The sequence below is a fragment of the Emydura macquarii genome, unplaced genomic scaffold (assembly GCF_026122565.2).
Source record: "Emydura macquarii macquarii isolate MOO-44397 ecotype Brisbane River unplaced genomic scaffold, CSIRO-AGI_Emac_v2 contig_2897, whole genome shotgun sequence".
NCBI lineage: Eukaryota > Metazoa > Chordata > Testudines > Chelidae > Emydura > Emydura macquarii.
Genome location: NW_027133034.1, coordinates 4,557,072 through 4,845,429, shown reverse-complemented (window position 1 = coordinate 4,845,429; position 288,358 = coordinate 4,557,072). Strand labels below are relative to the sequence as shown.

General features: G+C 38.9%; 2 long non-coding RNA genes across 4 annotated transcripts; both read right to left on the bottom strand.

Moving 5' to 3' along the window:
- Positions 1–20,645: 20,645 nt before the first annotated feature.
- On the bottom strand, positions 20,646–38,947 carry LOC137166782 (uncharacterized). 2 transcript variants are annotated; one of them, XR_010923816.1, is made up of 3 exons: positions 38,495–38,947; positions 36,018–36,136; positions 20,646–20,886 (listed from the first exon to the last, which is right to left on the bottom strand). It is a non-coding gene; the product is annotated as an uncharacterized lncRNA (long non-coding RNA). The 2 variants fall into 2 exon arrangements; XR_010923815.1 differs by lacking the exon at positions 20,646–20,886 and having other exon boundaries at positions 35,871–36,136.
- Positions 38,948–82,453: 43,506 nt separating this feature from the next.
- Positions 82,454–215,799, bottom strand: LOC137166920 (uncharacterized). 2 transcript variants are annotated; one of them, XR_010923873.1, is made up of 4 exons: positions 215,549–215,799; positions 214,687–214,928; positions 131,568–131,636; positions 82,454–82,602 (listed from the first exon to the last, which is right to left on the bottom strand). It is a non-coding gene; the product is annotated as an uncharacterized lncRNA (long non-coding RNA). The 2 variants fall into 2 exon arrangements; XR_010923872.1 differs by lacking the exon at positions 131,568–131,636.
- Positions 215,800–288,358: the final 72,559 nt, after the last annotated feature.

The window sequence follows — 288,358 nt, the reverse complement described above, 5'->3', positions numbered from 1 at the left end:
AAAATAAACGCAAAATGTGAAAATGAGATCTGGAAATTGCATTCCAGATAATTCAATTGTTTAAACAAAATCTATAAAATACAGTAAATATACAGCATATTGGGGCCAAATTGTATACTTGGATGTGTATGTACATTTCCTACTAAAAACAAGGGATGTTTTCATCACAAACCTGATAGAAAAATTTGTCCCTTCATTTTTAAAACAAAATGAATGCATTATGAGAGACATATAATATATCAAAAATGCTAGCTATATTCTTGTGAAATGTGAGAAAAACATCATACCACAGCAACTTCTAAAAAAAGGAACCTTGACTATTTAGCTCACCCATATACGGTGTGAAAAATTAACAATGTTTTAATACTGCTTAAAAGAGTGCAGATGCAAAGAACTTTGTGCAAATTAACCTTGAAAGTTTTCTGCTTCTCAAAATCCAGACAATTACAATATGTTATTCTTTACAATAAAATAAAACTCCATTACTTGAGCTTGTTCTGTGGTAAACTCTCTAATTATCAACAGACATTATTTCTGAGGGAATGAAAATTGGAGAAATGTCATTTTATTTTGTTTATTGTCATAAAATTATTAAAACCTTCCTCTACTCAATTTTCTTGTGCAAATTTCGCAATGACACATGGTAACACTGAAATGTTAACAGTGGTTCATATCCCGGCCCACTTTTATAGGCAGTAATGGCACGGAGCCTTTTATTGCCATATTGTCTGCCTACCAGCTCAACTGATCCAGATGATGGATGAATCAGGTACAGAAAGGTGGTAGATGATTGTCCTGTACTTGGTGCCCACAAAGCTACACGGGGATGGGGAAGCAGGGAGTTCATGTAAGTAAAATTCCCATGCTCCCAGAGTGGTTCTCTGCAGATTCTGGTTCACCTCTCCTTGGCTATGGAGATTATTTCAATCTTTTGGCTCCATAATAATCTTATGAAACTGCTACATGGGGAGAAAAGGTGATCAAGTTGGGTCTCTTTACATGTTCTCTCTCTCTCTCTCTCACACACATACACACGCATACACACACACACACAGACACAAGGAAGAGGGATTAGAAGGATCATACAGATGCCGTGTCTTTGTTTTCCCATGCCCTTGTGATCATGGAAGAAGGGACCTGTAAGAAAGGTCCCCCTTTTCATACTACCAAAACCATTTTTCAGCTAATGGTTGGGACAGTCCATCTCAGGAATATATCCATTCACTCTCTTCAGGAGCCTGTCTGCTAAGCAGTCAGATAATATACAGTATTTTTAACACCTAGGACCCAAGGATAGACTCTGTTCCTAGGCAATGGAAGGGTGTGGAGCCACAGAAATGTAGAGGAGCTATGTACTGGAGATGCACTGGGGCCGAGATTTGACTAATAGTTCTTAACATTGTCTTTATTTCTTTTACGATATGAGTATATGTGAATCAATCACCCTTCATATAGTGGGTCCAAAATAGTAAAATAATCTGGTAAAATAAACACGTCTAATTAAAATGAGGCACAATGTGTGGTTCTACGATGCAAGAACAAATACTGCATTTTATAACCAGCAAACAAAAAAGATCAATGTCTACAACTTTTCTAATCAAATTGTTATACTTTTGCTTCTTTTAATATGATAAACTAAATCTAAAACATTTTTTGTTTCAATCTAGTGTTTTAAGTGACTGTTTTTGGCCATATTTTAGAGTTGGGAGAATATGACTGATTTGCTAAATTTACAGTTAATAGCATGGCCAAACATTCAGAGGAAATTTATATAAAATATGGTTTGATGTGATAATGTATGTCACAGTAAATATAAATATGATGTGCCAATTTGCAGCAGTCCAAAGGATCAGACCACAATGTACATGTACTGCAATGAATAAGAATGTACTGGATGGCTAACATTAGTGTTTGGCTGAATATCAAATACCTGGAGATTTTATTCCACCAAATCAAAATGCAATTAATAGATTAATGGTGTGTGTTCATTCTTCTTCTGTTTATTTCATTCTTCCTCTCCTTTTGTCTTTCTGACAGGGTGCCAGAACTCCCATAGTGTTAACTCCTATAGACATCAATGGGAAGTGAGGGAGCTCAGCATCTTGCAATACTAGGCCATTTATCTCCAACAAGATTCTGTGTTTTCATCTCTGTCTATTCTTTTCTCTATCCTTTTTATTTTCTGTCCTTTCTCTCCACAGTTCCCCTCTATCTCTGTACCTTTTCATTTGGTCACCGCTACTTTTCTCTCTTGAGAGCACATTTTCCATTTTTCTCCTCTGGATCTCCAAGTTTTCCTCTTTTTTCAATTCTCCTCTTCCCCTTGCATCTCTTTAGAATCCCCCAGCCCTCACACTCATATTTTGTTTCCCTTTCTCTCCTCAGTTTCCTGGTCTGGATAGCCTGGTCTCTTTTCCCTGCATTCTGCAGCCATCTAGAATTACATGTTGCAAAATACCTTATCTTGAGATGTGCCCTGCAAGATATTTTGAAACATGCAGTCCTAGGTTTTTGTAGGTTGGAGCTACTATTTGGCTTAGAGCAGATATTGAAAAATGTTCCTTTCAAAGCCAAATATTGGAGTTTTGGCCCAGACTCAGCTGAATACCAACTTAACAATAAATTCAATTAAAGCCAGAGTCTGCCTAAGTGCACAGATTGGGGGAGGATGTAAGTAGCCTTCTTCCCCTCGCATAGCAGACCAATCAGAATAGCAGCCCTTGACCTCTGAAGAGCACAGTCCTGCTCCTTCCCTACATCTCTGGGACACACGTTGCTGCAAAGGGAACAGGGAAGGCAGAGAGGAAGCAGAACAATGTACAATATAACCCCGTCCAACAAAACTGCACCCTATGAAAGGACATAGAAGCAGGGGTGAAGTCTGCACCTACCAAGGCTCCAGGATATACTCTGCATCCCCAAGGCAGAAGGCATTTTGGTGCTTGCCCTGGGGCAACATGGCTCCACACGATCCTTTTCGGGTGAGATGTGCCTATATAGCACAACCTAGTCCTTAGTAATTTATTTCTTTGCATGATGTCCTTGTCTAGCCCTGTTATCTTTCAATAATTGTCAGAGGGCTACGTTACACCCTCATTATGTTCATGGAGCAAACTCCAACTGATGAGGCATGTCATGCCATCAGTTTTTAAGAACACCCTGTCAAAGTCAGTAGAGAGTTTAACTTAAATTTTTTTTTTTTTTTAAAAATCAAGAATACATTATGGCCTGGTGTCAGCAGACGTTTTACATGCAGCTTTCATTCACCAAATGTAATATACTAGATGTTCAGTTGGGATGCTGACAGTTGTATAGAGAAGCATATCAAAAACAATTATCCTAGAAATCTTTCACATGATGGGAGGCCTGCAAAACATCCTTCAAAATGAGTGGGCCATTCCATATTTTTCAGTTGAAAAATAAGACTTTTGGGGTGGGATTTTGAAGAGCACTCACCATTTGCCACTGAAGTCCCAGGCAAAAGTGGAAGCAGAGGCAGGCCAAGTAGTTTTTAAAATACTACCCGTACTATTTTGACAGCTGCCTTACAACCATAAAAGCCTTTTAAAAATTAATCTACTCTCAGTAAGTAATAATAAAAAAATGATTTCACAGATAAACATTTCTTGACCATCTGGATTTAACTCTTTATTTTAATATTTGTTAGTTACATAGGACTTAATTCTGCAATTCTTCCACATTGGAACTATTCATGGCATAAATTACTACTCAGTGATGGTAAGGGTGGTAGAATTGTTCCCAAGCCTCTTGACATCATGTTACCCTGTTCTTCACTAATAATGTTCCCTCTTTATTCTTTCTGAATTTAGCCTGAATTGGACCAAAACTGACGATAATCAAGAAAAGTTTGATTTACATTGGAAATTTTTTTTTTCCCTTTTCCAGTAACATTTAGCATACTTGTTTTTTTCATCATATGAAGACTTCTGTTCTCATTAGCATGTGGACTGTTTCAGGTAATTTAATTTAATAAACAGAGATGATTTTAAAAGTTTTAGAGTCAGAAGGTTAAGTGCAAAAGCGCTTACTTTTGCACTTTTCACCAAACTACACTGAGCCATTGATTTTCAAGCAGAGCTCTCTTGCATTAATTCAGATGGAATATATAGGCCAAAGGTGTCACTGTAACTTAGTAATTGATTAACATTAAACAGTGTTAAATAAGGTTAGGGTTTGTTATACAGGGACTTCAGCCAGCTTCATATTAAGATAGATACATTATTAAAATATTTAACTTTTTATTAAAAGATAAGGGAAAGAGAGAAAAACAGTTAAAGCATTTGAAATGTAAAGTATTAAATACAGCTTTCATTTTAATAACATTACTTGTTCTTTTTCCATTTAGCAGGAGAATTTTTAGAAGAAAAAACATATGTGACAGTTTATTAGATGTTATTAAAGATGGTAATAACTGTCTTTTTGGGGAAAAGATTGATTAGTGACATGGGCTGGTGTCATTGCTATTGTTGTTAAAATCTAATCCCGCTTCATTTCAGGTGGTGTTTAGGGTTTAGCAGGAGCTGGTAGACGGGATGACATTATCTGGGTCCCTCTCTTTGGCCTGATCTAGAAAGGATCTTTCTCAGGATCAGGATGATGAATGCCCAGGGTCCCAGGAGAGGTTAGAGATGGCAGCTATGACATTGGTGAAGCTTGTTTCAGTAGCTAATTTTTTTCTAAGGCCCCACAAAGGCAGTGATGGGCAGAACAGCCTATCTCCTCATTATTTTGTTTATCAGTTAGGCTTAGTTTCTGAAACTAATTTTGATTTTACATTTTTCTTGTTTATTAAGCATAATTTTAACACTGTTTTTGAGCTATTCTAGTAGGCTTTTTATTTGAATTATTTATCTTTTTGTACTTTTTTAAATTAACATTAGCTATTATAGGGTTATTGTAACATTTTATAAATGTTTACATACTTTTTACAGTTAATCTTACAATTAGTGTAAATCTGTAAACTCTCTACTGATCTCAATTGATATTTCTGCTTAAAAACTGATTGTGTAATATAGTTTATTATATCAACACATCTGACTGGAGTTTTTTTGTTTGTGTGTTTGTTTTGTTATTTTGGCTTTCTATATTTTGAATAGAGTAGTTCAGGTGGTATTTATTGTGGTGTGTATGTGTGCATTTTTGTTGGAGAAGTGGAATTAATCATTATGGAAGAAGTCTGGTTTGCAATCAGTTGATGTCAATAGTTGATGGTTGTTAAACATTTTTGCATGCACACCCAGACAGGATAATGATGGCTACCATATGCATGTTAAAATAAGTTATAGTTGATCATCAGTAAGACTTGCTCCAAAGACAGGGTTCCCTTTTCTTTACAACAATATGACCCCAGAAGGGCACCATGCCTTACCTAATATGTTTTTCTCTAGTGCCATTGCTTCTCTATGCCACTAGATTGTGCTGCATTTGCTCATTTGTGATTCCCCTGCATTTGGGTAAAGATCTGAAAATCTGGTCTTTTTTCCCCAATCATTTAGTTAAAATTTGCTGCAGTACAGACTAAGCACAAAGCATATGCTAGTACATAACTATATAGTAAAAAATTACTTGCTGTTGTTAGCACTGCTTTTCATAGTCAGAGCAACTAGAAACAAAGACTACTGTTTTATTTCTCTCCTGAACAGTGATCAATGAAAGGAGACACCACAGGTGTCCTTTTAATTATGTCTATATTATACAGTTAAGACATAATTTGTAAATGTTTCATTTTCCAACCATTTTGTGGCAAACAAAATCAGCACTGCTGTCTTCCAGTAGCTCAGACGTAATCCAGGAAACAAACACTGGAAGTGCTTCATGAAGTTTTCTAAAGAATTGTTATACTTCTCTGGCAGTCTCTTAAATTAAAAAGATCCCACTAGCAATTTATCTTCACTTAATAAAACCAGGCACGTTTCCATAAAACGGAAGATCTAGAGACAAATATCTCTTGGTTATAACTGCTTAGCTGAAATCATCCCTGTTATCCTTAGAACAACATATTGACTTAGTTACTGTTGTTCATATACAGTATGTGCAGTCACCCTTTCCCAAGAATCCCCTTTCAAGTGAGTGTATTAAACAGTGGGTTGTAAATTCTTTTCATGCTCAACCTCTGATGCTGTTTTCAGTAAGGATTTTGTTACTTATTGCAATGGAAGCAGTATTGAGCTCCTTTTCCTTACTTCTTCCATTTTTCTCAAAATAAGCACTGTTGAACACCAGAATCCATGTTATCTGAAAACACCCATTATCCAAGCTCAAGTTCTGTTCTGCAATATATATAACTCACATAAAACACGTCTTCCTCCTCTCTCATCCCACCGACAATCCAAGTCACAAATTCATCTTAATCGTTTAATTGTTCAAAGGTTCTGTTCGGAAGAGGCATACCCTGCTTTATCTCCTATTGTGTTCTGAATGCTTTGGGTATTTAAGTGTTACTTATCTGTAAGCAGTCTTGTTTTCATTTTTATCACTTGGGATTTATTTTAGTAGAACTATAATTTCATTTGAGACCAAGATCAACCTATTCCAAAATATATGCTACCCTCTTGACAGCTCATTATTTTGACAGTACACCAAGCCATAATTTAATGACTTCTTTTGATCTATTTTTCCTTCTCCTCCACCCCTTCAAACTCTTTCACTCAACAATATTCATAAAACATCTTACTCAAAAGAGTAAGGAAACTTTCAGAATATAAAGATGCCTTAGAGGGGGGAAGAGTGAAATGCAATGAGAATGCATGACTTGTTTGCAAATGCTAGTGTAAAGAATATAGTTCAGTTTTGGCTCCTGTGAATTGATGTTTCAGACAACAGAATCTCAAAGAGTACAGTTTCTAGACAAGCAAGTTTAAGAAGCCTTTTAGCTGGTCATGGATAATCGAAAGGAAACAGTTAGCCGTGGTAATATCTCTTCAAATACACATACGGCCTGGCAGAGACATTTTTAACATTCTTCCAAGGTATATTTAAAACATTCATTTTGGAATATACATTAAGCAATTACAAAAATATAATGTTTTTTTAGCTCTGCGTACACTTCTGTTACTACCTATAATGTTTTCCAGCTTTAATATTCTGTTTTGTGTGTGAAGTGCTGGTATTAGGAGAAGTTAATTTGGCCAAGCTGAATTTACACACAGACTGTATGTAATGTGGCGATCAGTTAGTGCATTTGGAGGCAATAATAATAATAATAAAATGTAAATACAATAACTGCTGATTTCTGAATGTTCTGGAGATCAGAATGCACTACCTGAGAATGGCACACTTAAAATTTCAACAGTGGCTTTTCTGAAAAAAATGGGGTGCTTTTGATAGCTTCTATTGTTCTGGAAAGCTACTAACTCTTTTATTTTCAAAGAGTACTATAGATTGGGAGTTGAAAGTGACTTTGTTTAAAACCTCAGTGCAAAAAGCTTTGTTAGCACAACATGCTTCTTATAACTTTGATTCCCTCTAAACCTTTATAGTCTTTCACATTTCTTACAATCCCAGACCACTGGGTTTCACATAGGCATACAGTACACAGCCTCAAATGCATCTTCCTTGCTCAGGTGTGCAGTCTCTTGAATCCAACAGGGTTACTCACAAAAGCAATGTCCAAGATAACAGGATTTGGCCCACACAGTATAAAACAGTCATCTCTGTATCAAAATAAGTTCATCTAACAAATAGCCACAATTGCTTGATATTTACTCTTCATTGAGTACATTGTTTGAAATGTCTGTGATCCAGACAGATAACTAATTATTTTTTTTTAGATTTTGGACAGTACATGAAATGCACTGATGTCCTTTCTTAAAAGTTGTTAGATACACCATAATTGCCAATTCATCAAAATAATTCATCATTAACACCATAGTAAACACATTTATGTCAAACTGAATTAGCTTATTTACTTGTTTTGGAGGCAGAGAAACAGCTGTCATTCTGTTTGCATATATTTTCAGCAATATGTTTCTGGCAAAGTAAAGCACAGTATGTGTGTTTCTGCTCTATTTAAAAGGTGGGTCTCAATGAAAAGGAGGAAAAAACACACAGGGCCAAACTCCGCTCTCTTTACTCCCAGAAATAGCTTATATGGGACTACTCACGTGTGTAAGAACTAGTCAAGTTAGTGAGGTTCTGCAGGATCAGAAACTGAGGGTCATATCTGATTCTTAATCCTATTTGTAAAAAGTTCTGCTGAAATTAGTGGGAGTTTTCAATATGTTTCTGAGAATAATATTAGAAATAAAACAGTAAAATGATAGTCACCAAAATTCTTTGGGCCTGATTCTTGAATGATATATGACTAAGTAGCTCCATTAACTTGGATAGGGATGAACACAAAGTAGGTAGATGTAAAAAGATTGGGACTTATTATGAAGTATATTAAACCATACAGAATAATAGTGACATTTATAGTTTATATATAAAAACCATTAAGGAAATCCCCAGCTGGACTAAATTATGAAAGATATTAAAATTAGTCTTTAGAGTAACTGACTTGAAATACAAATTCATCAAGTCAAAACACCAGTGTAGTTTAAAACATATGATGTTGATTAAATGGATTTATTATTATGTCCTACAGTAATTAATGTTAGGACAGCATCTTAAAATAGTAAAACATAGCATAAATATTGCTTATTATTATTGTTCATTATTATTGTCTCTCATTCTGATACGTTTTACTTAATGTTTTTACAAGGTTTACTTTGATTCACTTTTTTACATTTCCTTCACAGTTCATGTAACTACTGTTAGTTAGTTATACAACTATTATATTTAGCATGATTTACCATAAATGCCGTTATAACACCTGTGGTTTCCCTCATTAAGAGCTGAATGGATAGGGTCATGGGTTGAAAGGGCAGCATATGGGCTACGAACGGGCTAGTTAACATAACCTATTATATTGGTGCACTGGTAAAGCTCATTTCTATTCATCTGATGATTAGTTCAATCAATATTTATTCCTGTGTACTTCCTTTGTCTTTAGCTACAAAGCAGACATCCTTCAATTTCATAGCCTTGTCTTATGTGAATTCATTGTTTCACTTGAGACAGAAAAAAAAGGGATTTATTGGGCAGCCTGGGATTCTCTCTTTTGACTTTTTTTCTAGCATCAGGTAACTAGCACACACATTATGGCAAATTGTAGTTACTGCAACTGTATATTATCAAAGATATATTTCATCCATACATTTCCTAATAGGCACATGTCAATGTCATGCAGTGTTTGATTCCCATGCCAACCCTAAGACTTTCTGCTAGTTATGGGAATTATGTTTTACACTGGGAATTCTGAGTTGTAACTCCTGTAAAGAGAATGTTTCCCCTCTTACATATCCTCTCCCCCCTCTCACCCATTAGTGATATATTTTAATATCAAACATAAAGCTTCAAAACATTGCATTCATTGGTGCTTTCATTGGTATGTAAGGACAATTAGTACGAGTAAAAGTTGCAGGATCAGGACCCTCTATGAGCAAAACAAGAATTTTAGTTTTCATATTGTGATGATGATTATATTTCAATTTACTTATTTCTGGTAGCACCCACAGTGTGCAAGGCACTTTCCAAAACAGAGAAGAATAAATTACCACTCTCCTATATATACTCCATATTTTCACTGTCCTATATATTCCATATTTTTAATATACATTTAAAATAAAAGATTGGATTGCTGATCACTGGAGAAATATTTACCAAAATGGGCTTCTTTATAAAACAAAGTTGGGAAATACAAAATCTTTACTAAGCTAGATGTACAAATATTTCATAAATTAATTATGACAGAAGATGGATTATATATTAATTTTGAAATACAGCACTTCCATTTGTACAGTCTAATATAAACACTATCATTATTGCAAAGAAACATACATATATGACATTATGTGGAATTAGTAAATGATTTAAAAATCAAAATAACTTCTCAATTTACAGATAATTTCTGTTTATGATAATTTAACTAGAGGGATGTCATTATCTGTTAACATTAACATTTGCATTTTTATGAAAAGAGAAGAGTAATATTTTATAGGTTAGTATGGCCTCATCAGATCTAAGTGTTTATTGAAAATTTAAAAACTTTTATCGGTAAAGTCAAATTCTGTTCTAGCTAAGGTCTAATCCTTCAAATTCCTACGGGTTTAAGTTGCACTTTCTCATACAAGTATCCCCCATGAAGGCAATGAGTGTTACTCATATGGGTCAGAACTACTCATCTAAGAGTTGAAGGATTGAGCACATTGTGAGACGCTCAGATATAGCTTTCAGTTCTGTTGGGGTCTGATCGGACTCCCATTAAAATCAAGAGTAGTTTGTGCTACCACTGATACTTGCATAGGTAATACACTATTACATGTATGTAGATATTCATGTCAATTAATTAGGATTGCATTATGTCATTTTTTCTAAATTAATTTTAATCATATTCCAGAGATACATGATTTGGGATAATTAAAGACAAATATTTTCTTTATCTTAGTACAATTATAAAATTACCTGCATCCATCTATTACATTTAGGGAAAATACACACTTCTCAGTTGTCCAGACACCTTTTACATGGTAATTAATAATCTCCCTCAATAACTGTAGTTTGGATTTGTTTAATTCACACCTTCCTAATTGCTTATTAATATTTCAGTGAAATTGTGAAAATAGAATAATTGTATAAAGTAAAACCTGGACAAGTACCTTAACTCTGGTTTAGAGGTTTTATTCTTTGAAATATACTAGATTTAACTGTTTGCTGAGATACCAATGGAGAATTTAAATATTACTTATTAACAAATGTGCTTTGCAACACTGTTTTTATGTCATTTTCACAAAGTCACTAATCTTGGTCTTGGTATGTTTAGACCTGACAAGTACTTGAAGTAAAATTAGCTGTGATTTGACAGGGCTTTTAGTCATTGTTAGTTCTCTATACTGAGTCTCAATTGCATTATATACAAAAACCTTAAACTATTAAAATGTATTAGAATAATATATAAGACCAAAATGCAGTAATGTTTATAATTTGCCTAATGGTATTATAAATCAAATTTAAAATATGCAGGAAACAAACCAAGTGCTTTTGTTCTTTGTTTTTAATCTAAGCACCACTTTGCTTTTATAATAGTGCACATAAAGCCTTTTTTTAAACTAAGAAAGAGTGTTCTTATCTCTGATCTAAAAAATCAGCCCTTTAGTTTAAATGTTTCCTGTGAATCTTACTTCTGTTATATATCCATATAAAGATAATATCACCATTATTCTTCAGGCAGTTTTCATCTTTTCCCCTTATCAGTTCCAAAACTTGAATTTTATATTGATTGACCTTTCAATTCAAAAACAAAGAAATGAACTAAAGATGACAACTACAGTCTCTAAGATACAGAGAGGTTTACATTCCAGTACTGTCCCATAATATTCTTACAAATCAGCGTTACTGAGTATTCTCAAAAGGATTTAAAGTAAAATTCTAAGCACGGAAAATTATTTCTTCGGGTATCAGATTACCAATATCTGTAACGTAATTGCTTAAATGTGACCTTAACACAGACTTATTTTCATGGGTATGAGCTGACTCCCAGACTATAATTCTTGTAAAGAAATATGGAGGTGCTGTTCCAAATTGGTGCTGCAAGTTTGGGTTATTCAGTAAAATTTTTTAGTCTGAGAAGTTTTAGAGAAGCTCGCATGCATTGCAGATTTAATACTCTAAAGGGAACGCTGGAGGACCGCAAATCGCCAGGGACAGTTTGAAGATCTCGTGTTAAAGACGGTGCTCTCCTCTTCTAAAAATTAATAGTGAATCAAAATATATTTATCTTAAATAAAAGAGCCCGTCCGTCACAAGAAGCTGTAGATGCATGCTTTACAGTCCTGCAATAGTATTTTATTTTGCTAAAGCCAATAATCTATTGATTAAACATTAACAAAATTGAACATGGAATGGGAATCATATTGTTAGCAAATAACTCCCCCACTGAGTTAAACGAATACTTTAAACCCACACTAGATTACATCTCTTTTCGCTTTGTGTGTATTCGATTAAAAACACCCTTTATGTGACGTTCCTTTGCATAACAATAAATAGACGGTTTGTGGAGTTTGGGTTTTTGGGGGCTCTGCCGTCGTAATATAAAGTCCATATAGTCCCTATTTAGATATATTGAATTTTAAACACACACACACGGACTATCCCTTTGGTGGGAAGAGGATTGGGTTGGCAATCCTCTGTCAAACTGACAGAACTTGATGGGGAAACGTGGCTATCCTGCAGACCAGTAGGAAAAGCTGTTAGAGACGTTGCAAAGTTTGCTGACACATCTGCACCACCTCTTCCTTCCCACGAGCCACTTAGTTTGATCCTTCTAAAATTAAGGGTCATGGATCTCATGGAAAAAGTACAAGGGACAGAGACCGCACATGCCTTTGCCTAAAAGAAGTCAATTTGATTGGCTAGCACGACAGATTTTTGTTTAGAGATAAGGTGGATATGATAAGTAACGTCTTGTATTGGCCTCTCTCTGTAGCTGGAAAGCTTAACCTTCCACCAACAAAAGTTGGCCCAATAAAATATACCTCACCTACCTAGTGTCTTTTATATCCCGGGAACAACACGGCTACAACACCACCACTGCAAAAGGTTTTGTTTTTACACTATATGCCATGCACCAAGTGGAAGAAACACTGGAGGCAACTATCTCATTAATGTTACAACTTCTTAAGGACCTTGATGAGCTGCTGTTCAGTCACAACAACAGAGGAAGGTGGTGGGGAGGGATGGGGAGAGGAGATTGTTTTCCCAGACTGTTTACTAATGTAGAGGGGAGTCATTCAAGAGCTTATTCCCCCTCAGCCCCCCAGCCACCCACACAGACTCCGCCTCCTTCTGCCCCCTTAATCAAAACAAAACGTGAAACCTAAACAAGAAACAATGCCACATTCCGAACATGAAATATACAGCAACTGGCAAATGATCTGCTTGGTCGACATAGCAGAACCACCTTTTAAAAGGTGGAAAGTATAAAAGGACGTGGCATAACAGAGATGTGACTGACTCGAGGTGGGGTTTTTAAAGCTAACATTTGATCAACCCATCCCCTGCCAGCCAGTCTCCTGTCTATGTGGTCACCCAGCGCCTCCGGAGCCAAACGACAGTTACTTCTCCTCTGAACAGGAGGGATCCGCTCTCCGACGGCGCGCCCAATAAACAGGTTCATGAGTTAATTTCCTAAAATCCAGTCTAGCACATTTGGAAGAATTAAGAGAAAAGTTTTGCAGGGGCGCGATGGCGGCTCTGTGTCCAGTCCTCAGATTCCGGGGCTGGATCAGAGGAACTCTCGTTTCGTTCGCACACTGCATCGACCTGGGGAAGCGGTACGCGCTCCTCCTTCCCCCTCCACACACGCTCTCAGTTTAGGCTGTACGAGTTTGGACCGGCATCAAAACAGAGCCGACCCGGCGTTTGCAGCGGGATGCGGTGTCCGAGCTCTGCACCCAGAAGGAGGCAGAGGGACGGCGAAAGGCGTTAGGAGCGGGCGAGGGAGCAGGCGTGTGACCAAGAGAGACGAGGAGGAGAGCGGCGCTTGCCCGGAGCAACCTGCCAGGTGCTGGGGGGGTCCTGCCCTGATCCCTGTACTTGGCTTCCGAGCCGAGGAGAAGTGGGTCAGTGGAGCACATGACAACCCCAAATGCCGAGCGGAAACGCACACAAACAACACACACACACACACACACACCTTCTACTGCCCACCACACCAATCACAGGGCATTGCACGTCGCCAGCCAGACACACTTATCCACCCCTTGAAACGCCTGTTCTGACCGAGCCACAGCCAGCCCGTGCAAAAAGAGCAGCTGCTCCCTGGAGTCCCCCGGCCTCCAATAGCAGAGAGGCCGCAGGAGGCCACAAGGCAGGCGCGGCAGCCCTCGGGGCAGCCCTGCCGCAAACACGCTGCCAGGCACCTTTCCCCCCCCCCCCCCCCGCCCACGGCACGGTGCCCTTCAGCCCAGCCCCAGCAACCCGCCCCCGCCCTAGATCAGGGGCTCACCTCGCTTTGTAGCAGCGCGGTGCGGTGCGGTGGGCGATGAGGGGCCGGGGCTCCCAGCCCTCGTGTTCCCTAGGGACCCAGGCCCCTCACCTCCTACTGCACCGCTCTGCCCAAATCATCCCCCCTCCCCCCCTAACAAGCTGATTTACAGCCTCGCCTCCCGGGGCAGAGCATCTTCTCCCAGCCCAGCGGGCACGTGGGGACAGAGTCAGCCCCAGCGCCTCCTACCGATCACAGCTAGCTGGCATTTCAGGGGACTAGGGCGTGAGTAGGCAACGTTAGCACCAGGGCCCCCTGTCTGCTCCCATCCCCCCCATATACCATTGGGTCTTTCCGAGATTCACTCCCATCTGTGACTTGCCGGCTGGGGGATGCCGAGGAGGGCTTGGGAGTGTTTTGATGGGAGGCGGGGGGCCACTCAATTCAGTATTATGACTAGAGTCTCTGGCTGTTTGTGGCGGGCTGAGAGACGGGATGGGGGTGGGGGAATCTTTGCTTTGAGACTAGCCACAGACTCCATTAAAATGCAAGGAGCTACTCTCCGACAGAGGAATGAGTCAGCTTAAACTTCTGGGGAAGGACTGGAGGGAGACATAGGAAAGGGGCTGCTTGGCTCCTAGCACCGGCGAGCTGAGACCTAGGCAGCCCTGAGAAAAGCTCCCAACGGAGAGGACCCTCTCTGCAGCTAAGCAGGTGCTTCCGACAGCCAGCCCCTCAACCCCCCCCCCCCCCCTCACCGTCAGCCTCAGGGAAGCGGTGAGCTGCCCACACCCTCTTTTAGCTAGAAATCAGTCCAGGCAAAGTGACGGCCGCTGACACTGAGCGGGGGTGGGAGTGTAATAAAACAAAGCGATCATGTAAGTTCCAAGTTTAGCATCCACTGCTCCCTCACTCCCAGCCGGTGTCCCTTTCCCTAAGCAGCACATCAGGCAAGAAATCCTTCTCGTCCAAATGCCCCCTCCCTTTCCTAAACCAAAACCAGATCAAAACTCCAAACGCAAACCACCTGCGTTGTACGTGTGTGTACCGCGCCCTGTTCGACCACTTACACGGGTGTCCAATATACACCAAAATAAGACATTTCTAAACATTTCCGAACAGCCCTCTCTTGTGTCCTCATCTATTCCTATTCATGGAAATCTGGAAATGCTAAGGCGACTTAAGTCTTCTGATTCATAACTTCCACCCAGTAAAACCTCCCAGGTGATGACGTGCTATTGCATTCCCTCTTTAAATTACACTTCTGCTAATAATTATATACATAGGTGCGTGTAACAGATGCCCGGCCCCGTGTGAAATATACTCATATTTCTACATTGTTTGTTTACTTTGGGATTGTTTTAGTTCCCCCCTACACACCGAAAGAAGTTGCACCACCTCCATAATAAATAAATATATACAAAGAAAGCAATGTACCAAACGATGCATTAGACACCACTGAAAAACTTTATAACACATAAGCTTCAAACTCTTCCCCCCCCCCCCCCCCCCCCGAACAAAAACACCTCTTGGTTCTGTTTCCTCAACACCCGCCCCCAAAGTATTCCCCACTTCCGTGTTCCCCTAATTCTGCCCTTACCTCGCATGGTGTTGGCGATTCCCCGCTCAGCGCAGTCATGAAGCTAACAGCTTGGACCTTGTATCACAAAAATCCCCTCTCAGCAAGAATGAAGGCTGCAGCCGGAGTAGATCTGCTCTGCTGGGAAAATCATTCCTCCAAGGTTGTTATTCTTTTCTTGTTTCAAGTATTGGGGTGTATATATGTGGAAAAGGAATGTCTGTCTGGCTTATCTGGATTGTGCGTGTTTCTTTTTCCGACCCCCCCGTATCTATTTGCTCCGAAACACCACCCGCAGCTCCAAAAGATTTCTTTTGTGGTTACTTGGACTGAAGAGGAGCAGAAGCGATGGCTGTTGTTGGTTTGTTAGTTACGAAGGGGAGGGGGGGAGGGAGGACGGACGAAAGGAGTTTCTATTTAAAAAAAAAAAAACGGGGGAAAAAAAAAGAAAGAAAGGAGGGCTGTGTGAATGGCAGAGCATGTGCGTTTTCACATGACATCTGTGCCTGTGAGCAGATCCCCAATGTGAATTTTCACTCTTCGGTTACAGGGACGCGCAGAGAGAGATTGAGAGAGAAAGCTGCAAAGAGGCTTATAGCAGAGAGCTGGCTGCACCGGCTACCCGAAGCTCCTCCTGCTGTCAGCACCGCCGCCAATCAAAAGCCTCCCGAGTTGGGAGCCCGGCTGGGACCACTGAGGAGGAGACCCAGCCGGAGATAGACAGACAGAGGGGCGCACAGACAGGGATAGCCACAGACAAGAGGTGGGAGGGGGATGAGGACAACATACACACACAAAAAGAGCACCACGAGCGGTTTGCTGCTCCCTCGGTGGCTTTCACAGAAGCACAGCTCCTTTCTGCCCTGGATAACCCTGGTTACTCACTACCACATTTATTAATGTATCAACTGTAACAGTGGTGGGTTTTAATCAGAATCAAATCTTTTTCCTGTCCCTCCACAATCCGGCATTGCACCCTGACCAAGAAGGACTGGGCTGTTTATGTTTGTAAATCACCCCCATATTATTGTCAGATTCAAGAAGTACTGAAGATCACTCTGGAAATATCCTTTTTAACAGTTTTCTGAACTTTTACTACTTCTGGGACCTTTTCTCTGTTTTGATGCCTACTTTTTTATTATTCAGCTTTCTGTCTTAGGAAAAAATGGTGGTACAAAGTGAGCTGCTTGCAGAGTGTTGGAGTTTGTGGAGAGGTAACAAGGACAGGGAAATGTGAAGTCCATCATATGATGTATTTTATTTTTCTGTGGAGGGTAGTTGTGGTGAGGGAGGTCAACAAACCTTCCTCAGCTATGTATTTTATTTGGGAGTGTGATTATATTCCTGATTTCTCTCTTCTGAAAATAATAGGAAAGTTTTGTGGGTAGAGGTTTTCTCAGGAGAGGGAATGTGGGTGTCAAAAGAGGTTTGTTTTGCCAGAATAGGAATAGTTGGCAGTTATGCAGCAGAGTATATATAATAAATATATTCTGATACAACCAGATCCTGCATCCTTTCTGACTTCAACCGAAGCGTTGCCTGAGAAACAAATGACTGCAGTATTTGGCCTTTGTAATTTGTGTGTCTTTAGGCAAATCCTGGCCTCTATGATGTGAAGTTCTGAGCCCCACTCACACTAATTTAAAGGGGAGTTCAGGGAACTGACCACTTCATAGGAATAAGTTCCTCAGGGCAAAAGGCCAGCATTTATACTGACAGGGTATTCACCTCTAAAGTATGGCTGTATGCAAGATTTGTATACAAGCCCCATAGGCAGGTGACAAATTCATAATCACTTTTACTTTAAGTCAAGATTGGATGTTTTTCTAAGAGATATGTTCTAGTTTAAACTACTCACTTGATTAGGCTTGATGCATCCACTTACCTGCTAGGGAAGAATCAATCCTTCTTCTACTGCAGGAATTACTAGGTGAAATTCTATGGCTTGTATTATGCAAGACGACAGACTAGATGATCAATGAGCTCTTCTGGACTTAAGATCAGTGTAGACCAGATGGGAAGTTACGGCTCCACACTTGGTGAAAAGTGGTACAGTTTCCTGTCTGGAGGATTTAAGGAATCAGTAAGCACACATGAATTATGAACCTGCTGGTTTTGACAATGTTGCCTAAGAAGGTTATGGTGAGACATCTCTGTCCATATCTAAAGGCTCCAGATTTCTCTGGCTTCAGTGAGTTTTGTTTCAAGTCAGTGCCTTATAAATAAATTACACTTGTTGTGTTAGCTGCAGAGGTGATGAACTGAAAGATGATGATCACCAGTCCATGCTGATTTCCTTAGATCTGTCAATGTTCTTTGGTGCTATTCACCATGATCTTTCAATGATATATGTGCAATCCTTAGCAGGGATTTATTGTGATGTCTTGGGCTCCAATCCTATAAACCACTTCTTAAATGCTTAATTTTACTAGCACAGGTAGTTCCATTGATTTCATTAGGCTACAAATGGTAATAAAGTTAACCATACACTTGTTAGCAGGATTGGGGTGTCTTGACTCCTATTTAGCTGAGATTTTAGAATGAATTGTTAGAGCTCTGCCTGACCCAAGGAGTCTCTCGGGGGATTACACAAGATTCCAATATCAACCCTTCTGTTCCAAATGTATATGAAGCCATTAGGAAGGTCAGAGAGAAAGCATGAGTTATAGTACTTTCAGTATGCGCTATGTCTCCATCTTCCTAATACAGTTGAGTGACTTACCTGGTATCTGAATGAGATTGGAGGCTAAATGAAGGCTCAGTGCTGAGGAATAATGCTTGTAGGTTGAAGAGAGCAACTGGAAAAGTGGGTAGAGATTAAATCCAGCCCTTGCGTGAGGAAGCACACCCAACATATCCGACATGTTATTCAGTTTTACTACCCAGAGGTGGAATTAGATCCTGGCTTTATCCTGGCTGTCCTGCTCTGACTCTTTTTTTCAGGTTCTGGACCTTGCTGTTGTCCATTCTTTTGTGTCTTTGCAGTTAGACAATTATAATGTGCTGCAGTTAGGCTATGAACCTTTAGTTCATTCAGGAACATACATTGGTAAATATTGAAGCTGCCCATTTGCTAAACATAGAAAATGCATTAAACCACTGCCCTGAGATGTAGACTGGCTACTGATTTTTTTCTTGGTACAATATAAGATGATATTTTTTGGGAAATAACAGAAAAAAAATAGAAAAGTCTTATTTCATTTTTATCAAAATTTCATTTTGGGTGAAATTTTCCAATTGGCTCTTGTTTTGATCTACAAAGCCCTAAAGGCACTGAGAACTGGGGACACTATATCTCCCTGCATAATATCATGACAATTATGATCATAGGAGGAATTCTATATTAGTCTCCTAATTTAAAGGAGAGAGGAGTGGATAGCAGGGCATTCTCTGTGAGGCATCCTCCAATCTGGAGCTTACTTCTCCCCCTGGGCCTAATATAGTTCACCTCTGTTACACTCCAGGAATTATGAAGTATAAACTTGCTGGTTTTGGCAATGTTGTCTAGGAAGGTTATGGTGAGAAATCTCTGCTAATATCTAAAGGCTTCAGATTTCTCTGACCTTAATGAGTCTTGTTTCAAGTCAGTATATTATGAAGAAACTACTCTTGTTGTGTTAGCTGAAAATGGAGATAGTGCAAAGCTTATCACCTGTCTGGCAGGGGTGAGCTGAGGAACTTGGGGACGTGTTCTGATTCTTATGAGGCGGTTCTCAAATATTATTGGGCTATTTGTTGTGAAGCTGCTCCAGACAATCAAATATATTTGCATCTTCCTATATACACATATGGACTTCAGTGAGTACCTCACAGACATTAATTAGTTTTTCCTTACCTCAACCTCTTAATGTAAGAAGGTATTATTCCCATATTTTAAATGGGGAACAGAGGCACATGACTTGTCTAAGGTCACACATTAAGTTTGTAACATAGCCAAGAATTGAACACAGACTTCTTGAGTCCCAAGCTGTCATTTAACCACAAGATCATCCTTCAGCCTTTGTAATAAAGGATTATTCCATAACCAAAGTGAATGGAATTTCTCTTAGTTTACACCAGTGAAAACACTGAAATGTTAAAAATTTCAAAACAGATCAAAATTTGGTCATGCACACACATATGTACATAGATAATACAATATAGTAGCTTTACTTTACTCAAGAACTTTTAATGAGCATGTTTTAAAAATAAGTTAAGAAAAACAATACTGCATTATTAATATATTTGGATTGCAGATTGAACAAAGAGTTGCCTTTTAGAACAATCACTCACATACGCACCTTTCCCAAGGCTCTGTAGCTGACAAATCTTTTAAGACAATATTTAAGGTCACACAGTTTTATCATTTTTAATCATATAAAATGTATTCATCATAACCACATTAAAGATGCACCAAGTTATGCCTAATTCAGTTACTTCATTAAAAATTACTGACTAGAAAATAGTCAAGAAACAAATTGCACCTACAGGACCAATTCTGCTTCTCTGGAAATCAATGTTGAGTTTCCGTTGGCTTCACAGGGAGCAGGATCCATCCCCTAGCCAAAATTTGTTTCTTAGCTTCAGTGGCAGCAATATTGGAAAAAATATAATTTCTGAGTCTCATCTGCCTCAAACAGATATGACTTGAATGCCAGGCATTCCAAACCCTTTATAAGTCATGGGGTACTTGAGACTTTCTTCCCTTAGTTTTGCATCTTAAAGCTGTTTAAATGGGAATTGTCAAGAGGTTCAAGAATCTGAACTTCTCCCACAGATTCCTCAGTTGTAATTCACTCACTGAATTAGATAATTCTTCCTCATTTCTTTGTCTACTATCTTAAAAAATGATAGCAAAGCATATACAGGGAATAAATTGTGTTTATTTGAACTCCTACATAGCCTGTGTATCATTTGTTACATGTAAGACTTCCAGCAATGTATTATTTTATTTGGGAACTGTATCTTTTCTTGTTTTCAATATAGAAAAAACATTTGAAAAGTATCTCAATTTCTTATTCAATTAGAAAAAATATTCAGTAATTGAAAACCTTTAATCATATTACTTTATTTTTAGAAGCTAGGGATGTAATATATTATGCATGACAAGATAACCAAAGTTTTTCTTTAAAAGAGAAAAAAAAAGAGTCCTGATTTCTTCTGTCTTTTGGGATGGAATGAAAAGTGATCTCTAGCTACACCGTGTGGGTCTCAACTCTTCTCAGCACTTCATTTCATTTAAGAACAGATGGTTGATGTAATCCTCCAATCCCACTGTCAAAATCTATCATAATTAAGAAGAAATAGGTTTTAAAATTGCATTTTTTCTTCAAGTAAATAATTTACAAAAAATGTGAAATGCTAGGCAGCTTTCAAGACATTTTTTCCCCTGAAGAGATTATATTATGATCTGTTTTATGCATTCACAGGGTGCCAGTCACTGCAGTATCTGGACCTTTGTATAGCAGTGTCTATTCAATATATCTTTGAACAAAAGCAGGTATCAAGTGGGAAAACACTAGTATAGTAATTCCCCTTCCTCCTTTCTTTCTTTACTTACGATGACTAGTAGCTGAAAAGGCTGGATTCAAGGGAATATTTATTGGCCAGACCAGCATTCATCCACGGAAAAAAATACAATAGTACGGGACAGAAGCAATAGTCTTGAAGGCATACAAAACTGATGCAAGTACCAATGCTCCAGGAATCTGGTGCTCCCAATGAAGAAGCTAGAACATTTGAAGGCTTGAGAGATGAAGAGAAGTTAGTAAAAGAATCCCTGCCTGAAGAAAGAAGCTGCTAAGCGATTGCCTCAAAGATATACTCCTGATGAATCTATAAACTGGCATTACCTTTAGAAGAAAATAATCTTGAATGCATATGGATCAATGTCCTAACAGATAAAGCACAAGATTGAGTATTAGTTGGTTTGTGCTACAGACCACCAAATTGCACTAGGGAACAGGATGACCGGTTCCTTATGCACCTATCTGTAATGTGCAGTGAAAAAAGTTGTGTGATCATGGGAGATTTCAATATGAGTGATATATGCTGGAGGTCACATACTGCCGGTACTAAAAACATCCTTGGAAGTTCTAAACATGATAGAGGAACATTTCCTAACTCAAAGTGTTGCAGCCAACATGAGGAAATTCTCTTTTAGATCTTGTCCAAACAGATAAACAGGAGCTGATTGTAGAACTAAAAATTAATGGTATCTTAGGTACAAGGGATCATGACTTTATCACATTTATAATGTGCAAACAGAATAAAGTCTAGACCATTAATATATGCTTGGTGCTTTAATAGGGCCAGTTTCAAAAAGCTGACAACAATGAAGACCCAATGAAGATTCAAATCAGGTGAGAGAAATAATTTAATCAGAAAAATATGAATGATAATGGGGAATGATTTAAGAACACTTATTGGTGCCCAAAAAGACATACTCTCACAACTGAGGAAGAAGGCTGTGTTGGTTAAAAAAATCGACCTGGTTTAGAGGGAAAGTGAAGGCAGATGTAAAAAATTAATAATGATATATAACAAAGGGAAGAAAGAGGAAGTTGATAGTAATGAATAAAAATTGGAAGTTAGGAATTGTAGAAAATTGATAAGGGAAGCAGAGGGACCACAAGGAGAAATCTATGGCCAGCAGAGTTAAGGACAATGAAAAGGTTTATTTTTGGGTTTTTTTTATTTATATATTAAGTACAAAAATATTCTTGACAATGGCTGTGGCCTGTTACTAGATGGAAATGGTAGAAATATCAATGATAATGCAGAAAAGACAAGTGTTCAATAAATATTTGTTCTGTCTTTAGGAGAAAAAAAAAACAGATAATGTACTCTTTCCACTCCATTAGTATCTCTGGAGGATATTAAACAGAAGTTACTAAAGTTGGATATTTTTAAAATCAGCAGGTCCATTCTTTTAACTTGAAGCAAAGAATTTTAGATGAGCTTGGTGAAGAGCTTGCTCGACCATTAATGTTGATTTTCAATAAGCTTTGGAGCACTCGGGAAGTTCCAGAAGACTGGAAGAAAGCTAATGTTGTGCCCATTTTTTAAAAAGATAAACTGAATGACCTGGGTAATTATAGGCCTGTCAGCCTAACATCGATCCTGGACAAGACAATGGAGTGGCTGATACAGGACTCGATTAATGAAGAATTAAAGGAGGGTAATGTAATTAATGCCAATCAGCATGGGTTTATGGAAAGTAGATCCTGTCAAACTAACTTGAGGGGTTTTTTATGCAATTATAAATTTGGTTGATAAAGGTAATATTCTTGAAGTACTAGACAAACTTCTGTCAGACACTTTACTTGATACTGCATGATATTTTGATTAAAAACACTAGAATGATGTAAAATTAAGATGGCACACATTAAATGGATTAAAAGCTAGCTAACTGATAGGTATAAAAAATGTAACTGTAAATGGAGAACCGTCATCAAGAACGTGTCCAGTAGGGTGCTGTGGGAGATTAGTTCACGGCTGAATACTATTTAACATTTTTATCAATGACCTGGACAAAAACAAAATCACTGATAAAATTTGTAGATGACAAAAACTGGGGGAGTGATAAATAATGACGAGAACAGGGCGCTGATTCAAAGTGATCTGGACTGCTTGGTAAACAAGGCGCAAGCAAACAACATGCATTTTAGTATGTCCAAATGTAGATATAAACATCTAGGAACAAAGAATGTAGGCCAAAACTTACATTATGGGGGACTCTATCCTGTGAAGCAGTAACTCTAAAAAAGGTTTGGGTTTGTGATGGATAATCAGCTGAATGTGAACTCCCAAAGTAACACTGTGGCCAAAAGAGCTAATGCAATTCTAGAATGCATCAAGAGGGGAATCTTGAAGGAGTAGAAAGGTTATTTTATCTCTGTACTTGGTACTGGTGCAACTGCTGTTGGAATAGTGTCCAATTCTGGTGTCCACAATTCAAGAAGGATGTTGATAAATTGGAGAGCCACAGGAATGACTACAGAATTAGAAAACACGCCTTATAATGACAGCTTCAAGGAAGTCAATCTATATAGCTTTACAGAGAAAAAGTTAAGGATAGACTTGATTACAGTCTATAAGTATCTATATGGGAACAAATATTTAATAATGGACTCTTAATAATCTAGCAGAGAATGGCATAACATGATCCAATAGCTGGAAGTCAAAACTAGACAAATTCAGACTGGAAATAAGGCATACATTTTTCACAATGAGAGCAATTAACCATTGGGACAATTTACCAAGAGTTGTGGATTCTTCATCGCTGACAATTTTTAAATCAAGACTGGAGGTTTTTCTGAGAGTTCTGCTCTAGGAATTATTTTGGGGGAAGTTCTATGGCCTGTTGTATACAGAAGGTCAGACTAGATTAGCACAATGGTCCCTTCTGGCCTTGGCTCTGCCAAGAAAAGAGCTTAATAGATTTCAAGCATTCCTATGACTTTTTGAGGTAAAGAAAAAGCAAATATGGGATGTAGGAAAGAAAACAGGAAGATGATAGTTGAAAGAAGCAGGTTGGAAAAATACAATACACTAGGCAGAAGAAGTAGAAAATGGAAAAAGAGCAATGTCCCTTTGCTTCAAACCAGCCTGTTATGAATTTGCAGTCCAGGATATCAGATACTGAGGGAGTCAGCATTGTACAGTGGGAACAACATGATTTTTTAGGGGCAAGCTGTTGTACGTAATTTGAAAGTGGGAACAACTGTTAGGATGGGTCAAAAATTTTCACTTGAAGGTTTTTTTGGGGGGGAGAGGGAGATGGAAAATTGGGTTTTCAACTAATGAAAAATGTTTATGGAAAGTGTTTACTTTCCCTGGAAATATTTAATTTCTTTTGAAAATAAAAAACCTAAAAATTGAACTTTTTGCTGAAAACTGAATTTTCTGATGATTTTTTTCAGTGTGTCTGAAAATTTGTGGGTTTTTATTTTTTGACAAAAAAATCAATATTTTATTGGGGGGAGGGAGAATTCCAACTGGATCAAGCAGCTGTACTACTTCTAACCGAATATATGTTTATTTCAGTTCCGTATCATTTTTAGTTGAGTTTGATGCATTGGGTAGTTTTTCAGAAAACACGATCTGTCATCTATCCTTTGCTATTGGAGCGATTTTTTCTGGGGTAGTAGAATCAATAAACACTTATTTCTTAGAAACTACTATCCTGAAGAGGTAAATTTAGGGAGAACAGAAAAATTCTTGTACATATTTCCACATAAGCTACAATTAAAAAAGAGGGTATTAGAGGCAGAAGAGATGTGAACCAGCAGAATGTGGCAAAGATTGCTTTAGGGTTGTTGACATGACCGGACCTTCCAGAGTAAAGGACATGACAAACTGACAGATGGTGGTGTGGAGGGTTCATTTTTGTTTTAAATTGATACATTGACATTTTATAGTAAGTTAAGTACTTGCAAAATGCAAGTACATGCAAAATGGAAATAGGCTTGAGCTGCAAGGTTAGAAGCAGATTTTATTTTAGTTCAAACTAGAGGCAGAAATGCTGTAAAATTTGGATGTGGACCACGTTCAGATTCTAATATTTCCCTTCTCTAGCCCCCTTTGAGGTATTCAGATCTGGGTGGTTTGAACTCATCCCTTGTGTATATTGCATCTATTTTAACATATCAATTATAGCTGTAGCTCATAGCAACACCTATCGTGAAGGATGCCCAAGGGTTTCTATTCTAAAGGGGCTTTTTAGTTGCTCATAACTTTTTCAAACTTTCTCCTTCAGGCTTGAAGGTATTTATAGAGCTCTGCCACAGTTATCTGATCATGGAAGATGCTTTTGCCTTATTGAATAAATATCTTATGCATGACAGCATTCTATAGAATTTGTTTTTTGAGTTCTTAATAAAGAAAAATGAAATTAAAAATAAACGAAAGTGTTCAAGCTGTGCATTTAATTAAGGACTGTATCATAATGCATATACTCAGGGAGGAGGAGTTAAGGTTGTATAGACAATTCCAACTTTGGCATTTCCTAACTTCTGAATACCGAAACTTGCAACCTAAGCTTTCTTTTAGCATAATTATTTTTAAAATTTAATATAATCTACCATAGGATGATATGTAAGAGAAATAGGATGTAATGATAGCATGCCCATATATCTACAGACAATATGCTTAAAGCTGTCCAGACACTAAGGATAAGGTTTTCAAAAGTGCTCAGCGTTGGCCTTAGTGTTCCCATTGATGTCAATGGGAGTAGAGTCAGACTATGAATACCAGCATAAAAGACAGATTCAGACATGCCATTCAGAAAACATCTTTCTCCGGGAGTTCAAAGACTACCGTGAATTAGCACAACTAGAGAATATTCTTGTCAATGTCCATATAAGTTGTTACCTCTAACTGTAAGGTGCAAACCATTATAAATATTAACTTTTGCAAAAAGTAAATAGGCTGATAACTTCATTCATTTTAAATCTTAAATAATTTTAATAAAATAAATAGGAGCCTGAATGTGTCCATGAGCCATCTACTTCTGTGGTTCAAGATGGAAGAACATCATTCAGAGAAAATGATATTTGATGGATACCACTGAGGAAAATTCTCAGAAGATTTATTTGAAATGAATGAATGCTGATCTAAATTTAAATTTTTGGGCCTATATTTTGGTCCCTGCTAAAGCTGCTTTCTGTCTTCAGGCCTTTTTAACCAACTTTTTTGGAATTTTTATTTTGGTGATTACCTTTGGATGGTGTATGGGCAGTGTAGCAGCTTCTGGATTAGGGGACATATCAGGAACATGGCCAGGGATCTGTGACCGCCACCTGATACCTGGGTCTCAGAATGGCAAATGGGAGCTGAGTGCAAGATGGAGCAACCACAAGGCTTCTCTAGCTTGTGGTAGGGATTGGTCTGGCACCTGGTGAGCCCGAGATCAGGATAATATAAAAGTGTCTTATAGTCCCCTGGCACCATTCCCCCCACCTCATATTCTGAACTTCACTGGCAATAGCCTGGCCATTCCCAGGCTCTGGCCACTTTTCTATAATGTATACTCCAACATTTAGATGCTGTTGAGAAATGAGACATTCCCAAAGAAGGTACCTTCACTGTTTCAATGGGATAGAACTGTACATGGAAGGCCAATCTCTGTATCATCAAAAAGGTTACTGGCCTCTTTTGAGTGAAAGAACCAAAGGGGGCTGCTGGTGATAAGAGGTCACTCATCCAAAGATATGAGTGTCTGCTCCTCTGATTTTGTTATCATTCATAGGGGGCCTGATCCCACTGGAGTCAAGAGGGTATTGCAATTATCTCAACAGAAGGATTAGATCCAAAGTTTGTTAACCTTATTTTGTGTGCACCAGAGGTTACCAGCCTGTAGAGAAATGAAACACAAAAGGTCCAGGGGAGTAATATGAGAAGATGGCAATAATTTATATCAGCACACAAAATAGAAGAATAGCATGAAACAATTAGAAAACATCGGTGAAATAACAGGCATGCAGACCAAGAATGCCTTCATTTTCAGCTGCACAGCATTTTTTTTTAAGAGACCCCCCTCCCACCAACCAATCCCACGCCTGAAATCAGTGATAACATCCCAGATTTAAAGAGGCAAAGAGAAACAGAAGGCATACATACAGTTAGTTGTAAGACAGCAAAATAAAGTGAGTATGAACTTCATATAGCTATTATCTTTTCCAAAATTTACTGATTTAAACTTTGCCAACTCAATCACATTTACAAAACTTAACAGTGGATTGTCTAAAAACGATAGTTTTTTGTCACTTTAACTACATGATAAGTAATTCATAAGCTTTTAAGTTAAAGAAGGTATTTAGGAAGGAGTCAGTAGCAAGATAGAGAAGAAGGAAGGTGGACAAATACAAAGACACCGGGATTGAAACAGACTGATATATTGAGTGAGAAATTTAATTTTCACCAGGGAGCTAGAAACAGAACTACACAGCCTGTATATATCTCCAGGAACACTATTCTTAAATTATTCTCTTCAGTGTAATGGGGTACATTATTTTGTATAGATTCAGACACTGGATCATTTTAGGGAGTGGCAGGAATTATCATGCATTATTCAGTTGTCAATTGTGTCAAGTTGTCCCTCACAGTCTCTAGAAGACATGACACTACATGTACACTCTTTTTTCCCTATCCTATAATTGAGAATGAATACAGTTCTATGCTGTGGTAAGATTCTCTTGTGCCATTGAGACAGGAGAGGTTGTAGATTGGACTGGTAGTGATGAGATACAGCAGCAGGGATAGAGGAGGTGAGATCACATGTTGGTGAGGCAGGAGCCAGACCCCTCTTCCACCTTTCATTGGTGGGCTTTGGGGAGCAAGCAAGGTGATTGGCTCTCTTTCCCACCATCCACACACCTATTTAAATTTCTCCTGGGCTTCTCAGGCGTCTCTTGCCCTTTTTGCTGTTCCTCTCTCCTTCCCCTTCATTGTAGCATAGAACCTGTGTTTTTCAGTAAGCTGGGGGGGGGGTCTGACCAATTGGGATCAGGAAGGAATTTTTCCCATTGAGCCAAACTGGCCAAGGTCTAGTGGCTTTGCCTTGTAGACACAGTTGGGCTGAAAGGAATAGGACTTGAAAGTTTAATATTAAAGATAAGACTGTTTAGGTTGTTTCAACTTGCAGCAGGTCTCCAGTGTTAATAAAGGCTAAAAGGGCCAGCTCTCAGAGGTAAAGGAGACCTGTTATTTCATTGGTGGACCTTGTGTTTATAACTCTTTGAAGCCCAAGACTCCCTTTTGGTGCCATTTATCTTGCTGGAGACAGAAGGATTTTTAAGTGAACTGAGTCCTAGTAAATCCAATGGAATACACACACGAATCTGTGCCACTCGTGTGAGCTGTGATCAAGCCCAGAATTTGAGTAATTTATAGGCAATTAAAGAAAAGAAAGTCATCATAAAGCAAACATCAGAGATAAGAACTGGACCCACTTCCAACAGAGTAGGTGAAAAAATCCCTAGAAAAATCTTGATGTCACAGCTCCATATGCATCCTATTATAAAAAGCAGGGAAAACTACATAACATAAAATAACCTACATAAGATAGGTTTGCCGGACTGGAGCTCTTCTACAAATCCCTGGACCTGCCAGTCAGTGCGGCTTCCATATATTTTGCATGTTGCAGAGAGAAGGGGCTCTGTTCTGGTCATCCATACCTGAGGTTTAGGATGGCATGGCAGAGACATGCCAGGAAAGGGAAGATGGGATCCACAACTAATTAGGGCTACTGGCTTGCTACCTGTTCAAGTGGCATTGAAAGGCTGCAGTTGTTCTTTCAATGCACAAACTAGGGTAGACAACTACAACTTTGGCCAAGGGGGTTGGGCCAAGCTCTGCTCTCAGATACACTGAGATCATTTTAATTTAATGAAATTAGTCCAGAATTGATATTGGAATCTAGCATACTATCCTCATTCCTCAGCCCATAGCTCTATACTAGTGTCATATTTAGATCTGATAAAGCATGTTAGAATGTGTCAAGAATCAGGGTGTGGGCAGTCATGCCTAGCAGTCAGAGCAGGAGTCAAGGATGAGGAAAGGGAATCTAAGATCAGAACCAGAGTCACAAGCCAGATGCCAGAGCCAAGGATCAGAACTGGATTACCTGGAGCAAGAAAGGCAGGAACAAGACTAGGTCCAAGGCATGAGTGAGGTTGGGACAGGGCTGGAACAAGGCAAGGGAAAAGGGACTAGAAACTAGGCAAGGTCTGTCTTGGCAGCACATCAGGGATCTAACTTGTTGCACAGATAGGCAGCAGGTGTTACCCTTAGGCCTTAACTAGCATGCCTGGGCCAATCAGGGAACAGGTATGCTCCACCAGTCAGGACCTCTGAGCAGGACAGCAGTGGTGTTTGGCTCTACAAGGCTCACAGCCCATTGATCCGTTCTCTGCTAGGTAGCAGCACAGATGCAGCGGTCACCCAGGGAGCTGCAGAAACAACTTCTAGCCCTGTGGCTGTTATGGCAGCGATCATGCCCATCATAATCATCTCATCCCACCTGTGGGCCTTGCTCCTGCTCCCACTAAAGTCACTAAAAGATTTGAGTGAGTGACATCTGTAGGATTTTGCACATAATAAATATTCAGGTAATGTATTATTCAGGGCCATATTCAGACCTGTTTGCCACTCCATTGACAACTCTTCTGAATTCAAGGGAAGCACACTTGGTTTCAAAATGTCTAATTTTGGTCCTCTGTGCTAAATTATTTCAGTTTCTCCCATTCAACTCAGTGAACTTTGGAAGTCTTAAAGGATAATTTGGATGCACTGTTATTGTGGCCATGTTGGTCCCACAATAGTAGAGAGAAATCTTTTATTGGACCAACTTCTGTTGGTGAGAGAGTCAAGCTTTTGAGCTTACATAGAGCCCTTCTTCAGGATAATTTGGAGTGAGAAGAGCATTTGATCTATAATGTATAGAAGATGCTGGGCTTGTTTCTCTTCTCATGCCAATGTAAACTGGGAGTAGCTCTGCTTAACTCAATGATATTGCATTTACCTAAAACTGATGTGAGAGGAGAATCAGACCCACTGTTCTATTCTTTTCATGCCCAATAGAAAGTTCTGAAGTGTGTTAATGTTCTTTGCTGACAAAAACAACACCACATAAGTGTTCTTAAATTTAACTAAATGCTTATCAAGGGTCAGTTCAGTATTTAAGCAATTTAAAAAAAAAAAAATCAGTCATTATTAACAAGTGATGGTTTTTGACTTAATGGCCTGGGGTGAAGCCAAGGGCAGCTAACACTCTAACAAATTAACTTCATTAATGACCAATTTCCTCAAGATTATTTCTATTATAAACTAAATTCAATGGTTTAGAACAGAAATTATACATTTTTTTCTTTAAATTAGCTGTGACATGGTTAGAGGCATATTTAGGAGAACAGTTTTTTTTTCTTTAGCTATTAATGACTATCATTACCCTGGACATACATAGAGTGAGATCCAGACCTAGTAAATTTGCACTGGGTAATTCCATTAAAAACTATGCACTTAATTTGGGCAGAGGGGGCATGAAGAAACAAAGATGAATATACTTCAGCTTCACGTATGGATAAAACCAATGCCAATTAAAATTCATCTCAAATCTATTCCAGAGGGCACTGCCTACATCTGTTAGAAACTTTCCTTTCTGTGCATTTCTTTCACCATTGTTACAGACAGGAATGCAATCACATGGAAACTAGTGTAAATCCCATGCAAATGTTTCATACTGCTTATGTGCTGTGCAAATTTAATGGTCTGTATTCTACCTAAATAATGCAAAAGAGTGTGATGCTAGCCAAATAGTGTACAATGCTGAAAACTCAATTGATTTTTCTGGCTTTGAATAAAGAGCTCTGCATTCTTCTGGCAGATGATGAGTTCAAATAGAAAACATGCCAGCAATGTAGACCAATGCATTATCACCCCAACCCCCTTGCTGCATAACTGTGCTTCATAATATGCCATAATATTGGCAAGCACAGCTCAGAGCTCTTTAAGAACAAGAAGCAGCTCATGAATAATAGTTGGATCAGGAAAGTGATAATTAAATGAGACAACTGAATGCCAATGGAGTCCCCAGTGGAAAATACTCTTCAGTGAAGATCATTTCCACCTTTCATTTTTCCTCCCAGTTTTAGTGCAGGCTAGCAGTTCATTACTGTAGATGCTTTTCAAGCCATTGTATTTAAGAAAGCATTCAAGGTCCCCTAAAACCTTTTATGGCATTTCAAATTTTAAAATCTGTATAGGTGTTCTTTATGTTTAAATAAAAACAGTTGTGGGCTTAACAACATAATACATCATGTTGTTTTCACAGAATGGGTAGACTAAAGAGCCACCATTAAACTACTTTAACAAAGGGCTAGATCTTGTACTCTGCTAATATTGCTTTGTGCAACTCAGGCTACATAAAACCTAAAACCTGGCTTCAACAGTAGCTAGAGAGTTTCCCCTGTGTAGAATAATCCTGAAGTAGTGTATCCCAAGCTGCCATACATAGTGGCTTCTGTACAACCCACTTCTTGCCCCCCTAGCACAGACTATAGCTAAGGTGTCTTTATGCCCTGGCAATGTACAGCTACTGGATCAGTCCACTGGCGGCTACTAACAGTCAGTGTAAACTAGAGCAGTCCTACAGTGTCACTACTTAAGGTCAGGGTTTGGCCTGGTGGCCTTTTTGTCTCGGGATGGCCCCTCTAGGCCTGAGGATGCTTAGATGGCTGACAGCCATCTTTGTACTACCCCCCTGAATTGTGCTGACTGCAGTCTAGGATCTGAGCCACAGGCTAAAAACTGTGGGCCTGACTGTCCAGTGCCTTTCTGCTTTGGGTAGTTATTTACACACGTGAAAGGTGAGTGCAGAATGGATGTAAAAAGCTTCATCCACTTTTCACAGGTATAAATGCTTACACAAAGACAATGGAGGATCAGGGCCATTATGGACCAAATGCTGCTTTCAGTTAGAGCAGTAGAAAGTTGGAGTAACTCCACTGACTTTAATGGAGTTACTTCAGATTTATGCTGGTGTAACTGACTGCAGAATTTGTCCTTATGTGTATAATAAAACATAGTTTTGAACCCCATGACGTATGCTCATTCAAATGGAAAGAATGAATGAATCTAAGTACACACCAACTTCGAAGCTTTCTCATTCTTAAAAAATGAGATTCACAATGAACATCACTATTCTTTTTCAAACCAACTCAGAATTATCATCAGTTATTCTTAAAAGTATTTGGCTTGACAGCTCTGCATTCAAGATTGACAGGACATTTTTAGCAGCTAAAGTATCTGGAAAAAAATGATTTTGATTTACTTGTTTATCAAATACATGGAGCAGACAATTGCTATTTAACATGCACTGAAAAGATTTTCAGAAAAATGCCTTCAGTGTTCTAGAAAGTGTCTTTTCTCACACCAGAAAAGTGCAAAAAGTTAAAATGCTTAACGATCATTCAGAACTAGGCATTGCCATAGATTTAAAAGGCAGAGAGTGATATTCAATTCACATCCACAAAGCTATAGTAACAAGACTACGTGAGCAAAATCTGTTTCTCAACCTGGGACAACAGTGTAGGGCCAAATTAAATTTACAAAAAGGGGGCAATTTTCCAAAAATTGTTTGTACAATACATGCATTCCTCTTTTTCCCCTCACTCCCAGGCAGCACTAAGCACAGAATCGGATTCTTAATAGCTTAGGAATAGTTCAAACTGATCATTCACACATTCAGAAAACTCAGATGATCTATAGTACACACACAACTTTGTCTTGTACTCCCACTGAAGTCAATAGTATTTCTTCATATGGAGCAGCTGCAGGATCAGGACCATAATGAGGATTCATACTTAAAAAACCAATTTAGTAGCATACTTACAAGATTTTGTGCAGTCCCTATAACATTAGAAAGTTTGGGAAAATGGTGATTAAAACTTCATTTGCCACTGGCTGGAACAGAAAGCCATAGTATACAATTGAAAGACAGGCAGAAAAGGACAAAGAGGATTGCATGCAATGAATTTGCCAATTTCATGTTACAGATTATTTATATTGCTTGCAACCATCTGCAGAAAATTAATAACTCATAACTCTGTATACTAACTTGCATATATATGTGGCTAAAAGGAATGGTAGCCTTTAAATAAGCACGTTCTGTTGTATGGGAGAGAACTCTAAAAGCTACACTTTCATGCTTGTTAATAAAGGTATAGATTTCAAGTATCCAACACAGCCTCTGCCTTTTAGCAAAAACAAGGTACCATCACCATACATGCTGCTTGGATGGATTTCAGCTATAATATTTCTCTTTGTAATCTTTAGGGAGAATTTGTTTAGAGAGTGAGACTATCATTATCCTCTTGAAAAGGGTACATTGCTTCCCAAAGTTGTATATTATACGTGCACAGATTTAGTTTAAAGAATGTTCTTTGCAGTTTGGGATGTAAATGTGGAGGGAAAAAGAAAAAAAATCCCACCCAATACTGACAATAGGTAAGATCCATTGACCACTCACTCATCAAGCGTACACATGAGGCTTCATGTACTTATTCTGTTTTGTTATGACTGGTCAATATATTTTACATGCCACTAATAAAATTAACACTTTGCAGTTTTCTTTAAAAGAAATCTGCTGAAAAATCATATATATAAAATGTTATTTATGAAAGATTACTACCTTTAATAGGTTTAAAAGGTTCATCATGTTTTGTGACGTGTATAATTAAAATAGTATTATTGCAGCATCTGATTTATTTTTCATGTGTTTAAATAGCAGTCATTGAAAAGTGCAGTATCATAAAGATGACGTAAAGGAGGAATGAAAAGAAATTAGAAGCAGCGTAGTCCAGTGTGTGGGAGACAGGACTTAGAACCAGGCACTACTGAAGTCTAAGCCTGGCTCTGTCACTGATCTGCAAGGTGGCCTTAGGGAAATCATTTAACCTATCTGTAAAATGGTGGTAACACATACCTCACAGATGTGTTAGGAGGGCTAATGAGTTAATTCACAAGCACTTTGAAAGGTCCTGAACACACAAAGGTCCTGAATCTGCAACCCTTCATCACACTGAGTAGCACTAATGAGCCTCTTCAAGGTATGGTACTGCCCAATGTGAACAACCGTGCTACAATGAGGTCCTGGGGGGGTGCCTTTACCAGGTTCTCTTTTACTTTAACACCTACATAGTACTAGGTGAAGTAAGTATTCTTTATAAATAGGGTAGGGAATACTGACAGCATTGTTAACACTATAGTGCATTTTGAGAAATGTTTTGAACTTTTTCCTCAAATTTTTTTGTGGAACATTTCAAAATTTTGATGGGAAAGAAATAAAAAGGCGCAAAATAAAAACTGGTTATCCCTTTCCCCAGCCCCTTCAAGTGGCAAAACAGGGGGGGGGGGGGGGAATGTTAGTGGCAGGGGGAGGGAGGAGGAAAAAAGAAAGGAAAAAACCAAATAAATCAACAATTTAGCGGTGAGGGAGCGGTATGTGTTTTTCTTGAAAACATCAGAACACCTTTCCTCAGAACTTGTTTACAAAAGAGGCCAAGAGGCCATTTTTAATTTTAAAAAGTTTCAAACAAAAGACTTCTACTAGCTCTAGCTAACACTGTACCTAATAGGGAAAAGAGAAAGGAAACTTTTAGAGTGGGGACCACTCTATGTGAGAGGTATGCCACAACAGGGTCCCAATACTGATTAAAAATGAATGCAAATTATTGAATTTTCTGGTCTCCAATTTTCTGTCACCTATCATCATGGCTCGCAGTCAGCATAACCCCACAAAAAGCCAAAGCAGTAATGGTCTGGTACATGTATGTGGTAGACATGGTTTATTCACAATAAGATTCCAAAACCCCAGGGAATGTTTCCAGCTAGCATGTCTTTCAATTGTGTTAAATAAGTATTGTCCTGCTTGTAACTAAGGTCTCTTTACTTGTTATAAGTGCATCCATGACACAAGAAAGGTGGCACTTTAGATAGAAAAGTATCAAACAAGATCCCATGCCAATGCCGAGGACAGTGCTATCATGAAACCCGACATGCTACAGTGAGGCATGGCAAAGGAATATACATCTATTTTTCATACTCACTGCAAAAGGCAGGTTTTCAAGGTATGAGGCCCCCTTTTGAACACACAGAAAGTGGGCCAAATTGTTGCCCCATTGCAGGATTGTGAAGATGAGGTCGGTCTATCTGGGAAGAAGCATTTTTCTACAGATAATATTGAAGGATTTTCTTCTTTGGGAGAAGATAATGCTGTAACAGTACGTTACTCCCAAAGAGTAGGAAGGAGAAAATGGGTAGGGTATGTGAGCACAAATGTTCTATACTCCATAATGTACTCCATGCAGAAACCTTTGTCTGTTTCTTATTCACACAAAAGGTACATTGCCTTTTTTCCCCCTGGAGAGCATTTGAGTTTGTTTAGGTGATAAGGGAGGACCATTAAAACAGTGTGTGAATGAGACCAAGACTATGAGACTTGACAGGTAGCAGACAGTTGAAAAACTAACTAGAGTTGACATATGGTTCTTGCTCTCTTCCTCTTATCCCCAATGTTTTTGTTGTGTTGTATAGGATTTCACAACACTGGCATAGCTCTGCTTTCATCCATCTAGGTATTTATATGGCCCTGGATATGGGTTTCCTCCCCCAGCATCCTCATCAAATGCACTGCAGCCTCAGTTTCCCCTCCTTCAACACCTCTGGGTTAGCCAAAAACCGGAAAACTATTCTTCCAAATGAAAACTCTTCTTCAGGGAGCTGGTTTATTAATATTACACTTCAATTCCAATACTTGCACAGGAAACCTTCTCCAAGCTACATGCTGGCTTCAGGCTTTCAGAGTCCAATTATTAGGGTCTGCAAATAGACAGTGCCAATGTTGCTAACTCTTACGTTCATTTGTTTTTCTTGAAGTCCCAGGTCCTGTTGTCATGTGGTTATGTCAGAATCCCCTTTCATTAAGAAGTTCCTAGCCCTTATGGTTGTGGCGATAGGCTTGAAAAATATGAAACCTAAAGATTATTAAGACAAAAGATAAACAATCACAAATTGATTTTTTTTTTATTGCATGCTTTGAGGGGGGAAGGGGTTTGACTCATGAATTGTGACTGTTTGTGATTAGCAGTCCTAGGCTTCAGTCCAGTCCTTCTATTCCTCAGCTGCAAGAGTTCTCCACAGCCCTCCCTCCCGTGGACTCTGAGGCACTCCCTGGCCCTCTCATCAGCTTCTGGTCACAGTTACACGCAGACGTTTTAATTTTTTATTTTTCATAAGAGCAACATATCAACCAGAGCTGTTCCCTTCATGTCTCCCATCAAAGCAACTCCCTGCTCTCCTAGACTCTCTGGATTATTTGTTTAGCAGGATTGCCAACCCCACGTATTCAAAAATCATGAGTTAGGCCCTGATTCATGTGTGTTAATAGTGATAAAATAAAGACTAAAACCCCCATGAGATGATTTTTTTAAACTCATGATTAAAAATTAATAAATGCATTCTTTCTATTTGCCTTCTGAGCCTTTATGGTTCATGTTTTCCAGCTTCTTTCCGTAACCATGTGGGTTAGAAACTTAAATAAATAAAATAAAACTAAGTGAAAGTTGAAGCTCAAACACTCACATGATTCCAGAGATGTGGTTTTCAGATTAACACCAAATACCAAGAGAGTCACAGTTGTTGGCAATGCTGGATTAATCCATTAAGAGTCATATGACTGCAGAACTACATTCTCTACCAGTCCATCTGGAATACCCCTAGAATTTCACAGCTTAAAGGACTAATAAACATTGAAGTCAAGGGAGTTAAATGCCTAAATACCTTTGAGGATCTGGACCTAAGTGACTTGCCCAAGGTCATGCAAGAAGTTTGGCAGAGCCAAGAATTAACCCAAGTCTTCTGAGTCCCAGACCAATACCTTAGACATGTCTACACTTTGAGTGTAGAGTTTGACTCCAAGCTCAAGGAGACACACTCACGCGAGCTCTGAGCTTACATGCTAAGCATAGAATGTAGCTGCAACTGAAGGGGCTAGCTGCACTGAATATGCACCTATCTGATATGGTAGGCACGGGCTAGCCCATCCCTTAGTTTTCACTGCCACGGACACGTTTTGTTTTGTGCTAGCTCAATGAGAATGAGCAAGTATGTCTCCTTCAGCTGGGATTCACACTTCCAGCTCAAAGTGTAAACATACTCCTTAACTACAAGGCTGTATTTCCTCCCAAAACACACAGAAGACCTGCTCATGTTTTTTGAATGCAGAGAAATCTACAAATGGGTGTATCCCTATTTTCCAATTTATTCATCAGCCTTAGTTTATTGTTGTGTGTGTGTTGCACCTTGAATGATCTGTAGTGGGAAGTCACTGAGTATTAATCCCTGGAACATCTGCACTACCTGTGGAAAAGAGCAGCATATTTGCCTAGGTCCACAGACCCGACCACATTGGGACAGCTGCTAAGGAGCGACAAGATACCCTATGTGAATGATGATGATGGTTCTAGTGCTACTGCTTCTGCTATCCTTTGGTTTCAAAAATTGGTAGAAATCTTCTGAGATTAAAAATCAGCTATTTTTATGATTTCTTGGGATATTTTTCCTACTCAACTGAAAAGCAGCTAATGGGATTTTGCGCAAACTTAAAAATTAACAAAGAATAATACTCAGCCAGTCACCAAGCACAAAACATTTCAGCCACAGTAGCATATTTTTCAGAAAGTTATGGACACAACAGAGGCTTATTGAAGTTGTTTTGCAACCTTGACTATAGTGTCTGTTGCTAACTGAATGCTCCAATAATTACTCTGCACAGTACATATGGCATTGGAGTGTTGCATTCATAATGCTTCAATTAAGGTTTCCATTATAAACATGTACTTTCAGAGGCCAACTCCTAAGAGGGAGTTGTTTTGCAAAATTTGGTAAAAAGCTGTCAAGCCATTTTTAATAGACAAATGCAAAAGGGATTTTTTAAAAAAGTATCTGATGCTTTTTTACTAATCTTTTACAAAAAAAAGTATGTCTTTTAAAGCACAGTATTTAGGAGGTATGGTTCTATTATTTTTTTGATGTGTACATGCTACCTATTAATTTTAGGTAATAAAAATAGTCCCTTACTCCAATGCTTTTGCAATAAAAGTGTTTCTACATTGAAGAAATACACATTTTAAAAGTGGCATGTTCTGTAAGGTTTGTTAAAGAAATGAATTCAATTGAGTTAAATTGACTTACAGTAGTTTATAATCTAACCCTTAGTCTTCAATCATGTTACAGTGGGTGTGAGTTATTTTGTATATATTAATGTATTTCATGCCCAACAGTACTACGATTCACTACTTGCTGCTGGCATACCTCCTTGGGGATTAACTCACCACTGTTTAGACACCTCTTCCTGGAGTTGCTCAGCCCATTGTCTTCATCTCGCCCTTCAGCAGTCTGGGCAGTCATCATCATTGTGATTTAGCTACTCCCTGTAGGATTTTGCCTTCTGGCCACGTCACTATAGTCAGCCCTTTCTGGGGTCTGTTAAAGTGTCTTGGGAGAAGCTATCCCTCTGCTATTCCAAGCAGTCCTCTGTTCTCCATCCGCAGGCTGTACCACTTGTCCAGAAAGTGGCAGGGGACCCTATACTACACCACTACAATCTACTTACTCCCAGACCTGGTTGTTATTTCCCTCAGCTCTGTTCTACTGCCTCCTTCTCTCCCCTAGCACTTCTAGGTTTATCACCTATCGAAGCTTCCTCCACTCCCTATGACTACTTTCTCCTTTAGTTTCTTACCACTCCCTGTAATCTCTAACAAACCTAGCAGGCGTGATTACAGATTATTGCTCCCTGCAGCTCCCTTTTGGTGTCAGCTTCTTAGCTTTATAGAAGCTCTACCTGATACTGCCCAGGTGAGCTTCATCCTTAATTAAGCTGCAGCCTATGTGGTTAATTGACCCAGCTAGCCTACCTTAACCCCTTCAGGACTCGCGTGGGGTGAACACCCCATCAGAACAACATAACCCAGTAATGTTGTAGTAACTGTACAGTCAAAAGGGACTGTGATTACACATTCAACAGTAACTCAAACACATTAGAAGAAGAACCTATTTTTATTGTGAGATGGAATGTTGGCTGGGACATCAGCTACTCTCTTCTTAAGAGAAGTTCCATTGGATCTTTAAGTTGTTCCTGAAGAGACAACATATTCACTAACTCATCCAAGGGCATTACTTTTAATTATGCAGTACCTCTTAACTGCATTTCAACTACAGCATGATGAACATGCTTTGGTGCAAGACTTGTACCCATAACCTTTAGCTCAAAAACAAAATGCTGGCACTTGAGTCATGAAGACCATTTGGTTCAGAGTGGTCTGTATGCTAATACATCTGGATTAACTAACAACAATCATTTAGACACCTAATTCAAAATTTCTGGCAGAAAACATCTGCATTTGAATTTCATATAGTCTGTAAGACAGTCATTGCTAAATCTTATGGATTCTTTGCAAATGAGTAGGACAGTTTACAGTAATCAACCTTACATACCTAAATTTTACTTTAAATTCTGGTTTACCAAACATGTCTATTGATCCAATTGCATCAAAACAAGGAGATTTTTATAAGACAAGCCTTCCAATACTTGGCATAGTAGGATGAAAACTATGTATTGTAGATATTGTATAGTGGGTCCTGAGAACATGTCTGGAGTACAAATGCATGTTTGATGTTGAAATATCAGGAATAAATTTTTTAGTTATTCTTAGCCTTTTAGAAAACCTAGTTTTCAAGAAGGAAGGTACAACATCCATGCATGATTATTCACTTTTATTTGAGTCCAGGCAGCTCTGGTATTTGTATGTGCAGATGGATAGGTAGTAATCTATGCAGTCATTTGTGTCTGAAAATACATGTGTTGTGTAGCTAAATGCTGATTACCTTCCCTGCAGGGACCAGATTTTCCAATATTCTTTTTTTCCACAGCTGGTTGATGTTCAGATGCTCACCTACCACATGGCTACCTTATAGGTTGAAGGTAAGGGGTAATTGGGTGAGACTTCACCCACATGCAAGCTGGTCCCTGACTGATAGACTTAAAACTCCTGAATCACGTGAATTGGCTCAGCCAGCACTAGGGGATGAGGATATAAGGATATTGTCTGGGCAGTGGAATCATCATCCTGCTTCCAACTCAGCTGGCTAAGAACTAGCCCCAGGATTAGAAAGGTGCAGGCAGTCTCCACACTGTTTCAGAGCTAGGCTCTGCACTTATGCAAGGATGATTTCCGTTCTGTGTGTTTGCTTCTTCTGTATATGTTCCAGCAACAAAGCTACAATTTTTGTTTTCAATCTCTGTATGTCATTAGAGTTCTGAGAAATTTGAAGAAATAGTAAACAGAAAGCTAAGGCATCTCAATTTTAGGGCTCTGAAAACATAAAGGTCATACATGTGAAAAACAAACTAATCCAAAAACACTGTTTCCTTACCTATACTATGAGTATATCTTGGAGTATAAAAAGTGAGAACATTTTTTAAATGTCATTTTTTCATTGTTTATACTGTCTGCTTATTTTTACATTTGTCCCAGCAAGGGCAATGAGAAACATGCCAGTTTCTTCTTCTTCTTTTTTTTTTTTTTTTTTTTTTTTAAAGTCAATTTCTAAATTTCACTAGTATGTTTTCATTCATTAGGAAAATGCTACAACATTTTGAGTTGCAAGAGCAGCAAAGGAATGTTTATTTGATAATCCGTTTCTATTGGATATTTTTTAAAGGAAATATTTTTAGTGGTCTAAGATATGGTTAAAATTGAGTTTTGCAAAACTTACATTTTGGATCAAAGTTGTCCAGGCAATGTCCCTTTAAGGTCTCAAATTGCACTTTTGTTCAAGTTTGCCATTTACTCACAAGTTCTATTAATATATGTTTGCCTCTAATGTTTCTGTCCATATATGTCCTGACAAATACACATTGTGATTCAGTGCATTTTAAAATCATCAAATTCATATTAAATGTAGCCTTCCCCCACCCCTTGTCTTTTCTCCATTGTGTTATTTTCTTTCTGTCAATTTTTCTTATATTAAAATGACTCCTACTGGAACTTATTTTAAGTTAAATGTTCATCCCACCCTTTAGCTGTGAGCTGAATTAAATAAATCCCACTAAAAGTAATAAACCACTCTTAGCTGCGGTTTCATGATATCAGTTGTCAGCCTGTCAGAGCAAATGTGAGAACTGAATTCACAGTCACTGCTACTAGGGGAAAGAGAATTTGAAGATCAAGTAGCCCAAACTATCTGAAATATGACTAACAGACATTTGATGCTTGCTATGCTTTAACATGCAGAGAATAATACTAAAGATGATATACTTGATAAGAAACATTTTCATCCTACTAGTGGTAAAACAAAATGGTGGGGTAGAGGTGGGAGGGAAAAAAAATTTGTATTTGAAGTTCTGCTATCCAAGTATTGGTTTGTGATTTCAAAGATTAAATGCAATTGTCATGAAAATAGTGTATATTTATTAATATCCTGTAACCACTTAGCATCATGCACATTGAGAGATAAGGGAAATTGCTGATCAATATAAACTTCATTTTATTTTTAATGTATTCTTTATATGCTGTATGTGGGTATATGTATATACAATGAGTGTGAATGTGTGTGTATATATATATACACTGTGAATTTCAAAGCAAATAAACATACAGGAAAGAGAGAAACCTGAAGAATTCCCCCCTCACAAGCACTCTGGGATACCAGGAGCAGAGCACTCTAACATGGCAGGATTTATAGGTGTGACTAATATAAGTTGACAGCTTAGTTCAGATATGTCTGCCTATCCTTAGCTAGACCATTTTACTGAAATGTTTGTTTACCCTTATAGAGCTGAACTTGGCTCATAGGGGGTGACTATTTTTCATTTGTTTGTGTCCAGCCTGGAAGAGTTAAATTGTATAAACAGCCAACAAGCCATGTTATTGGTTATTTGGTTTCTTTAATGGGAACAATAACAGCTCAGCAATTAACATCCTCCCCTTCACTAAAAGCAGCATATTCTTGCCTTTAGGAGAGCCATCGCTGCAGGAATTCCCAGGGGGGTGAACACAGAAAAAAACTCAAGGAAGATATTTTAACTGAGAATACTTGCATACATTTGTGGATGGGCTGCTTCTAACAATTATCACAGTGCTGTCTCCCTCATCTAAGAAAAACATTTCTAATTTATCAGTGCAGAATGCATTCATCAATTCATAACAAGTATTAGCACATGATTCTAAAATGAAAGATATTTTCTAAAAAAAATAGTGGTGAGGGGAAAATACATAAATAACAAATACAGTTAATATGTTCTTTTTCTCAAAGAAATTCTTTTCATATGGACATCAGCATATTGGAAAACAAACTTTAGGGCTTTACTTGGAAATAAGCCAAATACAAAATGCACTTTCCACTCCTTCCTTGAGCGTTGCTGAATGTTTTGACAGTGGGCTCAAAAAAGGGAATGTGGCATTCCCTGCCAGCTCAATTCTTTCCACTGCTTCCTCAGAGTCAGGATTTTACAGAACTCCAAAGAGGAGGGGAAAGTGGGCAGGGAGTACGAGTATGTGGAGTCCATCTTGAAGAACTCTGTTTATAAGTAAGTAAAACCTCCATTTCTTCTTTCATTGTTCCTGCTCATGGGATAGTTCAGCAAGCAGTATCCCATGAATGGATGGTGTAGCTCAGAGTATGAATCAAATAGGAATCATTCTGAATCAAATCAAAATGGAATCTGGTGTTGGTGTACTGCCCTACTGAACTGAACTCCTGATCTAGTTGCCAGATATAGATCATAGTGTTTTGTAACAGTATGAATAAAGCTCCACGTGGCAGCCTTACACAGTTCAACAATGCAAATGTGTCTGTGGCATGCTAAAGAGGTAGCCACTACTTTAGGTAAATTTGTCCTAATCCTGATAGTAGAAGGAACGAATGCAATCCTATATCACTCTTCTATACACTGTCCGCCCCGAGATAATGACTTTGAAGAAATAGCATGACCTTTACAGTTACCAGTGTAGGAAATGAAAATTTTAAGGGACTTCTGAAGCTATTAATATAGTACGCTAATGCTCTTCTAGTCTCTCAGGTATGTAATATAGATTCCTTGTTATGGGCATATGGTCTAGGAAAGAAAATGGCTAATTAATTGGGTGATTAATATGGAATTTAGACACCACCTTTGAATGGAATCTAGAGTGAGTCCCAAGGACAAAAATTTATTCCTATGAACAATAGTGAGTAGGGGGTCTGCCATGAGGGCATGTAATTTGCTTACTCACCTGGCTGATATAGTGGCTATTATTAAAGCTGTCTTAATAGACAAACGAAAAAAAGAACTATATACCATGGGCTCAAAAGGAGGGCTCAGGAGGTGTGTTAAAACTAAACTGAAATCCTCTGATGGAACTGGGTCTTTTATTGATGGATACGTATTAACAGATCTTTCATTAATTTCTTTTCTGTATCATGTGCAAAGACATATTTATTACTTATGAGCACATCATGTGCAGCTATTGCTGCTAAGTGGACTTTCAGAGAAGACCCAGAAAGATCCAGACACTTTACCTTTAGGAAGTATACAAGAACACATTGAATCAGTGCCCGATGTGCTTGTCACTTGTCCAGTTCACAGACCCAGATCACTTAAGATTATTACACTTTCTTGTTGACTGTCTCTTAGTGTTAATCAAAATCTGTTGTACCTCTAAAGTGAAAAGTGAAAGATTTTTCAAGGTCCATTAAAGTCCTATAAGCCATGCAGCTGGTTATAGCAAAAAATGGTCCAAGTGATACACCTTCCCATCCTGCTGCAGTATGTCTAACATCACTGGAAGAAATTTGTGCACTCTCTTGGAAAGATGAAGAAGATCCACATACCACTGTTATCTTGCCCATGCTGGAGCAATTAGAATTAGCTTGGCAGCGTTTTTGTTCACCGCCCTGTTCAACTGGTGTGTCCTTTCATGGCACCTGTACCAGGCAGGCGGCCCCATGACATGATTGACTTCCTTCCTCTGTAAGATGGCAGCGCCTATAGCCGCCATGGAAATGTTGTGAGCAGACTAGTAGTGGCTTGTACGGAGTTCATTTCTGCCGGTGAGCCCCCACAGGGCCCCGTGTGGGGATTGCAATTCCGGCCTCAACTACAGAGCTTGCTGCCACTGGCGGGCTAGAGAGAGGTCCTCTGGCGCATGGGAAGCTGCCCCCGCACCCTTACACCACATTTGAGGAGGGACCTTGGCCTGCACCCAGCTGGTAAACTCTTGTGGGGTAGCAAGTAAGGAAGCATGTACCTGCCCCTGCGGGACCTGGCGGGGGCAATGCTAATGGGGTCCCAACAAAGCTTGACTGTCATGGGCCCAGGGAGGCAGCCACCCTGTCCTCAGCACTGAATGAATCTCTCCAAGTTTCAGAGGCCTCAGCTACGGGCCCTCGAAAGGTCCGGGGAGAGCAAGCCAAAAACACCCATCAGCACAATTGAGCTGCGACCTCAAGGCATCCTGGTGGCCTGTGGTTTGGGGAGCGGGGCCCCGTGTCCCCTCAAGGCATCATCTCCTGTATAAAAGGAAATGATGGGAAGGGGAGGGAGACCATGCAATAGACCCATCCCTCAATTTAGAGGCAAAGTGTCCAGTATAGATAGACTGTGTCTGCTCTCTCTTGAACAGAAATAAGGATACTTGATGTACTGCCTGGTGGTGGAGATATCTATGGTCCAAAGCCCCCATAAACTGAAAATATCTTGAATTAATAAGTCATTTAGAGACCATTTGTGTAATTTCATGAGATTTCTGATGATCTGATCATTGTCCTTGCTTACTAGGTGCAGAGCAATTGGGTAGATATTGTAGTGCATATACCAATCCATAACTTGATCACTTCTTTGTAGAGCTGAGTGATCTTCTCACTATTTATTCAGAAAATACACTGCTGTCATGTTGTCTGTGATGACATGCCTTACTTTGTTCAAGATGTGAGGTAGAAAAGAAGAGAAAGACAGATAGCTCTCAACCTAGGACGTTTATATGTAGTGACTTTTCTCAAAAACGTCAATGATCTTGAACATGTAGGTTGTTGAGATATGCTCCCCACTCACTCTTGGAAGGATCTGAGGTGATTGTCAATAATGGAGGTAGGGGTTGCATGATAATCCCTCAGATCATTCACCTGCTGCGTACATTGTGTCAGCGATAGTAGAATTATCTTCAGGATAGACAACGTCCTGAACATGCTTTCTGTGCTTGGTCCGTAATTTTGCATCAGCCAATGCTGAAGAGGTCTCACTTTGAGCCTGGCATCAGGTGTGATGTATATTGCTGAATTTCTGAGACCTTATAGACCTGGAAAAAAGATTACCTTTTGAGTAGGATTTTTATGTATTATCTTTATGGCAGATTGAAGCTTCTGAAATCTTACTACTGACAGAAATGCTCTGTCTTATTGCGGATCAAGAATTGCTCCTATGAACAGAATTCTCTGTGCAGGAAAAAGAAGGGATTTTCTTTTTTATCAAATATACTAATCTTTCAAAAAGGGAACAAATGAAATGAATGTCCTTGGCCTCATTTAACGAGGCTTTGAGCAGGAAATCATCTAAATAAAGGTAAATGAAAATATCCTGCTGCCTTAAAAAAGTTGCTGCTGTAGATAGGCATTTTGTATAAACCTTGGGGCAGTTGGAAGGCCCAAAGGTAGGACATTATGTTGAAAATGATGTTGCCCAGCTGGGAAGTGCAGATATTTGCAACAATGTGGTCTGATAGAAATGGCTTGGCTGAAGAGCTGCAAACCAATCTAGGTTTGAAAGGAAGGGGGACTATAGGTGCTAAAGTCAACATACGGAACTGGAACTTTCTAATATAAGCATTAAGCTTTTTCAGACCTCTTTTTGTCTTCAGTATCAGAAAATGTCTGGAGTAAAAGCCCTTATTATTCCTGAACTCACTTGGAACCTAATCTATTGTTCCAGCCAATAGCAAAGACTGGGTTTCTGATCTTAGCATTCTCTTGTGAATGGAGTCTCTGAATAAGGAAGGAAGGGGAGTGTTGGGTGATGGAAGGGCTTTAAACTGGATGGCATAACCTTTTTCTTTTATCTAGAGAGTCCACTTGTCTATAGTGATGGAATTTCATCGTTGATGAAATGAGAAACCTCCCCACCTTTTGGAAACAAGTTAGGTTCATTGCAGTTCTCATCTCATAATTAGGGTCTGAAATTTGGGAGAGAAGCTGAAGCTGAAAAATGCTTTGCTTTCTGTTGGGGCTTGAGTGGGCTCCTCTACTGAGGTTGCAAGAAGGAGGACTGTTGGTACTGATATAAAGAAGATGCTGAGGATGAAGGATGAATCTGTGTATGGTATCTGAAAACAGTCCAAATCTTTTCTAGAACGTCAAAAGAGATCCAAAGATCTTGTGGATCTCCCAGACTTCATCTTTTCTAATAATTCATCCATCTTGTTACTAAATAGCCCATTCACGCAAAGTGAAGATATCTACTTTACATTTAGTATCAGGTAGAAGAGCTGAAAATCTCAACCATGATGTTTTTGACATGTCATAGTAGATGCAATCATCCTTGCTGCCAAATCTGTAATATCAAAGGAAGCTCTGAGTGTGTATTTTGCTAGTGTCTGACCTTCAGTTATCAAACCATTTGCTAGTTTACACTGGGAATCAAGGTGACTTTTGTAAACAAGATATTTTGTCCCCAAAGTGGTATTGTTACTGCAACATTACTATTTGGTAATTTGCCCCTCTCCGAGGGATTGTGAATCCAATCTTGGATCCAATGAACACACTATTGACAGGATCACCAATCCTAGTCTCTCAAGAATGGAGACAGGGGAAACTAGCTTCCTATGGCAGCCTGATGAAATCTTAGAGAGTGGAAATGAAATGTCTGGGGAATGCTGTGACAAGTTGTCCAGTCTCTTTTGATTAAAAGTGTAAGAAGGATGACTCACATGAGCTTTCCTTTTCTCCCTCAGGTGATGATTCCCACGGACCCAGGAAACAATCTGAGTGTGGATTCAGGTGCATCTGAACCAATACCATGAAAATATAAGCTGGATTTACTGGCCACTATGGTTCCAGAGACATTTTTGTATCCAGGATAACCCTCTGAGCTGAGCAGTGATTTTTAGAGAGGGGTTTATCGCATTCCAGAACATGTGTCTTTGGTTTAGAATCCGTTAGTCTCTGATCCTGTTCCGAGGGATCCAAGAAGTTCCCAGAATCTGACTTTATTTCAGCAATCGGAACCTTCTTATCCCTTGATATTTTTTCCCTTGGAAACAATATAGTTGGATCCAATGGCTTCTCATGTGGATTGTCTTTTATACCAGAGGCTGACACAATGGAGTCTGTAAGTGCTTTGAAATCCAATCTTTCTTCCTTTAAATCCTATAGCCTTCACTATGTTTGAAAATGAATAGAACTGTAAGAAGATCAATGTTCTGTTGATATCTCAGGGCTCCAACATCCAATGCTAAATTACATAGAGCAGTGGAGAAACCTGTATAATAGAATAAATAAATACTGTTATTGGCAATTGGCCAAAATATTATTTAATATTATTTAAACATCACCTAGGCTTCTCTTTCCATACTAGAACTAGATGCCAAGACACAGTGGATATCAGCTAAACATTGATGAGCCTTCACATAATATTTATTGTTAATATTGTTCAGCACAGTTTCAGATAAATATTCTTATTAAATTACAATCTATGATCAGTACATAAATAGTTTTAAGATTGAAATGTAGCAGACTTTATATTCAGTTTACTGCAGGGAACATAGAACTCTATGTGATCCACTGTCCTTTATCATTAATGCAAATTACCAATCTATATGTTACCATGAACTGCAAAATAGAGAATGTTCATCCTTTAAATGTCTCCTATTCTAATATAGGGGACTGATTCAATTCCCAGTATAGTCAACTGTAAGACTTCCAGTGGGAGTGGGTCTGCAGAACATCATTTTAAACCTGGGTCCATAAAAGAAGACATCTAAATAGAGCTAGGTGTATAATTTCTAGAACATTTCACCTCTTTCTGTTGTGATATGTTCATGACCAGATTGTGAAATCCCAGATATAATCATTATAGATGCTGTGGTAATGTAAATAAATACATTAAATAGATCAACTAATAATAATACAAAATTTATCAAATTCCTTCTGAAAAAAATTCTTAGTCTGCAGATTACTCACATTCAGATCTGAGACACCTGGAGTCCTTTAGACCATCAGGGGGTCCCCTCTGCTTTAATCAGTCACTGTAACATATGACTGGAGGATAGCTAATATAATGCCTATTCTTAAAAAAAGGCTCCTGAGGCAATCCTGACAATTACAGGCTAGTAATCTTTACTCCAGTAGCAGGCATGTTGGGTGAAACTATAGTAAAGAACAAAATTATCAGACAAATCGATAAACATGATATGGCTTTTGTAAAGGGAAGTCATTTTCATCAATCTATTAGAATTCTTTGAGGGAGTCAAATATAGTTTATATATTGTACTTGGACTTTTCAAAAGCCTTTGACAAAGACTCTTACACAAAGTAAGCAGTCAGGGATAAGAGAGAAGATCATCACATGGATCAGCAACTGGTTAAAAGTTAGGAAACAAATGGTGGGAATATATGGGCAGTTTTCACAATGGAAAGATGTAAATAGCAGGATCCCCCAAAGATCTGTACTGGGACCCGTGCTGTTCAACATATTCACAAATGATTTGGGAAAAGGGAGTTAACAGTGAGGTGGCAAAATTTGCAGATGATACAAAATTATTCAAGATAGTTAAGTCCAAAGCAGACTGTGAAGATTTACAAAGAATCTCACTACACTGGGTGACTGGGCAACAAAATGGCAGATGAAAAAATTCAATGTTGATAAGTGCATAATAATGCACATTGGAAAAAAATAATCCTAAAATACAAAATGATGGGATCTAAAATAGCTATTACTACTCAAGAAAGAGATCTTGAAGTCATTGTGGATAATTCTCTGAAAACATCCTTCAATGTGCAATGGCAGTCAAAAAAGCTAGCAGAATGTTAGGTACTATTAGGACAGGGATAGATACTAAGACAGAAAATACCATAATGCTGCTATATACATCCATGGTGTGCCCACACCTTAAATACTACATACAGTTTTGGTCACCTCATTTCAAAAAATGATGTATTAGAATTGGAAAAGGTGCAGAGAAGGGCAACAAAAATGATTAGGGGTTTGGAACAGTTTCCATAAGAGGAGAGATTAAAGACTGGGATTTTTCATTTTAGAAAAGAGATGACTAAAGGGGGATGTCATTGAGGTCTATAAAATCATGACTGGTGTGGAAAAAGTGAATAGGGAAGTGTTATTTACCCCTTCACATAACACAAGAACCAGGGGTCACCCAATGAAATGAATAGGCAGCAGGTTTAAAAAAAAACAAAAGAAAATACTTCACACAATGCACAGTCAGCCTGTGGAAATCATTTCCAGGGGACTGTTATGAAGGCCAAGAATATAACTGGGCTCAAAAATGATTTAGAAAAGTTCATGGTTATTAGTCAGGATGGTCAGAAATCCAATCCCATGATCCGGGTGTCCTTAAACCTCCAAATGCCGGAAGTATCTGACACTGGCCACTGTCGGAAGACAGGATAGTGGGCTAGCTGGACCATTCGTCTGACCAGTATGGCCGTTCTTATTTTCTTAAACCTGTTCTCCACTCACTACAGTGGCTTTCCAGAGAATATTGAATCAAATTCAAGGTCTTGGTCCTTATTTTTAAGAAACAAAATGGCCTGGGCCCAGGGTATATAGAAGATCAACTAAAGAGCTTGGATAAAGACCGCAGTTGACAGCTTCTCTCCTCTTGCACAACAGAACTTTCTACAAGAAGAGTAAAGCTCATCTTTGCTGGTGAATGAGCTTTCTCAAGGGCTGGTGTGTGTGTGTGTGTGTGTGTGTGTGTGTGTGTGTGTGTGTGTGTGTGTGTGTGTGTGTGTGTGTGTGTGTGTGTGTGTGTGTGTGTGTGTGTGTGTGTGTGTGTGTGTGTAAAGAAAAAAATAATTCCAAAACAAAATACTCCACACATTTCTTTCCCTGGGGAGAGGATGAGACACCAAATCAGTAATAAATGTTGTGTATGTATAATGGCACGTACATAGGATAGAATAGAATAGAACAGCTATCCTGGCTGCATTAACATCAATGGCAAAACTCCCATTGACTTTGACAGGATCAGGATTTCATCTTTCTTTTCATTCCCAGGGTAGGATATGTAGCACTTTGGTTTTGTCCTGACTCTTCCCACATTCTTTAAACCATACAGCCTTTTTTACATAGCTGTTCTCTTGTGGATTTTCTATGCAAGACTATTTTTGTGTTGAAATATACAAACATACCAAGTAGGAGGTTATAGATTATGCATAGAAGTAGAAGACAGGTTTAGAAGCAAATTGCTATGTGATTTTCAGCATGCAAACCATAGGAACATATGGACAGATATTCACACTTGTAAAATTTCATTATAGAGCAGATGAAGCCTTTTTGTTGTTGTTGTAGGTTTCTTTTTTTTCTGTGCCATTAAGTGAAAGAAATGGGAAAACTGAACATTTGAAATTAAATTTCCCCATTTCTACACTGATGGTGTCAATTTTTTATATAACTTTACTAGTAACAGATATATCCTAACCATAGATTATTTTCAGAACAAATGCATACATAATATGATGACAAAATGTGGCCATTTTCAACCACTAAAGTTGATGGGAGTTTTGCATACATATGCTAGAACTGAATTTCACACTCAGGGTTGGATTCAGCATCAAATGAAGTCAATGCAAAAACTGTCATTGATTTTAATACACATTAAGGTTAAAATGTAATAATAATTACCTGTCCTTTGAGAGGAATAAAATATATAATATTTATGATGCAAAATTTGTCATCATGAATGTCATAAATACAGTAAGTATTGCAATTTTTAATTAACAGAGAGAACTGAAAATAGTCCTGTTACTTTTATTTCATTTTAACATTAACAGTAACAATTTTATTGCTTGCTTTCTAATTATATTAAGTGTTTATTGTATTTGTTGCTATTGTAAGAAACACAGATATACAGTATTGTACTGTGTGCCTAACTTTGTGCTGGATAATTCATATTTAAAAAGCCACAATTGGAGGTCTATGGTTGCTGAGTCTGAACATTACTATGTGGGTTATTCAAGTTCCACCCTATAATTGAAAATTAGCACCTCGCTGATTTAACACCCTTAAGGTTTATGTTTTTACTATTAACCATTTAAAATTATCCAGTTAGCCATTTAAAATTAAAATAGCCTAGATTAGTAATTTAATGCAAAAAATATGTTCATGAAAAGAACACTAGTGATGCAATATGCAAGCCTCCATCAGTCATTAATTTGGGATCCTCAGAATGTACTAATTGTAGCAGTTTTTTGACCTGATCTTAAGTCTGAAAACACCCGAAAGCTTTTTATTTAATACAAAAATGTTATGATTTGAAATTGCTGTGTGACAGGAGAAAAAAACCAACAACATATTTTACAGGTTTTCCTTTTGCCAGAGAATTTCTTTCACATTCCAGGACCTATACTCAATGCAAGGTAGAAAATCACACACAGAATGGCTAAAGCATAAACTTCTGATTGTTGTCAGTACATACATTTTATAACCTTTGGGTGCAGAACCTTCTTCATGGATCATAGCTGGCTTCTTTTTATTATTATTATTAGGTCTGGGACTGGAAAAGGGGCCTAAGGGAGTTATAGTTTGAGTCGGAGATGGGCACCTAAGTCCCCATGTCTCCTTTGAAAACCCCAGCCTTTACTCATTTGGATTTCAACAACTGCAAGAGAATGGCTATCACAGACACCTTTGTCTGCTAAAAGTGCAACCTGTGCACACTAAAAAATAAAGCAAACCAAAAAAGACCCACCCCTCACAACATATCATGGCCTTTCAGTAAGAACATACTCCAGAACAAAAGCACCCCATGACAACAGATTCTTGGAAAAGCCCCTCCTGTTAGCGCTTTCCAAATACCTTCTCAAAAAGGTGGGCTTTGTAGCACATTGAGAAGGCCAACATTTTCAGAATACTTTGGACAAAGAGTGGGAATGAGTTCTAAAGTCGAAGGAGCCTCACAGGGAATGTCCCTCCAGGATGTCAACACCTTATAAATAAATCCTTCTCAAATGCCTCTGCTGATTGCAATTGGGGCAGTGTAGCAGAAGGGCGGAAAAAAAGGGTTAGAGACAGACTCTTAGTATATCCCTCCTTGCATGATACAATACATTTTAGTTTAGTATTTTATCCCTACACTATACTAGAGACTAATTATTTCTTTGATTATGCTGCTGTAGATATTATGTAATGATGCCACCATTTTAAAAGCCACCTTGACGGTCTCCCGATCCTGGGGCTGCCAGGGACACATATGACTTCAGGGGTAAGTTGGAGCAAGCTCAGGGATCCTCTAATTTACAGTGACAATAAATCCCCCTTATACATTATCCTGACATTCCAGGATCACCGGAGTGCACAGCACTTTGGACATATCCCCAACATGACCTCTATACTAGGGAAGAGGCTGGGAGAGGGTGACTTAGAACCAGCTACACCAACTAGGGATTTCTCTTTGCTAAGGAAGTTCCTAGTTACCCTGTTTGAGCAGCTCTCCATGTATTTTGCTATGCAGGAGTCATTGCCACGGATCTAAGCCTATGAGTTTTAGGTGTGTAAGGGCTTGTCTACACTTATAGCACAGCAGCAGTGCAGTTGCACTGGTGCAGCTGTTCCACTGTGGTGCTTAGTGAAGATGCTACGTACACTAACTGGAGAATTTCTCTCATCGTCATAGGTAATCCACTTCCCTGACAGGTGGTAGCTATGTCAACGAGAGAAGGCTTCCTGTCGACATAGTTCTGTCCACACCAGCGGTTCAGTCAGCATAACTATGTCGCTCAGAGTATGGAAAATCCACATCCCTGAGCGATGTAGTTATACCAATATAAGTTGATAGTGTAGACAAAGCCTAAGGCAGCCAGGACCAGATGTCATAGCAGAATTCTCTCAGACATGTGTATACCTGGCAAAACTCCCCTGACTTAAGTGAATTTACTCTGAATTTAAAACAATGTAACTGAAAGCAGGACTTATCTGTGGATGCTCATAAATATTAGGGATGTTTTTAATTATCTGATTTGAGTATTTCTTTACATGTTTGTTATGTGTATATATTTCTCTATTTTAAAGAACTGTTGGACCAGTATGTAAGTGAATTAGTGCCTGAAAATATGACAGCATCCACAAATTTGTAGATTTCGAGTACAGTATTCTCATCTGAGTTACACTGGTGCATATAATGGGTAATGTCAACAAAGTCAATGAGTAAACCCAGAGTAAATGAGATCAGAATCTATCCCAGGGTCAGTATGTTGATATCTAATCTTTTCCTATGTGACAGATGGTGAGGTTCATCATGCTTCAGCCTTCTAAACATAATTTCCGTAAACATCAATTACAGTGGAAGGTACCTCTGGTTACTGAGCTACAGACAGAAAATTATTATTATAGATGCACTACCTTCAGAATAACATCACAACGTAGTTGATCCCAGTAAGAATTTTGTGCCATATCAATCCCCTCAAATCTGCACACACAACCTCTGTTTACAGATCTTCTCTTTCCATCTAGTATATCTTCATATAAAATATACTTTAAAAATATTACTTTTGAATTATGGTGAGGGGGAATGTGGCTTTTTTTTTTTTTTTGGTTCATGTAAAAGTTTAATGAAATTAAAGTGTTGACACATTTGGCCTGATTCTACTCACATCTGCATGTTCATAAATATGAACTATTGACATCAATGAGTTAACTCCAAAATTACAATGAGCAGTGTTTGGTCTAATAGGTTGTTTGAATTGTACAGTGCTTACATAACACAAAATAGCTTCTAGGTAACTGTGTCATATTGCAGTAATGTAAATTGAATACAAATTCTCCATGCTGTATGTGTAAGAACTACCATACGGGATCAGACCAATGTCCATCTAGCCCATTATCCTGCCTCCGACTATGGCCAGTACCAGAGCATCAGGGGGAGTGTACAGAAGAGGGCAGATGGAGTGATTCCCCCCATGTCTTCCCCTCCCAGGATTGCCTTGAGCATGGGGTTGAATCCCTGACCATCTTGGCTAACAGTCATTGATGGACCTATCCTCTATGAATTTACCTCGTTCTTGTTTAAATCCAGTTACACTTTTGGCCATCATAACATCCCATGGCAATGAGTCCCACAGGTTAATTTTGCATTGTGTGAACAAGTACTCTCTCTTGTTTATATTAAATCTGCTTCCTATTAATTTAATTGGGTGATCCTTGTTTTATATTGTGGGAAAGGGGAAATAACACTTCTCTTTTCACTTTTCCCACACCTTTCATGATTTTATAGCCCATGATTTTCCAGTTCAACCATATCTTTTTTGAGATGGGGCAACCAGCACAGGACACAGTATTCAAGATGTGGGTGCAGTCTGCATTTATATAGTGGCATTATGGTATTTTCTGTCTTATTTTATATCCATTTCCTAATAGTTCCTAACATTATTAGCCTTTTTGACCACTACTGTGCACTGAATTGTGGTTTTTCAGAGAACTATCCACGATGACTCCAAGAACTCTTGGCAGCAGCTAATTTAGAAGACATCATTATATATGTGTAGTTGAGATTATTTTTTCCAATCTGCACAACAATTCTGCTCCTATGTATACTTCAGCATGTTAAAATCTTTCCCTCCAGTGACGTTCACTTACATATAAATTAATGACATGATATGCTAACAAAAGACTTGTTGCTTTAAAAAAAAGAAAGAAAAGAGATGTGTAAAATTAAAAAGGGAGAAAAAAAGAGAACACAGCCACACAAGAGAAACACATAAACCTTGTACTTAAGTGAAAGGTTATAATATGTATGTTTCATTTTAAACAATGTCTTTTTTCTGCATTTTTTTTAGCTGAATGGGTTAGAGATATCACACCTAAGTCAATTAAGAATAAGATGCTCCTTTACTTTGTTCATTCTGAATGAAAGCTCCTAAGTAGGGATAAGTGCATTGTATAGTGAATGTAGAGGTCAGGGTAGAAAGCATAAAGCCTTTTCATCAGAGAAAAATTGTGATTTAAAGCTTAAGCTCTTTCAAAAGCTCTCAGTGGGAAAATGTCAGTCTGCTAAAGGTAGAAAGGAAAGAAAATTGAAGCAGCTCTGCAAACCCCATTATTCATCACCACTAAATAAATCAGGGAGAAGCACAGCCTTGTCTTGCTGAATTGTTCATATTTTAAAAGAAAACTAGTTAATCAGAAATTTTTGCACTTTAGCTTAAAAAAAACAACTATGGGGCCACGTGAATCTCTGATGAAATAACATTTAAGTAGCTGATTTAAACTCATGCCTAGAGAAGATGTTTAAAATCTGGGTTGATACCCAGATATTGAATCTCAGATCTGAATGTCCATGAATTAAGGGTTTATAAGCAGACAACATTATTTCCAAATATTATGACTGAATTTTCTTTGGATTTTTATGATAACATGGGCAGGGAAGGGCAGGAAACTGGGGAATCAGGGCACTCAATCTTGGCAACCTGCCTTACAGATTTTTTTTTTTTTTAAACCATGAATTTTTTTGTGGGAACACATTTCCATTTTCTGGTCAACTGTAACCTGGCTCTTTGAACTGTCCTGCCTGTTACCTCCAGGGATTTCCAAGCAGATTTTTAAGGGGGAAACTACTGCTTCTTGAGACAGCATTACTCCTTTCTGGGTCACTCTGCAGCTGCTACTAAGTGAAATGGTTCAGGTCATCCCTCTTTAACTGAACACAGAAGGTCATTACAGCCTTCCATGCCATCACCGGACAGTCACAAGGGTTAGTTGTCTTCTTCCCCATCCCATTCATGGCAGAGACCACGTCTTTCTAGGTGTTTGCACAGTGCCTAGTACAATGGACCCAAAATCCTGATTGAGGCCTCTGGGTACAACCATAATATAAATATTAAATGATGGAGCTGAAGAGATAATAATGGCTGATGAGCCTGCAATACGCTGCTGACACCCAGCTGTAGATTTCCTTTATAACCAACTTAAACAGGGCCATCTCCCAGCTTTTCAATGCCTTCCTGAGGATTGCTGTAGTCTACACTGGCTCCCCTTTCAAGTTCAAAGTTTCTGTGCTCATGTTCAAAGCCCACCATGGGATTGGCTCAAGCAACCTGAAAGACCATTTCTCTTTCACATTACTTCCTAGGCCAAAATCTGTAGGGACAAATTTTGCCTTTGCACATAGATTAATCTTCTATTGGCTTCAATGGGAACCACCCATAAACATAAGAAAAATATCTGGCACCTACTTAGTATAAAGATGCATTTTTCTTACCTAGTTTTATACCCCCTGAAAAAAGGCTTTTCAAAATGGATACTGACAGAATGGATGCTGATAGTACAGTGGTTCTCCTAAAAAACCTGCCAGTTTGGCTTTAGATAAAGAAAAACAATTACATTAGTATTTGCAGTGTATTGTGAACGTTGCTCCATTTACTATATGGAATAGTTAGAACACTGCAAATATGGACATCAATGTATCTATTTATCTAAGGCAACTGGCAAGTTTGACCACTGTAGCCTTAATACTACAGGCAGGTCTTTCGGTGGTGTCAAGTGACTTTAACTGAGCTGAGCTATTTAAACCAACTGAGATTCTGGCACTGAGAACTGTGTTAATCATGAAGAGCTTATTTAAGTGATCATGTCAAGGCTAGTACTGTAAGCCTAAATCCTGACCTGCCTGGGAAGCTTTGGTGTTAAAATCTTGATTCCAGTACTGTATTTCTTTTTTTAAAATCAATCTCTACAGAGACATAAAATGAATTAATTTTCACAACTTCTTTATTTGGTTCTTGGCTACTTCGCTATAATTTATCAAACCATACACGATTCTTGTTTCAACAGACACTTTTCATGTAACCATTGCATTGCTTCAGCAAATATGTTAAAGGCTTTTACAAAGAAGTGATCAATTGGTCTCCATGTCTACTGAAGAGAGGACAAGTAGAAAGAGGCTTCATCTGCAGTAAGGGAGATTTGGGTTAGATAGTAGGAAATGCTTTCTAACTATAAGGATAGTTAAGAACTGGTATAGGTTACCTAAGGACATTGTAGAATACCTGTCATTTGGAGGTTTTTAAGAACAGGTTAGACAAACACCTGTCAGGGATGGTCTATGTATACTTGGTCCTTCCTCAGCCCTGGTGATGCACTAGATGACCTCTCTAGGTCCCTTCCAGCCTGACATTTCTATGATTCTATAGTCAGTCATAGGCAGAGGACCACCTAGTGAAGTGAAGGACTCCAGGTGAGTCAAATCTGAATGTGAATGGTCTGCAAACTAAAAATTATTTTCTGAAGGAAATGGATGAATTTTATATATTATTTTTACTATTTGTATTACCAAGCACCTACAGTGAATACACCTGGGATTTCACAATCTGTTCATGAAAAAAAAATCACAAACAGAAAAAGAAGTGAAATTTTCTAGAAATTATACATATAAATCTATTTAGATGGTTCTCTTTATAAACCCACTCCCAGTGGAAGTCTTTCTGTTGATTACAGTGGGGTTGGATTGGTTCTTATGTTATACTAGGAGACATTTACAGGATGAAACAGTCTCTCTTTTGTAGTTCATGGTAACCTATAGATTATTAATTGGCATTAATGACAGAGGACTCTGGGTTATATAGAGTTCTTTGTTACCATGCAACAGATCAAATATAAAGTTACATTTCAATCTTGAAACTATTTATGTACTGCCTGTAGTCTGTAATTTAATAAGGTAAATATTTATCTGCAACTGTGCTGAACAATACTAACAATAAATATTACGTGAAGGCTCATCAATGTTTAGTTGAAATCCACTGTGTCTCAGCATCTAGTTCTATTATAGATAGAGACACCTAGATGATGTGTAAATAATATTTTTGCCTACTCTCCATTGCTAGTAACAGTATTTATTTATTCATTCTGTTATACAGGTTTTTTTCCACTGCTCAGTGTTGTTTAGCATTTGTTATTGGAGCCTGGAGATTTCAGCAGAACATTGATCTTCTTATAATTCTATTCATTTTCAGACATAGTGAAGGCTATTGCATTTAAAGAAAGAAACAGAAAACCTGGCTTGTATTGCAAAGACCAAAAAAAAAAAAAAAGTCACAGTGGAATGATTCCAAAACTGCATGTGTGTGACAGACCTAGGTACAGTAGACACTAACTAGCAGCAGTGTCACTCCTACCCTGAAACCTTAGGTGCCTCACAATGTCTTGCTGAATAGCTCCCACCTGGGTCACACACAAATACCTTTCCAGCATGCAAGCCACATCCTGAGTGTCTGTGCATAACTGCAGCCTGCCAACCACTTGGGTTACACTCTTGCTCTCACCCATCTTGGTTATATTGCATGGTGACCCCAACACACCTCTAGTCTTAGATTTCCCCCCAGAAATGTATGTCCTGTACTGCCCAGCCCTCTCCTGGACAATACAAAATATTTTAAGTCTGTTATTCTTTAAAGGGAATAATATGCCAGCTTATTATCTCAAATAGTTATTCAGACACTTCAATTTAAACACATTGGATTAGATAAAACAGTAAAGCAAGTTTATTAACTACAAAGAGATAGCTTTTAAGTGAGTACAAGTTATGAGGCATAAAAGACAGAAATGGTTACATGAAAAATAAAGATACGATGTTTACTTTTACCTAATTTAACAAACTATATCAGATTCAAGAAAAGTTTCTCAACATATGATTTCAGCAGTCTTCCTGACCAAACCCAATCAGTCAGTACCCTTTCCCCAGAGTCCAGCAAATGCTTCCTTTGTCACTTCAGGTGCAATAAATGCAATGGGGAAAGAGAGAGAGGAGTGTCTTGGGGTGTTTGTCCCTCCTTTTTATAGTTTTAGTCCCTCTCTTGAAAAACATTTCCAGCTGGGCATTAGGAGACAAAGAGTCTATGTGGAAGGATGTTCCCTATCATCATTTTCTCACCTGTTTGAGCTTTCTTTGTTTCCCTTTTTGCTTGATGACTCTGTTTACTGCTTAAATGTAAATTAAGCAGCTCACACATTCCTTTGTTTAGGACAGCCCTATTTGCCAACCTCTGTTTGGGCAGAGTTGTGGGGTTTGGAACATGTGTTAATAACATCATACAGGGAAATCTCATAACTTTACATACAATATTGCCACAAGTATTTTATCAGGACAGTACTGACCAGCTAATTATGAGTTTTCCTACTCATTCAAAGCATACTTTGTACAAAGATTATTACAATAGTGTGTAGGATGTGAATACAGGCATGAATTCCATCACAATATGGTGGCGGGGAAGGGAGATTAACTCACTGAGTATACTGGCAGCGCCAACAAAGTGTGGAGATCTCCATGTTATGCTCAGGATGGTGCACTGGGGCACTGCCCTCATCTAGTTGTGAACAGGTGCATAGCATGAGAAAGGGGCATACTGGGGCTGGGGAGTGGCTGGCAGTGGTGCAAAGCCTAGATCTAGGACTATTTTTGTGGAGATTTGCTTTTGCTGTAGCAGAGGCTGCTGCACTTCCTGCAAAGGGTTGTGGGGGAGTGCCTAGACAACTCACATAATAAGTAACTCCACACATGTTGCTGCAAGGTCCTCTGGATAAGCTGTTGTCAATCTCCTCTCTCTATCTGTCCCCTGCTCCATGAAAGAACAAATCCTAAATGGGGGAGCAGTGAGCTGTATAAAGATAATGGTGTGAATGATAACATGAGTATGAGCCAAATCAGCTGACCCTACTCAGGTAAATCTTCTGTTGAAGTCAGTATTTGGTCTGGGTCATTACAATAGGAACCTTACATATACCCCATTGGTGATGCCTTGTTCATCATTTGACGTCTCAAGCCTGGATATCTTTATAAAACATAAGATACAGCTTAAATAAAAGCTAGGGACCTGAAACAGAGCTTATTGGGTCAGGTTATATGACCCGTGCTATACAGAAGATCAGATGAGATCATTATAACGGACCCTTCTGGTCTTAGAATCAGTGAAGCCTGTAATAGCTGGGTATATCTGTCTTCATTGCATACTACCCACTGAAGTCTAGATCCACAGTCACTGGTTGGGCACCAGGCACCAAATACAAAGCATGGGGAAAATTGGGCTCCTAGGAATACAATTCCCAAATGCCAGAGAGCTGATAGATGAGCCACATAAGCCAGTCAATCAATAGGAAATACCATGGAGAGCTTACTTGATAATTCTCCACAGGTGTGATAGGTGGGGCAAGACCTAGTTTGAAGATCTTGACAGGGCCTAGGTGCTGAGCGTCTCAGCAGTGTCCAGATTTAGGCATCTTTGCACATGACCACTGAGAGGGAGTGTTTTAGGATCTAACTTTTGGATTTAGGAACTTAAAGTAGCAGTTAGATGCCTAAATCCCTTTGTGGATCTAGCCCAGAGGATGCAATCCACAGGGTTAGTCAACTTATGGCAGTGTAACCCTTGAGAAAGTGACCTCATGTACTGTGCTATCCCACCCTGCATTTCCATTGGCATTGTAACTGGGCATGACAAGCTATTCACATTCATAGCACCACAGCTCACTGCATCACCATATGCTTGTATTTAAACGGGTTTGTTAGTGGGAACTGTTACGCCGTATTGAACACTGGAAAAGCTGCAAGCAGGATGTTGAGCAGATGCAGACTGGTAGTCCACTTCTAACCAGTGGTCAGAGCATAGGTAGATGGCAAAGAGTGCACTCCCCAAGGATTTATGGGAAGGGATTGGAAGACATTGCATCTCAATTCTTGTTACTGTCGTTGGCTGCACGTTTTCACTGCAGTTAACTCAGTGGATCAATAGGTGTTAACAGCTGCCTTAGGATCAGCCCTACAGCTGAGGGAATGGTGGCTACCTTGCCATGTGGCACTAATAGAGACATGTGGATATGTGAACATGAAATGTGTCAAGGGGAAAATTCATGGTTGAGCCTGAGTTAAGTGTGCAGTGAAGACAAGCTCTAAGTCTCCACTGCAGAGTTAACTCATACTATCTACACTTGAGTCAACTCCTTTCACATTAGCCCAACTTCAGTGACAGTGGCCACAGAGCAAAAACTCTGGGGCTGCAGAGTGATTGTGTTAGCACAACTTGTCAGCTTCCAACTCAAGCTGTAGCCTATATACCCCTGAGAGGCCAGCAACTCGAATTGAAGCACCATCATACTCAAGTAAAGGGGTTTTATATGTGAACAAGACTCAAGTTAAGGGGATCATCTGTTTTATAATTTGAGTTAACTCTGCACTGAAGAGAAACTCATAGGCACATCACCACAACATCCTATTTCAATTGAAAAATCACCCTCTCTTTACTCTAATGGCTTTCCTTCACGTGCAGTCTTCCACAATACATTATGGCTCTCTACCTTATACAGAGGCACTATTTATAAAACACAGCTGTGCTAAATCTTTAACACTGCTCACACCACACAAGAAAGAGCAACTACAGATAAATCCTTTAGAAAGAAACACCTGTGCAGACCTACTCAGTGCCCTTTCCACATTATCTCTCATTTCATGTGTGCACTGGTTTGTTTATGTTGGATAATACAGTAAGTAGATTACTTGTATGGTATTTGGTTTGGTTTTACTTTTAAAAATTTCATACCTTTACAGCTTGGCTTTCAAAAAATCAATAAATGGCTGGAATTAGGCTGCTAATATTTGCAATTTAGGATACATTTCAAGGTGGTCCTGCCTTTCAGAAGCTGATTTAACCACTAAACCAGTACAGTCTTCTGGAAGCATGATAGCAAGAAGTATGATGGCAAGGTGTCATAACTTCTTGCTCTTAGACACACAATCAGTTTTAGACGTAGGCTTCAGGGATATTATTTGTGAAAGAACATAAAAGGGAAAATTCTTAAAGGGGACTCAACTTGTCCTTTAATTTGGTACCCACAAATTTGCACTCACAATTGATTGTGTGTGCAAATGATAGCACTTTCAGATCTAAACAATCAATTTGTAGGCACAATCAATTAATTGTGGGTGCAAAATGAGAGCCCTTTAAAAAAAAGTAGCTCAAATAAATCAATGGGAGAAAAAACAAATACATATCGACAGGGGCCTGGTCTACACTGGCAATGGAGGTTGACGTAACGCTGCTTATGTTGACCCTGTAAAGTATGTGTCTCAACAGGCACGTAAGTTCCACCGATCTAAATAGCAGCAAAAGTCAACCTAGTAAAACCACTTCTGCAAGTGGTGTAGCACTGAAATAGAATTCCATGGGTTGCATTTGCATCAGTGTAGGCAGAGAGCAACGTAAATCAATGCCATTGGCCTCTGGAAGGTATCCCTTAATGCTCTGTTGTGACCGCTCTGGACATTTGCACCTCTGCTGTAACGTGGCCATGTAAACAGGAAATAGCTCCTCCCCTCAAGCCCTGGGAAATTTTGAATGACCATTTCCAGTTTGGATAGCTTGGAGAGAGCTTTGTAGCTGAACTGTTCATGGCGACTGCATGACCCAAACTCACTCCAGCCTGGAGTCGACCAGAGGTCTTGGATCTCAGTCTGTGGGGTGAAGAGTCTGTTCTGGCTCAGCACCGAGCCAGCAAAAGAAATGTAGATATCTATAAGAAGATACCTTATGGCATGTTGGAGAAGGGGCACAACAGGGATGTGCAGCAGTGCTGCATTAAGATCAAAGAGCTGAGGCAGACTTATCAGAAAACTAGGGAAGCTAACAGCCATTCTGGCTCCTTGCCCAAAACATGCTGCTTTTACGAGGAGCTGCATGTGATTCTCGGCAGTGACCCCACCACTATGCCACCATGCAGGGTCGATACCTCCGCAGAATCCCAGTCCAGAACAAATTAAAAGGACTCTGTGAACAAGGAGGATAAGGAGAGCAGGGTGCAGGAGAGGGGGGTATCCATTCTCCCTGAGAGCCAGGACCTGTTTGTTATCCCAGAGCAGTCCTGACACACACAGGACAGTGGGACTGATCGAGATGCTGGGGAAGACCCATCTGGTGAGTGTGTGGCGCAAATCTAATTTTTGTGGTTATGTCCCCAGTCCAGCTTCTTAAAAGGAGTGTATGTTTTTGCGGGGATGGGCTCTTCCTGGGTGTTGCGAAATTTGGGTGGATGGTTACTCCTGGAACAGACTATTTATGTGCAGAGGTATGTTCCGAGAATCCTCTGTGGATATCTCAAGCAAACTTTCATGTGGGTAATCTATTAACCTTTGCAGAAGGTTTTTGGGGAGGGGCAGCCTTATTCCTTCTGCCACAGTAGGAGACTTTACCCCACCACTCTGTTATTAAATGAGCAGGCATCATCGTGGAACACAGCATAGCAGCATAAGGACCAGGCCTGTACCATGATGCTTGCAGCAAATCTTCTCTTTCTGCCTGCATTACCCTCATCAGTTACCACATCAGCAACCTTTTAAACATCCAAAGGCACATTCCTTGCTCAGCCTATTGTTGAACTGCTCTTTACTGCTGTCCAGGTGACTGGTATATGGCTTCATGAACCATGGGAGCAAGGGGAAGGCTGTGTCTCCCAGGATCACTATTGGCATTTCAACATCATCAATGGTTATTTTGCGATCTGGAAAGCAAGTCCCTGACTGCAGCTTTCTGAACAGACCTGTGTTCCTAAAGATGCACGCGTCATTCACCTTTCTTGACCATCCCATGTTGATGTTGATGAAATGCCCCCAGTAATCCACCGGCGCTTGCCACACCATTGAAATGTGTCCCTTACAGCTCTTTGCACTCTTTGGCAAGGTGGTCTGGTGCCAAGATAGATGGCATGCATATCTGTATCACCCCACTACAGTTAGGGAACACCATTGCAGCAAAATCATCCACTATGTTCTGCACATATCCCAGAGTCACTACCCTTCTTAGCAGAAGTTGATTAATGACCCTGCACCTTTGAATCTGAACAGCTTCCACAGTGGATTTACCAACTCCGAATTGATTCCTCACTGACCGGGAGCAGTCTGGCATTACAAGTTTCCACAAAGCGACCACCACTCCCTTCTCAGCTGTCACAGCAGGTCTCATTTTAGTGCTGCACTTCAGGGCTGGGGAAAGCTCAGCACAAAGTTCCTGGAAAGTCGCCTTCTGCATTCTAAAGTTCTGCAGCCACTGCTTGTCATCCCTTAGCTGCACAACGATTATATCCCACCAGTCAGTGCTTGTTTCCGAGGACCAGAAATGGCGTGTTCAGCTTCTGCGTGACTGCCAACAGCAACCGGAATTGTTTTGTTCTATGGCTTGCAGCAGGGTTGTTTGAATTACATTGCAATGTTCTGCATGGTGGCTTCTGTCTTGACTACAGAAATACTGCAGGATAAGGCACAATGTGTTCGTAATACTCACAACAAGAATGCACAGCTGAGTGGGGTCCATGTTTCTTGGTCTATGGCATACACATGGTTAAGCCAGGCTTTTGAAAAGAGGCATGAAAAGCATGGGTTATTTGCCATTGATATCAGGGGAATGAGGAAGGGAGAAAGGGAGGAAACTGAATCATGGGAGGCTGAAGCCATGTTCCCATTCCCCTCTGTGCCAATGTTTCGATCCCATGAGGCATTGCAATCCCTTCCCAAACCTCCCTGTGGCTAGTTGTACTGTGGAATAGCTACCCATGGTGCACTGCTCTGTGCATCAGTGCAAGAGCTGCTAGTGAGAATGCACTGCACCAACACAATGAGGGAGGTGTGGACACACTTGACCGACTTCATTACTGTGACGGCTGGATGTCAACTTATATTAAGTCAACTTAATTTTATAGTGTAGCCATGTGGCCTTTTTTTATGTGGTGACCTGTAAAAAGGTATGTAGTTGTAATGCAAATAAAAGTAGTGAGTTTTAACTGCATACATTCCAGAAATGCTAAAAATGTGCAAAATATCAGCTTCCAATATCTAACATTTCTGCAGCAAAACAGGCTCTGGGTTTATGGCAAAAAACAGCATCATGAATAACTCATCACTGTTGATATTTTATTCATTATTTGATAGTCCTTGGGGGGGTCTCACCAGTCTTGAACCTACTGAAAATGTTAATTACATTGCTATAGGTCCATGTTTCTTGTATATCACACTGAGTTAGGAACTTCATTTGACCATTTCTTAACATTTTTCATAAAATATATATAATACTTTGATATGTCTAGAGATTTATTTTTCCCTACTTGTAAAATTCCTCTTATGATCATGAAAACAGTCTTTGGAAAAACAACAAATTTGATACACATTGATCAAATTTTCAAAAATAGAATGTACCCACAATATTTGTGTGTACATGCACGAACCCATCATTATTTTGCATGTATAATATTTATAAATCATTTACCCTCATATCCTCAAATTACTCTGGGTAATTTTATGTTAAAAGTTATTAGAACAGTAAAATAACTCACATTAAACGAAAACATTAAAGATAGTGAATATAACAGTCATAATGGTTAAAATGAATAGAATTTTTGCCATAAAATAGTTTGCTGCTGGATCTCACTGGAAATAATAAAGGTCCCATCACGCAAGCTTGGATTCATGGGTCTGCCCACCCAGAACAATGTGCCCACATTTGAGCCCCCAACACATAGACGAGGCCTTGTCCAAACACTACAGTTCGGAACATTTATTTTAGAAATTTTCTGGTGGTAGTGCAGAAAAAAAATTATGCACAAGCTTTTCTGAGGATATAATCAGATACTTACTATTACAGTGATGGTAGGGAAAATCTTGATTTAAAATGAAAGGGTGGGACCACTTCTCTATTTCCCCGAACCATATGCAGTCAGAAAATTAGGTCTGATAATTAAAAAAAAAAAAAAAAAAAGTGTTCACAATGCTATACAAGACACAAAATAAGGCCCTAATACCATAAATTCTTAGGAGGCGTACGTGTAAATTTTTAACTACGAGTAGTCCTACTGGCTACAGCGGTACTACTCAAGGGCATAAAGTTAAGCATGTAAGTATCTTTAGGGTTGGGGCCTAAATCAGTCCCTGCTCCAAAACCTTACAAAAAAAATACCCAGGTTCAAATCAGACAAAAATACCAATAAGGCATTGAACATACATAACATATGAAAGACATCCATATAATATATATTTTAGTCAAAAGAAATCTTAACACACAAAGCAAGGGAGCGAAGGAAGGAAGAAGGAAAATTACAATATGCTAGAAAGAAAGATGAAATTACTGCACCAAAAATAGTCCATCTGAAGCTGTTATAGAAAGCACAAATTAAAAAAACACTGGGGCAGATGCTCAGTTGGTGTAAATTAGTGTAGCTCCATTTACTTCAAAGGAGCAATGCTGATTTATAGCAGGTGACAATCTGGCCCATTGTCTATGTTTATAGTCTCCTCTCCTCCCACCTCTCAACAGCAGAATTACAGACTCAGAATGAAACTCCAAGTACACCAGTTCTTCCAGCTACTAACTCCAAAGAATAGCACTAATTTAATTGCCTGTCAGCTTTGACATGTATTGTAAAAAGAAGCCAACTAATTGGTCAGGATCATAAGAAAATAGAGACTTTATTGTCCCACTTAATTTGGCATATTCATTGATAAAATAATTTCAGTTCTCCCTTAATATGTTTTATCTCAGGGATAATAAAGAATACAAATCTTTCTTCAGGAAACCATGGCTTGTATCATGGTTGGAAAAACTAATCCCAATTTACTGAAACAAAATGAGGAACAATACTTATTTAGAGCCCATGGTGGGACGAACCCCAACTTCCTTACTTAGAGCCAGATTCTGGCTAACCCAGCACTAATGTATCAGGAAACAGCGACAAGACATTACATGATTTAATTCCCATCCACCCAACAGCATCCATTAAAATAGAATAGTTACATTCCAGAATCAAGAAAACCAAAATACTACATTAAAAGACAACAAGCTGCGGGTCAGAGTTAACAGCTGTGGTACTAGAATGAATCATGCATTTCTCTGCACTTTGGTAAGACCAATGAATTTATTATTATGTTGGCATTATGCTATTTACGGTGTCCTTCACTATTCATTTCCTTGCTCCTAAGTACATGGGTTTTGTGAATGATATAATAGGTAAGTACTTGGTTTTTCTCAACTTTGTTTATTTAAGATCAGATCTTCAGCCTAGGTAAACTGATATAGCACCACTAACTTCAATGAAGCAAGCTGGTTAACTCTAGCTGAGGATATGGCCCTTATATATTTACATGAATACATGTCTGTCTAGGAACCTTGGCAACTTGACACACATTAAAAATGAAATTGTACTAGTACAAAGTTAAGTAAAACACAGCAGCCTCCCCAAAATTAAAAATAAACAAACCCCACCCCAGCCATAAATATCAGCCTTTGGCATACACATTCCAGCCTTCAAATTACACCAAAAAGCCAGAGACGAGCTATGACCTTTGTAGTGTGAAGATCTGTAGATCTAATTTTAAGGTTTAACCGCTTGTTATCACTTAGAAAAACGTCACTGGGTTTTGGAATGAAGTTCTCTTCTTTGTTTTGGAATATACCAAGACATAACAATTAACAGCTGAGTACAGTATAAAAACTATGTGTATGTAAGGGGCCTGAAATTCGGTTGCTGTCAGATCTATAGCCTCATTCCTTTCTCACTTACACAAGTGTAAATCAGAAGTCACTCCGTCATTGAAGTTATACCAGTGTAAAACCAATGCAAGTGAAAAGGAATCAGGCCTTACAACGCAGAAGTTCTTTGCTATTTATATATTAATTTAATCATTTTGTATTGTCATGCTGTTGGTTTTACTGTTTATGTCTTCAGACACAAGGAACAAAACAATTTCAATAGTTTATATTTTCCCCAGAATTGACGATGCCCCTTCATCTACCATGACATCATCGCCTCTCATGGCCTTTCACAAGTACCAAAGACACCACCAGCACTCCACATCAGCTCTTTGGGGCTACAGCTGCCCCTTGTGACTTAAGGCTACTGGTGTCATGTCCTCTGGTGAAGCAGACTTAACTCAGAAAACCCTAAAGCATTGAGGAGAGGGAAAAAACAAAGGCACAAACAATTTCTGTGGTGTAGGAATACCTGATAACCTCAGCAAAACACAATATAGCACTTTTTAAATCTGTCACACTGACTCTGAACTCATGTATATTGCCTCTTACACTTGTGTAACTCGATTGGATTCACTGGAGTTACTCTTGATCTACAATGGTGTAAGTAAGATGAGAATAAGGCCCTCATGGAAATTTTGCAGTCAACTGTATCCGCTCTAGAATATGAAGTGGGAACTAATGCAAAACATTAGACATCATTTAGAAAACCAGATTGGTGTTTTAGATCAACAGCAGGGGCAAACAAAACAAAAAAAAGCAATATTAAAACATACCATGGATTTAAATTGTTTCATAAAAGCAGTAACAAGATGACATTAGATACATGAAAACTTAGTGATAGAAATACAAGAGACAATAATGTAAGAATTCAGTGGCTGGCAATGAAGATAAAGACCTAATTTTTTGTAAAAATGGCAACTAATGTAATAGTTGGACTTTACAAGAGAGTGATCACTCTGTTTGCACTGACAGAGGCTCCAGAAATCTCAGCTGAAGCCAGCCCAAGGACTCTTTGCTGACAGTGTTGGGTTTATGCAATGTTGTTGTAGCCTTGTTGGTCCCAGGATATTAGAGAGATGAGGTGGGTGAGGTAAAATCTTTTATTGGACCAATTTCTGAAGGAGAGCAAAAGCTTGTCTCTTTCACTAATAGAAGTTGGTCCAATAAAAGATATTACCTCATCTACCTTGTCTCCCTAATGGTGGGATTGTCACCTCTGTAGAATTAATCCAATCTTTCCTGAACTATAATCATATGCAAAATACATCACTCAAGTGGTTCTTAGGAATTAGATAGGGTTTCCCAAATATTCAAAAGGAAGACAGAGTGAAATTCACAGCCAAATGCTAGTGATATTTCCAGAGTTCATCGCATGGACCCACAAAAGGAGAAAAGAACTGATGAAAATTAAAAATTATTTAATAGATATATTAGAATAAAAGATTGCCAGACAGGATCAATCCCATGATCCATCTAGTCCAGTAGCCTGTGTCTGACAGTGGCCATTATCAGCTGTTTTAGAGGAAGGTGCTAGAAACCCTGCAGTAGACAATAATAACTTTAGGGAAACTTTCTCCTAATCCTTAAGAGTTAGTGGTTGGCTTAGAGGTTGTCCAATCCAAAACCCTGGTCTATTTTTAAGTATTTATTATTATAACTCTTGTATTATATTATGCTATTATATCCTTGTTATGCATAGGAATGTTATAGTTCATGTTAATTCAGGTTTGTAAATTGCTTTGAGATTCTCTCAGGAAAGGTATTCTATCTAGAAATAATGTCTTTGGGAGCTGCAGGTGCTCAGCATCTCCATAAATTAGGGACCTAAATGTGGGTTTAGGAGGCAAATTTTAGGTATCCACATTTGAAAATGTTGGCTTAGTACTTTGTTCAGAAATAAAAAGCACAACAGGTACATGTTTGCTTGGGAGCAAAGGGAAGGAATCGGTTGGGGGCATGAATGAAGTGCCGTCCATCTACATTTACACTACAATCTTTGTGGCTGATGCAGCTTTCTTTTTTCTCTCCATCCCCTCACCGTGTTGCAAAATGATTCTCTGAAACCTTGAAACCTATTTCCTCCATTTGCTGATGAGTCAACAAATCACAAATATTTGTAATGATAAATAGTAGATACCATGCGTTTAACCATCCACCCATCATCTACTAGTGCTACATGACAGGAAAAATATTAACAGGCTTTTTTTCTAGTGACCAACCTTTTAAGAGATTCATTTCTTAGGTAACTTGCCAGTGTACAGTTTAGCTTTTCTTGCCTGTCTTCCTGGGCTCTGAGAATAGGGAAGAAACACACATGAAGTAACCAGCAACAGTGAGCAAGTTCAATTGACTCAGGTATAAAGGTTTTGTCAAGGGAAGTGTAGAGTCAGGAACTGTCATCAGTGACTATGCCGAAGTAATTCCCCTCATGAAATGAAGTACATTTTCAAGTTCTGAATACTAATAGTGATGGCTGCTTTTTGCTTAATACTTAGTGACAAATCTATGACAGGATTTACCCTCATGTTATCATTAGGCCATACCCATGACTACTCCAAACTTCAGGGGCACAGTGAGGAGAGAATTTAGATTCTTCTGATCTCAAGGCCCAGACTCTTTTCACTTGAGCTAAAGAAGGAGCTTCGCTATGTGTTAGCAGTATGAGCCTATGGTGAAAGGCTGAGAAGTACTGATTCAATCCAGTAGAGGGCAGTTGTACAGATACACATTTACCTTGTTGTTAAAGCACAATTACATCTTTCACTGGTGCTCTGTTATATTATATTCTTACAAGTGCAGGAATCCCTCATCTCCATTTGAAATCAGTGTTCAGCTAGCTGGATTTCCAAAGCATGCCCATATACTGGGTCATGCCTTTATGATTTTTGCTAAATTTAGCTTAAGAAAAGCATTTCCCTTTTTGTGTATACAAACTAAGTTCAAGAAAACAACCAGTATACTTATGTGCCAAAAATTAGTTGAGATTAGCGTCTGGTTTGCCACAGTCACAATCAATCTCAGAAGTTTATAACAGGCTGAGTAATATACTGTGCTGATAGCTTCCCCCAAACAGCTGATTAATGGCCAAATATTTACTCAACACCCTGCAGAAGGAAAAGGAAGAAGAAATGTGTTGTACTGGAAATAAGTAAATGAAAATATTTACTATAGAATTCAGCAGGAATGTTATCATTATGACACATACCATTCAGATCTATTTAAAATGCAAGATCCAATCTATATGTGACATGGAAAAGCAGAACAAAGCATTGGTAATTTATATTCAATTAAGACATTTCTTTACAAGTCACCATGAAGAATAATACTGCAATTTTGTTGATTACTACTCATTTGTTAATAGATGTGGTAGTTTTCATCTCTGCTTTTAGACATTATTATATTATACCCCAGCAGGCTTTCAGATCATCTATTTGATAAAATTAACAAGAGTAAGCAAAAATCTCATTTAAGTATTTATTTTATTCAATTGTTGATTAGGCTATTTTCAAAGCATTCTCACTGAGTCTTGTCCAGATAGGTAGAGCTTTTTAGGGAACATACTACTGCAACTTCAGCCAGTTGGTGACAAAGCTTCTGCTGGGGGATGGGATGCATTCTTTCTCTGGCTATCCCTCTCTTCTTTCAAAAGATAGTCTTTTCCCTTATGAATGGCACACTGCTTGATTTCTTAGGGCATTTGGGAAGGACATTTCTATAGTATGATATATTTTGCCTGGCACAATTAATCATTGTCATTTGTTCTACTGCTGAGCTGGTGCCAAGCTGGTGTAAACCATTGCCATTCTGATCTGATAACATGTTACAGCCCCTTTGTATGGGTGTGAGTGACTACATAAGGTGAAGGGCAACAATCAATTGCCCAGTATTGTCATCTTTTAGTTGTCTGTGCAACACCAGAAGTGTCGGGTGTTCTCATTCTCTGTAATTTGTTATTTTATGTGTTGAAGTATGCTCAGCACATAACATAAAAAGCTTACAATCTCATGAAATTAACTCTTATTTTTATTATTATTGTAATCTTCAACTTTGCAGGTACTACTTCCACTTTACTACAATTTTTAGTTAGCCAAAATACCATTCATGCATCATGCCATCTGGAGGTGAAGTTCAGTAACAGTATGTGCTGCATTTCATTTGCTGGAAAAAATCTATTAATTGATACAATACATTTCTAAATGAGACAATTATGCAATTAATTACATATGAACAAATCAAATGCACAGTGTTACTTTAGAGCAGTAAGCACTCAGTTTATGAGGAAATCTAGTATATACATAACTTTTGTGAAGGTGCAGTATAGTCTTCTGCTGGGCCAGAAGCAATGAGAGAAATAGGTAGCTAATTCAACAGAAACAGAGATTTTCTAATACCATTTCCCAAAGTGGTCCAGAAAATAGACTACCCCTCCCACCACCCACACAAAAGACTACAAAAAGACACTAATCAATTCCATATGTTCACCTCTTTCGACCATACTTTCGGACCATCTTATCATAATTTTGGTAGATAACTGTAGAAGAAGGTGGACATGCACTGGGAGGAATGGAGTTAAAGAAAACTCTAAGAGGATCTTTCCTCTCTCTTGGCTATCGGTCGAAAGTCTATGCACATGTCTGCACTTTTCTCAAGAAATCTTTTCTACTACCCCTGTACTGTCATGGCTTCAACATTGGGGAATCTTTCCCCATTGCACTAGTATTGAAACACTATCAGTGCTAGCAACACTGGAAAAACGGCTGGCATTTTGTCACTCTGTTGTCTAACTCTGTTTTGTGAATAAAAATGGCAAACATGGCAATGTGACACCCATAAAGAGATCTAATTCCTGGCTGTCTCCCTTGAAAAACGAGTAGCACACTGCTGTGCTTGTAACCACAATCTTTGCCATTCCATTTGCCAGCCATCATTTTTTGTTTTTAATTCTGTTTATTTGGGGCCAGATTGTGCCCCTCCTTATGTATGAGTAATCCTATTGAAGTCAATGAGGGGTTTGTGCAAGTAACTGTTCACAAATATAAACAAGGGGATTTCAGTGCAGTCCCTGGTTAGTAATGGAATGCACCAGTTGCATCAATATTGCAGACATCCACAGAAATAACCACTGAAAACGAGGCCAGGGGATCAAGAACTTTAGGTCCTTAGCGGGGACTGAATCCTCCTCTGGTCCAATAGGCCTAGCTGGCTCAGTGGGAGTGGAGTTTTTGCACTTCCCTGCACCAGCTTTGCTGAATGTGGCCAGATGCAATGAAACTTACTGTAATATAACAATGTAAGACCCAGTAAGGGAGTGTCACAGATATAGGGAAAGTTAAAAAGGGGGTCTGGAAAGGGAAAAGTCTGCAGAAGCAAAAGGCTCCCAAACTACAGATCCAATAAAGACACCAGCATGTTAGAGAACTTACTGCATTTTGAGTCAAATGTCTATCACAGCATGCAGGAACTCAAATACATACAAAAATCTGAAAACACCATATTATTACAAGGTTATTATTATACTTTATAAAAGTTGAATTATTGTGACAATTCCAAAAATTGCTCTGGGCCCTGAACACTATCAGCACTGACATTGTCAAGGTGTCTGCAAAAACCCAGTGGAGGAGCAGAGTGCTCTGGGGAATGTTACAAAACTAGACCACGTGTGACATAGCCAATTTTGGCAGAACAATTACTTCTCATAGTTTCAATCCAAAAGAAGTAGAGAAGGGCCCTAAAGGAGACTTTTCACCTTGAAAGAACAGAGGAAAATATTTTGGAGAATAGAAGGGGAAAGTGATAGTCATTACCAGTTCACAGATTGACACTTGTGCTTTCTGTAATGATATCAATGTTTTTTTAGATGTGCTTCAGGGTAAAAGCCTAAGGCTGATTCTGCTCTCACTTACATCAATGGGAGATTTGCCATTAACTTCAAAGAGAACAGAGTTGGCCCAGATTAGAAGCAACAAGTGCCTGATTCAGCTCCAGCTGAAGTCAATGGTAGACTTTTTACTGACTTTAAGGAGAGTTGGATTAGACCTCAAAGGAGCTGTATGTGTTTGCTACAAACTTTTCACTTTTTATGTATAACTATTGAGAAAGAAGGAGATCAGCTAGTGCCACAAAGTTTAGATTTAGAGCAAGATCTGGCCTGATATTGTTTGGATGAGGTGTAAAACTAAGATTTTGACAACACACACTTTTTGTAATCAAGGGCTGTTAATTTAAGCATCCTTGCCAAAGTCCAACTCACAATCACATTTTGCTACGTAAATTCCTCACCAACTCCAATTTCCATTGGATGCTATATACTTCTTCACTTCCTGTCCTAAGCTTTATGTAACAGGGGCTGGAGTAGTAGCCATGGAATTAATGTGTTGTTTGTCCTTTACCCTGTTCACATGATGGAGATATTCTGTCTTCCTAAATCCAGGCATATTTCATCTGCATAAACACTATATATTCAGGATTTCTGCAGACAGTGTGTAAATTTCATCTTGCAGGTTTTTATTGGTCTTGAAAGAGAAGAGGGTTTTCAATGACATGCCATTCTGAGCCTTAGTCCCCTTACAGCCTATCTGTGCCACTGGCTGCAGTCACAGAGTTCAGAGCAAACAGCTTCCTTTTAAGTCAAGGCCTGTGCTACTTAATGAACTGATTGGCAGCAAGGTGTGCAAAGAGCATCACAGCTGGCTTAACCTCTCTACATATCAAGTATGTCATTCCCATTTCATGCTTAGCTTCCAGAATCAAGCTGGTGAATGTGAGTACAAAGGTCACTGCCCTCTACATGCCACTCCTGAAGAGTACTCGTCACAATGCCAACATGCCAGATTTTTTCCCCCAAGTGTTTGTTAATAGTATGGGTAAAGGTTCAAAGGAGGTTTGAGTATAATTTTTGTTTAGTAAGTCTCAGAATTTTACTATTTTACAATTAAAAAAACCCCCCCACTTCCTCTCATTGTCCCCAGTTGAGTCAGACAGAAGAGATATAACCTATGCCTCCTTGTGACGGGGTCTACTCACCATAGCAGTGCCTCCTGCCAGTTGTTATGGGGATTAGCTCTGCAAGCTGGTGGTGTCTCTCCTGTCATCTTCTCCACCTGCAGACCTGCCTCAGTCCAAGTACTGCAGTGTCTCTTCATGACTCTGTCTAATAGTCCAACCACTTCCACAGTGGCAAGTGTGTGGGGGGACCTGGGCCCGCCCACTACTCCAGGTCCCAGTCTAGGACCCTGGGGATATCACAGCATCCTGCGTCACCTCTTTAAGTTCCATCTCTGCAGCTTCAGTTCCCTGGGCCATTACTCCATGGCCCCAGCACCTTCTTCACCCTCTTTTCAGGGCACTGAGCCAGCCAGCCAGGAGCTCCCTGTTGTTCCCCTGGTCCTTGCTAGGAGCTGCTCTGTCCCAGGTACTTCCTAGTCTCTGAATCTCTCAGGGACACCGTCCGTCCGTCCTTCCTCCCTCCCTTCGTAACCAGCAGCCATTCACCCTACTCTGCCCTGCAGCTACCTTTTATGTGAGAATTATCAGCCCTGATTGGCTGCTTTGGCTCTTTTCTGGGACAGGGTGGAGCAGGCCCATAAGGCCTCCATTAATCCCTTTCTCTCTGGTGTGGCGTGAACACCCCATCACACTTCTCATCACAGGAACTCTCTAGCACAAGACAACAAATTCAAAGACCACAGATGCCCTGTATGATTCTTATTCTTCTACCAGCCACTGCTATTGCTTCTGTGTTCTGTAACAATTTAACCCCTCATCATGATTGGACTAAAATCTGCTGCATTTGACTGTTCTGTCAGTTATGCATTTCTTTTGACACTTGAAGTCAGATAACAATCACAGTGCATGGCATTATTGTACACTTTAGTCACATTAGCAAAACCCATGGCATATTTTTGTGTAAAACTTTCTGTTGATTTGAGTTCATTAGGAGAGATGAAAGGAATAGGAGTACTGTGTTTCAGGCTGAATTTTAAAGGGATACTGCTGCACAGTTTTTATTATACAGTGTTACACTGTTGTCATGCTTGCCCTGTGTGTAATACTTTGTAGCTACAAAGTAATAAAATTACATGCACATCCTCTTATTTTCCTTTTAAACTGGCATATTTTAATTTGTCTCCCTCTCCCGCCCCTCATTTTCAACAGGGCTATGTAGTAACAACCATGCTGGATAATATTCATCAGATATGCCTTGAAACACCACCATGAGGTGGGTAAGAATTATTATACACATTATACATATGGTGACAGTAATTAAGGAAGAGAGGTGGGGACCAAACCCACACTGCAAGTCAGTGGCAGGAACTCTGGATTAGAACTCTGGCTGTAGTTCCCCACATTGCTTCTTAATTTACATAAAATCAATGTGGTTTGACTTTGCCTTCTTTGCTGGCTGGCATCTTCAATAATGTTAGTTTCTAGAAGAGTGATTGCAAAATTAACTTCTTATTCCTCTGCTGCCTGACAGGCTAGCTTGTTCAGCTGGAAAGGGTTGTGTAGGCCCTATATAAACATTGCTTGATTTTTTTTGGGGGGGAAAAATCACTTCAAAAGAATTTAGGGTTTTAAATATGAATTATAAAAGAGCAAGATTTGGAATCCCAGGGTCAATACTCAATAAATTTTAGGAGTCTGCATGGGTCCAGCATGGGTGAAAGTCACCCTTGTGCCGCAGGACTGCACAAGACCTATGCAGCAGTTAAGCTCTTAAACTTTATGTTGAATTTCACCTGACAAAAATTAATTTTCACTGGATTCAGTGGGAGAGTTACTCACATGCTTAGGATGGAAGGAAAAGGGCCTGAAATTTTTCTTGGTATCCAATATGGAGCTTTAATTGTTTTGAACCATCACTGAAATATGGAGACAACTAAAACATTTCAAAATGTTGAGTTCTTAATGGAAATATCCTATTTCACCTCATGCCACATCAATTACTATTTTTTTCTAGCTGTCTTCTTAACCCAGTTGTGTGACAGGAGCTCAGGTATGCACTCAATGCCACACAGAGGTGAAGGAGGTGACTAGCAGGCCAGGAGAGTAAATAATCAAGCAGGCAGTAGACATACATTCAATCAGGGACGCATCCAACTCCCACTGAAATCAATGGAAAAACTCACATCCAGTTCTCCCATTGAATGAAGCCTCTATTGACACATAAAGAAACAAACGCTATGTTCATCTGTTAGACTTAAGGCACTCCTTTGGTTTTGTGGAATGTGTGCTCTAAAGGGAAACCTTTTTCTCTGCCTAAACCGCTTCAAAACTCTTGGCTTGTATCTTTAATTCAATGCTTGGTACACTAACAATCCATAAAAAGGGTATAGATGATCAAATTGTATTAAAACTATTTATATAATCATGCTAAAATGCACATTTATTTAAAATCAGCATCCAGTCTCTCTTCAAAATTGCAGAATTCTTATTAAATTAAACATTTTGTCTGCTTCAAGGAGAAACAATTTTGACAGCATGTCTTTGTAGAAACCCAGAATAAGAAGGCAACAAGCCAAGGTAAAAATTAAATGGCAGTGTAATCCTCCTGGGAAGATACAGTTAGATATTTCTTTTAATGGAAACTTTGTTTTGCAGACAGCATGCACTTTACCCTCACAAACACCAACAACATCTGCTGCAGTTGGTAACAACTGACCTCTTAATCATGAGTTACTCATTTCAAAATGACTGCAGACTGTTAGAACAAAAGTCTCTTTTCAACAACACTGCAAGCAAACAGAAATAATCTTTTACCTTCCATTTTCACAGGAAATATAGTAAGCCCTTAGATATGAAAATCACTCAATGCCTACAACAAACAACACATCAAACCAACAGGGGGAAGATAGCTTGACTTCTTCTGCTCTGTTCTGTAAGCATTTGGCCATCATTTGGTATCTTTGTTTTTCAGTGTAAATTTATCACATCAAGATCATTTTTCCCATTCGTTTTCATTCCGTTTGTTGTACTGTTTGAGCTCCAGGTGTTTTATTATTTCTTATTTCTGCCATAGTTTGAAAGCGGTGTGTTTCTGACCTCTCGATTTCCTTCGTTTGAAAGCTGGATTATCAATTGTTTGGCAGAGCTGGCTCTAGGCATGTGGTAGCTTGCTGCTGCACAAGGAACTACACTTTTAGGGGCCTTGCTTCATTAGGGTTCCCAGGCAGCATGTACCCTATTCACTGATGCTTTAGGACCTCCATTCATTTTGAAGTATGAACTACAAAGGCCTAACCATTCTTCCCCTGGCCAAAGTCCTCTCTATACCCATTTTCTGACTGACGAAACCCTTCAGTCCATGTTCTTTGTATCTAATAACAAGATTAGGGATACTGCATGCCCTCAAAAATGACTGAAGTGCTGACCCTCCTCCTCCCTCATTTGCTGAACCCCTCCCATACCCAGTTGAGTCACCCAGCTATCAAATCCTCCCACCCTTAGCTATGCTGTACATGTTACAGAAGTCAGCCTGAGACACTGCATGTCTTACATCACATCACCTACGTCCTGTACAATGTCAGCTACTGAATGATGGAGTACATTGTCACTCTACTAGATGTGCTTCAGACCAGGCAGAGCTACAGAAATTCTGATCACTGTGCTCCCCACTTTGCTATAAAAGTTGGTGGTTTTTTGAGCTGCCTGACCTTCTTGCTTGCTCCAATCATGAAGTCAGAGTAATAGAAGAGATGTTATGTAGGGCCCACTTTTCAGAGATGCTGATCACCCAAAGCTCCATCTGAAATTTAGTTATTCAGAAAAATGTGTGCCTACTTTCTCTCTGATCACCACAGGACAGGGAGAGAAGTATTATTAGATCTTTTTGCTGCAATTATGTAAGTGAGATGGAGGGAGAGAAAAGTTTTGCTGTCCTCTCCCTAAATATGTAGGATAAATGGAGAAAAGGAACTAGGCCAGTACTGTAGGCAATTGGATAAATCAAATGTCTTACATAAAATCTGAATCTTCCATAAAATGCATGATTTCTGAATCCCGGATCTTTCAGTTCTGAAGTTTATGATTTGGACATATTCTTGTTTTATTTATGATCCAAATTGCTATATTGTGAGGTTTCACTTTGCCTAGCTCCAACAAAATTACAAGAGCTGGTTGAAATTTTTTTGCTGGAAGTTTTCCCTTGGGCAAATACAGTTTCCTCAAAAAGAAAACATTTTGTGGGAGCATGTTGATTTCAACAACATTGTGAATGGGAAAAAGCTGAAATGAATGGTTTTGACTTCTCATTTTATATCAATAACATCAAAATGTTTCATATAGATAATTTCAAAATATTTCATTCGGATAGGATGAAAATGCTTCATTTCAGCTTTATCATTTTGATTCATTTTGACTTATATTTAAATGTTAACTTTAACATAATACATACGTATATATATATATATTGTTCATACATTTTATATTATATTAAAATGTTTCCACATATCAAAAATGATTTATCATTATTGAAATAAAATATTTCAATGGTTCCAAATAGGATTTTGGAAATAGATGGGTGGTGTTATTTTTGTTCTGAAGGAAATTTCAATATTTTAGCTTTTCATTCTGATTTGGAACACATTTTGAAACGTCAGCGTTTTCATTGGAATGAAAATTCTGTTTTCCAACCAGCTCTAAGCATTACTGTAAGGAAGAACTAAAATATGTAGTTTGGGGATGGGCAGGAGACAGCAAATCTCTGATGATGTGTACAATCAGAATTTGGATATTCTTGCTACTTTTAGAATTTGGGGAAACTAATATTTCTCCCTTACAAAAGACTGAGCAGCTGATTATGAAACATTTATTTCTATTATCTTCTCTGGTTAGTAACATATTGAAAAAATAAAACCAAAAGTGATCTTATACTTCCTCTTCCTTTGTGTCCCTTATTTTTCCTTGTCACAACAATATTCAATTATATGGCCATCTAACCCCCATTTACTTTACCAGAAGATACAGAGTTTAATTTTGTGAAACTGTCTGGTATATTTTCTGGTTTGTTAGCCTGTGCACCTAGTAAATATTCTATACTGGGATTTTCAAAGGAACCTAAGGTTTTATGTATATGAAGACCACATCTCTCCCATAACATACTGTCACAATAGAGGTCAGCAAACGCACTAGAGCTAGATTCCCCTTATTATAAGGGGGGGAGGGTGCTAGCAGAGTGTTTTTTGTGCGGGTCCCAGGACTTTGAAATGTGCTGTCCCTCTTGGTCTAAAATAGCCTAATTTAGTGATCCACCAGGCACACTACAAAAGCCATTGAATAGAAGTTTTGGAAAAGGTTGAGAGTATGTTCCAAATGACAGATGAAAATGAGTTCTTTTGTAGCTGATTAGCTGGCTGCCTGTATTGAGTTAATATGTTCCCATTTGAATATTAGTTTTTCTTTAATGCTTCTGCATTATGCTGTTATAAGATTAATTAAGGGTCAGGGCTTCTAGAGATCTTGTATAGATTTTTTTTTTAATATTAAATACAAACCAACAAAAAATAAGGGAGTTTTAGTGGGATTGGGGTGCCTAACCACCTTAAGCCCTTTTGGAAAATGCAGCCCTAATTTCCTCAGTGGCAGGAATGGCTACCATAATGAAGTGTTGCATTGCTCTGCAAAGCTATTACCATAACATGCTGCTGTAATGTTCTCCTTCCTCTTATGAAAGATGACCATACACTGGTTGTTCCTATTGCTCTAGGTGTCATGGACTTTTAGACTGGTTACTAATCTTGCAGTGTAACTGGAAGGGCTGACAAATCCAATAGGATCTGTTGAAAAACAGCTGCAAACATGCAATCCAGCGAGACTCCAGCTCTTGTGCTGAAGTTGGAGATGATCAACCCCAGCAGTTTTTGCAGTCTCAGGTTGGTCTCTGCTATTTGAAAATTTGGCACTTGATGCCTTTATCACAAATAACAACACTTAGTGATGTGACGGTGCACTCGACCTCAAAGGACTTTATAGACATTAATGAATATAATAACAAAAAGACATTAATGAATATAATCACACAAAATTCTAGTGAGACGGGTAAGGTTTAGTGTCTAATTTTCCAAATGAAGCAAATAAGGTTCAGAGAGACTAAGAGCCTGCTTTCACTCTCATTGAAATCACTAATGAAACCTCAGTAGGAACACTACCATCTTAAGAGACTTGCTCACGGGCATATTGTAAGTCTGTGGCAGATCAGGAAGAGAACTGAGGTCTCCTGACTCTCAGGCTTGTGCTTTAACCACAAAACTACTCTTCTGCCCACAATTCCTCTTCAGACATTAGCACTCAAGTCTCTAATCTCTCACTTCAAATAAGGCAAGGGCTTCACTACATTAGTAACCAAAACGTCCACAACTCCACTTCCCTCACTATGTTTGCCTGTCATCGTATTGATCTAACCAGCAGAATTCAGCACATAAAAGGGGCCTGCAAGTTAGTGATAAATAAGCAGACAGAATTTGGGGCGAGAAAGGATCTCCCCTCTAGTACAATGAGCTTAGCTGGCTGTGCAGGCTTAGCTGAATTTAGCCCAATATATTTATCACAATACATTTCAAAAAGCTGATCATTATAGAAAAGAGTTTCGGGTCCCATGTTACAAGATCTTCCTATTTATTTAAACCTCATTATTTTTCTTTTGAGGATAGTTTTTAAAGCAGTGTAAAATAGCTCTGCTATTTTAGAGCAATTAATTTAACGTTCTTCCTCGTCTTACTAGACTTGGCACACAGTTCCACTGCTTCAAATTTTATGCAGTTAAGACACCAAAGGAAAGAGGAATTAATTCATTTTCAGTGAAGAAGCAACTCAGTGTTAAGACTTTTAGTTACATGCCCAGATATACACACTCTCAAAGGCATGTTCTTTGTCCTAGGTCTAAGCCAACCCTGACACAGAATAACATTTAGGACATATCTTGTCCCTCAGCTACAGAAACCACAGTACTTCCTAGAGTAGTCTATTCAAACCATTAAACAAACCTAGATCAAATCCATGGCCTCATTTGTTTAATGGGCTGTAGGTTTATTTCTTTTATAACACATTTCAATGGTTTAAGAACTGCACCCAAATCAAAACTCCATCACTGGCTCTTAGTTTAAACTGAGTTGGCAGCTCAAGCTTCTCTCTGTGCTGAGATGAATCCAGTATGCAAGGGACCAGATTCTGATCTCATCTATACCAGTTTCATACTGGTATATTTCCTTTGTCTACACTGGTGTAACTTCTGATTTCACCAATATAACTGAGATCAGAATCAGGCACAACTCTGAACAACCCAAACTTTAGGAAAAATCAAATTCAAGCTCCAGTTATAAAGACATTCAGGTTGACCATATTCAGAATTTTGGTTCTCCCCAATAATGAGATACAAAGTTCAGATCCAGATGTGGACTCCAGCTACATGGTTTTGATTGGAACCCACTTTAAATTCTGCTTTCCATAAAATGCTCCCAGATGTTTCCATGAAAGGCATCGTAGAAGACAAAGAGATGAAAGAAGTGATTGAAAAGTGTAAATGTTCACTTGTTTTATTTTTGCAGTGATCCTGGACACACGTCTTGGTGACATTATGGTCTCTTAGATACCTGTACAGCATCACACAATATCCAAGTTCCTCCCAAATATTTAAAAATAGAAATTGCAGTGCAGTCTCCTTCCTCTCTGTTTCTTCTTTCTCAGCCTATAGAATAAAGAGTAATAAAAGAGTAAAAAATAATTAGTTTTAATGTGTGTGTGTAAAGAGTTTATTGAGCTAATGCTAAATTGAAGAAGTTTTGCATTTAATGGAGAATGTAGTAAGGGCTGTGACCATTATCTCATCTGATAGAGAGTTCCATAGTCTAGATCCTACTCTTGTGAAAGTCCAATCTCCTGGCTGATGTAACTCTCCCTACTGGTCAATGGTTTCATTGTCTCCTTGGAATAAAGCTGTCATGAGAGGCCAGGCTCATGAAGAAAATGTGATTTCCTAGATAGTTTAGCCCAATTCCATGGAGGGCTTTCAATATCAAGAGAGGGACCTTGAACTGAATTCTATATTCAATGAGCAGCCAGTAAAGAAAGAAGAACCCTGGAGTGAGGGGCTCGTGGCAACCAGTGTTGTACTAGCTAAAGTTTTTTGGGGTTTGTGGTTTTACTTGTAGAGATAGAGAATTGCAATAATCAAATCTGAAGGTCCTGAAAACACGGAACACTATGACCAGATCTGTGTCAGCTAGGATATCTGACCAGTTGCAGAGGTGAGCAGGCATTTTTGCTGTATCTATTTCAGCATTCAATGTCAATAAGGAACCCAAATTATCCTAAAACGTTGGACAAATATAACAATCTGAGGGCAGGTGCCCTTAAGAATGAGGGATGTTATAGAGGAGGCAAGCTCTTCCTCTTCCTATCAGCATCATCTCAGTTTTGCTTAGGGTCACATTTAGACAGTTGGTCTTCACCCAAATGCTGATTTCAATAGGTTCAGAGAAAGCTGGAAGAGTGTATTGTTGATACTGCCAGTTCTAGGACAACTCAAAGTCATAGAAGCCATCAGCACTTAGCCAGAACAATGTTTTAGTAAGATTTTAATAAAAGTCATTTAGATAACTAGTATAAAGTGCAATAGATTTAATTTCCTTTAAAGCTGCACATATTTCATAGACTTGGGGGCTACAAGCTAACTGCAGCAGTTTAAAATGTTAGAAAACAAAGGACATTCTTGAAGGCTAAGGTGCTAAAACTTATTCCTGCATAAAGTGACAATTCAAACTGGGTGGCTTAGCTAGCTAGACTGTTAGTGACTCAAGTTCAAGTAAGGTGAGTCTGAGCTCTTTTACCCTATAGTGAACCTGAGTATTTCATATTTTAATTGACAACATTCACATCTTTGAGCCTTTCATTTAGACTTTGATAAAATCTGCTCACAAAGGCAGATGGCAGGCTGTTATTTTTAATTCACGAGCCATGTTAAATATATGCCATATGTTATAGAACTTTTCAGGCTCAGCCTTTTGAATACTACCACAATAAAATTACAAACTTACATAAAAGGAAATCTGACAGGAAGAATTATGCAGTTGTGGATTACATTTTTGAAAACTGAAGTAAATGACTTGACGCTTCACTTGATAAAATATCATTATAAAAACTATAAAACTACCAGTGAAGTTTTAAGGCCTGTGGAAAAGCAAAGTAGGTTTGGGATTATGTTATTTACTATTCTGTGTCTGGAAATGATCCCCTGTATTCACAGTAGGGTGCTATCATTTTTCTAAAAGAGCTATAAACATTAGGACTTGCCTGTATTCATGTAAATAAAAAGCAGGTTATCTTTTATGCTATTGTATTTTGAGTATGTCATATGTGGGGTAACTAAAGTAATAAAATAAATGGCCTGAGTCCTAGGTATCTCAGAGACCACCTCTCCTCTTGTGCTTTACTATGGGTGGTGTTGCCTGAGGTGCCACTCAAACTGCATCTCTCTCAGTATAAAAGGGAGAATGCTGCCAGTAGTGCAGTTTCTGTGAAAACTCCTTGACTCCATATCACCATCTGGGGAAACAGTCTATTTTTCTGAAGATGGGACGCAGCTAATGACAGACAACAAACTCACAAACTCACTCTGTGAGGAATGGTACATGTACAGGTCTTTGGGTACCAACTACAGAAGATTGTCACACACTATTGTGTCTCTAGGACACCCTACTGTGTTAATCAATGGCTAGGGGATTAATTCCCACCCAGGGTTCTGCGGCAGCTCAGTGTGGCACTCCCATATGAAGACCAGTTGAGTTTATTTAGATTCTGCATTTTCAAGAGGGATGGGTAACTACCAGAGAGGAGCAAGAAAAGCGTTTAATCATGCTGGCCAGAGCCAGGGATCTCTAGGGAAACATAGGAGGTATTCTGTATAGTTTGTATTTTTGACTTTACTGATTATAAAACTGCATGTACAGCTAAAGGCTTTTGGCCAAGGTGATGTCCATTCAGAATCCCGGCAATAAAACCAAACCCCGACTGGATGACTGATGTTCAAACCTGAGCATCCAATTAATTTCCTGTTTCATCCCTCTGCTCTACCCCTGCTCTTGTGTATTGCCCTGCAATCCAAGGGAAATTCTCATTTGTATTGAGACCAGCCATGGAAAATGTAATCCAAAAAGAAGAATTGAGAAGATTTACAGTTGTAAAAATAGGTATTGTGTTAAAAATTAAAATATAACCTTAGTTATAGCTCACACTAATATGAAAGCTGAGAACTGCTTAACTGGGTGATAGGAGCCAATTGCAACCCAGATCCTCCATTAGGGACTTCACCAATCAGTAGAAAGGGGAGTCTTTTAAGTGGCTCCCAGGTGCACCCACTATCAGACTGTGTTAATAATATGGAGGTGCTGGTCATGGCTCCATAGCTAATATGATTATATTAGTTCAGGTGGTTTTGCATGGGCAGTTTATTGCGCTTCTGGATTTTATTCCTGATTTTAATACTTTTCAGCTGCTGAAAACTGCCTGGAGCTACTGGAATAGGAGCTTTAAAGAAATAATATAAGTATGTGCTGAATAGCAAGAACATTTCTGTATAGTGCAGGGATGGTTGAATTATTCATTATGAATAATTTAATCCAACAAATTTGGGCATTTTTTTCTTGAATACATTATTTGTGCTTCCCTCCTCCCCCATTCTTTAACTGGATGATCAAATAATATTTGGCAAATAATGTATTACCAATTCTGAATAATTTTTTTTCAATATTTAACATAGCATATCACTTGATCCTGGTTAATCCAGTCAAATTGGGAACACCTGCATTTCTTCTAGCTTGTAAAATAATAGACCAACAAGACTTCAGCACTTTTAAAAAGATAGCAAGAGAAATTGAATCACACTGATTTTTTTTTTTTTAAATAAGAGTCAACATTTGCTAACAGAGTTCATGGCTGGACAGAGCTACATAAATCCAGAGAGCTTCGTTTGATTACAGAACATTAGAGGGACATTGAAGGGACTTTAGAATTCCATCTCAGAGTAGCTTCTGAAGTTTCTCCCAACTCCAATATCTATTAAATGGATTTGGCTCTCTGTTACATTGGGGTAAATCCAGATTAAATTTACTGAGGTCAGAAGTATTACACTGATGTGAAACCCATATAAATGATAGAGACAAGGTAGGTAAGGTAATATCTTTTATTGGACCAATTTCTGTTGGCGGAAAGTATAAGTTTTTGAACTACACAGAGTTCTTCCTGTGGTCAGGGAAAAGAATCAGAATGTGCGAGCTAACTACAAGTTGGGACAGTTACACATAAGGCATAACATGCTGTAGGATGTCACTTGAGATGTACTGGGCAATAAGGGTTCGATTGTTATGCAAAAGGAATTTGAGGTAGGCCATTAAGAGTTAGCAGGCATATGTGTGTGTGTGACAGATTGTTGTAATGAGCCAAGAAAGCAGTGTCCCTGTTAAATCCATGGTTTTTAGTGTCTAGCAGAGTGATGACTTTAAACTCCCAGGCTCACCTTTTGAAGGTGTTGTGCAGGTTTACTTTTAGGAGAAGTATTTTAAGATCAGATATGGAGTGATCTCATTGTGAAAAAAGTGTTTGCCTATGGGTGATATGATGTTTTTTCTTCTATCATTTCTCTGTGGGTTAATAATATGTGAGTTGAGAGCATAATGATGTTCTGGTTTCACCCACGTATGTGTTTTTGGGGCATTTGATGCACTGGATGAGGTACACCATATGTTGTGATAGGCATACGTAGGACCCTTTTAGCTCTTTATAGTAGCTGGTGTCAGAGAGCTGTCAGTTGGACTCCTTGACACAGGCTTCATGATTAAAGACTATAATAGCACCTCCCTCGTGTGCTGGTTTGATTACTATCTGGTGGTTGGATTTACTTTGGTAAAAATGAGAGCAGAATCAGGCCCATGGGCTGTGTGTGTAAAAGTGTTTCCGGTGACAGAGAAAATGCTATACACGTATGTCAAGGGTTGGTGGATTTGAACATCTGGATTATTTACAATCTGTATTTCGTATCATGCATCCAGATGTGCCCTACAGTGGTCAAAGTCCAGAAACAAGGCATGACATTCTATTTAAGTATTGACATCTTTCAATTAGACCTCTGATTAGTGTGTATATAAGATTCAAATTACTACTGAAAATTAGGCTTTTGAGCCTTTCCAGTAAACACACACACACACACACAAAGTGTAAGAATGTCACAATAGGGAGCCACAGTCAAATGAACTTCAGATTCTGGAAAGAGGATCAGTTTCCTCAAAAGTCTCTTAGATGTTGACGGCTAATTCCCATCTCTGTGGAAATGAATGTTGGTTGGGTGAATATAGGCAAAAGGATTAAAAACGTAAACTTTCTACAAACTTTTCTTGCCTGGTTTCCATGGAAATGAGAGTGGAAAGGCCGCTGGCAGCCAGTTGCTGAGTGTGAGAACTCTCACTTGAAGATGTCAGTTGCTGACTGTTCACTAAGAACTGAAAGTGTTGGTTTCAGAAAATCAGCTGCAAACCATGTCTTCTAAACTCTGCAATTCTTTAAATTTGAAAAAGAAGTTAATAGCGTACAAAAATATTAAATAAAATCTCTAAATTAGCTCCTCATTCTTTTATTTTAAAGGCTAGCTGACTTCACTGTGTATGCTAAGGACTGAACAAAGGTATGTAATAGAATTTGTTTGAAGACTTATAATGTTTTGCATAATGATGATGATAAAATGCATGGGCCAAATTCATGCTGGTAGTTATATTAATCGCTTCAGTGGAATTTGCCCCCACAACAGTCCATATTGTGTATTCTGGGCATTTTCCTTTGCGCTTTATATAAGAGTAGAGGGTTGGGCCCTAGTATTGTTCCGTAAATATTGTGCAGAGTGAGTCCATAGGCTGACCTGCTACCCTCCACCCCAGGCAGCTGCATTTCAGTGTTGTAGTATGTGTACAGGGCTAAATTGTGGTTTTGTTACAAGCCCTATGTACGAGGTAGCACCTTGCTGCACTGGGCCCAGAGGATTGTGACAGAAATTGCCTGCCTGTCTGTGCCTTGCCCTGGCAGTTATGAACATCGGGCCACTAGCAGCCCTCATCTATATATATGAAAGGGCTGGAGGAGTGGCATTCTTAGTCACTGTCTTCCACTCTGGGACTGGCTTCCCACTTGGTCCAGCAAAGCCTGAATTTATTGCCCACAGAGTTTGCTGCAGGACTCACTATTCAAAAACTCCATAGAGAGGTAAGCAGATTTTTTGGAAGAGTGTAGGTTTTTGTAGGGAGTGGGGTTGATCATTATGTTTCATATTAGATATAGTGTAGATGTGATTTATGGGGAAGTTGATGGGTCCAATTTTACCACTTTATATATATATATATAGTAAAGAAAGGAAAAAGTAACATTTCAAGGAGGTGTAATTATATTGGTTTCTCATGGTTTATTAATGGAGGGCACATTCCATATTTTCAGTAGACTCACTCATTCTGAACCCATGTTCATAGTCATTACTGTAAACTGCTTACTACAATGTATATCTGCCCCTCTTCCTCTGCATATTACAGACAGTGTGGAAACCCACATGTGCCACTTATAGCCAACATGCACTCCCTGCATCATACTAACCTCCCCTCCATGCATTTATTTTACTGTGTACTTTCATAGCCAATTTACTGTGCTTAAATAATACACAATGGAGTAATGAGTAAAAGGTGTTTTTCCTAAGATTACAGTCTTGAAGACAGATAAGCATTTTTTATGGTATACACTAATTATCATAGTAATGTATAATTTTCCCTAGATTGACTGTCTATTAGTGCACTAATTCAGAAAGCACTAACTCTTTCGCAAACAGCATCATTAGGAGCTGAAGTAAATAAGCAGCTGATCTGCCTTGTACAGTACACTGAAGCCTCAAGACTTTTTGTTTTCCCCACTCATTAATTCAGTTTTCATGGCTGCTGCTGCAGCAGGTGGAGTATTTTATCTTCTCATCTCATTAATCACTTGTGGGTACTGAGGAGAACTCTATTAATACCTGGTCAGGAGACAGAGACAGTATAATCCATAACAGCTCCAGCAATAGCACAGCCAGCTGCGGAGCCAATGTGCTGTAATGTAACTAAGGCTTAACTACTGTATGCAAACTAATGTGAGGCACCTGTAAGATAAACCTGCATTCTTTAAAGACAAGGAACAGGATTATTGCTTAAACCACCTGGGCACAGGAGAACATAGGACAGCATTGTAATTATACAGCAGTAAAGTTGTGCACATTGATTGGATGATAAATAGGATTGAGGATTTTGACATTGCTGATTTCTTACTGCTGTCTCTTTTTTACAGAGAAATATTCAATCTCAAAGCAGCTGCAATTTTAACTATCCCTTGAATTGATGCAATCTAAGTTTATAAAAAGTTGTCTCTTGTACTGCAGTATAGAATAGGGATGGAAATGACCCTACTATGAGCTCCCCTCCCCCCTCTATTTTTTTAAATAATATGTTCTATGCTATCTCCAATCTGCTGGAATTCATCAATAAACCAAGGGAAGCATCCAGTGCCCCAACGGCATTTGACTCTGTGGTTTATTAAGGGATAAGTTGCAGTTTTTCTTTCTTATGTTATTCTAGAGAGGAGACTGGAGCTGTAACAGATGAAAAGAGGTTCCCTGAGCCATTCTGCTGCAGCAAGGTGGGATCGTTTGGGGCATAGGGGACAATGCAGTATATAGAGCTCCTTACATGAAGCAGCAGCATTTCATGTCCCACCAGTGTATATTGCTAGACACTGTGAGCACTCAGAGATGGGGACCAGGTCATTCCCCTCAAGACAGCTGACCGGGAATTCTTGGACCACGCAGCATCAGCTGAAGCATTAGCCAACTGCCTAACCTGTATTCAAGGGAGCACTAGCATCAGCTTCTGTGTGACTCCCATGTGAGTGCATTGAACTCCTGCATTCTCTTCCCTGCTTAGCCCACTTTATAGGACATTTGAGGCTTTCCACAGTGTTGGATTTCTCTCTTCCTTCTATTGGTTGGTACTTGCCCCACATCCCCTTCAGTGGTAGGATAGTGGAAGAGGATCAAAATATTGCAGCATTTCCTAAGCAGTGAATTTCTATTAACATTGGAATTGCTGGTGACGGTGACAATTAAGACTTGTTGGCCAACCTACTCTTTAAAATTTCTGGGACTTCCTCTGTAGTAGGGTACGCCTTGCCTTCCTTTGGCTATCTGCTCACTAGGCCCTTCTCTACCTGCAGTCCCTCATCTATTTTCTTTTTTTTTCCTGACTCAAAGTTCCTCTCACTCTGTAAGGCAGGGTTTTCATCTTAAATTGCTCTGTACAAGAAGATCATTTACAGTACCTCAGGAGCTCTCTGCACTTGGGTTTTCCAAGCTACAGCTAATTCTCTGTCTTTCTTCTCTCTCTCAGACAATTTTTTCTCCCAGTTCACTCACAAGTCTTTCCATCCATCATGATTATTTGCAATGGGACTCTTCCATACCCATACCTCTATGCTGGAACATTCCCACTCCATTATGTCATTAGAGGGGTTTCTTTACCATCTGAGCACAACATTCAGGAACCTAAGATAATAAAGTAATCTAATTCTACACATCAGAGTGTAAAATGACTGCTTGCTGGTGTCAGAAAATAACTTTGCAGCTCCCACATGTCCTGTACACATTACACATTTGGTGGGTGCATCCATGGAAGCAATGAACTTCATGTCTTTGAATCATCAGGTATTGTCATCTATGGGACAATCAGTGTACTTCATGGTTTGAATTATACTGAGTCCTACTGCTAGACCAATTCTCTCATTATGATCATCAGGCTGTTGGCAGAGGTGAATTGCCAGTCGATGAGGCAGATCCTTAGCTGGTGTATGCTGATTTATACCAGCTCAGGATCCGGCCCATTCTTTTTAAGTAGCTTGAAAAAACAGGCCATATCATACCATCATTTTAGAATTAAAAATATATATAATAAATTTAGCTAAAACTAGCTTCAAAAACACAACAGCTTATTTTTGAACTGCATGAAAAATGCAGTTTTCCACTCTGGGTAAAAACTAGTGATTTATATCGATTTACATATTTATCCATGATTTGCATCTAACTTATTAATCAGTAAAAGCTAAATAAATATAGGGAAAGCAAAGTTTAAAATCAGGTTATGTAACATATATTAACTTTTAAGTTTTTAATTAACTTCTTACAGTAAATGTTCCTGTAAACCTGATATTAGCGCAACTGAACTCTCTGATAAAACAGTGACTGATATTGGATAAATCACATGCACCCATAAACCAGCACGCTGGAAAACATCACACCTCCAAGCTGTTTATATAAATTGGAGAATTACATCCCATTACCACTAGTCCAAAGACACACGTAAAGTTCATTGTTCATGCACTGTTGGAGCTTTTTATGCCTTTCTTCTAAAACTTATTTCATCCTGAAGAGGGAGTGCATAAATGTAGTTGTATGGTTAGCACTGAAACACAGCTAAAGGAACTATTGTGAAAGCTGCAAGCCTGCCAAATATCTGGCCCTTCTGCACTTGGTTTCCTACTACATGCTCAACTTACCTTATAGAATCCTAAGTCTCATTCTCCTATTCACAACCCCACACCTTCTGTCACAGATTTTAATATCCAAAGAGGCAATTATGATCATCTAGTCTGGCTTCAGGGAACTAAGCAGCATGGCTCTTCCCCTTCTTGGATCACTGAAAACTCACTTTTCTTGACTAGCTTCCACCACCAACCATCCACTCCTGCTCTCAGGCCTCTCCTTATCATCCTCTACTTTCACTCACACTCAGACAGATCTTTCACCCTCCATTTCATTTATTATTATTAGCCCTTGCTATACTAGGCACTTGCAGAACTGAAAAGGCAGTATTAAAGGCAGGGTCTGTCTCATCTCTATGTCAGTACTGTGTTCAGTACAATAGGGCCCCTATCACAGTTGGAGTCTGTAGGTACTGTAATACAAATAATAAATAACTATCCCTGTTCTAAAAAGGTCACAATAGAAAGAAAATACAGTTTATAACAGCTTTTAAAAAACTCTGTGAAACCAACCTGAGACATGCAGCTCAATCACTTTTCCTGAACATTACTCTCCTTCTCCCCTGCTTTATATTTAACCTAACTTATAGACTGATTCAGAGGCTATTGAAGTCAATCAGAGTCTTTCCACTGACTTTGGATCAAGCCTTTATAAACATAAATTAAACAACAATAACAAATCAGATATTTATTATCCTAGGCAAGGCTATATTAGTGGATAAAAATAGGCAAGAAATACTTTTCATACTACTGTTCTGTCCTCTTTGCTGCCAAGAAGTCATTTTAAATGTTTTGCCTAACTCTTTGATTGTGTTTTTTCTGGTGGATTGATATGTATTTATCGGTGATATCAGAGCATCAGTCAATAAATGTTGTCGTGTTCAGGTTTCATCTATGGGAGTACTACTCTGGACAATGATGCTATCAAGAATTGCATAATTTAAAATAGCATCAACAACCAATTTGAAACAGTAGGTGGCCAGAGTAGCCTTTAAATTTAGGATTCTATCTCTGTGTCAAATGCATCTAAACCAATTCCATTCAATCTGGAAGAGCATTCTAGATTCATTGCCCCCAATTAGCATGTTTTTGAAAGAAAGCTAACTCAGTCTTATAAAGATAGGAGCATCTTATAGAGAGCACTTTGAGTGACAAATCTAATAGCAAGACTTGTTCAGTCAAATTCTCAATCACAGACCTTCCTCCACAGCACATGGTAGCGATCAAATGTCCCATTAGAAACTTTTTTAAATACGCAGGATCAAAATCACATGCACTGAGCTGAAGCACCCAATGAGAATTCAGACTGACCTTCCCCAGGAAATGAAGAACTTCTTGAGTCATTAGCATACAGCTGCTAAGTGTCACAGTGCAGCCGGACTTCAGTCTTTCACTACCATCTCACCACAATGCCCATATCACAGATTTCTAATGGCACAAGACAATAATCAGCAGGACCATCCTGCTAAGTGTTAAAACATCATAAAATTAAAGAAGTAAACAAGAAATGACCCTGGGTTTCCAGTGAATATTCAGTGACATATTACATGTGATAGACCACTAATCACTCTTGATTCTATGATAAATTTGAATACTAATCCCCTTTGAAAAGGGATTAAGCTTCAGTGCATAGGGGAGGGATTCATTAGAATTCATCTCATCAAAACACAGCTTGAACAAAGTTCCATAGATCCTGTGTACCGCAGTCTTTTCAGAGCTAGCAACCAATTGCCAACACTAGCAGAATTACCAGTGAGTGTCTAAAATCAAGAAACTGTAACCTGTGAACAGTCTTATTTTCTCAGTCATAAGCTTCCATTGACTTGACACATTGTAGCTAGGAGAATACTATTTTTAGGCAAAACAATTCCTAGGTAATCGCAGTTACAAGAGGTAAACTATCACACACTAATAAAAATGAGGGTGATGATGGATAAGGAAGGTGATAGTGATGATGTGGAAAGAAAGAGCAAGTATTCTGTAGATACTTCCATTGACTTACATATTATCCCTCCTGGACTCACAAGTATCAAATTACTTCATGAATTTAATGCAGAAATCAGATTGGACAATAGTCTATCACTGATGATCTATCTAGATGATCACAGTGGACCCTTCTAGCCTTGGAATTTATGTATCTCCTTGGAATCTATGTATCTATGAACTGTCATGCACTTTCCCATGAAACATTGGCAAATATGGGGCTAAATTCTAGTGACAGTTCACAAAAACTGAATATTACTACACACAAATACACAAAATGGGGCCTAATGTGATTATTAAACAAGGCTTTTTTTTTTTTTTGGTGTTTAGACATTTTGACCTCTAACATAGAAAAAACTTTTTGTATCAACTCCTCAGATGGAGTAAATCAGCATGTCTTCACTGATCTCAATGGAATCGTGCTTATTATATAAGCAGAGGATATGGCCAAATAACTCCACAATTTGTGTGTCTTGCAGGAAGGCGGAAGGAATTAGACTATATGAGTGGATCGAAAATCACCCCACAGTTGCAGTGTAGGATGGCTCAGGGCAGGCAGCTAAAATGCACTGCATATAGTTTCTCTGAACAGGAACAACATGTACGTCTTGCTAGCACTTGCTCGTGGTAACAATATATTTGCTAACGGCCTGAGAAGGGTGGACATAGCCCACACCATCCTATTGCATCCTGTGGAGAAAGGGTGTGGAGGACCGTGTCAAGTGTTGTAGATTTGTTCATTTTAAGTTTCTAGATATTTTTTAAAAATTGTAAAGGTCTTATGTTTTAGGTGTTCAGTTTGCAGTGAGCAGCACTAAATGGTGAATGACAATACAAGGTAACATGGCTCTGAACTTTCTGCACCATGGAACACTGGAAGAAGTTTCACGGTTGAAGGACTGACAGCAGCCTCTCTGTTTAATTTTTGCTCTGTTAGTATGCTGTTATATTTGAAGAAGGGCAGCTTCTCAGAAACACATGTCCTTCATTCTTCTGGTGACTGGTCTCCAAAATGAGGTACAAAGTAGACAACCGTGGGAAGTTCATGCAACACAGAGAAATCTGTCTGAAAAAGAGTCACAGGCTTCCACTGACTTTGTAAGGAATAGTTCAAACTTTGAGTCTAATTGAGCTTCCGTTATAGCCAACAGAAGCTGGTTGGCTAACTGACTTCTAACACACATTTCAACTTAATCAGAGAGCTAAATACAGAAATTTAACACTCAGTGATAACATCTGGTGTTTGACAATTTCTTGTGGATTGTGGGCCTCAAAATCAATATATGAATCTCACTGATCCCAAAATGGAATAGTTTCAACTGCAACATAAAAAATTGATGGCATTCTTTTCTTTTTTAACTTACATTTCACGAATGCATGTGTGAGAGAACATCAGGATGAAAGCTATGCCTATGAAAGGGAGAAAGACTGCTGCATTAGATGGCATGTCCATCAGAAAAGCGAAAGGCGTGGCACATATCGAGCTGGCTTTCCTTTCAGTTCACTGAGAAGCCAACCCCAAATGCTGCGATCTCTGATGCTAAATACTGTAGTATGTATGACAGTGAAGTAAATTACATTATTGAGCAAATATATATTATGATTTTAACTAGATCACAGAGAATGTCAAACATTTCTGAGCATAATAGCCCAGATTCTTGTCTGGTGAAATTGGCCTAGCACCATTGATACCAGTAGAGCTACACTGACAACCACCGGAGTATCTGGCTCACTGCATTCTGTTTGCTTGTGTTAGCACTATTTTATTTTGCCTTCCATGAATATTCTAGGGAACGAGTTTACTAGCAAGAATGTTAATGGAAAGAGTGAAGTGCATATTATTGCAGTAAGCAATTTTAAAATTCATAAATTTGAGAATTTGCACTAGAAACCTGATTCTGACAGTTATTCAAAATGTAGCAACAATATCATGTGATTTGTGTGGAATTAACTAAACAGTCAAATTACCTAATGACAACCAATATACATGACATGTCTCACATTTTGGGTACCGAATATTCACAGTGAATTGCTTGTGGACAATCTACCAACAAAGAATTAGCCACAGAAGTTATTTAATGAATGACCACAAATAAACTATGAGAAAAGCGTAAACTACTTGCGATAATTTGCAAACAGAAAGAAGCTAAAACCATTTAATACTATCATCCATTACAAATTATTCACTCACCTCTAAATTTAAACTGTCATAAATTATTATTAGGATATGAAAATTGGGGATAATTCTTAGATGCATTTAATTAAATATTTTGAATTAGATATGTGAGCCTTAATGTTTCAGTCAAACATTGTGTATTGACCACATAATTTTAGTTACAATCGCTATGTTTCTCCTACTGGTTATGGTAATTAAATGGTTATGAAGCCCATTCTCGGTTGCTCGGACAGAATAAGGCAAATCAGAGGAAAAAAAGCAGAAGCAGAAATTTTTCTGGATTAAACAAAAAAAATAAAAAAACCTCTTGGAATCTTTACTCATTGCTAAATTTAGCAAGTCTCCCATTGACCCTAATAGCAAGTTTGCCTGATAAGGCCAGCAGCATTTGGCTTGTTGTATTTTAGGTACAGCGTGGTGACACTTTCTTCATGTATTCTTAAGAGTTTCCATTAATCATGCTGCAACAAAACTTGACAAGACCCAAAAGATGAGCATGCAGTGCCACTCTGGAAAGCTATGTGGTACGTTACTATATTTGGGTCATAGCTGCAGTATAAGTCAGCATCCACTAGATGGCAAAAGGAAGAAATCTGACAAATGTTTATGGACAAGTGCATCTGGGGTGAAATTGTTATTGAGTCATGAATCATAGAAGACAACACACACACACACACACATCTATAATATGTACAGTATATGGAAAATAACCTATTTTAGGTTTAGGTTTTGACTAACAGGGAGGAATTGGTTGCAATTCTGAAGGATGAAGGCAATTTGGGTGAAAGTGATTATGAAATGATCGATTTCTTGATTCTAGGGAAAAGAAGGAGTAAGAAAAGCAGAATAAAGACTACAGACTTCAAAGAAGCAGACTTTAACAAACTCAGAGAACTGGTAGGTAAGGTCCCATGTGAAGAAAATCTAAGGAAAAAAGGAGTTCAGGAGAGCTGTCAGTTTTTCAAAGAGTCAATATTAAAAGTGAAAAGTTCCAGAGGGGTAGCCATGTTAGTCTATATACAGCAAAAACAACAAGAGTCCTGTAGCACTTTAAAGACTAACACATTTAATTTCTGTAGGCATAAGCTTTTGTGGGCTGCATCTGACAAATGAAAGCCCACGAAAGCTTATGCCTGCAGAAATTAAATTTGTTAATATTAAAGGTGCAACAGCAAAATGTGAAAGGTGAAAGAAAGAAAGAAAACTAAGAGATCAATATGGCTCCATCAGGAGATCTTTAACAATGTAAAAATAAAAAAGGAATCCTACAAAACTGGGAAAATGGACAAATTGCAAAGGATGAGTACAAGGATGTAGGGACAAAATCAGAAAGGCAAAGGCACAGAATGAATTACACCTAGCACATGACCTAAAGAGCAATATGAATAGGATCTATAAATACATTAGGAACAAGAGAAAAATGAAGGAAAGTGTGGGTACAACATCAAGCTAATAAAGGACAAAATCAAGATGGCTGAGATATTTAAGGACTATTTTGCTTCAGTCTTCACTAAAAAGGTAAATTGTGACCTGATACTTGACACAATTAATATTAATGACAAGGGAGAAGGAACACAAGCCAAAATAGGGTTAGAGAATATTTAGATAAGTTAGATGTATTCAAGTCAGCAGGTCTCATGAAATTCATCCTAGTATAGCCCAAGGAGCTACCTGAAACAATCTCCGTACAATTAACAATTACATTTGAAAACTCAGAGGATGGGTGAGGTCCCAGAGGACTGGAAATGGGCAAATATAGTACTATCTTTAAAAAGGAGAAAAATGAGGACCCAGGGAAATATAGACCAGTCCACCTAAACTTGGATGCCTGGAATGATAGAGGAACAAATTATTAAGCAACAAATTTGCAATCACCTAGAGGATAATAGTGTTATAAGGTTCCAGAGGGGTAGCTAGTCTGTATGCAGCAAGAACAACGAGAGTCCTGTAGCACCTTAAAGACTAACACATTTCTGCGGGCATAAGCTTTCATGGGCTGCATCTGATGAAGTGGGTTGCAGTCCACGAATGCTTACGACTGCAGAAATTCGTTAGTCTTTGAGATGCTACAGGAGTCTCATTGTTTTTAGTGTCATAAGGAATAACCAACATGGATTTGTCAAGAACAAATCATTCCAAATTAACCTAATTTCTTTCTTTGACAGAATTACCGGCCTAGTGGATCGGGGTAAGCTGCAGAAGTGATATATCTTGATTTTAGTAAGGCTTTTGACAGAGTCCCACATGACATTCTTATGGGCAAATCAGCGAAGTGTGGTTTAGAAGAAATTACCATAGGGTGGGTATAAAATTGGTTGAAAGACTATCCTCAAAAGAGTAATCACCCATGGTTTGCTGTCAAACGGGGAGGTGTATCTAGGGGAGGGTCCATCCTGTATCCAGTATTATTCAATATTTTCATTAATGAAGTGGATAATGGAGTGGAGAGTGTGCTATAAAATTTGCAGATGACAGAACACTGCGAGGGATTGCTAGCAATCTGGAGGACAGGAATACAAAACAACCTTGATAAATTGGAAAATGAATCAAATACACAGCTACAAAATGGGGAATAACTGACTATGAACTAGACGACCTCTCAAGGTCCCTTCCAGCCATACATTTCTATGATTCTATTATTAAGATTGCCTGAGCAACCTTAACTTTGGCATTTCCTAACTTTTGAGTGCATGACTTTGCAACCTTAACATACTTTCAACATAATTTTTGTGTGTAATTAATAAATATGTTTAATGAAACCATGACTAACATCCTTCCTTTAGCAGCTACCAAGACAGCTCCACCCCCAACTCACTACACTGCCAACTATCATTATTCTTAGTACTGTACAGTGGTGGTTATGAAAAACATTGCCCATTGCCTTACATAGATTATAAAATTTGCATTTCTCTTACTTTCAATTATTTTCAGTATTCAAGATATTTTCCTGTAGTAGAGATTGGAAAATACTAGAGAACACTTCAAATTCTGAAATATAGCTCATGTAACATTGGGAAGTTTTTCAGAACCATCACTATTATGTTCCTTAAGTGACTTTTCAGTTTATATGATGACACTAATCTCCATGCCAATTTGAATACCTTTTTCCGATACATATCGAGACACTATTTCAAGTGTGTTCCTGAAATCTAGATATATTACTTCTGTTAATTTTCTCTGTATGCTAATTTTGCAGTTTAAAAAAAAATCAATTAACTTTGTCTAGTATTAGTTTAGGGCATCATCCTTGAATGGATCGAAATTTGCATTCACTATCATAATAGTGTAATCACCCATAACTAATAAATGTGAACACTTCCAGGATGCATTCAGTATTATGGCTGCAATCTTCTATTTCTGTGTAGGACTCTTACTCATGCAAGAAAAGTTCCAGAGGGGTAGCCGTGTTAGTCTGCATACAACAAAAACAACAAGAGTCCTGTAGCATCTTAAAGCCTAACACATTTCTGCAGACATAAACTTTCCCACGAAAGCTTATGCCTGCAGAAATTTAATAGTCTTTAAGGTGCTACAGGACTCTCATTGTTTTTACTCATGCATGCAGTTCTTCTACAAATACCAAGTCAATGCATCAGGTGCAGATCTAGGAATCTGCAGCAGACAATCCATCTGCTTTCAGCAAGCAATAAACACATAGTGCTCAGGCCAGTTACACAGAGAAGTGCTTAAAACACCATCCTACAATAGACTGATTATTGAAAATGGTGAAAACGGCACATCACGTACCCCGTTTCTTATCCAATTCATTTTCTGTCTCTCAGAAAAAAAAATTCTACAAAATATTGTTCAATAATATTGTACCACATTTTCCCAATAACAAAACAAAAGGGAAAGCTAACAAATAACCCAAAGTACAGTAATTTATATTGTTTAATGCTGAAATATTAATGCATATACAGAAACCTAGCAGATGCCATTGACCAAAAAACTTGCTCCTAAAGGAAGACACAATATATGATTTCCTTTAGAAAGCTTCCTTTGCTTGACTATTACTAACACAATCATCAATAATATGAATTGTATCTTTGACTTCTTGTCTTTAATAATCACTAAGTGCTGAGGACCCCATTCTAATGTGACTTACATCAGTGTAGACAGGGGCACGCACAAGGGGCATGCCTTTCCCCCTTCCCCCCCAATAATTAGGGAGGCACAGAGCTCCTCGGTGGTCATGGGGGGAGAGCGATCTCCTCTGGCCCTGGGGCCAAGGAGCGGGACACAGACGGTCCCCTTCCAAAAGCGGCCATATTTTTATTTCTGTGCATGCCCTAGTGTACAAAAATATTAACATTTAACCTTCAAACATTTTTAGTTACTTTGGTTTCAGTATGGCATTGTGGTAAATACTAATAGTTTACAGCTCTGTTTTCATTGCATTCCCTTGATACTGAACTATGTGGAACTATATATCATAGGTGTAACTCTAGAATCATTGAAGATAAACTAGAGAAGGCAGAGAAAATCTGAAATTAATTGGCGTGAAATAGCCATTGGTACAAAAATAAAAAGGCATTCATAGACCTGGCCTTAACAAATGTAATAGTTTAATATGTGTGTGTGTGTCTGTCTGTCTATTTTACAAACAAAGGCCTAATTTCCTCCTCATTCATACCAGTTTTACAACAACAGAATTCAGTGTGGTTAATTCTGATATACTGTGGTGTAAGTGAGAGGAGAATCTGGCTCAACTTGTTTATTATCCTAACAGTAGTAATATATTTCAGGCAGCAGTATATTACTGTATGTTTGAACAGCTAACATTGTTTCATTTTGGCAAGCAGAACCCACCCAAGGTAGATACTGAGTCCCTGGAAATACGATGTATGGGATATCTAATAGCTTAATGATAACCATTAGGCACTGATATTGTGGGTCCAGTCACTCAAACTAATGCCTTCATTTTATTAGTTATATTTCTGACACGATAGAAGCCTCATACAGAAATGTTGACAGTTTTTCTTCAGCAGAAATCAGCCTGATTGAATCTCTCATATTTGGAAATCCTTGTCACTGTTATACAAACACGGAGGGCTCAAGTGTCAGCTAGGAACTCAAGCAAAATGATTTAAGGGGAATGTATTACTTACTTCAAAAAAAGTGGTTCTAAATGTCTTTAAGAAGATTAATACTTTCCTCATTAACTTTCCAGTAGTGATTTCAATGAGCTCTGCCTCATTCAGAATACAAGCAGCCAACTTTAAAGAGAGAAGAAATATATCTTCAAATCCTCTGTGCACTTTCCTAGTTCCCTAGATCCAGCATATACAGTATGAGACTAAATGGTACTCAGCTGGGCCTCTCAAAGTATACTTCATTGTTTAACGCTCTGTGGATATCCACAGATCCTTCTGTAAAAGGTTGAACCTCCACAGACACATACTGATATGTAGCATACAATGGGTTAATAAAATCTATTATAACAATTTTGGGGGAATGTGAAATTCATAATAGATTAATTCCTCAGCACAGATAACCACTACCCAATTTAACATCTCAATTAAGCTGCACTCTATGTGGCTGGAGCTTCTGAATAAAGATGATGAGATCTGATTAACTTTAGCTTAGCTGCAGTACAAAATTTTATTAGATATCAGATTCAAAACAGAAATATCCTTAGAACTAACTATTTTATTTTTAGCAAGTGATCACCCTCTGACTCCAATTTTTGTTTCCTGGCACTACTCCCAGTTTAGAAACTTTTATTGAAAGATTTATGTGTCTTTGAGGCAAGTTAATAAGATAGGGACTTATATTAAATCAGCCATTTTAAAAGTGGAAGTGGATGCATGGTTCTCTAAAATATGTCCAGTTAAGGCACTTTCATTTGATAGAACTGTCAGTAAAGGGTTAGTCATCAGTGACTGCATATACTTATGCTGCTCTGTGGGCTTAGATCCATGACTTACTAATAATTTTATTGACATCTGTCTAGTGAGCTCTGGCAATTGAAAGTTCATTGCATCATCCAGGTACAACACAATATTATATCATCTTTTGTTACTAAGTTTGATTATCCTGAGAATGTAGATAAACATATTGTTATTGGCATAAGAAATTATATTTCTTTAATATTAATTTGTTTTATTGTCACCTTTCAAGAAAACTCTTATCCAATAGGCATTGCAGAATTAAACAACAAATAATAAAGAAAGAATGAGAAAGAGAATAGCCATGGAGAAAATATAATTTCGATGAAATTAGAAAAGTAATGGACAGTTATTGAGGGTAACATAAATTAACCTCCCAGATTTCCTCTTTTTCTCTAACTGAACAATATTCAAGTAACTCTAGTCAGTTCTTTGCAATGTCTACCTAAAATCACTGACCCGCATACTTCATAGGTAGTCATTTTATTCAAGAGCTGTTAGTTAACTGTAATCAGAATCAAGCATAGGACAATATAGTTGCTCTCAAAGATGCTGGCTTTGCTAGATTTTACATAAGAAATCAGTATTTTAAGGGTTTAAATTATTCTGTGCTAGATTATGATATCCTTAGTCCTATTAGGTAGCTTCCTTTTCCACAAGAGGTCTATTCATCATGAATCAGAAAGACTAAGAACTTCTCCACCATAGAGTCTTCACCCATCTTTAGAAATTAATTGAAAATTAACCATCTTTTGAAGTTCTGAAATGCTTAGAATATTTTTTGCCAGAGTTATCATACCAAAATACAGTGGAAGAGGCTGTTCTTTTGGTATTTACAGTTTGGATTGAAATAAGAAGCATCATTGATCCTACAACTTCATGTAATTTCCATTCCAGTTGTGCAACTCAGGAGGTTCATGTACAGCTATAGCTTTGGATGACCAACGGAACCTTTGGATTCTAATCCCAACGGAATTCTGACTCCAAATTTATTAAGAATCACCCAGCCCTTAAAAGAAAAACATTAAAAAAATCTTCCTGAAATCCTTTTGAAAGTCTAACTTTAATTTAATTTAAAGGAAAAAAAAAAAAAAAGGATGAAGTGTTAGCTGATTTGACACTTTTTATCATATCACAAAGGTGAGTATTATCAAAGTGAATGGGGATTAATTTAAATGGGAATTGAGAATGACATCCTAGTCCCACTGAAATCAACAGGCCAAATCCCTTAGCCAACTTTGAAAATCTTAAACAGAGTGAAAGGGTTTTGCTTTAGGAGGTTATGTTGCTTCTGGGCTTGATGGCAGAGAAGGTTATGGAGCTGTAGTAGCAGCCACAGTCCCTCCACGTGATGTATGCCAGCAAAATGATATCTCAAAAAATCAGCCCAATAAATACAAAGTGTATGCATTACTTGGCATCTTTTCCACTTTCACTCTCGCTCACTCTCATTATTTATGGTTTCTGGTAACAATATAAACCATGAGAGAGAAAGCAAATCTTCTGAGTATGTGACAAGTGTCCCATGGTAAAAATACAGCCTTACATGTACAATTTGGATGCTTTTGTCATAATGTCCAGAAAGATAGACCTACTCATGATCCTGCTTTGGCTTTGGAAATCCTATTCGTTCAGTTGGTGCAGCACAGTGCTCTGTCAAACTGAAGCATGACATTTGCATGCTGTGTGTTACCTGAAAACAAGGAGATCATTTAATAACTCTCTGGGTCTCATTTTGTATCTGAGTACTTCTTTACCTCTTTCATGTAACACCTTAATAAGTTTCTATCACAATCTTATTTTTTGTAGTTAAATGCATTTGATCTCCAACAAATTTCTCATTTGGTACCTCTGATTAAAAAAAATACATGCCTTTGAAGACATTGTTCTGTTTGCTGGAGAATAAATGGAATTTTTTTTTTAAATTAGAGTTTTTTCATATTGCTGTTATATCAGTGTATTATACTTATTATGCCAAGAGGGCTGGAAGATCCCAATCATAGGATAAAATATTAATATTAATATTAGTGGGCTGTATTATACACAGTGTTGTGACCATGTATTAAATTTATTTTACAAAATAAAATGGACACATTTTAGGCAGAAATGCAACTGATTCTCATACTAGCAAGTAAAACTGTAATAGTCGGAAGACTAATTAAATCTATTAACTTGTCTAACCCAAAAGGATGTGAAAAGTAAAAAGAGGGAAAACATTTCATCTGTCCATAATATATTTCTATGTTTTTCATTAATATGTATTAAAAAAGAAAAATCCTCATTAAAGAACATGAAATACTTTCAGATTTAATATCAATTGCGCTCCATATTTTAAATCCCCATTTTCTCATATGACCCAACAACTGTGATAAAAAGCTGTTCAGTAAAATTTTTGGAAGTGTCTAAGTGAATTAAGAGCCTGCAACTCTTTAAAAATTAATGGGACAGAAGCTCTTATGTCACTTCTGAAAATGGGATATTGGTTCCTAAGTCATTTAAGAATGCTTTTGAAAATGTTACCAAGTATTATTAACAACCATCTTCATGAAATAGTAAGGCTCAACTTGTTTCAATAAATATATTGTTATTTAGGTTGGGATTTTGTGTGCCTAATTTCTTTAGGGTCCTCTGAAAATCCCATATGTACTATTCACCAGGCAGATTCAGTTTGTATATCTTTGGGAATTTGCTCTGAGTGATGTCATATGTTTGGGACTGATGTGGCTGTAACAGCTTCAGAATGGAAGAGGAGAAGGTTCTGCAATCTATTTACTGAAGATTAAGGTGTATGTGAGATCACTGTAAGTAATGTCAGGAACACTATCCTATGTCCACACCCGTCTAACAAGATCATTCAGTTTTGTTTCAGGCAGCAGTGACAGTGCTTTTTAGACAACTATGCTATTTTACAAAACTAATCTCCTTGCTCTGCTGTGGATCACCCCAGATACTGTGGATTTAGTGCTGTCCTCCCACTGGGGAGTAGTGACCAGTATTTGGTGAGGCCACATCGTGGGCCCGCACTGTATCCTCAAGCAGTGAGGCTTTGAGAAGGAAGAGGCAGGTGAAGGCCAGGGCCAGAGGCTCCACAGAATAGGAGAGCAGGAGAGACTTTTACTACTGTAGTCTTGGGGAAATAGGTCGAATTATTAGGTTTTGGTGTGAGCATGAGGACAGCATATGAGCCTAAGACTTCAGCTACATCAGAAATACAGTAGAATCTCAAAGTTACAAACACCTCGGGAATGGAGATTGTTCGTATCTCTGAAATGTTGGTAACTCTGAACAAAATGTTATGGCTGTTCTTTCAAAAGTTTACAACTGAACATTGACTTAATACAGCTTTGAAACATTATTATGCAGAAGAAAAATGCTGCTTTTCCCTTTTTTTAGGAGTGTATGTTTAACTGTACTGTACTGTATTTGCTTTTTTTTGGTCTCTGCTGTTGCCTGAGTGCGTACTTCCAGTTTCAAATGAAGTGTGTGGTTGACCAGTCAGTTTGTAACTCTGGTATTCATAACTTTGAGGTTCTACTGTACTGGGAGTTGCTGCATGCCTAGCACACTTTAAAATCATGCCACTTATGTAAGTGTCCACATGTGGATTGAGTAGCCTACTTTTGGGCAACCATTTTTTAAAAACTTGGGTGTAATTTATTCCCATGAAAATCCACATATACTCTACTTGCTTGAAACTGAATTGAAATATGCCTAGAAAATATGGTCTTCTATTAAGTTATTGAGCATTTTGTTTAATTGTCCCAGTTTTGCCTAGCCTTTTCCTTTCCCTACCTCTTTTTGGAGATCTTAAAACACTAACATGGACAAAAACAACAAAAAAACAAAAACAAAAACAAAAAAAAATAAGAGGAGCAATAAAATTGGGAAAAATAAGAGAATTCCAGTTGATTGTCAGGTAAGCAAGGAGGTAAATGGTAGATAGATGTTCCATTGCTTAATTTACAAGAGATTCAGAATGAAGTGCAGATCTCACAACAGTATTTATTTATTCCATAGTTTTGGCTAAAGTTTGATAGTTAGTGGAACAACGTGGCTGGCTGATAATACTGCACTGCATAAATATAACATCAAACAAGGTTAGAATAGTACTTTGCATTTGTAGGTTTTGAACTTCCTTTCACTTACACCAGTGTACATCAGGAGTAATTCCACTGAAGTTAATGGAATTATATTGATGTAAACCAAATGAGAGGAGAATTAGATCTATATATTGAATACCTTTCTTCTGAGGATCTCAAAGCTATTTATAAACATTAAAGAAGCCTTCCAACACGCCTACAAAGTAGAAATTGTGTATCCATTTTAAAAATGGTAAGATGAGTCAAAGTGGTTAAACGGTTTGTCCAAAGTTGCATATGGAATTAGTAGCAGAGCTGGTGAGTCCTGATGGTCAGACTAGTAGTCTAGCCACTTGGCCCCACTCTTCTATTACTGCTATTAAAATTAACAGAACAGATTCAACAACAGCGAGCTGATTCAGAGGTGGTGTATATTATGTGTAGGTATGCCACTGTAGGTCAGTGTAAGCACTGTCAGAGGAATTTTCACATAGACAGGGAAAGGGGTGAGTCATAAAAAATAGACTATTTTCCCCCTTCTTACATCCTCAGGCTAGCTGTTATCCTTTCTGTAAATCCACCTTTCCAGTATCCAAGGTACACTGACCTGTAGATGTTTAACGTATGCCACTATTTGCATCACCTATGACTTTGGTCCAGTTATGTTTATGGGCCTATTCAGTGCCTACCAAAATCAACTGGGAGCCTTTCCACTGATTTCAGTTAGCTTTGGCTTGGACCCCGAGTCATCTGTTAACCAAACAATTAGTAAAACTATTCCCTTCAACTAATGAAACTCCATAAAGATTATGGACCAAATTCTGATTTTATTGAAGTCAATGTTAGAACTCAATTGGAGCTAGGATGTGGTCCTAAGTAAATAAGATATGAAAAGTAAAAAGAACAGCAATTAACATTCTACTATATATTACTGGTGCTATATTCTGCTACTCCTATGGATATGGCATGCATTTCAAAGCACTGGTCAAGCTGTTCTCTCTGACCTTTGCAAAAAAAAAAAAATAAAAAAAACAACCCACCCCACCCCACCACCACACACTAAGGATTTGTTTCTGTCAGTCTGAGAAGATTCTACTAACTTTGTTTCTGCCCTTAGCAGAGATAATTTGCACTCCTAAAATTTTTAAACTTCTCCAAGTTATTTTAAAAAAATGTCATATAAAGTAATTGCTGACTCTGCCTCCTTTTTCAGCTGCACACCCTTGAGGTGTGTTATTGAGGCTGTGAAGTTGTATATATTAGGTGTGCGGTTTATGAATATGAAAAGCACAGAATTTGCATGATTGTGGTGTATCAGTCATTGAAATTCTTTCTTGATGGGCACAAAGAGTGTATCAGTGCATGAAACATCTAATTAATGAACACTAAATCTTTAAAACAAAAGCTAAAGTTGAGAAGAAAAGAGAAAAGTAGGATTTAACTTCTAAATGCATTTCATTTTCAGGAATCTTTAAAGATCATCTCCAAAGATCCAGTGTCAACACCACTGCAGCTTCAAAACTCATTTCTGCTGCCAATTGCACTTTTTTAAACTTTTACCTCTAAAATCAAAACAAGGGAATGTAACCTTCTGTTTGTAGTTTCTCTTTTATAAAATAAAAGACTTCAAGGCTTCAAATGGCAGGAGAGCAGCAGTTATACCATCCAAACCCACCACGACAGAACTCTAGGAATAACAGCATAGCAGCCGAGAAAAAAGATAAAAATAGTTATCAGAGGTAGGTGAAGTTTTATTCCATTTACTTCAGTATCTCTTTCGTGGTTTCTTAAGGTGATGAAAACCAACTTACTGTTATCTTTCTTTTGAGAAAGTTAACATCAATTAACGTTCCATAAATTAAATAATTGAAGTTAATGTGTAGGTTATACAACCTCATAACAGACTTTTCTAGCCATTGGCAATGTACAGTTTGTACTCACACTAGAAAATGTAATGTGTATATATATTCTAATATTTGGATTCTGGAAATCTGGACATATTACCTTCTGACCCACAGGAAGGGCGAATAATATGATATTTGAAATAGTTACCCTACAGATTCATGGCCATATTTTGGATGTAACTGTTAGAAATACAGTACAACTGTTGGAATACTGTGTGGAGGTAACTTCATGGAAAATAAAAATTCACTAGAGGCTTAAGTCTACGCTCTTTACTCAGGTCAAATTGCCGCTAAATTCTTTGGGAAGTTTGATAGGAGTATGGTATGTAGAATCAAGAGCAATAACTCTTACACCATTTTCAGAGAAAAGCAGACCCTTATTAAAAACAATACTACTATCTTCTACAACAATGGCATTAAAACTTGGCTTTCTTCAGTCATGTAATACATCTTTGGACATGATATGCATACAAAACACAGGCTACTAAAACCAACTGCATTGAAGATTTCTCAACCCATCATTTTAAATAAAATAAAATTAGTCTTAAAAATAACAACACATGGCTACTACAGTCACCATTAAAAACACTTGCCATTATTTCCAGTCCTAGATATGGAGGGAAACTGTTGGCAAAATGATTTCCTCCGTACTTTTCTATGGCTTCAACAAAATCTGAGGCTGTATATGTTTGACGGAATGTTGTATGATGGCTTAAGTCTTTCTTGGCCTCTTTTTTAAACTTAGCTTTGCTACTAGGAATCTAGCACATTGCAAGGAAAAACTTGCAGTGTTGAGCCTCCCACTGAGAAAACTAGTTTGAATAAAAACTGAGTTGAATTTATACCTAAAACTCAAAATGAACCTGAAATTTTGAGGTAAGAAAAATTTGGCTGTACTATATCTAATGACATTCATTTTTACACTCCTATCACACTTTCTCTTTTCAGCTGGGCCTCTAAATTCTGATTAGCTACCAGAAGGAAAACAGTTCTTGTGATTTTTCAACTAGTTCCAGCCATTTGCAAGCAATACTGAAAATATTAAAAAAAAAACCACAACTATACAGGTCATGTGAGGTTTCAGTGTGATTTACAGATCAAAGGGATACATACAAGTTTTAGATTAATAAAATCAAACCTTTCTGGGTCCTGTTTATACATGACAACAAATAACACTTAAAACTGAAAACATAAGACCACAGTTTAAGCGGGTTTTGTTTCTTTGTTTTTGCAGTAGCTACTTTGCTTGAGCTGTGGGAATTTGTTTACTCCTTTGTCTTTAATATTCAGGGTGTAGTCATCATGTTCTGGATGCCTACATGCCGTATTCCTTCTCAAATCCAAAATCTTATCAGTACATGAAATATACGGGACTAAAACCACAACCGAAACTTCATTGACTGCAGAGACACTTTCACCTACTGTAAATATGACATTTGTGAATTTGACGGATTATAAAAACTAGACCATGTGTACTGCTTAAGACAACAGGACTTACATTTGACAATAGGATTCATTCCTGGGTTGTATGGCTGGGAATTCTTTAAAACCATTGCAGGTTCTCTGCTGATGGAGCAGACTGGAAATTCTGTGGTAGTTTCATGAAAAAAGGAGGTTTTGAATTAATTAAATATGAAAATGAGTAATGCCATCAATTCCACATTATTTATGTTGATAATAACTTCAATTTATTTTACCAAGTCACCACACTTTCTTTCTGGATATCCCAAAGATAATGGAATTGATAAGGCATAACTGTGTTGCAGAAGCTGTCAGAGATGGATCTGGAGGTTTTGGCAGCTGTGCAATTGGATCTTTTGGTGCCTGCTGTAGAGTGGGAATTGGCTAGGAACTGTAGGACAACCACATTAGGGGAATTTTGTTTTCAGTAGTCAAGTGTGAAATAATGTTGATATTTAAGTTGTCACTTTACTCAATGAGACAACTCAATGAGGTGAATGGGACAATTCATAACTCTCAAAGCTATTGTTGCAATCTCTGCAGACTCAGTGGGTGTGTCTACACTGCAATGGAAAACTCAGGTTGGCCCATGCCAGCTGACTGGGGCTTGCAGGGCTTGAGCTGTAGGACTGTTTCATTGCAGTGTAGACTTCTGGGCTCAAGCTGGAGCCTGGGCTCTAAGACCCCAGAAACAGCCCTGTAACCCGAACCCTGCGAGCCATAGTGGGCTAGCCTGGGCCACCTGAAGGTTTCTAGCTGCAGTGAACACATACCCAATTAGGCCTGATCTACACGTAAAAATTAGGTCAACATAGCTGCTGTGCTCAGGGGTATGAATAATCCACATCTCTAAGTGCCAGAGCTATGCTGACTTGACCCCTAGTATAGATGCAGCTAGATTGATGGTTCTTCCATTGACCTAGTTATTGTTGCTCGGGAACACACCCATCGCTGTGGCTTATGCCTACACTCAGGCTTACAGCAGCCTAGGTATGGGCCATAGCTATTCTGCTATAGCATCTGTAGTGTAGACATGGCCTCGTGTAACATTTTATCACTTTCTACTGGGTTTTGGTTTTAAAGATTTTTTTCATAACTATAGGCTACACAGCTTCTTTTAAAATGAAAGTTTTGATTCTGGATCACCGTTTTGTGGGTTGATTTTGTGACAAATTCTGCAGCTGGGAAATAAATGAGACCTTAATTCTAAGAATGATTTTTCTCCTGTCATTTTATGGTGTGGGCAGCAGCAAAGAACATGGAGAGGTGCTTGGAATGGTTGCAGAGGAAAAGGCTTTATTAGTGATTACCTAAAAGTAATAAAGCAGAATCAGAACTACTTCAAGGAGCAAGTGAGACATTAACTCTACGGCCTCCCTAGCAGACTAGGTCCGAGCATCAGGGTTGTGCAGAGTGTCCACGCTAGCCTTTTGTCTTCAGAAGTCAACCTTGATATAGATTACAAATAAAAATGCGTTTGGTGATCTCTGAAAAACTGGACTACAGCAGGAACGTTACAGGTAGCTAGTGTGCGCTGGCAGAACTGCACAGGAAAACTTGCACAGTACCTGCCTGCAGGATGCTTGTCAAAAACCAATGATATTAGTCTCATTTTCATTTTCACCCACAGATTTTTAAAAGAAAAACATTGCCAAAACAGTGAAATCAAGGTTATTAAATGGAAAGGTCATAATATACTAATGGCTACTCAGCTTTAGTAGGGGACACAGGAATTGTAGAGACTAATATAATTTGAGTAACCAGGATTGAATCCTCAAGGTTGGCCCTCTTCCAATCAGTGTAATTGTAATAATTATGATAAGAGCTATGAGAAATGTTTACAAGAAAATGAAAAGAATCACCTGGCTTCATGCGTCAACTTAAAGTAGCAACTTGAAATTCCAATGGACTTTGTTAAAAAAACAAATGGGTAGAAGCAGCTTTTGTAACAAGCCGGACTGGTTTGGACTAGATTGTCTGACTGGCTGGAAGGCTGAATAAAGGTTAGAATTCATGGAAATCTACAGTGCTAGATTTTGAGCTGTTGACGTGATTTGAGCACCAGATGGTGAAACTCTCACATGATCAGGACCGGATTAATGCAGGGGCTTTAGGGCTGCAGCCCAGGGCCTCGGGCTAAGGAGGGCCCACAAAAATAAATACGGGCGGCGGGCAGGTGAACTGTCCGTTCGGGGAGGCTAGCCCCCGGGCCCGCCCCTTCCACCCAAAGCCATCCCTCTTCCACCCAATCTCCCATCAGAGTCCCGCCCTGGGCAGCCCAAGCAGCACCAGCCAAGCTGGCCGGGTGGCCCCAGTGCCATAATGTCCCAAGCGCTCCCAGAGCCCATGCCTAAGCGCTGCTCTGCCCCAAACCACCCTGGCTGTCCCACGCCCCAGCGGCCTTCATCCCCCACTGCCATAGTGCCCCAGCACTAGCCACAGACCCAACCCGCCCCCAGCCTGGCCAGTCTGCCCCAGTCCCTATAGCACCACCACCCATCAGCCTACATTGCACCACAGCACTTCCCCGCCTTGCCCCCGCGCTGGACAGTCTGCCCCAGGTCCCAGAGCCCTTCCGGCCTTAGGAAGCGCTCCCAGCCCCCGGAGCGCCATTGGCCCATGTCGTGCCCCAGTGATGCTCTGCCTCATCCCTGGCCTGGCTGATTTGCCCCAGGCCTGGCCCGAGTGCTCCCTCCCAGCCCCTGGAGCACTGCTGGCCCACGCTGAACCACAGCGCCAGCCTGTCCCATCCCCAGAGTGCCTCCGGCCTGAGCCTTTCCAGGCCCTGGAGCGCCGCTGGCCTGCACCATGCCACAGCACTGGCCCACCTCGCCCCAGGCTGGATGCTGTGCCCCAGGCTGACTCGAGTGCTCCCCAGCCCCTGGAGCTCCTCTGTAAGGGGCCCCACAAAATCTAATAGCCCCAGGGCCACAGGAGAGTTAATCTGGCCCTGCATGTGATCAGCTGATCTCTTGAGATTTGACATCTCAAATCATATAAATCCCATGATAAGTAACTGTCTTTGAGAGATTTCTCTTATCTCAGACCAAATACTAAAGACTAGCTCTTCTATGGGTCCAGTTTAGATGTGACTGAGAGAAGAGGCTCCTTTCAATTATGAAGCCAAACAAGATCTGAAAACTTAATGTGGTTTCTCTTTGTGAGATTCTAATCCAAACACCATAACCTCCAAAACGTGAACCCATTCAAACTTCTAGTTTTGTCCCATTGTTAGTTGAAAGTATGAGAACTTTTGAAGAACCTTTGGCCCACTTTTGAGTGAACCTGGACTAATATATGTTTTGCATCAAAATTAGGTGATTTTGCATGATTCCAGTTTGTATTTTCTCATGTTTCAATGCAAAACCAGAAGAAAATTCAATTTTTTAAAGTTCCTTTAAATCCCCCAAACCAATGTAAAATTCAAGTAGTGTGAATTCCAACAGACTCAAAAGACAATATTTGTATGAACGGCTGAGTCTCACAAAGCTCTAAAAATAACAATACACCAATCCTCTCCTCAAATGGGCATCTGGCATTTTAAGATGTTGTGATATATCAGCTCAGGGGGTTCCCAATAATTAAACATATTTTCCCTTAATTGATGTTTACTTAAACTTTGAGGGCATCAAGACATGCTTCTCTCCAGGAGGCTACTATATTTAAAAAAACACATTTACTCTAATTTTACAGTAGTCAAAATTAGTGAACCATTAAAAGTGAACCAGGTCACTGAACCAAATTGAACTGAACAGCAACAACACAAAAAAAGTACCGAAAGCATGCCTAGGGCAACAGCATTTATTTTAAGTCCCTCTCTTATAGTATTTGTGATAGATTACTAAGAGCGTAGTCATTTCTTTGTTGCCTTCTCTTGCTTGGACAACCTCCAAGGCTTGCAGGCAAATCTTCAGAGATGCCTTCTGACTGAGAGGGCCACAGTTGCTGGGTACCCAACTTGAGACACCTTGGGTCTCATTTTCAGAGAAACCAAGCATCCTCCATTCCAGTTAGCTTCAACTGGTCTAAGGTGTGTCAAACTCAGTGTCCACAATCGATGGCTACTTCTGAAAACTTTGGATTGTGTCTCTCCATAATGAGTGCTTATTCTATAAACTATGCAAAGAGCGGCTTCCATCTAAGGTTTTTGACAAGCATCCTGCAGGCAGGTGTTGTGCAAGTTTTCCTGTGCAGTTCTGCCAGTGTGCACTAGCTACCTGTAACATTTCTGTTGTAGTCCAGTTTTCAGAGAACATCAAACGCATTTTCATACAGCCTTACTGGCTTGACCAGGGTGAGACTTCCTTTTGGATTACTTGGTACTGAAGCTATCTACAGGTCAGAAACGATGCTCATATTAATTGATTCAGTCCAATGTAGTAGCTAGTCAGAATCAAGCAGACACAGCATATTTATTTTTATTAATATCATTCTCTCGATATTAGTAGTAACTAGACAAATCCTTCAGTAAGTGACAACTATCCCTAGCAATGCAGAAAACAGACTGATAAAACACAGAAGTGGGCAGTTGAGAATTTTTATAGCTGGTTTTCTGTGAGCTTGCCACCATCTTTGTGTGCCAGCACAAAGAAAATAAAAGACTGTTCCTTTGTGTACCCCCCATTTGAAGAGCAGAGAGAAAAAGTTCCTGTGACCTGGTATACCAGTTTAATTGTTTGAAAAGTGCTTTCTATCTTCTCTGATTCATAGATTCCAAGGCCAGAAGGGACCATTGTGTTCATCTGAACACACCCATATTACACAAGTGATAGAACTTCTCCAAAATAATGCCTAGAGCATATCTTTTAGGGAAAAAAATCCAATCTCGATTTTAAAATTGTCAGTGATAAAGAATCCACTATGACCCTTGATAAATTATTCCAATGGTTAATTACTCTCACTATTAAAAATTCATGCCTCATTTCCAGACTGAATTTGTCTAGCTTCATCTTCCAGCCATTGGATTATACTGGATTGAAGAGCCCATTATTAAATATTTGTTCCCCAAGAAGTCACTTAAATCACTCCTTAATCTCCTCTTAATTTAGATAATATATTGAGCGACTTGAATCTATCACCATAACGCAAATGTTCTAATCCTTTAATAATTCTCATGGCTTTTAATCTGAACCCTCTCTGATTTTTCAACATCTATTTTGACCTGTGGACACTAAACTGGACACAGTATTCCAGCAGCAGTTTCACCAATGCCAAATACATAGGTAAAATAACCTCTCTGCTTCTCCTCAACATTCTCTTGCTTATGTATGCAAGGATCACATTAACCCATCTGTATTCAAGATCATTTTATTTTGAGTTATGAGTGAGCTGGAAACGGGTAATGCCATTTTTGCCATAGAGTCCCATTCTATCTCCCCTCTGACCCACTTGATAGGTTATAACCATTGATTTTAACATTACAGTTATGTGAATCATCCCAGCGGGTTTCAGTAATACCAATTTGATGATTGAATTTATGTTCATAAATGAGCAATTCCAATCTCTCTTCTTTGTTACCCAGGCTCCTAATTTTAGTGTATCGACAATTGAAGATTTTCTTTTCTTTTCATGTCCTTTGATTCCTTGATTAATTTTGTCCTCAGCGTCTTGATTGTGTTCTAAATGAGATCTTCCCTTTTTATGCTCCCCTTTTGTTGTTAGTTTAATGCCCTCCAGACTACTCTAGCCAGCCAGTCCCTGAGGAGATTGGTCCCCTTCTGCTGAGGTGGAGGCCATGCAAACTATACCTCCACCTCTTCCCATAGAAGGTGGACCAATGTTCCAGAAAACCAAAACCCTACACCTTACACCATTTATCTAGCCAGTAGTTCACTTCCAGGGCATGTCTACACATCCAGTGCTGCAGCTACGAAGCTGCACAGATGCAGCTGTGCCACTGCAGTGCGCTTGATGTAGACGGTCTATGATGGGTGAGAGCTCTCTTGTTGACATAATAAAACCATCTCCATATGCAGCAGAAGCTATGTCGGCGGGAGAGCTTCTCCTGCTGACATAGCGCTGTCCACACCAGCACTTGTGTCAGTGTAACTTGTGTCCCTTGCGGGGGTGGTTTATTCAGACCCCTGAGCGACATAAATTCTGCCGACATAAGCTGTAGTGTACTCCACAGTACTCCAGCTGGGTCCTCACCAGGATGGGGAAAATGTTCTCAGAGAAGAACCCCGCTGTGCCCTTCTTCCTGAGTTTGTGTATGCTCAGACTGTGTCTTCCTAAGAAGGACAGGAGGTAACTTGGGGCTCAATCCCATCCAGCCACTTGTATATGGTGTTAAACAGCCCCTCACCCTTTCATAGGCAGACCTTTGTATGGGAGAACCCAAGGGTTTGGGCACCATCCTCTGAGATAAAGACATCAGTTCAATTGATTCTCCCCCTCTGATCTTAAAAGAGTGTTGATCTTCCACTCTCCTTGCTCTCCCATCATCTCAGGGTGCTCTAAAGACATCAGGTGTACAGCCATGCCCAGCTAGCTTATGATACAGCTAGTTGGACACAGCCATTGTGAAGGTGTCTCAGGTTTGTGTTTGTATATCAACAACATAACAGATGAAACTTGATTCAGTTTTTCATCAGAGAATCCCCATACTTTGTGTGTTTACATATTTCTCTAGCCTAATTCCTCTTACCTCTGTACTTCCTGTTAGATACAACATATGATATTTGCAAGGTGGCACTATGGCACAGTTTGTAAGTGTCAAAAGTACTGGATTATATTAGCTAACCATTTAGGACCAACTCTCATAAGGATGTCTAGGAGGTTGTAGAAAATATTTGATATACATGAAGGAAATTATTTGTTTTGTTTTTAATACAAAACGTGGTGAGAGGTTAGAATAGATCTGGACTGCTCTTTGAACTACATAATCCCTGAAATGAAGTCTGACCTCCTCTTCGTACCCTTTTGTGTGGTGCCTCTGGCTTGTTTCTCCTGCCTGTTTACTGCCACAATTATTTCCTATATTTTATTTCTCATAGTACCAGTACTTTTTCTTTTAGCTTTATTGCCATTATAATTCATTTATGACACTACTTAGTATAAGAACTGGTCCTGACTGGCTCAGATGAGGTTAGGGAAATTATGGGTCCATCTTACTTAGAAGATCAAATGACTGCTTTCTGGGAAAATGAATTATTTGCTTTGTTCTTTTTTGGTCTACAAAAGAGAATTTCTGTCTTCTTTAGTGCTTTTTTAAAGTGGATTTTCAATTGCCCTATTTCCTTCCTTTCCCACCCAGCTTTCGTTACTTTATATTTCTACTCAAATGTTCTCCCAAACCCTCACTCTCACTTTCTCACACAATTACAAACAAAAAACAAAAAACAAGGAATATCTCATGTATGCAGAAAATGCATAGTTATCACACTGATATTTGCAATGTTGCCAATTCTTAGAGATTTTATCATAAGTCTCATGATATTCTTCTTAAATCTCCAACTACTGGAATCAGGAGATGAACAAGAATCTCAATTTTCATATTAAACTAGTAAACTTCTAGCCCCTTGTATTTGTTGATAAAAGCTTGAAAACACGAAACAAGAGCACCCTAAGGACTCAAACCCAAATAAACTCTGAAATTTTCATTTTTTTAAAAAATCTCATGATCGTTTAAGCCAGTCTCATTTTTTCTTTGGGGGGGGGAAGAGAGGGGGAAGCGGATTTATGGTTTTTGACTGCATGGGATTGGTAGTACTGGCTTTGTAATGTACCTGCTTATTAAGACTTAAAACAAGACAAATGAGAATTGATACTAAGGGGCACAACAATGATCATGTCTGCACTGTATTAAACAGAATCATTAAAGCTAAACTCCAATGAGCAAGTGTCCCAGCATGGATAGACAGATTTGCACTAGCTCTGCTCAAGCTAGCATGCTAACAATAGCAGTATGAACATTGTGGCTCTGGCTGAGTCCAAGCCACCTGATTCCTTGGATCTGAGCTCAGGTGGATGGCCCGAACCTTTGCCAGAGCTGCAAAATCCACACTGCTATTTTTAGCGTACTAGCTGGAGGGATCAGGGAAAGGATGCTCTGGGCCCAGTTTCATCTTTGATTGTTTCAAAGGGACAGTCAGGAGTCTTGAGGGGACATCCCCTCCAGTTCACTAAAGTCTGGAAGCATGTGAGAACACATCTCATAAGAGAGAGAGACACAAACTTTTGCACTTAATTTACCCACATTCCAAGACTGCAATTTAATTTATCCATCACACACTTTCCATTCCAAGTTCCTACTGCTGTCACCCAAGTCCCCCGATAACATGAGTGAATGTGAGGTAGTTTAGTGATTGTGATACAACCTAGAGTACTAAGCGTCACATGCATTGCTTAGCACAGTTTTCAAGTGAGAGCTCTGCTTTCAGCTATTTGCAAAAACAGTGAAATCCTGGCCCCACTGAAGTCAATGACAAAAGTCCCATTGACTTAATGGGGCCAAGAATTCACCCTCCATTTTTTGTTTTTAGTCATTCACAAAATTGTAGAAAACCGAACACTGCTGGCTTTTATTGGGGGACAATCACTAACACAAGGAGCAAAGATAATTCAACTACACTTCATGAAATTGATATTGTGCTTGAATTGGAGGGGAAAAAAAATCCCCCTCCACACACACTGACATTTTTCTACCTATCAAGCTTATATACTACTATTCACTATAGCTCTCAGAAACAGCACAGGTAGCAAAACCTGATTTCCCCAAAATGCACTTCAATATATTTTAAGAATAAAACCCCTAATTTAAAATAATGTCAGCATCTTTTGCCTGTAGAATATGAGGCTCAGCATCTTTAAATTATTTAAGAGGTCCTCAGAGAGTCAGTTATGCTTATAACGTCAGATTTACTCAAAGAAATGGAAAGAGCAAAGCAAAGTGTTGAACAAGGACTTCCTGCGCAATTTCTCTGAGTTATTTTTTACTGGCTTTAATTGCAACAGCATTTTAACCTTGTACAATTTTAAACCAAAAATATATACTTACTAACTTTGTATTTTATTTTATTTTAAAAATAAATGATGCTGCTCTAGTGAACTTCTTTTGTCCCTAGGAGGAGTGATTCATTCACAAATAAATACAACCTCTCTGTAGATTCAATGAAAAATATAATTGTACAAGAGATACCACGTCCCAGATATGTCTCTTCTTAAAGAGAAATTCTAAATACATAAAACCATATGTTTTTAAATTTTGAAGAGGGCACTTGTACCAGAAGCCTCACCAGGCAATTTTGTGCCTTTTCACTATGTTGGCCATAGCAGGATTAGATCTATATAAATAAAAACACCGTAATACTCAAATAAACAACAAACATCAGGATCTATGTAGTATTACATCAATGTTGTGATTTACCATTACTACTACATCACAGAAATACCACCAAAATACTAGCCATTGGCAAGAGATTTTTCTGTGTCATTAATGACACTTACCCTCCTTTGTAAAACACTTTTGAGGTCTATGCATGAAAAAGTGCCATATGAAAGCTAATTATTATTATTTAACATAAAATGAAATGTAATATATTTATATCAGCTTCACAGTAAATTGAGACTGTATCTTCCCTTTTATTTTAGAAACAACTTTTGTTCTCAGATGGGTGCACACAGAACTTATTAACATCCATCTGAGACTTTAGTTTATAGGTTTTGATACCGATAGGAACAGGACTAGGCTATATGTGCGTGATACTCATAAAAAAGGAAGTATCAGAACAGTGATTTGAATCAGGTGCTGCATAAGCTTTGCCACATATCTTTTTGTTTTAATCCTAACATAGAACATATTGCTCATTCCACAGCTAAGCCGCTCCTCATTAAAAATTGCCAGTCATACAATAGCTTTATATGTGAACTAGACAGAAATCCCCAAATGCATGTTCACTTGTGTCCTAACCGCAAATTTGAACCCACCTTTCCAAAGCTGAAAAAGTACAGTAGGTGCTATTAAAGAGTCAACATTGACCCCACACATTGTGTTCAGTTTTCACTCTATCATTTGAATATGAAATCATCATGTTCTTTCAGATACCAGCATTTAAATGTTGACTTTTATAGTGGTTTTTTATCATGGTAGCACACTGACCAATTGTGTTGTCTAATCCTGCTCTACGTTTATGCTCTTTCATAAAAGAGAGGAGCTACTGATCCTTGTCTATTTTTACATACCTTCACAGCACTAATGAGGAAATGTAGAGGTACACAGGAAAAAATATAAGAAGTCTAGCTACAGTACTTCAGATGGGCACATGGCATGCTGTGTTTGAAATGTTCTATCTGTGTCTGAACTAGAATGCAAGCTTCTTGAGGAAGGGAAACGTCTTTTCATTTGTTTTTGAGCTAAGCACGTTACTGGTACTCTCAATAATAATAGGTATAGTTAACATTCATTACAGATTAATATTTTGGAGACAGATTTCTCATTTACTGAAGCAAATAGTTCCCATTTTCATAAAAAATGAAACACGTGATGCAGGTATTTCTGATCTCCACTAAAAGTATGGACAATGGTAATAAATTAAATCTGGAGATTCACTAACATCAGTGATAATTTTGTCTGAATAAAAACTGAATAAAAATTGAGTAAGGCCCTCAGTATTTGGCCCAGAAAGTGTACATCTTTCTACTTTAAGAATCCCATATGATTTACATATTTAAAATTGATATACAAACTATGTTTCTTCCTCCACTAAAATGCAGCCACCTCTGAGGGGAAAGGCAGCAGCTGCTTAACAGCCTAGCAGCATTACACAGTGGTTTAGACCAGCAAGTGAAGATTACCTTTACAAATTAAACTACACGAAGAATTTTTAAATAGGCAAAATGAAATTACCTAAATTGGAATTTGTCCAGAAAACTACAGTCAGCAGCCCAAAATAGTAAAACCATGAAGGAGTCTGATTGGTAATTTTGCAATGATTTCTAGAACATCCTGTTTTCATTGTGAGTCTAAATACTAAGATGGGTAAACAAGAGAGCCTGTCATTAAATGAGGATATTGATATAATGGGCATCATGAAAACTTGGTGGAATGAGGCTAATCAATGGGACATGGTAAGATCAGGGTATAAAATGCATAGCAATGACAGAGCAGGTCACGCTTGTTTGGGAGTAACATTATAGAGTCAAATAAGATAAAAGTCTTACTTGAAACAAACTGTACCATAGAATCTTTACGGATAGAAATCCCATGCTTAAATAAAAAGACTGTAGCAGTAAGAATATACTACCAACTACTGACCAGGATGGTGATAGTGATTATGGAATGCTAAGGTAGGTTAGAGAGGCTACAGAAGCAGAAACCATAACAATAGTGGATGATTTCAGCTATCCTCACATTGACTAGGTAAATATTACCTCAGGATATGATGACATAGAAATTATAGACACACATAACTGCTCCTTGGAGCAGCTAATCCTGGAACCCACAAAGGGAGAGACAATTCTTGATTGAGTCCTAAATGGAGCACAAGATCTGATCAAAATGATATCTGTAGCTGAAATGCTCAGTTTTAGCAATCATAATATAATTAAATTTAACATCCTTGTGCGGGGAATAATAGCTCAAGGTGCACCACAGTAACATTTAACTATAGAAAGGGGAACTACACAAAAACAAGGATGCTTGTTAGCTGGAAATTAAAAGAAACTGTGACCAGGGTTAAATGCCTGCAAGTACCATGGGGTTATTTAAAAACACTATAATAGAGGTTCAGACTAAATGTGCACCCCAAATCAGAAAAGACAAAAAGAGGACCAAAAGAATTCTACCATGGCTAAACAGCGGAGTAATGGAGGTCATTAGAGACAAAGACATCTTTTAAAATTTGGAAGTCAAATCCTAGTGTGAATAATAGGAAGGTTCACAAAGTTTGTATAATAAGGCAAGCCAAGAAAGAATTTGATAAGCAACTTGCTAAAATTAGAAAAACTAACAGTAAGAATTTTTTTAAAGTACATCAGAAGCAAGAAGACTGCCAATGAGGCAGTGGGGACACTAGACAACCAAGGTGTTAAAGGAGCACTCAAAGAAGGCAAGCCATTGCAGAGAAGCCAAATGATTTATTTGTATTGGTCTTCAGTGCAGAAGATGTAGACAATAAAATACATTTTAGAACAAATTGATAAATTAAACACAAATAAGTCATCAGGACCAGATTGTATTCACTTAGGAGTTTTGAAGGAACTCAAATATGAAATTGCAAAACTACTAACTGTAACATGTAACCTATCACCGAAACAATGATGATTACTAGATGACTGGAAGGTAGCTAATGTAATGCCAATTTTTAAAAGGGGCTCCAGGAGGCAATTCTGGCAATTACAGGCCAGTGACGGAACTTCAGTATGAGGCAAATTAGTAGAAATGATGGTAAACAACAGAATTATCAAACACATAGATAAACATAATTTGTTAAGGAAGAGCCAATATGGCTTTTGTAAAGGGAAGTCTTGTCTCACTAATCTATTAGAATTCTTTGAGGGTGTCAACATTCATGTGGAAAAAGGGTGATCCAGTTGATACTGGATTTTCAGAAAGCTTTTGAGAAGGTTCCTCATCAAAGGCTTTTAAGGAAAGTAAGTTGGAAGGGACATCAGGAGGTCATCTAGTCCAACCTCCTGCTCAAAGCAGGACTAACCTCAGCTAAATAATCCCAGCGAGGGTTTTAAACCGCAGTTTAAAAACCTCTAAAGATGGAGATTCCACCACCTTTCTAGGTAACCCATTCCAGTGCTTCAATAATAATAATAAGAATAATTAATAATAGGAAAGAGTCTTTCTTGGATTAGTAAAAACGGTCAGTCTACACAAAGAAGAGAGGTAAACAGCAGAATCTCCCAAAGATCTGTACTGGGACCTGTGATGTTTAACATATTTATTTATCTGGAAAAGAGAGTGAAGTGTTAAAGCTTGCAGATGATAAAAAATATTAAAGATAGTTAAGTCCACGATGACTGTGAAGAGTTACAGGGCAATTTCACAAAATTAGATGACTGGGCAACAAAATGGCAGATGAAATTCAGCATTGATAAGTGCAAAGTAATGCACATTGGAAAAAAGAATCCCAACTACGTAAATAATATGGGATTCTAAATTGGCTGTTATCACTCAAGAAAGAGATCTTGGAGTCACTGTGGATAATTCTCTGAAAACTTTAGCTCCATCTCAAAAAGGATATGGTGGGATTTGGAAAGGTTCAGAGAGGGGCAACAAAGATGATCAAGAGTATAGAATGGCTTTCATAGGTGTAGAGATTAAAGAGTTCATCTTAGAAAAGAGATGACCAATGGGGGATAAGATAGAGAGCTATACAATCATGAATGGTGTGGAAAAAGTGAATAGAGAAGTGTTATTTACCCTTTCCCACAATGCAAAAAACCAGGGTCTCTGTTGAAATTAATAGGCAGCAGACTTAATGTAAACAAAAGGAAATACTTGTGTACCCAATGCACAATTAACCTGTGGAACTCATTGGTATGAGATTTTGTGATGGCTAAAAGTAAAGCTGGGTTCAAAAAAGAACTAGATGCATTCATGGAGACTAGGTCCATCAGTGGCTATTAGCCAAGATGGTCAGAAATGTAACCCCATGCTCAGTGCAACTCTAAACCACTGACTTCCAGAAGCTTCAACTGCCCTGTTCTTTACACTCCCCTTGAAGCTCTGGTACTGGTCACTGTCAGAGACAGGATCCTGGTCTGGATGGACCATTGATCTGACCCAGTATGGAAGTTCTTATGTTCTTAATTTTGAAAAAATAAGCATAATAAGTAATCTGTGCTCAGGAATGAAGAAACAAAACATAGGAGTTTGATTTGAAAATGTATTGGTTTTATTGTAATGATGACACACCAACCAGCAGTTCTCATCAGGTGGTAGATGGAGGAGGAGGAGGAAGATAGAATGCAAACTTCAATATCTATCTTCTCTCTCTCTCTTTCTTTGATTTCAAAGTCCAATTTGAGTTAATACTGAATGTAAATAAATGACTCAAGGCAAATGCTTAATTCAAGGCTTGTATGTCAGGCATCAACTTGTTGATTAAAGCCTTGTGTATGGAATATCACTGTATTTAAACAGAAGGAGGAGAATGCTGTGCAGATTTGAAATCTTTAATTAGTTCACCATGTAAGAAAGGATTTAAAATATTTCCCAGTTTTTGTTGCTTCAGTATTAACTCCTATGTAAGATTATTCACTTAGTGTGTAGAAAAGGTTACTTCTAATGTTAGATGGGGCAATGATGTCCCCTTCCTCCCTCTTTTTCTGTATCTTTAGCAAATGACATACAGACTGTAAGGGCCAGCTGCTCAGCTGGTATAAACTTGTGTAGCTATGCTGAAGTCAGTGGAACTATGCTGATTTACATAGATGTTGAACTGGCCTTTGGTCTTCATTTGGAGCCTTCTGACATTCAGTCTGAACACTTTAGCACATTAATGCCACTGATTGCCACCAAGGTTAAATATCCATAAGATCCAATAGTTTGTAATACATCCAGAACCTTGTGTCCTCTATCCTCAATAAATATTCTGTAACAGGATAATGAAAAAGAAAAAGAAAGAATCTCAAGCTCTTGAACATTTTCCCTGCTGCTTGGATGCTGAGTGGTTTTAGAAGTAACATAACCATTTCCCATACCTTGTGTGTCTCAGAGAAACAGAACAATACGAAACAACAAAAAGAATGAATGCACAGTTTGGATAAAATATTAGATGCCCCAGCTTTAAGCTCAGGAAAGCTTGCATACGGCTCAGGGAAAATTATAGAGGGAGTATTTTAAAAGTTATCTATAAATCAGAAGCCCTAGTATTTCGGACTCATTCTACTTCTTCACTGTCCCTTGCCTTGGCACAGTTATTTCTATATCAATATGGACAATGTATCTATCCTCATCTGCTGTAGTACAAAATGTAAATAATATCTTCTTAATGTAATCTATTGTGTATATTTAACTGCAATTTATTTACCTTCTCATATCAAAAGCCTTTTCTGTATCTTTAAATTTTGAGAATTATAGTCAAATTACAATATACTTGCCTTGGGAGTGTGCTTATATAAGTATTTATGTTTAACATTTTCAATTAAACATAAATCCTTATATAAGCATAGTACGAATAACTGTTCAGCCTACCAATACCATGTTGGAGTCCTGGAATAATAAACATCATAATTTGGGTTTGGTGAGCTTGTCATCTCAGGCTGGCTGCTCTCAGTGAAACAGGTTCTGGTGTAAATCAGTGTAGCTGTAGAAGTCAATAAGGATATGCAGATTTACATCAGCTGTGGATTTGGCTCCAAATATTTTTCACTAGTGCATCTGTTTTAATACTGTTGAATAGCAAGGAATTGGATCTATAAGTCATCATCTGCACTTGCAAGAGAAAGCTGCTTCTGAAAAACTGGGAGAAGTGTCACTGTCCACAATTATTTGTGGATTTTCTTCTTGTCTTGTCATCTTGCTAGTAATTGCAGGATAACAAGGGAATGAGGTATAAAAGAGCCTGGCTTTTCCCTCACTGTCCTCTGGACTTTGAATGATGATCTCCATAATTTTGGTAACGTTGTAAGAAATCTAAGAGAGCTGGCTGTATTTTAAAGAAATCTTATTGTGGGTGCAAGAACAAACCATCCTGATGCTCAGAAAGAATAGCAAATATGGCAGGTGACCAGCTTGGCTTAACAAAAAAGTCTTCCGTAAGCTTAAACACAAAAAGGAAACTTACAAGAAGTGGAAACTTGGTCAGATGACTAGAGAGGAGTATAAAAATACTGCTTGTGCATGCAGGAGTGAAATCAGGAAGGCCAAAGCACAATTGGAGTTGCAGCTAGCAAGGGACATGAAAGGTAACAAGAAGGGTTTCTACAGGTATGTTAGTTACAAGAAGGTGGTCAGAAAGTGTGGGCCCTTACAGAATGAGGGAGGCAACCTAGTGACAGATGATGTGGAAAAAGCTGAAGTATTCAATGCTTTTTGTCTCTGTCTTCACAGAGAAGATCAACTCCCAGAGTACTGCACTGGGCAGCACAGAATGGAGAGGAGGTGAGCAGCCCTCAGTGCTGAAAGAACAGGTTCAGGACTATTTAGAAAGACTGGACATACATAAGTCCATGGGGCTGGATGCAATGCATCCGAGGGTGCTGAGGGAGTTGGCTAATGTGATTGCAGAGCCATTGGCCATTATCTTTGAAAACTCATGGGGATCGGGGGAGGTCCCAGATGATTGGGAAAAGGCAACTATAGTGCCCATCTTCAAAAAAAGGGAAGGAGGAGGATCTGGGGAACTACAGACCGGTCAGCCTCAGCCACCAGAAAAATCATGGAGCAGATCCTCAAGGAATCCATTTTGAGGTACTTGGAAGTCAGGAAGGTGATCAGGAACAGTCAGCATGGATTCTCCAAGGGCAAGTCATGTCTGACCAACCTGATTACCTTTTACGCTTACTCTTCATAGACCTGCCTATGCAAACATAAATAGAGTGGATCAGCTCTCTTTTCTCTCTTTAATTTTGTGTTTTCAATGGATAAGGAATGTAAAAATATAACTAAGATTTCTAACTAGCTAGGGAGAACAGAACACTTTAAATACAGATATTAATCCTCCTCAAACATCAAGCATTTGAAACTATTTTGATATTTTTCCGCACTAATTCTTTTTCTTTACAAGTTCAGCATCACAATTTAATAAGAGTGTTCACAACCTTTTGTTATGGAAAAGGAGGTTCTCCAGGTTCTTGTAGCACTTTGGTGTACTGCGTAGGTCCAGGAAAGCCTAGGTAGATTCAAGGATATTTATAGACCAATCCTTGAACTGTTTTGCATATGTAATGAGTTGACATCATAAATATTCAGTTCCACATATGGAATAGATAGCAAGATTAATCCTTTAATATTTTTTAGGTAGTCTACCAATGCCATCAAATCTACCCAGAGCCTCCAATATTCATGCCACTTCAGAAAGAAATGACAGGGTCTCCATCTATACAATGTCATTTGTTCAAAATGAAGAAAACCAATGCAATAAACCCCTAATTATGTGCAAAGGACCCAGATAATTCAAAACCCATCAAATATTTACCATCAATAAATGCTCCATTCTGTGAGGTGATGTACAGAGACAGATAATCCTGGTTGAGTTAAGTAAAGACTTCAAAGTCTTCTGGCCAACAAACCTGATTATGAAAAGTTAGAAGTTCCTAAATTCAGCTGGCTCCACAGCAGGAGGCAGCACTTGCATTTTGGGTCTTTAAAACTGTAGATTGGAAGCTTGTCAGATTTCAGCTCAAATATCTATTCTTTTGAGTCTTTATACCTACCAAAATATAATCATTAAACACTAGGCCATATTCTGAATTCATTTGCACCTCTGCCACCACACACTTTACGAGCAAAAGTTTAGCAGTGCAGGTGTGTAACAAAGACCACCCAATTGTCAGCATCCCTTTTGAAAAAGGCTTTGCAATTGATTGAGGATGAATTTCAGACTGTTGTGCCTTTTCTGTGCATAGACTTGTTAACAAGATACAGATGTTTTATTGATCAAATTATAACTGAAAGGAAGTTTGAATCTAAAAAAGACAGATAAGACTTTTCCCCACTCTAGTATCATATGAAACTCTGTTTGCCCTATTATCTTTTTATTAGACGTGACATTTAATTAAAGCAAGTTTAATACTGCAGTTCTGTGGACGTGTTGATGAAAAGATCTGGTTTTTTTTCCAGTTAAGAGCATCACAGAAAAGTACAAAGTGTAACCTCATTACTCGTGATTGTGATTTAATGGCCTAGCATTTTACAGTTCATCATGCTCTATCCATTTACATTGTATTACATGGGTATTTTAAGCAACTTATTCTTAAAGTACTGTACCTTTTATGTGCTGAAGTGCCCTGCACTTAAAAGACAAGGGAGGGTGCTCAGTACCTTGGCAGGAGAAAAAGGGACATTTTTCTGTGTGTAATACCACTGGACCAAATTCTGCCAATAGTTACATCCAGGCAATGCCATTGATGTCAGATGGTTTGCCTCGGTGTGACAAAGAGTGGTGCTCAATTCAGGGTTAAGTACAGGAAAAGTACAGGACTTATTCAGCAGTGTGGTTCTCCTTAAAAAAAAAAAAAGGAGGGGGCAAAATAACGTAAACTAAACTCCATCGTCCCCAAAATGAGAATGGGATGCACTCAATTTACCCAAGTTTGCCCTCAACTATAGTACTGCTATTATTGCCTTGCTCCCATTAAAACTTCACCACATTTTAAGGGGTGGAAGGACAACTGCGGGAGGCTAACATTCATTCATTTTTTTATTTTCTATTTTAAGCATTGAGGCTTCAACCTAGCAAGGTCACTAAAGTCACTGGGGATCTTCACATGCTCAAAGTTAAGTAAATGCTTAAATGCTTTGCCAGATTAGGACAAGAATGCTCTGCACTTGCAGGACCAGTCCCTTACTGAACGCAAAATTCAGCACACACTGTTCCTTGTGGTATGTGCTGTAATCCCCAGTGAGGATCAAATGGCTCTGTGTAACTGCACCTGGGATTTTATGTAGCTATATAATGTATGTTTTCCCCCACAAACACAAAAATAAGTCTATCACTCCATGTCATTTTAATAATCAATCCAGAGTTATTAGGTAATTTTGATTTATATCATCCAAATGTCAGTGACCAGGGTTCTTCTTCTTTATGAATTACGAAGTAGAAATCCAGACTCATATTTGTTGGCAAATTTTTCTCTAAGTTTAAAATACACAACCTGATTTTTGATGTTCTTAAGTGGATCTGTTCGGTGCTGAACAATTTTGAAAATCTGTCCCCTTATACAAAAGTATCTACCCAATCTATCACAAGTTAATTTTTTTCTTCTTTAATGAATTGTGCCCCAAGGTAATCTGCCTAACATATTACTGTGTGTTTCTTGGTTTTCAGACAGTGGACATTCCTGTGAACCTCAGAGATATATATTCTATAATAATGTGTAATAAATTTCAAAAATGCAAACAACACTGTTAATATTTCAAATAAGTTTAGTAGTACAGGAATTTATGCTGACATTAAAAGCCATACTGAATTGCTTCTTGGGTTATTTTGAGAATATCTTTATTACTAATATGACAAAAATTTACTTTAATGGCATCATAAACCAGAAACATGAAAGCATTATTAAAACCTGCTTCATAAAGAGTTATCAGCTGGCTATCAGTTAAGCTGTTTAGACATGATGAAATTGCTAGCTAAACACACTGGACCACTTCATACACACTGAACTAGCAGTGATGTAAAACTGATGGTTATGGATATTTAAGCTAAAAAGAAGGCTTTACTAGTCTAGCCTGGAGTAAATGGTATGGCACAGAGAAAAATCATACACATTTTGAAATCGAGTCACATCTTCTGGAGACTTCACATAGCTCCAAACTTCTTCCAGTCAGCATTCCTACATTCCAACTTGCACATCTCAGTTAACTCAACCTATTCACTCGCTTCTTTAACAGACCTTGCCCAGTTACAACAGCAGGGGTAGACTTACAGTGAACATTGGTAAATCCAAGCCTATGATAACTGAGGGAGAAGGCCTCACCATAAAGGATATCACTGGCAGAGACTTTAGAAGAGCGGAAGAATTTAAATATCTAAGATCAATGGTTGCTGAAGATAGTGGCCTACTGAGTGATGCCCTGTATCATGCTAAAGCTGTGTGGTGCAAATGCCATCTTTTTGTCACAGAGAGCTCCCACCAATAATGTTAAAAGGTAGAATGTCAAACTGTAATTTAACCCATCTTAATGTACAGAACAGAGATTTGTCCAGCCACAAGGAAGGAAATCAGTATGCTCACCACCACGGAAATGAAAATGTGTGTGAGCTGGTCAAATGGTTGGACCCTCCATCATAGGAAATTAAACGAGATTGAAAGGGGCCTACTGGAGCTTGCTCCAGCTGAAGACAAGTTGATGGATGCTAGGCTTGGTTGAGATGGGCCTATCCAGCAGAGACCGGTAGGATGGCTCTTTCAATGACTGTGGATGGAAGATGACCAAGAGGGAGACCAAATACTCGGTCCCTGGACTTGATATCACTGGATCTCAGAGAGACAAAGCTATGTGACAGCCTTATGTATGATCATGAGTTTTGGAAGAAGGTTATACAAGTCACCAACCTTGAATAGGGAAGTGGCGAGAAAAAGAAGAATCATCACATCTTCTGAAGATTTTTTTTATTCCTATAGCAGAACACTTGTTCTATCCATTGCCCATCCTACCAGTTATGCTTGGAAACATGTCATTTTGTTTAATTTATACAATGAAATCAGTCACTTTAGGTTGTTATGTATTTTGCATCACAGAAGACCTACACTCTATTTCCTTTCTCCTGGTTTGTTGAGGTGAAATCATTTTTTGTCTGTTTGTTTAGTTTTAATATTTTTTATCCTTTTTTCTTTCTTTTAAATAAATCTAAATTTCAAAAAGAAATGTTGTTTTGTAATGAAAAGTCACAATGTTTATTTGCCAAATTTGACCTGAACACACAAATATTTTCATTCAACCTGTAACTGCATCTTTCTGCAACTTTAGCAGGAGGAAAAGATAAACATCCCTTGTTTAAAGAAGATTCTGTACCATGCACATTTGTTTGCAGGATCAAGACCTAAAAATGTATTGTCTTCTGTACTTGAAGAGAGGGCCAGGGGCATCATTTAAGAAACATTCTGAGTAGGGAGGCAAAGTTGTGTCAGCACATGGAACATTATGTGATTATATTTTATCCTGTAAAGTTGTGGTGGTGGTATGGTGGTTGTGGTGAAAGAGAACTGAAAAATATAATGGAGCATGCAGACCTATGAAAAAACTGTCATATAGCAAGTAACGCCCCTGTTAAGGGTTAACACTGAGTTTTAGTTAAACAGGATAAATACTATTTAAATAGAAGAAAGTAAACAGAAAAAATGCTCTGAGTATTGATTAGCTCCTTCTTAATATATGCTATTCCATCCTGCATAAACAAGAAAAACTGATAAGCATTGTAATTTAGTAGTTGGAGCAAAGTCTTATGAGATTTATGGTGTAACCAATGTTCTTATAGATGATTGTTTTGTGTTGCTGCTGGTGAGTAGAAGTAAAATAATTTTAATTTTTTACCCATTTTACAAAGGAAGTGACACAACTCATTGGAACAGGGGACTGAGTAGCTGGGGGCACACAAGCAAGGGAAGACACAAAGTGATGTTTTATTTAAATGTATGTATACATAAAGAGGTTAAAACAGTGAAGTAAATGACTGGGGCACTAATAGATGGAATGGGGTCAGTTTTTCCCCTAGATAATCTATTTATGATCGACACTATGGTGATGGCAGAGAGATGAAGGCATGCAAGCCTGATGTATAAGAAAACACCACAAACACACCAGTTCTATGCTAATTATATTTAGGAATCTTTTACAAACATCTCAAGACCCCATCCCTTCCACTCCAAAATTTTCTTCATTCCATATGGTTTGTCTCATTTATTACTCTAGGTACCAGATGCTGTTTGCAGTTATCTGACTGAAATGCCATCATGTATAATATACAAGCTGTAAATGAGAGTGAGTGCATGGTAAAGGATCTTGGGAAATGGATATGGTGATCAGATATTTTCGTAATGCTTCTCTTTAGTCAATCAGTCAATCCCATCTATCAGTCAGACAACCTCTTTTTTTTTTTAACCAGCTGCAGATTTTGAGTGTTTTATAAGAGTAGCACTATGTAGAATGCATCTGACGGTTACAAATTAATAGGTAGCTGTGCTGAGGTCCATTTCTGAGAGAAAAGGTTGCAATCATTATGGTAAGGGAAGATGGAAAAAAAGTACCTTTTGACACTCCAGCTACTCAGTCTCCAGGAACCAAATGGGATCCAAAGATAGCCCTCCCTTGCAAACATCTTTTAAAAGGACAGGGAAATTCCCTCACTAATGGCAATAGATACCATCTCATCATACTCTCTAGTTATTTCCCCAACCAGAATTCATTCTTATTTGCATTAAGTCTGTCATACTTGGTCAGGTTTGAGTTGTGGCTGCAGTAGTGTGTAGGACTCATACATTAAGCCAGATTGTGTCATTAAGGCATGTCTCTGAGTAGGAGATAGTGAAGGAAGGGACAATGCCTTCCTCAGCTCCTGGTACATGTAGTCTCTGAATCACCCTCCAAGAAAGTTAGAATAGGCATTCCACCTTCACTAATCAGTCACAGCCTTTCCTATTCCCAGCTACTTTTGGGGTTGCTAAAGTTTCAAGGACAGCAGCAGGATACAATCTCAAAAAGTAGCAGGGAAACTGCAGACACTGCAGTTATGCTTGGTCCATAAGCTGAGGTGCAACGTATGTCTCACCTTCTCCCTTACTCCCACAGTTCACTTGTACAAGTCCCAGCCACAGTCTGGTTCAGAGTCAGTAAATCCTCCAGCTGGGAGATTCCACTACTTGGTTAAGTCTCCTCTTCTTGTCTGTCTGATGCAGCAGTAAGTTTGGAAATTGGCTCTTCTACTAAACAAACAGGAGAATTGGAAGACACTTGCCTTTGTAGGAGTGTTGCCAGATTTCTTGGGGAACTCATGCCTTTGTGACTACAATGATATCCACCTGTTCTGTTGCAAAATAAATAGGAGCAGTTATCGTCACAACACTCAGCATTAATAAAAGACTTTCAGGTATGTGTTTTATACAATCCCAAAAGAGCAAATGAATCATTGTTACTTAGATATGTAAAAAGTATATTAAAGTGTTTTTATATAATATGAACTTGTTTATCAAATGAACTTTTAGCCCATAGGGCTAGCTTGCCTTTATTATATTCACTGCTTTGCATTATATTCAGCAGTAATGCAAGGAACCTGTATCCTATAAGACTGTATCCTGTAAGGCCTGTATCCTATAAGACTTTAGCTTCAGCAAGTTAACATAAAGCTTGAGACCTTTGAACTTTGAACAGCTAAACAGCCCAATGGAAAACCCCAAGACCCGGGGAGCTGAAGGGGAATTTCTGTGTTTAAGGGCAATTTCTGATCACAGGAACAACCAACCACAGTATCATGTGTCCAACCATAAAAGTGTCATTGCAACGAATTGACGTACATAACAGGTACATGAGCTACATCCACAGAGACTGAACCACAAGAGGGCCATAGTAACGAATTGACATATATAATAATAAGTTGAGAACACTGAAATACTAACCTATAGAAGAAGGATACTCCATTTTTAGTAATGTAAGGAAATACAAATAAGGAAAAAGGGAAAAACCCTACTGAATATGCATCAAACATAGTGGCGTCAGCATATCATATTATAGAAGTTGCACCGCAGCCCAGGGGCAGTAGGAGAAAGAGATGTAGTCTCTGGGAGGTGCCAGAATGATGGCCATTTTGAAGAGGGGGGAAGGTGATGGTGATGAGGAAGATGATGGCTACCATTTCAGATTGTTCTACAAAGGATGGTGTAAGTATATGGCTGTGCAGATGTACATTCTGTACTATCTCTATCTATCTTACTGAGCTGGGGTGTTTGTGACTGTGCTAAACGTATTAATAAACTATTTGTAAATATAGAAGAACTCCTATAATGTGAATGTTGCAACTGTGCACATCAGGGGCTCCCAACTATATAATAATTTGAATAATACTGGGCCTGATCTTGGGACAAGAACTTGTCTACCTTCAAAGTGATAACTGGGGATTCTTAAGTAATCAATATAACCAGTAACCTAATAGTTTAGGCTACAACTTTAATTGTAGTTACAGCTTTCACAGCACCTTATTCATTTGTAGTACACTAAGTCCAAAAACATTCTTAGAAATCCAATCTATGCAGACATGTTAAGCCTTATTTAATTTAAAAGTCTTTAGGTTTGACTTTTTATGGAAAAGAAATTCCCAAGCCAGTGAATTTTCATATCTTTAATTACTGACACCACAGACCAATAGCCCAGATCAGTTTCTATTTTCTAATCTTATCCAAAGGACAATTGGGGGATGATCTGGGAACAGAAAATGTGTATGAAACAGAAATGTCTCAGTCATTCCAAAATCTCTAGAATGTATAATATATAAATGAAATAGCTACCCAACAATACTGTCCAAAATACATTTTCTGTGACAAAAGCAACACCACAGAGAATGTTATTAAACAAGCAGTACATTTATGAATGTTCAGCCAGCTCAATAGACTGAACAGTTTGATGCCACTTTTCAGAAAAATCATCAAGTAAAAAATTGAGTGTGCTAGGCTCCTTTTCTGTGCTATATAAACAGTCAGGGGACATAATTCATTCCCCATACCCTTCAGAATTCTTCTCTAATCTCTCTCCCTTTTTCTTTTTCTCTGCATTTATATGAATAATAAAGGAGTCTGATTTCTTAGATTGCATATATGATTAATTTATATGTTATTGCAATATATCCATAATCATGTTACTTTTCTTTATTTTAAAAATATATTAAAAAAAATAAACATAGGGCCAAAATTTGGCATTTCCTATGGGAGGAGTCCTGAAAGGGAATGGAACTCTAGCAGCTGGGCAGAGGTGCACAGACTGGATCAGGGAAGTCCCATGTGTGTTCAGTCATGACCCTAACCACTGCTTCAGAAATTAGCAGTATGAGCTGCCTCCACATCATCTAGCCATACATATCATTAGGCACAAAGGGGCTGGAATCAAGGGCGTGCCTCCATTGTCCTTGGGGCCATGGATCACCCCCAAGCATCTTTCACAACACCCTGCCGTGGCCTGAATAGCATACAGGATAGAGAGGAGAAGGTGTCTTGTGTCTTGTACCTTAGCAAAGTAGACAGGGCCAGAATCTAGCCTGTGTAAGGAATAATGCCTTCTGGGCATCAGAGAAGTCAGCTTGGTAGCAGCTTTCACTCCATCTTTAAAAGATGTTGCCTGAACATCAAGTGTGTGTGTGGGGAGGGTAGGGAGGGAATGAGCTATTGCATGGTCCCGAACAATGGGGCATGAAATGATGCAGACAGCACTGGTCGACCTTCTAACTATATCTCTTTTCACTGTGTGTGTACACAATACTTAGTACAATAGGGTTGCAATCCATGAGTGGGCACTACTGGGATAGAAATAACAATGGTATTAAAACTAGATTAAAACAGAGCATGGTAACATGTGACATGATCAAATAATAAAAGTAGACATAAAGGCTCATTACTCAGAGGCCACCAAAGTACATCAACAAAATACAACAGACTTCTAAAGCAGTATGTTAAAAAAAAACATTAAGGAGTCCAGATCCTCAGCTAGTGTAAACTGGTGTCGCTCCATATAAGCTAATAGAGCTATACCAATATACATCAGCAAAAGAACTGGCCAAAATGTTTGTTTGTTTGTTTTTTATCAGCATGCTAGATGGGAGAGCTCAAAATGCACTGCAAGCATGGGTGGATAGGTAGCTATATTATCCCTTGTCTGGAGTTACTTGAATTTTTTTCAGTGAAACTAGTTTGTAGTTACATCAACATTCCTTATGCAAACAAGTACTAGTGGGTGACAAAGTGGCAATTCCTTATCACCACCACCCATTTTTAGAACAAAACAAATGATCCACCAAATTTACTTATTCAAATGCCGAAATGGAAAACAAACATCGATGTATTCAAAGTTGTGCTCCTGAAAAAGCTAGGTATCTATATTTTTCTGGCTGTTTAACAGTGCCTAAGTTGAAAAGTGATGTATCACTATTTTTAGATATTAATTATGTTTCTAACAATATTCTGGATCAAAGACTCCACAACAAATTTGTGATTTGATTTCTTCTTTAGTATCATAATTATACAGTGTAAACAACTTTACTTTTCCCCAAAGGTTGTGTAACTTTATGAAAGCAGCAGGGATGGAAGGAGGGTGGGGAACAAAAGAAAATCTATTGAAGTAGAAATTAAAAAGGGATGTTTGATATGATAAATAATGACTAGATAATGGGTTTCATTGGGATATGGAAATACATTCCACAATGAGTGAAAACCTGTGTGAAGGGGTTTGATATGTTTACTAATGTTTTTCCTCCTTGTGTAACCAGCACCAAGCCAGGTCCAAGAAGAGGTTTTAGGGAATCACTCAGGTCCCCTGGGAAATTATTTGGGGATTATTGGCAGGAGAAGCCATTAGCAGTTGCTTTTGTTTGTTTCAGTGGACAAATGAAAAGCAAAGAGCAAAGGATAGTTCATGCCCCCTGAAAGGAAAGGAACATAAGTGGAATCAGGAGATTCTGAGGTATGGCACTGAGAGGTTATTATAAAAAAAGAGAAAGAAAAAAGGAAACCAGGAGCTGACGTCAAATTGCCCACTCCTGCAGCAGGTAAGTGGGATAATGTGGTTAGACAGAGGTTGTTGTGACTGAGTGTGCTGCTCCAGGTTCCTGCTGCCAGAATGCAGTGCCAAATGAAAAAAATAACAACTATTCTGAGTAGAGACGGCACAGAAAATTCCCTTTGACATTTAATATGATCCCAACATTTAGCTGCAAAAAACTAATCTGGCAGGAGAGAAGGCAACGCCTTCTGAGAGGACCATCGATCTCAAAGAAATATCAGACAGACAAAAACCCAAGAAGAGCTAGCAGGAGGCCTTACCTCCTGAATGAATAACTGCCAACTGAAAGGTCCAGTGGAAAGAGAGAGACTTCCTTGGCAGTAAAGGTTCGTATCCATTTACCTGAATTGCTGGATTAATAGTAAATATAAACCATTTATTAACAATCCCTCACATTATTACTGCAACAAGGATTTGGCCTTTTCATCTAATGAACAAGCTATACCTGGTACGTCCTTCCCAGTACATATGCTAGGTGCTCGTCCATTTGAATGGTTTTGAAGAGCCATTTTTCAATAAATGTTATTCACAGGGGGTTCATCTATCCCTTAAAGTAAATATTCTTTGGTCTGTATTTGGTGTTCACCGTTTTTAGCCAAAACATCAAAGGTTTATTTTATGCCATCAAGGCTGCTAAGTTTTTTAAAGTTTATTATTTCCTTTGTGTTCTCTGTAAATGTCAAATCATGTCCAGGAGTTTACTCTTCTATTAATCTATGGATCAAGATCACTAATCCACATTTCCAATGTATTAACTTCTGCTATTAATTTATTCTTTTAGAGTTGAATACGTAGAGTCTGTTGGGGATTTATGTGAAATCATGGTTCCAGGTGGTTTTGGCTTTGAAATTCAATAGCCACACCATTGAGCAATGGATGCAGCTACAACAGCAGCTCCTCCAGCATCAGCAGCGCCAATTAGGGGGTCCTGGAGGTGGGGGGAGTAACGTTCCCCTAAGATTTTTGCACATGCTCAAATGTACATAGCTGATGGGTGTAGGGTGGGGAGAGGGGGAGGAATGGCCTGACTACTTTTAAGCAGTGGTCCCATATCAAATCAGAAAGACTGCTGCCAGAGCAGTCTGAAGTGTTGCTCTGGCTGCATAGTCACCCTACCACTGAAATTTGAGCCAGGTGCCCCTCCTTCCCGACAGAGGGGTGGCCGGGTCAAATTTCAGTGAGTAGTATTGCAACCTGGTGCACAGGGTCACAGTGCCACTGAAATTTTTTCCCGGCCACCCACCCCTCTGTCCATATAGAGGGGTGCCTGTGCCAAATGGTGTGATCTGGCGCATGGGGAATCTGTTCCTGTGCAGAGGAGCTCAGGGGAGCCTGCTGAGAACTTGACACCTGGCTGCACTGACTCATGCACGGTGTGGGTAAGAGAGAGGCAAGACTCCCCAGCCGAGGGAAACCTGGGGTCCCCGTGGGGAGGGGATGGGGTGACAATGATCAGGAACTAGATTGGGATCCCAGATTGGGGGAGGATGATGACTGGAATTTTCCCTCCTCCCAGCCACCCAAGAAATATGTGAATTGGTGCCATTGTCAGCAACAAAGCGGGGAGGGAGGAGGAGAAGGATACTGAGTAACTGCTATGACATGGGTTATTCCTAGAGCAGCTTCACACAGTGCAGTGCTGTTTGAGGGCAGCACTGTGCATTGGAATTTGACTGGAATTCTGGGTTTTCTGTTGCCGGTTTGGGGTTTGCAGTTTATGCTGTAACTAATATGTATTAATATGGGTGTGGGGAGTTTCCTGACCGGGGTGGCAAGGGCATCGGGAGCTGGAAATTAATCCCCTTGGCATCCCCTTTAGATTGCCCTTGCGCTCAATGACATTTCACTGAGGTGGGTCACTAATTCTTACTCAAACAGGCAACGGGCAGACCAGTGAGGTACGACTGTAATGTTATTCGCCAAGATGGCCTCTTCAGAAGTGCTTCAGGAGCAGAAGGGAATTGTGAGCTATGCCGTGGGCAACAATTATGATGCCATTCCACAGAATGTCTATAATAAATAAATAAATAAAACAAGCAATTTCTCAGTTTTAGATTTTGCTTTATCTCCCCTGCAGGCTTCCAGAAAGTACAGCGAAAAATAGATCAGGCTATATCCTGCTTATCTGAAACCTTAGCGGATCCCAATCTTTTTCTATGAACTATGTAAGTCAGTGGAAAGCCATTATGTCACCTTTCTCTTCTTGGTTTCAATAATGATGAAGTGCTGTTTAATATAACTCAGTCAATTGCCTTAAGAACTATACAGCTATGCTACCTCTAACCTAATCTTCTTTTCCTCTACGAATGCCTATTTGCAATGCTGTTAGAAGACTTACATCTCAGATGAGCGCATTAGTCTTACTACTGAAGGGCATGCAATGCTCATGTCTACATATACCTTATGTAAACTGAAAACTAACAAGGTTTTTTTCACTGTGACAGCTGTTTCAATAAACTTTTGAATTTCACACCCCCATTTTGAGTATGCAAATAGGGTGGAGATGTGGCGGCATTCACCAGGCAAGAGAGGTGTGGGAAAAGATAACAAGAATAATATATGTGTATGTGCCCCTCCATGGCATGGGTTTGTAGACAGCTGATGGTCAGGATTTCAGCATGAAACAGAAGCTGATTACCCAGTCCACCTGCCATTTTGAAAATGTGGAAGGGGGGAAAATGAAGGAGGACTGAACTGCGCAAATGAGGGAGAGAGGTGGGGGTTGTTATTAGAAAGTCTCCTACCTCACATCCGCCCAAAATGCTAGCAACCATTGAGCACTCAGAACAGAAGTTAGCAGAGCTATATAGCATAATAATAATAATAAATTGTAAAAGCTGGTATTCACGCACCAAGGTGATCTTCCTTCTATGTCCTGGGGTAGGATTGGGGCTAGGAATTGGACTGGCTTCCTAACAGCTGCCCTCAAGGTCTGGAGTTCTGAAGTGATCCAGTCTGCACAGAGAGATCTCTTCATTGTCTTCCTCATCATCTTCCTCCTCCAATGAATCGTGGTCATTTTTTTCTGTTTATTTTTTATCTTCTAATTGTCCTGAGATTCCACCTATCAAAGTGCTGAACCTATTTCAATAAAAAAGGGCCTACACAAAGTAAGGAATAAAGTGATATGTGGCACTTTACTCATGTGTATTCTCACTGCTAAGTGGTTGGTCCCACCTTGTTCATTTTGTAATTCATTATATAACTTGACTTCAAAACAGAACATAGGAACTTTCAAGGAAACCAAGGAAAACATACGGTCCATTAAAACCTTCACTAACTAACCTTGGGACTTTTTAATGTTGTTTCTCCCACCTCAAACTCCCACAGTCTCAAATTAAATCAATTCATATATCGCCATTTATCATCCCGGAAATCTCACTCACAACTGTACTCTTCAATTCTCTCCTCCAGAAATGTGTCAGAGTAATTCACGCTCGCTTCTATCACTGTCTTTGACAATTTGTTCCATTACTCAGCAACCCTCTGTATAAAGAAATTCTGTCTGAACTGCTTTAGATTAATCTCCTTTTTAATATCAATCCATTATCTCTGTTTTTAAGTAAATTATTATCTCAAACAGTGTATTGGTGACAATCCATTTCTTTGCCTTCATGATCTTATAAACCTTAATTAGCGCCTTGTTCTATTAAGACACATGCCCTGAGAAAACATCATTTTCAAATATTTTAAAATCTTCTCTTTCACACTTAGGAAAAATATTTAGAAGTGCACAATAGTGCCTTTTTCATCTTTACAGATATGATTTATAAATCCAAAATAGGGGAAGAATTCAGATTAAAGTGGAAGTTGTTTACATCACTTCACAAAAGCAAAGTGGCCAAAGAAGCCTGGATATTTCAAGACAATATTCACCTGTCAGGATACAGTGTTCACCTGTGAAAATCATTCCTTTTTGTGATCCCCCAAAATCTTCTTCTAGTGGTCTTTACAGTGTGAGGTATGACACACATCTGATTTCAGCTGTGTTAACACTAATCGGACAGTATAAAGATTTTATTACGGCACACATTTCATCTTTTTGCACTAGCAGGGATAGTGATATATGGATTTGCCATTTTTGAGTAGCTGTATACTTATTTGTATGGCTATATATATTTTTATGTAGCACCTACACGTGATGACAATGAGCACTGTGGGGAAAAAAACCAGGAAGTAAAACATTCACAGAACAATATGGATTAATGATTAGTTTGTTAGGCTGCTTAAAGTTACAAAACTCTAGCTATCTCTACATTTCTTCTTTGCCCACTAAGACTACATTTACTCAAACAGTTACTACATTATAAAGTAGTTTTGATTTATCATTACTTCATAAGCTGCTTTAACATAGTCTTTCACACTTGAAATATTTACATAACTCCCTCACTACCATCCTTTTTTACCTCCCTCAGTAACAGCTTTAGCACTTGGAGACTGCTCATCCACTGAATACGGCTATTATATTGGTCACCTTTTGGTTTTTGGCATATCTCCTGTATTGTGCATGTTTCAGCAATCTCTGCCAATAGTTTTTATAGTACTTAATATTTATGTTGTTATAGTACTTAATATTTGTACAACATTTTAAAGATGTAAAGTGGAATGAAGTGTTCCAAAAAGTCTCCATTCAAAAATGGCAAAACATTTCATTTCAGCATTTTTTATCTAAATGAAATAGTTTTATATTGAATTGAAATATTTCGATTCAATTTGTCGAAATGACCCAAAACATTTTGTTTCAAATCAAGTGTGTTTCAAATTACATTTCTCTATCATGCTGCATTACCTCATAGGAGTTGTAGTTCAGATACCTCCATTCTCCAGTAAGAGCTGAGAATCTCTGGATGGACTACATTTCCCATGTTGTACCTGCAGCCATCTGACTCCTAAGATGTACCATGCTGATTGGTCAGAGGGGAGACCATGTTGCATCATGAGAGAGATAAAGCAGACAAGGAGACCAGCCTGTAGTAGAGAATGGAGGCATCAGGCACTCAAAGTACAACTCCCATGAGGCAGTATTATACCACAGAGGAATGCACTTCAGTGCACTGAACTGACTCAAAACGAAACATTTCAGGTCAGTTCAACAAATTGGAATATTTCAATTTGGTTCTAACCAATCTAAAGTATAATATTTTGTTTTCAGTTTTCTACCACAAAAATAGAAGTTTTCAACAAAATCAAAATTTTCCCATGGGAAATTTTGATTTTGTGGAAACTGCATTTTTTATTGAAAAATCATTTTGATGGAAAATTCCTGACAAGCTGTATTCATTGCATGCATTTCATTGAGGCAAAGTGGGTGAGAGAGACAAGTTTTCGCAATTACAGAGCACAGTTCTGTGTAAGCTCTAACGCTTGCCTCTCTCACCGACAGAAGTTGGTCCAATAAAAGATACTATCTCATCCACCTTGTTTCTCTAGTATTCTGGGACTGACATGGCTACAACACCACATGCATTTCATTAACATATTTCAGCATAATTCTTTGTACTGTGTACAGAAACTTCCTCCCTATAATCAGTTTGCTCCTCTTGTCTGATTTATTCATTGATACAACAATGACACAACACAAACCTCAGCTAATCTTCTGCCCTGAGACTGGAAGGGTTTACATCCAAGACCATCTCTGGGCAAGCTCATGTGTTCACCCTGCCAAAAACACTCTACTCTTTTTATTCTGGGTGGAAGGCAGTTGAATTAAAACATCACCATGACCCAGCAGTAACTACCCTTTGTCTTTATTTGGTATTTTAGCACCTGAACCTACAAAAGATGCAACAAAAAGAGGATGATAGAATCTACTGTACTGTTCCAGTCACTTATTCGAAAATTGAATATAAAGCATTTGTCTTCCCCTTGACTTTTCTTTTATTTTTCTGACACTAGAAGTATCATTCTTTCCCACATTGTCCTGTACTTTAGTTATACTGCCCTTAACATTTAGTACCAAGTCTCAGATTGTTCTCAGACTGAAACCAAATCCTCTGTTGGTGCAAAAAGAAAAGGGAAAAAGTTGGCAGACAAAGAATAAGGAAAACAAATGGAGACAAACCAGAGGAGAAGACAAAGGAGCAAGGGGAAAGGTACTGGTAGAATTAAAATAGGGATAAAATCTATGCACTTATCAATCGTAGGCAGAATGGAGGTGTACGCCAAAGTAACACAACATAGATCTTTGTTTTCCTCTTACAGCTAGACCACATACAGATGTTCATGAGTCTGCTATTTCCTCCAAGCCAACAAACCTGGTCCTTTAGCTCAGGCAGTAGAACCAAGTATGTTTTTAGATCCAGAGTGTGACATGTTACTGAGGTCTTGGCTTCAATCTCAACAGATGACCAAACAAAGGAAGTAGTTTAAGAAGCAATGTCTGAAGAACAACTAGTGTGGGCTTTGGGAAGTAAAGAAGCAATAGGGATAAATTGCTTGACCTAAAATAAGAAAAAAACCAAACAAAAATCTTTTAACACACCACATCAAATTGTGAGGTGATTACTCAGTTTTAATTCACCCCTTCACCAGGCAAATCTCCCACTGACTTCAAGTGAGTGTTTTACATGAATAAGGACTTTGGAATTTGGCCAAGAGAAAGGAAGAGGGTCATATTACTTTCATCAGGTCTTGCTTTTAAATGGAACCGATTTAAAAATACTGTGGTAGAGAGTAGAATGGGAAAGGAATCCTAGGAACTCTTGTCAGCCTACATTAGCTAGTCAAAACTCCCAGGAAATTTAACTGTTTTTCATTGGAATCTCTCTTCCCTCACCCAAACCCAACAAATCGATAAAAGGGGCAAGTGGATAGCAAGCAATATAAATCAGAAGTTATGGACTGTAAACATTGAAAAGCTAAAAACATCAAGGAAAATCAATGGCTGGTAGGGTTAAGGACCATAAGGTGGAGTTTTTTTAAGTATATCAGGAACACATGAAACCCTAACAATGGTATAGTCTCATTGAAGATGGTAAGATTATTGATGACGATGCAGGAGAGACAAAAAAGTGTTCAATAAATATTTCTATTCTGTACTTGGAAAGAAGCAGGATGTTGTACTCATTTCACACTAGAATTATGAAGCACTTCACAAACCATTAATAACTAAGTAGGATGTTAAAAACAGCATCCAGTATAGAAACACTTTAAAGGCAGCAGACCTGGATAACTTGAACCCCAGAGTCCTAACAAAGTAAGCTGAAGAGATTTCTGCCCTGCTGATGTTAATTTTAAATAAATTTTGGAATACTAGGAAAATTGCAGAAGACTGGAAGTATGTTAGTGTCATGCTAATCTGCAAAAAGGGGAAGAGGGATGTACTATAGGCTGGTTAGCCTGACATAAAAACCTGGGTAAAATGATAGAAAAGTTAACATGGGTTTTAATCAATAAAGAAATTTTAAAAGGTAATATAATAAATGCCAAACAAAATGATTTTAGAGTTTACACATTTGGTTGATAAATGTAATTATGCAGGAAGTCCTGAAGCCCACCCACTGAGGACAGAATCTTAAGAGATTTTAGTCACCAAGATCAAACAAATCTCTATTGCGCATGGGTGAACTGTCATTTTTTTCAAAAGCTTGTAACTTGGCCAGACTTCGGCAGGTCTTTACAAAGATGATAAAACGCCTGTCTCTGATACAGAGCCCTCCTTTCCTCCTCCATGCTTTGGTCAAATTTCAAGTGTCTGTTCCAAAGCATGGAGGTGCTAGAGCTTTTTAAAGAAAAGTTCACCAGAATTTAACATTGGCAAGACATTATATTTTTCCCCAGCTTCATTTTTTAAAACAGCTGAACTGTTTGCACTGAAATATTAGTTTGTGGTCAGGCAATTAAAGATTTTCAGTATGCATATGTAAAAGAGAGATGAATTAAGGTTGCACTGGAAACCATAATTCTGCCATTTCCTCATTTGAGTACTTAACTCTGCAATCTTAATGATCCATTAATGTAATTTTTTGGATGTAATTGTATTTACAGTATAAAACATTTCCTAGTGAATAAGATGTGTTTACATATTCTGTCTGTCCATAACTACTAAGCTATTTTATGATGAACCAGTATTCTGAAATCTCAAGTCTGAATCTTTTATAATTTCACAGTAATGTGAGTTGGATTCTAAACCCAAACTTAGAACCAACCACTGTATTTTTGTTTAATCAAATCTAAAACTCGAAAGGTCCTATATGCTGTTTCCAATTGAGATTCACTCAAAATATATTGTCCTGAGATTTCTATCCTCAAAGAGGACAGAAGTGTTGCAAGATCAGTTCACAAAATTTTGGTGCATTTGAATCTGAAATTTGAACCTTACACTTCATTTGGTGTAATAACTGAATCACAGTCTAGTCCTAATCTGTATCCAAAATTGCCTCCCAAATGTAATGTTTTTAAAAAATAATAGTCTGCAGTTCTTTTAAGTAATAGGAGTTTGGATTCTCCCTCCCCCCAACAAGAATCTGAACCAATAAAAAATAAAACAAACAAAAATCAACCCAAATGACTGACTGTAGAGTGCCACTATACACAGACATTTGTCAAAACAGATGTTACCCTGTAACTGTAATGAAAAAACTCTCTTATGATTGGAGAAAGGCATTGTTTAGCTGGATTTGATGGATGGCGACCCAGATCTAGAATGTCACTGTTGTACATGTTCACTTTAGTTTCAAATGAATCATTTTAAGATATGACCAGAATTATACTTAATTTATAAAATAGAACACATGTATAAGTAAGAAAAAGGTTACTATAGCCTAGTTCAACACAGAAAAATGAAATACAAAGGATTAATGAGGCACAGGACAAGAATTTCTAATATAAATACATATAAAGTTCTGAAAATAGCAATATAAAATATATTTTAGAAAATTTACATAGAGTACATTAATATGTGCTAAACTTCTCTTCAGTTTTAATAAACAAATAGTTTTGCTTTTGTTTAAGCACAAGTAGAACACTGAGCTTTGGAAAGCATGTTATTTATAACAGAACTGCAGCAAAATCAATGGTAAATTTGCACACATACTTTTGCACACTGTATGGTAACTCAGTAAATGACATACAAATATAGAGTAAGATTTTGTCCCCTATGTATGAGTTCCCTTTGTCCTCTCCATTTCTCACTATACAGTACAGTTTACTGTGTCTTGACTTTGAATAAATCATGACTTCACATAATTCTCAGTGACTTCATTGGAGATGCTATGCTCATTTGTATGAGAGTAGAACATAGCCTAGGAACATGAGCGTACAATTGCAAATTAAGAACAAGATCTTCATTGTCGTCTACTTATCCTGAGAATCACAGCTTCACTCATGTTACTTGTGTTATGCAAACATGACTAGATTTGGCAGGTGAGTATTGGGAGAGGAAAGGAAATAAGGAACTGCCCATCTGGGCATAACCCATGTAAGAACTAGACAGAATTGCAGTCCCTGTTCTCATAAAAAGCATAGAGATCTTTTGTTCATTTCAGCAATGAGGTTCCAGCTGAGAGTTGATAGGTAATTGTGACATCTCCATAAGAACCAGTCAGAATGTGGCTTTGGACAATCAGCATCCCCAGCCAGATTCTGATTTAATTTCTGCAGCTGCTGACCCCCCAAACATATGCTTTCAGGAAATACATAATGGCACCATCTAAATTCCAGCTGGGTGACAAAGTGGCCAGGAGCTAACATCATCAATGAAAGTACATTCAGTAATAACACTTAATCATGATAGACTCCAATCGCTCAGAAATTTCCATGGAATGCTAGGCCAACATTTTCAAAAGTGACGTTGGATTGTGTGGGCCTCTTTGTGTGTGTCCAGGCCTGAAGTTAGGCACCCAAAAGATTAGGCACATAAGATCAGAAGGCACTTTTGACTATGGTAGATTTAGTGTATTTAAGTAATATTTAGGATAGGAGCAGTAGAGTATTTACAGTTGCCCCCGTCTCTAGTACCATCTGAGTGAAAACAGTTTATGGCATAAGGGTCTGATCCTGCAAGATTCAGAGTGTCTTCAGTTGTCACCAGTCTGAGATGAAGGCAGAAAGTATCTCGTACCAAATATTGAGCATCATGCCTCATTGGGCTCTTGCTGAGCTACAGTATGGTGTTAGTTCTCTTCCGATATCATTTACTTCTTGCTTGTAATGTGCTTTTTATCACAAAACAAATTTTAATTTAAGGCAAAATAATGAAAATCAGAAACACACACAAAAATAAAAAACATAAAATGTATGTTATTCTATGTACAACTTTCGAAATATTAGCATTAGTATTCAGATCTACCGAACAAAACGCTATTATTAAAGCAACTGAGCAGTTTTAATATTATAAATATGTATGACTATGAAACAGTGAGGAAATATATTCTGCTCAAAGTTCTCCTAATGCTGAATATTTTAATGAAACTTATTACATTTTTGTACAAGTGCTTTAAATTATCCACTTTAAAATTAGATAAAAGCTATTTGAAAAATAATTATGAGTATATGTTCATTAGATTGGAGTTGGAGGACTGAGAGATAAGGGCATTAGGTCAAGTCCTTCAATCTGCCTCCAGATACTCATTTCCACTATAATGCCCATAAGCACATTATGGCAATTGAATCTCAATATTTAGAGAATTCTAATTCACTTCCACTCTTCTCCACAAAACAGATTCATTCACAGAAAAAGAATGTGAAAATACAAACATAATATTCGAGCACCTTCAGCCAAGGATGCTCCTCCTCTGTATCCTGCCAACCAAGCCAATCAGCATGCATGACTTTACCATGCAGTTTGTAAATGTTGGTTTAAATTGTAGTATTTACTTAATAATGGCATTGCTTTATCCTTGCTTTTAAGTTAATCACAAACTATCCTCCTCCCAATCCTTGCCAGGAAGCCTCCCTTAAATCCAGTGTAAATCATCAACATAATCTGTGTAAATAATTAATCTGCTTGAATCTTATTCCAACAACACCTGCACCAACACTGATTACCAGATGTGTAATTGCATTTCTCTTGTATTTAAATAGATTTGCCTTTACATTCTATTCTGATGACCCTCTCTATGATCCAGGACAGGCTTTCTTGGCCTCTCTCTGGTTCTCTAATGGAAGTGGGTACTGAAATAAACCAATGCTATATCAAACCACGAGTATGTACCTTGACCAGTTCCATCCAAATTCATAGGTCAAAGTCAGTCAGTGAACTGAGCAGCATGGGGCAAAATGAATTTCTCTCAAGACCAGTTAATCAAGAGCCTGAGCAATATATGAATTCAACTCTGCAGCTTTTCTCACTGTTTCAAGGATTAAGATACAAATTTACTTGGATAAAAAACTCTGTTTACAGCTACGCTGTTTTGATACTTTGACTAATACCTTCTATGGATAGAGATTTCCAGCCTATGTTCTGCTTCTTCATCATATAAAAGTGATCATAATCTGTGCTTCCTACAATATAGATATTTCGGGGATACTAGTATATATGGCATAGGTTAAAAAAATCCCCCATGCATAGCTTTTACTTTCTTGAGCTATCTTTTTTCCCTTTTAACAAGTAGCAATACACTATCAAAGTTAGAAATTAGAAAATAAGTTAATACATAAAGAGCTTGTCTAGTTGTTTATTTTACCAAAAAAGAACATTTCTTTCTGTGAACCCAGAGCAGCCTGTAAGGCTTTTACTCTAGGGTCGCGGGGTTCCGAGATCAGAAGAGTTGCCTTGATCGAGGGATGGGAATGACCGAACAAGAATGTGAACAAGGTTTCAACTGAAGAAATATTGCTCATTTATTTATTCATTAGTAAAGAACAGAGTACATAGACATAATTAATAAAAACACAAAACCAGAAAAAGATACAAAGGCCTAATATTCTACCATGCATGTATTCATTTCATATAGTGCATAATTCTATTACTTATTACCTTATGCTTACAGACAGATGGTCGTTTGTAAACTATGTTTACAGATAGATGGTTGTTTGTAAACTCCTTGTTACCTTATACAGACAGATGGTCGTTTGTACAATTTCACTACTTATTGCCTCATGTTTACAGATAGATGGTCGTTTGTAAACTGTGTTTACAGACAGTTGGTCGCTTGCAAACTCTCTCTTATAGTACATAATTCTATTACTTACTACTTCGTGCTTACAGACAGATGGTCGCTTGTAAACTATATTTACAGGCAGATGGTCGCTTGCAAACTCCTAATTATCCTCATGCTTACAGACAGATAATTGCTTGTAAACTTCTAGTTACTCTTATATAGACAGATAAACAGACAGATGGTCGCTTTTTATCTTAAAGCAAGTGTACTCTCATACATTACCAAATAGCACTTCTTTCCCTAAGCCCCTTGGGCCGAGTTGACTCTGATAAGTGTTAGCCATCCCTTGGATGCTGCTGGTTCATAGAAGGGCTCAGTCCAGTTACCGAGGATCCCAGCAGGCTGCAGTTCAAAGTGCGACTGACTTCAGAGGGTTTAAGTACCCTCAAACTGATCAGCTTGATCAGTATGTAACCAACCAGTGAACAGTGTCACTTTTGCGGTCAGTGTGTAATCAACTAGTGAACAGTGTCACTTTTGTGGTCAGTGTGGTTACATCATGTGACATGTTCACAGTGACCAGGTTGGCACTTCCTGTTTTTACTCAACCGGCTGCGGTCAGCTCAGTTGTGGTCAGCTCATCCGTTCTTATTTTTGCCCTCCATTTGTGCTGTGCCTTATCAGGTCCTTCCAGCTCTTTTCCCAAGCTATATACTTTACTATTCTATCTTAAAGCACAAAACCCATTAACTATTCTTTTTACATTCTACACTTTAATTCACTTTTCTTTCCTTTCACTATATTAATACTGGTTAGAACATGGTTTAATGCTAGAGATGATAATTACTATTAGAACTTTACAAATCATATTTCACTAATGTTTAATCAAAAAATACCAAGCAAAGAATTCATGTAAACATAACTCTTTTTGTCATAGCCAAGCTTAAATTCCTTGTGACAAACTTGAATATGGATATTATTGGCATGCTCTCTTCATTTATACAAGGTGAAATTCACCTCTGCGCAGAAGGCAAGAACAAAGTATATTCATGATTAGGAGCCACTTAAGACCTACTTTAAGCATTTAAAGTGGGACTTAAGTAATGCATAGGCTTCTTGCTGACCCTCTGCACAGGGATGAATTTCACATCCACAGTGTGTCAGGTGCATTGGAATAGCTTTTCTGTATGATGGCTCCAAGTACTGCCTTTCCCTGCTGGTATCGAATCTATTTATTCTGAATTAAACAGAGAATGAAGAAGCCTCTCTGATCCCTAGAATGAAGATGGAAGCAGGAAGGAGTATTCCTCGCTTTCTATATAATGAAGGCATGATGAACTCTGATTGTGCTCCAGAACCAAATATTAAGGTTTGGGCCCATTCCTAAATTTAACTTATATTGTTATAAGTTACAAAAAACTAGGAATATAATATCCGCTATATTTTTTCACATCAGCATTGTACATGGTAAAAGTTAAGAATACTTCATACTTATAATACACATTTTTATCCTTGGAGCCTCAAAACTTTAGCTACTTATGCTTCAAAGTGAGGTTGAAAACTAATACCCATTTTACAAATGTGTAGTCAAAGACACAGAATGGTTACATGAGTTATCCACAATCACATGGTGTGTCTGTTGTAAAGCTGTGATTGTAAATCCCGATTCCCAGTCACCTCTTCCAAACACAAACTCCTCCTTTCTTGCTAACTGTACACACCATCTGAACTATGTTGGCAAACATAAATAAAAAGGAAAACTTCCTTCTTTAAAAAAAAGCCATATGAAAAAGGAGATTGGTATGACATTTAAGATCCTCTGAAAACAGGTTAAAAAACATACATATTGTAAGTCTTGAGCTTCTTTTCAGCTAACAAGTTGTAGGTTGAAACTCATTTAAATGGCTAACGAGAATACATGAGCCTCAAGGACAATGGATGGTGTAAACATCCGATGGCTCAGGAAGCCAGATGTCCTCTTAGTGATTCTAATTCCAATGAGAACAGCACATATGCTTTTAGAATTTCTGTCTCACCTGCCACCTATCTGTAAGGACTCCCCACTTCTTCCTCCACCCTACCCCCGCCCCGAGTGTAGCCCTAGGATCCTTGATGTAAATAGAGTGATTAACATGTCTCTGCATGTATGTAACGACCATTATCACTGTTCTTCTCTCTGGATGTGGCAATGTCTGTATTTGTAAGTGAACTGATAAAGAATTTAAAACGTACTATGTAATCGATAAGAAAGCATATATAATTGACCACTGTAACACCATGAAGTTGAAGCTGATTTATCAGACTTCCCGGTATCGTGAATAAACCTCTTCAGTATTGTCTGAGCTGCCTGATTCTTGGAGAGAGAATCCTTTGTGCTTTACAATATAAATGCAAAAATCCTGTGGGTGAATTCCTGGCCCCATTGAAGTCCATGACAAAGCTCCCATTGACCTCAATGGGTCCTGGATTTTACCCTACATTGTTAGGAAGTTTATGTGCTTTGGAATTGATTCTCAGTGCTCATCCTCCTTTACATTTATAATATGTTTAAATAAGAAACACAGTACAAGTGCCTAGTAGAGTAAAACTAGTATAACTGCATCACTTTAAAAATTGGAAAGCATTTGCAATGAATTACTTCATTCACATCACTTAAATTTTCTTAATGCAGATAAACAGAATTGTTTACAACATGCTGTAATCTACTGCACTGTAGAGCTCACAGTCATAGGCCTGGTCTATACTAATGGGGAAATTTGGCGGCAGTCAACGGGAGTCACGCACGCAGAGTAGCTTGCATAATTTATGTTGACTTCCTAAATCCTCTTCTGTGCATTGTCTCCACTACACTGAGCCTTTTGAGGAGGTGTTTTAATTGAATCGACTTCTGGATCGATTGAGCTGGTCTTTACTGCTGCTCAATTGATCCAAGTAGACCGATTTGATGGCAGTGAATTTGCCTCCACCAGTGAAGACATACTCATAGAAGCTAGAGGCAGAAAAGTCCTATTAAGGATCATCAAGTTCAACCCCCTCACCAGGGAAGAGCAGGATTGAATGGCTACTGCACTGGTACGTGAGTACCAATTGAGTACACAGTAGTGGACACATATGTTTTTAATAGAATTTATTTTGGTGCTTAGCAAGTTGTCAAATCTAATGATTACCCACTGTGCTCTTTTGGATAATTAACTGTCATAACAGTGGCCCACATATCCTGACTATGTGAATATGATGCCCTCTCTCTTTTTCAAGAAATTGCACATTATGAATCTGTGCACATAAGAGTCAAGATGGGAGAAAAATGTCTGATAAGTAACTTGGTAAGTAATGAGTTATCTACAGCTATGAATCTGGGTACGTTTATGCTGAATAGAGCCAACTTGCAATTTACTCTTAAGCAAATGTGCTGACTGTGGGAGGAAGGGAAGCATATAAGGAGTCTCTTCCCTTGTTCACTCAACACAAGGACCTATCATGATGCAGTCACTGCTGTCAGGGCAGCATCTTCCATGCACTCTGATTGGAATTGCCCGAGAGGGTGTGGGGAGGTGCTGCAATGGTCAAGACTGTCCGCTGCATCCACCCACAAAGCACACTAAAATGAACATGCTGACCCATGAGATGAGTGCAGCACCAGCTTATGCCAAGGTCTCCATATCTTAGCTGGTTATTGACAGATACATAGCTGAAATCTCTCTGGCTCTCTTGTGTGTTAATACTGATAAAATGGGTATTAGAATTATAAGGAAGTGTTTAGACGCTACTGAATGCTTGTGAGTTGTGCAGTTGTAATATCTGTGTTCCATATTGTAACATAATATTTGAGTGGTTGTACTGTGAGCATCTGTGACTGTATGAAACACCATTCAGGAGAGGGACATTAATTAGTGCGAAGAGCTGACTGGTTATGGTTGGCTCTTGCAACTGGAAGCTCTCTACATCGAGATTGAGAAATTGTCAACAAAAGGACTGAAGTCTCCTATTGCTGTTCTGCTCTCATCCCCATGAAGATGAGTCATGCAAGTGGACTCCTCCCATCAGCTGACTTTGAAGTTCAGAGCATATGGCAGCTGGAGGTAAAAACCCCCAACTAAAGAAACTATGATCTCTATGGTGCTTGGACTCCCAGAGGGCAAGGTGTTTCTAGGCCTAACAAGAGATCCTCAGCTGCTTAGCCTGGGTTAGCCCTAAAGGACACACAGAACCTGATGATCATAGAAGCCCATATTACTTTTTGAAACCTAAGACTGTAACTCATTTGCATGTCTATGTTTTCTTGCTTTAAGCTTGTAAGTAATGCTCTAATCTCCTTTTTCTATTTAATAAATCTTCATGTAATTTCCTATAGGATTGGCTACAAATGTTGTCTGTGGTGTGTGACCTAAAGTACAATTGACCTGTGATAAGTAACTGGTTCCTTGAGATTAGGGTAACCTGAGTATTGCTAAGATTCTTGGTGTCAGGGGCCATCTATCACAGAGATATTCTCACCTGGGTGCCAAGACAGATTGGAATACCCAAGAAGATGGTCTGTGACTACGTGTTAAGACTGTTAAAGTGCTTGAGGCATTTACACTTGGTGTAGTTCGTTGGTGAAGTCTAAGTTTACAACTCACAACCAATTTGGGGTTTATTCCCTGATTTTTAATAGCCTGCCCTGAGGTTGGTACTCATGCTTTTGCATGACTGTTGGGAGTGTCACAGCGGCAACAGGGGTAAATATTTCTCATCTGCAAATATTGCCATTGTCTCAGTAACTGAGCCCTCAGCCTCTGACAGCCCATCATTAATGACTGGACCAGCAAAGAGTTCTCAAACAGTTCCAAGAAAAACAGAGGTGTAGAGAAGCCTGTGGAACCGACTATATGCTTTTCATTTCATCCACTCTGCTGCAAAATAGAGGACAGAACTTTTTTCATTTGATCCTTAGGACTTTCTAGTGGCTTCATCTATACTTTGACTTGTATAAAAAAGGGAAGTGGCAGCAGATAGAAGACATTTCTTTCTCTAGCAAAAACAATGGGGAAATGCTGAAGCCTGTATTGGAAGCGTGACTAGGTGTGTCACATCTACTGGAGAGCATCTTAGAGATCCTGGATATACTTCACCACTATTCAATATCACTGGTACATTTTTGCTGGAATTTGTATTATATCCTTCTATATCTGACTGGGAGTGCTAAGGTTAGTGAATCTGCTTCAGCAGAATGACAGAACTGAAACAGAGGGCCAGAGCCTTCTCGCATTGGTCTCTGACCCAATGCTCTCATTTGCCCTTGGTCAAGGGCAAACGTTACCCCCTTTTGACTTCTGTAACCCTTCTGCCAGATCGCGTCGGCAGCAGCAAGGGCCAGGTTCTTTATCTAGGGGTCCCTCTCAATGATACAACACCAAACTGGCTCGAGCTCCCACCCAGTCACCTGGGAAATTACACACTATTCCCTGGGCACCCCAAAGGGCAATACTTCCCCTCTCGCAAGCACAGAGTCTGAGTGTAGAAAGAAACCTTTTAATAGCAAAAGAGAGGTAACACAGCACTGGTTTGGGGAACAGTGCAAACAGAGTTCATTAACTCAATGAACCAAACCCCACCCAGAGTACGGGGCATGTCCTTCGCCTCTCCCTTCCTTCTTCCCCCTGTACTGACCGGCGTCGGTTGCAATGTCCACCTCTTGGGGGTGGCTCCACCCCCTATGCCGCTCCTGTCTGACACAGGCTTGACCAGGCCCCCTCTGCTGCTGTCTCCTACCGCCTTCAGGCCTCGCTGAGTCCCCGACCGCTGGCAGCGACCACGCCTGTTTCCCACTGACCGCTGGCTCCGACCGCACCTGGCTCCCGCTAACTGCAACGGGCTGGCAACGACTGTGCCGACCCCTCTGCCAATCGCTGACCCAGCTGGCACCGACTGTGCCAGCCTCTCCACCGCCCCTGACCACCCCAGGTCAGCCTCTCTGCCAACTGCACCGGCACCGACTGTGCCAGCCTCTCACCAGAGTAGCCTGGTGCTCACTCAGCTCTGTTAGTTGTCAGGCAAGGTTTCCCAGATCCTCTACTGGTTCAGCTCTTAGTGATTTCAGCTCATGGGTAAACCTTCTGCTGACATACAGGCAATGTCCCTGCTTTCAAGAAACAAAAGACTCCAAGATGAGTCATTAATTCTATCTTTTAACAATGGGGTGAGAGAATCACTCCATGTCTGGGGGCATCCCTTTACCAGGGCCAGTGTGTTCCCAATAGGAGACTGCTCCACCTCTCCAACCCCCCCCCCCACACACACACACATTTCCAGGCTGAAACATCTGTCTGCCACCCTTGTGGAGCTCTGTTTAGTTTAGGGTGCAGATTCTATCATAACAGACTAAGCACAGTTTTGCTGACATCCGTTCATACAATTGAAGGACAACATTTCATTACCCCAGTAGTTAACACAAAAGTGGTTTATAGCCCAAAACCAGCCCTGCTAACCATTTCCCATTATGCTCAGCACCTAGGTAAGTTATGCTAAATACTTAATTGTACTCATGCAGATACAAAGCCCACGCAAATAAAGTGCCCCTCTTTCAGCTGCTGAGCAGGGAGAGTGCCACTGAGACACTCAGACCTGGCTTACACTTCACATGGAGCAAGAGTGGGCCAAATAAGGTGGAAACTGTGAGGAATGACTAGGGAAAGCATCCATGTCAATTGTGCCCAAGATATGCCATTTTTACACCTTGTTATTCATGGATTTGGCATTTGCAATTTACTCTTCCAATAGGACAATGTACCAGGGTGCCAGAGAACAATGGGCCAGATCCTGCTCCATTGAAGTCAATGGGAATTTATCAGACTTCAATAGGAGCAGGAAAAGGCTATCACTGAAGCCTGAAGAGTCCTAAAATTCAGCCCACAGCTGAATATCCAATACCCCATATTATAGATATGGAGACACTGTTAGTGGAGACAAATGATTAAAATTACAGTCTGTACTACAAAAATCACTCATTTTTATGACTAATTTTGTAAAAAAATATAAGATGTCTACATTTCTCATTGTTCTGGATACACCTAGGAGTCTTAAAAACAAGAGTAGCATCAAAGGATTTCTAAATGGATCACATTTTTTTGCAATGGTGGGTACATTTTTTCAGAGGAATTAAGAACCAGTCTCTGAATCTTTTCCTGAACCTTCACTCAAAACTCAAACCAAACCTTCTTGAAGCTAAAAACTATTGTTTCTTCACACAATTCTGCACTTCCAGATTCAAGGCAGGGCTAAAATTGGTAATATTTCAATTCTGAAGAAAAAGCTGTTGCCAAGATATTTCTGGCCTAAATGGAGGTGATAAGTACTCAAAATCTTGTAAGGGAGTCTTGTTCTGCGTACACTTAGCTTTTCAGGATAAACCTTAAGCCTGCAAAGGAATCCATATGAGGAGATACTTCTGTGTAGTAATGAACCAATTTACAGGATCAAAGTGAATCAGATAATCATCACCTGAATTTTTGGATGTTTCTCAGATCAAAACCACAAGCCATTTTAGGTTCATTCATCCTCCTAGTTGAATTCCACCCATCATCACTTTGCATTTGACTTCAATGCTAGCATATTTATCTTTATTTCCTCATGTGCTGTAGTTAGTGAAGGGTGAGTGTGAACTTTGCCTGATGTAATTTTAATTTTCAGCATACAGAGATTTTAATTACATAATTGTTTAATTTTCATACAGCCATCTTAACTGCTATATTTAAGTGAGCATTTGGGAAGTGTTAGGATTGCTTTTTCCTTCCAAAATTAATTTTAAATTTAATTTTTACTAGTACATATTTCTTTGATTTTATATTGTACCTTTCACCTCCCCAAACTGTCTTTTTTACGACTGTGTATGTAGCTATGCAACCATTTTGATTTAGTTTCCTAGTACTGCAGCTTTAAATTTCTACGATTCTGTTGTCTATTGGAGGTGGCTGCCATTCTGTGTTCATTTCAGATGCAGCTGTTTAGGAAGCAGATACACTGTACTCTCTCATGGACACTTTGCTATTTTTCTTTCCTATTTTCCATAAACTAGAATAAAAGCCATTTGGACTGAAAGAATATGTTTGCTCTTTGTGTATGGAAAACATCATAGCTATTTGTTAGCTGTTTCTTTCTGATGTTCTTGTATATTTGCACCTGATTTCTTAGGCATTTTGATAATGTCCAGCCCTCTTCAAATCCCTTCACACCTCACATCACATTTAAATATCTCCGTGCAGTCATCTCTTTACACTCACCCTCACCATTCCACTATCTTGTCAATGGGAGTTGTTGGGCGCTAAACATGTCTGAAGACGTGGCTGCTCATGCAGATGCCTAAAATGGGTGCTGAGCTCTTCTGAAAGTCTACCTTAAATGTTTATGTTGTTACTTGAAAACAGCATGATTTATATTCCAAGCTTATTTCCATTCCACGGTCTGTCTTTCCCAGGGAAAATAAATAACAGCAAAGAAGACAACCCACACTCATTTCTACAGAGCATTCTACTCTGTTCTATTAGTAACTGTTTCTGAAGAACTTGCACCAGTTTGTTGTGCTGAAACCTCCTCGGGAGGGGGAAGTCAGGCCTTCTAGTCAAGGTGTGGTCTCATTTGCATGAAGAATAATACACTGTGCTTTGCAATACATTAGAGTTGGGCTATTACTTGATTACTGAGTGGGAGACTCCCCCAGCTTTGGGGAAGTTCACATCCAGATGTAGATCTAAACTTTGCCGCTTTGGGCCATCTCTAGCAGGAATGATCTAATGCAGTGTTTCTCAACCTTTTAAGTAGCAAGTACCCCCTAACTTCTGAAAATTTTAATAAGTACCCCAACACTCAATTTTCCACTCTGAGAAATACAATCTTTTCCCCATTTACTGCTAGATGACTGTATTTCTCATAAAGCAAGAGAGTTCTGAGTTCTGCAGTGCTGTGCGGCTGTGGCAGATCACAAACCCTCTGCTGTTTCTCCCCTCCTCCCCTTTCTCCATATAGGAGCAAAGGTCAACGCCAGCCAATCACTGGGTTCCAGGACTGGGCAAGCCGCTGGGCTCTCTGCCTGGCTTTCTGGCTTTGAGTTGGGGAGGGGAGCTGCCACCTGGGCAAGTTGCTCTGAGCTGGAGCGGAGGAGGCTTCCGCACGGGCTGGGACCCGGGGATGTGGGCAGGCAGCAGGCAGCTGCTGCCCATCTTCAAGCCAGGGCGCAGGAGGCTGTCTCTCAGATAGAACCGGGGCATGGTGGCATGGGTGGCTGGGAGCTGGGACTGGGTGGGATGCGGGCGGCTGCCACCCGACTTCCCAAGCTGGCAACTGCCGCCTGACATACCAAGAAACTGGCGGGTGCTGTCCAGCTTCTCAGGAGTGGGGCATCTGCCGTCTACCTCCCAGCTAGGAGGTGGGACTGGGCAAGAAGCCAGCGGCTGCCGCCCACCTCCCTAGAAGCTGGCAACTGCTGCCTGCCTCCCAGCTGGGAGCTGGGACCAGGCAAGAAGCGGGTGGCTCTCTCTTCCAAGGGTTTTTTTGCTGTGTACCCCCTGCCTGTGTATTGCCTACCCCCAGGGGTACACGTACCACAGGTTGAGAAACTATGATATAATGCATTTCATTTCTGTGTACTTTGAAGCTATACACTTGCTGACAGCCAAGACAATAACTCTGTGCAGAATACAACTGATTGTTTACAAAGTTTAACGGTGCTTTCCTGCTCCATCTTCTTACCCTGTCAGCATTCCTGAAGATCTAAGTTCCAATTGTACATACAAATTTCAGATCTTAGGGGAAAGAAACATTTTGTTTTCTGCTTACCAACACATACAAAAGCTTTATACTCTGATACTAAGGAAAGGCAAGAAGAAAAGAGCTGTTTCTGAGGCACTTTCTTTTATTATCTATTCTTTTTCATAGTGGCTGCTATTATTTTAAAACTACTGGAATTCAATTCTGCAGTCAATAAGATAAGTAGGAGAACTATGCTTTTTTGGGGGTAACTAATATTCTTTTAAATCACACGTTTGCTCAAAATGAAGGTGTGAATATTCCACAGTAAGCTGAATCATGGCCCAAATATATGCAGATACAGGGTCACAGGAATTGCAAAAAAGGACAGTCCATGGCTTTCATTTCTACTTGATGAAAGGTCATAGAACAATGGGATTTATCAGTCACATCAGCAAAACACAAAGCAAACACACCCCGTTTGAAAACAGGGTCATTAGTATACATAAAGGGCTATTCCTTTATTCAGTATAAAACAGCACAACAACATATCCCTTCCTTCCACAGACATTAATTTAGAGCTTGTCTACAAAACAAAAAAGTTGCACTGGTATAACTAAAATTGATTTTAAACCAATATAGTTTAACTGTCCAAAAGGCTGTGTAGACACATATTTTGGTCTGAGTGGATTTTTTGGGTTAAATTTGTTCCTAATGAACTTAAGCTAAACCAAAATGGGTCAGCAATCTAAACACATATTTGACTCAGAGATCTTCAAAATAAATTCTTGCTGATGGAGTGGGAAAAAACAGCAAAGATTTTGTGCTAATGTCAAACATTAAACTTGCTACACTAATCAAACTTGTTACCATTAAGAATTCTCTGTATTGACCAGATATTTTTGAAGATGATTTGACTAGCAATTGTAAGCAGAGAAGTATGAAAATAGGGGCAGTGAAGAGACAGGGACAGAGTGCCAGCAGAGTGGTCTCTAGGATGACTATGTAATTTAGAGCAGCCTTATGGTTGCTCTAAATTATTCTGAGGATAAAAGGTGTCCTCCCACCATGCTGGCCACAAGGGAAGCAAAAATATAGCTTAAACTCAAAGGCCCCTCTTTCAATATATGCCAAGGTTGATCGGTCCTCATAACTGTGTACTGGAAGATTGACAAGGGTACCTAGGGCCATGAATAGGTATTCTTCCTTGTGAATTAATTTAAAATGGCCATTTAATTTCTGAAAATGTGTCCCTAAAAGTTAATTATTTCAATACAGTTCAACAATTTCAAACCTGAATGAGATAACTTCAGTTTCTGGTAAAAGAAAAGTTCCAGCAGAAACATCTTTGGTAAAAGTGACAATAACTCACTATTAGTTCTCGAATCCAAGCCAAGGAGCATACTGTGAATAAACAACAGGGCTCTGTCACAGACCTGCCTGAGCCTGTGGGCATCTGACGAGGTCAGCTTCACTAATTTTCAGTAGCTCATTAAACATCTAACTCAGTATAGTCAGCCTAGGCCTTACACTCCACAAAATAAAACATAATTTTCTCACTGACTTACATAAAAAGTGCAGTTCAAATTAAATTCTGACCAAGCCTGGCTTCTCAGGCTAAGGCAGAGGGAATATCCTTCCTCCCTTCTCCTGGTTTCACCAGAACTGCCTTCTGAATAAGTAGCCAGCCCTTTTTATTTGACCTGTTGAGCCCTAATTGGACTCTGCTTACTCCCAGCCCTTCTAGCCACTGAAAGACTAAGTCTCACTGATTCCACCAGCAGCTGACCCTGGAATATCTTTCTAGGCAATCCCGAAGTTCCAAACACTCTTCCATTTTTTTCTTAAAGTGACACTTCCCAGGGTGGGGGGACACCAAGGCAGTGGGGTCTCTGGCACCGGGTACCTAATGCCTGGTATACCCTGTCTCAGGCTTGTTATGATGTAACTTGATCCCTGCAAAAAAGGATCTAATTTACTTTCTTCTTTTTTTTCAGGGGAGAGGGAAGGAGGGGCAAGTAACTAAATAAACCAATCAGAAGTTACCAAACCACATGCTTCAAAAACTAATATTTTTGCTCATAACTGTTTGTTGCTCATTTATTCCCCCCTTCCCTTTATATATTGCAATGTTTGGGGTCAGTAAATTCAAATACATTAATATTACTTAGCCTTCCCTTAGCAATTCTCTGCTTTCCTGATGTTGTGTAAAGTCCTTGGGGATGTTTGTAAAAGTGAGTTAAATAAATGTTATCTGTATTGTAGTGTAAAGGTGGAATGCTTATTAAACTGAGGCCTGGTCTACACTGCCGATTTAGGTTGACCTAAAGTCATTTAAGTCGATTTAATTACACCCGCGTCTACACTGGCCCCACTCTTAATTCAAATTAAAGTGCCTGTAAAATCGACTTAATAAGACTACCTCCGCAAGTGGCATAGCGCCTAACTCTAATTTCTTAAATTGATTTAGTGTTAGTGTAGACGCAACGGAACTTAAATTGAATTAATTGACCTCTGGAATGTATCCCACAATGCCCCATTTTGACCGCTCTGGACAGTTGCACTGTGCTGCTCAGTGGTCACACTAGCAGGAAAATTCCCCTCCCCTCAAGCCCCGAGAAGATTTGAATTTTCATTTCCTGTGCTGTCAGCATGGAGAGAGCTTTGTCACTGTTTTCAGCACGTCTACTGCAAAGCCCAAACACACTCTAGAATGGAGTTGACCAGAGGTCTTAGAGTTCATCGGGCTGTGGGGAGAGAAATCTGTTCTGGCTCAGCTCAGAGCCAGCAAAAGGAATCTGGACATTTATGGGAAGATATCCCAGAGCATGCTGAAGAAGGGACACAAGAGGGACGCTTAGCAGTGCCGCGTGAAGATCAAGGAGCGGGACCGGTCATATCAGAAAGCCAGGAAAGCTAACAGCCGCTCTGTCTCCTCGCCCCAAAAATTGTATGATTTGTTGTATGATAAGGTGCACGCAGTTCTCGGTGGGGATCCCATCACAGTGCCTCCACCCAGCATCGATGATACCTTCAGTAGGTCACAGTCCATGATCAAGGATGAGGACTCCCTGGATGAGGAGGAGGAGGAAGCTGAGGAGAGCGGGGTGTCTGTTCTCCCAGAAAGTCAGGACTTATTCCTGACCCCTGAGCAGTCCACCAGCACACAGGACAGCACAAATGATCCCGGGAAAGGCACATCTGGTGAGTTCTCTTTCTTATTAGCATTTCTGTCCTTGTACATTCGGTGGGGGTGGCGGGGGGGCAAGAAGGGGTTCTCAGGCGTTTGTTACATTTGTTTCATTTTCTTCACTATGCTAACTGTGGCTACCTGGCTGTTTTTCTTTCATTCTGTAGACACTTCAGCACTGGACCAACCCTTAAGAAATGCTGCAGACAGACTGTCTCAGATTAGGAAGAGGAAAAAAAAAAAGCAGAGATGACATGTTTGCGGAGCTCATGAACACCTCAGCAGCTGCAGAGGCGGAGCACAGAGCGTAGAGGCTGACCTTGTCACAGGACATGGACATGGACAGGGAAAGTCGCTGAGAAATGATGGAGCATGATTGCAGCACCATGCAGGAAGTGCTGTGAATCATGTGGGACTAGGCAGAGATGCTCCAGCGGCTTATGGAGCTTCAGGAGGAGCGGAGGCAGGACAGAGTCCCGCTGCAGCCCCTCCTTAACGCTCCTCAACCCAGGGCTTTGCCGCCCTCCCACTCCCCCACCCTCAGGAGGTCTCAGAGGAGATTGTCCAGGTTGCAGTATGTGCTCTCCTCCACCCCAGTGGAGGTGAGCAGAAAGCAATGGCGGCAACGCTGATAGCTGGCCAGCAAGCTACCACCCTATCCCTTGAGACAGTGAATTAACACTCCCCCCACCTTCCCCATGACTTGAATGTTCAGAAATAAAGTTTTGCATCATTTCAACACGTTTCTTTATTAAATCATACCTTGTTTAGGAGGGATTTGGTGGGCACAGATATCATTGGGAGGGGTGGGGGATGTTCACCAAAGACAAACAACAGACAGGAACAGAAATCACTCCTGCATCTCATTGCAGAACCATGGATGTTGGTTTTCAAAGCTTCCCTAATGCAAAAATTCCACACCCCCAATCTGAATTTTTTGGTTAGGGAAGAAAGTTCCCACCTGCATCTTAGAGAACATCCCTGAGTTACGAAGTACATGAGGTACAACCCCTGTGATCCACAAGCCCTTGCAGGACCATGGAAAAGTACCCCTTGTGGTTTATGTACTCTATTGCTAGGTGGGCAGGCGCTAAGATGGGCATGTGCATCCCATCAATGGCCCCCCCCGCAGTTTGGGAAGCCCATCGTGGCAAACCCCTCCCCTATGCCCTGCACATTTCCCAAAGTCACTATCCTTCGTAGCAGAAGTCTATTGATGGCCCTGCATACTTGAATAATGGTGGTGCCCACTGTAGATTTACCGACTCCGAATTGATTCCCAACTGAGTGGTAACAGTTGGGGGTTGCCAGCTTCCACACAGCGATGGCAACTCTCTTCTCCACCGTCATAGCTTGTCTCAAGTGAGTATTCACACGCCTCAGGGACGGGGCCTGCTCAAAGCACAGTTCCAGGAAAGTTGCCTTTCACATACGAAAGTTTCGCAGCCACTGATCATCATCCCAAGCTGCATAACGATGCAGTCCCACCAGTCTGTGTTTGTTTCCCTGCAGCAGAACCTGCGCTCCACAGACTGCAGATGACTTGTTACAGCCTGCAGCAATTGGGAATTGTTCTGCTCAATGGCTTGTAGCAGGGCAGACTTGGTGGCATCGGTGTTGTCTCTGCTTCGGCTTCTCGCTCTATTTCTAAAATAATCGATGATAAGCCGCAATGTATTTGTCATGCTCACAATTATAGTGCAGAGTTGAGGTGGCTCCATGTCTCTGCAGCAATGGCAATCGTGAGGAGTAAAAAAACAGCATGAAAAGACTTTTCCTGTTTGTTTGAGGGGAGGGAAGGTGGGGAAGCAGCGTTGCATCCTGGGATGAAAACACTTGTCCCAACAGCCACTGTGGCTAGTTGCACTGTGGGATAGCTGCCCACGTTGCACTGCTTTCTAATTTGAATTAAGGCTGGTCAGTTTGAACGCAAGAGACCAGCGCAAACACCATAGTGTGTACACTCTACTGCGATTTCTGAAAATCACCTGCTGAAAGTCAAATTAAACAAAGTCAACTTCCCATGGCAGTGTAGACATAACCTTATTATCTTAACTTTGCAAAGCCTGTGTCAGAAAGCACTTAGGATCTGGAAATATAAATTGAAATTTTTAAAGCGGTTTAGGGGATTTAGCTGCATAACTCCCATTAATTTCAATGGAAATTCTTTGGCTCAGTTCTCTACTTCCCTTTAAAAATCTCAACAATTGTCATTTAAATAATTTTTGTGATTTACATTGATTTGAGAAATCAGCAAAATGTTATTTACAGCAAACATTTCCAACTCTGGATACAATCTGCCTCCTTTAAATGGAGTCTGCGCTTGCACGCAAACTGCCTAACAAAGAGACAAGATAAGTGTCCTCCAGAGGAAATGGGCACAATCGCACCTGCCACAACTGGGGATCCCCTCTAAAGATCCCCTCCTATCACCATTACCAGGCAACAGAATTGCTCCAAAGCAATAACTACTATGAGCATGCAAATAATTCTTAAATTATTATTATTAAGAAGGCAGAATGAAACTACTAGCATGATTAAAAGCTTGAAATAAACCAGAAGCAAATACACACAGTTATGCTGTTCTCTGAGAAAATATTAGTCTGAAACAAGAAATTTACACTTCAAGGTGCACACGTTCAGAAACTTTTGCTTGAAAGCTAGCTTGGCTTTAGCTAGTTTTACTCAGCTGACAGTGAGAGCGGTCTTGCCAAGAAAGGATTCTCTCCTCATAACACAATAGTGCAAGTACAGCCAGATCCTGCAGCCATTGAAGTTAATGACAACATGTCCATTGGTGCCAATGGCAGTTGAATTAAGTCTATAGGGTCTGATCAATGAAGGATTCCCATTGATTTCAGTGGTCTTTGGATGAAGACCATAGTGGGGGGGAAAGAGCAGATATGCATTTGCATTTATAAATAAATATCAAATTAACCATGTAATACTCTTTCATTTTCACTTTTTATGGATGCCCAAGCACTCAAACTTTGAGTAAATTTTAAAAATATTTGATAAAAACAAAATTTAAATTGTATTTTGATTATAAAATTTGCAAAAATTGTATTATGATTAGCTCCATAAATGGCATAGCATGAATTGCAAATATTAAATTTCACAACTGAATTTACAATTCATCAGTGGTGCTATAATGTATCTGAGTTAGTTAACTAAATTACAGCACAAGACCCAATAATACATTTGACTGTAAACCCTGCTTTTCTGTATAAGTTCAATTCACCCTGAGATATAATACGAGGCTTTTCCACCATGTAGGCCCCATTCTGAAGTCTTATTTGGAACATAAATGGTGCATAAGCCATTGCTGGCATTCTGTGGAATACTGAATTCTATTCAATTTAAACAATCTGCAATCTGAGAATTATTTGATGAGAAAATTTATGAATTACAGATTATGACTGAAAGAGAAAATACGATTTGTTCATAGCCAATTTGTGAAGAGAAAAAAAGGTAAAATTCATCCAGTAAGTTATTTATTGTGATTTATTTGCTCAGCTTTAATAACTAACTATGTATATCATGAGCAAAGAGATGGATAAGAGCTAAATTAATAATGGCCAGATTGTGCTCCCACTGAAATCAATTTAAATTTTAGTTGTGAACATTGCAATGAAATCACTGGACTCCTTGTAGAGTAAAATACCAGTCAATCCTCATCTAATGCAAATTAGCATAGCTGCACTGGCTTCAGAAGAGCTCCACAAGATTTACACCAGCTGAAGGTATCTCAACTGAGGAGGTGACCCAGTGTGTGAAATTCACCACTGTGCAGATGGACAGCACAAGGTCCATGCATCTCAAACAACTCCCATTAACATCACTGATTTTTGGATCAGAACTATGGGTGAGATTCTGTCCTGTGCTTTTAAAAGGCACAGGGCAGAACTCTCAGCCCAAGGGGTGGGGCAATGGGATGCTGTGGTGACTTTGTTCCCTAGTGATCCTGGGCTGCTGCAGGGGCTGGAGAGGCTTCCACTGTAACTTAGACAAGCCCCCAGAGCTTCTAAGCTATGGCCAACTCCCCAGGTTGCCCAATGGACCATAGCACAGCCCAGGAATCTCCATAGAGCTGCATGATATGGCCCCACCTCTGACACACACACCTCCAACCCCAGCATGCCTTCTATACCAGGGGTTGCAACGGGGCCCTTAGGTGGATGACTTCCACAGTGCCAGAACCAGGAGAAGTCTGTTCCATCCAGATACAGGAATTTTAGGGCCCCTTTATGCTGCTCCAGTCCTGTTACCTAGAGAAAAAGAGCTGAAGCAAGGCGGAGGATCTCACTGTAAGTGCTTGAAAACTCCTTTTAAACGTATGGAGATTACGTAAGAAAATGCTGGAATCTTTTGGGGCTGGATGATTCAGGAGACTGGTAGTAAAATATGAAGCTATGTTACGGCTTTTTAACAACCAGACAATAAAAAAGAGGAACCTGTGAATGCTCAGCAAGAATTTAAATGCAAAACAGCCATGTTTCATAAAATAGACATCAGAAAATCTTAGTGACCTTCTCATAAACCTCACACTCATACTATTTAATAGTCTAAGGATTAATATATAAACTTCAATATGCCACTATCGCTACACAAGGGCAATAGACTGATGATTTTGGTGTTATTCTTAGAGGATAGGTGTTATCACAAAAGTACCCAGTACAGCTGGAACTCTTATTGGAAGTCAAAACATAGAAACCAGGGATTGAAATTTGCTTAGAGACTGAATTACTTTTTCACTCCTAGGGAGTGATCTCTGCAGAACATGGTTAGGTCACATTGATGGGCTGATGCGAGGAAGCCTGAACTTTTGCTGCCCATTTTGTGGATGAATAGGGGCCTTTTGTTAACTCAGCAACTTTCATAAACACTGAATCCACTTAAAAATGTAGAAAAAGAAAAATTTTAGCTTCTGATGTGCTTTCATTTCCCTCCATTCATCACAAATGTATGGCCTTCTGTCTTTTCAGATACATCACATTAAAACAAGAAGCATTAGCATGGCTCCAGAGAATGCTGCTATAGTAAAAATTCACCATTGGTATTTAGAGTCTCAGTTTTAGATTAAGTGGTTTTTTACATGATTTCCCCCCCCAAAAACACATTTATTGATCTGTTTTGAAATTACAGGATATTGGACCTTTCATAGGTTTGGAGTGGTTTTATATTCCTGTGACTCAATTGGGATTTTCCAGGCTGTTCTGATAGTGGGGGCTAGGATATTTTATCACATCCTTCACATTTTAAAACCAGTTATTGCGAATGCTCCATAACAATATTGCATAATTCCATAATTAAAGCTCTGTACTGCAGACTTAGAGGGCATGTAATAAATCATCATGTGACGATCCAAATATCAGCTCAAAAGAAAAAAATTGTTGCAGTGAAATGGATCAAGAAGCTACATTTTTTTAAGGGCTGGAATTACGTATTTCTATAACAGACTGACCTGTGGATGCAAACATATGGCTCTCATCATCTTCACTGGGAACTCTGAGCATGCATCAGATGCCAGAATTAGGACTGAGGGAGGGTTTGAAGGTGCTAAATTTAGGTCCACTTCTGAATCCATTGTAAAGATGGGACCATACCAGATTTGCATTTCAAACACCCCTAAATTTCAGGTATGTTTGCATTTAAGGTTTGAGTTTGACCCCATCTCAAATAATAGGAAAATAAATTTGCACAATGACCAGGATTCTGACTTGAAGCGACAAACACTCCTTTCACAGATAAAATAAATCAATAATTTTACATACAAATAAAATCACCAGAACTGAAATGGCCACAAAATATCATCCCTGCACGGGATAAAACCCTGGCACTCAGACCACACTAGAGCCTTAACATAGCAGCAATCATGGAAGTTCTGAAAGAAATAAAGGGCTAGATTCCCAAAGGACCTTAGGTGCCCAATTGATACTTTAGTCACCTCTGTCCCAGATCTAGGTGCCACCAGTACTCCCAAAATGCCCTCTCAGCTGGCACCTCAGCTTGTAGATGCCTGAACTCACTCAGTCCTAAGTTTTTTCTGTAAAAGTTTGCTAGGTGCCTATGCTTCTGCCTCTGGGTGTGTACACTGGTGCCTCACTCTAGGTATCCAGATGCCTAAGCCCTTCATGAAAAGGAGGAAAATAGGTGTCCTTCCACCTAATTTGTTGGAACTGATAGTTGTTTTCTAAACATGCCTAACTCCACACAAAACAGCACTGGTGGTGATGGAGGCCCATTGTAACTTTTAGCCCAGTGGTTAAAGTATTTGCCTGGGATGTGGGAGACAGCCAGTTTAAGTCCTTTCTCCGCCTGATGAGAAGGGATTTAACAGGATCTGCCAACTCTCAGATGAGTGCCCTAACCAGAGGAAGTGCATGCGAGAGAGCAAGTGTGCATGCAAGCATGAAAATGACTCTATAGCCTAGTAGTTAGAGCACTCACACAGCATGGGGCAGATCCAGGGTCCAATCCCCCAGTTCTAACAACTAATTATTTATCCATAGTGGCACAACTTCAGCAGGAGAGACTGAGGGAGCCTCACATCAGAACATCCTGTAGCCCAATGGTTAGGGCACTCACCTGAGATGTGTGTGTTTTTTATTGCATATCTTTTTCCCATTCCTCCTTAGAAACTTGGATTAATGTGTGGAAATTGGGTCAGTATCCACACATCAGACAACAATATTTGTTAGAGCCCACTTTTCTAGCCTGATTCCTTATGTAGAGACAGTTTCTCTTTTTTAAATTGTCTTGGCCATTTTACTTTCTAGCATTGAACATAGAACACTCCTATTTCCCTGTGAGAAGTCACCACAAATAGTTTAACTTCTTTAGGGCAAACCACTGGGAAATATAAAGAAAATCTGATCTGTTAGGGTATTGTTCTTAGCTGCACACACGTCTGCTGGCTTTACACAGGCAGCAGTGTTTCAGACCAGCTCAACTGAACATCTAATTTCAGCTATCCTGCCAATGGAATTTAGTAACTGACCATCCATGTTTACATATGTCACTTTTTTCAAGCACAAAAACTTGAAATAAAAAATGTGCAGACATGATTTTAAAAAGACAAGGGTGAGGCCTCTTTTAAAATGGTAGTAAAAATTGAACGTAAACACATAAAAGCTAGGAAATGTGAAGTTAAGCATCCTCAAAACATAGGCGTATTCAGCCTAAAAGTGCTTTTATCCAATCAGGGATCAAACAGTATCAGGTGGCTTCTGACCAACTGCAACTAATTAACTTAGTTTGAATATCAATTACTTGTATAGAACAAGATCTAGTCATCCTCCATGTTTTCTTCCTTTATCTCCTCAGTGGGGGAGACTTTCTTCACCCTCTCATAGAAGTTTTGGGGTTTTTTCCCCTTTATTGGAATGGGGGCAGGTGGCTGCTGCCATCTTTCTCCCTCAGAATGATGCAGGCTTTGGTGAAGGGAGGCAGCATGACAATCAGAAGGAAGGAAATTCCTATTCACTCTCATATCTCTTTGGCTCCCCTGATGGCTGAGCACAGTGCTGCTGAGTGGAGCCCTTATCTCAGGTACCTATCAGCAGGGAAAGGAGGGAATGCTGGCTGCCAGCAGCACTCCTGGCTCTGGGACAGAGCGCCCTCATTTCTTCCCTAGCCTGTCTAGGCCAGCCTGAAAAGTGGGGAGATATTCCTGAAAATTACATTCTTATATCATTAATGAGGTATATTTTCAAGCCAGGCTACGTCCCTTTCCCTGGGAATAGATTTAGACCACAAAACACTATTGCATCTCTGAACTAGCAGTCAAGTCATTAGAGGAGCAAACAAGACTTTCATTCTGCATGCACAACATTCAGTTTTTGTGGATGCAAATTGTGCCTGCAGAAAGGAAGGCCAGGCTCCATCTTGGCTGAAAATACAGCCCACTACCCATTCCACCTGTGCCTCAGTACTCCGATACATAAAGGATTTTGTCAAGCTTTCCCTTCCTTGCTTTTCTGGCTCCAGATGAAGCCCTTAGCTTTTTGCAGACACATTTTTGTGTGCTTCCCAGCCAATGCTATTTTCATGATTTATCTCAGTTTTAAATCTCAGAAAAGTGAAAGTGTAAAAGCCTATAAATCCAACTGGCAGTGGGATGGGTCTAATATGTTCTTCCTCTTCAGTTGAAATATTCACATATGCACAGGCAGAGAGACAAGGATTTGCAATCATCTCTTCTAGTGACAGCACATTTCAAAGACAGTTAAAGGACAAATTTGAGATTTAGAATTAGTGGTAATGTATTAAAACATGTATGGCTCTCTGCCCAGATTTCTACCATAAAGTTAATTGATTATGGTAGTTATGATAACACTCTACAACAATTCTGCTGTAATTTTATATTTAGCTAAAGATATAATAAAAAAATAAATGATGTCTTATATAAATATATGTGCATGCAAACACACATACACCAGTATGAGGGCATTATTCAGAAGACACACGAAGTATAAAATAAACATCCAAAATATATTGAGGTCTTCCTCTCCATTACCTACAACCAACTTTTGCTTTCCCTCCTCGAAGTTGTTATTTATATAGTGCTGAATGTGTGTTAGTGCCTGGTACAGCCAATTAAAGGAGACAGGTTTCCTGCTTTAAGTTGCTTACCAGAGAATACCAAAAGAATTCTTTAAAAAAAAAATTACCATTAAATTCACGTGTTCACGAATATTCATAGATTATTTGCTCAGCTCAGTAGATTTGTGAATAAGGGGAAGGGGAGTATGGTTAAATACTTTATTTTTAAAATATAGCAAAAATCATTTCAAATTATTCACTGAATATTATTTGACCAACTAACAATCTAAATGGATAACGGACAAATGAAGAGTGGTTGAAAGGTGAAGTTTAATACGCATTTTTAGTTGCATTTTTTTTTCAGTTTAAAAAACCTGACATTTCCCAATAAAAATGGTTCATTGAACATTCCTGCCCAGTTCTAAACTATACACATTAACCAGTTATGCATCACATTGCTTTAGCCAGCTATACTACTTGAATTTGGTGTGTAGCAAGGATTCTCTCATTTAGAGTTGCCTCATAAAACACTATGCCTCTCTCTCTCTCTCTTTTTTTTTTAAGAAGTAACTCTTGAGATATTAGCAATAATTAACTTTCCATTTTATGGAGGGGAAGCTAACAAACTAAGTCATTACTGTGGGCATCTGTTAAAACAGCTGGGCTAAAGCTTCTCTAGATCCTCATGCTTCTTATGCTGGATCCCACAATGGAAGTATAATTAAAGAATTAAAGAACCAGGATGTACTGTAGGGTGATTAAAGCCTTAAAAACGTTAATTTGGTGGTGGGTGATATATTTGGATTCAGGCTTGCTTAAAAAAAATCTAGACAGTTTGTGTATTCCTGATTTTAAAACATATCAATATGTCAGAATTTATTCCTTAATCTGCATTTATAATTTATGTTTTTGTTGTTTAATTATATACAGGTAGCTGCATATTCCTGTGTTTAATAACTCACTAGAGTAGTTCTGTACCTGGTGTACATTCTGAATAATGTCTGCTTATTTTACTGGGAAAAGTAAATGTGATAAATGTGAAAGAGAACTGTATTATTTTATTAATATTATATGTACCTCTGTCTATCTGATTATTACCATGTCTGCTTTGTGGGTACAAAAAGTAAATGTAACAAGGAGAGTTACTCATCTGTAGGAAGGCAGACATTCTGTGTAGACAACTCAACTGATACTTAACCAAACAGTACAGGTGTGAAGAGCTTTAGTCTTTGATCCAAGCCCAAGAACAGACTACCAGGCAAAGGCTATTGACCTGGTAATGACTCTTTTTTTTCCTTTGAATGGTAAGAGAGGTGATTAGCAACTTTCAAATACCCAAATCCAGATTAGTGAACCAGTGACTAGCTTCAGAAATGTCTTGGTGTAAGTCTGAGGCCAGGTCTACACTGCACACTTATATCTATATAACTACTTCATTCGGGGATGTGAAAAATCAACACCCTGAGTGATGTAGTTATTCTGACCTAACCCCTCTGTAGACAGCGGTAAATTGGAGGGACATTGCTATTTTCTCTAATGGAGGTGGATTAACTTCGCCGATGGGAGAAGTTCTCCCATCAGCGTAGGAGCGTCTTCACTTCAGTGCTATAGTGATGTAGTGTTTTGAGTGTAGACCTGCCCTGAGATGGCACCAGCAAACCATTGAAGCAGGCACTGATTTACAATGTGGTCTGTAGTTTGTGACTAGTGTTGTCTCTCATTGTTAGGGCGCGCAAGACTTTGTGATGCAAAATCAGTATAGTTTGACAAGAGCAAGGCCCTAAAAGCAATGCTAAGCTTCTGCAGCAAGAAAAGCAAGAGTTAGGCCTCTCAGGAGCAGAACCCAGACGCTGCCCTCTGCCCGACCTTAGGCCAAGGGAGGAAGTGCCTTGAGGTCTGGAATGTCCTGAGACGACCACATACACCTGTTAATGCTTGATAAGCTAAATGGTTCCTATTTTGGTAATAATAAAGTAGAAGTAAGGCTATGGTTAAGTTCCTTTTAAAGTAAACAACTAACGTCACTTTATTCCAGAAAGTCCCTAGCTAACTACCAATAAACTAATAGCAACTAAGTGTTAAGGCCCAATCCCTACTGGGATTGAGATATACGTCATGTATTACTGGGTAAGGCTTACTGCAAGGTGAGGAGGGAAAAAGGGTATATCAGACCCCCGGGATCCTCCCCAAGCTGAGACTCTCCGTGAATCCGTGGAAGCGCTAGTGGATGCCTCGGCAGGACGATTCCCCGGACGCCACCCGCTTATCAGAACGAAGTATGGGTCTCCTCGTTCTTGCATTGGTAAGCGTCCCTTTACACACTTAAATAAGTCCAGCTCTCTTAGATCAATGGGCCCCCAGGAGCATATTGCTGTAGGTATCCTCTTAGCAGGTGTCTTCCTTGCTTATATGGTTCACCTTTTTTGTTCACTAATTGTTGCTGCTGTTGCTGTTGCTCAGCTCATGACAACAAAAACAATGCATAAGCATGGGCACTCCCCTCTAGTGTAATATGTCCATGCATACCTGCAAGTTGCTACTTTATATCCTTGTGATTGATTGTATCTTCATTACACTTTTTACCTTAAGACTCGTGCTGGAGTTTCTGTTCCTGTATGGTAACGGACTTCCGCTCCTGTCTTTTTTCTGCTATCTCATGTAATAAATAAGCACTTTTAACATCATTTTGTCCGTTTGCTCCATCCCACCACAGAGATAAAAATACTGAACACTACACTCATCTTCTAGAGGTGTAAGAGATAATAGTATCTGCCATGTCACATTCTGAAACAGTTCCATTTGGACAATTGTTTCTGGGTAGGTTGAAGCCTGGAAGTTCTTTTTCGGGTCAGCAATCAGGTGTTTGTTGAGACAGTAGCATTAATCTCAGAATTCTTTCCAGTCCGCCTCAGGATTGAATGAGGATGCTTTAAGAGTTTTAGCCCAATCCCAGAAAGGCTTGTAAAATTTCAGGTTTGTCTTCAGAAGGTTTTTGAAAGCCTCATTAATTGGTAAGTAACTCCCAAATTGGCCATGATTCATCTGTAATCACAAGTTGTCTGAACTTTGTACCTTTGGAAATCTCTTCCAAAACTCTTAGTTAATCTCTGAAAAGCCCAGAAAAAAATCTGCACTTAAAGGTGCCCAGAGGAGATCGATCCCCAACTTTCAATGGGAACTTGGCACCTAGCTCTCTAAGATGGCTTCAAAATTCCCAGCTTCCATCATGAGTGGGAAGCCAAGCTAGGAAGAACTCAATTTGACTTTAAAATCCCAAGGTGAGTTATCATGGCTGTCATTTAGCCATTGTCACCTCCATCTTTTTCTTTGTAAATTGGAAAGCTGAGATATGAAACCTCGCAATGTCAATCTAGACCAGGGGTTTTCAACCGGTGGTACGCGTACCACTGGTGGTACTTATGAGAAGGCTGGGTGGTACGCGATCCGTACTGCGCCGCCGAATCTGCCGCCGGAAGTGCCCTCCCGCCTGCCCTTGTGAAAGTTTGCCGCCGAAAATGGGCAAACGGCGGAAGGGTTTCGGCAGCGGGTTTTGTTTCCCCCATGTACGCCGCCGCAAGTCTCTCCACGCTGCCGCAAATCCCTCCCACCGCCGCCGCGAAACCCCGCCGCCGCTGCAAGTCCCCTCCCTTTTTTTCACCAGTGGTACGCGGGTCGGGTACAGTCAGGTCAAGTGGTACTTGACCTGACTGTACCTGGCCTGAGTGGTACTCGGGGAAAAAAAGGTTGAGAACCGCTGATCTAGACTATAACCACACTATTCAACACACAGTATTATAAGTACATGAGTTTTCTTCACAGATACTCTGCAATGTATCACAGGATTGAAGAAATAATGTATTATCTACAGTCTGAGATATTAATCTTACATTTCTTCAAGCTTCATGTACTTTCAGGTGTTTGGTGTAGTATTGTGCTGTCCCATAGAAGTCAAATTAAAAGACAAATGGGGGTAGAATATTCAGCACTTCAGGTGAAAGGCTATGCTTTAATTTGGCAAAGTGGGTTTAAATTAGGCCTTCGAATAGGTTGGTTCCCTATTATTTTGTGCCATTAGCTTGGTTTTAGAGAATACTTTCAAACATCTACACTTGTCAAATCTTCCACAGCCATCTGATTGTCTCCTTAACAGAAAATGAGAAAAGCAAAATGTCAAGAAGAACAAGGATTATCTTAACCTTGTACTGCACTGATCAGAACTCTGTTCTAAGTCAATGATTGCAAAACTTGTTCAGAATAGCCTGATGACTGTCTCCCAGAATGCTAATCTTCAAAATCAGTGCAGCAAGAGGCAAGAGGATTAAAGTCACATTCACTTGTAATGAGACCCATCATTAAAGGCAGACCACAATCCATTGACATGAGGTGCCTAGAATGTGTAATTACTTTTACTTTGGAAGTCTCTTTAATACCCAGAATTTAGAATCATTGTTCTCTCATTACCTTTTACTTATTATTTCCATTCTATTCTCTTGCAACCTGACTAACTTCTTAATAAAGCTTTCACTTTTCTGCAGATACTTGGGTTATGGCTTTATATTATATAGAGACCCTTTTTAAATTTTTTTTAATGATATGAGCAAATAGGTCATCATACAGGTTCAGCTTATTCACCAGATACTTTTTAATAATCAAAATGAAGTGACGGGGTCATTCAAAAACATGTTTTTTCTACTTTCTTCATTTATAATTCCCTACTCCCCTAAGAATATGAAATAATGGGAATTAATCAGACCTTCCAAATATTTGTCCTGTTTTTCTTTTCTCCCTCTTTCTTTTCTAATGTTAGTGTATTTTACCCACAGCCAAACAAATTGTTAATTTATTAGGGGGTGGGAAATGGGAAAGGACACTCTACATGATTAATTAGCCAAAGCATATTTGTTAAATGCAAAGAAATGCAAAGAAAGAAAACAGTGCCAAATTATGCATGCTTCACATTCACTAGGGCTGAGTTGCAAAATACACTCTGGAAATGTACAGATTTCTACCAAGTCCTTCTTTTATACTCAAGGGACTAATTCTCATTTCAGCCACACAACATTTTATATTTATCATTGAAACCGGAAAACAAGCTGGCAAATATTTCTGAATCTTAATTAACCTGTTTAAAAACATTTCACAGCAATACGCTTGAAACATGTTAATTCTAGATTTTTATTTGGCCTAATCTCTCTCTGTCTCTGTCTCTGTCTCTCTCTCACACACACACAGACACACACACACAGAGTTTTATTTCTGCTGAAATTAGGATCTTTCTTATCTTCTAAAAAATGAGTAGTTATGGCTCTTATGTGAATTTAAGGAAAAACACAGGCAATATTCTGAGAAATCAGATCTAACTTGCATTATGTACTATATAATGAAAGTAATGAAGGGAGATTTCCAGACTTGGAATATCATGAACATACAGTGTATTGTTTTTCAAAAACTCTGATATTTCCATATATGCAGGTTGGTACACAAACAAAAGTGCAGCTTATTAATTCTTGTATCTTTTAAGACCTAACTCTATCCTAGCATGTTACGCTGCAATTCTGGATTTATTACCACTACATAATAGTACAAAATGACTGTAATTACAATTACCTTTGCTTTCAGTTTCTCCCTCTCTCTGAAAGACTCCCTTGAATGCTTTAAAGCAAGATAGTTAATAAAATAGATGGCTGAATGTTTTAACATAGATGTCATATGACAGGTCTGAAAGCATCAGCAGCAAATTGACTATTGGGCTATATGGCTCTTCTGATATTCAATGGATGAGACAGTTTGTCCTGAGTTACCCTTGATAGAAACATATATAATTCTGAGTATTTTTGGGAAGGCAAAGATTGGGAGGGAGAGGAGGAAGACTTAGCTGATTATTATAAACTATACATATTTTTTCAGTGTAAGTCATAGATTCAAAAGAGAATTATTGCTTTCATTGGTGGCACTCCTTGAATTTAATTTTTGTCACAGAGTTTAATCACAACTGAGAACTGCAGCAGCAAATGGTAGGGAAAAAAAAGAACCACAAGAAGGCATATGCCAAATACTCATAATGTAAAACATAGGTCTTGCAATAATGTCATAATTATCAGCTGGAAACTTGCCACACAATGTGTAAAAATAGCCAGGCACCATCTGGTAATCATTTTTTGAGGCAAAATAGAAATTAAAGGCTACAACAGAATTTAAAATTACTGTGCACAGGAATATGACAGAATTACCATAGTGTGCATATTCCGCTTGCCGTCATAGCATGTCATAAGCATGTAGCCTGATATTATATAATGTATAAAGAATTGCTACTTTCAATTAGATGAATTTTTTAGATTTCTAAAGCAGTGTACAAATTAATGGAAATACATAAATATTTTAATAAAACATAACAATACACTCACTTACAGATATGTAAACATTTCTTAGGACATCAGCATTTATTCTCTGCTTTTTTGGAAGATACAGTTATGAGGGCTTTAGCTGTTATCAAGTGTATAAATTAATGTGGAGAACTAACATGCCATTTATTATTTGGAAAATCCTGAGCTTCAAATTTCAGTACTCCTCACTTTTAAAATTACTAATTTGGTGATGATGATAATCTATGTAAATTACTCTCTCATAGTTCATATTTATGACACTGTATCTCATACATATTCTACTATATCTAAGCAATATGCCATTTCTTCTTTTTATAATATGTACCCTCTCAATGTATCTTAGTTTTGTTTACATTTACACATTTTGCTAGGCATGAGGTATTTGCATTTGATTTGTACGTTAATTGATTTGTACATTTCTCTTTCATTTGTATTCAGGTGAATAGAACATGAAGGCAAACATGAATAACAAACAAGTTAAGAATTCATTAAGAATACAATTTATTACCACAGACTATTGTATGCATATATATATATAGAATGCACCAGAAAAAAAGTGTGGTAAATGCTGGATTTCTCCTCTAAAATACACAAACTCACATACATACACACACACACACCATTCCAATTAATTCTTTTGCCTCTGCATTTGCATCCAGGCCCAAAGAAACCTCTCAGAAGGTAGTTATCCTGTCCTGAAAGAGCCAAGAACCCCTTACTGCTTTGGCAATAAACTTAATATACACCTTAAGTCTTTTAAGGCTTCACCACACAGCCGGTTACCTTGGTCAATAGCTGGAGCTAATTGAAGCTATCTCACTCCAAAAAGAGGCTTAGTTGCTTCTTCCATTTAGCCTGTAAAAAGTGTGATAAGCACACCCATCAGCTTTAGCGAGGTCTGTTCTAGTGTATTGATCAAATGCCTGTTTGATGGTAGCCATTAACACCTTTCAGCATGACACCCCAAATGTCTGAGAGAAAAAGTGAAAATGATACTAGTCTACAGTGATTATTGCTTTGGATTTCTTCCTGAGACTCATGTTATTAAAATGTATTTTACAAACATGCACTACGATAAAATATAATAAGATAAAATGCCAAAAATATTTCATGACTCAGACAATGGTTTACAAGTTCACCATGGGGAAAAGGGGACTTAAGGAGGACTGCAGGAATCTTGTTGCCCTCTCTTCCTTCCCTGTAACTCTGTCCTTCATCGCTATTCAAGGTAGCATAGAAGGGCAGGGCTCTACAGTGATCCCATGATTCTCCCCAGGACCCTGTATACCTGAGGCTACTAATTCATCCATCTGTTGCAAACAGTGGACCTGTTCTGGAGATTCTGCATATCAATGGGAGATATGACTGTTTCATCTCTCAGGATCAGGCCCATTTCCTATACTCAAAATCTTTTGGACCATCTAGCACACAGCTCTGCTCCCACTAAAGTCAGGGACAACCCTCATCTCCCATTGATTTAACTTATATGGACTTTTGTCAGTTTTTCTACTGCCTCTTTCCTCTATTTCTTGCATAAAGTTAAGAAAATATTATTACCTACAAAGGTATCAGCAGGATGTTGCTGCTCTGTGGCATTTCAGATGGTGCTATTGTAGTAGAAACCAGTTTTCCAGGCTTCATACATTGTAGTCGAAGCCAAGCTCCCCATTGATGTCTCTGAAGCTATCATTCTATGCTTTGCTCATTTTGAAAATCTCACTGTTGGCTCAAGTTCTGACAAGATGGCAACATCATCTGTTATTTGTATTATGCATTAAATGAGTACCAATAATGGTTCTTGGATGTTCATTTGAATATCAACAAAGTTCATTACTCACATCCTAAAACTATATGACCATTCAGTTGGTTGGTTGGTAAAATGCGTTTTACAATTATTGTAGATCAATGCACTGAAAACATTGGAACACATTATGGGCTTCAACCAATGCCCATTGAAGCCAATGGAAAGACTCATATCCCTGAACCTTAACCAATAGGCATCTCACACACATACTTTCTCTCAAATATGGCACTATTCCTATGACCAGAAAGACATGTCTATCAGCATAGTGAGAGTAAAAAAAGGATATAAATTTATATGAATAAGAACAATTGCAGTTACATTATTTAGGATGGAATTACAGTCCTCATGCTCCAAGGCAGAAAGTAATCATGAGCTGGGGTCAGGAACACATTTCTGTTTCCAAACTGCAATAGAACCATATTGCACAGTTAATTGGAATATAGGTGTTTTATGCCCTTCTCTGATGTATCTGGCATTGGCCACAATTAGTAAAAGGTTCTAGGGCTCGATAAACTAGTCAGCAATTCCTTTGTTTCTAGGAGTGAGCTAGTATCTCCAAGGATAATCCTAATAGTGTACTTTTTATCCTTCCACCTTCCCCTGACATTAAGCCATATATTACTTGTTGAAAGCCTTAGTTCTATCTAGCAAGGAAGGCAAGGCACCTCATTAACACAGTTGTTTCTGTGCCAGAGCCCTGCCACTAAGCTGAGGTATTAGCAGTTCTAGGCAGAAGGATGCATTCAATAGTGGTACATACTAGAGTTGATCAGAAATTTTTCAATGAAATATCGTTTTCATGAGAAAATGCCAATTCACTGAAATTGAAACTCCCTGTGGGAATTGGTTGATTTTAACATTTTTTTTTCTTTTGAAAAATATTGAGAAAATAGTTTTTGAATGAAACATTTCAATTTTTGGTTCAAAATGACTTTGTTTCAAAATTTTAGTAAATTTTCCAGCTTTAAAAGATTTTTAAGAAACTGAAATAAATTGAAGTCAAAATGAAACCCTTAATTATCAAATCAAAACATTTTGATTGACCTGAATGAGAAAATTTCAGATAATCCTTTTGTGAACATTTTCTAGATTTCAACTTTTTGTCCTGGTTCAGGATAGGCAATTTTGTCAAACTCTCAAAAATTCTTGCAGGATAGGAAAAACATTTGCTGCCCAGTTCAAGTACTTACATATTGTGTCGCAAAGCAAAACAAACTTGTTTCTTACATTGTACATAAAGGGGTTAATTTGGGTCAAATTCCTTTTGGCTTGCATATTATTTTAGTTTTGAAGGGGTGAAGGAGAAAACTAAGGTGTCAAGAGGGAAATAGTCTGTATGCGTAACATGCTGTCAAGTGTGTCTTTGTCTTTCCCAGGTGGTAGAACCACATATGCAAGTTTATGAATCTTATTATCAAAGTCATTCAGCATATGCAATAAAGGCTTATGTTTTTACAGTCAGAGGCCCAGAGTTCAGTCCTTGCAGAGGATACATCTGGGGTATAATTACAGTTAGTGGCTTGTAGAGAGGGCTTTGACCTGTTGTGGACCTCTGAAGCTCAGGGAAATCTTCCCCAGCCAGAGGGAGTGAGTAAAATACTGGCAAAGTGATTCTTTGTTCATATTCTAATTACTCTTTGCTGAAAATGGAATTCTGTATTCTGAGACCACAACTGAGGTATCTTTGGAGAATGTCCTTTTATTCAGCCAATAGCATTTTTTTAAAGCTATCATCCCTAAGTGTACTACAGTGTGGGGTACCTGTACAGTGATTAAATGAAATTTATGGATGTAGATCACAGTAACCATTAACAATTAAAATTAAAGAAATATCTCATTCCAAAGCAGTAAAGTTTCCTTATTCTTTCATGTCAGGGTATCTACCTCATTATGAGCCTTAAACGTTACATAATTTAGTTGAAATCCTTATGCTTCATTTGCTTAGTAATAGTAACAATGTACAGCAGCTGAAGGGAACAAGAGTCAGATTTTCAGAATTAGATATTTGTACAGAGCCACAATTAGGTTTTAGCTTATTAGTGGCTTAGTCTTGAACACAAGGTCACTTATCAATGATTTGTGAACAAGTTAGATGCAAGCATTAGAAATCATAGCCTGAAAATTGCAGAAAGACAAATAGCTATAGCTCTGTGGCTAGATGAAACATAACAGCAAAGGAAAATCCATTTGATATGACGAGATGTGGATGTACTTCTTCATGAGCCCAGTTCTAATGTCTTTTTTCCTACTGATAGCTGATTAATAGATTTTTAAAACCAGAGGAACCTTACTCTTCAAATAGCCCCAACAGAACCTGAAAGAAAGGTCCATTGGGGTAAACCTAACTTCTTAAGTCCCAGTTCTAACACCTTTACTCATGTAGTAACTCATCACATGAGTAGTCACATTGATTTCAATAGGACAGAGTGAGTAATGGTGGTAGCATTGAGGCTTTAGCTCTGTGAAACACAACTAAGCAAAGAAAAGGGGATACAATTAGATTTTTCAAAAGGAATGATGATGCTCAGGCAGTACGTCACTATCACTTTTGATGAGACGTAGTTCATACAGAAAATAGTCAGTCACTGAAGGAGGCTTTGAAGGGATCTGGGTGCATGTAGGGAGAGAAGGGAGTACACTTTTCTGTGAGGTTTTCAACCATTTTGACTGCTGAATACTACATCACGCTGGTGGCAGAAAACATGCTTCCCAAAGAGAAGCTTCTTCTTTTTCTCTCTCTCTTTTTATTTTTTTTTTCACAGAAATTGCATCAAAGTGTTGAAGAGCTTGAAGACTCAGTTTGAGATTAATAGATTAATGAATATCTGTTGAATTGTCAGGAAATCTTCAGAATCGAACATATCAGATTGTAGCAGCATCATTAAAAACATAGTATCTTGACATGAAAGCCTGTATTGTTTTAAAATGCTCCTGTGAGTCTTAACTTTGCGTCATAAACAATGCTTCAGCAAAAAGTAAACATTCAAAATGCAAAAAAAAAAACCCCAAACCCAAACCTCCTATTTCTCAGCATACTGGGAATAGAATAGTGTAGGCACTCAGAAGTCAGGATGATGAGCATTCTGTTAAAAATCCACATCTTTATTATATGTAATCATATATGGAATATAGGCAAACCCCAAATGCCTGGTATTAACTTAATGCATTAAAAAGGTTGTTTAACTGGATAATTTAATCATGCTAGAGAACTGTTTCTATTGCATTTTCCTTCAGTAATCTGGGGAAATTTGAGATCTGCATGTTTATGAGGAAATGATATGAACAAAGTCATGTTGATCATGGAACTATGAAAAGCCAGGCATGCAATAATTAAACTAAAGGCTTGATCTTGTATGGAATCAAGCAGCTTCCATTCCCTTCTCATTCAGTGGGAGTTGAGGGTGATAAGTACCAGAGGGTCAGACCTAATTTGGAGGATCTAGACCTTTAACTAAAATCTTTGCAAAGTTTTGGGGTCACCTCTTGGATACTTAACTGCTTCTTCTTTACAGTGGTGTACCGGTGGTGGGGGGGTGGGGAGGAAGCATGAACCTGGGTGCTGGCCTGGGGGTGGGGGGCTGGCTGTGCCCTCCTCAGAGGAGCCATCCCTGCTGACATCCCTGGTAGCCACACCAACTCAGCCCCTCCGCCTCCCATCCTCTCTGCCCTGCGCTGGGTGCAAGGAGAGAGCCGTGAGGATCCCGTCCACTCAGGGTCCAAGCAGCCAAAGACGGGTCTTCAGGACATAGCCCGTCACACCCTTCTTCTTGCCACCAGATGGCCCCCTCATACTTAGATTTGCATCCCCTCCATCGGTGGCAGTGCCGACAGTGCCCGTCAGGGGAAAGGTCTGTGGGCCCGTTTCCCGCTTTTCCCCACTCCTGTTTCCCACCGCAACCGCCTCCCCCACAGCAGGGGGGGAATAGGGGAGAGTGGGAAATGGGCCCACAGACACTCTCCTTTCCCACGGGGCGCTGTCACCACTGCCGCCAACAGGGAGGGCACAAATGTAATACTGGCCCCCGGGGTGCCGAAGACTCACAGTATGCCACTGCTTCTTTATCCCTTACACAATCATCTGTAGCCCACCCTGTTTATTTTATTATCCCCCAAAATATTATTTTCAGTCTCAATGTGCATCTTTTCCACTACCTTTTTTTTCTTTATGGAGATGCCTATGTCTGGGACTTCAGTGCAATTGCACCATTCTGGTCCTTTGAATGCTTGTTGCAGTGTCTCAGGCCTGGTCTACACTGGCGATGTAGGTTGACGTAAAGTCACTTACGTCGACCTACGTACACCTGCGTCTACACTGGCACCACTGCTCATTTGAATTAAGTCGCCTCGAAAATCAACTTAATAAGACTACCTCTGCAAGTGACATAGCGCCTAAATTGAATTTGTTAATTAGTGTCAGTGTAGACACAACTTCACTTAAATCGAATTTATTAGCCTCTGGGAGGTATCCCATTTTGACCGCTCTGGACAGTCGTGCTGTTCCCTCCACTCAAGTCCAGGGAAGGTTTGAATTTTCATTTCCTGTGCTGCCAGCATGGAGAGAGCTTTGTCACTGTTCTCGCACGGCTACTGCAAAGCCCAAACGCGCTCCAGCATGGAGTCAACCAGAGGTCTTAGATCGTATTGGGCTGTGGGGCGAGGAGTCCGTTCTGGCTCAGCTCAGAGCCAGCAAAAGGAATCTGGACATTCATGGAAGAGATCCCAGGGCATGCTGGAGAAGGGACACAAGAGGGACGCTTATCAGTGCTGAATGAAGATCAAGGAGCTGCGTCAGTCATATCAGAAAGCCAGGGAAGTTAACAGCTGTTCTGGCTCCTTGCCCAAAACATGCCGCTTCTATGATAAGGTGCATGCAATTCTCGGTGGCGATCCCACCATTGTGCTGCCCCACAGCATCGATACCGCTGCTAGGTCACAGTCCATGGACAATGATGAGGACTCCGTGGACAAGGAGGAGGAGGAGGCTGAGGAGATCAGGGTGCATGAGAGTGGGGTGTCTGTTCTCCCTGAAAGTCAGGACATATTCCTGACCCCAGAACAGTCCACTAGCACACAGGACAGCACTAATGATCCCATGGAAGGAACATCTGGCGAGTTTATTTTCTTTTTAGCAGTTCTGTCCTTTTACATTGGGGGGGGGGCATGAAGGGAATTTCAGGTGTTTCGGTGACTGTACTGGGGGGTTACCAGGGAACAGTTTATTTCTGTGATGAGAAATGCTACATTTATCATCTCTTGATATCTCACGGAAACTTTCATGTATGTAATCTGTTCTCCTTCACAAAAGTTTTCAGGGGAGGGCTGCCTTGTTCCTCCCTCCACGGTAGGATACTTTGCTGCAATCAAGGGAGCCTGCATCATGGCGGAACACTGCTGGTACCCCGCTGCACCCAGAAAATCTGTGTTTTAAGCAGAGACTTCACACCCCCCCACACACACACTTCCCGCAGTGCTTCTCTGTAAGGGTTTAAAATACCAGCAGAGACCCTCCCCCCATTCACCACGCTGTCCTCAGATCCTCTCTGTAAGGGCACAGCGAGCAGACCCTTCTGGGACGTCAGGAATGGAATGAGGCTCTGTGTTTGCCCTGTGCACTGCATGGGGATTATTGTCCACATTGTTGCCATTGTATCATTTTCTTCACTCTGCTAACAGTGGCTACCTTGTTATATTTTTTTCATTCTGTAGACACCTCGGCCTTGGCCCCACCCTCAAGAAATGCTGCGGAAAGACTATCGCAGATTAGAAAGAAGAAAAAAAAATCCCAAGAGATGACATGTTTTGCGAGCTCATGAACGCCTCAGCGGCCACAGAGACAGAGTAAAGAGCGTAGCAGCTCACCTTGTCCCAGAACATGGACATGGACAGGGAGACTCACAGAAAAATGATGGAGCATGAACGCAGTACCATGCAGGAGATGCTGTGAATCATGCGGGACCAGGCAGGCATGCTGCAGAGGCTTGTGGAGCTTCAGGAGGAGCGGAGGAAGGACAAAGTCACGCTGCAGCCCCTCCATAATGCTCCTCGACCGAGGGCTTTGATGCCCGCCCCCCTCCCACGCCCACTGAGGAGACTGGCCAGGCTGCAGTACGTGCTCACCTCCATGAGGCGAGCAGAAAGCAGTGGTGGCCACGCTGACAGCTGTCCAGCAAGCTACCACCCTACCCCTTGAAACACCTTCCCCCATTACTTGAATGTTCATAAATAAAGTTAAGCATCATTTCAACATATTTCTTTATTAAACCATACCTTGTTCTGGAGGGATTTGGCAGGTACAGATATCGATGCGGGGGGAGTGGTTTCACCAAAGGCAAACAACATACAGGAACAGAAATCACTCCTGCATCTCATTGCAGAACCTGGTTTTCAAAGCTTCCCTAATGCAAAGCATTCCACGGTTAGTTCTCAGCATAGTGCTGGCATCTGGCTGCTCATAACTGGCGGCCAGTCTTTCTGCCTCCACAGCTCAACCCTGGGGGAACCTCTCACCCTTCGCTTCACACACATTATGAAGAACACGGCATGCAGATATCACAGAAAAGAGGTTCTTCTCAGTCACGTCCAGCCTAGTGAGGAGACTCCTCCATCTACTCTTTAAACGCTCAAAGACACATTCTACAACTATTCTGCAACTGCTTAACCTCTTATTAAAACACTCCTTGTTGCTGTCAAGGTGACCGGTGTATGGCTTCATTAGCCAAGGAAGCAAGGTGTAAGCAGGATCCCTCAGGATCACTATGGGCATTTCCACACTCCCAATTTGAATTTTTTGGTCTGGGAAAAAAGTGCCCACCTGCATATTAGAGAACAGCCCCGAATTACGAAATATGTGTGCGTCATGCACCTTCCCAGACCACCCCACGTAGATGTCAATGAAACGACCCCTGTGATCCACAAGCCCCTGCAGGACCATGAAAAAGTACCCCTTGCGGTTTATGTACTCGGTCGCTAGGTGTGCAGGCGCTAAGATGAGGATGTGTATCCCATCAATGGCCCCCCCGCAGTTTGGGAAGCCCATCATGGCAAACCCCTCCCCTATGCCCTGCACATTTCCCATAGTCACTATCCTTCATAGCAGAAGACTCTTTATGGCACTGAACACTTGATTCACAGCTATGTCCACTGTAGATTTACCGACTCCTAATTGATTCCCAACCGAGCGGTAACAGATGGGTATTGCCAGCTTCCACACAGCGATGGCGACTGTCTTCTCCACCGTCATAGCTTGTCTCAAGCAAGTGTTCATGCGCTTCAGGGACGGGGCCAGCTCCGAGCACAGTTCCAAGAAAGTTGCCTTTCGCATATGAAAGTTTCACAGCCACTGATCATCATCCCACAGCTGCATAACAATGTGGTCCCACCAGTCTGTGCTTGCTTCCCTGCACCAGAACCGGCACTCCATGGAATGCAGATGATTCGTTACAGCCTGAAGCAACCAGAAATTGTTCTGCTGGATGGCTCATAGCAGGGCAGCCTTGGTGGCATCGCTGTTGTGTGTGCTTTGGTTTCTTGCTCTACTTCGAAACAACTCGATGATAAGCCGCAATGTATTTGTAATGTTCACAATAATAGTGCAGAGTTAAGCTGGCTTCATGTCTCTGCCGCAATGGCGAGTGCGGGGAGTAAAAAAACAATGCGAAAATACTTTTCATGTTTGTTGGGGGGGTGGGAGTGGGAGAAGGGAGGTGGAAGCAGCATTGTATTATGGGAAAATGACACTCATCCCAGCAGCTACCGTGCCTAGTTGCACTGTGGGATAGCTACCCACATTGCACTGCTTTACAATTCGAATTAAGAGTGCTCAGTGTAAATGCAGGAGACTTGCGCAGACAACATAGTGTATACACGCTGCTGTGACTTCTAAAAATCGGCTGCTGAAAGTCGACTTAAAGTAAGTCAACTTCACTCGGCAGTGTAGACATGGCCTCAGGCTTTATTTACATCACATTAAGGCAATTTGCAGTGGTTTTACTACACTGATGCAGTTATATTGATACCAACTAATCACTTATGCCAGTGCTGTTTACTTGGGTAAATCACTAGTTTTAGATGCTCCAGCATAAACCCCATTTTGCCCTGGTGTAGTATATGCATATTAGGGGTTTGTGTTTGTGTTAGCATTACTACAGAAATATAAGAACACTGGTGTGAATTTCTTTAATGAGGAAATGGCCTGATAGACTATTCTTACTTATGGCAATATTAAATCAGCTATTTACACCAGTGCCCACTTGCTGACCTGCATATTAACAATTCACAAGTGCCAAGCCAAGGCACATACTAAAGAAAAACCCTATGAAAAGCATATAATCTCTCAGGCTGCCAGGTATGACGGTTACGGCAAATACTCTGTCACTGTGCATTGCACATGCTCATATAAAAACAGAGCAATTTGGAAGTTTCGGAGATTTCTGCTTTGTGTATTCATAATACAAAACCAAACATGACAGAATTTTTAAAATGTTGCCTCAACTGATATAACTATCTGTAGTTGAAATAACAGATTACTAAAGGTCCAATCTACCAGTCTTTACTCAGACAAAACTTCCATTGGATTAAATAGTTATATGGGGAATTCATCTGAATCAACAGTACAGGATCAAGCCCCAAGTAATTATCACCTCCCTTGTTACTCAGACTTAGACACAAATTAAGAACATGCAAGTAGATTCAGCAAAAGCACCCTTATATTGACAAACCCAACAGCGGTAATCGGGAGATACACAGTAGTCGTGCCAGATGAGCTCTAGAGTCATTTTCAGGTTGGATCATCAATCACAGCTTTCCTCAAGTGTTCCTTTTAAAAATCATCCAGAATACAGTACCATTTATACCTGCTCTGAAACTCCCCCATTGAACTAGCATTACCAATTTCTTAATATTTAAGATGACAGATGGAGTGTTGGGATTTGAACCACATACTGACCTTCTGTTCTCATATGACTAACTCTGCCTTTACTGAGAGAGAGTTATGGGAGCAGCTCAGTGCTGGTTAGCTACTTAGAGACACTGTTATATTTTATCAGCTCAGAGAAACGGAAGTCATTTCCTCAGCATTTCATACCAAACTCCTAAGCATGCTTATAAGAGATTCATCATCCTCTGAAGAGGTTTACATGGTTATCTAACTAATGCATCATTATTTGTATGATCACAAAAGGCCAGTTTGGAAACCCCTTACTCCCATTAGTGAGCTGTTACCGGCACGAGTAGTCCCAATGAAATTAGTTGGATTATCTGAAGAGTAAAATACTACTCAGTGTGAATAAGTGTACCAGAATCAAACCCGTAATGATTTTTTAAAGGGAATTAAAATAAAAGTACGCTCTACAGAGACAAAGAAAACCTAAGTAAGTTTTTGCTTAAGGTGAGTAAAGTAGATTTTCAGTGACTATTTCCTGAAACTTGCAATAGCAAAATGATAGAAGCCATCAAGTTCCAAATGTATCTGTTCTTTGATGTCTCTTTGAACAGACAGCTAGGCAAGAACCCCTTTTGTTATCATTCATCATATTCAAAATGTTCCAGGTGTCATGCAAACATATAGAAATACAGAGTCAGCTATTTGGAGCCTAATAAATGACTGTAATTCCAATATTTATGAAGGCTCTATGACATAACAGAAAGGAGCTTATTAAAACAATAGCTGCAGAGAGATAAAGTGGCTGGCAGCGACTGAGCTCTCTCCCTCTCCCCCTTTCGTTTCCTCCTTCCCTCTCCTCTCATAAGATGTGCGCCAAAAGGGACAATATAAAAGTAGAGCAGGGAGGCTTCCTAAATAAGGACTCAGCACAAGTCTAGGGGCAGGGATTAATTCAAGGCTCTTTTGTTGAGAGCTGCTCACAGTACACTTTGAGCATTTAGTAACTTCATGCCTGTCATCAGTCCTTTAACAAGATTGCAGAGCTTTAAGTAGAGCCAGACATCAAGCTTTAACAGCATCACAGGATGTAGATTAAAACACCCAAATCTTTATTTACACTCAAGGACAGACAACCACTTCTTCACCTATATGAAAACAGAAGTCCCTCTGACTGACTTTATGGATGCACAGGTATCCTTGTTTTTCCTACAGATCTTTTGTGTGGGTCAAGAAGTGTGTGCTTGTCCTATTATTCTGACAGCATATTTAAATGGGGAGGGTGGGATGGATTTATTTACATGGTGTACACTAATGGATTTTAGAAATAGGCCTAGATGGTCTCGTCAGCCCCAGAAGGCATAAAAGGATGGAAATCCAATTGATCGCCCGCCAAGGGTGTTGGAGATGGGAGTAACCCCTCTCTTGGTATCTGTCACATTTCATGGTGCAGTCCAGACAAGTGAGGGGTTGCCACCTGCCCTGCAATCTTGGGTGCCTCACAATGCTTTGCTGCTGTAGCTTCCAGCCTGGGATGCTCACAAACAGCAATCAGGTCACACTGAGTGTCTGTGTACAGCTACAGCTACAGCTCTGGACCAGAAACTCTGACCCCAGCAGCCTATTTGCAAACACACCAACCATACTGTGACTTCCAGCAGCCTTGGTTACTACCTGCAGGGTGACCCCAACACACTCCCAGTCCTGAATTTTCCTCCAAAATATGTGTTCTGCATTATCCAGCCCTCTCCCAGACAGTCCATATATGAGAGGTCTGTTGTTCCTGTAAGAGGTCAATATTCATCAGTTTGCTATTTTAACTGGAGTTATCAAACAGTTCCATTTAAGCACAACACTGGATTAATTTTGATTAAACAATGAAACAAGTTTATTTAATTATAAAGAGAGAGATTTTAAGTGAATACAAGAACGAAGATCTGAAGTCAGAAATGGTTACAAGAGAAATGAAGATAAAACGCTTTTTAGTAGGTAAAACGTAACAAGCTAGAGTTGGTTCAAGGTAAAATCCTTATCACAGGTTCCCAGCAATCACTAAACAAAATCTCAGGTCAGGAACAAAAATCCCCCAAAATCTAAGGGCTGGTTACTTTGTCATTTTAGGTTAAAAGAGAGGGAGAGAGAGAGAAAAAGAAAGAGAGAAAGAAAGAAGGCACGGACGCACAGATGGGTTTTTTTTGTCCCTCATTAGTCCAATCACCCTTTGAAATACATTTTCCTAAGAGTTATTCATAGGTAGAGTTATTTCCTACTGTGAAGTCAGAGACATGGAGTCTTGTGTTAACATAGTTTCCATGCTGTTGCTTTTTAAAATATGGGTCAGCCTGTTCCTTCCCCCTTTGTTGCCAAAGAAAGCCACTTAACAGATGATGGCCAATCAACTTTGATGACACCTGGCAAGAGGCGTCAGCTTGTCCTTTTTCTTTGAGAAACCAATTTATCCTACTTTGCTGTCCCAAGGATCTTGTTTACCACTTATATGTAAATTGAGGTACACACACATTTCTTAGTTCAGGACAGACCTGTAATGACTTCTGCCTAGTCAGGGCTACATGAGTTTGAACATGTGCTAACAACATCACACAGGGGAATTCATAACTTTACGTATAATGTTTCTACCTATATTTCACCATGGTATTATTGACCACCGAGTTATTAGTTTTCAAATGATACCTCACCAGGTACATTTTGTACAAAGATTATTACAATAGTGTAGAGTGTGAATACAGGAATGTATTCAGTCACAGTATCATTCCCCCCTTCCCAAAGATTATATGGAAGCCGCTCTCTGGAGAAAAAAGTCTGCAAGAGGAGAAAAGCGTTGGCCTAGGAGAACAAGTTCTCCTTGTACAAACCTTCCCACAGCAACCCTCCAAGGATTCCACTCAAAATGTAAGACTGACAGAATCAGCATTAACTATGGTGCATACTCCTTCTACGCTGTGGCATCCCAGATAATATACAGGAGGAAAAAGTGACGTGCCCTGAATTCAGTCCTCTGGAAACAATGCAGAAGCGGAGAGCTACTGTTCAGACCTCTCAAGTCTTTGGTGGACCCTCTCAGATCCATGTGTGTTGGGAGCTCAACCTTTTTTGTTCTACAGACTTGTGTTGGTGGGGAAGGATAAATCCTGTTTCTCTTAAGGAACAATCTGATGGAAACTCTGCAAAGGAGAGCACTGTGAATTTATGAGTCTCGTAAGTGGGTGTTTCATGTACCATTAACAATATGGCTCATGGTTAGAAAGTCCTTATTTTATTACCATGTAAGGCTAAAACATATTTTTATGCTACTGTTTTAAAACCAGGAGAAAAGGATATCTAAGTCAGGAAATCGATTTCTGCCTCATTTCCAATGTAACATTTCCTTCAGAGGAATCCCTAATAGAGGAAATGGTGTAGTATCTAAATCTGCAAAACCAGATTTATTTATTTATTTATTTTACTGAGTATTAATTACCTGTAACATCAGATACTATTGTTAGCATTTGAGCCCCATAGCAAAGTGGTGACGTTCGCACCAATGAAGCTGAGCACTTTCCAAACTGAGAAGAAAAGCTAGTCACATGTTGTTAATGTCATGATTTTTTAAAAGGCCTTCCATACACCCTCTTGATCTACTGAATAAATATTTCTTCCAGGAGAGAACTATGAAGTGCATAAAGTTGAATGCCAATTTCCATTCTAACTTCCTTTCTCAGTTGCTCAAAATTTCTCAAGCAAATTCTTTTTGTATTTAAGTTCTTAATGTCTTGTCTCAGCTCAAAGGTGATTTGTTTATCCCCATAATGTTTGACAAACATTGGTTGAGCCACTTTTAAGGATGTAAGCATAAAAGAATGCTGCTTTTTAAATAATGCAGCACAAAAATGGAAACTAGTTACTAGTGCATGTGAGAAATTCAAATCTGATTTGTTCTATAGTTTTCACTGGGAAAGAAAAACAATTTATGTTTGAAGAAAGTTGGTTCAGTATTTTTAAACTTATAAACCCTTTCCTATTTGGCATGATCACACATGCATGTTAGAACTTTTTCTATTTGGTTTCTGGCAGTGATGTAGTGGTAAAAGAAGAAGTGGGTAAACTAATCTACACTCTACAGTCTCCAAATGAGAAGTAAACTAGTTGACTGAACTACTGGTTTGTCTCAGTCTGGAGCTAAAAGTAGTTTAGAATGTTGGGTGCATATTGAACCATTTCAGCTTGAAGTTATTTGACCTTAATTTCCTAAGGTTTTGAATGTCTTCAGCATTTTGGCTCAATTCTCCATCTGCTGAAGTTAATCTGAATATTGCCTTTGACTTTAATGATGCAGTACAAGACCTTTTACTTATTAAGGTATATTTAAATGGCTAAGATCACCGTTAAGCCATACGATTTCTTTATTTTCCTGATTTTTCTTGAATCCCCATCTTCACAAAACCAGAGAAATTAAATATAATATGCAAAGATAAACCAATCCCATGAATGTCAAGATAATTGCAACATTAAGGAGTAATTTGAGCACATAGCTCTATGTGTAAGTATATACCTTGATATATACAAATACATATGGTGTAGCTGAGCTAGTGTGCTGAAAACCAGAGCTTTAGACATTTTCTTACTTCTGTTCTTAATTTCTCAATCTTAATATTTTAATGTTTGTTTTGGCAATGAATTTTAGTTTGCTTTAATTTTGTGATCACCACAATGAACAGTGATGTATAAAGGTGGATAAAATCATAATTAATATTTTATTTTAATTTCTCCTCTTTTCCTGTTTACAAATTGTACATGAAAACACCAAGATTTTCTGGAATTTGAGATGGCTAAAACTGTTTTATTCAGGAATGTTCAAATTATTTCTGTACACAATTCCAGGCCTATAGATTCAGCATCATTGATTGCAGGTGTTCAATATTTGAAATTTTCTATTTGATGGTTAAGATTTGATTGATCACCTTGTCTGTGACTCCCCTTGATTAGAAGAGTGCAGCTCTTAGAATTAGACTTCCAGGGTGAATGCTTGCAATTAATTAAAAAAATTCTCCCACTTCCCATGAATATTCTCGAATAATCACTTGAAATTCACTGTTTCAGCAACTATTCCTCATTTGCTAGGAAGTCTGCAGAAACTGCAAACAGGGGTCAAATTAATTAGTATAAACATGTGAATGAATATTCATGGCAATGTTTTCAGCTCTCAAGGTGCAACTTTTGCCACAGCTATCAGTAGCAGCAGTGATATTTGTATCCTTTGATCGACATTACATAACATGATCAAGATAATGTACATATCATAAGTAGCTATGGCTCAATGTGAAAAAAATGTTATTTTAGACATTAATGTTGCCTTGTGAATGATAAAGGTGAATCAGAACATCCTTTTCAATGAAGAGCACAGTCTTTTTGTAAGGGGAGGTCAATGACTTTGCTATCTCTTAAGATAGGTCTGAGGAGGCAGCTGGTGGCTAAGACCTTAACATTCACAAGTTTATTTTCTCCATCTATTAGAAAGAATTTAGAAAATTCTATAGCTGATCCACTTTATTACATGATAACCAATCATATCAATCCTGCTGATTTAATCTGGTCCTTAAGTAGTTCATAGAGGAGCATAGACTAACATATTATACCAAGGAGGTGAATCAGTTATTATGTATATGAATAATTATATGAACATGACTCCATAATATATCTTATTTCCAATATGTCTTTGAACCAAGTTAAGAGCATAAAGGAATTTTCATGGCAAATTTGATCTAATTTAGGATCTGAAATTTGCTTGAAGTTGCTGTATCCAAAGAGTTTTTATCCAGTACGTTTCAGATTTTTGCAGGTGACTGAATACTTATAGAATGCATTGTTGCTTATTTTTAAAAATTATTTAATTCTTGAAGACGGCAACTTTTACTACTTAAATTACTTCTTTTTATAGGCCCACAGGACAATAAAACAACCAGGGGCATGCAAGCCTTCCTCATAATCCTCCTCGTGAAGGAAAAACCAATTACAGCCGCGGCACTAATTCTGAATTTGATAAAGTGTCACAGCTAATAAAAGTAATTAATATCACTTTGAAACAGATTCATAAAATGGGTCAGCTGACCTTTGAATTTACGCTTCATTGTTTCTCCCCTCCCCCAGCTATGGTACTTAGTTGAGGTCCACAATAGGGGTCAAAAAGTCATATTTCATTAGGGTAACAAGGCATGCTAGGAAGGTACATTTTTTTTTATAATGTTCTTTATTGAAACTTATTCATTTGCTGTTTGGCAATCAGCAAGGAATGACAATACTTTATGGACACCTTAGGTAGATATATTTGAGGCACACTGGTATGCTGAACAATGAAAACATAAAACACTATACAAAATGTGATGTTTCTCAGACTCTATGGCACTGGTCATTAACAGTGAAAAGGTTTGAAATCAGTGGGGTATCTTTTGTTTTGAAACTGGGAGTTCTGTTTGGGTGAAAGAAAAGCCAGTTTATAGTCAGAAGTAAAGCTCAATTTGTGGCTAGAGAAGGATGTATACTAACACATGGACCTGCCTGTTCTCTACTGCCCCTGTATTTCCGCCTCCTTTCACATATAAGGCCCAGTCCTGTGAGGTACCCAGATCTTTCAATTTCCACTGATGTTAATGAACCCTACAGGCACCAATCACTGTAATTTCTGAGTAACTTTCAGGTACCAGTAAATCCTTTGACATTTAGAGACTTCAGAACACTCAGTACCTTGAAGGGGTCCACAGATTTCCATTTCTCGTTGCCTATACTTCTGGCTGACACTACATCCACCCCCTCATTTTATTTTTTCCAGTAAGTGGCACTAGTATATGCTTGGACAGATCGTTTACAAAAAATCCAAACTTCTCTAGGCCTTTTGTGGATGGAAATATGCTCAGTTTAAAAATGAGTTCTGCCTGTTTCTAAAATAGAAGTGAAGGTTTTCCAAAGTGAAGACATTCAAAGTTCACCTCTCATTAAGAAATCATTGAGACTTAGGTTCTCTTTTGGAAGCCAGGCTAATTAATTTAAAGAAATCTTTGTCTTATACAGTACAGATTTCAGCAACCGGCATAGGTGGTTGAGTTTCCAAGATCCAGGGAAGAGTGTGAGTGAGAAAGACTTCTTTTGAACTAGTTTGTGATTTTAAAGAGCAAAACTAAGCATGGATCTCTGCTGCCAAGAAAATTAGTGAAACTCTTTCGTGCTTTGATTTGAAAGTGATAGGGAGTTGCTACTGCAGATAATGTTTTTGCCTTTAAACCCATAAGAACTACTGTGAAAGCAAGCAGAACTCATGACAGACCAGGGGGTTGAAGTGGAGGAACCCTTGCAGTGAAAGGAATCAAGGATTGTCTTTAGAACCCATGCTACCTGAGCAATCAGGTCAAACAAGTTTCCTGTAATGAAGATCCATCCATTACCATGATATGCAGGCTAGAGCTGTAGATCACTTTCATGGTCTCCAAAGAAGCTGAGCAGTTATCAGTAACATTCAAAAATCCACTGGAAAGTCATTTATTTCACTTTATGGTCCTAATTAGCCATTTGTATAGTTCTATAATTAAATATGTTCCTTTCTCATCAAGTTTTTCACTTTAGTAATGATACCACTGTGCCACAAACAGGCCCCATGCTGTTTGGTTTGGGACTTATTCATAGCATTTAATTGGTCACCCAGTGGTTAGCCAATAACCCCTTCTATGGGAAGCAACACTCTGAATGCTGTTAATGGGCTGGAGGCACAGTGATTGCCTCCTGGTACCCAGCAGTACTGGGAATAAAGCAATTTCCTCCACTGTGTTGTGTGCCCAATAGCTAATCCTCTCCACTCCTGAAATGCACACTATTTGGTTATAAGTATTTGTGCTGGCTTACTTACCGCTGGGTTGTTAATAGGCAGTGATTCTTCAATGCTCCTTCAGTGAAGTTACAGTCTGCTTGCTGGCTGCTAATTAAAACAAGTTTGCACTCTAAGACTACAACTAAAAGGTAGCAAGGTCATATTATTTAATGCAGTAGTCTTTTATTTAATAATGTTTATACAGTTCTCATATGTGCACATTTTGCAAACAGGCATGGCTATTATTGATCACATCAATATAGCCAAAATGAGCCACAGAATAATCTCCTAACATTAGAAGCATCATTGTTAAACTTCTCCTTTCTCTAGGACTGTACAGCTAAAACACAACTCTTGTCTGGAGAATTCTAGTGGTGTTTACTTCTCTCTCTTTAAAAAAAAAAACCAACCAAACAAAAAAGGAACGGATAAGCTAAAAATGTTCAAAACATTACATTGATCATTTGACTCAATATACCAAGAATTTTCTTAAAGTTATAGTATAATATTAATTAGAATTGCAGCAGTTGTAAAACTGGCAAGGTTAAGATAGCAAACTGGCAGATGGCAGAAAGAAATCATATGTATTATATATATTTATTACACGTATTCTGTTTTAATCAGTTTCTTATACAAAAACCCATCACCATGGTATCTGAGTGCTTCTCAGTAGTGTATTGAGTGACATGATTATCAGTCACATGTAGTTTTCCCTTTCTTTCATACTCCCTCTTCCCACGGAGGAAAAATGGTGTGTTGCTTTACTTTTTTAAAAAATGTCTTCCTTTTTCATTGACAGCAAGTTTCAGAAATGTTCTTTAGCCATGACACTCCTTCTAATATCAATAGGAAAGATAGAAAAAGGAAATGAAAAAGTTCTTCAGCTGTGTTTTGTGCCTAATAGCTTTTCATCACCTTTTTTAAAAATTGAAAGTTTTTTTTTTTCTACAGCCTTCAGGATGATGTAGGATTCTACAGCTTTCAACAGGCTATAGCATAAAGCTTGCATCAGCAGAATGTAAATTCTGCCGCTATATTCCAGAAAAATGCTGTGCCTTGGAAAAGAATGCGGTATTTCTGAAAAAGCTAGATATTGGATCTATTTCTTCCTTTACCCAGGTTAAGCAAATTCTTAGCTAGAGTATATTGGCGCAATTTCACTGAATTCAAAGTTGTACCACTTTACACTAGAAGAAAATTTGGCCCAAAGTCTTCATTATGCCACATTAGTATAAAAACAATAAAATACCATGGAGGGCAGGGGAATGAAACCAAACTCATTTTGTTTTCAAAGTGTTGCTTTCTCTTTGACCCTCTACTGAAGCAACTTCACATTCTGCCAGAGTGCATGCAACTCATCTAAACACTGCTTTTACAAATCAAAGTGGATTCATACTACCAAACATAACAAGATGTAGCTTTTCCTTAGGTTATCAAGAGCAGATAGTTACTTTAATCAATATGAATCAACTTTTATTGAATATTTGGTATATTTAATACTGAGCATTTAACTCCAAGAGTGTACATGAATGTAGCAATTTTGTTCCTCTCTCACTCATTTTCAAATTCTTTCATCTGTATATTTTTTTCTTCTCTCTCTTCATTTGTTTCTTTTTTACAAAACAACAAAACCTCCTTAAACTGAAGTCCAGATACAGCATACATTGCCTGACCTTCAAGACAGACTGGACTTGATGACCCAGGAGTTCCCTGTAGTCTTGTCTACATTGCAATAAAACACCGACAGTTGACCCCTGTCAGCTGATGTGGGCTTGCAGGCTATAAAATTGCAGTACAGATGTTCAGGATTGGGCTGAAGCCCAGGCTCTGAAAGTCCCCGAGCCTGGGCTCCAGACTAAGCCCTGCAAGCCCAAATCAGCTGATCCAGGCCAGCTGTTTTATTGCTGTGTTGGCATACCCTTAATGCTCATCTACCTCTCAGGGCTTTTGGTGACAGTTGGAGTGGTCATAAGGAAGTATGTCCAATTGACTGACTTGTATGATGTTGGTTGGGGCTATATTTTCTGTCAGTCTTAATGGCTCTGATCCTGCAACCATTTATGAATGAGAGTAAATGTACATACATTGATCCCAGTCACAGAAGTACACACATGCACAGGTGTTTGCAGAATTGGTGCTTGTATTTTAAATTGATTTCTGGACTCTAAATTCATATGTAAGTGTCTAGCACTTCAGGATAAGTATTCTTTAAAAATTCATTTGAATTTTTAAAAAATCCTTCTTCTATAATGAACACGGCAAAATATTGCAGACTAATATAAATTATGATATATATGCAGTGTGTGTATAGTATATATAATGCATCAAGCATAGTTGTGTATTATACACAATGCTATCATGTATATTATGTATGTGTACAGCACTGATCATATTATATAAATTATAATCCATGGTGTAGAACAAACATATGCATAAAGTCATTATGATTATTTGTATTACAGTAATGGCTATTGTGGCCAGCTCAGATCAGTGTCCTGTTGCATTAAGTACTGTACAGTCACACTTGTATAATTCTTGTCTCAAAGAGCTTACAATGTCAAAAGACAAGACAGACACAGCGTAGGAGAGAAAAGAGAGTTTAAGCAAGTTGCTTAAAGAGAAAAGAGAGGTTAAGCAAGGTCACACAGCAGGTCACAGTTAGAGCTAGGAATGCAACCCAGGTCTCCTGATTCCCGTGCCCTATCCATTAGACCACACTGCCTCTCAAAAAGAAAAATCTAATTCACCAGCTGAAGGTTCCTTATGCTTATGTTGTTATAATAGCAAGGTTAGACTTATAATTAAATTTATTTGATTACTTCAAACTTATTAAAAAGTGCTTATACTGAAGATCTAGGCACTCGTATATATATTTACAATGTACAAACTAATCCAAAAACAACTTAACTCCTGCAGATGAGCACAATCTCATAAAGTATAAACCCATCAGCTGGACAAAATCTCCCCCATTCCAAACACCAAAAATGGCACACACACACAAACAAATAATACTTAAGCAGGTAGGGCCTGATTCAAAGCCCATTAGGGTCAGTGGGAGTGTTTCCACTAATCTTAATGGGCTCTGGAGCACGTTCCTGTGCTTGATCTGGTTTAAGCCAATGGGTGTACCAGTCACCTTTAATTCAGGCTAAAGGGAAGGGGCAGATAAGCCCCTTTATGTAATGATAGCTGACCTGAGTAAAGACTAATGGAGGGAGAATTAGAGGGGTTGCAAATGCAGGGGCCAAGGGATTGTTTTGAAAGTTGTATTTATGGGAGAGGCAGAAAGCCCAGAAAGCCAGCTGAAAGCCAGAGAAGCATTTGTTAATGCGGACTCAGGGGAGGCAGAGACAGAGCTTCTTGGACACAGAATGTGCTAAAGTGGAAGACAAACTGGGGATTTTTGAGCAAGCAAACTGCCTGATGTTTATTCTTACTATGTTCAGAGAAACAGGACTTTCTATATATTCTTTGAAAGGAAACAGGATTGCACCAAAAAAATACCTAACTTTTATGGTCAATTTCTCATCCTAACAGAAACTACCCAGCAAAGCCCCAAATAATGAGGCCAAAGGGGAAATAATAATATAATCATCTGTTTGGAAGAGATAATCTAGTCTGCCATGCATCATGATTTAATTATTTCTAACCGATCCTTAATAGATGGAGGTCAAGTCTATCCTTATTCAGATTCAGCTACATGAATTTATCAGCCTCTCTTTATATTAGAGCTGGGCAAATAATTTGTAGCAAATACTTTGATGAATTATGCCTTTTTCTGTTTTTGTCCAAGCACTTTAAGGTTTTCTTTAATGTTACTAGAAACTTTTATATATTGTATGAATTTCTGCACATAATTTTCTATTGATTGTGAACACTCCACTTTATACTAATATTCAAGCTGTGTTGGTTAGTTTTGCTTGGATACATTGAGTCAATTGATATCGTTTCTGTTCTATGATAGATTGGGTGTAAAACAGTCAGAATAATCATCTTTCTGAGTTCAATACTAATTATCATTAATATTTTCTAATATTTGCTTCCAGGTGCCCTCTAAAAGAAGAAAAATTAGGGTTCATGTTCACTTTTTCTTCTTTTATATCCTAAAGAAATACCAAAAATGTTTGTTTTGTATTTAAAACAAACAAACAAACAAACAAACAAACAAACACCCCAAAACCAGTTCAGGACATGCATAGGTTGGTTGATTCTGAGATGATAGGAGCACTAGTGAAATCCTAAAATCCACGAGAGGGAAAGTTGAGCAATTGAGGAGAGAAATGATATTTAGTGAAACTATCTAATTTTTTATTTATTTATTTATTTGGGGGGGGAGGGGTTAACATCAATTTAATTTCACTCCTTAATTAACTTTTTGGAGAAGGCATATCTTTGTTAAACATTCAGCACTCCTTAAAAGCATTCAATTTAAGTGTCAGAGCTAACAGTATACATCCTCCAAGACCTCCAAAAATATTGAGCATGAACTAAACTAAACTGCCTGTCAACTCTCCATTTAGTCAGTTGTTCTGCAACACAAAGGAATTCCTCAGACAGATTTAGCTATGACCAATGTTTATTGGAACCAACTTTCTTGCAAGTGTTCTCTAGACAAAAAAGAGAAAATGCTTAACCCACACAACACCCTAAATGACTGTACTGGTGTAGTTGATATAGTCAGTTCTTGTGGAGTCCTTTGAAGAAGCCTATTTGCATTTAAGCTTTTCTAGATAGAGTTTCATACCAACTACAATCATAACAACATACTTCAATAGTTGTTCAGCATATACTTCATTATTGCCTTTGAAATAACAATACTTTTGTTGAATAAAAAAAAGATTGCAAGTGATAGTCCATTAACATAAAATTATTCAAATACATTAAACATATTTATGACCAAGAAGCTAAATTAAAAGTATCTGGAATGAGTTTTCCTCTTGTTGTTTGATTATTAAAAAATGTGTTAGGAGTCATCATTTCTAAATTATAGACTGCTTTTCATAAAGGAACAAATATAGCTCTGTTTAATGTACAGAGTGTGAATTCTTTAGGACATATTGGAAGAACAATCCTTTGGGAAAGCATTTCCACCATAACCAGAATGATGAGGAATGGGAGAAGAAGAAAGACTATAGGTGTACACCTCAAGCAGAACTTCCAATATTAGAGACAGGGATTAGCAGAAGACTCTATAAATAAGTACTCCATCAAATTTACTAGGGACCCTGTCGTGTATATCTAAATATGTTTGGGAAGCACTACAGTGACAGATGCTATAGAAACTAAGAAAATAAAGACAAAAACCTCACCTATTCTGCTGCCAAGGGGCCCTCCATGGCTGTGGAAAGAGTGACTCTCAGTGCCTCATTGGCAGTTCTGTGTGCACAGTGCATTCAGGACCCATTTCTCATTGTAATATATAATGCACATTGATTGCTGGGACTTTTTGTGTATGTGTGTGCATGCACATGCACACACTGTGTAGAAGATAGTCATAAGAACTTCAGTAAATATACCTAGACATCACCATAATATGACACGTCTATTCTCAAATATTCTATTACACACTTACAAAGCTTTGTATTCCCTAATATATATTTGAAACATACTAAAGCTAACCCTCAAAACAGCAGTGTTTTTCCCCTATTATATTAATTATTTCAGTGAATATGTATTATTATTTATTACAATGTTTGTTCCACTTAGAGATAGTAACTACAGAGTGGGGTTGATAGAGATAGCTGATGGAAATAGCTGAAGAATTACAGTGTAGTGGTTCAAATATGATCCATAATAATGTATGCTATCCTCTTCATAGGCCACCTCAAGGAAGACTTTCTGGACAAATGCACCATGAAACCCGATGTGTCATTTGATGATTACCTGTTCTTTTCATTCCCTCTGAAGCACCTGGCATTGGCCACTGTCGAAAGACAGGATACTGGGCTAGATGGACCATAGGTCTGACCCAGTATGGCCATTCTTATGAAACCAATGATATATCTGAGATACATCAATGATATTTTTATCCTCTGGACAGAAGACCTAAACTCCCTCTCAGATTTCCACCACAACTTCAATCAGTGCCTCTCATCAACCAAACTCTAGAACACTCCCACACCAGCATCAACTTTCTGGACACCATGATCATCTTCAACAATGGGACCCATCAGACAACAATACACAAGAATCACACAGATCACCACACCTACTTTCACAGATGCAGTAACCACCTGAAACGCACCAGGAAATCTGTTACCTACAGCTAGGCAGTTGGATACCACAGAATATGCTCTGAGAAGAGAGTCTAAGATACACACCTTACAACACTTAAAACCTCCTTCACCAAACAAGGACACTCCACCAGAGAAGTAGATTGTATCATTGAAGGGGCCACACAAATGCCCCAAGATAACCTGCTTCAGTACAAGGAAAAAAAACCCTCTGATTGAACATGACTAGTTTTCACCTCCACCCCAACAATCACGCCGTATCTGACCTTCCATGGTCTCTCACAACATGTGTTAACTCCTAATCTGTTTGGCCTTGTATTTAGCTATGACATTCTGTGTACCTTCCCCAGATCATAGAATCATAGAATATTGGCATTGGAAGGGACCTTAGGAGGTCATCTAGTCCAACCCCTTCCTCAAAGCAGAGCTGAAGGAACTCTCGGTGTAAGCCCCAAAGTGTCTCTCTTTCATCAACAGAAGTTGGTCCAATAAAAGATATGACCTCACTCACCCACCTTCTCTCTCCTATATCTCAAATAATTCCGAGAAATGCTGTATGTCACAATAACACCCACATACAATTATACATGGTCAATATTATTTGACTGATCTACTACACTCAGAATTACTATCTGTAGTACCGATGCCATATCCACTGTGGGGATGCAGCAATGGAGAAAACAGATGCTGCAATGTCTGTAGATCAGAGTTTAACAAAATGTGTTAGCTGTACTGCTAGCACAGGACTGCAGTAGCAGAAAGTCTGCTGGCAGGACTATGGTGGCACTAGATGCTCAAAATTTCTATTCCAGTTGAGAGCTTGTAGTGGGACAAACAATATTCAAAGGGGGCAGCACTTACGGAGGAGGAGGAGTGCTTTGGGTGCTAATGGTTTGTGCTTATTCAGTGTACATCCGAGACAGCTTCAACCAGCAGAATTCATCTGGAGTTCATGGCAGAAATTAAACTTTCCTCAGGTAATTTTGCCTGGAGCATAGCAAGCCAGCATAGTGCAGGATACTAATCATTTGAAGCTCATTCCACCAACATCTTTGTCCCTTTGTCTTAAAGAGACAAGGTTTTCTGAATCTAAGGACCAGTGGGAAAATAGATGAACAATAAAGCGTGTGTGATTCAGCTAAGATATGATATTTCACTGAATATCAGGTTACTTGACAGAAGCATAATTATCAGATCTCTGCTTTGGAGGAGGGGAGGATTATAACTGAGGAAGAGCAGACAATGCATGTACTTCTTTATTCAAGTTTCATACGTGATTCACTTGAGTATTTACACACATTGCATCTAACAAGACTTCAATATTTTCAAACATGTGGCATTTGTTGCTGCTGATAGCAGACAAGTTCCTTAATGCGCTTCTATTGTTATATTGCCTAAATAGTTTATATTTGAAGGAACAGCATACACCTAGCTAAAAAAAAAAAAACCAACTTCAGCAGAGATTGCACTCAGGCTGTCACCAAATTAAAAAAAAAAACATTCTGGATTTGAAATATTGCAATCTGTTTGCACCTGAAGGTACCAAAAAGTGATTTACAGTAGGCAGGTTTACCCAGAAAAATTCATTTTGAATGTTTACTGGGTAATGTACCGGTGCTAGCACATCTTAGCGGGGAATAATCTAGCTAGCAACATCATATAAAACAGTGACCGAAAATCAGAATAGAGGCAAACCCTCCATTCTCTAAATATATCCCATGTGAAACAGTGTTAGGAGGCAAGCATCTGGCATGGAAGGATTTGCCATAATAGAATATGAAGAGACATTGGCAGAAGAGATACACTGTCTGCAATTATTCTTTTCATGCCTCTCCCTGCTACAAACACATCCACACTATGTTGTTGCTTTGCTCATTAATTATTCTTTATCACCTTTGCGTAGGATAGGAGAGACAGTGCTAGTACAGAGCCAAAAGTCTGCCCTGTTTTGTGCTAATACCCAAGGGGGTTCAAGGAGCCTCTTCCCAGTATTCGTACAGCGGTGGAGCCAATGGGGGGGGGGGGGGGGCAGGGATGGCAAGCAAACTCCCCCCACCAGCTTTTAGGTGTATGTGTAGCATCTTTTCAAGACAAGAGATACAAAAGAAGATTTTGTGACCAATGACCCATCACTTCTCTTCACATACCATCCCTGGCTCTGTCACTGTTTAAAACCTGGCTTTGCTATTAGATTTGCATGCAGGAAAAGAACAAGATACAGCCCTGGCATTCCGCAGAGTGCTAGATTAGGGGCTGGGCTAATGCAGCCAGTGAAATTCCGTGGTTTTAAAGTGGCACAGTGAAGTTATAATCCTGACTGACCCAGGCACATCAAAACTTGAGCCAAACCCCATTAACGTTAATGGGCAGCTTCAGGCCCATACTGCCATCCTGTAGCATGGACTGGCAGAAAAACTGAATGCAAAATGGTCCTGTACAGAGCAGCTATAAAGAGTGCTTCTATGAATGTTGTACCCAGATCTCCTGAGCCATCCTGCCCTGTGCAAGCAGAAGGACTTGTGGAAAATAAAACTGTAGGCAAATGTCTCATTTTTAAATTCATTTTTTTAATTAAGAGAAAAATAACGTTGCTGTGCCAAGTTAATTTTTATTGACCTGAGCAGACCTAATATGAAATCCACAGGCAGAGTCTTATTGCTTACATATACATGACTGGCTAGTGTCTTGTTAGTATCCAGAAACTCTGTCATAGGGAACATAGCACATGCAAGACTAGACCAATAATTAATCTAATCCAGTATCCTCTTCCTACCACTGACAGTGGCTAATACTGGACATTTCAGAGGAATCATAAAACTCCATTATTTATCTAAGTTGCAGTGCTATGCTTTGGGAAGGGCAGGGGGAGGTGGGAATTCTGTCCCCAGCTGGCAATCAGCTTATGCCCTGAAGCAGGAGGATTGGTAGGACAGGAGATAAAAGCAATGGGGAAAAAATAACATAAGTTATTGGAAATATTGCTTTGGACTTTCTCTCTAATGCATCTCCCTGCAATCTAATTCTCAATAGTACAAATGACCTGTGAGAACACTATGTACAGCAGTGGCATATGCGCCTGTGCATACTTGGTGCTGAGGGTGTTAGCTTAAAAAAAGGATTTACTAGCTAGCCAGAAAGAGACCATTGTTTAGGGGTGAGTATAGAGGAGGGGTGGGAAACTTATTTGCTTCACAGGAAATAAGGGTGCCTTCATCCTTATCTCCTCTACATTTTCACTGCCTGATCTACTAGCGGTCCTGAACAGTTCCAGAGGGGTAGCCATGTTAGTCTGTATACAGCAAAAACAACAAGCATCTGCATCTGACGAAGTGAGCTGAGTCTCACGAAAGCTTATGCGTACAAAAATTAAATTTGTTAGTCCTTAAAGTGCCACAGAACTCTCGTTGTTTTAGCTGGCCTGAGCTTCAGACACCTTCTCACCTTCTAATATTAAAGCCATCTCTGGAACCAAGCAGGGGATTATTTTTGCTGGGAGTATGCAAGTTTGGGACTGTAAAGGTCCGGTATTTCTTTTGATCTACTAGGAGTTCTTTAGTGTGGCTAGTGCAGAAGGCAAGGGAGGTAGTGTGGGCTCTTTTAGTACTGTCCAATCATATCACAGGCATTTGCAGACTGGTAACCATTATACTTTGCCTTCGGCAAATAATTTTGCTGGATGGTACCTCAGCGGTACGAGGCACTGCAGTAAACAGAGTACCAGCAACTGCATGCCCATTACCGTTAGTTTTGTTTATACTTCAGAACCAGCAGACTGACAGAAATAGGTTTAGCCATTAGCTGACTCTTTTGTAATGCTACCTCCTTTATTATGTTTGAGAGATTTTTTTTTTCCAGGCTGGAGCAGGTCGCTTATAGCGTTGGCCTGGGGAAAGGAGACTTCACTGAGATATGGGCAACAAAGATGAGTGACAAATTGCAATGACACTTTTGTGTTGATAGTATCTTTTGAATGAGATAGTGAAGAGGGTGAGGGGAGTCGTTGCCTCCTGTACTTGGTATCCAGAGAACATTTGTGCTGGAGGCAGAGCCTGTATTCTTACAAGGAAAAGCAAGGTGAACAACATGCATCCTGGGAAATTACCCACTACATCTGTTTTCTGTACCCAGCCTCTTGAGCCCATAATCCTTTATAAAAACAAACTGCTATTAGAAACAGAGAATAATAGAACAATGATACAAATATAACAATAGGAGAGCAGGGTGTATGACATCAGCGATTGTGACTGAAGGCTGTGGTCTGCCCAGAAGCAGGACACATATAGGAAGCTTTGCTGGACCGACAGAGGAAGATGAGAGATTTATTCTCAACATTAAACACACTGTCCACTGCCAGCTGCCCAGTCAACCCTTTAAAGGAATGTAAATAAAAACATAGAAATACTAAGTACATAGGTCAAGAATGCAGTGCGCAATTTTAGTGTCTCTGCAACTATTGGATGATATGCTGTGGTACTGTGGATATCAGGCTCCACTCATTCAGAGCCAGCAGCAGGATCAAGGCCAGCATGACCTGGGACATGTGATTATAGTAAAGACAATATATAAAGGTAATATATAATTTTAAGTGAAAATTATTTTTATTTTTCCTGATACTACAAGAACTGATCAAAAGGTGTATTAGAAGATTCCTTGCACTGCTCCTTGCTGTCCAAAAGCTGTACTGTTTCCCAGTTAGCTTCATGGTGCAATTGAAGAGGTTGATTTTGAAAGCCTTTTGTAGGTCGAGTCATGAATATTTTATAAAGACTGCCTCTCCCTCCATATGGTTTGCCCCATCAGAGAAGATCAGTTGGGATACCTGAGTTGACCGTTCCATGGTTTGTATATATGGGGGCTTGGTAAGCCACATCCTCAGATGGTGTAAATCAGCATAGTTTTATTGAAGTCAATAGAGCTATGCAGATTTGCACCAGAGAATCTGGCCCTGTGTTCTCACTGGAGGGTCTTCCACTCTAAAATCCACTACTCCCTTGGACAAAACCTAAATCTGAGGGCTAAATTATTTGAAAAATTAAACGGTAAACTTCTGAGAATCACATTCTCTATCAAATGCTGTTCTGCCTGTCAATTAACTAAACAGGATTTCATCTCTAATGTACACTCACCCTTTGTTTTTATTCTGATTGACTGAGCCTCCGGTCATTGTAATCCAGACAGAGCTATTGATGAAATTCCAATCCATGCCCATGCTTGTCTTTATTTGTGTAACATTCTGCATGCTTTCCCAGTGCTTGATTTGTGGATGGGAGGGAGGGAGTATATATGCAGATATACCACTCCCTTTTTCTCACTGATACTGGTTGGGGGGAAAAAAAAGAATAAAACATCTGGGGGGCATTAGGGAGGGAGGGAGAGCTGGGGAAGGAAGGCAGAGAACAAGGCAGATGGGAGAAGGAACATATGTTACCTACACTTTTCTCTCCCCAGTTACAGTACTGATTTCCCCTTTGGTTTCTATACTTCTGAGATTAAGTAGGAAATTGGAATGGACTCTCTTCCCCACTGCTACTCTCCTATGCTCCCTTGTGGCTGGAAGAAAAAAAGATCCTTCCCAAAGCTCATTTTCCTTCTTTTTAATTAGGTCATTAAAAAAAGATCACTGACAAGTGTGTGGTTTTGGTGGTTTGCTTTGTTTCCTTTATTCATCATTAGCGTTGAATATTTTGAAAGCTATTGAGTTGTAAAATATAAACAACATCAACTCATTTGAGTCTTCTCCACCTAACTCTATTCTTCATATCCTATTGATTCATATGTGTAATAAAACATGCTAAAGGTGGATAAATCTAATTTAGATTTGAGTAAGAACATTTTAACCTCAATTATATATTGTACAATGTCTCTTGCCATTTTTAAATCACTTCCCATTAGAGCTGGTTGATAATTTGTCAACAAAACCTTTTTTTTCTGCCAGACAATGCTGATTCATCAAAATTTGCATGGAAATATATCTGAAATTTTCATCGGGAAGGTTTATCAGGTCCAGGATGGAATTTCTGGTCAGAAAGAGAGTGCAAAAGCTACTGTATCACAGCCAATAGTGGCCAAGGCACTCAGCTGGGATGTGGGAAACCCAGATTCAAGATTCAGGCACATCCCACGTGAGTGACTAAAGCACCAGGCTACATAGTCAGTTTTTCTCACCAGCCCAACTAATATTTAAATTATTTATACAGAATGAAACAGCTCCAACAGGAGAGACTGAGATTGACTCTATAGCCCAGCTTCAAGCCCCTGCTCTGAATTAGGCAGAGCAGGGACATGAATTTACTTCCGCCACATCCTGGGAGTGGTTTACTGCCCTAACTATGTGGCTTATTAGCTGTTATGGGTTGACTTGGTCTCTCTCTTGTTCTTGTGTTTTTCGTTCTGATACAGAACCAAAATAAATGTCAAAATCTCAGTTTTTCACAAAACAGAATACTTGTTTTCTGGCAAGCCCAATTTCCCACAGACAGGCATCTTTTTCTTTCTTTCTCTGCTTCAAAATGGGTTGCAATTTATTGGTATCTCTGTCCATGTCTGGGATAACAACTATCGTCTTCTCTAAGATCTCATATTAGGAAAGAAATTACTCCCTTCCATGTTTTCTTTCTTTTTTTTTTTTTTTTTAAAATTACACCTAGTAATCTTGCCACAAGTATTTTCTCCAGGCTCTAAAATACATTTGCTACATATCTACCCTATCACCTTATTGAAACTGATCCTGGAAACCATTTTTCTTGAAGGTTTTCTGCAAGATGAATGTTATGATGATACTTATTATCATCATCATCATCATCAGAACCGACGTGCTTTAGAATCATCTTTATCAAACAGAGGGAGTGCTAAATGAAGGGTTTTAAACAAAGTGGTTTTTACCTGAGATTCTAATAAGAGACCATTTCAAAATGAATTAGACATAAAGGAGTCCCATGTGATTTAAGAAAAAATGTAGTCGAATACAGTAGAAGCCAAATGGAGGTAGTTTGCGTTATTCAATATACATCTTCTCACATTAATCAATGTTGTTAAAACAGACTTGAAAAATGAATATTTATAGATATTCTTTCGTAACAATAAAAGTTAGTGTGAAATTCACCCTTTTACCGAGTGTCAGCACAAGACCAAGGTATCATTTAAATCCCATCTTCAGCCCTAAATTTAGGGCTGAAGAGGTACATAGGCTTGTGCTAGTCCTTTGCACAGAGGCCCAGATCCACAAAGGGACTTAGGTGTTGCAACATTCTTTAGGTACCTAGAAAAATCACTGGAACAAGCATGGGATCCAAAAAGAATAGATTAAGTACCTAAAATATTTAGGGAGAGATAGGTACCCAAAAAGGTGATCCACAAAAGTCAGCCACTTATGCTAGCCAATAGGAGATGCTGATGACAGGGGTGTATCCTAAACCCCACCCCTTCTTGTGGGAGCTAGGCACTAAGTATGGGCTGCAGAGAGGTGCCTATCTCTGCTTGTGATCCAGGAATGGGAACCCCTCTCTTGCCATCAGATGGCTTAGGTTGTTTTTGAATGACTTAAGCGCCTGCCTTACTCCACACAAAATGGTCAGAGGAGGAGGAGGTCGTTAACTTGTATCTCAGTGCTTACAGCATTCATTTGGGATGTGGGAAACTCAGGTTCAATTCCCCCCTCTGCCTAAGAAGGGGGAAGAATTTAACAGGTGACTTCCACTCATCTCACATAAGTGCTCTAATCTCTGGGTTACAAAATATTCTGATGTAGGTCGCTCTCATTTTGAAGCTCTTCTACTTTGAATAAATACTTTAAGAGTCACCTGGGGTGGAAGCCAGAGAGAATCTGGAACTGAGCTTACCAACATGGGATGTGGGAGACCTAGGGTCAAGGCCCCCAGATCCTATGACTAATTATTATATAAAAGTGGAACAGCTTCAACAGGTGAGATTAAGGAAGACCTCTATCAGAATATGCCATAGGTCAGTGGTTAGAGAACCATCCTGAAGACTTGTAAGACATCTGTGTTCAAATCCTCACTCCCCATCAGGCTGAGGAGCAATCAAACCTGGGTCTCCGTCATCTGGGGTTTAGTGCCTAGATATGTTTCTGGATCCAGACCTGAGTGAATTTCACTCAGAAATTGTGTGTTGTCTTCTAGATATTCTGACAACATTATAAAGTGAAATATATAAAAATCTGTTGCCCCCACCTTTTTGGGATCTATTTATTTACCAAATGCAAGTAATTTATCTGGGTAATTCCCATCAGTGTGAATAAGAGTTATGCATATAACTGTCCTAAACAATAATAAAAACATAACCTCCCTTTCTGTGCTTCCAATTTCCCTAACTACTATGTTAAAATAATCAGATGTTACTTCGGAGAACAAAAAGGTCCAGGATTTGGCCCCTTAACACATTTCTTCCATCTGTAATCTCTATGATTCTATGATATCAATTCAAGAAGATTTTGACAGTGTGACTCAGGTAATAGCAAGTGGGAAAGTAATCTAAGGGGGGAAAAAATCAATTTTAACTTGAAACATATTTGTCCTTGAAGACAAGCTGATCTGATAAATTACATGAATGTATTCAGATGTACGTGCTCTTAAAAAGAGTTTCACATTTAGAAGATATTTTATAGATATTCTGCAATGCAGAGATTGCTATTTGTAAATACTCTCATATATTGCACCCACTTTACACTGGTAAAATGGGCAAAGTGGCTATACAATGCCGATTTTGTAGCACTTTCCACAGGCATAAAGGACAATGGAGAATAAGGCGCATTGTCCACTTGTGGTAATAAACATGAGAATTCACAACTTCCCAAGATGTCTTTTTTCTTCTTAAAAAATACATGAGAGAAAGCATAATTTCCTGTGGATTGGTTTAACTACTTCTCATTTCCCCCTCCCTTCTCCCTCCCTCCCCCGCTTCTGTACTTATTCATGTGTGTTACAGAACAGTCAACATATGTGAACATTTGATAAAGGATATGATTAAGTGAAAGAATGTAGACTTTTGTAACATAGCCACATAGCTACTTGGAACTTCCCTGACTGAAACAACCAATTGATTCCAAGTGTAATTGGGCACCAAACAATTATTAGGTGGCATGATTTTTATTTATTACCTGGAATGGATTCATGGCAGTGACCTAGAGGTAAAAGGATAGATATCCCATTACCAATTTCCAGACTCTTCCAGTTCCCCACCTGAGACATTACTGTTTCTCTTTTATTGCATAACTAACTCAAGTCGGTTTTTGAATAAACTGTTCTCCATGCAAGTAAGGGAACCTAGGATTTTAATACAGGTTTGAAACAAAAACATGTTGAGGTGAGCTGCCATTGAATTCATATGGTATATTACTTTAAATAGAAGGAGCTATTGCTTTAAATGAAAGAGGCAGCTCTACATAGCTACCCTTTCACCACTAATCAAGTTGCTGACATTAATACAGTCAGTGGAAACTACTTATATTTCAAAGGTGAGAAAGTGAGAATGAGATACAGTAGTTATTCACTACTGCCCTCATTTCATTTACCTCAACATTGAAAACATCAATAATTGCCCCTTATGTAACCACTGATTAACAGGTCTGCTTGACAGGGCTTAAGGCCTTGCTCCAAAGAATTGTTTACACATAAGTGAACAGATGTCCCTAAAAAGTTCTCTAGACTTATATGAAGGATGATGTTCTAGCCCACACACAGAAATAGGGGTGTGAACACTTGATTGATCTAGTGAGCAAAGAGATGCTTCTTTCTTCATACAGTATGTTAGGAATTATTAACTTTAGTTACACTTCTCTTCCTGACACAATTTTATAAATGTATCAGTTAGCATATAGCCATTGCTGTTTGCTTCTCTTCATAATTGTTACTTGATAATTGTCAGCATTTATCACACTACATTGCCAGCACATTGCATTCCTGATCTGGAATAATGACCCTCTAATGTGATCAGGGGACATTTAAAGTTCCTCTCTTCATATAGTTTGCAGTCTCTTATGAACAGAACAATCAAAATTCATTGCCTAAAGGACCTTCTACTGTTGGACATTCAGAATCATTTGTAGTCATCACTGGTTTGGGCTAGACTTAAGTGCTACAGTATCCTAAGAAGCTAGACCTGACCCTGATCTGTGTATCACCTTGTCCTTTGGAAGTTGGAACATTAAAAGGACAAAACCCCACTGCTGAGAGCTACATTTGCACAAAGTACCATTTTGCTGCTATGAAATGAGGCTCTACTGTAACTGCAATATACTCACAATTTAATAACTGCTGTTACCTAGCACAGTATTTCATTTTCCCCAATTAACCCTCCCAGAAAACGGTGAATATTCAGCATAATTATTTTCAAGTTAGCAAAACATTGCCTCCATAGCTAACGCTAATGGCATTCAATGGCTAACTTTTTAGGAAGACAAGTCATAAAGCCAGTTCCCCGGGACATACTGTACAGTACATCTTGAAACTAACAACCTGATGAATCCCATAAAAACACGGTGACTGTACATTTGAGTTAACTTGCCAAAAGCAAAGAATATGCAAAAGACTTAGTACAGTTATTGCACATTCCATGCAGTTAACTCCATTTCTTCAGCATGCAAATAGTTAATTTTGGATCCACTGCATCATAGGAAGAAAGCTGGCGAACATCTTCAAGACTTTATGGGTACAGAGAACCTTCTTGGGGCTCGGCTGATGTCACATGTGGCTCTCACAGAGGCCCTTCTAACTTACACAAGACTATGAGAGCTATAATTGCATTAAGCCTGATTTCCATTGAAGGGTTCCTTCTTGTTGCACTGTCTGCGGTTACCTAGGAATGAGCATGGGGTGAGAGAAAAATATTACAGTGCAAGGGGCTTCAGGTGTGTATCTTTTACAGCTGTTGCTGCTTCCGAGGTTTCTTACTGAAACAAAAAATCCTGTTTTTCTTCTGATTGTCAGGTTTCATGACTGGCCTTGAAAACTAGAGGTTGATGGATTGTCTGGATTATTTGTTGTCAGAATATTTATGAGGAGGTTCTCTGAGTTAGGTCTTTAAGAACACAAGGACAGTGAACAGTCTTTGAAGTAGATTTAGAATAAATGAAGAGATGCAACTCAAAATGTTCCCAGTCAGTTAAGGCCATAATACACAGTCTGCTCTCGTTTATGCTGTGTATTAATATACTATTCTATGAAATGTTCCCTTTTGTAGCAGCATATCCCAGGGGCATATAGAAAGTTTAATAAAATAGTTTATCGTCTTTTCTAAGAACCTGGGAAAAAATCCTCAATTTATTTTGTTCCACAAATACAAAAATTCCCCTATTTTCTTCCATTCTGGCTTGAAGGGACAATTCCTTGAGGGGAAAAAATGGAACTTCACATCTTCACCGTGCCATAAAACAATGGGTTCCAAAGTTTTTTATGATGTGGACCACAGTCCAGCAGGGATATCTGTTTATGATCATCTTTCTCCCAACGTGCAATTATGCAGATCACTTCTCCACTTGTTCATAAATCATATTGCATCCATGTGACAGTTATAGCAGTTGCTTATATATTGTAATTGTAAGAAACCATTAATGTATTTTAACTGTCTTCAAAGCAGTGATTTGCCCTCTTGACTCCTGCCAACATGGAGAAGCCACAACATGAGACCAGCCATCTCTTTGTAAACCACCAGCAAGTGCTTCAAGAGCACGATTTGGAAACTACCATCCTAAAGATGATCAGACTTGAGCTCTGTCAGATCAGTGCCAGGAGTCAATTCCAGCCCAGAAAGGCCACCCCACTAAACACTCTCTGCCCTGAGTGCTGAGATTTTCCAAGACATCTAAAGAATTTAGAAGTACATCTTCCATTAATTTTAACATAAAACAAAAGTTTAAATCCACTAGATAGCTTTAAAAATTACAGCATAGGAGCTGAAAGCTGACCCTGGTAGCTTGATTTCAAGTACAATGATATATGCCAGAAGTAATCTGGATGCCAGTGCAATTCCTGGAGAACAACATAACATGTTCTCCATGGTTAATAACTCCTAATGAGTGGGTAGCTGACTGGTTACAAGGGTAACTCCAGGTACAGCTCATTGCAATCTGCATTGCAAATGATGAAGTCATTAAGGTCAGAAGGAACCATTATAATCATCTAGTTGATATGCTGCAGCACATAGGCCATGGAATTTCACTATATGATTCCTGAATCAAGCCCCATAACTTCTGGTTGAGCTACAGCAAATCATGCAGGAAGATATCAAATCCTGTTTTAAAGACTTTAAGTGAAGAAGAATCTATCACATCCTTAGGTAAATTGTTCCAGTGGATAGTTACCCTCATTGGTAGTCTGAATTTATGTACCTTTAGTTCAGCTTCCAGCCATTAGATATTGTAAGTGCTTATAGACAGTGATTGAGTCATCTCTTAACCTTCCTCTTGATTAAACTAGATTGAGGTATTTTTAGTCTCATTGTAAGGCAGGTTTTCCAGACATTGAATCATTCTTGTAGGTCTGCCCTGAACCCTTTACAGTTTGTTATCATCCTTTTAAGAAGCAAGGACACCAGAACTGGGCACAATATTCCAGTAACCAACTCACTAATGCTATACACAGTAGTAAGAACACCACCTTACTTCTGCTCAATATTCCAATGCTTATACATCCAGGAATCACATCTGTTCTCTAAGCCACCCACATGCATTACTGTGGTAAGGTCCAGACATAAAACAAAAACAATCACAAAAGCCTCGCAAAAGATTCTCTTGGCCACTGATGCCTCCTGGGATTCAAGGAGCAGTCAGTGTTGTAAGAGATTATGAACTTTGAGGGTGAGCATACATTCCCTCAATAGACTTGATATATGTGAAGCTTGTATCCTCATGAAAGCACATATCTTGTCCTTCTGTTAAATGCTTCCTGAATTGGCCAGTCATTACTCCTTATAAACACTAGAAGAATGAGCATCATATACCAAATTGGTTATCCATAACTCTTTAACTTTGTCATTATTTTTCGCTAATCTGAGTGTAATATGGAAAGATGATTTGCCTACCATGGCCAGAGTGTAACTAATGCAACAAGCAGTAGTGATATCCAAAAGGAATGAAACAGTTCAAGTACTAGTTTAGAACGTTTTCTACTGAATTTGGAAGTGTAGCTCTTTCCCCAGGACTTAGAGCTTGGCCCTTTTCTATGGGGATACACCCCGGCTCCCATGCAGCATTATTTACATGGGATTTGAGGTAGGCACATGGAACCACACACACAGAACAACTTGCAGGGTCAGGGTCTTAATTTGTAAGTTGCTTTGTTTTTAAAGGGGCAAGGGTGTCCATCACACTGATAGAATAAAACTACAGGCCAACATTTTCAAAATTAAATCTTAATGGGAGCTGTTGGGCTGTTATTTTGAAAGTTTGGCCACTTAGTTGTCTATGTATTTGGGAGCTTATAATTAGGCTTTTTTTTTGTTTTGTTTTAAATCCTGGTCATAGCATTCAGAGTACCAGTTAACTTTAGCCCCATCTATATCAAGTATGGAAAATATAGCGTAGCATCTTTTTAGAAAACCATGCTTAACCATGTTGTGTGCCACCTGTAGGCTGATTTCCACTAGTGAACAGAAATAGAGTATATAACAAGGTTTGTAAAATGTCTAAACAAGCAAAAAAAACCTGAGTTTGCATTGTTCTATCAAAAGATAGGTTTAAGCACAATTCTCTAGGAAGGTACTAATCATGATTTCTAAAAATCAGTGTAGACAGGTCACTGGAGTCAAAAAAAGTCATTCAGTGTGTAGTGCTGGCTCTAATATACAGTATACAACATTCATTCAAATCACTGAACATTGTTTATGTAAGTAAAGACCGTGTTCTTTCTCTTCAAATTTCCCAGGAGCATCATCTCCTCTATTGTGGGATTTGTCTTCTCATTTGGGAAATGAAATTTAAAAAAAAAAATAGTTTTGCTTATTCAGCAGCAGATTTGGAAATTTTAAAATATTTTACACACAGAAAAGAAAACACTGCAAAATATCAATTTCAATATTGAAAAATCCTGTTTCTCAGTCTGAACACTCGCTCATGAGATGTTTGGTATAAAGGATGAGGGATCTTTTCACTAGTGTGTTGTCTTGAACAACAGGTACAGCATAGAATTCAAGAATGTGCATAAGAAGTTGAACTATACAGGAAGATATGAAAAAAACCTTCAGATTATTTTATTCACAAAATCCTACCTCTTCCAAAACTGATGTTTTCCCACCATCAAATATACCCTTAATGGATAAAAAGACCAACAAAAACACTCAGTTCAGGAAATATTCTATAATTCATGATAAAAACATGGCAATATATTTTCCCACAATGTAGGTGGACAAAATATTCCAGCTATTGAAGTGGAAACAAAGTTACTAAATCATGTATCAGTGTTTTCAGGGAGGACACTAGTTAGGAATCACAAATGGATTTATAGCCACATTTTCAACCCAATAGCTAAATTTGTGGCCACACCAATTAAAAAAATACATAAGCTATATCTCTGTGTGCTCCCATATATGTGTATATAAATACCAGTTTGCATGAGGGAACAGATGTGTGCACAGATTTTGCTTACACATATTCAGATGTCTAGCTGAAACTATTACCCTTATTCTTGCAGTTGTTACAACAATTTGTAATAGTACTTACCGATGGTGAGGATTTTGCTGTTCTTCTCTTGCTCCTTTTTGCTTTCTTGATCCGTCCTCTTAACCACTTCCTCATGCACTTCATATGCTTGAAAGATCCATGTGAGAAAGGAACAATGTTGACTCCCCATTATTCCACTTTTCTGAAGTTGCCATCTTTGCATAAATAACCCTCATCCAGGAGATAATTACACATACTTGAGGAGATTTAATGTCAGTTCATATTTTAGAAAATTTAAATTCCTAAAAAATAAAGAATAATTTTTATTAATGATTTAATGTTATGACATTAAAACAGGTGTTAACAATAGAGTTAGTACAAAGATATTCACACCCATATTTTCTGGGTTTTTGGGCAAAAATTTGGAAGTTTCAGTTAATATGATGTTACAATCATACAATGGATTGCTTGAACCAAGAAGGCTGAACTCATATATGTATGTGCAGAGTTCCCCGACATGGCCCTGAGTGCTTACAAAAAAATAAAAGGAGAAAAAGATTTTGAGAATCAAAAGCATGCAGATGGTTCTTGCAAATAAACTGTTGGGCATCTGTTTGTACAGATGTGGAATGTTAATCATAAATGAAAGATAATTCAGCTGGCCTTAGAAATATAGCAATATTTCACTTTTCTATTAAGATATATTATTATTGTGTACAATGGTGTTCTGAAATTTCATAGTGTTTGGAGTAGGGCAGTCAGCTGCCTGCTGAAGAGATTTTATTTTCCTCTTGATCTCTGCACTCATTAGGAGATAATTATCTTGGGCTAGATCAATCCCTTCACTTCCCAGGAAAAAAAGAGGTCTGAGATCTAGTAGCCCCCTAATGAGGGATTCAGAAAAGGCTGAGCCATGGCTGACCATCATCTTCCTTTTTCCTTGGAACACTGAAGAAGCACTGCAGCCTCTTTCCTCTTCATTAGTTTAGGAGTATGTTCAAACGAGGAAGGGATGAAGCTAAGATCCAACAACTTTTCAAAGTATCACTTGTAGGTGATTCTATAAATATCTGATCTAGAGTTAATTCTGCCTGATTCTTCAAACTCTCCCTTTCAAATCACTCCTCTCGTCTGAGTAAGTGATCATCTAGAAACACAAGGAGATCAATCTAATTTCTGATCCTCCTAGTCCTCTCCTTTTAAGGATCTAGGCCTCAGTCTGCAAAAGGACTTAAGTAGCTAACTCTCAATTTAATGCCCAAATCCAAAATGTAAGTGCTATCAAGATCCTCAAAACCCCTGCTCAGCTGCTACCACCTAACTCTGGAGGGTTCACTCCAAGAGTTCCTCGGGTGCCTTAGTTTCTGCCTGTAGGCATGTGCACAATAACCTCACACCTGAACCATAGTGAGATCTTCAAACTAGGTGAAGATAGACAGGAATGCCTGTTTTGCCTGGAGGGTTCAATTAATTAGGCATTCTCAGAACATGCCTAACTCCACCCAAGAGAGCCAAGAAAGGGGAGGTGGCCTTTATAACACTTAACTAAGGTGATCAGATAGCAAATGTGAACATTTGGGGATGGGGGGGGGGGGGTAAAGGGTAAATAGGTGCCTATATAAGAAAAAGCTCCAAATATTGGGGCTGTGCCTATAAAATTGGGACATCTGGTCACCCTACTTTTAACTCAGTGATTAGGGCATGCTCCTAGGATGTGAAGACCTAAGTTCCTCCTTTACCTAATGTGGGGGAGGGCCTTGAAAAGGGGTTTTTGGTTTTCTAGCTGAGTGCCCTAACCACTAGGACTATGAGATATTTTCATATAGGCTACTCTCAGTCTCTCCTGTTAAAGCCATTCCACATTGTATAAATAGATATACATTGGACCAGAGAGAGTGGGAATGGCTCAGTGTTGCAATGTATAAATCCCTTTGTGACACTGGTCCTCAGCCCCTTGTTTAGGGTCCTCTTAAGTGAATCGGAAAACAGCTTTGCAAGTTCCCAGTGCAGTGTGTGCTGCTGCTTCTTTTGGTGGCAATGTGGGAATTCAATGTTTATGCTGTCAAAATGTTCTTAACTATACAAACAAGAGAAGGGAAATGGTGACTTTCAACAGTTTATAACTGAGTTAAACCTGAATGAAAGGCACATTTCTAGACAGGAGGTTTTCTTCCTGACTAATTTCCAAGGTGTTCTCCAAACAATGGAGTTGTTGGCAGTTTTCAAAATATAGTTTCAAGATCTTTTATAATGGAATGTTTTAGGCAACCTAAATATAGAGGTTGATATCACCTCCTCCATAAAATTATAATACCAGGCACTTGTATGCTTCTTTTCTTCCATGGATATCAAAGCATTTTACAAGGTAGGTATCATCAACTTATTCTACTGATAGGAAATTGAGGCACAGATGTTAAATGAGTAGTTGAAAAGCAAATCAGTGGCAGAACAAGGACTAGAACCAAGGTCTCCTACCTTCCAAACAGTGGCTCTAATCCTTAGGGAAGAGAAACTGATAATGAAACAGCACCCACTCTGCTTGTCAACAGAGCCCTTCAGTTTTCCAGGGGGCAATCAACAATTTACACATATTTAGGCACCCTACCTGCAAGTGCTTCAGCATGTGCATAACTCATGTGTATCCTCATCAATCACAATGGGACTCCCACAAACAAAGTTACAAATATGCTGAAGTGTTGGCAGAATCAGACTGTCAGACCCAGATCCACCAAGGTACTTAGACACCTGAACTCTGGTTTTGCATGCTAAGTCCCAGTTTTAGGCACCACTGCAATCCACAAAACTCTTGTTTGGCTGTCACCTATCCCTGTAGGCACCTAAACTCACTTGGTGCCTAATTTCCATATCTACTTAAGTTTCTGCCTCTGGTTATGTGCTTTGCTGCCTCATTCTAGGCATCTGGATGCCCATCTCTCACTTAAGCTCCACAGGAGTCTACAAACTGGGGAAAGATAGCAGAAAAGTGTCTCTTTCACCCCAGGGACCTATTCAGTGGGCAAGCTCAGAGGCTGCTACTGATGACCTCATAACTTTTAGCACACTGGTTAGTGTACTCAGCTTGGATGTGGGAGACTTAAGCTCAGTTTCGCCTGCTTCCTAAGGAAGAGACAGGACTGGAACAGGGGGTCTTCCAAACCTCTCAGGAACATGATTGTACCACTGACCTATGGGATTCTCTGATATACAAGTACCTCCTGGTGAAGAAGCTCCACTATGTATAAATAATTAAAGAATCAGAGAGGCAGATCGGGTGTCTCTCATTTCCCAGATGGGCACCCTAAACACCAAACTATACTGTCACTTGCTCCCAACCTCCCCTCCCCCCCACATGATTTTATTTATTTAACCCAAACTAGGCCAGCTTCAACAGGAGAGATTGAGAGAGCCCCACTCAAACAATGCCCAAAGCTCAGTGATCAGAGCACATACCAGAAGGTGGGAGACTACTATTTAAATCCTTTCTTCCTCTCAGACAAAAGGGGGATGTTAACCTGGGAATCCCAGGTAAGTACTGTGAGTTAAAAGTTATAAAAGTAGAAATGGTACCAACACATGCTGCTGCCATTTTGTGTAGAGTCAGGCAGGTGCCTAACTCATTCTCACAATAAATAACTCCGGGACCTAAACTGTCTAACTCCAAGTTTGTGAATCACAAGCAGAGATAAGCACCTCCCTGAAGCCTGGATTTAAGTACCTATCTCCATGAGCTGGATGGGGCTTAGAACACATCCCTCTTGTCAGCAGCTCCCACTGGCTTCCTGCCTCCTATCGTGGCTTTTCTTAGGCACCTATCTCTCCCCATTCATTGCATAGGGAGCCTAGGTCCCTAGCTCAGGTTTTGTGGATCAGTGTTGTTGTGATTTTCCCATTGTGTTTCACTGAGCAAACAAAGAACCTCACAAGCTCTTGTCTTTCTTTCACTAAAGCCTGTCTCTTCCTGCAAAACAGAGAGAGATCTTGTCAACACACAAACTTTCACTGATTGAATTAAACCAGTTTAAAAACACAGCATAGGTTAAACTGGGTGCAAGTTTGTGTATAACCCAGGTCAAATATTTTGTTTTACTTTATTGCTTTCACTTCTGATCAATGACCCAAAGCCATTATTTAGTCTGAACCAGTGAGTCAGGATTGCATCCAGTGTTACTGTTTTAACCAATATACTGATGTATTAATCATAACAATGCAGGAAATATATCTCCAGTTAGATTCTAAAAACATATGAGAAGGATGATTCAATGCAGTTTTGCAGTTCAAGAACGAGGCATATGGGCATAGCTGTATAGGGAGGCTTGCACAGTATTTGACTGGGTTATAGCTGACCCAGGGAAATATGATTAGCCCTCTCATTTTCACCTGTACGTTAAATTAAGCCATAATTAAAAAAATAAACAAATCCCAAATTGACACAATTTTTCCTATGCAGGTTGAACGATGCTCGTTTACAAATCTTGAGAATCTGGCTCATATTGTCGAGCGTCACTGCAGTATGTAAGGGATTATTCTTGTGATTTTTCTTTCACAGTGGTAGAAAATATAAAATATTTCAAAATGAGCTACTTTTATTTTTCCTCCGTCCTAGTAATTCTCTCTAAAATGACTACTTTTAAAAATCATTTCTTTCCACGTACAGTTTTTACTACTCTCTTTTTTTTTTTTTTTTTTTTTTTTAAGCCTTTACAGTGAACCTATATTTCCAAAGCTTTAGTCCTAAATTCAATTAGGAACGCTATCCTTTTCAAACAATCTATATACTTTTAAATGAAAATAAATCAACCTAGATTTATCCTGTGTATCCTGTGTATACTACTGAAGACAGCACCTGAATGCTCTGTGGTAAATCCTAATTAAATCAGGGTAATCTGTAATGTGATTCAGACCAAGGTAAATTAGGTGCCATAGTTTCTGTTTGTTCTAGATTCATGAACTATTTCAAAACTTATTTTCCACTCCTAATGAGCTAATGAATGTTACCTCATCATAAATCTTAGACTGAGTGTGCTTTATTTTGAATTATTTTCATATTCACTAAAGAGAATTTAGGAGCAAAGTTTTATCTTTTTTCTTCTTTGGGAAAGTAAGGAATGACTGATGATCTAGATAGAAATTATCTCCTCACTTAACAACACATGAAACATCCACAGAGGTATCTGGTCTTAGCAACAATTTACCATGGAGTAAATTTCAGGGAGAAACAAAGAGACAGGACCAGTGACAGAGCTAAGAGACGAAGCACTTTAGACAGGTAGCTTAGAAACAAAAGCAATTAGGTTTCTAAATGTGCCATTGCTTCTAAAATTCTTGAATTTGCTACTTGTTGAATTAAATCTACTACTATGATGAGATTCAGTTAGGTGTTCAGAGTCCTCAGTGCACTGAGGTATTTAGAAAAGATACTGCAAGGTTAGGCAGAGGAAGGTTTGGCAATACATTTATCTATACATAGGTTGTCACCTATTAATATTGTCTGAAATACTGCACATTGAATATTATCTTTATTATTTTCGTACATGCCGTAACACTGATGTGGTACTGAGAAGAAGTGGAGGTGTATAACAAAATACATGTCACTTCAGCATAACCCAAACTATCTAGTATGGGCAATGTCTCCACTCCCATTAAAATTAATGAGGGCCTGAATCTCTTTGACAAACAGATACCAATAAAGAGACTTAATATCCACAAACAAGACTTCCAATCCATGCACTACTTAACACTCTTGCACTTGTGAGGTTTCCCTACTACACCTTTTATGGCCACATCATAGCCTATTGGCCTTATGTTCGTGCTTCCCTCACCTTGTTCTAGTGGTTTCTATAAGGGACAGAAGTTCAGCTGCATAAGTATCTTTCAAAGACTGTAATCTGTTAATAAAATATCTAGGTAATGTAGATGTGTTTTAGGATGAGATCATTATGGTCTCAGTGGTGGTTTTACACAAGTTCAAAACTTTTTTTGTGTCCCCCCCCCCCCACTCCTGCAAAAAAGTGATAAAGAACAAGAACTAAAACCTTTACAAATTCCTTTAATACATAGCGATTTTTTCCCCCAAATGTGACAGCTGCCATCTTGGCTGACACCCCAGGCACTGAGCCAGGAACTTCCAGAGCTAAAAGTTTAAATTACAACAACTTGAGCTAAAGCACTCTTGTTGGGGCTGTAACATTCTCATATCCTCTGTAAAAGTAAGCACAGAGTGGAACCTGTAACACATACTTGCTAGTGGGTTACATCTATTAAAAGAATCTCATCCCAAGCAACTAAAGCCAACAGCAATTTGAAACCTGGATGAATATTCATTATTTTGCCCAGTTTACAGGGTCTGCACTAGGGACCTCCAGAGCTAAAACACACCAACCTTGAGTTAAACTTCTTTTGGCATTATACCTTCATATCATTTTCAAGTTAGGCAGACACAGGAACCTGTAACACACTCACCAGGAGGTTACACAACCACTTCTTGAAGCTTTAGGAGTGAGCTAGTGCCCACATATACCTTCTCTTTTCAAGCTCTTTCTTTCTATGGTTGTGAAAATTGTCCATCAATAGGATTAGATTCATTAGGAGGGGAAAATATAAACTCAGTAAGTGGAATTTATTGTCCCATGCATTTTTTCTCTTCTGTGTAAATCAAATATATTTTATATTTCATTACATTAGGTCAGCATCTTAAGGGCTGGCAAGATAAATTATAATATGATATAATTCTAGTAAGAATATGGGAGGACTGATCAGATTTTGTTCACTTTGGCATATTTTTTCTTCTAATCCTTGCTTTTTCTTTCTTCTCATTTCATCTTTCTAGGTTTCTTCAATTAGATATTTCAAAAAATCAATCCTGGTTAAAGTTATGTGAGAGATATGCTAACAGATAAAAATTAATGCCTTTTCAGTTTGCTTTTCTTGTCATTTTAAAATAAAACTCCACCTATCCCCTTTCTTCCTTCTCTGTGTCATCTAGCAGCTTTGATGCAGAAGTTTCATCTCATGAAGTAAAACTCACTTTTGCTCATGAAAATCACCTTTCACGAGAAGGAAGGGAATAAAATTGTGCTGTAGAGGTTATTTTTTTCCACGTTTGTACCGATAATGATTTATTAAAAGGTATTTTGTTTCACTTTGGGCTAGATTTTCAAGGGGCTGTTTTTGTTTGTTTTGTTTTGCTTTGCTTTGCTTTTTTAAGACTCAACCAAATTCTTTTTCATCCTTTTGCATTTGCACAAAACTTAAGCCCATATGTTATTTCCAAAAATCTCAAATTATTTGTGCTTCTAGCTACTTAATTTTTGCCTGAAATTAGGACCTGATCCAAAGACTTCCATTGATTCCAACAGGCTTTGGATCAATCGCTTAGGCAGAGAGAGTCACAGTTACTACGATTTGAACCAAAATTTGAAGTGTGGGAAGAACAGTGTGCAAATTTTGAAAATATAAATTTCTCCCATTAAAAAAGGTTGGGCATTTTGACTTTCTTTGTGTACAAAAATTTTCCATGCAACTCTGAGGGATTGTCTACATGAAAAAAACTGCATCAGTTCAATGTAACGTGTGAATTTAAACTAATTTTCAAACCCCTTTGTCAACATTCATATTTCAGTTTAGGAATGGTTTTAAATCAGTTTTTAAACAGATTTAGTGAAACCAATATAACTCCTTTGTAGAGATATTTTGCTTTAAGGGTGGCTTATTTGGTTGATCCTAAACATGTTCCTCATTCACTTAAGCTCATTTTAAATAAAAAATAAAAAACAAAAAACTTCATTTAACATTCATTAAGATCTCTCATCAGTAAACTAAACCATAAAAAAATTGAGGATTAAAAGGTTGCAAAATCAAACACTCAGAGTAGGAAATGCTAGCACAAACATTGTCCATACAACCTTAATAGGGATCTTTTGTGCATCTGAATTACAATACGGCCTTTAATTACATGCCAAAAGGGCTATCTGTGATGCCACATGCAATGGAAGTTAGTAAGTCGACGGGAGTTACGCAAGCTACTCTGCATAGCTTGCGTAACTCCTGTTGACTGCTGCTGAATTCTCAGGTAAGTGTAGACCTGGCCTTAGTCTTCAATGTATATTTTACTGCCACTGTTATCTTTGTTCCACCATTCAGTGTCATCGATCAATATATTGAAAGATTAAATTAAACTATATTCAAACAAAACATACTTCAAGTTTTAATGACTTTTTTAAAAATGATTTTTTAATGACTTTAAAACTTATGTAACAGTTTGTAAGAAGCCTATAAACAATGTACATGAGAAGGAACTGGTTGGTCTCTGCATCCATTTTTATTTTTAACTCTCAATAATATTATTGTCTGGCTCAATCTCAGAGCAAAATGTTTAAAGGACATTTATAAAGACTCTAACAAACAAAAGTTCTATACTCTTTAATAAAAAGCCAGCTGCATGAGCTCTACAAAAGTTCCTTTTGTCAGTTCAATTGTATTAAACATTTGATGAATTTTCATGTTCATCTGGATATTTATCATCAAAGTATTCTTCAGTATCACCAAAGGCAGTCAATTCTCTGTAGATTACCTTGGCACCTGCTTTGATGCTATGTATATTTCCCTGGGGTTTGGTTATACCCGGAAGTCACTACAGAAGTTTTACTTGAAGGTCTGTAGGCTAAGAAAGAAAACTGTCTGTAAATGATCCAGCCACCATTTCTGCTTTCTGCTTTCTCTGAATTTCTCTGTTTTTCTGTCTTGAAAAATACTAAAACAGGGAAACGGTAGATTATTTCTTCTTGAAAGGATCATATGATCATTCTCTTGCTCCTAAAGGATTGGGAGAGGATAGGTATTAATTTTACATACATTTTACATCTAGCACCTTTCATCCTGGAGGAACACAAAGCACTTGCAATCTAAAATAGTCTTTGACAACATGCTACTGTTCAGACAGATTCTGCAAGCCTTGCTGATGTTGAATCAGTGGAACAAGTCACGTGAGTAACTAACTACTCAGCAAGAGTGAGGTTAGAGAATGGAGCCAATAATAAGGTCTTTAATTTCCAGCAGCATCGCTAATTAAGAGCAAGACAACATATTAAAGTTGCCTCCAACTTGGCTTGCAATATTTTTCTATTGTCCATCTAAGACTGTATGTTTCTTGGATTTCACCAACAATTGTGGAAACAAACATGGGGTAGGCCTAATTCTTATTCATCTTCCTTGACTCCAGATAGAGTCTAAAAAGAAGCCAAATAAGAGGAAACTAATCATAAAACCAGTGCCTTTCTGCCAATCCAGAAAATAATGTGACACCTGTAAGTGGGGAAAACATATAAAAAATCCCAAAATTTCATTTAAAGAGACAGGCTCTTCTGTCCTTTATTTGATCCAAATCACAGCCAGAAGCCCCCTTAATCTTTTCTGGTGGCTTAATAAACCTTCACAGGCTTAGCCTGAACTTTGTCTGTTGTGTGTGAGTGAACTGAGGACATATGTGTTCTCTGAGGATATGTCTACACTGCAAAGTGAAGACAACTTACTTAAAATCAACTTTCATCCACCGATCTTTAGAAGTCATTGGAGCACGTCCACACCACGCTCCTTTCGCCAGACTTGTGTGTCCACATCACCACGCTTGTGTCGACATTCAAAGCAGTGCACTATGGGTTGCTATCCCATAGTGAAACTAGCCGTGGTGGCTGTTGGGACAAGTTTCATGATGCACTGCTCTTTCCCCCTCCCTTCTTCCCCCCAAACAAACAGGAAACTGTTTTTCACGCCGTTTGTTTATGCCACGCGTTCGCCATTGCTGCAGAGACATAGAGCCAGCTCAACTCTGCACTATTGTTGGGAGCCTCACAAATACATCGTGACTTATCCTTGAGTATTTTCAAAGGAAAGCGAGAACCCAAAGCACAGGCAACAGCAATATCACAGAGGCTACCCTGCTACAAGACATCGAGCATAACAATTCCTGATTGCTGCAGGCCGTAATGCATCATCTGCAGTCCGTGGAGCACCAGTTCTGGTCCCAGGAAACAAGCAGACTGGTGGGACTGCATTGTTATGCAGCTGTGGGATGATGATCGGTGGCTGTAGAACTTTCCTTGGACTTTGCACAGAGCTGACCTCCTTCCTGAAGTGCATGAATACTTGCTTGAGACAAGCTCTGACGATGGAGAAGCGAGTGGCCATTGCTCTGTGGAAGCTGGCAACCCCTGACTGTTACCACTCAGTTGGGAATCAGTTTGGAGTTGGTAAATCTACAATGGGAACTGCCATGATTCAAGCATGCAGGGCTATCAATAGACTTCTGCTAAGAAGGGTAGTGACTTTGGAAAACATGCAGGACATAGTGGACGGGTTTGCCACGATGGGGTCACCAAACTGCGGGGGCCGGGGCATTGATGGCACACACATCCCTATCTTAGCACCTGACCATCTAGCAACAAAGTACATAAACCGCAAGGGGTACTTTTCCATGGTACTGCAGGCCCTTGTGGATCACAGGGGTCGTTTTACCGACATCTCTGTGGGGTGGTCTGGAAAGGTGCATGACTCATGCATATTTAGGAACTCGGGGCTTTTCTCTAAGATGCAGGTGGGCACTTTCTTCCCATACTGAAAAATTCACATTGGGGGTGTGGAAATGCCAATAGTGATCCTGGGAGATCCTGCTTACCCCTTGCTCCCTTGGCTAATGCAGCCATACACAGGGCACCTTGACAGTGACAAGGAGCATTTTAACAACAGACTAAGCACTTGCAGAATGGTGGTAGAATGTGCGTTTGGGCATTTAAAAGCCAGATGGAGGAGTCTCCTTACTAGGCTGGACATGAGTTAAAAGAACATCCCATCAGTTATATCTGCATGCTGTGTTCTTCATAATGTGTGTGAAGCGAAGGGGGAAAGGTTCCCCCAAGGTTTGGCTGTGGAGGCAGATAGACTGGCCACCAGTTTTGAGCAGCCAGATGTCAGCAATACGCTCAGAGCGCTTCGCCTTCCGGAAGCACTGAAAACCAGGTGTTGCAATGAGACGCAGTAATGATTTCTGTTTCTGTATGTTTTGTGCCTTTGCTTACCATCCCCCCTACCATAGATATCACTATCCTCCAAAGCCCTCCCAAAACATGCTATGAATTAATAAAGAGACGTATTGAAAAGATGCAAACTCTTATTTATGAACATTCAAGTCGTTGGGGGCGGGAGGCGAGTGTTCATTCACAGTCTCAAGGGGTAGCGTGGTTGCTTGCAGGACAGCTGTCAGCATAGCTGCCACTGCTTTCCTGCTTGCCTCCACCGGGGTGGACTGCAACCTGGCCATCCTCCTCCGAGACCGATTGGAGGAGGGAGAGGGCAGCAAAGCCATAGGCAGAGGAGGGTTCTGGAGGGGCTGCAGTGGGACTCTATCCGGCGGCCGCTCCTCCTGAAGCTCCACAAGCCGCATGAGCATGTCTGCCTGATCACGCACAATTCGCGGCATCTCCTGCGTGGTACTGCGCTCATGCTCCTGCATCGTTCTTCGATTCTCTATGTCCATGTCCATGTTCTGGGACAAGGTCAGCCGCCACGCTCGGAGCTCTGTCTCAGCAGGTGCAGAGGCGTTCATGAGCCAAACATGTTGTCCCGTGATTTTTTTTCCTCGTTCTGATCTGCGATAGTCTTTCCACAGCAGTTCTATGGGGGGGGGGGGGGGGCAGGGGGCAAGGCCGAGGTGTCTAAAGAATGAAAATAAATACACAACATTGCCATTGTTAGCAGACCCAGGAAAACGAAGCAACTGCAACAATGTATAAAATACTCCCCTTAGTGTGCACAAATCTAAGCCAGACCCGCATCCCATTCCGAACATCTCAGAAGGGTCGGCTCGCTGTGCCGTTACAGAGATGGTAAGCCAGGGGCACTTTACTCTGCTACAGAGAGGATTAATGATCTCTAGAAAGCTCATTTCAGATGCCCTATATGAGAAGAGTGACCAGGTGCCACGGTTCAATTAAGATAACCGTTTTGTCACGAGGTGGCCACAGTGGATCTGAGGACAGCACGGGCGGGTTAATAGTCTCGTCAGATACCAAAGAAAAATTATTAAGTGACTCAGTAGGACAACACAAAGGGGAATAGAGAGGTACAGGGTATCGGCTGTATAGCTTAGGTACTTTAAACATGCGCCGTTTTCCCTAGGTGACCATGAGCGATATCAGTTTCCTGAGGGTAATGCACAAGGAAAGGGAAGATTTGCTGCACACAGCGGGGTACTGGCCTGGCCCTTATGCCGTTATGCTGCGTTCCTCCATGATTCCGGCTCACTTGATTGCAGCCTGGCGCAGCAAAGTATCCTACCAGGGAGGAAGAAACAAAGCTGCCCTTCCCCAAAACCTTGTGCAAAGGATAACAGATTACCTACATGAAAGTTTCCTTGAGATATCAGATGATTCTCGGAGCATACTTCTGCACGTAAATAATCTGTTGCGAGAGTAACCCCGCAGTGAAGTCTGCTAAACTCCTGAAATCCCCTCCTCTCCCCCCCATTTGAAAGGACACAGCTGCTAAGAAGAAAAATAAAACTCACCAGATGTGCCTTCCCTGGGATCATTATTGCTGTCCTGTGTGCTTCTGGACTGCTCTGGGGTCAGGAATAGGTCCTGACTGTCTGGGAGAACGGACGCTGCGCTCTCCTTCACCCTGCTCTCCTCATCCTCATCCACGGAGTCCTCATCATCCCTGGACTGGGATCCACCAGAGGTATCAATGTTGCATGGCGACACCGTAGTGGGGTCGCCACCAAGAATTGCATGCAGGTCCTTGTAGTCGCAGCATGTTTTGGGCAAGGAGCCAGAATGGCTATTAGCTTCCCTTGCTCTTTGATATGCCTGCCGTAGCTCCTTGATCTTCACGAGGCACTGCTGCACATCCCTGTTGTGCCCCTTCTCCAACATGCCCTGCGAAATCTTCCTGAAAATGTCCAAATTTCTTTTGCTGGATCTGAGCCTCGCCCCACAGACTGATGAGATCTAAGACCTCTGGTCGACTCCATGCTGGAGCACGTTTGGGCCTTGCAGTAACCATGACAAGTTCAGCTACAAAGCTTTCTCCAAGCTGGCTGCACAGGAAATGAAAATTCAAATTTTCCCAGGGCATGAGGGGAGGGGCCATTTCTGGTTTGCATGGCCACATAACAGCAGAGCGCAAATGTCCAGAGTGGTCACAAGGGGCATTATGGGCTACCTCCCGGAGGCCATTAACATTGAATCACATTATGCTCTGTCTACACTGACGCAAAATTGACCCATTAAATTTCATTTACATGCTACTCCACTTGCAGAGGTGGTTTTATTACGTTGACTTTTGCCGCGCTTTAAGTCGACGGAACTACCATGCCAGTGTAGACGCCAGGCTTTAGAAGATCAACGTAAGTGATGTTACATCAACCTCCATCACCAGTGTAGACCAGGCCTGAAATTGCGTTTTATTTACAAACACACACACACACACGTAACCCAGTACCAGATTCTACTTTAAATACAGATGTTTGTTGCTGAAGTCAGCCCTCTGACTGCCTGAGTTGGATAACAGACAGGATGGACAATGTAGAAACCCAAGATAGACTAACAAAAACCTTTGTGGTCCTCTGGACACAAGTTAGGATGCAACACGCTGGCTTGAGGCTCACTCAGAGAAGTCCAGTTGTTGCTAACTGGAGACTTGCTTTGGCTTTTAGTTAACCAGAAAAAGTAGTTTTTTACCAAAAAATAAATCCTTCCTAGCTTATGTGAAAATGGAAAAAATGATAACATTTATTCACATACAAATATTGGAACAAAGTATATGAAACCAACTGCAAATATCAAGCTTTATGCATTAATTTAGTATACAGTGTATAACACTAATATGTAATTTACTATTGCTTTGAACTGTTTAAACAGATAGTGGTGAATGAACCATTCACAGTAGTCTTAGATAGTTCAAAACCATAACGTCTATAGCCAAAATTGTGACTCATTTGGCACTAGTATAATATTTTTAAACTTTTTGAAGCCAAGGACATTTTGAAGATCAGCTACAAATCAGATGTTAGGATATTACACTTTGTACTACACGTATTGTTAAACTGTATATTTTTATTCCTGCAAACTGTATACTTTTAATCCAACATATTTGTGGACATCAAGAGACTGGTGATGTTAGATGTCAGGAAGAGGTCACTGTATTCAATAAAGGTTCTTGTTATCAAAATGTATTGTCTATTAGTTTCCTATAGATTGAGTGTAACAAGGTACCATATGCTATGGCTTCTTGAATCCAAAAGAAACAACTGCAACCTAAATTATATTTGTGCATCTAGTTCTCTCTCAGTTCAGAAACACAGGCTGGTCACATACTGTTCACCTGCAAACAGTTTTTCATTTTTAGTGTTTGCATACTCTTAAGAATCCTGTCTTTCTTTAGTTTTCCTACAGCACTGTGGTTTACTGAGTGAAACAAGTGTATATGGCAACAGTCTGAGCACATCTGAAAATACTGAACTGTAGGAAAACAAGACATGTGATGGATGGGGTTGTTAAAAAATCTTGGTTGAAAAGTGGGTTTTGACCAAAAACCTTTTAATTTTACATAGCAACAATCACTGCACTCAGGTCCATGTACAGTTTTGTGGTAAATTACATTTAATTTACCCTGTGAATTCATATAAGATTAACAAAACGTAACCTATCCAAAATAACAAACGTTTGGGTTGTAAATTGCAATAAACTTGTATTTCCTTTACCAAACCAAGCTGCTGCTACTCTTAGTAGGCCACCTACTCCCTACTAATATATATCTATAATATATATATTGGGAAGTGGAGATCAGAAACAGCTAATGCAGTTTGGTCATCTTTCCAAAACTGGTACAATTTAAGAAATGTTATCTATTGTAGCATCTTGCAAAAGTAACACATTGTTCTCCATGTGTTCTCATTTAATTTCTTTAAGCTTGCCTGCTTAGATTAAAAAAGGACAGAATTGTGGGGCTCACTATATTCCAAATATTTGTGCAGATCAGAGCAAATTCACATATAATTGAGTGTCAACATACTCACATTTTCAATTTTAATTGGATATTGGTATAATAGTTTCAGCTGAAGAAAAAATACCTAAAAATTTCTAAGTGCACAGTTATATGAAATGCATATAATAGCCACACACATATGTAATTATTTCTTTATCAAAGAATATATTTTCCATATATATTTTAAATAAAGATGCATAATAATCAATTGTCTACATGGTTATGTACACTATACATATGGGTATATATAATATATGTGTGTATGTGTATGTGTTTGACACTCTGGTTAAGACAAATGCCTGGGTGTCAAGATTTCTGGGATTTGGTCTCAGATCTGCTACTGACTTACCTTGTGTTTGGGCAAGACACCTACCATCTTTACACCTACCTGAAAAATGGTTTTAATAACATTCTTCTATCACATCCAAAGGAGATGTTGTGAGGTTTGTTGTGATCCTCACAACAGAGACAAAGCAGGACTCAACTGTAGTAAATAGAAGGGGGTGAGGGTGGACAGGCACAAAGACACTTTAGTTCTTAGCTCACAGACAGAGGAACCACAGCCTGTTTTTCACAGTGTTGTGACATGAGATCTGACAATATCCTGGCTGGGATTCATTTATCATGAAATAAGCTGCTGACTATACTAGAGGGTTAATTTATTAATATATGTAAAGATCTTTGAGAGTTTTGGAAGAAACACTATCCTGCAACTACAATTTATCATGAAAACAAGGATAAAAATCTGTTGCGCACGTTATTCATTTTAGTTACGGTGATTAAGAGAAAAACTAATTTTGGAAGGAATATTTCTACTATTTGCTCAAAATTAGGGTTTTTTTTTCCCCTGCAGACATTCTTTTCAGTAAAATTGTTGGCTTTGTGTTCACACAAAGCAAACTTAAAAGGGGTGCAAACATAGCTGAAAATTTGGTTTTGAGCCAATATTTGCAGAACATTTTTAGAGAGATTCATTCAACTCTACAAAAAGGTTTGGTGCAGATTCTACAGCTGGGCAAAGATTCAGTAGGATTCTTATCCAAATGCTCCTACCCTATTATTGACAAAATGATGTATGCATAGAGTTGCCTTCCATAAAGTACCACAGCTCAGGTGAGAAAAAGAGTGAGGAAAACTAATAGCAGGTGTGAGAAACAAATTCATTCTGTTGCCAAGACTACCTAAAGGCTCCTTATTCAGTGTTTCTAAGGAGGATCCCTTTCATAGCTATAGTCAGCACAATAAACAATTGGCAGTGCTTTTGTAAGGATTGCTTATCTCTTGCACCAGCCACTTAATTCCTTTAAATACTGAAAATGGGCTCCTTCTTCTCAGCCTGGGAAGAGGCAAAATCTGACTATTAACCTATTGTCTTCCCTGAGGATCAAAAGAGGCACCAGAGTTTTATAAGTGATGGCAGCAGCGCTGTCTTAATTTAACAGCTGCAGTATGTGTTTCTAAAGGCAAGGCATTGGCAGACACAAGCACAACTAATCTTTTAAATAACATTGTTTTGGTGTCTATATCCCTTTGCACATTGAACATATAAAATACGTGGTTCTTCAATCTTATATTGTTTGTTTGTGTGTGTAGTTATCTCTAGCTGTACATCTATGTGGGGATATATACAACTACATTTAAAACATATATGCAGCACACAAATGCAACACATGTAGTTAAAAATATTTCTTTCACTTTTTACTGGTAAATTAGATATTTCCTGTTCTAGCAGTATTTCCTATTATATGGATAAGGAATACCAGCTCAAACTGGTAAAACCTGCACCAACTCTACATACACACACAGATTTTGATCTCAATTACATAGGTGTAAATCCAGTGAATTAAGAGTTACTTGGTATGTATTCTGGTATAACTTGAATCAAAATCACACCTACAGTGTATATAATCTATTACATAATACTATACTACTGTATATGTGAGCAGTGTGATTATTTAAAGTTATTTGTATGCAGAAGCAGAATTGAGATTACTTGTCCTGTAGTCTAATATAAATATCAATCCTGCAAAGAGATGCTTCTATGTAAATAGGTGGCTATTTTACCTCCTTTCCAGAAAGAGATCCAATTCTCATTTATATTCAGTTATAGTTAAACCATGTTAAAACCACAGCAATGTAAAGGGGTTTTAGTGTATATGAGAGCCCCTCCCCCTTTGAAACCTTCCAACTTCTCCCCCTAAATTGCACTGTGCACTTTTAAACTGCAGCCAAAGATCAGGGCAATTGTGTTTATATAGTAGGAAAGGGAACCAGTTATTATGATGTCTTCCACACCATACCACCATGCAAATTTACCTCTACCCCTTTTGATTGCCATCTTAAGGAATGCCTCAAGGAGATTTTGGTGTCATACCCCTCCCTAAGATGTTTGAAGGTCAGTGGGTAGGGTGAAGAACAGCAATGATGGGGCCATATAGAAGAAGTTTTATGCTGATTATTCTATCAGGGAGTGAAACTCATCTCCCAAAGTAAAGCAAGATGGGGGAGAAGTAGAAGAAAATCTGGAATGAAAATGTCATTGAGTGGAGCTTGGTTAACACCACATACATTTTCTGCACATGTTCACTCAAATTTAAAATAAAGTTGCATCAGCCTTCCTCAAACTTTCCTCCTGATGATAATAGTTATGTTCATCCAATCAAGGAAGAGAAAACTATCATGTGATTCATGCAACCAATTGCAGCTAACCAACTGTGTGAACTTTGCAGATCAGGTATTAAATATTTACAGAGTAAAACAAAACTAAAAATGGCTAAATAAATTTGAAATATGAGTAAATTAGATTAAATTAGGAGCTGCACAAAGGTATTCCACAAGCAGAAAAAAACTAAATTCAATGAGTGAATTATTTGCTTTATAATATTATTAGCTCTGCTCTATTATTTGTCTCACATTTTTAAATAGTAATGTGCACAAATTCTGAAGAAGAAAACACAAGTGTGTCATTACTTTGAGAGCTTGTAACCCTGTCATATTCACCATATGTATTTTTATTCAGCAGCTGCAGTTACATCATGAAACTTAATTTACTCTGAATTTGAAATATCAAACAATATTTTTGGTTGCCTGGTGACACTGCTTTCTTATTTTACATATTACAGAAAGACTTATATGGTACATATTCCAAATGTAGCTTTTTTTATATAATTACTATGAACTACCATGGGGTTTAAGCTAATTGGTCATGTGGCTGACAATCAAATGCTGGATGTGAGGGTAAGAAGAAGTAGTGCTCCTGTTTTGGTCAATTTTTATTTTATATGTCCTGTGTTCTTGAGTTTGTAAATATGTCAAAGGTTCCAAGAGATTTGGATGGGTGCTCTTTGATTTGTAATTTGCATACTGAATATCTGCAGACTGAAATCTAAATAAATATATAAAGGATTAGTGCATTGTATACACTAAATGTTTAGATGCCTTAATAAAAAGAATGATTCTGTGAAAGTTGGGGGACACTTTGGGGTACAAAGGTTGGGATTATTATATTTTGTGTGTTTTTATAAAGAAGCTCAGTGTGTGCAATCAAAATAGGGGAGAGACAGACCAGAAAAATGCTTTTTAGCATTTTGCACATTAACAGATACCCAGCATCAATTTGATTCTTTCCTCCACATGTTGAAACACAGCTCAGAGCTTTAAACCCATTCTCCAGTGATTGGGACAAAAGTAGGTTAGTAGAGTGGGTTGCTAGGAGACTGGTGTCAGCGTCATCTATGACCTTGCAGGGCAAAAAGAAATGGTATAGATTTATCGAGCTCTGTGGCACATTGTCTAAGTCCTCTGCTCTGGCTGTCTTACTCCATTTCTATCTGCCTCAGCTCACACACACTCACACACACTTCCTAGCCAAAAACGAGAAGATGCAACTCTGCTTCTCAATACCTCCTAATGCTTTAATATTATTACTTTGTTTCATTTAACTATAGTATATTCTCTGAGCTAACAAGCCCTTGCAAAAAGCAGCATCAGCAAAACTTCATCCTTTTAAAAGCCTGCTTCTTCATACTGTCGCTGTAAGAAATATAGGAATCAGTTCTACTGGGAACAACATTATGAAAAATGTATAAACATCACAAAGTAATTTTGCTGTCACATCCAAAATGTTTCCTCAAAGTTGCATGCACCATTTTCACAGCAGAGGTGGCCTAAGGTTAACCAATCACATACTATAGGGAGCTCAGGCATTTTTGTCATCTTTCTGGCTTTTTGGAAACAGCTGAACTTATCAAATACCAAAAAAAAAAAGTATTTGAACAAAGAAATGAATTTTAAAAAATTCCCTTTAGATGTTGAAACCTTTTTGTTAAGAAATTCCTTTCTGGTCAAGCAGATTCAGATGCTTACTACTCAATGTAATTGTTTGTATTTTTTTTAAATGATAGAAAATAAAATCCATGGAGAGCTGTTTTATGAATTGTAGTAGTTACACTTAGAAAATGATCCCAAATAAGAATTTTAATTAAAATGTATTATTTCAAACATTTAGATTTATAAAAGGAGCTCTTGCATAGCTTAAAACCAGACAATGCATTTATTTATTTATTTATTTATTGCAATAGACAAAAATACATATACAGTTAACATAACTTTTTTTAGGAAGGAAAAGACCAGGTCCTACAAGCAAACAATTACCTATTTCCATTCCTTCCTACTTTCCGGGCAAATCACTAATGAAAAAGGTAAAGTCCTGTACTGTTCCATGAAGACCAATAAGATCTGGTTTATCAGACCAGCTGAGCAGTGAGTTCCAGAATTAAAGCTCCCCTTACTGAGAGCTTGTCTACACAAGGATGTTAAATTGGATTGACTTTAGTTAGTTCTTCTTAAAGTCACTTGTGTCCACACACAATCTTTTTACAAAGAAATGATTTGGCATCTTAGGCACAATAAGTAATTTTCTTTAGAACAGGAGTATTTCCACTTTGCCGTGAATTTGTTCACGCTGATGCATTCCTAACTTTTCTACTCTGGCAGTCCTACACGTACTATCCTACACTGCCTTGCTTCATACATGGATCAGTCTGCCTTTGTACCTGAGTGCCTCTGCTGCTCCAGGGTTATCTTGACCAGGTGTCCCCTCTCTGCTTAAATGCATGATATCAAGTAGTAGTGAGTTCACATACCCATTATAGCAGCCATTCCTCCCTGTGCTTCTGTGTGGGCCCCTTCAGAGGTCCTGAACCTGAATGCTCTCTTTAAAGAGCTACATGTTCAGTCTCATTTTGGAGCAGACTCACCAGAGTTCAGAAATCTACAAGAGAGACAAGGTAGATTAGGTAATATATTTTATTGGACCAACTATAGTTTAATTGCTGCACTTAGAGCAGAGAAATGAATCTGACCCAGTCTTTTGTTGGTCCAATAAAATATATTACTTCACTCACCTTGCATCTCCAATATCCTAGGACAGTTGCAACAACACTGCATGTGACATCTACAACACACTGTCAGCTCAAATGAAGAAGAACGGGCACTCCCAGAGCTGATCTCAGTGCCAAGTCAAAGCAAAGAATGGGTTTGTATGCCCCATTAATAACCCCTGGACAGTTTAGGACCACATCTGTGCAAAGCCACCAATAACCTCTCCTGTGTGTTGCCAAGCTTTAGCACACAGCATAGCAGCACTTTCCTCTTAGCATCGCAAACCTCCGTGACACCAGCCCCAATGGTTGATTTACCCACACCAAACTGTTTGGCTACTGACAGTTAACAATCAAGGTGATGAGCTTCCAAATGGTGATGGCAACATGCTTGTCCATGCTGAGGGGAACTTTCAATGTTAATCTTCTACTGCTGTAGCTTCAGGGTGAACTCTGTGCAGAATTCTAGGAAAGGGGCCTTAGTCATCCTCAAGTTCTGCTGCCACTGCTGGTCCTCCCAGGGCTGCATCACTACCCTACCCCCCTGCTAATTGACTGAGCCCAGAAGCACCACTCAACCACGCACAGGTGCTCCAGATAAATACCCTGCAGAAGTAAGTGCTTGATTTCATCCTCCTCCTTCCTTAGCCATATCACCATGGCATCAAATGGCCTATGAAATGTCAGAGCCAAAACCAAGCACCTGCATGACTGCAAATGCATGTGCATCATCCTGTTCTATGAATGACTGATCACATCACTCTGCCCTAGATTCTCCACACTGCCTGACGGCAGTTTGGAAACAGCACTCACAAAATTAATGGTTACCAGAAGAGGGATCATGGGAGTTTGTTAGTTTGACCACCAGCCCCCAAAGTCCCTTTGTTTCCGGTAGGCATTTCCCAGTAAACGATGATAAAAATCATAGAGCACAGAGCTGACTGACAGAACATTGCACTGTGAGATATCTGCCTCAAATGCTGACTGTTTAATTTGAACAAGCACAGAGCTATGCAGGTGCAATGATTAACAAGGAAAATACCTTAAACTGGCATAATAAAGCAGTGTGGATCCACGTCAGTTCACTCTAGTTTAATTGCTGCACTCAGAGTGGAGAAACTAATCTGATATCAACATCCCTGTGTAGACACGGCCTGAGAATGCTTTGCCAATAGCCATCTCTCATTTAAATCTGTGGACTATTAGCTAGAGCATCTCAGCTGACTGCAACTGTCATAGAGGTACTCAGACACTGTGGTGAGGAGCATAGAGCTAAACATTTACTTTACAGGTGGCACAGATAATGATGATATCTGTAGTTAACATTACTTAGACATTTCCAATGTAAAAAGACATTTTGAATTGCTTGCTCTTTTCTCAAAGTTTTACCCTTTTGGCTGAAAATCAGTGTGTCCCCCCAGACAGGTGCAGGTTGTTTCAGAAAGTTTCATGAGGTGTTTGATCCATTTTCAAGCATAAGAAAGGCAAAGAACTGTAGGTTTCTTACAATTTGTTTTTTTTAAAATAGCTCTATTCCCTCCACAGTAGGTGACAGAATCTTGATATGTGACAGGGACATAGCTCCTAAATTGTTGATTTGTCTTCTATTGACCTAGTGAAAATCCGATTTGATTTGACTGAGTTAAAAAAGTTTAGAAAATGTACTTTCACAGGCTCATTAGATTGTTAAGCAATTAAAATGATAACCTCCCAGGATGCTATTGGCACTGCATAGGTACACTGAGTAAAAATGTCTATTAAATAGACAATATCTCAGAATTTCCCTAGGATGCTTAAGAAAGTGAAGTTAAAGTTTAGGGAATGTGTTCTCTGAAAATGCATGGGAAAAAAGACAGGGATCCAATTGACTCTAAAAATCCTCCTTCCTTGAATGGAGTAAGTGAATGTGGTCTAGAAGAAGGCACGTGATAGAAGCATATATATATGGAAGGAGGCAAGGCACTGAAACGAGTCAAAGTTTCTTCTATAGGATCTAGAAATGTGCACATGAAATGAGGCGAGCGCTCCTGCTTCATTGCGTGCAGTTATTGTGCAGTGCAGAGTGTTCCATTGCTCCCTACCAAATAGTAGCACATGATGGAATTTCTTTGTTTTACTTTTTTCCTCACAATAACACCCCACAAAAAACTATTTAGGTTGAAAAATGGAACACTCAGAAGTCATGAAATTGCAAAATTAAGGTAATCTGCAAATTTAACTCAATCGAATGAAGGAATTTTCCTGTTGGAAAATGCCATTCTGGCAAAATCTAACTTTTTCAGGGCAATGTGTCAATTTTGACTAAATTGTTTTGATTTCATCATTTTCCTTAGTTTTGTTTTGACTTTTATATAATTTTGAAATAAGAATTTAATACATATTATATTTAATATGATATTTTTGACATTGAAACAAAATGTTATCAAAATTAACGCTTTGATGTTTCCAAATAAAAAGACATTTGGAATTGTATTCTGAGATATTTAACCTCTGCTCTGAATAAGGTGTCTTTTGTTTTTGTGGGTTTTTTCCTCTCTGTAGGCTTTACTATCACCAGAATGACTGAATGCCTCACAAACATTAATGGAATTATCTACACAACATTCCTGGAATGTCAAGAAATATCATTATCACTCTTTTACAAAAACAGAACTGCAACATAGATTAAATGACTTGTCAAAGGACATGCTGAACGTCTATGGCAGAGGCAGGAATAGAACACAGATCTCTGGAAAGACCCCATTGACACTAAAGTGCTTTGGATCAGACCCTCACTATTCGTTGGGTGCATGCTCACAGTATAAGGTAGGCATCATGCAGAAAACAATACAGTCATGTAATTAATGACTACATCATAATGCAGACACACAACAAGGCAGAGTTAAGGTTGAACAGACAAACTAACTGTGTCGTTTCCTGACTTCTGAATGTTTCACTTTGCAACCTGAATAATTGTTTAATAACTTTGTAATGGAACAGATACAGTATATAAAGTCAGACTAGATCATAAGGGGAGAGGCATTTTTTAAACGCCCAGAATTCCAACCTTTAGAAATAGGAGTTAGCAGTATCAACACACTTATCAGAACACCTATTATATGTTAACAAAATCATTAGAAAAGGGTCTGAAACAAAATCCCAAATTCTAGTCCCCTGATAATTTTGAGATAAACTGGACCTATAGAAATATAACTGGATGTTAATTTTAAAATGTGTTTACTGGCATTCCATTTGATTAAACATATTGGATTAGGTCCTCAGGGGATGTAATCAGCATAGCTCCATTGATCTGGCCCACCATTTATTAGCAATGGATGAAACTCAAATGATGGGATTTGAGTAGGTTTGCCCCATAAATATTAAAATGATTAAAAGTTTTCTAACTTATTTTGAACTTCAGATAAGGTTCAAGTCAGTTCTTATTTTATCAGAACTCGTTTTCCACCTCTCTAATAGCAAGGATCTTGTCCAAATATTCTGCATCAGACGGGGAAGTAAGAAAACTTCAGAATGCGCCCTCTTTATTTTTGTGAATGTTTCCACAAATATTTTAACTAACATGTTTATCAGTATTGTTTTCAAATGTTTTTATGTACCAAAATCTTTGCTTTCATTAAAAAAATAATTTTGAATTAAAAAATTGGTAAAATTTTAAGTGAACAAGAAAATGTAGCAAACCCCAGAAAATTTAGTATTAGATACTATTGAAACATTTACCCAAGTAACTTAGGAGCCTAAATCATTTAGATACTTTTGAAAATGTTATCCACTGCCAACAACTTTGCATGATAGGTGTTTTTGTAACCCATTTTGTAATGAAAAAATTTATGTGAAAATAGACTTTACTGTTGCAGAAGGGAATTAGCAGTTAGAAATAGAAGAATCCAATTGCGATAATTGGGTTAGACCTAGAATTATGTCAATATAAACCAGCTAAAGATCTGAGCCACTGAATTTCATCTCCTTTCAGAAGCATGATACAGTCCCTCAATACAGGACATACCAGATATTAAACTGTACTATATTGATAGCACAGTGGATGCTTACTGTGGTTACATGCCTCTGCTCTTCCCAGATAGGCCAAAATGAAGCAAAGTATGGAAGTACTGCAAGAAAGTGGTTGTGGGGTTTCTTTGGCTGGAACTAAGAAGTATCAAAAATGTCTCTTGTGAGTTTTTTAGCCTGAGTTCTAGACCAAAGGCCTTCACATGAGCATGGATATGATTCACAAGGGTGATTTCTGCTAATACTGCAGAATATTTACAGAAAAATATCTGCACTACAAACCTGATTCTAAGACTTATGCTCCTCCAATCAGAACAGAATCATTCATGTGACCTCTGTTTCCCATAGAAAAGTCACATTTTGATGACTGAATCTAACAATCTTCTCAAGAACAAGCTACAGACTAAAAGTTATTCACCGAAATTATTTTGTGAATAATTTTGAATAACTTAACTATCTGAGAAAATTGAGAAAATCTCAGACAATTTCTGAATAGAAAAAGATGTTAAGTTTCTCAAATAACTTACTCACCCAGCTCTAATATACATAACATTTGTGGACAAATATAGACATACACACACACACAGCACAGAGGCTGCAATCATTGGTACACTCTGCTTTTGGCCACTCCAGCAATCCAAAGCAGTCATATACCTGGCTCAATTGACCACTTAATCAAGTCAAGTTTATTGAGGTATCACCCTGCGAGAGTGCTGCAAAGTGATGACAATGTGTATATGGATCTGGCCCTAGTATATATGTGTGTAAGTATGCTTATAGCCATATATGTACCAATATATGTTTGTGTAGAGGTCTCCATACATAGAACATATCTAACATTCAGTTATATTTCTAGAGTCCTCTACATGCACAAATATTATACATATACATCTATATACTATCAAATGGCCTATACCTACATATCCAAGATCTAGCATACCTGAAATTTTCCTAATCAGAATTTTTTTATATTATTTGGAGAAGGATCAAGGCAGATGCTAGAATCCAATATGCCACATTTTGTATAGATATACATTTAACAGCACTATCATTGTGATCCATCAGCATCATCAGCTTGCAGTATCAAAGCATCAAGGCCACCAATATGCCATTTTTCTTTTCACTGTTGCTTTCATTTTTGGACCTGACATCATCACTATACCTGGAACAATGCTACTGCAGCTGTGCTGCTTTCCAAAGCAGCATTAGCTTGAAATGTGCAGCAGCGTGATGAGCTCAGATGGATAAACAGAAAAGAGCAGTGAACTGGACAGCCGCTTTGAGAGATCCAAAATTCTGTCCTTTCAATGCCATTGTTTGCAAAATGTAGCTGAGTGTTTACTGATTTTTTTCCTTCTGTTTCAACACAAGCACATTCATGCATTCTCAGCCCTATGCATTTCTACTCAGGAAAAAGGCTAAACTTCAGCTACTCTTCACACCTTCAGCTCTTATTGTGGTCTAGCAGGAACAAAGAACAATTTCCCAAACACTACATGTAGCAGGGCTTCCTCTTGAAGTCTATTCCGGTCCAGAAAAGTCAAAGTCACAGGAAGCTTGCTTTAATAGAACTGTATCAGGATGATTCAGTTCAGTACTGGAATAGGGGCCACTGTGTTTAATGAGAACACATTGAAATTTCTTTGACTTTTTTTTGGTACAGTATTAAAGCCCCTAGGGTGTCACATATTCCATTTTAGTTACACTAGCATTCTTAAATAAGCAAATAATCAGTTACCTGTAAGCAAAAGAAATTGATTGTGTATGTGCAATGCATTAGCACCTTTGCTTTAGGAATGAGTAGCTCTTTCTGCCATGGATTTGTTTTATATTAGACAATTATTATACTGGATATATGTAAAAATATATAAAGTTATTATGAAAATACATTATGTCTGCAAATGTAAATGACTTCAGCTTTGTTTTAATCCAGTGCACAGAATTTCTATCTTGTTTTAGGGAGAATAAAGATCATAAAATTATGATTTTACCCTGCACCCTGCAATCCATGAACCATAAATATGTATTGCAATGTACAAAGAAACAGAGACCGGGCACAGAGTACCTTGTAAATGTCTAATTTGAAGATTACAAGGAGGAGAACCATTGAAGTGGGGGGAAGCTACAACAGTTCTGAAATACATTTCCATAATTTTGTTGCTAAAGTAGCTGAGGCAAGCAGTTTAAAAGTGCTAGAGCTAAAATTTAAAGAACTCCTTCCATTTCACTTGCAAAAGCTACATTACCTATTTAAAGGTGCACAGAGTGCTATCCATGGAGAGCAATGTATGAGAACTGGTCCAGCGCTCAGCCTTAAAATGCTCCCAATTTAGGAAGGAGTGACACATACGTTCAGAAGCTCAGGCTACAAGCATTTTACCTGCAAAATCATCTTATCAGATTTGTGCTTTCATTAAGGAATCTGGTATCAAAACAGCCGTCAAACATCATCAGATCCCCCTGTTGGGAAACTTAACTGATTCGTGTTTCTCCTGTACTTGGACATCCTTTGATGAAAGGTGCTGTAGAATTGCAAAGCAGTGTTCTTATGGGTCTGATCTTGCACCAATTAAGTCAGTAGAAGCAGGAGGAGGCTCATTATGAACAATAACAATGAAATCTAGACAACTCCCATCACACACAATTAGGATAGATAAGTGAAGTCTACTAGGAAAACTAAGATACTCCTTCTTTTGGAATAGCTTATCCTTCAAACCACTTTCTTCTATGCATGAAGCTGAGTAATGAAGAACACCAGTGAGGTCAGGAACCATTGATGAGCCAATGGGATTCAAATCTGCCAACCCTACAGAGGATATAAGCCAACTAAGCCTGTGGCCAGGATAACCCTCTGAACTGGAGGATTGTGGGGGTGGAGGGAGGGCAGTTTGATTTTCTCCCCCAGTAAGCCTATCTAAGTCCTTTCCTCACTGTGGAAGAGTAGACTATGATTTTTGCAAAAAAAAAAAAAAAAAAAAAAATCAGGAAATCAAACAAAAATTCAACAACAATATAGCAAAAAGAGAAAATATGCAGGGATTGAAACACAAACAAGCACCAATTATTCATGGGATCAAATAACTTTAGAGGAAACACTTTGTATTTTATCTCTATCCATTTTTTGGTGTAAATTGTCAAATTAGATCCTGTTGCTGCAAGACCTAATAATGCATGTGCTTAAACTTATGTCCAAGCTATCTTTGAGGAAGAGCCAGTGAAGCACATCTGGGCATTACATCAATAATAATAGCAATAACAATAATAAAGTTTGCTTAATTAAATAACTCAGACAAATGGCAATATTACAAAATTCTTGTAGTTTGACTAACATTTTCAGTTTTACTATGGACATTCTGTAAAGAGAAAACCAGCTCTTTTTCCCCAGGTTTTTTGTGTCATAAATATTTCATTAGGGAAGCAGGCACTGAGTAGGTAAAGTGGACTGCTTACCTGGACAGCCTTTCATAAAACATGTTCCTAAACCAAAGAATCAAAGACAAAGAAAGATGACACACCGGTGTAGTAATAATGTGTGGGGAGGGTGCGGTGGAGGTCCTGTGCTTAAGAATACATGTAAAATCTGTTTGATCAGTGTGGTAACTAATGAGTGTCACTGAGAGCTCAACTTATTTACAAAGAAGACAACCATGTCTGGAAGCAGTTCAAGTAATTTTACTAATTCAGAGCCTGCAGAACACAGATGACAATGCTGATGATGTAAGTCAGCAGCAGAATGTTACATAAATAGGAGCAAGGAGGTAAGATTTGATCTGAGAAGGAATGATTTTAAATCCGATAGAAATGCAGTAATCTCCCCTAATTCCATTTTAGGTATAATAGATACAGGTATCCAACTTACCCTGTGACTTTTGTCTACCAACTATCTATTTTGGTCAGCACAGAAAAACTCTTATATGCAGAAACAGGGATGAGACTACACCCAGCACTGAATACATCCTGAAATAGAAACCATTTCTTTGGCTGTGCTTGCAGAGATCTTGAGTTTATAGCATGCGTGTGCACTACTCTCCCTTCCTGACATTTCTCCTTTGATCTGTCACAAAATCAATTAGTACTTTAACATCTTTCTTAGGGGAAGAATATATATATATCAGTTCCCTTAGCATTGCATACATAAGAATTGCCCAAATGATAGTAAAGAGGAAAACAAGATGTTGGTGTTACATTCAGCTTTATTCTTGAACAAATTAGCAGCTTGTAGCTAAATACGGATTGCAGCTTCCAGCGAGACAAGATTTACATTTAGGAAATGGCAATGCAGTTCTTCAGCAGCTGCAGTCTACTCGTTTGGCACTAGATATTACCACTGTTGACTCTGTGGCACATGGCTCCCTTCAACCTTACCCCTTTCATCAGTTTCTGCTTACGAACTGTGTGTACAGAAATGGCCGGGTAAGCATGGAAGATGAAGAACTCAGGTGGCGTGTTGATTTGCATTTCCCCAACAGAGATGCCTGGGTCCTTCAGTTACCAGGCTTTCTGTCCGCTTCCCCTATGAGTGACCAGTGAGTGAGCTTGGCAGCTACAAGACGCTGGTGCCCTTTTGGTTTGTTCTGCTGCAGTAGAGGCATCTGCCTCCATAGTTGACCTTTTCTAGCCCTGCTGTAGGCTATTTGGCACAAAAAGCTGTTAGAAAATAATATAAAAAGATTGCATCCAGAAAGGGAAAGAAATTTTGAGTGAAGTCTGAAAATCTCTCCTTACCTCATCCCCAATGGGCCAAACTTTACTCTCACACCAGTATTAATCTGGAGTAACTTCCATTACTTCAGTGGCGTTGCTTTGGTTTTTATATCAATGTAAGTGACAGACAAACTTGTCCCACTGTGCATAGTCATTGCAGAGTATAATCCTCTAGAAGGAGTCTCTGAAGCACTGCAGGACCTATAATCTTACCTTTATGTCTTAACAGGTAGGTGCTGTGACTGATAAGTCATCTTTACAACCCTTTTGAACTAAAAGAGCAGAGCCAGAGGGCTTTAGAAGGGGGCCAGGATCTGGCCAAAGGAATTCCCATAGTTCAGATAAGCATCTGCATTTTTACTGTATGTCTGGACCAAATTTTTTGAGGTTCATCCATCACAACTACATATGGTGGAAGAAAAATCCAGTTCATCCTGAAATTTACAACCATTATTCAAAGAGGAGAGTAACACAGTGTCAGATTGGTAGATAAGTAAGTTTTTCATTGTGAAAGGTGGAAATCACATAACTTCTATGCAACACAGATAATACATAAAAAGATAACAATCCTTAATCTTGCCTTCACTGTAAACTTAAAAATCAAAACAAAATATTACTTCCAAATTAATTTGATGTTTTACAATATCATATATATTACATTAGAATTTATGAATATTTCATACAGTATTTGATCAAATTAGTGTGCATACAAAAGTCTCAGTTGTGTCTTTAAGTTCCAGGTCCATATTTGGGGCAGACAGGAGTTGAGTCCCCGTGCAACCACAATCTGGTTCATGGTATTTATTATCTATCTTAACAAAACAATATATAGACAATGTGTATGACATTAAGGACTTGAAAATTAACAAGTACATTCTGACTTTAAGCTCAGAATGTAAGAATTTCAACAACAGCCATTGAGCCACATTTACAAATTAGAGATGTCACTTGAAAACATGCCCATTACTGCAACCATCCTGCTTGATCAGAACTCTTATTAACACTGCTTTGAAGAGAGAAAGGGGCATACTTTAAAGTGACTCGTCTAAAGTGTCTCACCATTTCAAATTAAAGCATTATTTTCAAGACTGTGCTGTGCTCTCTAGTCTCATCTGTCTCAATACATTTATCAAGATACTCCCACCATGCTGAGCTTACAAACAGGGGGGGGAAATAAGAGCTTATCAAGCTATAACCAGGACAGAAGCCTGCTTTGGACACACCATTAGAAATCCTCTAGACTTGGATTAGAAGGGCCAATCCATAGGTAAAGACCTATGGAACTTTTTAGCTTTCTCTCTCTCTCTCTCTGCCTCAATTCTGGCTCAAAACTGGTCTGGTCTAAATGTCATTTCCACTCTTTTAACGTAGGATTTCCAAAAACTCTCGGTGTTGGTCTAACTCTGCTCCATTGCTGATTTCAGTGGGAGCACAGTTAGGCCAAAGTTGAGTTCTTTTTAAAATCCCAACTGTATTGCCTGTTTTCTCAAGAGACAAGGACTGAATAGGCTCGGAAACCGAACTCTACATCACCATTAGGACTAGTCTGCGTAGGTGAGAGTTAATGCATATTTGTGTGTATGGGAAGGACTGACCTACCATTGCCCATCCATAAATACAGGTCACCATTTAAATCTGTCACTGTGATGTTCTGCTCACAATACCCAGAGTTATAAGCCACCGTGCTACCCCTCTGTCTCAGCAAGGGAGAGTTTCGCCGGGGCATTAATTGTGTGTCAGCTCACTGCCACACCAGTCTGTCCTCCTCACCAGCAAACCTTGAGACTCAGCCAGTCGTAACCTTGCCTTGCACGTAACTGTCAGTGAACCGAGATGTCTCCCTGCAGTGTTCAGTCATTTTCACTGGACAGTCACAGAAATTATTAACATTCACTGCCTCCACATCAGAGAACACATCAGCCTGCTGGATTAGCTGAGGACTTGCTCCTTACTTCAACACAACAGTTCTGAGATGATTTATAGTAAAACTAAGAATAAGTTTACTAATAAAGAACAGAGATTTAAGTGATACTAAGCAAGACAAAAAGAGACAGGCATGGTTACAAACAAAACCAAAACACCACACTATCTAGTGCCTACAACGAATTCTAGCAAGCTATGTCTTTGCCTAATCAGCTTTCCCACTTACAGCATGCTCAGCTCTTCCTAGTAAGTGTATTCAACATTGACAGAATGAGAGGATGCTGGACTCTTCATTCATTAAGTGATGCATAACTGAGGGGTTCTCTCCCCTTCTTTTTATAGTCCGGTAAACCTTTGAAATATATTCTTTTGAAGCATACCTCCAGATAAAGTTTTTCTACCTCACTCCTTGTTTTCTCATCCTCCTGATAACTGGTGCTTACCTTAGAGGCAAATGTACTTTCATTGTCTCTGCTTTACAAAGCTGGACACTGGCAGACTGGCAAATCCACATTCCTTTGTTTAAGATATATTTGTTTATCAGTTCTCTCCACAAGATATTTTATGAACGTTTCCACCATACATACACAACTCTTTGTTCATTATCTGTACTTACATCATACAATGATATTCATGACACCATCTTTCATAAAAGAACTTATTTGATACACTTTATAGTACAATAATATTTATACAATCAGTAGATTCAATTGCTTATTCTTTGGTGTTCAGACTCCCTGTTCTCCCCAGCACTGTCTGGACCCTGATTGCCACAATCACCTTTCACCACCTTTACACTGAATTGAAAGAAAAAAGCAAGGGCAAAAAAAGATAATGAATGAATGAAGAACTGAACCCAATTTTTTTCTTGAAAACTTGTTTTTCTGGGGATGGCAACTTATTTGAATATCTGGTAAAATGGTTACTGAAGTTCCAATACAAAATTGTATTGCCATGAAGGTAATACTCTGTCACAATTATTTGTTCCCTTTGTAGAGCATGGTGACTGTTCCTCAGGCTACCACTTTTACACTTAGAATGGGACTGGACAAAGCACTTGACAATATAATGCACAGTGGGCTGAAACTTACTGGGCTCTGAGTAAATTATTTTTTGCCCCATCCCCAAATTCTAATTCTATGGTTAATAACAAACATGCTTTTCATAAAGATATTATTCCTCAATATTGTTTGAATACCAGCTTTTAAAAAGCACAGACAATCGGCTCAGCCTTGGAACATGTTCTCTCTCAGTGTATCTCTGAGAAGAACATTGGTGAGGAATTGATAAAGGTGTTCTTTATTGACTACCAGCCAAGAAAGACACTTCTGTGTGGCACTTGATTCTTCTCTTTATTTCACGAGAGAGCAAAATCTCAATAGAAATGCTAACACCTTGATTGAAAGCCTATTAGTCCTAGTTGCACAAAGTCATAAATTTAACAAACAGGCTGAATCAGGCTTACTTCAATGGATGCAGCATCAGTCGTAGTATATATATATCAGTCCCAGTATATATATATACAGCATCAGTCAAAAGTACTCAGGAAAAAAAATCCGCAAAGAATTGGCCTTGATTTAAATCCTATATCCCTTTAATATCAGTTTAATGTCATTGAGTTAGATCAGTAGAAGTTAGATCAGAATTGGATACATAATGTTGGGGTTTGGTTTTTTTTGTTTTTAAAACTCGAAGGTGGAAAAAATAAAGGAAAATTTCCAGTTTGCAACGGAAACACGATTTTCTAGTTCAAAGGTTAATTTTAAAATCAAAATATAAATATAAATATCATCTTGGACAGTCTATTCAGCTAGATGTACCAGGATTCTTTACCTCAACAACAATTTCAGCCTCTTCTTTCTTTTCAGGGTTCCCTAGACAGATAATACTGTGATGGATGGCATATTAGAACAACAGAGGTAGGTCAAAAAAACAGATTAGATGAAACAGACTGGAGGAAGAGAAAGCCCATTCCCTTACCACTGAAGTTAATGGAAATATTGTAATTGACTTAGTGGGAGCAGGATTGGTCTCAGATGGAACAAGAAAAAGAAGTATTGTAGAGGGATTTTTCCCCAATGAGTGACAAGAATCAAACTGAAGCTTAACGGATAACCACATTTCTCATTTACATCTAGGAACTTATCTTCAGCTATGAGATATTATTTAGCACCAAAACAGCAAGACACTTATAGGGGTACCAGTGAAAGAGTTAACAGAAAGCAGTATTTATACATTTCAGTCCATTTGCAATTCCCACAAGCCATGAGCAAAGAACTATTGTGTAGCCCAAAAAGTGGATTCTCCAGAGGGCAGTAAGATCCATATTACCTTTGGAGAAATGATGGCAGTTAATAAACTACTCAGTTTCTACTGTGGAGAATCTGGACTTTGGATGATTGATGAGACCATTAAAGCTTTGTTACCTGCTCCCTTTCCACGTGTTTGTTTCAGATATTATCCCAGATATACTAATGCTAAAAACAGGAAGCTAATATTCATTTTCAGTAGATACATTGACCCAGAAAAAAAAAATCACAGTCTTTTCTATGTTTCACAGCCTACTGGATCAATCCAGTTTCAGAAGAAGTTGAGTGGCTCTGCATTCTGAGGGTTCAAATAACATGCACATAGCAAGAACAATACTAGAAGCTTTTCAGAGAAGCCTCAAAAACTGAACCATTTTGGCATGGAAAGGCTTCTGTTTTGGAAAGAAGCAACCACACATTTCAAAAGTTTGCAGATACATGTCAATAAATATCAGTGTTGGCACTGAAGCATGCGCCTTTCTTAAATGAGGCATGTAGCAGTGCAAAAGAAAAAAAAAAGGGGCCATTTAATTTTGTGAAAACTAAAATCTTGAAGCCATGATATAGCCCGGAAGGAAATGTCATGAAAAGTCTTGAAAAAATATTCCTAATTTTTTTTATAATCCCACTGTTAATAACTCTAATATTACAAATGCAAAATACAAAATCAGTTTGTAACACTTGCAGCATTCCACATTATACAAATTCCACTATGTCATTCACCAGTCAAGTAGTATTCATTTATAGACGATGTTTAACTGTGCTACTCAGGTGATGGCATTTGACATGTGATGCTATTTACTTCCCAGAACAATGCAGACAGGATTTTTCTTCTTGTCAGGGATTCTGCCCATAATAGATTTCCAGGACAAAGGACTGGACCATCTCTGATCTGCATGTGGACTGTTCTTTCACCCGGAAGTGGAGAGATCAGCTGGCTCTGCAGTATGCCAGCCTCAACCTGACAGGTCCCTTTTCACGTATCCAAGGTCTGCATTGGGGGTTGAGAGGAGACTGGGTGGACTGGTGGGGAGGAGAGTGGCTCTGTAGATCCATTGTCGATTCTGTTGGCCTCAGTGGGGCTGTGACATCAGAAAGCTGGGGCATGGGCACACCAGCAGTCAGTTGGTGTGGAGATGTAGGACTTACGTGCCCTGGCCCCCCATGGATCCACAAAAATCTGCTGGATTGGGGCAGGCATCACACTATTTCCCCAACAGGGTGATCGGGAGCAGGGGGAATCTCCATGAGGGAATTCTTGTGGAGAACTCTCCCTCATTAATTCCTCTGGCAGATGTTAGCATGGCAGGGGACTATTCATTTGAATAAATACTGATGGATTGGGTTGTGAAATATATATTCTTAAAATGCCCTGTCATTTCACCATCAAAACACTCCTAAATACATTCTATAAAGCAAACACCAGTATTCCATTTGCAAAAAAATTAATCCAAAACATTCAAGTAATTCACAGAAAGAAAAGCACAAACATTTTAATGGTGTTTTATCATCTATATTGTGGTTGTGTCCATAACAGGTTGGGGGTTTTCAAATGTACAGAAAGAGATCCGAATCCCACCACAAAGCATTTACAATCTAAAGACAAAATACAAATGAAAGATACTAGAGAGAATGGTGCAGTCAGAGTGATTATCAGTTGCAATTTTTGCTGTTGTTTTTATATCTGTTTTATTCATATTACAAAAATAGAGAGAATTTGGGAGAATGTATGTGAGAGGATTAGAATGAGGGATAGGAAGGGATTGTGGGACTAAGAGGGAGGAATAGCTAAAGGAAGAGGGAAAACTGTTGGAAAAGGTGGTAGAAATGGTAATGCAAGGAAGTGAGGAGAGGAAGAAGGGCAATGGACAGTGAGAGTGAGGATGGGCATCTGCAGTAATAAGACAGGAAGATGGTAAGGGGTGATCAACAACCAATGACAATATAGCAAATGAGAAAAAGATATTTAAAGTCCAAGTTTCAGAGCTATTTGATTTCAGTGGCTGTGAAGACTCCTCCTGGCTGCTACTGCTGTTCCCCAGGTAGATGGGGAGAGGAAATCTGCTAGTCCTGTTAAACAGGAGGAGACCCTCTTGATTCAGTGGGAGAGGGGTCAGATTGGACCTGCTCTGGTAATTGGTGCTGGTGACTGTGGGGAAAGTGTTCTGGGATGTGGATATTTCTACAGTCTGTTCCCTGCAAATTCCTCCCAGCTGCTGCTCTTGTTCCCCATGTGGCAATCCACTATTTTGTTGCCAGTCATGATTGAGATGTAATTAGAAGTTTAGATGTACACAGCTCCTTTCGGACTCCTTTGAGAGCCTGGAGGCAGTTAAGTGCCAAACTATGTCAGATTATCATTCAATGTGAATAATCTGAAAGGCTGTTGTGAAATAGGGATGGACGAGGGTAAACATGCAAAACAATCGAGCTGTCTGCTGGACCTGAGCCTCTCCTAGAAAGAAGCTGGCTCTTTGAATTTTCTGAATAATAGCAGTTCTTATCTCCTGACTGTCTAAATCAGTTGTTTCTTCATGAACTGGATATAAAAGACAGGATAATGTTCCACTTCCAGTGCTAACTTGTCTAACAATATGAACTTTCAGAAACAGCAAGGAGCTGAAGAGAGAATACTAAAATAACTCTCATTGTGTGAAAACAGAGGGTTCATTATCACCTCTAAATGGCAATTCCTGTGTTGACTATAGCTCTATGGCAAGGACAATTTGTTTTAAACCTGCTTCTCTTTGCCAGCAGAAAAATCGCAATGAAGACTTGCCTTAGTTTGGTAACAATCAAAGTCCTGTTTGCTTTTGTCCAGCAAATCCAGCAGCAGATGTTAATGTCCTGTTCACCATCTTGAGAAAAGAAAAAGAGCACCCACAAACTAACAAACCCCCTTTCAGCAAAACTAGACACAGCGGCCACGTCAGACCACACTCTCACTTTGCAGATGTTTCCCAAGAATTTCCAGAGACAGATGAAGAGTTACATTCTCTCCCATCAGCCATTCTTTGTGATATGTCAACTATCCTCCCCTCTGTATTTTGAAGTATGTTAGAGTTTCATTAGAGTGTATATATGTATATATATATATATATATTATCCTACTTAGCAGGATTATTAGTGTAATTAGCATTGCTGGTGTGCTGCTTTAGCTGTCGCTAGGCATTGGTGTCAGAACGGAAGTCTGGGAATTCGTTTCACTTTGTGATGTGTGCTGACACTAGATGAACTAACACTTAAAGTTCTTAATCCGCACTACAGGGAAAGTTTCTGAGCGCAGTCTTGGCACCTTGCCGATTATTTAATGTTGCTGGAAGTTGACAGTTTGTGCATATATCTTATGAGACAAAGCCAATTTCATCAAATTCTTCTAATATAAAAATCCTCCCCACAGCTTGACACTTTCTTCATTATGTTTAAACTGTGTTAATTTAGGGCTAAATCCTAATTCGGGATTGGCTTCCATAGTAGTTTTGCCTGAGTATGGACTGAGCACCACAGTATTTGGCACATAGTGCTTCTCATGAGTGGTGTGACAAGCAATGTGACTTTAACGGAGATCCATCATGAGGGAGGTATCTTATCGTTACAGCAAAAAAGTGAATCCAGATTTTACCATGACTACTAAGCCAATAGGTTCCTTTGTCCTATATTACTAATAAAAACATATGTCCGATTAGTTCAAATGAGTAAGGAATGCAGGACTGAATCCATGGTTAGTATTTAGTATGTTCACTAAAATTTTACTCATTTAATCCACAAACCGTATCCTGAACAACGAAAATATCCTATTTATATTTCCCTTAATTTGGGTTTGCCTGTGTTTATAAACTGCCTGATAATTATTGTAATGGCCCCTGATAGCACCACTATAATTATAGTTATATAAGCAATCTCATTAAAACATCTAGTTTGAGGGCTGTAGCAAGCAAATAATTTTAGAAAATTCTCTTCAGGCTGACACTAGAACAAAGCAGTCTGTTTTCAACCTGATGCATGGGGGCCTTAGGGGCATAACTCAGAGTAGTGGGAATGGGTATTGCATGGATAAATTCCTGCCCATAAAGAAAAGAGGTTATCCTAAAGCTTTCACCATAGAGCAATTTTTATTTACTAAATGTCCAAAGAAACCCTTTTTTGTGAATTGTGTGAAGATTTAAAACAAAATGAATTTAAGATTTTTTTCAGATCACATTTTTGCTTTCAGATAAGATACAAAGCATTTTCTCATAGGGCAAACCCCACTCTACCCCAGAGTGCCTTCCCCTGGCCTGCCACAGCATGAGTGGCACTATACAGGCATCCTGCTTCAGTTTCCCTCCTCTGAGTCCTGAGAAATAGTGCAAAGCATCTTCCCAAGTGCATATATATAGCCCTTGTAGTGCTCATTTATTACAAAAGTCCTGTGCACATAAGTCATAAGAAGAGTCCCACAACTATCTTCGAGAACTCCCCTAGCATAGTCCAGACAGTACATGAAATGTGCTGCTTCAGTGTCTCTCACCACGCCCTGGCTTTCCAGCATGATCCCGATGTTCATCACTGGACCCCAGCTCTCCAGCATGGTCCTCTCCTGTCCTTGTACCAGGACAGTCACCCCAGCCCTTTCTACGAAGAATGCAACCCTGCTCTTCCCAACAGGAGCCTCCCCCCCCCCCCCCAGCTTTTCTGCTGGGGAGCCTTCGTCCCATGGGAGCATCCCTCATTCTCCCTGGACCTCTAACAGTTCTTCTGGGTCTGGCTTTCTGACCCCAGACATGACAGCGGGTAAACTTCCCCACTGCACCTCCTGCCTTCTGCCCTCTCTGGCCCTGGCTCTCTGGCTTGGGGACACCTGCCAGCAAATGCCAGTTGCTACTCTTCTACTTTGAGCCTTCTCTGAGGTCCTAAGCATACAGTCTGCTAGCCAACTCCTCCCTCTTCCCAGGGAGGGCCTGCAGAGAGCTTTCTGCTCTCTGCATCTTTCCCCCAGAGGTCACCTCCAATCTCATGACTTTTCCTGACAGACTCTCACCACAGCTCTGTCTCACTAGGTCTTTCCCTGACCTTTTAGAGCCCCCAGGTGATGTCCCACTCTCTTAACTGTCCAAACTGGTAGCACCTGTTCTGATAGAGGGGAGCTGGACCTGCTTCAGGGGCCAGCCAACCTGTGACATGTTTTAAATCAGCATTTGAAATGAATTAATCTCTCATGTAGATTGAACACTTTTGTTTCATTTAATAAACCCTAATGGCTGAGATACTGAACTTCAGTGAATAGCTAGAGTGTATGTGCATCACACATAATTTCCCCCACAAAGTATGAAAAGGGTCTTTTCAAGATTACTGTATATTATAATACTGTAATTATATATATTTACCTTAATTATGTACTTAGACATAATTATACTATACATGACATTTAACTAAATATTACTTTGAAAAATCTAGGGAAAATCACTACAAAACTAGCATAAGAAGGATGTGAGACAAACATACAAAAGAAGGAATTTCAAAAGAATAACCTCCATTGCTCAGACACAATGGGGGTGCCATCGTAATGGCGTCCTGCTGTGCCTCATTGTATCCCAGTGTTGTTTAAATCCTTACTTGTGAACGTCTTACTTTTGTGACTCTCTCTTTCTCACCATCTCAACACTGATGTGGTTTTGGTTTTCTGAATTATTTTAACTGGAATTACTAATGCCACAGTACTAAAGTCTTTATATTTTAGTTAACTACAGTATCACTCCAGTATTTCTGATAAAAGCTGGCTGCCTACTTGTTACTGAACTTCATAAAGTCTCTTTATATATTCATATTTAAGTGACTAGTGCTGGTGAAAGATGGCAAACTGACACCAATGAACACTGAATTCCTCTACTTAGTCATACAAACAAGAACAGCATTGGCAACAGCAGTGTAAGCCTCTCCATGCTACCACACCCAAGTCCCCTAATGTTGACCTGGAGGGATGATCTTCTACAGGTGAGATGGCAGTTCACTCGTCTTGCCTGGCCAATCCTTAGCCTTTCTTAAAGTAAAATTATAGGGACACAGGAACTGCCATAGCAGATTGGACAAGTTGTCCATTTAGTCTGGTATCCTATCTCCAACAATGATGAATACCATATACCTCAGAGAAAGTTGCCAGAAATTATGTAATAAACAATAATGTAATACGCAGTCTATAGGGGAAGTTTCTTCCTACCAGGCACTTAGTAGTCGGCTCAAGCTCTTAAACGTGGGGGTTTCTACCACTTATACATGTTTTGTCTTATAGAGTAGAATCATGGAAGTTCTCATTATCCATACTAATGCCAAATCCTTTTTATGAATCCTGCTGAATGTCTACTTCAGTGATATTCTGTGGCAATGAGTTCCACAGATTAATTAAACATTGTTTAAAATATTTTTATTACTTGCTCTATACACTAAACAAAGTTTTAGATGTCTCCTTATATGGAAGTTTCTTCATGCCCCTGATCATTTTTATCCCCCATTTTTGGATCTCTTTTGTTTCTGCAATATTTTCAAGCTGGATTGAGCAGAATGGAACACAATAGAATAGTCAAGATGATGATGTACCAACAAATGTGCCAGTTGTGACAGTGACATTTTTAAAATGGACTTTTATACACAAGGCACTGGGTTGAGACCATGTCAATTTATTTATTTTTTTTAATCTTATGGAAAAGGTTATCTTTATCTAAAATTATCTCAGTTATTTGTTGGTTAGATATCATACAATTCATTGCAATTTCAGTAGAATTCGGTCTTAATAATTTGTATGCAGGCACCTTATTTTATGACATAGTTATAAGAGAGTGTGAATCTGTTGACCTTTCTTGTGACGTTATTTATTATAATAAAAATATTTTAAATAATCCTATAATGTTCAATCATGCACGGAAGAATAAGGGATGAAGTTCTGGAATTTTTTTACTGCAAGCTTTAGATTCAGAATTCAAACTTGATATATACCTAAATGCATGTGTTAAAAATAGCACCAATGTGTCCTTAATCAGTATGTTTAAAGAACCGTTCTAATATCAGCTCATCAGATATTTGCAGCAGCAGCTGATAATCAAAATGCTAATCCACAGAGTCCATTCATAATCTAGTTGTGCTCATAATAAAGAAAAATGATTTTTTACATCTGAGTTTTAGGTATTCCTTGTATTTATGTTATTAGTACTAAAGAAATAAAAGGCTTTTAAATGTCTCTTGTGAAACTAAGAAGCCCCTTCTCCTTGTTTGTATTCTCTTCTCGTAAATCCTAGAAACAGATGTATACACCTGTTGTCAGCTGTATTTGTCACTGTACAAGCTGTCTCTTGCCAGTTTTTCAGCATGTTGTTAGACGTGATTTATTGTGTGCTGTCAGTCCCACAGTTTCTTTACAAAGAAGCAAATATAACTACCGTTCCTGAATAAAGAAGTCACCAGGGTAGTAATCAGAAGTGTACAGAACATATCTGGTCCACTGTAGCTTGATGTTTCCTTGATCACTGTTTCATTACTCAGTTCTCCATGGCTGGGCACTTTGGATTAAAAAACGTACTATAGTATTTCATCGTAAGGGAGGAAGTTATCACACAGTTATATATACACATCAGAATTCTGTACATCATTAAACAAAGGCTGCATTTTTCCTGCATTTTCAATGCCCTTCAAAACAGTGGAAGTAAATCTCCTCAGGCAATCAGAATGCTGAACTACTGTCCAATTATCACATCATACAATTGTTCTTAGTATCTAATACATGGACAGTGTATAAATCCTGAGATCATATTCACTATCACTCCATAAATCCAGATCAGGCAGAATAAAACAGCATAGTCTAGTTGTCTATTACACATCCAGAATGAATAATTGTGTTCCTTTTACACACATACCTTCCAGCAAATCCAAAATATCTATAGGCATAATGATACCAATTAATCCAAGAGCAATAGTTTACACTGAGAAAGAAATGTGGTGAACACATTAAAAAACCCATTTCCTATAAATCTTCAGTCCTCAGCCCTACGGTTTATCAGTGGAGCTAGAGATACACAATGCTGTGTGCTAGTCATGTTCCCTATTATATTGCTATATCTTAAATATCCCACAAAGCAAACCCACTTCAAGTAGTTCATAATAACTTTCACAACTTTGTTTGTGTAAAATGGCCATATACCACACTATACATTAACTCATAAAAGCAAATCAATATGTATGTACGTTTATAACACAATAGCGTTATACTTGCATACAGTACATAGTTCTCTGTACCCTCGTGAAGATAGAATCCACTGCTATGTTGTCAGAAACATATGGGCCTTCAGATGACTAGCTCAGAATGATGCAAAGAGCAATATAAATATCACTCATGTCTCCAAGTGCTCATGGTTATACTGTAAGGAAGTTTCTGCATTTTAAAATTGGCAAAAGCTGTTTTACACAATTTCTTAATCTTTCTCGGCTGCTATCTTTTTCCACTTTCCTCTTGGAATTCACTCCAGGGCTCCTTCAAATCTAAACATCCTTGTCTTCCTTTTTTATACACTGTTCCAAGCTTCCTCCAATAACACACAGATGTCAAGAGACAAGAAAAAGGCAATGGTACATGACCCAGTGTCATTTATTTTCACCACATTGCTTCACTCATTTACATCATATGGCCTAGCCATATGCACAAAATGTTAGGCTCACTTTAAATTTGAAATCCATTAACAGGGAAAGACAAGAGACATTTAGTGAATAAAGATTAATCCATGCACTCACACATATGAGAGGTGGAGCTGGTAGCGCCACCTATTGTTAGCATTGCCTGACATTTTCCATTTTAAGACACAGTTTTCAGTTGTTTATAAATTTGTCAAATGTTAACCATTTGGTCAGAAATTTATCATGATGAATGTCTGTTTGGACGATTTTCAGCAAAAATGCTTCAGCCATTTCTAAAAACAAGATTATGGAAAAATATGTTGTTTTGCCCATGTTAAAAAAGGAAGAGTTTGAGCAAAATGACGTGCAAAGTTTGAAGCTAGTTCTTATTTTGGCTGAACTGGTTTCACTAGCCCTATCTTTTTTGATATATTAAATATGTGGGACTAATATTATCAAAATTGTTGTAATCACATTAATATGACTGTAGACATTCAACTTAGAGGTCAATAATATTCTCTGTTAACTACAAGAAACAATTCATGCCACCGTAGCTTTCTATCATTTGCAATGCAAAGAAATGTGTATACATATATGTATTTATTTGTAATGTATTTGCCTTCTGGTGCAAATCTCAGATGCAGCATCTATTTTCTAGATTGACCACTGTCCTGTTTTACCCACTGCCAACACAAGAAAGAAATGGCAAAATCATTAATTCAGTTTCTATTTATTGCCCTGCCCTCTTGGAGATTATATCAGAACAGCAGAAGACACTTCCTGAATGACTCCCAAAAAATGCCAGTTTTCTAAAAGGAAGTCCCTAGGTTGAATGGATATATGTTGGTCACCCATTGTCCTCACACAGATTCCACTTTCTGGATAGACGTACATCCTAGGATACATATTTCAGAGCTCAGGGACTGAAATCCTCATCTCACCAAAATCAGTGGGAGTTTTGCCATAGACTTCAATGGAGCCAGGATTTCATCCAAAGAATACAAGCCTAAAGTGGCAAAGTGCAAATGCTTGGTTGAAATTAGGAAGAAATTGGACTGCTCATTTCAGTCTAACCACTAGAACACACTCTCTCCATATAGTTAATTGTAAATTATACCATCTACTTTTATGCAGCTAGCTTCCCTATTGGTAGTGCCCAATAGGGCTATCCTCATGTAATCCTAAAGAAAACAAGATGGTGAAGTTTAATTTACAAAGAAACAAATTGGATGAACAAATAACACTGCTATAAAGCCCTAATTAAAATAGCAAGAAATAACAGTAGATTATTAGTTAGCCCAGGTGGCTTGTTCTAGGAATCTCTGGTCTCGATTAAAAACAAAAACAAAAATTTCCATCCTCTTTAGTTTGCTTTTGAATATTTTGGACTCCAAATGCTTTGTATCTTACTCACATACAGAGCAACCCTATTTAATATATTTAAAAGGTCCAGTCACATCTGACATTGTTGTTATTTAAAAAACTTCCAAAAGATGATATTTGAAGTTTTGTGCAGCTAACTTAAAAGACTCTGCCAGCAACATCCTAATGAGCTTCATTCATGTAATCCTAGCAAATGAAAGGAAGATGAAATATAATTCCAGGAGTGTCAAGTATTGCATCCAACTGCACATATGCAGCTGCAGTGGCTTTGGCAAAATAAAAGAAAAAAATATGCATGACCAAAGTAATTCCAAGTGAGCCTATGGCAAATCCAAGTAAAAATGGCTTGTTGGTATGCTGGGAAAGAGAAAACTACTGTGGAATGATTGACTAGAGTATGCTGTTTGGCAGTATATTCAGCTTGCTGCATTGACAAGAATTTTTGTGATGTGTGTCAACTTTATTTTGTAAATTATTTCAAGAGGAAGCAGGAGGAAAAGCTGAAGTTGCATTTGTGCCCAGGTACATAAGTGAGTCTCCAAAGATAGGAGCTGACTAAAAGGTGGGGGGACTGTTAATGTTTTATTAAATACGCTTGTTTAGGTTGTGTGTCTACCCTAATTCTACTCATTCCTCTCGAAAACACTGGGGATAGCCCAACTGTGGTAAATAGCATAATCCCATTGACTTCAATGGGACGCAACTGATTTACACCAACTGAGAATCTGGTTTATTGTGTGCATGTTGCCACCTATGGTATTGTCTCAGAAATAACACTTCAACAGCAAACCTCTGTTGTTCCCAATGCCTGTTATGTCTCCATATCCCTAATAAAAATACTTCTTCCTGGCAAGTAACATCAGGACTTCTTGTTCCATATTGTTCCTATTATAATGGGCCTCGCCTTCTACCCATATTTTCCATAAGGTGAAGCTGTGGTTCCACTTTAATGCTCAGAAATGTCACTTACACAAAGATAAAGATAAGACTCATACTCACATATTCAGAGAGAATGAACATGTTGCCGAGGGAGATTTTTCCTGACATCTTTAAATGCTTAAATAAAGCCATTTATCAGGGGATAAAATGCCTCCCACACAAACTACCAAAGAGACCATAGAGGAAATAGGAAACAGGTGTCCCAGATTTGCAACTATATTGCTTAGCCTGTCACACACACCCAATTGTAATATAGTTCACTTACACTAAAGAAAATTGCATAGCATCATGGCTCAACATAGAAAATGATTTGGCAACTCCATTTGGTGCAATGCAACTTCAGCTTTTCTTCCTGCTTCCTCCTGAAATAATTTACAAGATAAAGTTGACACACATCAGAAAACTTCTTAGCAGTGCTCTTAAAATAGAATCTTTTATTCAGGATAGCTTGTGCATGTTACAATGATTTGAGACTCTCACCAGCTCATATTTAGCAAATTCCATATTTTGCCCCATATAGAAAATGCAAAGCTCAAGTTCTCTGTAAAGACAAATATTAAAAACACGAAAATACAAATGTATATAAAGTAGATTATTTAATTTCTACTGACAGTCAGATACATTAAATTTTTTATGCAGAAATGATCTCCTGCCTATCTCATCTGGCACTTTCAATTATGGAAGTTATATAATAGTTACTAGCCAATATGTGGGAAAATAAATAAATGTCTCCATTAGAGGATTTGTTTTTTTAGAATTTAAGTAATAAACATTAAGCATTTCATTTCAGCAGATATAAACTCATACATCTAGGAACACTGTACTTAGGAGATGGGGAAGCAATGACTCTGAAATAGTTTTGGGGGTCCTGGTGGATAATCAGCTGAACATGAGTTCTCAGTGCACCTCATGTTATCCTGCATACATTAACACGTGAATACTGAAGAGGAGTAAAGAAGTTATACTACCTTTGTTTCAGCACTGGTGCAACTATTAATGGAATATTGTGTCCACTTCTGGTAACCACAGCTGAAGAAGGATGTTGAAAAATTAGAAAGGGTTCAGAGAAGAGCCATGAGAATGATAAAAAGATTGAAAAACCTGCATTAAAGTAGCTCAAATTACTTAGCATATCAGAGAGAAGTTTAATGAATGACTTAATCACAGTCCGTAAGTTCTTCTATATGAGGAAAAGGAATTGACAATAGAGAGCTCTTCAATCTTGCAGACAGGTATAACAAGATCCAATGGCTGAAATCTGAAAGGAGATAAATTTAGACTAGAAATAAGGTGCAATTTTTTAACATTTAGGGTAATTAACCATTGAAATAACTTACCAACTGTCATGGTGGATTCTCCCTCACTCAGAATTTTTAAATCAAGACTGGATGTTTTTCTAAAAGATCTGCTCTAGCATAAACAGGAACTAATGCAGGGAAGTCCTATGGCCTGTGTTGTTCAGGAGGTCAGACTAGATGATCGCAATGGTCCCATCTGGCCTTATTATCTATCAAGCTATTCATCTAAAAAGAGCACCTTCTGGGCAATACATATAAATGGTTTAGCCCAGTGGCTTTCAACCTGTGGCCCATGGGCCACTTGCGGCCCAATCAGCACACAGCTGATGTGACATCCTCAGGGCCATCCAGGCAGTATATATATTAGTGTGATTGTGACCCATAATGGTAAATAGGTTGAGAACCACTGGTTTAGCCCTTTGTCACACCCATTGGTATAGGAATAAAAAGTAAACTCTAAAACCACAGTGCCTGATTCACCTCTCATTTGTTACACTGCTTTTACACTCCATTGATTTAATTTAGATTAGTGTAAGTGAGAGCAGAATTGAACCAAATTCTCTAAACTCAATAAGATGCCCTTAGATTGGCTTACTAGAATGGATCAAATTATTTATTGTAAGCCTTTTATCCAATGAATGTTGGCCTTTTTTTCCATTTCTTAAGTCTTTCCAAACCCAACCTCATTTCTACAAATAAATTACAGAGGGGTAGCCATGTTAGTCTGTTTTTAGCAAAACAGCAAGAACCCTGTGACACCTTAAAGACTAACAAATTTATTTGGGCATAAGCTTTTGTGAGCAGAAATCCACTTTGTTGGATGCCTTCATTTCATGCATCTGGCGAAGTGGGTTTCTGCCCACAAAAGCTTATGCCCAAATAAATGTGTTAGTCTTTAAGGTGCCACAGGACTCTCACTGTTTTACAAATAAATTAGTTATTCATAAATATTTGCTGATTAATTTATGTAAATACATTTCTGTCTGTGGGTTGTTTGCAAACAACCGACTGCCACTGTTAGAATATTTACTTTTCATCATTTGTGCTATGAGATTTGATCATCCAAGTCACATGGCATTGATTGTGTTCCATGATTGGTTGTCTGAAACTTTTTAAACAGGAGAATTAATAGTGAATAACACATAAAGCCCTTCTGGTATAAAATTTGAGATGAATAATCTTTTATGTTAAAATTCTTTAAACTTCTGGGATTTGCAAACATTTTCAAAGATACACTAGTGCTTTTCTGAGTACTCATGTACAACAAAGAATATGACACCACAAATAATATTAGAGCAGATGTCCCAAATTTATTTGCTAAAATATATATTTTTTTAATAGTTCAAACATCTATTCTACTTGTGCCCACTTACCACCCTGCAAGAGAGTGCAAAGGTCACAAATGTAAATCTGGAGTTATCAAACCTAATCAATGAAGCTACAACAGCTTCACAGCAGAGTAGGTGAGTGGACAGGATCCAGTTCCAAGGATCAGAGAGAAAGCATTAAATATTTGGAGAGATTTTCAAAGGCAAAAAAGGGAAGTTAGATGCCCAACTCCTATTGAAAGTCACCTTACTCCCATTTGTGCCTTTGAAAATCTCTCCCTGCAATACTACTTCAGCTCACACATTCTTACACCCTGCTATTAGTTGCTTTTCTTGCTACATTCTTTTCTCCTTGTCCCTTGACATTTGAGCTAAATGAAGTTAGCTTTACTTAGACTTAGACTTACCTCTGAATGTGGTACATTGTCTTGCTCTTAATTCCACTGTGTTCCACCATCTAGGGCTCTAGTATCGTTTCCTGTCAGACCATTCTAAAGCCTCTAGGACAGCAGCTGCTATCATGCTCTATGCCTTGGTTTGTCTCCTGAACTCTTCTCTTTCTTGCCACCTTAAACCAAGTGTCAGTGGAGGAATCGTCTGTGGTGGAAGGTCATAGCCAAGTGATGCACAGAAACACAGAATGCCCTGCTTCACTTTATAGGTTACCAATATTTGATATTTGATCTCTCTTCCTTCTCTCTTTTATCTGAGCGGTGACTCCACCCACACCAGAATATATTTCTCCTGGTTCTCCAATACTCTGCTGGGCCAACGTCAGATAAGAGAGGTATTTTACTGTATAATTAACAAATGTTAATGTCATCAAGTTTTCACTTGATGCATTATCATTTATGACAATCACCAGTGCACCACTATGATACTTTTTCTTCCAGGTATACACCTTTATATTTTTCTGTCCAATAGTTCAATTTTCCAGGTGATAATTCTCTCTCTCTCTTTATCCCCAAGTCTGAAAAACAAAAGAATTAAAAAAAAAAAAAGTCATGATATCCCTCTTGGAAAGAACTAGAAGTTATTTAGGGATCCCATAAAAATGTCCAGCAGGGGGGGGGAAATCCACTAAATTAATTACAAAGAAGACTGAAAATGTTCCTAGAAAATCAACCTACATAGCTTGAAACAAAGTCCTATGAAGTTTGGTTTGCTTCCTGCCTCCTTTGTCGAGACTAGATAGCTTTCACTTTTGATTTAATTGTTTGGAGCATAGCAGCATGATAAAAGTTTTTTTATGGAAATTTCTCACAGCAACGCAATCAATCATATTTCCAACTCATGCACCATCTTGAGCCCCTGAGCCTCAAAGACTTTTTTTTCTGTGGAGCTTACTTGTTAAATTAGCACTGATCAAAGGCTAAAACATTTATCATGCTTATTAGTGAATAAACCTAGCAGCAGGTATCCCAAGTGAGGAAGCAAATCCTCATTTCCTGCAAGAATGAATTGGAAATTATCCAAAGTGCTTGCAAACATTTTTCAGGAGTGACGAATTGTCAAAAAGAAAGCAGCTGCTAGATGCAGCAGCTCTAGAGTTAGGGGTAAAAAAAAAAAAAAAAAAAGACCATTTTTCGAAGGTATCTTCAAACTATCCCATGGGGATATTCTACAGTTTGATTTACTGTAATTGCCTCTGAAATCCTGTGTCAGCTGACCTGAGAACCAAGTTACAAAGTAACTGTATAAACTATTGTGGTTGTTAACATTCAGATAAATGGGAAATTCTTTGCATTTGCTCCTGAAATGCCTATCTTTTTTCATTTGTAAGAATGCATGTTGACAAGTTGGAGGAGGCTCTTTATTGCTAGAGATACATAAATGTGCCCTCCCTAGTTGAATAGAATGAGTGCAATATTTATATCTGAGAATCAGTAGCCAGCATTGGTTCACTGAAACCCCTTTCTACTTAGAATGAAAATATTTAATAGGCAAATTAAGGGCCTACTCCTATTGACTTCAATGGGAGCAGAAGCAGGCTCTTAATATTTGGCAAAGTATATGGGACAATGATTCTTTAACCCTTAAGTGGAGGAGGAACAATGAAGGACCACATTATGCTTGGGCCTGAAACAAGTACACTTGAGAGAAGAGAAGGATGCAAGATGTCTCGTATTCCCCCACCTTTGCTCCTCACTCCTACCAAGTGAGGTCCAGGCACAACTGTAGAGAGCACAGGGAGTGGTTCCTTCCTACTGTGCCTGGTTGTGCAGATCACCCCAAAAGAGACAGTGTGTGTACTCTTCCCCCTGTACTCCGTGGAGCTCATCTGGGATGATTTGGTCCTGCACTGCCCATTACTCGGGACTGTGTCTCGGTGAGACTATTCAATCCTAGACATTTCAGTGTTTTCTCCCTGCCTTTGTCCTTCAGATTTGAGTACTTGAAATACTCCACAAAACTCCAGCTTCAGCATGAGATGCTACCCAGGAGGATGAATAACTCAAGACAGATACAGTAGTGAGTTATCTCTCTAGAAATAGGTATCAGTACTCTGTTATTTCATAGATGATAGGTGTGCAGGAGCATTTCGCCATCTGAATCTGAGAACCAGCATTATAAATCACATCATTTCTGAGGATAACTCATCCACAAGCCAGACAACTGCAGAATCTTGTTATTTGAAATGATAAAAATGGCCATTTGGAAGTGGAGAGAATACATGCATGCACTTTTGTGGTACTATAATGTTGTTTGAAAAAGAAAGTGAAAGTGAAACTATAATGGAAGTTTTAGATGTATCTTGAGACGTGTTCTTGATGACTAAGTATTTTCTGTGTTTACTTTAATGGGCAGATTCACATTTTATAATATGCGATTGTAACAGACGTGTTTTGAAGGTGGAAGCTAGATATAATACTTTGCTTGCCAAACATAAGCCAATGCGCAGTGACCATAAACCTCCCTTAATAATGGATTGCTTTAATAAATTGTTTTATTTTATTTTCATCTGGGTTTCTTCTCTGACAGACAAAACAGCAGTTCTTCTAGCAGTGCTGAGTACACCAGCTCAGTCATGAAAGATGTATCAGTCTCCCACTCCCCAGTTGGAAGTTGCTCTGGAGACATTTTCATCTTAAAACTGACTGATCTGAAAACTCCCTGAAAATGTCCTTGTTGGCCAATATCCCTGATAGCGGAAACTCCTGCCATTTGAACATTTATTTCAGTGCTAAATCAAATTTACTGCAATTGGTTAGAGAATAATAATCATTTTTTTTTGTTATGGGTGTTAGAAATCCACAAGCATTTAGCTATACGTATTTCCCTGAATCATGGGGGCACCACATCAATCTGAGTTTCATCTTTGTTCCCATTGCTTTCTCTTAATAGCCAGCTCTGATCAGAGCACCTCACTTTCAGAAAGTTGTTGGAGATGAGTCATTGATGATGCAGGAATTCTTTCTTTTGAATGTCACCCCAGATAATTCTGATCCACAGAAATGTTTGTGAGTAGCATAGGTGTCCCCCACCCTCCATGTCAGAGACAGAAGTGTAATCTAAGTGGCAAATCTTGGACTTCTGCAGTGTAGTATATAGACTTTTAGCTACCATGATGATGAAGGTAGTGATCAATGGCTCCATGTCTAGCTGGCAGTTGGTCACAAGCGGAGTGCCCCAGGGGTTGGTCCTTGGGCAGGTTTTGTTCAACATCTTTATTAATGATCTGGAGGATGGGGTAGATTGCACCCTCAGCAAGTTTGCAGATGACACTAAGATAGGGGGAGTGGTAGATACCCTGGAAGGTAGGGATAGGATACAGAGGGACCTAGACAAATTGGAGGACTGGGCCAAAAGAAATCTGATGAGGTTCATCAAGGACAAGTGCAGAGTCCTCCATTTTGGACGGAAGAATCCCATGCACAGTTACAGACTGGGGACTGACGAGCTAGGCAGCAGTTCTGCAGAAAAGGACCTGGGGGTTACAGTGGAAAAGAAGCTGGATATGAGTCAGCAGTGTGCCCTGGTTGCCAAGAAGGCTAATAGCATATTGAGCTGCATTAGCAGGAGCATTGCCAGCAGATCGTGGGAAGTGATTATTCCCCTCTATTAGGCATTGGTGAGGCTGCACTGGAGTATTGTGTCCAGTTTTAGGCCCCCCACTACAAAAAGGATTTGGACAAGTTGGAGAGAGTCCAGCGGAAGACAACAAAAATGATAAGGGGGCTGGAGCACAAGACTTATGAGGAGAGGCCGAGGGAACTAGCCTTGTTTAGTCTGCAGAAAAGAAGAATGAGGGGTATTTGATAGCAGCCTTTAACTACCTGAAAGGGGGTTCCTGTGAGGATGGAGGTAGGCTGTTCTCAATGGTAGTAGATGACAGAACAAGGAGCAATGGTCTCAAGTTGCAGTGGGAGAGGTCTAGGTTGGATATTAGGAAAAAGTTTTTCATTAGGAGGGTGGTGAAGCTGTGGAATGGGTTACCTAGAGAGGTGTGGAATCTCCATCTTTAGAGGTTTTTAAGATGTAGCTTGACAAAGCCCTGGCTAGGATGATTTAGCTGAGGTTAGTCCTGCTTTGAGCAGGGGGTTGGACTAAATGACCTTCTGAGGTCCCTTCCAACTCTAATATTCTATGATTCTAAGGACTACATATATAAACAGGCAGACAGATGTAGCAGAACAAAAATTTCATCAGAAAATCAAAAACCACAGAAAATTCATCTGGTTGAACAAAGGAAATCTTGGCTGTTCCTTCCTGCTCCCCAGTTTTTTGATTTATTCGAAGCTGAGATTCAAAATGAAACGCAAGGGAATCAAAACTATTCAGAACGAAACAAACAAACAAACAAATTAGCATGAACCTCCTGAAAAAACAAAACTACTGAGTTTCACATGGCTCCATTTTCCAGCTGTGAGGAATACTCACAATAACACCCTAAACATTTCAAAAGTCTGGAGGATGATTGTAGTACCATCATATGGGCCTAATAACAAGAACACTAAAGTAATTCCCACACAACACAGGAAATTTCAGAGGATAGTACTGCAATTCTAGAGGACAATATAGTAGGATGCCATGCTTCCAAGATTCCAGGACAATGGAATTCATCATAGAATCCATCCAGTATGTTCCTCCTTGAGACCAGATTGAAGCCCAGTGTCATGAGGGTCTAATACAGAGGCACTTACAAGAACGGTAGTCAGATTCTCAAAGGAGCTGACTATCCACCGCGATGACTGATTCAGCATTTCTGAAATCCAGGCCACTTTTTTTTTTTAGTAATATAAATAGATTTAGATGTGTAATTTTACACATCCAAATTTGAAATATTAGCCTAAATTTCTAGTCCTTATAGATGTAAAGAAAGCCTTTCCAAAAGAAAAATGAATGAAAACCAGTGTGATGCTATGTGACAGAATCAGCAAACACATAAAAAGTGTGAACAGCCCCCTGCATCTCAGGAATCTATTGAGTCTTATACTTAATGATGCCAACGTAAATATCAACTATTTCACTGCTGATGACCATTTTAGTAGAAAAAGCCAGAGGTAATATATCCATTATTGTCGGATGCAACAACCATTTCCCAAGTGCCCTCTCTTCAGTGGTGAAAAAAAACAAAAAACTACTGCAGCACCCTACTCCTGTCTTTTATAATACATTTATGTGTTTAAATACAAAACTCAGCAGCACATTGAAAATTTGAGGCTAACAATAAAAATAATTACTTATCCAACAAATAATATAGGGGATATTTATTGCTATATCATTCCTTTGCAAACTAGAGAAATATAGCCTAGAGATACCTACTATAAGTTGGGTGTACAACTGGCTGGAAAAGCATACTCAGAGAGTAGTTATCAATGGCTCACAATCTAATGGAAGGGCATATTAAGTGGAGTCCCACAAGGATCTGTCCTAGATCTCATTCCATTCAATGTTTTCATTAATGACTTGGATAATGGCATAAAGAACACATTTATAACGTTTGCGGTTGATACCAAGCTGGGAGGAGTTGACTAACTGGAGAAATGGTCTGAATTATATAGGATGAAATTCAAAAAGGACGAATGCAAAGTACTACACTTAGGAAAGAATAATCAATTCCATAAATACAAAATGGGAAATGACTGCCTAGGAAGGAGTGCTGCAGAGAAGGATCTGGGGGTTATAGTGGATCACAAATGAAATATGGGTCAACCATGTAATACTGTTTCAAAAAAAGCAAACATCATTCTGGGATGTATTAGCAAGAGTGCTGTAAGCAAGACACAGGAAGTAATCCTCCAACTCTACTTAGCACGGTTAAGGTCTCAGGTGGAGTATTTGTCCAGTTCTAGGAACCACACTTCAGGAAAGGTGTGGACAAATTGGAGAAAGTCCAAAGGAGAGCAACAAAAATTATTAAAGGTCTAGAAAACATGACCTATGAGTAAAGATTGAAAAAAATGGGTTTGTTTAGTCTGGAGGAGAGAAGACTGAGAGTGGACATGATAATAGTCTTCAAGTACATAAAAGGTTGTTATAAAGAAGAGGGTGATAAATCATTCTTGTTAGCCACTGAGTAAAGGACAAGAAGTAATGGGCTTAAATTGCAGCAAGGGAAATTTTGGTTAGACATTAGGAATAACTTCCTAACTGTAAGGGTAGTTAAGCACTGGAATTAATTGCTTAGGAACATTGTGAAATATCCCTTATTGGAGATTTTTAAGAACAGGTGAGACAAACATTTGTCAGGCATGTTCTATAATACTTAGTCCTGTCCCAGGGCAGGGAGCTAGACTAGATGACCTTTTGAGGTCCCGTCAAACCTTACATTTCCATGATTCTGTATTTCATTCAACAAGACCCTCCATTTTGAACTCACCTGAAGCTACTGCCAATGCAGCACCTGTGCCACAGAAACCAAGGGACTTTTTCACAAAAATAAGACCTGGACCTGTAAAGACATACACAAGTGCTTAATCTCAAGTATGTGTGTAAGTCTTTTTAGGTTCTGGGTGTTATATGGCCCAAGTTGCCACTACCTAAGTGGGGTCAAAACAAGTTGTAAGGACCCACTGTTTGTTCCTGAGTACAGTTTGAACTTGAACAAAAGTTGAAATACTATACTTTTGTGGTATAAGTCAAATATGTCACACACCTTTCTTAACTTGACAAAATAAATGTGTGAGGTTTCCTGTACCTATTTTTTAAGTGTTTAGCTAAAAGTCAAAAATAATAATGCTTACTGGAATCATATTAGAGTTATGGTCTGCTGAACAAATAAATAAAGATGTGCACATATGCATTCTGACATTTTTTTTAAAAAAAAAGCATCTTGACAGTGAGCTTTATTCAGTTGTGAAATAGCCTCCCAAGGGAAGCGGTAGAAGGATGCACCATCTCTTGGGACATTTACGATTAGATGAGACAAAGCACTGGCAAATATAGTGTAGGGAAGAATCCTGCACTGACAACAGGCTGGACTAATAGGTTTATCACTATCTCTAATCTCTATGATTTCTATGAGAAACATGTTTTATTTTCTCAACCTAAAGTTTGCCTTCACAGCTCCTACAATATATTACCCATATCTAGCCCAGAGAGAATTTTAATGATCAAATTATGTATCCCCTGAAAACAGGAAAATGGATGTACTAAGGTGTACTGTGCTGCAAACAATAAATAGGTTGTGGGCATTGCTATAATATATACAATACCATTTATCAAATGTATTGCAGTCCTTTCATGCTTACACAACATGGTCACACAGTCTGTTTACTTGGTCATGCTATGAGTCATCCATCTAATATCCCCTACCCCCCAATCTGATTGCTCCCCAGTCTGCCATTCAACTAATTTCTTTCCCTTAACCACTTTATGTTGACAATGAAGCACAAGGTGATTTTATACAGGCTATTCACTGTTTGTCGATTACTCCTGTGACGTCTGATAAACACAGCATGAAAACACGATTGAAAATGACCAAACAATCAGCAGGAAATACGTCTGTTGTCACGTCACAGCAAAGATGGTAGAACTTAAATAGAGAAGATTTTCTTAGTTCAGACAAAGCTGTCTTTCATGTATTGTACTTATCACAAGAGTTGAAAATTCCCAAATTTTACCTGGCAATTTTTTCAAGGTTTGTCTGCAGGGCAAAATTTTGTCAGTTCTTCCCTGTAAAACAGCTTTCTGCAATTTTGTAAATGGTGAGTTTTCTACCTCTGTTCCCTTTTGTGCTCAACAGAACATATACCTGAGCCTTGTAAACCTAAACTTAAAGAATCCTTGTCCTTTTGAGGTGGTGTTCAGACTAGTAGCTCTTTGTTTCAAACATATTTTCTTTCCTCTCTTATCCTGCTTGGGGTCCTTGATTTCCTGGTGAGCTAATAGGATGTTCCATAGCCTTATTTCACTCCTGATATTTCTTCTTTTCCCTTGTTGTATATCTGTGACTTACTGGAGTACAATCCATACCACTGGACACCTGTGTCACCCCTGGCCTGTAACTGCTGTAGCATCCAACTAGACTGCTCTCAAACAGTAATCAGCATGCCGGTAACTCCCAGATGTTTGTGTGTATTGCAGCCTGTTAGCCACACCTTGGTTATTATCAGCCTTGCTCATTACTCCAGGGTGACTCCAAATACACTTCCAGTCCCAGACTTTACCCCAGAAATGTACAATCCACACTGTCTAGCCCTCACCCAGGCATTGCAGAAATATTAAGTTCGTTATTCTTTTAAGGGAATAATATACACCAACTTGTCATGATACATGAAGTTACCCAGACACTTTAACTTAAACACACTGGAGTGGATGAAACAATTAAACAAGTTTATTAACTACAAAGACAGAAACTTTAAATGAGAATAATCATAGGCAATACAGTAGAAATGGTCACAAGAAAAATAAAGATAAAACACTTTCTAATGCTAAACTTAAATTATATTAGATTCAAGCCAAGTTTTTCTCCACACGCTTCCACCAGCATTAAACTCTTCAACTCAAGACCTGTTCAGCAGGATCCAACAGCTGCTTCTTTCGTCTTGTTTGGTGCCAAAGAGTGAGATGGACAGGGAGATAGAGGACAGGTATCTTGGAATCTTTACCCCTCCTTTTTATAGTTTGAATACCTCTTTGAAAAGAGAACCATCTGAGAACCAAGAGATGGGGGTCTGGTGGAGCTCATGCTGTTTCCGTGCTAAGACGCATATCTCTTTGTCCCTGCCCCCTCTTTCTTGTCAAAGAATGGCCACTTGATAGAAGATGGCCCATCAGCTTTGTTGACACCTGGGCTGGGGCATCAGCCTGCCCTTTGTCTTTGAGAAATTGATTCAACCACTCCGTACACTTATCTGGGAAACATAGTTCAATCATTATTTCAGCTTATATTAACAACTTTACACATAATGTTGCTACATGCATTTTACCATGATATTATTGATCAGCAAGAAATGAGTTTCCAAATGACACTTCACCAAGCATACCTTGTACAAAAATTATTACAAAAGTGTGTAAGATGTGAATACAGAGGTACATTCTACCACAATATCATGTTTAAATTCCATGAACACAGAGTTCTCCGAGTTTATTACAGAAGAGACACACTAACTGTACTCACTCAGAACCTGATCTAGCTCCCATTAAAGTGAACAGAAGTCTTTCAAGTGAATTCAGTGGGAGCTGGAGCAGAATCTCACATGGATTTTACTTTTGTTCTTTCTTATTGTTTTACTTATTCTAAAATAAGTCACATTATACACAAAACATATATGTTTTGCTGTCTATGAATGGGGGAAAAATGTAATTTCTGGCTTTTGGTAGCAGGGATATATTGGTCAAAATTTCGAGAGGTGTCCTGGAAATTCAGCCTCTAGGATATGCTATTGGAATAGGCTATCTTAGATTAATACCTCACGGACACAGATGCAACAGCATTTCTTCCACTTTATTCAGCATAGCAGCTGATTACTATGGTTTGCCCTATCAAATCTTTAGATTTTCTTGTCCAGACAATGCAGTAACTCAGTTGGAAGGAACCATGTAACAGACCCCCCTTTATTTACATGGAAGGGGACTAGTGGTAGTGAAAAGAACACAGCTGTCTAACTCACTTGCCTCTGGGTTTAGTAGAGCCACAATTTGTTGATATCTGGGGCATGTTGGAAAGCCTGTGCTTTCCCCATCTCTTTCTGAATAGGTGGGAGGAAGCAGTTTTAATTCCAGTGGGTTTGGAGAGTTTTAATTTTTATGTTATATTAAAATGATTTTTGTGTGTATATTTAAAAGAATAAAAGCGTACTTGCACCTACAACACTGGAAGTACATTTTTATGAATGAAATTAAATCAGTAACTGCAGCATGTATGTTCTAGCAAGTCAGAGTCTACATGCTATAACCAGATGAGAGTTACAACTTGGAGAGAGTGGCTAGCTTTATTTAAAGGGTCCACCTCTCACCAGGATAGAGAAACATTTTGACAGTCTGCAAAACTGGGTTGCATGACAACTTCTAGGGGTCAGTGTAGTCTCAATGAACTCTAAAGAAAAAATACTGGTCCCACAGGATGGGAGCAACCTTACATTTTTGTTAATATTATTACAGGAGCAAGAATACAGAGGAACTGCTTCACTTCCCCTCTTCTGGTTTGATGCTCAGTTTGATGTGCTTTTCTATCCTCTATACCACGCAGTAGAGGGTAATATAAGAGCAAGCATATGCAGCAGCCTGTAAAATAAACAAACAAAAAACCCAGCTGTTTCTCATAGATGAGTTTATGATGCAAAATATTTGAAGTGTTATTGTGATGTTTATTGAGGTAAATATACAGACAGTAACCAAGAAACAACTGGCAAGTTTTGTTTGATTTATAATGTAGGTAAGAGAGATGCAAATTGGTATAAATAGTGGAGTGTGATTTGTCTATATGAGTCTGAACATTAAGCACTCTTTATTCACAAGTGATAATTGTTAATTGGCAGGATATCTGATTCAGCTGATTCATGAACGGCCTTTTTGTTTCACTGCACTCGGATAGGAGAACTACAAACAAAACACACTGAAACATGAACTTTAACTGAATGTGTTTGGGATGGTGCAGAGGACATATTTCAGGTGTGTGGATAGAAAGTGTGGCTTGCGAAGGAAGATCCTCATACCCTGGTATAACTCACTAGAAAGGCATCCAGGATCATGAGACTTGGGCAAGTACTTTCCTGTTTCCAGAGTGAAAGCAACATCCAACACAAGACAGTGACTCGTGGTGCAATATTGTTTTTTGTTTGTTTGTTGAAGTGATTTACATTTCCTGTCACTGATTCTGACTCAACTCCTACTGAAGTCAATAGAAGCCTCTCCATTGACTTCCAGGGAAAGTTGATCAGATATATTACCTTTGCTATGACTGTCACAAGCCATGATCTGTACACTAGTCTCCTTCTTCAAACTCTATGGCTCAGGGAGGCACAGCAATGTAGAACACTTGAAAAATATGTTACGCAGTTTCTGGTAGCAGGCCCTGCAGCAAGTGTACTATTAATATTTCTATATATTCTTTCCCCAAGTTAATTGGGACCAGGTGCAATTCGTTACTCTACAGTTTTCCTTTTTACAATTAATGTATTCCATTTTCTTGTTAAATCTTTTTTTCTCTACTGAGATATAATTCTGGTGTAAACTTACTTACCAAAGTGAATTCATCACAATTACAGCAGAATGGGATGAGGATTTGATTCAGTCAAATTTATAGATAAAAAACTAAAAATTACCAATGTGGAAAAAACCCAATATTAAGGGGGAAGCTACATTTGACATAGCTGAAACGTGTTTTGTAGTTTATGCCAATGCTGAAGGGACTCTTTTAAACATTGCTAAGTAAAACAGAATTATAGTTGAAGAATGGCTAGAGGCAAAGAATTAATGAAAAAAAACCACCCTGTTGTGAGACCCAGCTAATTAGGATCTATAAAAGGGGTATTATATTTAGAAGTGTTAAAGCAGTTTTGAGTTTACAGGTTTCAGGAGGGGAAGTGAATTGAGATACTTCCATTACTGTGTATCTTAATATAGTCAGCCTCAGAATAAGTCTAAGAAAGGAGGAAAAAAGTGTAAAGGAAATGCAAGCATTTAACTGAAAATAATTACATTGATACTGATTTATCAGCAGTGCTGGTTTTTAGTCTAACCCCAAGCCTTTGTTTCTTAGATTAAAAAAAAAGTGTAAAATTGATTAGAGAGATAATATTCTCTAAAGAAACAAGGTGGATGAGGTAATATCTTTTACTTGACCAACTTCTGTTGGTCAGAGAGACTGACACAGCTACAAGAACACTACATCGGTACTTTTAAAGGAAGTCAAAACTGATAAAGCTTAATAGTTGAATTAATTCTCTTTCATGTTATCACCTACATGTTCTTTATTTTTCAGTAGGAAAGAGACGTCCACTTGATACTGCTACAGACATTCTCATTGTGAGCAGGAGAAAAAGAAAGATGTATGTCTCAGTCCCTCAGGGTTCACACTCAGCTACCACAGGGAGAATGAGTGGTTTTGTGGCATGCAACATCCAACAAATTAATTGCCTGAGGGAACTTAGAGGAGAGGAAAAAAGAAAAAGAGCACGGGTGGAAGCTTGACTGTACATCTCTTCAGCTATCATCCTTGATAAGATCAGATTCATTATACACAAATTGTTGGAGTAGGAATGTGAAAGGACTAAGAGTAAAATTTTCCACATCTCCTTCAAACGTCATAAAAAATATTTAAGAATAAGTGTACATGGATGACTTGCCAAATTAAGAATGGAATTTCTGCAGAAATATTATGCACTGTATCTACTTTTCTTTCTCCCCCTAAAATCCCTCTGACAATGCTATAGGAATTTCAGGTACACTAGGAATACAGAATTGGGTCCCCATTGAAACCCTATACATATCTGTTGGCACTAGCAAAGGATATTGCATTAGAAACTTCTAACTCTCAGAACCAAAAGTTTAAGACCAGATTCATTCAGTGTATATCAAATATTTTATAGTGCTAATGTTCAACTAAATATGGACCAAATTCTGCTCACCTTAACAAAGCATGAAGTCCCATTGAAACCAATGGAACCACCTGTATGAATATGGTAAAGAGGATTTATCCCCAAACTTTTTGTTTTAAAGAGTTGCAAAATATTCATTGGGAAAGACATTTAGGAATTAAAAACTAATAATCCTTATAAGTTTACATGACAGATGGATGGATGCTGGGCAATATCCTCAGCTGGCATAGTTCCCCTAAAGTTTATACAGGTATTCTGATTTACACCAGGCAAGATCTTGCATAAATAACTATATTTACATTTACACTTAAATAAAAATATTCACCCATCACATGACTGTGATTTTGTATGAATATCCATCAATATGCTTACACACATGAGAATTAATTTGGCATTGTTAAGTGTTTTTCAGTGCACGATGAAAACAGAAAGCTTCCAAATTTATACAGAGACTAGCTTTGTTTATATTACTTTGTCTGAGCAATTAAAGAGTAATAATAAATGGTCACAGTTAATTAATTTGCATAAGAGATAAAATAAATATGTTTATATTAAGTTCTTGGAAGACAACTGGGACAGATTGAGTTTTGTTTTGTTTTTTTTAGTTTAGTCTGAAGTAAGACCCTAAAATATGCTGCAACATTAAAGAACCTTTGGCAGGTTTACATCTTTTAGAAAAATATTGCTGACAGCTAGATATCATAGAGTGCTGCTTTCATATGCAAATCAGGGCTTGCGCCTGGTTCCCATCAATGATCCAGAAAATAAATTGAATACTATTTTTAATTAAAATGTTTTAACAATAAAACTGAGAAAAACAACCCCGAAGTCCCTTTGATGTAATAGAAGATAAAATATAATGTCAATTTTGCTAATGGATATGAAAAGAAAGATTTTTTCCTTTCTAATAATTGAGTTTAATGTCAAATCATAGATCAGTGCATTATCAGACAGGGCTAGAGGCTACATCACCCACTTGGATGTGATTTGAGCTGAGGTGTAAATCTCAGATTGGGTTGAATGGTCATGTTTTTCCAATAGTCACGAGCTGCAAGTCAGAAACGTCACTTAGAAACAGATTTATCTGAACAGTGTAACAAGCAGACATTGATAAATAAAGTTTTCTTTGTAAGGGGATAAATTGCCAGCAACATGCGTCCTAACACGAGGTAGGGATTTGATCACTCAGCTAATTTATTTAGTCAAGCAAAAGTTCCAGAGACATAATTACTGAATTTTTTAAAGATAGCAGCCTCAAAAAAAAACGTACACGCCAGATGTATAAAACTTAACAGATCTGAAATGAAATTGGACAGCTGACCTGCAGAAGTATTACCAATAGGACAATATCATGTATATTGTATGTGTTTAGTTTGACATATCCAAACTCTTATTAGGGACTCATCTTCAAAAGCCATTTGTCAACAAGCAAGTTTTTAATAGGTCTCTAAATTCTAAGAACGAGGAGACAGCCTGGCAAAATTATTGCCTTACAGACTTGTGTCAAAGGATAGACCTGTGTCAAAGGTAGGTGTGGGCATGGGCTGGTGTTGTATATAGTCCCTTCCAGAGAAATATAAGACCTATTGTTGGCACAAGGCATTTTACTGCCCTTGATAAATTGAAACTATATACCCCTCACAACCAATAGTCGCTCAGCATTTTGATACCCCTAATATTTTCTAATGTTTCACAGGTGATAAGAATTCCCAATAAAACTGGTAAAATGTGCCTTTTGGATTCTTTGATCACATTAACAAAAGAGCAAGAAATCTCCTACTTTACCCAGTATAGTTTTGTACATGTACATTGGATGAGCAATGCTGGGGAGTAGGGAGGCCCAACAGGCCAAAAGGCACTGCATATATCACCGTCTTCAATGGCAGAATATTTTCCAGGATAATCTGCCAAAACAAGAGGTAACAAGGAGACTGGAGAAAAATTAGAAGCAAATGCATAAAACAATTAGGCTACATTTTGCAACCATAGCTTACACCGGTGAGTTCTTACACGAGTATTCCCATTGACTCTGATGGGAGAGTGCTCCTCAAACTGAGTGAGGGTTGTACAATGTAGACTTGACTGTATGCTTTTTTTTCATTTCTAAAATAAATTTTAAACTTTTTTTTAACATTATAAACAATTTTCCTCCCTTCTGATGGGAGAAAATTGGAAAGTAATGATGAAAAGGGGTGTGGTTTTGTTTTTTGTTTTGGGGTGATTTGTTTTGTTTTGTTTTTTTAAAGAAAGAATAAAACTGAACAGTTAAAAAGAGGGAAATGATAGAAATCAAAATCTAAAGTTTAGTTCCTTTAAAGTCTCATTTAGCTCTATCACCAAAAGTTCCTATATAAAATAAAATCTCTGTAGCCCTATATCCTATATAAAATGAAAAGAACAGAAGCAAGGATGGAAATGTTATGAGCTATCTAGATATATTACCCTCATCACTGCAGTATCTAAGCATCTGCCAATCAAAGGACTTCAATCTTTCCTGCACGTGAAGGACAGTGTAAACTATATCTTCTTAAGCCAATGGAGGCAGCTGCATTCCACAAGGGATTCAACTAGAGGAGAGAAGGTGATATTTGCTCTTTGATGTTTGCTCCACTGACCTTGTTGGTTCTGCCAGCTTTAATCGATGGCCAGTACTATGTAGGAGACTTTTCATTGGAGTGTTGACCAGGGAATATGTTGAATCAGAGAATCTCCTCAGCATCTTGGCTATGTTCCTCCTTCTCCTGTGTATTTACTGTACTGCAAAGGCTGGATTGTGGCATACTGGTAAAGATGTGGTGGTGGACTGCTGAGATTTCTTTTCTAGGTGGACTTTCTGTTACCAGTAATCTGGAAGCTGAATTTCTACCAGCAGAAGGCAGAAATAAGTAAAGCTCAATATCTAATCTGTGAAGTCTTAAACATTCCAGTTCAGATGTTGCAGAGTAATGGCACAAGCTGGGAAAGCAAAGGAGAAGAGGCTGAGATAATCAGTGGCAGTTCTGGCAAGGTCACAGCTAAATGCATTGGTAGAGTTATTACAAATGTGTTTACCACGTTATTCAAAATTTAGAGCTCAGTGAAAACTCTTTTCTCAGACACCTAGAGAACCAGACATTGGAGGAACGGAAGTTGAGTAATTAAAAAACCTGTTTGTTGCCTTAGGTGTGTTTCAGTTCACTGTTCAGCAGCTCTGTTTCTCTCACTGTTCCACTGCTAATGGTTCACTTGGTTGAACTTGTGACCAAAAAACAAACAAACAAACTTCACGTTACTTCACCCTACCCCACCCTTCTTCATTTCTTTTCTGAAAATTAGCACCTGTAGATAGGGTTACTTGAAAGCAAATGTAAAAATATCAGGACAGGGCTTGGGGGGGAGGGGGGGCGGCAATAGACGTCTATACAAGACACAGCACTGAATATTGGGACTGTCCCTATAAAATTGGAACATCTGGTCACCCTACCTGTAGGGTAGTTGCACAACCTACATCTCCCAGATACAGCATGGCTGTCCCTGAATGAAAGCACAAGAGATGATATCTCTTTCACTCCACCCTCTTACAGAGCCACATGGGGCACGTCTTCACTGCAGAGTTAACTTGGGTGATCAGCACCCAGGTTACCACAGCCCAACTCTGAGATATCATGTTACAAAGCCACATCCAAGTTACTGGGTCCACAGTGGTGCTGCACTCATTCATGTGAAGCTCTAGGATGTCTGGGGTCATATCCCATGGTTCTTAGCACTGCAATAAGCTCAGCTGCTCTATGATTCTTTCCTAGTGATTTGTGGGAGAACTTGTTTGTCCTTCTGGGAATGGAGCAGGAATTGTAGAAAGGTATTGGAGGACTATCAGCAGTCAAGTAGTTTAACCTGCATCCTCACTGCAAAGTGGTCAGGCTTTAGCCTGTAGCCCAGGACAGGCCAGCTAGTTCAGATGTAAAGCACCACCATGCTCAGGACAGATGGTTTTCTGTGTAAACAGAAACTGAGTTAGGGGCAACACCACTTGAGAAAGCATTAACTCTGCAGTGAAGACAAGTCTGTATGCACAATCTGGCCCTAAACAGCAGCCAAAATGCAAAGACGGAGGAAAGGATGCATTATAAAAGCACAGAGACTGAGCATTTACATTTGACAAACATCTAGTTAGATCCCTGGTTTTGTCTGTTTTTTAATTCACTATTAATTTATTTCTTTTCAATCTTCCAATTTTAATATGAACTAAAAGAAATTACATGAGAGTCATGGAGGATTGTTTCTATCAGAAGGTTAGTTAAGAGAAATGAGTTTTTAGTGAGATTGGGTGGACAATGAAGTGGCTTGGGGCACAATGGAAAGGGAGCTGTTCCACTAATACAGAGCCACACAATAAAAGAGGACAAGCAGAGGTTTGGTGAAGTGGACTTTAAAGAGATTTGCAAGTTTCTGGGTGCAGAGGGAGGAGAAAAATGGAGAGGAGTGAGGGGAGAAATGTGAGCAGGAGTGAAAAATAAAGAAGAAATCATGGAGACATAGAAGGCACAGGACTTAACAATTCAGGAAAAGTCAACATTGGTCTTTCTCTGCTCTAACTGAAGTCAATTAAAATTTTTACCATTGTAAATAGTAGCATTTAGGCTAGTGCTTTAGTACTTTTAAAAACCCTACCCAGAATTTTTAAACCAGGACTGATATTTGAAGGATGAATAAATGAGAACACAGTCTAATTTTTCAATTTAGAATAATACTTATTTCACAATCATTGATAATTTATTAATCATTGATATTTTGTTTTATCTTTGGCTTTAGAAATCACTGTCAAACTTGAATGTACATGTTTTATTAAATGCTTTTCTCACAGTTATATCTTTGAACAAGATTGAGGATCTAGTTACTATTTAAAAATTGTGAGCTCTACTCATATATTAGTGGTGGTCTTGAAGGCCTTAGTATTCTTAATCACTTATTGATTCAAAATTGTTCGTCAATATCTAGAGTAGAACTTGTTAGAGAAACACAAGTACCCATTATATTGCTGAGTGGCTGACTAATGTTTTTATTATGTATGCTCTTCCTAACTATTCAAGTATGCACTTTCACAGTGGTTAAATAAATTATATGACTAATTCATTACCCAGATAAGTAATTTAAATATAGATACATCTTTTATCAAAATAACACTGGTGTTTAGAGGTAAATTGGCCAGCTCTGTGGAAACTTCAGGATTGGCTGGGGTTTCAATTTCCATTTCAGTTCTAGATGGTATTAAAGCTATAGCATTATTCTAATATCACCACAAGCATTCCCTTACAGGCTGAAAGAGAGTGAGAGATGTGTAAATAGATGCTTATCTGTGATACCGCTTTCAATGCTACTAGCAGGAGGACTCCTCAGGTGACTAGCTGAGAACCCTGATCTCCTGAAGGGTTTTTATGGCTTATGGGAAGCAACAAGCTGTAGCTGATGGGGCCTCTCGTATTAACATCTAAGTATAACCCAGTGATTGTTTTCCCTTTCAGTAGATGGTCATGGATTGATCCATACATGTGTCAGATTTCATGCATCATCTCTTCTGCAGTCAGAGGTTTTATTTCTCTTACTCATATGCCAACATTGTTTGAAATTTCAACAATTCTAAGACTATTATTATCCAGTCTGCTTGAAGCTTCTCATGTCAGGACGATGCTCTCTTTTGGGTTACACTGAGACAACTCTGTATTCAGTCTAATTCTTCCTTTTCGGTTTGTGGCTTTTCCTGTAAGAAAAAAACCTTGCATTTTATTTCTTTGCAAAGAAGTCCATTTATAGTTTTTCACTTGAAAAGTTCCTAGCCATTTTCTGGTTGTTTATAAGCTCATTTTGTTAACTCAGTTTCACAGGTAATTTTAAAAGTCACATGAATTGTACCTGGTTTTTTCCATTGGTCTGAACATGTGGAAGATGTGCAGATTTTCATTTATGTGGTCCAAACCACCCTCTCATGTGGAAATGTCTATAGTAGGGAGCTCTGAGTGAAGAAAAGCCCTGCAAGGTTCTCTTCAGGAAATTGTCCTCAAGTCATTCTTCTGGGTATTCTATTCTATTGTTCCCTTCTTTGGGAAGAAGCATAGACAGTGGGCAGCGTTTCCATCCATAGACAACAGGGGATATGCAGAAGACTGGGTCAATCCCTAAAGAAAATCTGTCCCTATCCTCGTTCTGTCCACTTCCTCTACCATCTCGTTGACCTCTCTAGGATTTCCCTATCATCACTCCCTCTGGGCCTTCTTTCTCTGGAGCTTCATGAAGTAAAGCCTGTCATTCCAGGTTCTTGTCTCTGTAATGTATTTAATTTTTCCCACCACCACTGAAATTGCCATTCAAATTGCTACTTTAAACCTAATGAACTTGTTCTTTTCCAGCTTTCAGAGCCATAGACCAGTGGTCACTGTCAATCAGATTTTCAAAGATATTTACGCACCAAAGATTTAGATCGTACTAGGTGCCTATTTTCAAAAGCAGCTCAACAGGTAGGGCTTCTAACTCTCACCTAACTTTTTCAGATACTTTTGAAAATTCCACTAGATATTTGTTTGCATTTTTGGTACTTAAAATCTGAAGGCACCTTTGAAAATCTGGCCACGTGCACAAGACAGAAAATTCAGACTCTACTCTTGAAATGGAGTTTGATAGATATATAAGCACTATGCTCCCTCCCTAAAGAATCAGTTATACCCTCGGGAGCCACCTAGGCCGCTGCAGCTGGTCTGAAACGTGAATTCCCATTTTGTGGGAAATTTTGTAATTAAAAAAAAAAAAAAGGATTGCGAAAGGGAACGAAGAAGAACATCTTGATGTCTCCCATGGTCTCAGAATTCCAAAATTTCTTTTTTGAAAAAAGTCAAAACATTTTATTTTGACCTTATTGAAATGTTTCTGAGACTCCCCAAGCTTTCCAGAGCTACAATGGCCTGCCAGGTAGGAAGCTGGATAGGTCAGGGAGCCTGGAAGTTGGGGCAACTGGGCTGCAAGGAGCTGGGAATCTGTAAGTGCTCTGGCTCCCGAGCAGTCTACCTGGTGAGCTACCGCAGAGCTAGAGACAATAGAAGCCTTGGCTGTCTGCTGGCCCAAAAAATGGGTTGCTGAACAGCTGGCTAGCTCAACTGGCAGGAATCTGAGTAGGCAGGATTTCATAGGAACCTGCCTTGCATCCACTGGAATTTCATAGAAATCCACATGTTCCTGTGGAACATGTCAATTTCAATGACTCCGCATTTCCCAGCAGAAAAACAATCAGAAAATTTCCAACCAGCTCTACTGCAGAGTCCAACCTGTTCCATATTTTGAAGGCAAATAGGGCTAGGATTGTCCACCTAGTGGAAACTTCATCAGGAAATCCACAAATCAGATCGTAAACGTGAGGCTGCCTAATGTAATGAGAGGTACAGCAGAAAAACGGAGCATTATAGAGTCATAAAGAAAGGATAGTTCAAATTATTTTCGAAGAGCAAGAAACCATAGAATTTTGATGATTTTTTTCAATCTTTGCCATTCCATAGAGAAATGTGTCAAAATGATTGATGAGGTTCCATGTCCTATGATTTGTTCTCCGTAGTATTAATGGCAACCCATTAGTTTGAGGGGAAATTTTTCAAAGTGGTGCACAGGGATTGTGTTATGCAATTCCCATTAACATCAGTGGGAACCTGGAGGCTAACACCCCACACACGGCTTTGATAATATGCCCCTAAAGTATCAATAATTTCCATTTAACTGCACTTGAATTAGCCAGATATATCATTTAAATACACATGTATTGGTACCCAAAAGTGTAAACATAATATTTAAAAATATAAAACATGATGAACTAAGTGCCTTGTAAAATCCCAAAGCAAGCTCCTTTTCATTTCTAATGTAATAATCTAATGTACAGTATATACACATTTTTCATTAATTATATAAACTAATTACCTTATTACAAAATAAATGGTAGAGAAATTAGTTATAGAAGGGATCACTGTTCATCTATTATGCATGAATTACTAACTTCTAAATAAAAACAATCATTATGAGCTAATGTGAAGCCTTGATAAATTAGCTAAACTAATAGATATTAATTGTAATGTCACGTGAATTACTGCTGGTAATTTTAAAACATTAGTGCATCAGATTAAAATGAAAATTATATTATTTTGAACAACTGGGCAAAATTCCTTTGGGATTAATTGAAAGAGGTTTCATGGGCAATTTAAAAATATGGGCACTAAAGTCAGTCTCAAAAAGGTAAGCAGCAGCACTGGGAATGTTGTATGGATAGGCTGACACATTTAGGCTTAGTACACACTTAACAAGAAATTTGGCGGCAGTCGACGGGAGTTACGCAAGTTACTAATGTTTTTATTATGTATGCTCTTCCTAACTATTCAAGTATGCACTTTCACAGTGGTTAAATAAATTATATGACTAATTCATTACCCAGATAAGTATTTTAAATATAGATACATCTTTTATCAAAATAACACTGGTGTTTAGAGTTAAATTGTCCAGCTCTGTGGAAACTTCAGCTTCAGCCTCAAAAGTTCCTTGAAGACATTTAAGAATGAAGATTTTGCTTGGCAACAAACTATATGAAAGAAAAAATGGATGTCAGCAAGTTCAATGAAAGTGATCTGGCAAATTTAGATTCAGAAGTTTAATAACATTTGGAGATGATTTTAAACCAAAGCCCTGAATCCAAACACCCATGAAGTTAGGGATGTTTCAAATCCAAATCTAATTCAGAGGCAAACATGAAGCTGACAAAACAACGGCCCAAAGAATCTGCTAAAGAGCCAAATGCCAGAAAGAATCACTTTCATTTTTCACAGTCCGAATCTTTATTATGGCCAAGCAAAACAAAAATGAGAATAAGATAGTAAATGTCAAAAACCATGCCAAATCCTCTAAAATGACTGTTTCAAAAGGCAACAAAACTAAGAGGAGACATCAATACCACATACCTGTTAGAACATAGAAACTTCCATACTGGGTCAGACCAATGGTCCATCTACCCCCATATCCTGTCCTTGAGAGTGGCCAGTACCACAGCTAGAGTGGGAGTATACAGAACAGGCCAATTGGAGTGATCCACACCGGCCTTCCCTCCTAGCTTTTGGTAGTCAGAGATTTAGGGTCACCTGGAGCAAGTGGTTGCATCCCTGACCATCTTGGCAAATAGCCATTGATGGATCTATCTTCCATGAACTTATCTAGTTCTTTTTTGAACCTAGTTATACTTTTGGCCATCACATCCCATGGCAATGAATTCCACAGGTTAATTTTGCACTGTGTGGAAAAAGTTCTTCCTCTTGCTTGTATTAACCTGCTGCCTATTACGTCATTGGGTGACCCCTGGTTTTTGTATAGGGGGAAAGGGCAAACACGTCTCTTTTCACTTTTTCTACACCATTCATGATTTTATAGTCCTCTATCATATCTCCCCTTAGCTGTCTCTTTTCTAAGATGAAGAGCCCTAATCTTTTTAGTTTTCTCCTTGTATGTAAGCCATTTGATGTCCTTGATCATCTTTGTTGACAGTCTCTGAACTTTCTTGAGATGGGATGACCAGAACTGAACATAAACCTAAATGGTTCAATTCACTGGCCATAATGGCTGGTGCAAGGATTTAGAAGATTTAAATACTAGCAAAGTTAACTGGGACATGTAAGTGCCCTTTGTACTGTACATTGGAGGAATTCATTCAAGTCTATCTGAGGTACTTTTATGGTCCCTAATACCATATTCACAATCTTTAAGGTATTTATCCTCACAACACGCCTAGGAGGTAGAAAAGTTCTGTTATCCACATTTTACAGATGAGGAACTGAAACAGAGATACACAAAGGGCTTATTTACATTCTGGGGTATCGTGCTCCTTGGGGATGTGATTTCTAAAGCATACTAATATGTTGCACATTAATTGGTCCCTGCATACTCTTCTGGTATGCTTTAACGTATTGCTGTTTGAAACTAAGGAGCTTTTAGTGCTCGCTAGCAGGGTTTATACCAACCATTTAATGCACAACACATTAGTTTGCACTAGAGGGCACTATAGAGGGTACAACCCCGCTATGCAGATAAACCCTAAAAATCACACTGGAAGATTTGTAGCACTGCAGAAAATTGAATCGAAGTCTCACGACACCCAAACTAGCATTCCTAACCACTGTACCTTCCTTCCTCTCAAGCATGGATATATTCCTTACTTCAATTTGAGATGGAGAAGGAGGAGCACAGGCATAAAAGGCGTAAGGGTATTCCAACAGAGGAGGGCCCATCCTTCTAGAAATGTGGCTTCCGTGGCAGTGGTATAAATGGATCTATGGGCAATTAATCCTAGTGCCTATATTAAAGTTGTCCCAACCCTGTTTTAACCGTAGCATATTATTAAGTGCTATGATTTGTATTGCAGTAATACACAGTATGCCAGGTTTTTGAAAAACAAAATTCCTGCATTGCAGAGCATATAAACTAAGAAAACAGTGCAGCCTTGCAAGCGGCATGCTGTGTCTGCTCCAGCTCAGCTATCCAGATTTGCAATAGGCTATATTGTAATACTGTCACTCAGGAACCTCACTGGAAGCCAGCATAGAAGCAGGATATAGTGTTTAATGGGGCCTTAAAATGAATTTGCAACATACTCAATGACCACGCAATAGCTGTAGCTATGAGTTCAGTTTTACACAACAGTGACCAGTTGTATCAATCATGTGCCCTTTCATTTTATGAACACATCCCCTTACCCCTTTCCCCAACTCACCAGCCCGTGGAGTGTCATTACTTTTGCACTGCTGTATAATAACTACTGGTTCACACTAAGAAATGTTCCTTCGGTCTTCTTTGCTGCATGGGCACATTATGTAAAATGGATGCCTCCCACCTCTGTATTCACCTGTATTGCACCTAGCTTATTTTACACCAACATCAATGAATGACATTCGTGCATTTTACTCTTGTGCATATCCGACTTATGTGACAGGGTGCCTTTAAGTGACACTTTGTATTCGAGGAACAACCAGGTGATAAGTAAGAGGTGTGACTTAATTTGATTTTATAGCTTTCAATTTATTTTCCATTTAAGGTTGTGTGGATAGAAACACCGGTGACACGCCAGGAGCTGACCATTCTTTTAAAATCTCTCTCTCATATTTCTCCTTGGACGCCTCACAACTACTGCCAGAGAAAGACGCTGTGCTTTAGTTTCAAGCTAAAGTTAACCTTGCTCTTCTCCCAAACCCTCTTTTCTTCTCTTCTCTACCACTGTTGATAAACTTTCTTTGCCATCATCCCAGCTCATCTTTGCTATGTTTCCTTGATGTAAAGGAGTGGAAAAGAGTTTTGGTATGTGGCTGGATGGCTGAGTTCCTTTTGAAGTGACATTTAAATGCTGTTCAGATTTAACTATATTGCTAGTGTGTGTGTTAGGGTGCCTAGGACCTTAGCTAAGTATCTTTTTAGATCTTATTTAAATATAAATGAATACATCTTTATTTATTCTCTCTCCTTCCCCTGCCCCACAAATATCTCAGCCTTTCTCCTATCTCCCCCACATCAACAAAATTCCATCCCATGATCTGATACTTTCTCACATTGGTTGGTGTCACATCTTTCTCTATCATGTCTCCCCACAGTAGCCAATCCAAGTCTTCTGCCAAAGTTTTTCTCCTTTTCTATCTCTTGGATCATATCTCACCTACTTCTTGTATTTTTGAAGAAGCAGGGAAGTTAGTACAGAGTACAAAAGAAGTTTTTCTCACTTTCAAAGCACCAACTCTGCCTTCATCTCCTCCTGTATACCCTCTCATTTTCTACACCCTATTCAAGCTTCTTTTCTCTCATGTCCAGCTTTGAGATTTCTTTCAGACCAGCCTTGATGCTCCGAACAAACTCCCAGGTAATCTACACTAAATTCCCTTTCTTTTCTCTTTCCCTTCAGAAAATCGATTTGTTCCATAAAGACTACCAGTAATAACATCCAGATTGCACTTAACTCTTTAACAATACTGTTCGAGCTCGTTACATCTAACAAACATCTTCTGTGTACGGATATGGTGCTATGTACATTATAAATAATGTTGTTAATATAGATGGCCCCAGATATTGGGGAAACCTAAAACTGATCACATCTGGATTTGTGATTCTGGTCCCTTTAGTGAACCTCATTTTTTCAGTGGCTCACTTCATTTCCCCAAAATAGCTTTTTTCTCCTTCAGGGATTCTTGTCCCTTCTGGGAACTGGTAGGATGTCTCTCAGCAGAAACTGTGCCAACAGCTGTTCTCCGGACATTAAAAATGAAAAAGTAGATCATTGCCAAGTAATTTCAGGTTATGGTTAGATGCTCTGATATTAACCAATTAATGGAGGGACACTGAAATCAGAAGAAGCTGCTTGATCAACCTGGCAGCATCACAGAAAGACTTGTGGTAGTTCAAGAATGAGTTTTCAAAAGAAGTAAAAATCTAATTTCCCAGGAACTATTCAAAAGTTTGTAACATCATTCATCACTCTACTTGAGTTCTTGACGGAGCAGAAAGATGTAAATCAGGAAGCCATTTCCTACTGTAGCTGAAGGGACTGGAGAGCTTTAGGATCATTCCCATCTGATTCTGTCTGGAATTTGAAATGGATTCATATCAAACTTATATAATAATTTCCCCCCAAATTTTCCCAGAGTTCAGGGGAGGCCATACCTGGGGTTGTTTCAGGCACATATATAACTGAAACATAACTATATTTTGAGAATATACGGGTGGGAAGGTAGGAACCCACATTTGGCTGCCACTAATTCATAACCTGAAAGGGCCCTTTCTGTACCCACTGAAGTCAACAACAGATTATTATCTATATCATAGTAACACATTGCAGCAAGTTTAATATTATTGGCAATTCCATTACTCAACTCCTTTCTCACCTAGTAGGACATATGATAAGTTGGTTGCTTTAATTCACTATGAGCTAAAATCTGTCATGCCACACTGTTTAAATCGATTTGTTTTTAGGGCCATATTGTGGACTGACTACAATCACAATCCATGTGTTCCCTGACGGCTCCCTGGTAATTACACACCAATGTAAAGTAGCCCTGCCAGACTAGACAAACCACCCACTGACTCCAACAACAACCTGTGCCCAGTAGGTGCCATATAGTCCAAAGAAGGGCATTTATATTGCTAGATATTAACCTTGATTCTTTTTAGACATTTATCTTTACAAAACCAACTTTGCACTTTCTTCTCTTCTGTGGGCAACACCGAGCCTGTTCCTACATGGCCTTGCAAAAAGGAGTGTGAAGATGTAAGAAGCCTTCTCCTTTCTTCTTACACCTCTGTGCAGAGGTCGGTCACAATGAATGTTGAGAGCTAGCCATCTCCCGGGGAATGGAGAAGAGTGAGGCTATGGCTAGAACTGAGCTAGAACGCAGGGTGGAATCTGGGTGAATTTAAGTATAAATGGCATCCTCCTGCTCTAAAGAACTGTAGCTGAGTAATCCAGATTTCCTAGAGTCTCCTACTCCAACATAGCCAGTAGTTTACAGTGACAATTTTTTTCTGTGTTTTCATTAGACACTTAAGTAATATTTATTTATTATATACTGGTGTGAACAGTGTCCCTTATTGTAAAATGTAATGAATAATTATAGGACATACCTCCTTAAGACATTAAGGAGAACTTTTTGCCTGTGTCAGATGGCATATGGTACACAGCATCATGCACTGAGCTAGGCACAAAATGGTGGTAAGGATAGAATGGCATCTTTAGTTGTTTCTTTGCTTTTATCCATCCCTTTTCCATACTCTTTGTAC